General features: G+C 48.1%; 7 protein-coding genes, 2 long non-coding RNA genes, 2 other non-coding genes and 1 pseudogene across 21 annotated transcripts; 6 read left to right on the forward strand and 6 right to left on the reverse strand.

The window, feature by feature from the left end:
- The first annotated feature begins 15,877 nt into the window (after positions 1 to 15,877).
- On the forward strand, positions 15,878 to 20,405 carry Tmem167b (transmembrane protein 167B). Of its 2 annotated transcripts, XM_040752047.1 has the most exons (4): positions 15,878 to 16,038; positions 18,142 to 18,321; positions 18,864 to 18,876; positions 19,699 to 20,405. In XM_040752047.1, the coding sequence occupies exons 1-4, from the start codon at positions 16,029 to 16,031 to the stop codon at positions 19,859 to 19,861; spliced, it is 366 nt and encodes a 121-aa protein (XP_040607981.1). In that variant the 5' UTR covers positions 15,878 to 16,028; the 3' UTR covers positions 19,862 to 20,405. The 2 variants fall into 2 exon arrangements, with proteins under 2 accessions (XP_040607981.1, XP_040607980.1); XM_040752046.1 differs by lacking the exon at positions 18,864 to 18,876 and having other exon boundaries at positions 18,142 to 18,273; positions 19,699 to 20,080.
- Positions 20,406 to 24,183: 3,778 nt separating this feature from the next.
- Positions 24,184 to 24,597, forward strand: LOC121142522. The gene has a single exon (XR_005879564.1).
- An 8,829-nt stretch (positions 24,598 to 33,426) lies between these two features.
- CUNH1orf194 (chromosome unknown C1orf194 homolog) lies at positions 33,427 to 41,257 on the reverse strand. Its single transcript, XM_005076649.4, has 6 exons — positions 40,968 to 41,257; positions 40,424 to 40,804; positions 35,559 to 35,675; positions 34,630 to 34,745; positions 33,952 to 34,076; positions 33,427 to 33,576 (listed from the first exon to the last, which is right to left on the reverse strand). The coding sequence occupies exons 2-6, from the start codon at positions 40,502 to 40,504 to the stop codon at positions 33,506 to 33,508; spliced, it is 510 nt and encodes a 169-aa protein (XP_005076706.1). The 5' UTR covers positions 40,505 to 40,804; positions 40,968 to 41,257; the 3' UTR covers positions 33,427 to 33,505.
- Positions 37,807 to 37,970, reverse strand: LOC121142533. The gene has a single exon (XR_005879575.1). It is a non-coding gene; the product is annotated as a U1 spliceosomal RNA (small nuclear RNA).
- Positions 41,258 to 41,460: 203 nt separating the features above from the next.
- Positions 41,461 to 116,210, forward strand: Elapor1 (endosome-lysosome associated apoptosis and autophagy regulator 1). Of its 2 annotated transcripts, none has more exons than XM_040752049.1 (22): positions 41,461 to 41,803; positions 79,085 to 79,205; positions 81,231 to 81,423; positions 88,711 to 88,858; positions 89,330 to 89,410; positions 89,913 to 90,018; positions 90,157 to 90,306; positions 99,434 to 99,522; positions 100,854 to 101,031; positions 101,613 to 101,741; positions 102,267 to 102,357; positions 103,796 to 103,901; positions 104,136 to 104,273; positions 105,756 to 106,019; positions 107,988 to 108,167; positions 110,225 to 110,405; positions 110,983 to 111,079; positions 111,442 to 111,543; positions 113,065 to 113,191; positions 113,269 to 113,447; positions 114,640 to 114,805; positions 115,901 to 116,210. In XM_040752049.1, exons 1-22 carry the CDS (start codon positions 41,651 to 41,653, stop codon positions 115,940 to 115,942), a joined length of 3,021 nt encoding a protein of 1,006 aa, XP_040607983.1. In that variant the 5' UTR covers positions 41,461 to 41,650; the 3' UTR covers positions 115,943 to 116,210. The 2 variants fall into 2 exon arrangements, with proteins under 2 accessions (XP_040607983.1, XP_040607982.1); XM_040752048.1 differs by having other exon boundaries at positions 41,463 to 41,803; positions 115,932 to 116,210.
- Positions 116,211 to 127,352: 11,142 nt separating this feature from the next.
- On the forward strand, positions 127,353 to 145,792 carry Sars1 (seryl-tRNA synthetase 1). 2 transcript variants are annotated; one of them, XM_040752051.1, is made up of 12 exons: positions 127,353 to 127,581; positions 133,923 to 133,993; positions 135,142 to 135,222; positions 136,601 to 136,759; positions 137,601 to 137,744; positions 140,133 to 140,288; positions 142,929 to 143,150; positions 143,617 to 143,746; positions 143,993 to 144,150; positions 144,400 to 144,471; positions 144,989 to 145,118; positions 145,391 to 145,792. In XM_040752051.1, the coding sequence occupies exons 1-12, from the start codon at positions 127,446 to 127,448 to the stop codon at positions 145,540 to 145,542; spliced, it is 1,611 nt and encodes a 536-aa protein (XP_040607985.1). In that variant the 5' UTR covers positions 127,353 to 127,445; the 3' UTR covers positions 145,543 to 145,792. The 2 variants fall into 2 exon arrangements, with proteins under 2 accessions (XP_040607985.1, XP_040607986.1); XM_040752052.1 differs by lacking the exon at positions 144,400 to 144,471 and having other exon boundaries at positions 127,355 to 127,581.
- LOC121142497 lies at positions 131,084 to 131,206 on the reverse strand (annotated as a pseudogene).
- Positions 145,793 to 152,002: 6,210 nt separating the features above from the next.
- On the reverse strand, positions 152,003 to 154,252 carry LOC121142207. Its single transcript, XR_005879185.1, has 3 exons — positions 153,709 to 154,252; positions 153,475 to 153,613; positions 152,003 to 152,085 (listed from the first exon to the last, which is right to left on the reverse strand). It is a non-coding gene; the product is annotated as an uncharacterized LOC121142207 (long non-coding RNA).
- Positions 154,253 to 159,059: 4,807 nt separating this feature from the next.
- On the forward strand, positions 159,060 to 183,156 carry Celsr2 (cadherin EGF LAG seven-pass G-type receptor 2). Of its 3 annotated transcripts, none has more exons than XM_005076647.4 (34): positions 159,060 to 162,414; positions 167,133 to 167,780; positions 169,723 to 169,945; positions 170,254 to 170,369; positions 170,542 to 170,630; positions 171,069 to 171,226; positions 171,529 to 171,692; positions 171,834 to 171,959; positions 172,282 to 172,448; positions 172,730 to 173,017; positions 173,100 to 173,274; positions 173,474 to 173,615; positions 173,935 to 174,055; positions 174,465 to 174,648; positions 174,809 to 174,910; positions 175,548 to 175,642; positions 175,779 to 175,988; positions 176,452 to 176,635; positions 176,763 to 176,891; positions 176,993 to 177,173; positions 177,291 to 177,458; positions 177,555 to 177,681; positions 177,787 to 177,987; positions 178,286 to 178,460; positions 178,731 to 178,843; positions 178,972 to 179,051; positions 179,138 to 179,264; positions 179,349 to 179,471; positions 179,850 to 179,977; positions 180,176 to 180,264; positions 180,368 to 180,553; positions 180,685 to 180,855; positions 180,961 to 181,195; positions 181,527 to 183,156. In XM_005076647.4, the coding sequence occupies exons 1-34, from the start codon at positions 159,099 to 159,101 to the stop codon at positions 181,552 to 181,554; spliced, it is 8,769 nt and encodes a 2,922-aa protein (XP_005076704.2). In that variant the 5' UTR covers positions 159,060 to 159,098; the 3' UTR covers positions 181,555 to 183,156. The 3 variants fall into 3 exon arrangements, with proteins under 3 accessions (XP_005076704.2, XP_040607987.1, XP_012973557.2); XM_040752053.1 differs by having other exon boundaries at positions 181,667 to 183,156; XM_013118103.3 differs by lacking the exon at positions 180,368 to 180,553.
- A 2,792-nt stretch (positions 183,157 to 185,948) lies between these two features.
- Psrc1 (proline and serine rich coiled-coil 1) lies at positions 185,949 to 190,313 on the reverse strand. Of its 5 annotated transcripts, none has more exons than XM_013118091.3 (8): positions 190,194 to 190,313; positions 189,793 to 189,842; positions 189,655 to 189,712; positions 188,688 to 189,120; positions 187,871 to 187,985; positions 187,537 to 187,779; positions 186,704 to 186,797; positions 185,949 to 186,539 (listed from the first exon to the last, which is right to left on the reverse strand). In XM_013118091.3, the coding sequence occupies exons 2-8, from the start codon at positions 189,809 to 189,811 to the stop codon at positions 186,536 to 186,538; spliced, it is 966 nt and encodes a 321-aa protein (XP_012973545.2). In that variant the 5' UTR covers positions 189,812 to 189,842; positions 190,194 to 190,313; the 3' UTR covers positions 185,949 to 186,535. The 5 variants fall into 5 exon arrangements, with proteins under 5 accessions (XP_012973545.2, XP_021086640.2, XP_021086638.2 ...); XM_021230981.2 differs by having other exon boundaries at positions 190,153 to 190,221; XM_021230979.2 differs by lacking the exon at positions 190,194 to 190,313 and adding an exon at positions 190,119 to 190,186.
- LOC121142356 lies at positions 189,095 to 190,198 on the forward strand. The gene is made up of 3 exons (XR_005879355.1): positions 189,095 to 189,190; positions 189,484 to 189,873; positions 190,007 to 190,198. It is a non-coding gene; the product is annotated as an uncharacterized LOC121142356 (long non-coding RNA).
- A 3,690-nt stretch (positions 190,314 to 194,003) lies between the features above and the next one.
- Mybphl (myosin binding protein H like) lies at positions 194,004 to 207,936 on the reverse strand. Of its 2 annotated transcripts, none has more exons than XM_040752055.1 (9): positions 207,683 to 207,936; positions 199,145 to 199,233; positions 198,389 to 198,584; positions 198,060 to 198,199; positions 197,761 to 197,920; positions 197,520 to 197,656; positions 195,912 to 196,098; positions 195,106 to 195,148; positions 194,004 to 194,090 (listed from the first exon to the last, which is right to left on the reverse strand). In XM_040752055.1, the coding sequence occupies exons 1-8, from the start codon at positions 207,867 to 207,869 to the stop codon at positions 195,138 to 195,140; spliced, it is 1,107 nt and encodes a 368-aa protein (XP_040607989.1). In that variant the 5' UTR covers positions 207,870 to 207,936; the 3' UTR covers positions 194,004 to 194,090; positions 195,106 to 195,137. The 2 variants fall into 2 exon arrangements, with proteins under 2 accessions (XP_040607989.1, XP_040607990.1); XM_040752056.1 differs by having other exon boundaries at positions 194,004 to 194,230.
- Positions 207,937 to 208,396: the final 460 nt, after the last annotated feature.

The following is a 208,396-nucleotide window of genomic DNA, read 5'->3' on the forward strand; positions in this document are numbered from 1 at the left end:
CAGATACTCCTTCTCCCTACAGCTCCTTGTGAGGCTAGAAAAATTAAAGAGAAAAGGGGCAACCAAGGTTTTGGAAGTACCGGCCCGGCAGCATTTTGGGTAGCCACTATGGAGAACCGCCCCCAGCTTACATTAAAGATAGAAGGCAAGTCCTTTAGGGGCGTCTTAGATTCTGGGGCAGATTTCTCTGTCCTCTCAGATAAATTCTGGCCCCCGCCTGGCCGAAAGAGGAAGGGACAGTGACCCTCCAGGGAATAGGACAGGCTGTGCCCCAAAAAGCCTCAGAATCTTAAAGTGGCAAGACTCTGAAGGCCACACAGGGCTTTTCCAGCCATATGTTTTGCCTGGCCTCCCTATTAACCTCTGGGGACGGGACCTCATGCAAGAAATGGGAGTGGTCCTCACCACTCAGGCACCCAAGTCCAAAAGCAGGGGCCCCCAGATGACGCAAGGGAGGGGCTGGAGCCCGGGGAGGGAACTAGGTAAACTAGAACAGGGAGAGGTTTGCCCTGTGGCATCCCTCCCTTTGGAGACCAGGGCCCCAGGGGATAGGAAGGGTTTTGGCCATTTTTGATGAGGGTCACTGTTGCGCCGCCAGCCCCCATACCCATCACATGGCTATCAGATGATCCGGTATGGGTGGAACAGTGGCCCTTACCAGCGGAGAAACTAAGGGCGGCTCACCAGCTAGTTCAAGAACAATTGGAGGCAGGTCATTTGGTTCCTTCCACGTCCCCTTGGAATACCCCTATATTTGTAATAAAAAAATCTTCAGGGAAATGGAGGTTACTACAAGACTTGAGGGCCGTGAATGCGACCATGCAGCCTATGGGGGCTCTGCAGCCTGGCTTGCCTGTGCCTGTGGCCATTCCTAAAGACTGGCATTTGATTGTTATTGATTTGAAGGATTGCTTCTTTTCTATTCCCTTGCATTCTCAAGATAGTCCTCGGTTTGCATTTAGCCTTCCTGCGATTAACTTTAGGGAGCCTGCCCTTCGCTTCCAATGGGTGGTGCTCCCCCAAGGGATGGCTAATAGTCCAACTATATGCCAGATTTATGTAGCTGCCTGTTTAGATCCCCTCAGACGTAAGTTCCCTGATCTTTACATTATCCACTACATGGATGATATTCTTTTGGCCGCGGCCGAAGAAAGACAATGTTACATAGCCTTTGCAGAGCTACAGGAGCTTCTGGAGGCCCGAGGATTTATTTTGGCTCCTGAAAAGATCCAAAAGAGACCCCCTTATACTTATTTGGGTCATCAAATTCAACAAACTGGCCTCCGGCCACAAAGACTCCAAATCGATTGTTCAAATTTAAAAACACTTCATGATTGGCAGAGATTCTTGGGAGAGGTGCAATGGTTTCGCCCTTCTCTTTCTATTAAAACAGGGGCTCTTAAAGCGCTTTATGATATTCTTCCTGGGGACCCTGCTCCAACTTCCCTAGACAGATTACCCCAGAGGCCAGGGAAGCCCTACAATTGTTGTTAAGAAGTATAGAGCAAGCCCACCTTCGGCGTATAGATTATGGGCAGCCCCTTGTTCTGGTTGTACTTTCATCTAGCTTTTCGCCCACTGCCGTGTTTTGGCAGACTGGTCCTATTTATTGGGTACATTTGTCAGCCTCCCCTAAGAAGGTAGTGACCCCTTACTATGATCTCATTTTACAATTGTTGTGGAAGGCACACAAGTTTAGCATTCAAACCTTTGGAAAGAGTCCTGATAAAATTATCCTTCCTTATGGTAAGGAGGAGGTGGAACATCTACAGATCTTCCATGATGGGTGGACCCTGTTTATTACATCTACAGGCGCACAGTTTGATAACCAATTATCCCAACAGCCCCTTGATGTCTTTTTTCAAACAACACCCTGTGATCTTTCCCAAGATTTTAAAGGAGAACCCTCTAGTTGGAGCTCGCTCAGTCTTTACAGACGGCTCCTCCAAGGGTTTCGCGGTGGTGGTTTCTTCTCAGGTGCAGAAGAGGGTACCCATAGGGCAGATGTCAGCACAAGCCGCCGAGTTGTTTGCATGCTTGATGGCTTTCCAAATGTTTGAGGGAGAGCCCTTTAATTTATATACTGATAGTGTTTATGTTGCCAACATTGTTAGACCTTTAGAAACTTCTCCATATGTTCTTCCAACCTCCCAGGTTCGTTCCTTATTAGTTCAGCTCCAACATCTTATTTGGCAGCGCATCCACCCTGCTTATGTGGGATTTATTCGTGCACATACTAACCTTCCAGGACCCCTTGCCCAGGGCAATGAAATTGCTGACTCCTTGACCCGCCCTAGGGTCTTATTTACTCAGGAGCAGCTGGCCCACCAGCTCCATGAGAGGTATCATCTAAATGCCCGCTCCATTAAATTTCACACTGGGTGCCCCTTATCCATAGCTACACAGATTACCTCTCAGTGCCCTGATTGTGCCCCTTATCATAATTCTCCCAATGAGGGGGTAAATCCCCGGGGCCTCAGGGCCAACCATCTCTGGCAAATGGATGTCACTCACCTGCCGCAGGCAGGGAAATTAAAATATATGCATGTCTCTGTGGATACGTATTCTAAACTGATTTTTGCCTCTCTCCACTCAGGAGAGAAGATTAAAGATGTTATTTCTCATTGCCTACAGGCCTTTGCCTACATGGGCGTACCCGATGCCCTAAAAACGGACAATGGCCCTGCCTATGCCAGCAATCGCTTTGCTGCCTTTTGCAGGGAACATCACATTGTCCATTCATTTGGTATTCCTCACAACCCCACGGGACAGGCTATTGTGGAGCGCACCCATGCCACTCTCAAACAGTATTTTAAGAAAATAAAAAAGGGGGAGTATGTTACCTCCCCCAATATTCAGTTATCCACCATACTTTACATTTTAAATTTTTTGACCATAGACCATAATAATTTGTCTGCTATGGAGAGACATTGGAACAAACCCTCCCAGTCCTTGGGATGGGTCAGATGGAAGGATTTGATTACAGGAAAATGGCAGCCACCCACTCCCCTACTAGCTAGGGTCCGAGGGGCTGTTTGTGTTTTCCCTCCAGGAAGTGAGAAGCCCATTTGGGTCCCCGAACGGTGCATCAGGCATGTCGACCCCAATACTACTCCGGATACTAGGAATGCTCACCATGCTAAAGATGATCCAACCATTGCTGAACACTCAGGTAAGGGAAATATGGGCGTTGGTGAGGATTCCCCCCCATGTTAATGCCAGTTAGTCATTCCAGCTCCCTGTTCATCAATTTTTATAACACCAATAATACATTGGAAGCGGCTGCTGCCAATGAGATTAAAAAGTCAGAAACTAGACATTCTGAGTTTCCCCTCCTAAGCCTGATACCAGGGTCAGGAAGTAGGGGAATCCAAGAGATTCCCAGCGGCATACGCTTTTAATCCCAACACACCTTTATGCAAGTCCCAGGACAGCCTCCAAACAATACAGAGAAACCCTGACTCAAAAAAAAAAAAAATTGGTACTGGTATTAATTAAAGAAAAAGACAAAGACAAAGGTATATGGAATGGAAAATTTTGTTTACATTTAAGTTCTATTTTGTGAGTCATCTCTAAAAACTTTTGGCCAAAAGCCTGGCCTCTCTACCTTGCATCTACAGAGTTACAAGGAGTAGGTACGGCTGTACCCCATGACTGTAGCTCAAATGGAGGAATGATAAAAACATATAGGACTTTTTAACCTTTTTAGTTCAAGGATTGGCTGGAGTTGTTCTTTTACATAGATTTCAATTAAGGAAGCTTCATTGCAACAGACTAATCATGACCTAGGGAAAAAGGATGACTGAAAGATGCATGTATGTTCTGAATGTATGGTGTGGCCACACCGGTATGTATGAAATGTGATTGCGAATGTGTGAGTGTGAACTGCTTATATGATTAAAAGGATACTTAAATCCCTTCAAAAATAGTTAAGAAGCTACCTAGATTGCGTTAAATATAGCCAAAAGGAACATCCAGCCAGTCTGTTAATGTTTTAACAGAAAAATTTAAGATACAAATGAGGCCTTGTCAGCTAGTGAGAGTTCTACAGGTTAGATTGGGAAAGACTGCTCACAGACTTCAAATAATTTTCAAAAGTTATTTAGTAAGCCCAATTTACCTAGATAGTTAACCAAGGAGGGTAGACAAATCCTTCTACTGTTATGGTCCAGCTTCAACAGTTCAAAAAAGAAAACTTTTTTAGAAAATAAAAAAGGGGGAATAATGTCCCCAGTCCCCACATGACTCATCAAATAATACACTCCTCATTTAAAAATTTTATAATGTGAATGCCAGTGAGCTTCAGACAGATTCTGGCATGATGGAACTTGAGCAACCATTGCTCAGGTCAAATGGAGACATCCATGCACTAGACAGTGGAGAAGACCCTAATTTGGGGTCGAGGGCATGTTTGTGTTTTCTTGCAGGAAAAGAATAAAGCTTCGGCAACTGTCAGACCATTTAGTGAGATGCATGGAGCAGAGAAAAACTGGACCTGAGACCATGGGAGCCTACCTAAGCCAGTTTGAGTGAGATCTCCTAAATCAGTGTTCCTGACTCTTGATGTCATCGAATCTAGAGCCCAAGAAAGAAAGAAAACAGTCGGTTCGAGATTTCCAGTTTCTCAACAGACCTGCTGCATTAACCTTCCGGACCCGTGAGTTTTCATCCCGAAGCCAACAGAGAACTGGAAAGACTAACTGTCTGCCCTTGACACACCTTGAAACAACAGAACTCATTTTGCCAGTTTTCCCTTTAGGGGAAAAAAGGACCCATTTAAAGTATTTGGACATTGGTATGGACTATGAGTGGCAAAAGCCTCTTTTCAGTATTTGAACAGGACATGGTCACTTGATGGTTCCTGTTTCTGGAATCACGACTAGGCCAGTGTATTTTTCTGGAGAAATGCAACTTGTCCTAATGCGACAACTATTGTTCATATTTTTCGTAATGCTACATGTATAACATCAATGATTGTGCCCAATGTATCTGTGCAAGTGCACTTTCTAAATGCTTTCCTGAGCAGATCTTAAAACGATTGGAAACTTTATCAAATTGTAAGTGTAAATCACATGCGGGTTACCCTTGTAACAGATGAAGGCTGGTAGAATGTTATGGCCCAGATCTGGTGATGGGTATGGTGATGGAGAGGCGCTATGTCAATGGGGGTCCTGGAAATGGTGGCAGTGGCGGTAGGCATTCTGGCTTTATGCCGAGCTCAAACGTGCCTTGTTCCAGAGACAAGAGATCCGTAACCAAGTATTGCTTAGCTTAGCCCATGGCAATCCCGATAGCCATGAAGGTTGGTTACAGATGATTTAAGGTTGGGGTATCTCCGATGACGGGCAACCTGTGGGGAAGACCCCTCCCACCTAAAACAGGGGTTCAAGGTCCCCCAAAGACGGGAAAGGGAGGGTGACCCTACTTGACCTAAGCCAGGAGTGCCTCATTTGAAAATAAAAAGGGGTGAATTGTGGGAACACCAGACCTTGAGCAGAGACCCACTTCCCCTTCTGCCTGGGAGTAGGCAGCTGTAAGACAATGTTTAGTAAAAACATGTTTACTAAAAACGATACAATAAGTTCCTGGCCACTTCCCCTTCTGCCTGGGAGTAGGCAGCTGTAAGACAATGTTTAGTAAAAACATGTTTACTAAAAATGATACAATAAGTTCCTGGGAAAGGCCTTCCCACGGAAACCGCCCTGACCTCGACCTTGTCCAGAGACTAACCGCACCTTCAAAAACCCACATATATCCACCTCTGGGTCAGAGCAGAACCAGCCAGGGGAGAGGAGAGAGCAGAAGTTTCTCTGGTGGGAGCTTTTCTTAGGAAGTTTTTCTTGAACCTTTTTGGAGCCTGTTTAAAGTTCTCTTTATATCGTTGAACGAGTCTCTGTGTTGTCAATCCCCGACACCCTCCACACGTTCTCGGACACAGGCCACGCAGCAGACGTGACATCCTGGCTCCCGGCTCTCTGCTCTCCAGGAGAAGAGCTGAACTGTAGCAACTTCGCCCGAGAAACCTCCTGCCTAGCAAAACTGCTACGCTAGGCGAAAATCCCCAGCTGCAAGATTCTGTCCTGCCTGAGCTGAGCTGATACACTGGAGAAGCCTTTCTCTGAGGCAAGGCTGTAAGCTGCCAAGCTTACTGCAGCCTGTGGTGGTCCTTGGCTCCCGAGCTCCAGGATACCTTTCCACCTGAGCTGTGTAACACTCAGTATTCTGTGACTCCCAAGTGCCAGAATACCTGACCCACTCCTGTTCCATCCTGTCCCGACCCATCCCGAAACGCTTACAACCAAGGTCCAACTTGGTGAACCAATGAGTTTTATTGAGGTTGCTTACAAGAGTATGGGTGAGGGATTACTTACAGGAACAGAAATAAGTCAAAGACAGCTGCATCACCAAAGCCCACCCCAGCATGGATGACAGTTCACTAAAGCTGGGAACCAGTACAGCCTACAGACCCCTCAACCAGTTGAGAGTGTCCTTTCCAAATGTCTCAATTGGTCTAAACCTCTTCTACCAGGCGCTGGTCTGGTCTCAGAGACTATTTGTAGCTTGGCTTGTAAAAGAGTTTTCTTTGCTCCTCAGCATCTCTCTTCTGAGAAAAACTCAGAGTTTTTATTGTTTACTGTGTCAGGGATAGGCCTAGTGAATCTGGTCAGTTTCAGGGACTTCCTGATGTTGTTTACCTTCCTGCTTACTGAGCTTGCCTGCAGGATACAATGTTTCAATCTCAGAGGAAACTTACACAACATGCCCTTTGCTATAACTTGCCAACCTCTATTCCCCACCAATGTTTTTGGTAAACTGCTTGATTATGACTTCATTTGATTCATCACTAATAAAAGTCTCACGCAATCGCTTCCATGGTAGAACTTGTGTTTTGTAGCTGTGGCAGCTTAAATGAGAAATGTCCCTCATAGCCTCAGGCATTGGAACACTTGGCCCAAAGTTGATGTTGTTTGAGAAGATTCGGGAGTGTGGCCTTGCTGGAGGAAGTGATCACTGGAGGCAGGTTTGCAAAGGTGAAAGTCCCTTGGCATGCCAGTTTTCTTCCTCTGATTTCTGCTTCTTTTCCAGATATGATCTCTCAGCTTCCTGTTCCTGCCACCGAGCTGACTGCTTGCTGCCATATCTCTGCTCCACCATGATGGACTCTTATCCCTCTGGAACTGGAAGCTAAAGCAAACTCTTTCTTCTCTAAGTGGTCTTCTATGAGATGTGGTGTTTTAGCATAGCAACAGAAAAGTAACTGTTGTAGTGTGGGGTCCAAGAAAATGCTGAAGGAAAACCCCAGACTCAAATAGCATGTAAGAGCCAAGAGTGTTTACTAATATTCCAGCCTGCATGTGGCTTCTTTCACCTGTACAGAATGACGATGACCCTCAGAGGAGCATGCAGGCTCCTAAGCACAGCAATGGGAGTTTTAGGACATTAGGTCATCTCAAGTATTATTGGTTAAGCAGCAGTTAGATTGGTATTGGCTGAGGTTTCATCTTTGGACATAGCTGGGTAAGTTTCAAAGGGTTTGCAGGAACTGTCCTGGAGACACTGTGGGGCTGACTTAGGCCTTGTTTGTACTCTCTTGTCTCTGAATATAAGGGTGTTTGGTGGCAAAATGGCCCATTGTTGGGAGAGATGCCTGTTTGCCCCTCTCAGAGAACTGAAACCTAACTTCAGTTGTAAATATGGGAAAGCTTAAACCTTTCAATAGGAGGAAACTGAAGTCATATTCCCTGGTCATTGTCACTTTAGCTTAAAAATAAACCATCCTGTATTCTCTTTGAGTTGAGAGCTATGGTTTTGCATCAACTGCTAAGTTTAAAATTAAGAGAAAATAGTAAGGAACTGGACAGATGGGCCAGTGGGTAAGAGTGCTTGCCGTGCAGGCATGAGGACCTAGACTGGCTCCTAGTATCCCATGAAAATGCAAGCCTAGCCGCACACACTTGTAACCCTAGCATTGTAGAGGGCAGAGACAGGAGAGTCCTGGGGCTTCTGGTTGCCAGCCTGCCTCCAGGGCCATTTAAAGACCCTAATTCAAAGGAATAATATGGAGGTTTAGAACATGATGGGCCTTCATAAGCATAGCCACACATGTGCACACATATGCACCCACTGTAGGGAAAAGGGACCAGTCAAAGAAACACACCCTGAGCAGAGCCAAAGAAACACACTTTGGCCCTGCAACCAGAACCAAAGAAATGTACCCTGACCCTAAAACCAGTGCCAAAGGAACACACTTTGTCCCTGGAATCAGAGTCAGTGAAAGAAATGTACCCTGTCCCTAAAATTGGAGCCAAAAGGCTAAAAAGGACCAGAGAAAGAAACACACTTTGGCCCTGAAACCAGAGCCAAATCTGACCCTAATCCTGTGTAAAAAAGTAACCAATCCCAGAGCAGAGCTCAAGCCAATCTGAGCTCAGCACTGAAATCGGACCAATCCCTACTCTGGAAAAACTTCCCCAATCCCTATATAAACCCTGTGTATGTTCAGCTTGGCTGGTCCAGCTGTCTTCCAATAAACACCTTTGGATGAGCTTCGGGTGAAGATCTTCTTTTGCGGCGGCGACAGAACAGAGGCGACCCTGGGCAGAGCAGAGCAGAGCAAGCAGAGGCGACCCTGGGCAGAGCAGAGCAGAGCGAGCAGTGCTGTAACACTTGCCCGGGAAACCTTCCTTGGCAGAGCAGAGTTGTTACACTCTGCTCCCGGCTTCCTGCTCTCTGCTCTCCGCTCTTCAGGAGCAGAGCTGAACTGTAACAACTTCGCCCGAGAAACCTCCTGCGGAGCAAAACTGCTACACTAGGTGAACATCTCCAGCTGGAAGACCCTGTCCTGCCGGAGCGGAGCTGATACACCGGAGAAGCCTTTCTCTGAGGCAAGGCTGTAAGCTGCCAAGCTTACTGCAACCTGTGGTGGTCCTTGGCTCCCGAGCTCCAGGATACCTTTCTACCTGAGCTGTGTAACACTCAGTATCCTTGGCTCCCGAGCTCCAGGATACCTTTCCACCTGAGCTGTGTAACACTGAGTATTCTGTGACTCCCGAGTGCCGGAATACCTGACCCACTCCTGTTCCATCCTGTCCTGACCCATCCCGACGAAACGCTTACACCCACCATAAACACGAATCACAAAGTAAAGTTAGCCAAGTGGTGGTGGCGCACACCTTTAATCCCAGCACTGGGATCTCTGAGTTTGAGGCCAGCCTGGTCTACAGAGTGAGTTTTAGGACAGCTAGGACTGCATAGAGAGAAACCCTGTTGGAAGAACAACAAACAAACAAAGTTTAAAGAAAAGAAAAGTGGGGTCTGGAGAGATGGCTCAGAGATTAAGAGCACTAGCTGCTTTTCCAGATATCCTGAGTTCAATTCCCAGCAACCATTGTGGCTCACCATCTATAATGAGATCTGGTGCCCTCTTCTGGTGGCAGGCAGAACACTGCATAATAAATACATAAATCTAAAAAAAGAAAGAAAAGCAAAACTACAAGACTCCTACTCCTCACCAGACCCATCTAAAAAAAAAAAAAAAAAAGGAAAAGGAAAAGAAAAGCCGGACAGGTTTGAGAATGCCTTACTAGGCAGTGGTGAAGCTCTGGCCCTGTCCTGGGAGTCAGTTATAAAATCTTCAGCATTCATTGGTGGCGCATGCCTTTAATCCCAGCACTCGGGATGCAGAGACAGGTGGATCACTGTGAGTTCGAGACCAGCTTGGTCTACATAGTGAGTTCCAGGACAGGCTCCAAAACAATACAGAGAAACCCTGTCTCGAAAAACCAAAAAAAAAAAAAAAAATCAGAATATCATGAAAGTAAAATATTTTCCAAAAAATACCAGGGGTGATCAGAAACAATAGACTAGCAACGAGACCAAGCTCCTGAGCTGTGCTAAGAAAAACAGTATGAAACACATGAGATCTAAACATCATTTATGTAAATGCATTTTACAGAAACTTACAAAAAGCCTGAGACACAGCCAGTCATGGTGTCACCCGCCTTTAATCCAGGCATTTGAAAGGTAGAGGCAAGGAGGATCTCTGTAAATTCAAGGCCAGTCTGGTCTACATAGTGAGCTCCAGGTTGGTCAGAGATACAGAGACACCTTGTGTCAAAACAAACAAAGCAGAGACATCAAATGCGTTAGAAAGGTTGTAGCACAGAAAAAGTGGGAATAGGGCATAAGGGAATAAATAAAAACAAATGACTGTGGAAGGGCCACTTAAGCTAGTAAGGCATGAGCTAAGAAGCATGGCTATAATTCAACCTTTGAACTTGAACTCCAAAGCATAGAGTGGGAAAAAATGGAGTGTAATGGACAAAGCAGGAGGAATTAAGCCGAATAGAAAGGCCCGGTGTGCTTCTACAAGTTCAGAGTGGACTCCAGAGCCAAGCTGAGGGCTGGAGGGGCAATGTCTCAAGTCAGCTATTACTGAGGAGACAGGGTTCAGAGATCAAGAACCTAGACAAACTAGTTACTTTGTTTCAGGAATTGTCATTGTTTAGCCAAAACCAGTGGCCATGGCTGACAACCATTTGCTATTCTGTTGTTTGACAGTTTTCTCTGAATTGAAATATCCCACACAGGAGGGACAGAGGCTCCCATCTCCCGTATCTGGGAGATCAGAAACTTTAGAAGACTCTTGAGTGCCTGGAGTAAATAACTTCTGGGGGTGGAGGGGGGGTCCTCTGGTCTGCTGAACTCTTGAAGTCTGAGAGTCTCAGACAGTCCAGCTACCTGCCAGTATTGCAGAGAGCTGTCAGGGGACAGCTTTCTTGAGTCATCATCTGTGTTGAGGTGGGCTTTTGTGTAATGCAGCTACTTTTGAGTCATCCCTGACCCTTGTAAGTAACCCCTCTTCCAAATCCTGTTAGTAACCACAACAAAAATTCAATTGGTTTACCAGGTGAGACTTTGGTGCCATTGTTACTTTGGTTTGTCCTTGGCTCCCTTTCTGACCCAATAGATGTGTGTGTGGTGTGGTGTGGTGTGTGTGTGAGTGTGTGTGTATGAGTGAGACACAACATTTCTCTTCCCAAATTCTGTCATTGCAGTTCTACATGAGCACACTCAATTATTCATGCAACAATTTTCAGTTTTTATACTCATTTATGTTCATTTGTTGAGTCTATCTGTACACATGTGCCACAGTGCATGTGTGACTGCCAATGGATGATTTGCAGGAATTGGTCCCCTCCTTCCACCATGTAGATTCCAGGGACTGAACTCAAGCTGTCAGCATTGGTACCAAGCACCTTTACCCACTGGGCCATCGCCTAAACTTTGCAACAAATAATTGATAAGCAGTTGCCAAATGTTCAACAGCAATAAAAAGACCATCAATGCACGTGAACTTTATAGTACAGAAGGCCAATGAATTTGGTAGCATATACTTTAGAGGTGTATGTTGGGATCTTCCGAAATCAGAGGAAGCCTCTTTTGAGCAGTTGGGGATTCGGCCAAGGCCTGAGAGATGCATGGCGTTCTCTAGTAAAGAAAGCAAGTGCAGTATACTCTGACCTCCTCCAGCCTTTAACCGCAGCTCCTCCTCACTGCAATGTTTCCCTCTGTTGAGACATGCATGCTTTTCGGGGGACCCATTTCACATGCCCAGTGAGCTGTCTGCTCTGTGGTAAAGCCTTCTCTGACTGAAAGCAGTTTCTCCTTCATCCTCCCACCACATGTAGTTTTCATTTCTCTCTGACAATTCTCACTTTCTGCCTCATTTTCCTGGTTATTTCCATATGCAGCTTATCTGTTTCTACCAACTCTTAAACTTACTAAGAACAGAGTCTGTTTCTCATTCATCTCTTGACTGCTAAGGTTAGCACATTCCTTACTCTTAGAAGTCTGGAAACAAAGGTGTATAGCATACACGAATGCCTGCTTGACATCCCCTTTCAAATAGTTGTCATTCAAATGAAGCTATTGTTGTAAGCTATGCCTTTGGGACTGAATTTATTCTTTGGTTAAAGCAGAATGCTCTGGTCATGGTCCCCAAGGCTGATTGGTGCTCACCACAATGACCACAGCAACCCTAACAAACAGGCCACTGTTCTGCACTGACAGGCATTTGGCAAGAGCCAACAGCTCTCTGGTGTCAGCTAAAATGAATTGATGAAGAAGAGTGAATTGAGAGGCCCGGGTCAGCCAGCTCCATTTATTCCTCACATTTGTGTTCTAAGAGCCAGTGACCCCGACTTCAGCCTGATGTGAAACATGTCTGCAGGGGGTGAATGACACCAAGGCTATGGGGGCCTTCCAGAGAGACAAAAACATAATGCTTGGGGACAAAAATCACCAAAGATCAGTTTGGGTGGAGAGCACTGAAATTTGAGACAATGTGATAACAAGTGGAAGGGATATTTGAAGCTACATAGACCTAGGTCCAGATCCCAGCTTCCTACAGGCTCTCTCTCATGTTCCTTCTTTCAGACTCTCATCTGACTTCTCATTTAAAAATATTCCCTAGCTATTTTACAAAATCAAAAATAATGTTAGATGTACAATGGCAGTATACTCTTAAATGTGTTTATTCAGCTGGCTTACCTAATACAGTTTGTTCTCTTGAGGCCAGGGGCCTTTTTTTTTTTTGCCTCTATTTCTGCAAAACCTAGCAAGTGCCCAGCACATCATGAATGCTGGTAAATACTCTTCAAAAAATGAACATCAACAATGGTAGCTAGTTTTTGTCCTTTTTTTTTTTTTTGGTTTTGGTTTTCTGTTTTTGAGACAGGGTTTCTCTGTGTAACAGTCCTGGCTGACCTGGAATTTGCTCTGTAGACCAGGCTGGCCTCAAACTCAGAGATCCGCCTGCCTCTGCCTCCTGAGTGCTGGGACTAAAGGCATGTGCCACCCATGCCCAGCTATGGTAGCTAATCAAATTAACAATGAGGAAAATATTGTTTATAGATGTATTAAGAAAAAGTGAGAAATTAACTTCTGAGAATTGAAGGCATTTCAAGGGAGGAATGCCCTCTTTCTTTTTCTTTTACATTTCTGGAGATTGAACCCATAGTTTTCAACATACTAGACTTGTGTTCCACCACTGAGCCGTATCCCTAGCCCTTCTTTTGTTTTTTGAAATGAAGAATGAAGTCTTACTACATGGCCCAGGCTAATCTCACAATTCTCTCTCTCTCTCTCTCTCTCTCTCTCTCTCTCTCTCTCTCTCTCTCTCTCTCTCTCTCTCTCTCTCTCTCTCTCTCTTTCTGTCTCTCTCTCTCCCTCCCTCCCACTCCCAATAAAGTTGGCCTCCAATTTGACATCCTTCCACTTCAGCCTGTTACTGTTTTATTTATTTTTATTTATGTGTGAGCAGTTTGACAGAGTCCAGAAGGAGGGTTATAGGGATTAGCTAAAGGAGCCAGGTGGTGGTGGCACAAACCTTTAATCCTAGCACTCAGGAGGCAGAGGCAGGTGGATCTCTGCGAGTTCAAGGCCAGCCTGGTCTACAGACCTAGTCAAGGGCAGCTAGGGCTGTTACACAGAGAAAACCTGTCGGAAAAACAAGCAAACAAACAAATATCCAAAGAAAAGTAACATTCTAACCTCTTAGACAGCTGAAATTCAGGATGCTAGGATGTAAGTGTTTACTCATCAGGATTGACCAGAGGCCATTAGGTCAAACCAGCCATTAGACATACCTCTCAGAGGGTAGCTCAAGAGGGCATCGTAGGGCGACAACCACTATCGAGTCCTCGTCTGCAGTTAAGTCCCCTGTGTTCTTAACCGGAAAGACATAGTTTTACCAGGTGGACAAGATGATCCTGGGTAACGGTCATTCAAGAAAGGAATGGCACAGGTATACTTAGACTAATTCTGGAAATACATAGTATTTTTGCTTTGTAAATGTTTTATGTGCCTAGGTGGCCCGACTTGCAGTATGCTGTCTCTGTTTAAACTGATCAAAGTGTAACCTGGGGCTGGGACCTGAAAGAGACTTAAGGATGACACTGTAGAATGCATAAACCTAACTTGTATACGAGTTAGTAAAATCTCTGTCAAGGCCAACTCTAACTTAGGCATTAACCACAGCCAGCCAGGCGCGTTAGTACAGAGCTTTCCTTCTGTCATCTCTAAGTGTGAGGAGTGATTTTTGAGTAGGAAGGCTTATTATTTCTGTAGCAGGATCTCCTGAAACTAGAGGAACAGACAGCTGTGAGCCATCACTTGGGTGAGGGTAACCTAACTCAGATGTTTAGTAAGAGCAGCAATTGCTCTTAGCCACTGAGCCTTCTCTACTGTCTCGGTTTGTGGCATGCCCTGAGCATATGCCCATGCATATGTAATCTGAGTGTCTGGCTTATATTAGTTTCTTTCTATAGATCTTTTATTTTTTGATGCCACAATTTCTTAGTTTAAGAATGCTTTCTCAAGGACTTTTCCTCCATTAAAGTTTGCTATAGCTAGATAGCTGTTTCCAGTGGTGGTTTCCCCCTCCTCGTGACTCTCCACGCCAAACCTTCTGACAGTTTTCTTCCAGGTCCAGGTGGTTCACAGCCAGCAGATGGCAGGGTAGCAGGGATGGATAGAATTCCTAGTTTGTTTGTTTGTTTGTTTGTTTTTGACAACTACTCTCATGACTCAGTGCAGCACTTTCACCCAGACTCTAATAAAGCAGACTGAGCTGTCTATAATTAAAGGTTCCAGCTCACAAAGGAGAGCTTTGTCTCAGTACCCTACTCCATCATTGTCAAAATATCTTCAGAGAAGCCATGATAGGGCAGATTTCTGAATAAAGTGCCTGAGGCGGCCCCAGCATGACTTAGTGTAGAAGACAAAGGTAACTCTCCTGATAGTTTAAGAAAAAGAAGAAAAAACCAGGAAGTCGTCTGGATGATTTTGACAATGGAGTGAAATACGAGGCTTTTGTTGTAAAGTTCCTGCTTCCTTTACAAAATCTAGTTTGCGTAGATTTCCCCAGGAGAAGCTGTGTCCCCCTCCACCCTCATACTCTCGTTGGGTTTCAGATATTACAGGACATAGTACTACTGCAGAGCATAGAAGCAAAACAACAAACAACTGTATCGCCAAGAAGACAGGTTCAACTCTCCTGACAGTGATGCTGTTTTCAGCTTGCTGTGGTAAGATGAAACCACCCTGCTGTAGTATACACGTGACCCACCTCAGGTGCAGCTCCTTAGAGACCCAGCCTGGTTCCCGATGTCCTCTTAAAACTGTACCTGATTTCATTACCAGTTGTTAACCTAAGTGTGTTGGAAAAAATGGAATGATTCTCTTTTGTTTCCTGGTCAGAATCACTTGATCCTGAAAGTTGTTCTCAAGAAGATACGGCCAAGCCGGGCGTTGGTGGTGCACGCCTTTAATCCCAGCACTACGGAGGCAGAGGCAGGCGGATCTCTGTGAGTTCGAGGCCAGCCTGGTCTACAGAGCGAGTTCCAGGACAGTCTCCAAAAACAATACAGAGAAACCCTGTCTCGAAAACAAACAAACAAAAACAAAACAACAACAACAACAAAAAAAGAAGATACGGCCTAGAACATGCTCTGACACACTGCGTGGCGGAGAAAGAGAGAGCATAGTTTTTCTCCCAAGATCATAGGCAGGCTCTCTCTCTTTCTCTCTCTTACACACACACACACACACACACACACACACACACACACACACACACACACACACACACACACACCAGCAGCCACAGCGCAAATCCTCCAGCCTTTATTTGTCAAACACACGGTCGCCGTCCAGTCCATCTAGCCAGACAAGCTCAAGGGGCAGACATCTGGTTGCTATGACCACAAAAGAAGCCTCGAGGACCATGCTCGCCTTACGCTACGTAGGGACGCAGACACTACGCAGGCAGGTCCTTAGCTCGACGAACTGCTCGTTATGTCTGATTGGGTTCGGCGGTCGTCTCTCGGCCCTTGCGCTTGCGTACTACGGCTCGTTCCCGTCACCGCGGCCCGGATCGGGAAGTGTCTAGTGGGAACCGGGTTCCCCCGCCTTTGCCGTAGCTACTGCTGAACCCGGACGCCTCATCCCGGCCGGGCACTACCGCCATGACGAACGGTGAGAGCCGGGGGCCGTAGCGGAGGGTGGCGGTAGAGGACGGGGGACAGACGTGGCGGGCGGGGCTAGACTGACGTGGCCGTTCCCCCCGCCCCCTCCCAGCCCAGCCCCCCTGGGCCTTTGGGGAGCCCCTAACTCCTGTCTGGGATGCTTCTCGCAGGTTCCTTGTTCTCAAGTCCATCAATGTTCCCCAGTGCTGCCCAGTGCCCACACCTGACTTTTCTTCCCTGGAAGTTGCTTCTAGCCCTTGGGGAGGTCCGTCACCATAGAAGTAGTGCAGTTAGTCCCCAGGGAATAGAGCATGTCATCAAGTTCTCTAAAGTCTCGTACTTTCGGACAGTAGGCTGGTTGAGAGGACCTAGAAATGGTATCAAACTCCCCACTTTGCGAGAGAGGTGACTGTAGACGGGTAATCCCCAAAGTTTTTTGTATGTTTGTTTTTGTTTAAAGTCCTAGCTGGGTAGTTCCATCCAGAGATTCTGGCTTGTGTTGCAAAGGGTGGATTTAGAAGCCGCCTTGTTTTAACCGACAGAGCACTTGCGCCCCTGTTTATCTCAATTAAACTTTTCTAGGCTGCTTCAGACAATTTTATAGTCATGAATTCCAAGTTCTAGAGGAGGATTTGAGACCTTTATAGTCAGTTTTACAGGAAAGGAAGTGAGAAGTTTTTTAGGCATTATGATTGGAGCGGAGCGGCTCAGAAAAAGTGTTCCTGATAGACTTCCATAGACTCGACACTGGAGACTCAAATGTCACGTCCTTGTGAATTTTGTCTTTGTCCACAAGAACGTATAGGAGTAAAAGAATAACACATAAAGGTGCCCATGAAAACTGTGGGTTTGCTGATGTAACGAAACTAGCTGTTAAATAGCTTCACTGGAGGAAGACCGGGAGGAGTTGGCAGACACTGGGTGTACATAATGCCCATTTGAAGCTTCTCGGGTAGTCAGTCTTACCACAGTACACAGAGTTAGAAAAGGAGCATCACCCAGAGGAAGACATAATGGGAACTAGGAAATAGAACATTCTGGTGTAGTGGATAAAATTGACCTGTATGTAATTCATTTTGTAGCACATGAAACAGAGCTAAGACCTTTCCACGATGTTTAAGCATCAGACAGGTTTTTGTTTTGTTGTTTTTGAGACCAGACTTTGCATGATGTATGTGGCACACTTCTAAGCCTGGCATTGGGAAGACGGACGGAGGGAGGCAGGCAGACCACTCCTGCCTACATAGCAGGACCCTGTCTCAAAAACAAAAACAGGACACTGTAGCTTAGGCTGAGCTTTGATAATGCCAGTGTTACAGGAGGGCATCGTTATGGATGCGCTTTTTGGATGTCAGTTTTTTTCTTTTTCCCTTATGTACACTTTTTGTTCTGGCAGGAGTCCGATTTGTAAATGGTGACTCATTCTTGAAGTATCAACTGAGTATAGCAAAAGTGTAGCCATATGAAGTCTAACTTTTGGAATTTCCATTAAGCTTTATGGTCTGCCTTAACATGCTTTATCAACAGATGTAGATCTGAGAAACTTGGCTAGAGATTGAACCCTTTCTTCATCAGATGAGTGATTTACACCAAGAACATATGTAAATCTTTATGCTCAGACTCTCAAGATCCTTTTTTTTTTTTTTTTTTTTTTTTTTTTGGTTTTTCGAGACAGGGTTTCTCTGTATTGTTTTGGAAGCTGTCCTGGAACTCACTCTGTAGACCAGGTTGGCCTCGAACTCACAGAGATCCGCCTGCCTCTGCCTCCCGAGTGCTGGGATTAAAGGCGTGCGCCACCAACGCCCGGCTTCTCAAGATCCTTAAAACCTAGTACAAGCACCAGCTTCTCCCAGAGACTAGGTCCACACAAATAGACACACTTTCAGTTTCTGCTGAGGATGGGGCAGTAACGTGGTGAAGGGGCTGTTTGCAAGCAAGTTGGGGAGATAGTGCCAGGTGTTGGCCCTTCCGATTGAGCAAGTTGGGGAGATAGTGCCAGGTGTTGGCCCTTCCGATTGAGTATTGGCGCGGCTGCTAAGGGGGTCTCTTGACAAGCTCCCCTCTCCCAAGCTAGAGCATCACCAAAGACCTCCTCCTCTTCTTCACCTGACAGTGTACTCCTTGGATGGAATTCTGGTGTTTGGTTTGCTCTTTGTTTGCACCTGCGCCTACTTCAAGAAAGTACCTCGTCTCAAAACCTGGCTGCTCTCAGAGAAGAAAGGAGTTTGGGGTGTGTTTTACAAAGGTAAGGTCTTATCTGGACACAGAGAGGAGATGGCAGTTTCTGGGCAGGGTAGTTCTATAAACTAGAAAGCGTACAGCTGGGGTTAAATGGATTCATCTTTAGTATATAAGTGTATGTATGATGTGTTGTGGGTGTATGTTTACTGCTATGCACACCTGACTAGCCGGCCTGTGAGCCTCCAGGTGTTGCCCTGCCTACTTAGAGATGCTGAGAGTACAGCTTTATGTGGCTTCTGGGGTTTTAACTCAGGTCCTCAGGTTTTTCGAGACAGGGTTTCTCTGTGGCTTTGGAGGCTGTGCTGGAACTTGCTTGGTAGTCCAGGCTGGTCTTGAACTCACAGAGATCCGCCTGCCTCTGCCTCCCGAGTGCTGGGATTAAAGGTGTGCGCCACCAACGCCCGGCCCCAGTGTCTGTTAATAATATAAAATAGTCATTTCTAAAGTCAAGGGAAAAGGGAAATTTTAAATTTGCTGTTACTTAAGGCATACTTGTTTATTTTACTACCTAGGTAGTTTTGGTATTCTAGGATTAAGTAAAAGTTTACAATGCCATGCTTATAGTTCCAGCTACTTGGGAGGCCAAGAAGCCAGTGTGGGCAACAGAGTGATATTTTGTCCTGGGGTGAGGTGGGGATATATTATAAGTTATGTCATTAGGCTGGCCTGAAATTCCTCTTTGCAGTAATAATGGTTTCTTTTAGATTTATCGTATTCACATAAGTACTTTGCTGCACGTGAGTCTGAGCACCACATGCATGCCTGGGTGCTGAGGAGTGGTGAGCCTCCCCGAGGGTGCTGGGAATCAAACTCAGGTCCTTTGCAAGAACAACAGGTGCTCTTAACCACTGAGCCAACACTCTAGCCCATCTACTGATTTTTTAAAAAAACAGAACACATTGGAACCTTTTAGTTTAATGAATTCATACACATATGTTAACTTTGTTATTTTGGGTACCTTCATCAGGAATCCTACATAACTTTTTTTTTCAAAGTAGGGTCAAATGAGGACAGATATAATGACACATACCTGTAATCCTAGCATGCAGGAGTTCAAGTTCAGCCTAGATTGCATAGTGAATCTTTGACTCTAAAGGGGTTTGAGGGAGTCCAGGCATGGCAGCACACACCTTTAATCCCAGCACTTGGGAGGCAGAGACAGATAAGCAAGTAAATCTCCATGAGTTCAAAGACATTCTCGTTCTACCTACAAATTCAAGGCCACCCAGAGCTACATAGTGAGATTCTATCTCAAAAACGAAGGAGCAAGGGGACAAGCAATTCATGTAGGGTCCAAAGCACAATATATCATTTAAGAACATCCCCAGACTCTGCAAACCCTTGGTTCTTAGAGATTTCAGAACATGGCTTTGGAAGGAAGGGTTTTGTGAGGAGCCAGGTGTAATATCTCTTTGCTTTTGTCTTCTAGCTGCTGTGATTGGGACCCGACTGCATGCTGCTGTTGCAATTGCCTGCATTGTAATGGCTTTTTACGTCCTGTTTATCAAATGAATTCCAAAGTATCCTACTCATCAACTGCCAACCAAGGGGATAAAGATGAAGAACTTGTCGGATACCTGGACCCAGTGTAGGAGAGTTCAGCTAAAATCATCGGTATCCCTAAGATGATACCGCAGCATCTGCCTGCCATATGTGGGGAAAACTCATGGTCACAAACATTATTTTTGCTCCAGGGGACTCCAGAAAGCCAACTTTTTGATCTCTGTATTAATCAGCCCTCAGCAGCAAGCATATATCTTCAGATAAATCACACCCCTTAGTGATATGATTATATACCTCCTGCTTAAAAACCTGGGTCCGGTGGTAGCTCAGTGGTAGAGCATTTGCTTAGCATTGTCAAGGTCCTGGGTTTGATCCCCAACACTGAAAAAAACAAAAAAACAAGCTACACTTGGTCATCTATTTTGCTCTTCAGTTCCTCATCAGGACCTTTTAAAACTGAGGGTCATTAGGGAAGGATATAGGCTGTGTTCAGACTTCCTGGAAGTCAAGACTTTTTTTAAAGACAGGGTCTCATATATAGCCCTGGCTGTCCTGGAGCTCTCTATGTAGACCAGGCTGACCTCGCCTGCCTCTGCGTCTTGAGTGCTGGGATTAAAGGCGTGTTCCAGAAGATAATTTTTAAGACTTGACCTTTTTTTTTTTTTTTTTTTTTTTTTTTACTAATTTGGATCTGGTGAGTTGGGGAGGAAGGGAGGGGCAGGGTGGGAAATAGAGTTGTGAAAGGCTAGGAATGCTTGGCTTTTGGAATGTGCTTTTTCTGCACCCATCTGGGAGCTGAAGAGAGCATGGTTTTCAGTGAAGAGAGCACAGATTGCCATGTTCTGGGAGCTTGAGGGTTTCCCCAAGAGAACCCGAGCATATGGGCAATCCAGGGTTATCGGTTGGGAGACTACAAGCAGTGACTGAGACAAGGAAGCGTTTTCCACTTACCACTGTCCCCAAAGAAGCCTCCATTTGACCACCTGATAGTAGAAAATGAACCAATTCTTGCTATTTCCTAAAGCTTTTTCAGTTCTTTCTAAATGACTTAGTACTAAGTACAGGTACTCAGTTTTAAATGCCAGTGCTAGGAGAGGGAACTATTGAATAATTGATTGATTAATATATTTAAAGTTCTGGTAGAAATGATAAGTAAATTAGTATATCAATTCTTATACTAGGAAATTCATCTAGTATAAGAATTTATTGTAATGAAAGTATATATAGCTGGGAATTCTGTCATGTTATAAAAGATGCAAACTTGTTCTTTAATCTGGGTTACAGCAATTTTTAGTTGTGTCCCTACCAACTCTCAATTCTACATACTGCAGTATTTCACTGTTGTATTTACTGTAAGACCATGAGAAATTGAAATGAGGAGTCACTGATATTAACATGTTGGACAGTTCATAGAATCCATTAATAAATGAATGTGTTACTGAGTAAAGGAAAATGGAGCTTTCCAACTCAGTAGTCAGGGCTTTCCCGTGGAGTGTGAGGACAGATGATGTTAGATGACTCAACATTTGAAGGGAAGACTGTTCCATTCCTTCCTCCTTATGCCTGCAAAAGAATCAGCGTAGGTGTAAAGTCTACAATCTAAAAATAAAGTAGGTCTAACATTAATGATGATACACAGATGTACACAGATATTCCAGTTGAATTGTCCATCAGAAAGCTTGATGACAAGCACTCCCAGGTGAAGTTACGTCCTCCCGTCTGCATACACTACAAGAGCAAAGGCTGCTGGGAAGCTTCAGTTCCGATGCATTGAGTGCTTTGACTAACAGTGTAAAGCATGGCCCCCTTCAAGAACTGGTCCACAGGGCGGAGTGCAGAGATTGCTGTTCTCCATGGCCATTCCTGAGGATTGTTCGCAGGAGAGAAGAAATCTGATGGATCTGGAGAGATCCTGTGAGAGTCCGTTGGGGACCTGTTGACCCACTGGGTGTCCCACGGGAAGCAGGTCCAGTACTAGTTACTTTGTATTTAATGACTTGTTTTCAGATAGGGCTGATGTCTCTGACTTTGGTCTGTAGAGCAGCTTCATTTCTTAAATAGCATCCATTCTGTGTCCTTTTGGCCAAAATGCCTGAGTTGGCAGATTTTGAGATGCTTTCTTACCAGAATGTTCCAAAAAGTACACGAAGAAGCAAATAGCCTATTTCACTTCTTGACACTTGACCTTATGTAAGCAGGTACATGGAAACCTGGTGTACTTATTATTTAGGCAGATGTGTCTCGTCTTTGGCAAAGAAAAAGGCGATAAACTGCTCCTCTGGGGAGTCCTTTGGGGTGGAGGTATGAGTAGCAACATTGCTTCAGATTCAGGTTCATCACCATGAACCCTGTGTACCAGGGTCAAATGGAATCAGCTCCTTTTTATAGTTGAAATGCCATTTTTTATTCACCATTGTTGGCACAATCCTTGAAAATAAACCTTTTTTCCCCTGTGGTTGTTGTCTGCTTTCTCATGTGTATTTATTGAAGTTCTAAGTGCTCCCTTGGGTTCTACCCACAGCATAGCATGTTGGCTTACCTGCATGAGTATTGTCATCTGATGAGTCCCCTGTGAAGATTACTGGATACATGATATAGCTCAGAAGATATGTTGACCAAGTGTTCTCCTGGGGACGAGTAAGAAAATGAAGTATATTAAATGAGGCATGTAGACAGAAGTTTGATCCCAAATCTACACATAGAAGTTTATATTAATTGTAAACTGTTTGGCCTATTGCTCAGGCTTCTTAGAAGCTAGCTCTCTCTTAATTATTAACCCATTTGTATTAACCTGTGTATCTCCACTTGGTCTTGACCTTGTCTTACTGGTGATGCCTGGGCCCCTTTCTTCCTCATTCTCTGTGCTCTTATTCCCAGCCTTCTAGTCTGGTAGCCCTGCCTATACCTCATGCCTGGCTACTTCATGCCTGTCCATTAACCAAAACAGTTTTATTTATTCATCAGCCAATAAAAGAAGCATATCTTCACGGCATACAGAAGGACATCCCCCATCAGAAGTAGGTGGCACGTCTTAATACATTTAACTAGCAGGCCCACTAGTAAAGAAAAGTGCCATTTGACATTATTGATGAACTTCATTCTAAAAGGTTACCAGGTTAACCACCCAGGCCCTTAGAAAATATCTGAGCCAATAGGATTCTGGAGCATGTGATAGGTACATTTTCTCCCTATCTGATTAATGAAGGTGCCAAGTAGGATTGTCATAAATACAAATTACAGTTTCAGAAACAATTTTCTACTAATGGCTAAAATTCTTTTTCTTTGCCCCCCCCCCCCCTTTCTAAAAAAAGGAAGATGAGGTGATGAAATATTGACATGCTCTCTGATGAGAGGCACATCAACCTAATTGTTATTTTACCCCTGGAATTTAAAAATCAGATTTATTTTTACCTATTTGGGTCTGACTATGTACCCTTGGATTTTCTGGAACTTAGTATGTAAACTAAACTGGCCTCAAACTCAGAGATCCAGCCTGCTTCTGGCTCTCAAGTGCTGGAGTTAAAGACATACACCACCATACCTGCCCCCTGCCAAAAAAAATTCAGATAGAAATGGAATGAATGCGAATGAAGGCTCAGCAGTATGACTCAGCATCAAGTTTTGGGCAGCCAGGAGGCTCTGTAAGAGAGGCTAGGATATAGAGTCCTACATTTCCCCATTTTACAGATACCCCTTTCTTTACTCATATCTTGAGTAGATGTTATTTACTGGGTTACAAGATGTTTCAGTGCGTAAAAGTGCCTGCTACCAAAGTTGTCAGGGTGAATTTGATTTCAGGATTCACATGGTAGAAGGAGAAAACTGACTCCTTACAAGCTGTCCTTTGACCTTCACCATGCACCAAGGCACACAATGACACACTGTTAATACATGTGGCAATGGTATTTATTGTCAGGGAGAAGGCATTCCTGGAGATACTCTTACTATTGTCAGCTAGGGTTGCTAAATCCACGATAAAGTCATTCACATATAAGTCTGAGACTGGATCATTTCATCGCTAGACATTGGATATTTAAAAAATTAGGACAAAGAAAAGATCAAGTCAAAGAAAAACTAGACAGGGACATAAGCATTTACATTTTATATAAACTGATACATAGTAAAGAAGCCGGGATTTCTGCCTGCTTGTCATCGCAGCTCCCGGAGGCTGAAGCGGAAGGATCTTGAGTTGGACACCAGTTTGGGCTACTTAGATTTAAACAAAACACAACAAAACCCAATTCTGTTTATAGAAATAGGTCCTTCCGTTCTGGGACCTCCCAGCCACACGGAGGCAGAAGAGAGTGCTCTGGGTGAACACGGCGTGCGGGAGCCTCCCGACCACTCTATAGTTCCTCCCAGAATCCTTTGAGACAGGACGGAGAGTTTAAAAGACGGTGCAACTTCCGCTTCGTCGCGAGTGGAGCGCGGCCGGGGTCACGGACTGAGCTGCTGGGTTTGGTGTTGCGTGCGTGGTACGCGTGGGCTGACTGTGAGTGTGGGTGTGGGAGTGCGTGTGCGCGCGTGGGGCGTGCAAGGCGAGTGTGTGTGTCCGCCCCGCGCCCCTCCCCCGCCTACACCTTGATCTTATTTGATCGGGTCGTGACCCCCGCCCCGCCGGGCCGCCCCGAAATGAAAAGCCCCCCTCCTGCGAAGCCCCTGTGCGGGGCGCTGTGCAGCGAGGCCCACTGGGCGGTGGCAGTGCCGCGGTTCCCGAGGTCTCCGGATCGGTCCTGCGGGCCCGGCGCTCAGAAGTGATGAATTGATCAGATAGACGAGGCCGGGCCTGTCCCGGCCACTGATTACCGAGGCGATTCTGATCTGAGCCCGACCCCAGGACCCGGCCGCGGCCGCCTAGCCCCAGCTCACGTCTGCGGCCTCGTGTGCGGACGCGCAGAGACCCAGGGTGACAGCGCCCAGAGCAGGCGGCATGCTGCCACTTGGAGGTGGAGGCCTGTGCTCCCGCTGCAGTTTTCCTTACTCCCTCTGCTTAGGCTGCGTTTGTTTGGTGACTTTTTTTTTTTTTATCAACAGTGCTTCACCTAGGGCTAAAGGTGCTATGCGCTGTTTATCCTCTGCTGAGGAATATGTCATAAATTTACAAATTGCAGGCTCCTGGGACTTACTCCATATATAGTGAATTAAAATGGGGTGTGTAGGGGGGGTTAAGGCTTAAGCGTAAATGTCTTGTTTTAAGGCAACACCCCTTATCTTTTTTTTTCTCGGGCTGATGAACTTGGTTTGTAGCTGAGGATGTTGGATTTTTGAACTGCCTACCTCAGCCACTTTACTAACACGTTAGATTAAAAGAAAGACAATTTTTAAATTTAAATTAGAAACAAGCTTGTTTCCCATGTCAATCCCAGCTCCCTCTCCTGCCCGCCCCACCAGAGCCCCCCCAGCCCCCCTCCCAGTTCCCACTCCGATCCCCAGGGAGGGTGAAGCCCTCCATGAAGGATCTCCAAAGTCTGTCATTTAATACAGGGCAGAGTCTAGGCCCTCCCCCAAGAGTCCGGACTGAGAGCATCCCTTATTGTGGGATGGGCACCCAAAGTCCATTTGTGTGCCAGGAATAAATCTACCCAAGGCTGCATAGATTGCCTAGGCCTCCTCACTGACACCCACATTCAGGGGGTCTGGATTAGTCCCACGCTGTCCTCCCAGCCATCATTCTGGGGAGAAAACAATTTTGGTGGGGGGGCTGGGTTGTATTGGGTGCACACGTGCAGGTGCTGGAGGTTTGTGGCTGACTTCAGGTCTGACTGTGTCATCCCCATTTCATTTTCTGAGGCAGATCCTCCCCCCTGAATGAGGAGCGTTGTCTGTTTGCTTTTGTTTTTTTTCGAGACAGTTTCTCTGCCTGTCTGCCTCCCAAGTGTTGGGATTAGAGGTGTACACCACCACAGCCTGCCTTCAGCCTACTTTCTTACAGAACCCAGGAACACTAGCTCAGAGGTGGTTCCATCCACAATGGGATGGGCCCTCCTCATCAATCACTAAGAAAATGCTCAATTGAGAAAATGCCTCCCTAAGATTGGCTTGAGTTTCCTTTCTCTCAGATGATCCTAACTTTGTAAAGTTGACACAAAACCAGCCAGCACAATTGAGGAGTATACACCCCTGAAAAAAAGGGGGGAATCCGGTTGTGCAGCTTCTCTGGAACTGGGGAGCATTAAGTAAAATCTAAAAAGTTGGTACCATACAGGTTGATAGTATAACAATCATGATTAGAGGCCAGGGAGACTTGTGACAGACAGATGGGGGAAAAGATTGGACACACACACACACACACACACACACACACACACACACACACACACGAGATATTTGAGACAGGTGCCTTTACTGTAATGTAGACATGACACAATGCGCAAATGTATTTGTAACTCCCATACAGATACAATGTATATGTGAATAAAACAGTTATTCTAGGACTAGGGCAGTGCTTCAGTGGATAAAGTGTATGTCACAAGAGGGAGGATTGGAGTCTAGAACCTGATCATCAAAATTGACATAAAAGTGGGTGGGTGCAGCTCCTCGACGGGCATTGGTGGCACACTCTTTTAATCCCAGAACTGAGGAGGATCTCTGTGAGTTCAAGACCAGCCTGGTGTACAAGAGCTAGTTCTAAGACAGGCTCCAAAGCCACAGAGAGACCCTGTCTCCAAAAAAAAAACAAAAAAAACAAAAAACGAAAAAGAAATCCTGTCTCAAAAGAAGAGCAGGCAGAGTAAACTATGAGGAGCAAGCCAATAGGCAGCACCCTCCATGGCCTCTGCATCAGCTCCTGTCTCCAGGTTCCTGCCCTGCTTGAGTTCCTGCCCTTTTCTTTCAGTGATGGACCACCATGTGGACATGTAAGCCAAATAAACCCTTTCCTCCCCAAGTTGACTTTGGCCATGGCATTTCATCAAATCAATAGACATCCTAAGACAGTTGTGCATATATAGCACATTTTCATCTCACTTGAAACATTCTACCACTGAGCTATCGTGTGTGTGTGCGACGTGTGTGTGCACGCACAGTGGGGATGTGAAGGCCAAAGGATACGTATGGAAGTCATTTCTCCACCATGCAGGCTCCAGGTTCAAACTGAGGCTGCCAGGTTTGGCAGCAAGTGCTTTCACCCACTGAACCATCTCAGCCCATATATTTTATTTATTCACTGATGGACAATTAATTCCATTTCTTAACTATTGTGACTGCTGCTGCAGTAAACATGGGAATATGGAAGTGCATATCTCTCCAAAATACGGGTTCATTTTCACTGATGCATAACAAGTAGTACACTTGCTGGGTGGCTCCTAAGGTTTGGATTGATTTTGAGACAAGATCTCAGTGCTGTGGGACTGAAATGGTCCTGTCTGGGCATCCCAATAGTAGTAGGACTAGAAGCATGCTGCCAGTCCTGGCTGGTAGCTGTATTCTTTCTTTTATTTTTTTGAAACAGATCTATTATAGCCTTGAGTGGCCTGGAACTCAGGGATGAGTCACCTCTGCCTCCCAAGTGATGGGATTAAAGGTGTGTACCACCAAATGATCTGATTACAAGCCCACACATTCACCACACCTAGTTTTTAATTGAGTGCTGGAAATCAAACCCCAGGGTCTCATGCATACTGGACAAAGCTCTCTACCAACTGAGCTCTAGACATTGTCCCAGTACTTTCCAGTATGGTCGTCTTAATCCCATCCTAACTAGAGTGGGGTGGTGTCTGATGGTGACGTTGATTTGTACATTCTCTGATGGTTAGTGATACCAATCTTTCATGTACTGATTGGCCAATTACATGCTGTCCTAGCTTGCTTTCTATTGCTATGGTAAATGCCATGACCAAAAGCAACTTGGGAAGAAGAGGGTTTATGTTATACACAAATCACAGTACATGCCTGAGGGAAGTCACAGCAAGAGCTCAAGCAGAAACCTGAAGGTAGGAACTGTGGCAGTGACCATGAATCATGTCGTTTGCTAGTTTATCTTCAGGCACTCATCCAGTCACCTCCCTTACACTCCCAGGACCACCTGCCCACAGGTGCGCTGCCCACAATAGGCTGTGCATTCCCCTATCAGTAACCAAGAAAAGGTTCTACTGGTCAGGCAGTGGGGGTGCTTGCTTTTAATTCCAGCATTTGGGAGGCAGAGTTAGGTAGAGCTCTGTGAGTTCGAGGCCAGTCTGGTGTACACAGCAAGTTCCAGGACAGTTATGTGATAGTGAAAACTGTCCCCCACCCCCCAAAAAAACATAATATGTGGATGCGGGAATCAAATTCCGTTACTCTCTGAAAGAGCAGGCCCTGCTCTTAACCACGGAAGCATCTCTCCAGCTTCCTCTCCCCAGCTTTTGAATGTGAGTTCTAGGGATTTGGGTCCTTGTAAGACAGTCGACTCCTAAGACATCGCATCCTTACTTCGAGTTTTTTGTAGTTCCATATGAATCATAGCATTGTCTTTCCTTTCTTGAAGAACATTATTAGTGTTTTGACAGAGATCACATTGACTCTGCAGAATGCTTGGGATATTTTCAGTGTTGATTCTTTCAATGCATGAACACAAGATGTCTCTGTGTGTGTCTGTCTCTCAGTGTTTATAGTTTTCATTGTAGAGATAGGAAAGGGTAAGCTAAACTCGAGGGCTTTACTTCTAATAATTTAGAAATAAAGGGACCAGACCCTCACCCAGCCCCTGCTTTAGCAGACATGACAGGCTACAGAAAAGACCCGTAGGCCTCTGACACAAGGAAACTCCAGATCCTCTGGCCTCCCAGAGTCTAGGGCCAAAATTGAGCACAAAGAAACTCCAGACCCACCCACCCCCAGCCTTCTAGATACTTGGTTTCTGGGAACTGTTTGGTCACAAAAGAAACTCCAGGGACCAAGAACTCCTCTGTAGTCTCCAGGATATAGTTCTGAAAACTATTGGTGTCTGTGAACAACAGGCCACCTACAAGTAACAAGACAATGCCATAAAAACCACAGAATGTTCCCTCTCAGCACTGACCAATGAGAATTTAATTGCTACACAGGTATACCATGCCAAAATATGGCTTTGAGAAATTCTTCTAATTGTTCCCAAATGTCAACCGATCAGAAACCAACCCGTACCTACTGATGTAATCCTGCAACTTTTGTCTTTAAAACCTAGCAGTAGACAAGGAACTTCACTCCCTCTGGAGGCTGCTGCGACAGCCAGCCAGACGGGGTCCCTGTCATGGTTGGATGAACAATCAATAAACCTTGCTTTTGCAGTTTGGTAGGTCTGTCTTCCTAGTAGTCTCTGGGGATCTTTGCGACTTGGGCACAACAGGGATCATTCACATCATAGTTTATATTGATCATAAATAGAATTGCTTTCTTGATTTCTTGTTCACATATTTTCCTAATGGTACACAGAAATGGTAGTTTTTGTTTTTCCTGTACTAAGGACTGAACATGTCTTGTACATGGTAGACCATTGTTCTATCAATGAGGTATATCCCTAGCCCTTCTTATTTATTTTGAGACAAGATCTCATTATATTTCCCAGGCTATCCTGAACTCATTCTATAACCCAGGAGAGCCTTGAAACTATAGTTCTTCTGTGTCAGCTTTCTGAGATCACAGGCTTGCATTTGAATTTTATCCTGAAACTGTATTGAACTTACTAGCTCTAGTAGATTTTCATGAGAATTTTAGGACTTTCTTCCTGTAAGATCATGCTATCTACACACAGTGAAGGTTGGATTTCCCCCCTCCAGTTTGGACGCTCTTCATTCTGCCTGGCTTTCTCTGCCTAGGACTTCAGCATCATACTGTACACAGGAGGTGAAAGTGGACACCATTGCCCAGATCTTAAAGCTTTCAACTGTCTCCCATTCAGTGACATACTGGCTGTGGGCTTGTTGTATATGGACTTGATGTTGGAGTCATGTCCTTCTACACCTGATTTCTTGTTTTTATTCTGAAGGGATGTTATAAAATACCTTTTTCCAACTGGTGCGATGATCATATGGGTTTTATCTTTTAATCTGTTGATGTGCTGTATGATGTTTATTGATTTTTATATATTGAACTATCCTCCCTGGCAGGAACCTCATTTGATCACAGTAAACAATCATTTTAATGTGCTATTGGGTTTGGCTACTATCTTGTTGCATTTTGCATTTATGTTGCCTTACTGTACTATTGCTGTAAAGAGACCAAGTCAAGCTTGTTTTTTTAATCATTTTATTCTTTATTTACTTTAATATTTGTTTTATGTGCATTGGTGTGAAGGTATCAGACAGATCCCCTGGAACTGGAGTTACAGACAGTTGTGAGCTGCCATGTGGGTGCTGGGAACTGAACCCAGGTCCTTTGGAAGAACAACCAGTGCTCTTAACCACTGAGCCATCTCTCCAGCTCCCCTCAAGTCAAGTTTTTAAAGAAATCTTTTAATTGGAACACTGCTTACAGTTACAGAGAGTTAGTCCACGACCATCATGGCAGGGAGCATGGCAGCAGGCAGACAGGCATGGAGCATGGCCGAGGGCTCACATCAGACTCGAAAGTTAGAGGCAGAGAGAGAGATGAGACTTGTCTTGGGGGTGGGCTTTTGAAACCTCAAAGCCTACCCACCATGGGCACACCTTCTTCTAAAGGCCACAGATCCTTACAAAACAATCCAGCAACTGGGAAACGAACATTCAAACAAATATATGAGCCTAGCCAGGAGAGGTGGCGCACACCTTTAACCAGCTGTTCTTATTCAAACCGCCACCACATTCATTACAAACGGAAACCTTTTTCTTTTAAATGTGTGTAAATAAGTGTGTGTGTGATATTGTTGAAATGTGTGTGTGTCTTTGAGTGTGTGAATGTGTTTGGGTGAGTATGTAAGTGTATCTGTATCTTTATTTTGTTTTGGTATCAGGCTAATGCTGACCTGAAAAATGAAATTGTAAGAATTCCTTCTTGTTCAAATTTTCAGAATATTAAGATTTTATTTTATTTGAGACAGCACATCATATTAGAGATATCTCAGGCTGGCCTTGAGCTCACTATATAGCCAAGGCTGACCATGAATGAATTCCTGATCTTCCTTTCTCAGCCTGCCAAGCACAGAAACTTCACATTGCACATGGCAGCAGAGACTATCTGAGGAGACTGGAAGGTCTGAATATAAAGAATATGCCAATTCTTGGAAGAACTCCCCTTTGTATTTGAGTTATAAATGAAGCAATATTGTCAGAATTAATTATAAATGGACCTTTATATCATACACTATTGTTTTGTATCTTTAAAACATTTTTGAGACAGTGTCTATATAGCCCAGGCTGGCCTTGGACTAGCAATTCCTCTGTCTCTACCTGTCGCACCTGCTGTGCAGCCTGCATCCGAGAATGTAGCGAGGTGGTCGGGATAGATGACACAGAGACTGGTCGTTGCTTTTAGAAAACTTTTATGCTTTCCAAGTCAGTTTAGGAGGAGACCCCAAGTCTGCTTAGGAGGAGAACTCCCAAGGAAAAACGCTTCCCTTTTTAAGGACTTCTGCCATCCATCTACATACAATTCTCCAACAACTCTCCCAGACTTCTCACCCTCCTGGCTGGTGGTTTAATCTCCAGCCCCAGAATCGGGGAGAAACAGCAGGGGGGACAGGAAGAAGCATCTAGCAAGAAGCATCTAGCCGTAGGGGGTGTCAAAGTCATGGTGTTTCAGTGAGTGAGCCCTTATCTGAGCCCTATCAAGAGCTTTATAGCACTGAATTGTTTTCAGTAAACATTATCTCACAGCTGCCTGCTCCCAGGCCGAAGGGGAAGTGGGTCTCTGTTCAAGGTCTGGTGTCCCCACATCTACCTGCCGAGTGCTGGGATTATAGGTGCAAAACATGGCACATTCCATATAATGCAATATTCAAAAGGTCACTGGGCCATTTGAAGCATCCTAATTGAGCTTATCAATAAAAACCTGAAGTCAGATATTGGAGTAAAAGTTGAAAGATCAGAGAAGCAAAGGAACAGCCACAGTCACTTTTTACCTTTCTAGATCCTCAGACCAAAAGGACTGAGATCCTGTCTATGCTCCTCCTTATCACTTCCTAACTCCGCCCCATGTTGTCACTTCCTGTCTCCTCTCTGAACAGACCTCCAGATCTCTATTGTTAACTGGTGGCTAGTTCTGTCCTCTTATCTCCAGGCAAACTTTATTTGCCAGAACACAAACAAAATATCACAACACCATCCCCCCCCCGTTCTTTTTTTTTTAAGATTCATTTATTTATTACATATACAGCGTTCTGCCTACATACCAGAAGAGGGCACTAGATTGAATTGTAGATGGTCGTGAGCCACCATGTGGTTGCTGGGAATCGAACTCAGGATCTCTGGAAGAGCAGTCAGTTCTCTTAACCTCTGAGCCATCTCTGCAGCCCCTCCCCCCATTCTTTTTGTGACAACAGGTTCTAATGATGACTTGTATGTGCACACGTGGGTGTGTGTGCATGTGCGTGTATATTTGTGCAGATGTGTGTGTGTGTGCGTGCGTGTGTGTGTGTGTGTGTGTGTGTATTTGTGTATTTGTGAAGATTCACATTCCCCTGTGTGTGCACCAGTGAGACCAGAGGTTGAAGTTGGGTATCTTCCTCTCTCTCCCTCTCTCTATGCCTTACTGTTTGTTTATTTGAAACAGGGTCTGTGATATGAACAGGAACTCAGCCGACTCGGCCAGACTGCCTCCCCTGCCACCATAGCCCCCATACCACTGCTGTTCCAGACGCGTGCTGGGGATCCAAACCTCAGGTCCTCTGACCGTTTCCCCAGCCTCATGACTTGTAAGATTAGAAACCATATTAATGGGCCGGGCGTTGGTGGCGCACGCCTTTAATCCCAGCACTCGGGAGGCAGAGGCAGGCGGATTTCTGTGAGTTCGAGACCAGCCTGGACTACCAAGCGAATTCCAGGACAGCCTCCAAAGCCACAGAGAAACCCTGTCTCGAAAAAAACAAAAAGAAAAAAAAAAAAGAAAGAAACCATGTTAATGTATCAAAATTTTAGGGTCCTTGAAATCCAAACACTAAGTTTTTGAACAGTGTTTATGAGATTTGGTGCTATATGCCACAGACAAAATTAACATAGAAAAGAGAGTTGACTTCTAGGCAGAAGAGAGTCAGAGACTGGAGGATGGCAAGGAGTATAACCAAGGAAAAGCAGATGAGTAAACTCAAGAAGTCGGAAGTCTGTTAATGTGACTTCAGCAGTTAGCTACACGGTGCACTTCGAATCATAGTGATAACTTCCCCGTTAAGACAACTGGCTAAGCGGGGTGGTGGTGGTGGCGGCGGCGCACGCCTTTAATCCCAGCACGCGGGAGGCAGAGGCAGGCGGATCTCTGTGAGTTCGAAGCTGGGCTGGACCGATAGCCTCCAAAACAATACAGAGAAACTCTGTCTCGGAAAAACCAAAAAAAAAAAAAAAAAAAAAGACAACTGGCTATTTCTATTTCCTGTTCCCCTGAACATGGCTCTGTGTAGCTGTGACTTTACAAACTTGTAAATACTTGTGTCCCTTCCAAACCAGTGTTGTTCTGTCCTAAATCCTTCCAGCAAAATGGCTTTCCAAGTTGTAAGGGGTTCTAGAATCAGGGCATTCTTTTCATTCTAAGAGAGATCAAAAGTGCCATGAGCAGCAGACACCTCAGATTTCGTCTTGAGCAAACCTATTTAATGCAGAAGGACAGATGAGTGTTCCACCATGGTGCAATTAGCCAAGGTGTCACCACTAGGTGGAGAAGAAGCCACCGTCATTTTTTCGGGAGTAGCCTCCATTGGTGGCTGCAGTGTGAGGAGACACTGTGGAGAGAAGAGAATGGTGTGAGCTGGAGTTTCAGACCTTTCGCACCCATCCCGTCTCTTAATCCTCCAGTCCGCGCATTTACTGGTACCGTGAGAAGACTCTTGTCAACATGTGTTGCCCTAATGGAGGTTAACTAAGTTCCTCATTCCCAAATCCATGTCCTGTGCCTGCCTGCTCAAAATGTCACCTAGACCTACTCTAAAAAACTGAATTCCCTGCTTCTATTGTCATCATGACCCTTAGTATTAGTTTAGTACTAATTAACCAGTAATTCCCATCCTCTGTAGTCTCTGAGTTTCCTGCCAGTCAGTAACTCTGAGCCCCGGAGAAACACCACCCACCCCATGTGCCGCCTGTCTCCTAACCCTCACCTATGGATCCCTGGATGCTGTGGATGGATTCTTTCTTAGGGTTGATCCAGTGTCTGATGTTAGCCCGGGAAGTGATGGGGGCTGGAGGAGAGTGTAAACTTTCTCCAGGAAACTGGATCTTGCTTCTAGAAATGGCAGGAAGAGAATAGAGGAGAGTGCTGTCAACCAGAAAGAAACTGTGAGAGGGAAAGATCATTTTGTAAGATTTCAAGTCAAACCCTATTTACCTTCTAGAATTATCAAAGCATTTGCTTGTTTATTCTCATGAATTTAACTGGACAGGTGAACTATCTAAATGAGGATTTCTGCTCATTTTAGAGAATGAAATACAGAAATGAGGCCTAAGGATATAGCTTTGGCGATACAGTACTTGCATAGCATGCGTGATGGCCTAGGTTTGATCACTAGCACAAAAAACAAACTATTCTAAAGATTAAAAAACAGCCAACTATGCCAGGTGGTGGTGGTGGCACATGCCTTTAATCCCAGCACTTGAGAGGCAGAGACAGGCAGATCTTTGAGTTCAAGGCCAGCCATGAGTACACAGAGAAACCCCGTCTCAAAAAACAGACCAAATAAAGCAACTATGTACGTGTTCATATTGCCACGTGCCATTTTACCTTATGTCACTGATGGTAGTAGCATCCTTAGGGTGGAGAGTCTGCTTCCATCACTTACCCTCGGATATCCTGAACGGTCTCCTGGTGTAACAGTATCTCAGTTTTAGTTTTGAATGCCCCTGTGTGGTGGTCGTACAAGGCTGCTAAGCGGAAATCCAGGTCATCCTTTGGTATCTACAGAGGAATCAATCAGTCCTCCCACAGTTAACTTGACTGTTTTGTGCCTTGACCCTAGTCAGAGTGCATCTAGCTATTGTATTCAGATTGTATCCAAAAGAGCAGAAACCCAGCACCTAATACTGCATTGTGCCTGATGATGCCCTCATAACTTTTGTCCGTAGGAATGATTTACTATGGTTAGGCTAACAGTGTTAAACTCACTGGTGACGTGGAGAAATGGTCTTTGGGTTTGACAAATCTTATCTCATTTATTGTTAAATCTGGCCTTTGCTTTTTTTGTTCATTTTTGCTTTCATTTTTCAAAACAGGGTTTCTCTATGTAGCCCTGGCTGTCCTGGACCTTGCTCTGTAGGCCAGGCTGGTCTCTGCCTGACTCTGCCTTCCAAGTGCTGGGATTAAAGGCGGGCATGTGTGTCACTACTGCCTGACTCAGCCTTCGATTTACTACAGAAATTTGATCAAAATGTTTTGGAGCAAGCCTTGTGACTTAATATGTTGGCTTTGGGTCTGGTAAGATCTTGAGTTGGGAGCAAAAGGAAATATGCTGGGACACTCCAGACTGCCTTAGGAAAGGATATTACTGCCTGTTGTGTTGGCATATGCCCACGATGTCTGTACTCAGGAGACTGAGGCAGGAGGATTGAGAGAGACTTCTATGCCAGTCTGAGCTAAATACTAAGTTTGAGGTCAGCTTTAACTATGTACTAAGATTCTATCTGAAACTAATTAGTTAATTAAATTAAAATAGAATATATTTATTGAACCCTAAGTAAAAAAAAAAAGAAGTAGTATTTTAATGCTAAGCACCTTGGGATCAAAAAAGTAGACATCTCGCCTCATGGAGGTAACTGTAGGAGTTGAGCTGAGCCGATTCCAGGGTTCCTGCTGCTGAGCAAGGTGAGTTGGGTTCTTATACTGCAATTTCTGCAAGAAGAGAAACATGCAGGATTTGGTTACAGGAGGCCCCGCTGATGCAGCATGGCTCACGTTCATCACATTTTACTTGAATCTCAGAAGGACAGCTACAAAGAGATGAGTGATCACAGGGGCAGGACTCCCTGAGCCTTGGGAGTGAGAAGTGATTGAAAAGGGCCAGGAAAACAGAAGAAGCTGATGGATCAAGATGCAGGAAGTAGAGGAGGAGGCTCAGCAAACAGATCAGAAAGGAGGTATGTTCATGTTTAGAAGTCTGAGTTTGGAGAAAAGATGAAACTTCTAATTAACAGAAAACTGGAAGTGTATGGATTGCTGGAGAGCTGGAAACAAATAAGATAGATCAATTTGTCCACATGCTGGTAGTTGAATTCTGTGGAAAAAGCCTGGTCTAAGGGTCTACTAGGACAGTATTTTTACTGAGGCGGGGGGATCCCAAAAGAGGCAATGGGGGACAAAGTGTGGTGTTGAGGTTGAAAAAAAAAAGATTATCCAAGAAAGGATGAGTCACCCAGCAGTGGTGGCGCACGCTTTTAATCCCAACACATGGGAGGAAGAGGCAGGCAGATCTCTGTGAGTTCAAGGCCAGCCTCAAAAAACAAAACAAAAATGGGTAAGTCATGGGAAGCAATGTCAGACAAAGTTCAAGTTCTATAAACACTACAGACATAAGAGAAAAACCCAAAGTTGGCTTTCTTTGTATATGAAATTGGCCATTTTCATCTCTGTATCCTCAGTACCAAGCATGCTGATCTAACATAAATAAAAACCATTCTGTGATCAAACCAATGACTGACTCTAGTAAGTACTCTCCCTCCATGTAGCAAAGTACTGTGTGACTCAACTCAGTGAAATCTTAGTTGGACAGTAGGTTCAGGCAAATATGTAAACACATGCAAATGCAGACTCAGCTACCCCTGCTGTGGCTCTGCCACTTTCTTCAATGGCCATATACGGCTTGCCATCTCCTCTATTGGCATGGCCAGATTGCCTTTCACTAAGGTCAGGTGGTAGAGACAGGTAGACCTTTGTGAGTTCGAGGTCAGCATGGTCTACAGTATGAGTTCCAGGACAGCTAGGGCTACACAGAGGAACCTTGTCTTGAAAAAAAAAACCAACAACAGAAAACAAATAAAAGAAAACCAACTGTCAGTCACCAGGGCCAGCCGGCACACCTCCTTCCTTTGGTAACAGGAAGAAGTCCTTTACTCAGGAGGAGGCTTCTCTGACCTAACCCTTCCCTGGTCTTTGGATCTGTACCATTTCCCACACACCCATCTGGCCCCAACATCTCAACTATCCTTTTATCAAGATGTCCATCACATTGTCACATTCTCCACAGAACTACACTTCTTCAAGGGTCAACAATTACATTCTCTTCTTCACCCTTCATGTCTCCAACCCTATGTAGTATGGCCTCTCTTCCAGTGCCCACTGAAACTGTCCTGGCTGTGGAGCTGTGATCTCTGTGGCTACTAGAAAGATCTCTCCCAACCTTGACCTTTTTTTCCTGAAATTTCTGACACTGTAACTCTGAATCCCCACAAATACTTCTCCATCTTAGGAGGCCAACTCCTGGTTTAAATTTGGTCACTGGCTAGTACAGCTTATTTCTCAGCTTAGCCTTCTGCTTCTGGGAGTGCTCCTTCTTGTGTTATTCTTATATTTACAGGACAGGCTCCTTTTCCACCACAGCTTCAAACAGCACGCCAGCCCTGTAGCTCCCAGACACACATCTTCAACTTGAACCTCTCAAGCCTGCCTATCACAAAATCTTTTAAAGATGTCACAGGCACCATAGAAACATCCACATGATTGATGTCAACACCTTTTTGCCCAAACCTGCTTCCTTGGGATACTCCATCTCAGTGATGGTATCAATTAAGCCCTCTGAATCCAGGAGTCTATTTTATGTTTATCTATCTTCTTTGGCCCATATAGAGTTATCCAATCCCCCTGTCCTGCCTTTTCATCCTTCTCAAACATGCCATGTCACTGATGCTGGTTCCTCTTCTTCAGGATCGCTGCACCTGTTTCCAAGCTGAGGCACCCCCCTCTCACTCCCATCAGATCCAGTCCAATTCAAGTGTGATTTCTTTCTTTCTTTTATTTTTAATTTTTTTAGTGGAGAGCACAAATGCAGTGCCCCCACTACCACAAATTATGCAGTCAAGTTTCCTGAATTTGGGGAAACCCCAAGGGTCATCACATCCGGAGTGCAATGGATAAGCCTCACCTGGGAAAACGACCATTGTGATCATGGTATCTCCTCTGCCAGATAAGCACTTATTTAAGGGCCAGAGAGCCTGCATTCATTGATTACTAGTTCTGTGACAGGTGTACATGAAAGCAGTCAGACTCTGTATATTAATCAATTTAATCTTTTATTATCAGCACAAACTAATCATATGAAACAGGCTTCATCATGGTATTTTATACCTGCATAAAACTCTGACCATATTTACCCCCCATTATCCTCTATTGTTCCTTTTATAAACAGTCCCCTTTCTATTTTCATGCTCCTTTTCCTCCTTGTTGTGTTAGGGATCAAACTCATGCTGGACAAGTGTTCTAACAAGCAGCTACTCCAGTCTTTAATTTGGGGGGGGAGGGGGGTTGGGGTTGAGACAGGGTTTCTCTGTATTGTTTTGGAGCTTGTCCTGGAACTCATTCTGTAGACCAGGCTGGTCTGGAACTCACAGAGATCCGCCTGTCTCTGCCTCTTGAGTGCTGGGATTAAAGGCGTGCGCCACCAACGCCCGGCTTCCAGTCTTTAATTTAAAGCTAGAATATGCATACCCCACATCTGCCTTCCTTAATCTGCCTTGTCTCCCTTATTATGTTGCATCAATCTCCCTGAAAATGTAACTATTCTTTATGACTGGATGATACTTGGTTGTCTATGTCTAGCACAATTTATCCATTCATGTGGCCAGGTACCTAGGCTGGTTCTTTAACTTGGGTATTGTGAATATCAGTGCCATAGTAAATGTGTGTAGACAACTTTCTGCTGGCTCAATTCCTTTGGGTATCTGGGAGTGCCACAGCAAGCTGTCTTGGGACTCTAATTTCCCTTTCACAATGGCTACACTCTAGTCACATAATTGTCAAGGAATAACCAAAGTACATTTTTATCAACGGCTCTTATTTACAACTTATGGAGCTGAGCACATGGCACTCTTAAGACCAGTCCTATAAATGTTAGTGGCATCCCCCATCTGTCAAGTTTATCCACATAGGCCACCAGTTCTGTTTTTTAGGCCAGTGTCTCATATAATCTAGGCTGGTCTTGAGCTTCCTGTGTAGTTGAGGCTGTAGGTCCTCCATTTTGCTGATACTCATTGAACACACATTTACTGAAAGACATGCACAAATCTGTGTGTGAGTTCTTTTTTTTTTGTTTTTTTTCTTCTCTGTGGCTTTGGAGGCTGTCCTGGAACTCACTTGGTAGTCCAGGCTGGTCTCGAACTCACAGAGATCCGCCTGCCTCTGCCTCCCGAGTGCTGGGATTAAAGGCGTGCGCCACCAACGCCCGGCCTGTGTGTGATTTCTAACACCCTCTGATCATAACACTCCAGTGCTTGAAATCCCATGATTCCCAGCACCTCCAGGCTGATTCCTAACCCGCTAAAGCAAGGCTCACAACACTGCCGCCAAGGTCTGGTTCCTAGCACCCATTGCTCCGACATTTAGCTCTTCTGGATTTGCGGTTCCCCAGGCCATTTTGTCTCTCCTTCCCATGCATGTGTACCAATGCTTCCTTTCCCTAAGTATCTGATTTTCTCTTTCCTTCTACACACACACACACACACACACACACACACACACACACCCCTCCCTTTCATGTCTACCAGCTAACTCATCTAAATGCCACCCTCCTTCTCTGAGAAGCCCTCCTTCAAGTTCCTATTCTCAGGGCATTCTACCTTGGACTTCTTTACAACGTATGTGCCACTGTGGGAAGCACATTTTCGTGTTTGTCATGTGTGTGGATTTGCTTGTTCAGAAACAGGTTCTTGTAGTTTAGGCGGGTTTAGAATCCCTGCTTCTCCTGCCTTCGCCTTCCAAGTGCTGAGATTACAGGTATATGCTTTGCCTGAACATTTTCTCTGACCCTAATGCTGGCTTGTCTTCCCTACTAAGCTAACTGGACAGTAACTATATCTAATTTTAGACTACATGTCCCAGTGTTTAGCAGTGTGCCTGCCACATAAATAACTAATATTGAATAAAAGGAAGCTCTTTCATATTGCTATCAAGATCATATTACCACTTAATTCACCTTATTGTGCACCTATTCAAATATCCCAAATACTTCTACTAGGATAAACATGGTTTGTATTTCCAGAGCACTGAACACAACTAAATTAAACACACACATATACAGATGTGTTCTTGCATTAACCAGAGGTATTGTGAAGACTTGCTTGAAGTCTTTTCTAGTCCACATCTCATCTGTCTTTGGAGTACAGATTTCAAAACAAGAAAAAAAAAGATAGCTTGGTGGAACCCAGCTTCCCCATCACTTATATTAGTCATTGCTTTGATGGGCCTTATTCTACAAGAGCGTTCTCTTCCCTCTGCTCAAAACCACTTCTGAAACGTTAGTGGACCCGAATAGCAGGCCAAGGAGACATACAGAAAACAGATTTCTCTGGCACTCGGTGATCTCACCAGAGTTAGGTTACCAGGAGTTTGCTGGAGACCCCACTGGGAATTTGCGGAGGTAACCGCAGTACCTTAGAAGCCCGCAGATTTCCCACGTGTGTGTCTTCGTCACTTAACGTAGGGAGCGAGTAAGATTCCTGAGTGTGAGGCATGCTTAAAGGCCCAAAGGCGCAGGCTTAATCCCAGGAGATTAGCGCAGTCGCAGCACGTCCTAGCTTCTAGAGGATCCTAGGTCCCAATTGTTTGGAACGCCCAGTTTTTGGTTGCCAGGCAACTACCCCTGCATTTATGACAGAGATGAATTCCCTTCGAGAGATGCGCCACCTGGCGGTTCAACTCAGAAGGTTCCTTGGGAGGAGGTTGTGAATACCGAGGAAAGGAGACCTAGATGTGCACTCTGGAGCCTCAGCTGGAAAACGCTGGCCTCCCACAGCACGGGAGTTCTGCAAAAGCTGAAGAAAGAAGTCCGTTAGGATGACCCACAGGTTTCCTTCTCCCCCTCACCTAAAAGAAAGCTTCCCCATTTTCAAAGCAATGAGAGTACGAAAATGTAAAAAAACAAACAAACAAACAAACAAACAAACAAAAAAAAAAAACAAAAAACGAAGATCTCACGTGTCCTGATTGGAAAATTGTCGGCTAGGTCACCCTCCTTGCTGTTTAACTATGCAGACGTCAGGGTTACTTATCAACCCGGCTGTTAAAACATGGATGGATTTGGTGGGGTGGAAGGATGGAAGTAGCTTTTGCAATTAGTGCTGGGGCCACTCTAGGAGACGATCCCTGGAAGGTAGCGATGACGTCTGTCTTCCCTTTATCATTTCACACGCCACGTTTACAAAATAAGAGATGTTTAAAAATAACCCCTGGCAGGAGAGAGCAATAGGGGCGAAATGTACTGCTGCGGATGATTTGGAGGGTTCTTCTGCCGCGTGCTTTACGTAAGCTTGTTGGGTTAGTTGCAAACCCTGGCGCGCGCACTCCTACGCCGCGCGCCAGCGGTGGCGGCTGCCATGGAGACCGGCAGGTGAGCGGCAGAGGCGCGCGTGGTCCCTGCCCCACCCGCGCTGAGCGAAGAGGATGCGGTTGTCAAGGCGACGTGGATAGGAGGAGGAGAGGACCGAGGGAGGAGGAAGGATGGGCGGCCTTGGCGTAGCCGCAGGGAGGTGACTGAAGCGAGTCCAGCCCCTTGCATCCTCCCCCTGTGTACCTCCCTCCTCTTTTTTTCCCTCCTTCTGCCAGCATAAGCAGCCACCGCAGCACCTGAGCCGCTACTGCCGCTGGCTCAGGACAGCGCTATGGCTGAGCCTGGTCTCAACCCCCATCCCTCCTCCAGAGGCGGAGGAAGAACTGAAAGGCGCACATCCCCGCTTATGTGGCTGTTGCTTTGGGCTGGGACCACCTTCCAGGTGACCCTGGGAACCGGACCCGAGCTTCACGCCTGCAAAGAGGTACTGTCCACTTCACCCCTTTGACCTGATCTCACTTTGGTCAGAAAAAAAAAAAATGCTTAGAGCCAGATGAAGACCTTGGGGATCCAGGTATAGTTTCTGGGACCACAGAGTTCAAATTTCTCTAGGGATGAGGAGTAGGGGTTGGGGGGTTGGGGGAACAGGCTGGCGTTGTCATGGGGGAGACCAGCCCTTTGGAGGACTCCTAAAATAGATCACCCTCACAAGCTCTCGGCTCTGGCTCAGCGAGTAAGGTCCGAAGGAGTGACAGTCCCCAGAAAGAAAGAGAAAGAAGACAGGAGTTGCTTTCCATATGGGGTGAAATTTCCTAAAAAGTGATCGAAAACACCGAGTCCAAAAAGATAAGAGTAAAGTGGGGGACAGGTAGGACACTGGAGTCAGGGGCCTTGGGGTTTGAGGGTGGGAGGCTAGCTCGGTAACATGCCCCCGGTGTTAACACCCAGTCGCCTTCCGGCTCCTACCAGTGGTTCTTGCTGGAACGAGCACCTTACCTGTTCCCTTGCGCGTTTTGTTCAGGGGTGAGCATGTCCCACCTTTTCTTGATTTTGAATTCTTGAACGTGTTTTCTACCACCCTCTCTTCTGAACTTCTGCTGACATATGCCATAAGTCTTTCTCAAGGTGTCTCTAAAACGTTAGCAGCATAATTCAGACAGTAGGTAGTGAATGTCTTCTAATAAAAAATGCTTTTTGAAAAATTTTTGGGGTGTACATGACATTAGGAATAGCAAAATTAGTGTCTGTATTTGTGAAATAATATTTGCTTTGTGCTCCAAGTAACTTAAAAACCATATGGTAGAGGCAACAATAAAATATTTACAAGAACTATACGGGGGAAGGCAGAATAAAATTTATCTATGCAAAATGTGAGAGATCTGAAAATATGTCAAAAGACTAACATTGTAGGAGGAATGCTAAATGCTAAATCCAGCTAAAGTTTTGAAGGGTTAAAATAGTCCTGTTAAGACACCAATGTTAACAGTGCAAGTTCAGTTCCATGAGAAGTATTATTATGTAGAGATCCTAAGTACTAGTCTGTCTACAACATAACAAACCATGAAAGAAGCAGGGGGGATTTCTACACAAATGAAGTCTGACTTAAAGGATTCATTAATATTTAAAGTGATCATCAGGGATGGAGAGATGACTCAGTGGTTAAGAGATCTTGCTGCTTTTGTAGAGGATTTGGGTTCAGTTCCCAGCACCCATATGACCATCTGTAATTCCAATTCCAGGAGATCTAACACCCTCTCTTAGTCTCTGAGGGCACTGTGTGCAGGTGGTACACATACATGCATTCGGGCAAGCACTCACACACATCAAATAAAAACATTTTTAATGAAGAGACTCCATGGCTGGGATGTAGCTACAAGGATTATTTTAACCTCTCAAAACCTTAGCTGGGGTATGTAGTACTCCTCTGAGAGTGCTAGACTTTTGACATGTTTTCAAATCGCTCACGTTTTGCATAGTTTATAGAGTGCTTGCCTAGCATGCACGAAGCCCTAGGTGTGATTCCCCAATACTGAATAAACAAGGCGTGGAAACGTGTGTCTGTATTCTTAGCTCTTGAGAGGTAGGGGCAATAGGATCAGAAATTCAAGTTCATCCTCAGCTACATAGTGAGAGACAGGCTCCACAGTTCCACAGAGTCATCCTCTGACCTTTATTTGGGATGTGTATAATCATATTAATATGCTTACCATAAACACACGTACATATACTGGGAAAAAACAGCAAAAACTGGAAAATGACTCCAGTCAATGGGCTTTCTAAAAAACTTTTACTAGTCCCAATTATACCCTGGCCACCTACATTTTTAACAAGTCACTTCGTAACGTGTCTTAAAGATGACCAGGAGCATGATGATCTTCCCGGTGACATTGGTTCACTGGCCTTGGTGGCCTGTGGTCGAATTCCCTTGCCTAAGAATTAAACACCTTCCTTTCCTTTGTGGAAGATAAGAAGTTCCCCATTCAACTGCCGATTGTCACTAGACCTTTGTCCACTATGGACCATATGAGACACTGAGAAGGCCTTGAACACTTACTCTGTCTTGGTTGAGAGGGAGGGAAGAAGATTAACTTGTGAGCTCTACTTTGTATGCAGATTTTGTCTTTAGACCTGTTTAAACAATCAATATTTGCTTAAGGTTGAGTGAGCTGAGGGCAGTGGAAAGGGCCTCAACACCACAGCTTTGGGAGTCGTGGAATGGACATTCTGATAAAGCCAACCTCAGAGAAGACTGTCTCGAAGAAAAAGTACACCTCTAGTGCAAAATGGAATTACTGCATCCCTCTTCTTGGCTCAGATTCTTTAATTAGATCCATACCTCTTACCTGGTTGAAATGGTTTTGGAGGCAAGCACATTGACCATGGGCATCAGCAAGCTCTGTCAACACTCTCCTTGAGCAAACAGCCTCCTTGACTCCAAAATAATGAGGAAAAGAATGAGTCCATTATTGTGGTGTCCTTCATTAGGCAACATGAACTGATCCAACTAGTTTGGGATTCCCAGCCCTAAAAAGTGAGAATCTAGTTTAAGGGAGATTTCTCACTCTTAGGTCTTGATTCTCAAATGAATTTCTTAAGAGCCTATGTTGGTTATGCCTATGCCAGGACCTCTTATCAAGCCAAGCCTGATCCTAGTGACAGTAATGTTGTCCCAAGTTATCTATAAAAGCTGCCGGATTGAAGCAGGAAGCAAGGGGACTTGGCTTGAGGTTTTATTGAGGTGGCCGAGCACTGGGAGTGGAAACTGCTGGACATGTGCCAAGGTTTGGCACTCCTGCCACAGTTTTACAACATTCGGGGTCATCAGTGGAACTAAACATCCTGGATGATGTTTGTGCGCATGAATCACTTCCTTAGCCCCGCACTGGCCCAGGCTAAGTGCTGACTGGGAGCCACGCATGTTTTTCTTCATAGTGCAACAAATCTAAATCAAAGGAGAGGAGCAGAAAACTGCCTTTGACATGGTCTGCGTAGTCCCGAGGCTGCTGTGCTAATTGCCCCCAGAGGGACTTCCCAATCCATACTGACAGGCCCAGGGGGTCCTAGGATTCTGGCAGACACGAATTGAAATAAAATTTGTTGAGTGAGTGAAGACTGTGCCAGTTAGTAAGGAATCAAGATCATTAACTTCTGATAGCCTCAGCTTCCTTCCTATTAAATGGAGGGGGGTCATATGCATCTCACATATGTGAGGACCGAATCAAATTAGACAGCACATGTCAAATACCTAGTACACACTCCCAGGATACCATAGGTCCTTAAGAAACACTGGGAGGCAAGCAGGTCATGTACACAAATAATAACATATGAACATTGGCCTAAGGTTAATGTATGGTCAGCAGGAGTGGTGAGACAGAGGCAAGTGGGAAAGAAAGGAAAAACAAAAATAAACGAACAAAGATATGAGAACCATTGGTACTTGGCTGGCCTCTAGAGTAATCAGTTGCACTCACTGGGCATACAGGGAGGCAGGGTGCTTTCTAGGTACAGGAACCCAAGGAAAGTTGAAGAGATGGAAAAAAAGGAAAAAAGAGTCTGAGAATTGCAAGTGCACCAGTTGGCTTAAACATGAAGTGATGTGAGGATAGTAGGATTTTTGGTCAGAATGTTAGAAACCAAGTAGAGAATGCATGAAGAATTTCTGGCCAGGATAAGTGCATGTTCAGGGTGTATAAGATGGATACGGTTGAGGGTTAGGGCTTTCGGTTGCTAGAGTGTTTGCCTGGCTTTCAAAAAGCCCTGGGTTCAACCCCCCCCCAACGTTATATAAACCAGGCATAGTGGCTCGTACGCTGCTGTAATTCATTTTTTAAAAGATGTGTGCTCTTGTGTTTCTCTGTGTGGGTACGTGCATACAAGTGCAGATTTCCATAGAGCCGAGGTGTGTCAGATCCCCCTGGAGCTGGAGTTACAGGGCATTCTTGTGAGCTGAATTTGGGTCCTCTGCAAGAGCAGTAGGTGTCCTTAACTGATGAGTCATTTCTCTAGTGCCACCCGCTCCTGTCAGTCCTAACACTCTGCAGAGAGGGGAGGAATTCAGGTTCATCCTGGGCTACACAAAAAATTCAAGACCTGGGCTAGGTGAGACCTTGCTTAGAAAACGAAAGGAAAGCCAGAGGGGGGAGGGGGAGGGGGAGGAAGAGGAGGAGGAAGGAAGAAGGAAGGAGAAGAAGGAAGAAGAGGAAGAAGGAGAAATGAAAAGAATGTGGTTGACTTGCACAAAAGCTCAGCGCAGGAGGCTAAGTGAGGAAGTCAGTTCAGGTTTTACCTGAGTTATCAAAGGGACGCTGTTGGTTAGCATCTGTGTGATAAGTAGAAAGAAAGAAAGGCCTAACGAGGACAGACAGGCTGAAGGGAGAAGCTGGAGGATGTAATGATCAAAGGTTAGGCTACTGTTGAGGGGCAAGTTCGATTTTATTTTATTTTATTTTTGGCCAGGATTTTAGAGTAAGGGAATGATAGTGGTTCCTAGCCTAAACGCAGAAAGAAGGCACAGCTTTGGTGAGCAGCGTGATTGGTCCTTTTTCTCAGTGCCAGTTTCTTTATCAGCTTCTATAGCGTTGAGGAGTCTGGAGTTCTTACCACACTACTTCTCAGTATGATTGATCGAAGCTTCTGGGCTCTTATCTTTTCTCCTCGAGGCTAGAGCTTGGCAGGGCCATGGGCAGATCTAGAAAGCATCCAGCACCTTGGAGCCTTCAGGACATATTCCACAACAGTGGAAATGACTGGAAATGACTCCTGTGGCCTGTGGTGGTGGCACACACCTTTAATCCCAGCACGCTGGGGAGGCAGAGACAGGTGGATCTCTGTGAATTCAAGCTCAGCCTGGTGTACAGTGCTAGTTCCAGGACAGCCAGAGCTACATAATGAGACCCTGTCTAGAGAAAAGCAAAACAAACAAACAAACAAACAAACAAACAAACAAAAAAACAAAAAAAACCTAACCAACCAACCAACTGGTCAAACAATCAAACAAACAAAAAAGTCCAAGAAGACTAAAAAAAGAAAATGAACTTGCTGCTACTGACCAAGAAGAGAATATTCACTATCAGGGACTAGAGATCTGCATCTTGTTGGGACATTTAAGAGGCAAGAAGAAGGAGGAGGAGGAGGATGGGGGAGGAGGAGAAGAAGACGATGAAGAAGATGAAGAAAATAATAATAATAATAATGATAACATTATAAAAATCACCAGGAATCCTGGCACTCAGCTGCCATCCTTGTGTGCATACTTACGAGGAAGGCAGAGCCGTGGCACAGAATGTGAGGACCAAACTGGGTTCAGCTTCTCAGCTCTTCCACTGTTAGCTAGGATGTTCTTTGACTTCCTCATGCTTCAGTTACTTCTCTTAGATGTGGGGATGCTGGGGCCAGGGATACAGTTCAGTATAAGACACGTGTCTGGTTTGTTTGATCTCTAGTACTGAAAAAAAAGAGATATTAGTAACACCCCTTTAACTATTATGATAATTTAAGTGAGTCAATACATGTGAGGTGTTTAGGACAATTCTTAGCATAGTAAGTATTCAGTAAATGTTAGTGGGTATAGCCATGTTTTCGAGAAAGTAAAATCAACACTGTCCTATAATGAAAAATTTGTAAGGCCGGGGCTGTAGAGAAGGCTCAGCAGTTAAGAGCATCTGTTGGTCTTCAGAGAACTAGGGTTCAATCCCTAGTCCACACATGGTGGCTCACAACCATCTGTAACTCCAGCTGATGGAAATCCAAGGTCCTCTTCCAGCCTCCCCAGGCACCAGGAACACACTTGGTTCACAGACATACATGAAGGCAAAATGCCCATACACATAAAAATAAAATTTAAAAAATCACTAAGGACCTAAGGGTGATAGAAATGGGTTGACTTGGAAGCTGAGTGTGGTGTCACACATCTGCAGTCCTGAAGCAGGAGGATTACAGAAAGTTTGAGACCCTGCCCCCAAGCCAAAATAACAATGAGTGTGGTGGCTACATGGGAAACCCCAGCACGTTGAGACAGAGGGACTGTCTCAAGTTCTAAATGAGCCTGGGCCACATTAGGAGTTCCAGGGCGCCTTGGCTACATAGTTAAACCCTATCTGAAAACAGAACAAGCACATTTAAACAATAAATTGCCTGGTGCTGGTGGCACATGCTCTTAATCCCAGCACTTGGGAGGCAGAGGCAGGCGGATCTCAGTGAACACAAGGCTAGTCTGATCTACAAAGCAAGTTCTGGGACAGCCAGGATTGTCCCACAGAGAAACCCTGCCCCGGAAGAAAAAAAATAAGAAGAGGGAAATAGATGTGAAAGGTATTCTGGGAAGGGTTGTTGGAACTTGGCAAAGAGTCAGGAAGACACAGGAGAGTCTGTGTCTTCTACTCAGTGGCCACCTGCTATAGGAGTACTGGCCACAAGTATGTCTAGGACCCTGAGGAATGAGATTATTAATTTTATTAATTAGGTTTAGTTACTTTTAAGTAAAAGTTAGATACTTAACTACTGAAAACCCTTTAACTTAGTTTGGGATAACTTGGGTAAATTAATGTATTAACCATAATTTTCATAAAATTGCTAGGAGGATTAAGCAAGATAATTTGAGAAAGGTATTTATTTGGCAAAAGAAGTACTGCATGTCAGTAAATATGCTTGTTAGTCGTTAGTGAGTTACTTTTTAGGGACTTGACCGGCTCATGAGGTTGCCGTATGTGACATCACATTGGTGATGAACTGGAGGAACGTGCCTGGTCAGTCTCTGATGCCAGATTCTCACTGCAGTCATCTCTCTTGACTTCTCATGCAAGTCAGCTGCCCTCCCTCACTCTGCAGTCATTCCTTTCTCTCCTTCACTGAATCTTTTAGTTATTTATTTCTAGACAGTGATGCTATGTGGCCCAGGCTATTTTTAGAACTCAACACAGTCACGTTAGCATCTCTAGTGTTGGAGTTGGGGCATGTATCACCACATCCAACCCAAAGAGTTCTCACCAACTTCCAAATGTATTATTTCTTTTATTTAAAAACTAAAAAAACCCTACACAATGAATATGCACTAATAAACATTTAGTCTTGGGGGCTGGAGAGATGGCTCAGAGGTTAAGAACACTGACTGCTCTTCCAGAGGACCTGGGTTCAATTCCCAGCCCCCGCAAGGCAGCTCACAACCTCCTGTGACTCTAGCCCTAGAGGGTCTGATGGCCTCCTCTAACCTTCATGGGCACTGCATGCATGTGGTGTAAAGACCTACATACAGGCAAAACACCCATACACATAAAATAAATAATAGAAATTTAAAGGCCTGGCAGTGGTGGTGCGTGACTTTAATCCCAGGACTCAGGAAGCAGAGGTAGGAGAATCTCTGAGTTTGGGGCCATCCTGATCTACAGAGTGAGTTCCAGAACAGCCAGGGCTACACAGACAAAACCTGTCTCAAAAACCAAAACCAAAACCAAAGCAAAACATAAATTTATAATAAAGACAAGCATGGTGGCTTAAGTCTGCAATCCTAGCACTGGGAAGGCTGAGGCAAGATGGTTGTCTTTCCACAAGTTCAAGGCCAGCCTGGCTACACAGCCAGACCTTGTGGTTAAAGAAAGAAAAGACTAAAGGAGGAAGAAAGGACATAGAAAGAAAGAGAAGATAGAGAAGAAAAGAAAAAGATAGAGTTGGGGATGTAATTCATCGGTAGAGCACTGACCTAGAATAATTTTGATTCCCAGGAAAAACAGACTTTTCTTATTGTCAGTCTCCTTTCAGGTGCCTCTCTATGGAACTGCTTGTCTATATAGCGGTTCCCCTTGATCACTGCCCCTTTGAAAATCCTGTCTAAAATCAGTGTCTCTAGACCCCTCTCCTTTACTGAACACATTACACATTGGTTTTCACCCCGGTGCTTTCAAAAAAACTGCGCTTGTTTAGTCTTTGGTAATCTCTCTAGTCTTCATCTGGTCAGATGTAGATTTTAGTAATAGTAAGAAGAGGAGGAAAAGGATCTATGCCAGTTGGCTTTTGCCATGCCACAAGCCTCCCTAAGACTTAGTGGTTTAGAGGGGTAACCACTTTTTGGCTCAGAACTCTGAAGTTTCTCTGGGTGCGTTGTGAGGTCTGCTCAGGATGGCTGATTGCTGTGTGGCTCCCATCCATGACTGTGGGGAGCTTTGGTTGTAAGTTTACCAATCTAGGCTACCTTGTCCAGATGTCTGACAGCTGGCAGGCTGTTAGTTGTCCCCGTCTGCCTTTCCTTGGTTCTCATTTTTCAGTAGGCTAGCTCAGACCCACTTATACCATGAGAAAGCATATATGTGGCTTATACCCAAACATACACACATAAATGGAACAAATTTGAAAGTAATTTTTAAGTGACTAAAGGCAACTTAGGAGAAAAGGATTTATTTTAGCCTGTAGGTTATGGCTCACCACCAAGGGAAACTGAGACAGGAACTCAAGGCAGGAGGGACTCCAAGGAGCAGAAACCATGGAGGAAGGCGCCTTCCTCTCTATGGCTCATTCAGCTTGCTTTCTTTTGCAACCCAAGACCACCTGCCCATAGCTAGCACCATTCACAGTGGGCTGAGCATTCCCACATCAACCATTAATCAAGAAAATGCCCCAATTTTACGGCCAATTTTATGTAGGCTGTTTCTCAGTTGAGGTTCCTAAGTGACTCCTGTTTGTGGCAAGCTGACAAAAAAACCAACCAACACTGTAACCTGGGTTGACTTTGAACTTACAGTCCTCCTTCCAATTTCACCCATCAAGTTCCAATACAGACATGAACATTGTACACACATATTTCAGATGCTCCTCCATTGCCATTCTTATCCCTCTGCCCCTCCCCTCCCCTCTGGTCCTCTTCTCTCGTTCCCTTCCTTTCTTTTGTGAGGCCAGAGCTCACTAGATAGCCCAGGCTAGCCTTGAACAGCTCATCTTGTATTACAAATGTGTACCACCACACCCAGTGTACCATTTCTTCAATTCTTAAATTGTGTTCCTAGAAATGGGGATTCCCTAGTCAAAGGATGGATTTTGGGGGGGGGGAGCTGGAGGAATGTCTAGACAGGGTTTCTCTGTGGCTTTGGAGGCTGTCCTGGAACTCAATCTGTAGACCAGGCTGGTATGGAACTCACAGAGATCCGCCTGCCTCTGCCTCCTGGGTGCTGGGATTAAAGTCATGCACCACCACTGCCCGGCCAAAGGATGGATTCTATGGTTTATATTGCTCAATATTCCTGAATTTCTCTTTTTGAGAAATTACATAAATTTGATTTCCTGTTAACTCAGATAGTCTCATGTTTTCTCAAGTTGGAGGTTATAAATGAAAAATGTGAGATTTTAATCTAAGATGGGGGTTGCTGTCACTTCCTTTTTCACTATAAAAATAATCTACACCCAGAAGGTGGCATGGGATCCCCTGGAACTGTAGTTACAGATGGTGTGAGCCACTGCATGCGTGCTGGAACTAAACCCAGCCCAGTCCTCTGTAAGAACAAGTGCTCTTAACTGCTGAGCTGTCTCTTTGCACTATTTTCTTCAAAAACTTTTATTTGTGTGTGTGTGTGTGTGTGTGTGCACACACACACACACACACACACACACACACACATAACATAGAGTACTATGGCGGTCAGAAGAGAGCTTGTGGAAGTCAGCCCTTTTCTTCCACCCTGTGAGTCCCAGGAATTGAACTCATGTTGTCAGATGTGGTAGCCTTTACTTGCTGACCCATCTCAAGCTCAAGCACACACTTCAATTATCTGTCTCTTCTGACTATCTATGCAAACTATCTATGGGCTAATATCTTTGTATAATCATTCTATACTTCCTATGCTCATCACATAGTCGGTAGATACTTCACTTTCTTTTTGCAGATGATGGAATTAAGATACAAAGAGAGTAAGAAGATACTCAGCGAGAGGGCAGGATCCCAGGCAGCTGGGTGCTCAGCCATCATGCTATCTGCCTGTCGTTGTCCCAAATCCAGCCTGTCTGCTTGTCTTTGCAAAGAACAAGTTTCCAGTTTCCCCTTGGGTTTACAAGTCCCCAAAGACAAACCTCTGTCAACACTTCCACATGACACACCTTTTGAAATACTTTGTTCCCAAAGAAAAACGCATCTCCTTAAAAAACAACTTTCTATAAAAATTGCATCAGAATATCTGTCCTATTCATATTTTATTGTTTTCGTTATAATAGATCTTACTGTATGTGGATGATGCACATGTGACCGCCAGAGGACAACTTTGTGGAGTTGGCTCTTGGCTTCCCCCTTTCATAAGCTCCATGGATTGAACTCAGGTCTTTAGGCTCGCCCGGCAAGCGGTTTGACTGAGCCATCTTGCCAGGCCTGTGCTTGTATGCATGTATCGTAAGGTGTTGAAGCTAGCTTCTCATGGTCCATTCCAGGCACGTATAACAATGCTCCAGGAATTAGCCTCTTACAGGTCAGTGGAGATTCGTCTACCTCTGGATTGAATTCTTAAAAATAAGACTACCATGTTAAAGAGTATGCTTCACATTTCTATAGGAGTCTAGTATCTAGTCAGCAGCCCTGACTTTGAAAGACATTATTAGCCTTCTCCTTGACAGGCTCAGGGGAGATGCTGGCTGTGAGAACAGCCCGAAGAGCTCACTGGCCCCAGGGAATTACTGGGACATGAAGGGCCAGGCTGGAGGGCAGTGGCTTTATCAGGCTGCCAGTTGTCTAAATCAAGGCAGTCAGGCAGTGACTAAATTTTCTTAACTAAAAAAAAAAAGAGTATGTCAAACTTCAAGGATTTGCTTAGTCTGTATTTCTGTCTTAAGTGCTTCCTGTGTGTTGCACCAGATTAAAGAATGGAACACATCATTATAGTCAGGGCTTGACAGCTGCTGGAGACAAGTACATCTTCATACTCCGCTTTGCAAACCCCTTTAAGTCTGAGAAGTGAGAAGCCTGATGTACGGTTATCAGCCGCTCTTTGCCTTCCACTTGTCATGGATCATTAGGTGCATTTTTAAAGACCTAGATAATTATGCCTCATGAAAAGGAAATAGATTGAGGCTCATGTCTTCTTTTTTATTTTAGTGTGTGTGTGTGTGCATGAGTATGTGTGCTTGTGCACACGTGCATCCCATGCTATGGTACATGTGTGGAGGTCACATGATAACTTGTGAAAGTTGACTCTTACAGCTGACCCGAGCTAGTGGGAGCTCATGGATTCTGGACTGACAACTGGGGAGCCTGCATGTGATTGAACTAGGCTCTCTGAATGTAGGTGACAGATATGTGGCTTGATCTTTCTATGGGGTCCCTGGCAGTGGTGCGTGAACTGGCTATTGGAGCCCATTCCCTATGGTGGGATACCTTGCTCAGCCTTGATACAAGAGGGAGGGGCTTGGTTCTGCCTCAACTTGATCTGCCAGGCTTTGTTGACTCTCCATGGGACCCGTTATCCTCTCTGAGGAGTGGGCTGGGGGACATGTGAAGGAGGGGGTGAGGTAGAGGGAACTGTGGTTGGTATTTAAAATGAATAGAAAATTAAAAAAAGAGAGAAAAGTTGGTTCTTTCTACCACGTAGGTCTCAGGGATCAAACTCAGGTCTTCAGGCTTGGCAGCAAACACCTTTACACCCTGAGCCATCAGTTCAGGTTAATGGTTTTCTAGACCTGCATCTTAATAGTGATAGAAATAAAAGTAAAAATTAGACAACTGCTTAAGGCTTTCTTGTCAGTGAGGTGACGAGTGACTCAAGTGTGAGAGGCATAGGTAGGACCAGCCGGAGTGTAAATAGGAGTTCCTAGGAGTTTCTCTGTAAAAGGAAGTATTCCTCCCACTTTAAGATAACCCCAAAATGTAGGACTTTTATCGATATGCTCCAACTTGCTATTATTATTTTGTGTGTGCACTTGCATGCCACAGTGCACATGTGGAGGTCAGAGTGGGTTCTTTCCTTCCACCACGTGAGCCGCGGGGACCGAACTCAGATCCTCGGGCGTGGCAGCAGATGCCTTTGCCGGCTGAGCCATCTCTTCACCCTAATTGCACATCTTAAACTTTCACCTGCAAAACCTAAGGCCAAAGGAGGTCGCCAGATCTGCGTGTCCTAGGGAGCATCATCTACAGGATGCTGAGGGGGCATGCTTGACGGGGTCTTCTCTGTTCTCATCTTCTTAAAAAAATCAGTTCAGCCAAGGCTATAGACAGTTTGAGCATACCTTCATTCAGCGAAAACAACGGAGGCACAGCAGTGACTGTAGTGGGTGTCCCCGATGGGGAGCAGCTTGGGAGGTTGTGTATTGTGGATTTTAAGTAAGACTTAATGAATATTTATGAGCACTATCATGACGTAAGGTGGTCCCTTTTCTGTCTCAATTCATGGTGGACTAGATCTTCCTTTTAAGTATTTCCTCTCACAATTGCTACAAAAGGGAGGGATGTCAAAACCACAATACAAGTGAGTCGTGTCTGTTAAGGAGCCAGACTCTTCATTAGTGTGCACATGTAGGCGGATGCCCTGGTGTGTTAACTTCTTTTTTTATTCATTTATTTTTTTATATTCCAATCCCAGTTTCCCCTCCCTCCCCTTCTCCTGCTTCCCCTATTCCTCCCCACCTCCCTTCTGCCCCTCAGAGAGGGTAAGATGTCTTCTAGGAAGTCTACTAAGTCTGTCCCATCATCTTGTTGAGGCAGGATTAACGCACCTTTCCACCCCCACACACCCGTGTCTAGGCTGAACAAGGTATCTCTCCATATAGAATGGGCTCCACTAAGTCAGTTTGTGCATTAGAGTTAGGTCTTGGACCCACAGTCAGTGGCCTCATATATTGTCCCAGTTGCACCATTTTCACCTATACTAAGGGAGTCTAGTTTGGTCTTATGCAGGTTCCCCATTTGTCAGACAGGAGTCATTGATCGCTCACTAGCTTGGATCAGCTGGTTCTGTGGGTTTCCCTCTCATGGTCTTGACTCCTTTGTTCATATTATTGCCCCTCCTCACTTTAATTGTACTCCAGGAGCAGTTTTCTTTGGTGACTTCATATCTAAATCCCAGCTTATAGCATGGTCTAGTAGGGTAGTTTCTTTTTTTCTGTAATAGGTGGAGGCCTCTTAGAAATTATCCTTACAATTTAACCTGGGGGCCAAGCATGATGACTCATGCTTTTAGTCTCAGTATTCAGAAGGCAGAGGCAGCCAAATCTCTGTATTTGAGGCCACCCTGGTTTACCTAGAGTGTTTCAGGGCAGCCAAGGCTGCATAGTGAGACCATGTCTCCAACCAACCGACCAACCAACCAATGAAGAAACAAACAACAAAACCAATTTAGTCTGCTGCAATCAGACGAAAGAATATGTGGAAGGACCTCGGTACCTGTGTGTGTTCTTTAAGTAGGCCTTTGTGGGAGCCAGCTGCAGCCTTCCAAAGCTGCTTGGCTGCTTTCCCTAGAGCCCTGCCCTTCCTCTTACCCCATCAACTCAGATTACCTTATACCCAACTGCAAACTCTTTTACTTCTCTCTAGCATCCTGATCATGTCATTGTGTTTGGTTTTACTTCTAATTATGTGTATTTGTGTGGGCATGTGCACATGAGTGTAAGTGCCTGTGGAGGTTGGAGGCATCAGATCCCTCTGGAGCTGGATTCATAGGCGGTTGTCACCTACCTAGTGTGAGTACTGGGAACCAAACTCAAGTCCTCTGGAATAGCAGCGAGCACTCAACCACTGAACCATCTTTTCAGCACTGCCCCCATCATTTTTAGCCCTAACTTTCATTTTAACTCACACATTTGTTCTCATTGTAACACTCAAAGTTTGGATTTACGGTAGCTCTTAGTGGAGATCTGGTCGCAAGGCATCCCTAACCTCAGGTGGTCATGAGCCTTTTTGCAGCAAGGTGCTTGATACTGTCCTATTCTTTTCTGTGTGTGTGTGTGTGTGTGTGTGTGTGTGTGTGTGTGTGTGTGTGTGTGTGTGTGGTGTAGTGTATGTGTGTGTGTAGTGTGTATAGTGTATAGTGTGTGCGGCTGGCCTGGAACTCACTATGTGGACTAGACTGGCTTTGAACCCACAGAGATCTACCTGTCTCTGCCTCTCTGCCTCTGCCTCTGCCTCTGCCCTAGGATTAAAATCGTGCTCCACCACATCAGCCTCTAAGTTACTCACTGAACATGATGAACAACAACAAAAAAAGACACAAAGAACGATATATAAACTCCACACCTGCAGATAAATATACAGCTATTAAAGGAACAGGCAGTTGCAGGAAGTTACAGAGTGAAATGAAGTGCATGACAGAATGGGGTCAGACAGCCTCCAGCAGCAGGCAAAACAGCCACTGGGGACCAGCATCAGATCCCAGCCCAGCAGGCTTCCAGACTCAGACAGGCTACAGCATCTCGGGGTTCATTTATCCAAGAAACTGATCAGCATCCTTTGAAAGGTGTTTGCAAAAATTAGAGAGAGAGAGAGAGAGAGACAGAGAGAGACCATCATGTGATTGGCTTTGGTAGGCCCTGAGGTCATTGTGACAAAGTGGTTTAAAATAACCAGGTGCATGCCATTGATGCCAGAACTCCCATAGGAAAAGGCAGGCACATCTGTGGGTTTGAGTCAGCTTGATCTACCTAGTGAGAACTTGTCTCAAAACAATTAGAATTTCTAGATATGGTAATACAGGCATTTAATCCAATCACTGGGGAGGTAGAGTTCCGGGCCAACCAGGGCCAACATAGCGAGACTCCGTCTGAAAACAAAAACAAACAAAAAACCTGGAATACTCTGAATTCTGGAAGCCAGCAGCACAAGTCCATGCGGCCACAGGGCCTCCACCCATGAGTGCACAGGGAAGAATTCTTCCTTGTTTGGTCCCTGATTCTGGTGGCTGCTGACTATTCCGGTGTCCCTTTTTTGCAGCCTCTATGTGGCCACAGTATTACGCTTTTTTGTGTTGCTGTCTTCTCAGGAACTAGTGATACCAAACACTGAATTTAGGGCTCATCCAAATTTTCTTTCTTCTTTTTGTTTTTCAAGACAAGGTTTCTCGGTGTAGCCCTGGCTGTACTGGAACTCAACTCTGTAGACCAGATTGGCCTCGAACTCAAAGATCCTCCTGCCTCTGCTGAGTTGTTAAGGTTAAACTCATGGCCCCCAAAGATTTGGGCTCATCCTAATTTAAGATAACCTCAGTTTAGTTATATCTATATACTGTTTTGACTAAGATTACATTTTAAGTCCCAAGTGACCAAGAATTTTAGTTGGAAACCCTGGTGTGCCAGTGTTAGGTTTGGGGACTATCCAAGGACAGAATGCAAATGAGGGCTGGTGCTGCAGAGTTAGATAGCATGCTTGTCCATCAGTCACAAAACCCTGAGTTCAGCCCAGGGTGTGGTGGTGAGGGTAGAAGTATCTGGAGTTCAAAGGTCATTCTAGACTACATGGCAAGTCCCAGGACGCATGAGACACAAAATGAGAGAGACTCAGAAAAAAGCCTGAACCAAGTCAATGTAGATTTCTTCCTTAAAAACAATATTTACTTTATGTGCATGTATGTGTCGAGTGTTTGCATGTGCTTCTCATGTTATATGTACCACATACATGCAGGAGCCCTTGGAGGTTGAAGAGGGCTTCCAATCTCCTGGGACTGGAGTTGCTGGAGGTTGTGAGCTGCCATGCAGATGTTGGGAACCAAACTCAAAAAGAACAGTAAAACCTTTTAACAGCCAGGCCACCTCTCCAGTCTCCATCAATGTTGGTTTCTTAAGGGGTGGTGAAAACTCTTGAGAGTGAGGATGGGGTGTCTAAGGTTTACCCAAAGAACAAAAAATTAGCGCAGATAAACAGGAAAGTCACAGAACATTCTCTTTAATGTAGGGGGATGGCTCGGCAGTTAAAAGCACTGTTGCTTTCCCAAAGAGGTCCCAAGTTTGTTTCGTAGCACCGACCTGGTGGCTCCCAACCATTCATAACTCCAGATTTTGAATTCCAGGGGAATCTGATGCCCTATTCTGACCACTGTAGGCACCAGACATACATGGGGAATAGCCCTGACTGTCTCTGGTTTGTAGACCAGGGCGGGTTATCAGTGTTTTAACAATGAAATTACTAATTTCATTATTAGCTGTGAGTATGGCAGAAACTTCTTTGTTCCAATCAGAATTCAAGGGTACAATCTTCCTCTTAATGGAACTTTGAAAGTGGTAGAAATGGAGCACTGTGATTTCTTTTGTCTCAAATTTAAATAGAAGGGGCTATGGTACTTAGTTGCTGCCTGTTAACCATTCCGAAAGCTGGCACTGGTCAGAGTAGCAGGGAAGCCTAGGCGGTCAGCTTGTTTATGGGTGGTTATAAACTAAAGGAGTGGCAGGCTCTGTCCGTTTCCTCCTGGGACTGCTAAGCAGAGGAATCCTCTGAAGCCTTCCTGGAAATGAGGGGTGTCTGGCATCCTGCCTTAATTTTCCCGCACCAAACCTAAACCAGTTCTGCTCTGACAAAGTGTGAGGTACCAGTGGGCACTGAGTCCTGGGTGATGAGCTGCTCTCGAGGGGCAAGGGTGGGGACGGGTGGACTGCCTGGTGGTGGGGAGGGAGCGTGGGAGCCTCGGGGGGGGGGGTGCGCTCACCGATTTTAGCATGGGACAAAGGGACATTTCACCTGGTAGCAGAAGCCACAAGGTCCTGAACTTTGGAGAAGAGCATGAATTGAGGATCTAATGTCTGGATCCTGTTTGAGTGAGGGTGGTGGTCCCCACTTGTAATTCCAGCATTCATGAGGCAGAGGCAGGAAGATAGCTCCAAGTTCGAGACCAGCTTGGTCTACATAGTGAGTTCCAGGCTACCTACCAGTCAGGGTAATGCAGAAGCTATTTCTTCCTGTCTAAAAAACAAAACAACAGCAACAACAACAAACTCAAAAACCAAACCAAAAAACAACTCCATTAGACAGTTAGAAGGCACGTAACATTCACCTATGGCCTACACACACACACACACACACACACACACACACACACACACACACACACACACACACACACGTTCCATTCTTGGTTCTTTTCTATAAGACTGCTTGCCACAGTGAATAATATTCCAGCTTTCAGGGAAGACTGGGGGTGAAGCAGTGGGAGGGCTCCTCAGGTTGCTTCCCCTCACCCTACACCCCCAACAGGGTTTCTCTGTGTAGCCCTGGCTGTCCTGGAACCAGCTCTGTAGACCAGGCTGGCCTCGAACTCACAGAGATCCTCCTGCCTTGCCTCCCAAGTGCTAGGATTAAAGGCTGCCCCGCCCCTTCTGTTGGTTTAGCCTCGGGTGCTTTCAGAGTCTTGCCCTGCAAATCTCCTGCCCTTTTCCATAGCAGCCTAGTGCTGAAGCCTGCCTCTAGGCCTTGAACCAGTGTTTCCACACTTAAGGGCTCCTGCTGCTCTGTTACACAACTCCCCCAAAAAGAAAAGTGACTTCTCAGGTTCTAGGCCAGGATACCTATAATCTCAACTCTCATGGGGCTGGGGAAGGTCAGGAGTTGGCTGCATTGCTAGTACAAGGCCAGCCTGGGCTACATGAGAACCTGTGTTTAAAAAACAACAAACAAACAAACCAAAACAACAAAAGAGGGAGAAAAAACAAAGCAGGTGGGGATACAACTTAGTTATAGAGGCCTTTCCAGGTATATGACATGTTCCTGAGTTCCTAAAAGAAATGAAAGAGTTATCAGGTGGTGGTGGCGCACGCCTTTAATCCCAGCACTCGGGAGGCAGAGGCAGGCGGATCTCTGTGAGTTCGAGACCAACCTGGTATACAGAGCAAGTTCCAGGACAGGCTCCAAAACAATACAGAGAAACCCTGTCTTGAAAAGCAAAACAAAAAGAAATGAAAAAGTTCTTGCCAAGGCTCCCAGAGCCCAGCCCTCTGTATAACCATCTGCCTGTGGACAGGTGGCATACATGGCTCGTTCTGTTGGCTCGCAGATAAGATAGGGGACTGCCCGGCCTATTCTGCACCTGCTGTTCTCGTCATACAGCTGATCTCTGCAGAGTCCAGCCAGTCCTTCCTCCATCACCACAGGCTGAAGGCCTGTGGCAGCTTTAAAAGTCCCCTCGCCGCCTTTTTATAAAAAGTGTTTTTATGTGTATGCTTGTATGTCTGTGCCTCACATACATGCCAGTCCCTGAGGACACCAGAAGAGACGTTCAGATCCCCTGGAATTGGAGTTACAGATGGTTGTGAGTCACCATATAGGGTACTGGGTATCGAACCTGGGTCCTCCCATCTCTCCAGCCCCACACCCTGGCAGTCTTACCCTACAAGGGCAGGCCAGCCAGTTTTCTTCTCCCAGTTTAAAGATGCAGCTGAATGGGGCTTTGGGGGCTGCCCCCCAGGAGGCCTCAGCATTTGCAGTAGAAGAAACCTTCGGGCCATGCTGGTTTAAGGAACTGTCTCTGGGCACTCTTGTCTCCCTTCCGTCTGTTTCAAAACAAAAAAACAAAAAACAAAAAAAAAACAAAAAAAAAAACCGGTGCTGTGTGGGTCTGAAGGTGTAGTTCCAAGGCAGAACTGCGGAGTTTACAAGGTGCTGACTGGATTCACCCCAGCTCAAGGGCACCAGGAAGCCCAGCACTTGGGAAGGAGGGGCAAGAGGATCAGGAATTCAGGACAGCCTAAGCTACATATCAAGTCCGAGGCCAGCCGGGCTTTCGTGAGACCTTGAACATCTGAACACAGAGGAGTAATGTGTTTCCTGCATGAAAATGACAGCCGGGGTTGGACACTTGATGTAGTTGGTAAAGTGCTTGCCCAGTATACACAAAGCTCTGGGTTAGATCCCAGCATTGTATAAACTGTGTGTCTTGACTCACGCCTGTGAGATGGAGGGAAGATTAGAAGTTCAAGGTCATCTCTAGCTATGAGGAATACCTGAAACCCTGTCTCAGCACGTAAATAATCGATATAATTTTTAAAAACATGTACACAATTGTTGGGGGAGGAAGGGAGGTTTCTGGAAACCCTGTAATTGCACACAACACTCCAAAGGGAAACAGGACCATGCCAGTCCCCCATGCCCACTGTCATCTCCAAGCAGGTAGCATTCCAGGTCCTCTTGCCTCTGTCTGCAGATGCTTGCCTTACAGGCATTGTGGGACACTATGCTTGACTCTGCTCTGATCTTTTAATTTCTTACTTTTTTTCTATGTAAGAAGCCACATTAGGGGACTGGAGAGATGGCTCAGCGGTTAAGAGCACTGCCTGGCTGCTCTTCCGGAGGTCCTGAGTTCAATTCCAAGCAACCACATGGTGGCTCACAACCATCTGTAATGAGATCTGATGCCCTCTTCTGGTATGGATGAAAACAAGACACCCATATACATAAAATAAACAGAAAAAAAAAAAAAGAAGCCACATTAGCCTGGCGGTGGTGGCGCATGCCTTTAATCCCAACACTCGGGAGGCAGAGGCAGGCAGATCTCTGTGAGTTCGAGACCAGCCTGGTCTACAAGATCTAGTTCCAGGATAGCCTCCAAAGCCACAGAGAAACCCTGTCTCAAAAAACAAAAAACAAATTAAAAACAAAAAAAGAAAAAGAAACCATACTAGATTTCCCAGGACAGGACTGAGAACTATGCTTTTCTTTGTCTAGATAGAAAAGCTGATGTGTGGACATTGTATTGAGGTCAACCATGTCCCCCAAATATTTCTGTGTAAGGTAGAGTATCCATAGTGTCCCCTGGTGTGGCCTGATCTGGAGACAGGGCCTTTGCAGATGAAATACAGATAGATCACTAATCTGACTTCTGTTCTCAGGAAGGGTTGGAGAAATTTCAACTTGGGGGTATACACACAGTAAAAATGCCATCTGAAAAAAAGGAGTTTTGCAAGGTAAGGCAGCACCTGTCTGTAACCCCAGCATTCAGAAAACTGAGGCAGGAGGATCATCAATTCTAGGCCAGCCTGATTTCATAGTTAGACACTGATTCAAAAAAATCAAAGTAAGCGGGGGGGGGGGGGGGGAGGGGAGTGCACACCTTTAATCCTAGCACTTGGGAGGCACAGGTAGGTGTATCTCTGTGATACAGCCTGGTCTATGAAGTGAGTTCCAGGATAGACAAGGTTGTTACACAGAGAAAACCTGTCTCAAAAAACCAAACCAAACCAAAACAAAACAAAATAAAAACAAAAAACCAAAGTAGTACCCTGTAACAAACCAAGGAATACCCCAGATTGCTGGTGGTCCCCACAAGTTAGGACAGTAATGTAGAGCATATTCTCCCTGTCTGCTTCGGGGGCTATCTCCAGCTGAGTCCTTGATTTCAGATGGCATCCTGAACTGTGAGGCAGCAAAAACTTGTAGAGTTACAGCCGCTTTCCGACGACCACAGGCTTGGTGGGGTGTAACAGTGCACCATTAGGAGGTGGACAAGGATGTGTGTGTGTGTGTGTGTGTGTGTGTGTGTGTATGAATACATGGAGGGCAGAGGACAGCCTCGGGTGCTGTCCCTTCAGGCAGCACCCACTTTTGTGTATGTGTGTTGTTGAGACAGTGCTGTTCCCTAGCCAAGTTGGTTAGGTCGCCTGGTTTTCAGCACCAGGATTCACCGGTCTTTGCCTTCCCAGGCTGGGATAATAGCACAGGCTGCCTCACTCAGCTTCTCTGAGGTGAATCTAACTTCAGTCTTCGTGCTTGCAAGGCGCACCCTTTGCCTGCCGAGCTCTAGGCCAGCTGCCAGTTTTCACTGCACAGATCTCCTTATTGTTTGGCGTGGATTAATCAATTAGTTCTTGTGATGCTGAGGATCCATAGGCTAAGCAAGTGTTCTGTTTCTGAACGACATCCCCAGTCAGTCCTCAAAATATTTTTATTCTCTTAGAACAGTGGTTCCCAGCCTTCCTAATGCTGAGACCCTTTAATACAGTTCCTCGTGTTGTGGTGACCCTCAATCATAAAATTATTTCGTTGCTACTTCATAACTGTAGTTTTGCTAGTGTTATGAATCATAGCATAAATATCTGGTATGTGGCCCTGTAGGGGTTGCAACCCACAGGTTGAGAACCACTGACAGAGAAGGAGCAGTGTTAACCATCCGCTGGTGTAGCAGGGACCTCTGCACTGGGTCAGAGTGGATTAAAGACCTCAGCTAGCTCCAAAACCATATGAAATGTTTCAAAAATATCTGTGGTGCGTCTGTGCAGGCCAAGCACAGATGTTCAGGGGTTGTCAATCAGAAACAGGAGCCAACGACACCGCTATTGAAGCATGCATGGGTCTCAGAACAGCATCCCAGTATGGCAACTGTTTATTGCTGCTGGAGTGTATGGAGGACAGAGCTCTCAACTTCTTGAAATATCTGGGCCATCATCAGGAAGGACTGGGAAAGGGGACCAAGCTGGGCTGTTGGAATGTGAGGATGAAAGAACAATTGGGGTGTGCTGCAGAATGGAGGTGGGGGTGGGGTGGAGGTGGCGGACAGTGTTCCCTTTAACGCTTTCCCCAAAGACCAGTTAGACCCAAGTCTCTCTGGGGTGATAAATAGTAAGCATTTGATTTTTATTTTGTTATGGCAGGGAATATTTCCATATATCAATAGTGAAAAGTACAGAGGTGACATGTGAAATACATCCATTCTTTTCTCCTTCACCAGTTGTGTGGACTTGAACGGTTTCTTAGATGTTTCTAGAATTAAGATCACACTAGCTGGGACACAGGAAGGCTAGATTCTCTGGCATGGCAAGACACTGATGAATTCTGTGGGTGCAGAAACTTTGTCAAACTACAGGACTCTTCTCTAACCCAGATGGCCCATCTATCTTTCTTCCTGGATCTTGGCCCCACCGGTAGAGGAACCTGCTTAAAAAAAGGTGGGACATCTGTTTACCTTCTGATCAGGTTGACCAGAAAAAGTGTTCTACTTTCATTTCTGTGGCTGACAAAAAGAACTCAAGGGAGAAAGGGTTTATTTTGACTGACAGCTCCAGGTTCTATCCCATCATTTCCAGGAAGTCAAGCAGGCAGGAACTGGAAACAGCTTGTCACATCACACCCACAGTAGAGACGGAAGAAATGAGCTTGAACATACTGACCATCCAGCTGACTTTCCCTACTCTTCTACTGTCTAGGATCTTGATTCAGGGGATGATACTGCCCACAACAGACTGGTTTTCCCACATCAATCAACTCTTAATCAAGGCAATCTCCCATGGAGATCGCTCTAGGCCACCAGGATCCAGACAGCCCTTTGTTGAGCCCTCTTCTCAGGTGATCCCAGATTGTGTCAAGCTGACAAAACTATCACAGGAAGTTTCTCATCTCAGGAGGCTCAGCCATCTCCATCTTGGTGACCCACAGGAGACTGGGTCAGATCTCAGTTAATGACACTTGGCAATGGCCAAGGGTGAGATTGCTCGCAGAACAGCCTCAGGCTTTTATTCTGAACTTTTACAAGCGCAGTGGAGATCCGCCATTCCCCAGCGTAGTTTTCATCATGTGGGAACCAGAGGCCCTGGCGGCTCTTAGGCTCCTCTGCTTCATAGCCTCACTTTTCACAGACATGAGATGCTCAGGTAAAAACCTCACAAGTTAGATCAAGACCCTGCTTCTGTCACCCCCCCCCCCCCCCCCCCAGTCAGCTAGCTGGCTAGGACTTCTCCAACTTTACCTTTTAAAATGTCCCCTCCCCCCCACCCTGTGAGCCAGAGTAATCTGAGAAAACAGGGCAGGCAGGGTGAGCTAGTACAATGCTGCTTCAGTAAAGTGCCATTTGCCTTCCCATTTTCCCAGCTCTGAACATCCACTAAAGAATCTTATCTCTACAAGAGACATTATATATATATTTGGTTTTACGAGACAGGGTTTCTCTGTATTGTTTTAGAGGCTGTCGGTCCAGCCCGGCCTCAAACTCACAGAGATCTGCCTGCCTCTGCCTCCTGAGTGTTGGGATTAAAGGCGTGGGCCACCACTGCCTGGCGACATTATATATTTTTAAACTTAGTATAAGTGAATTATTTTGAACATGTATATGGAGAAAAATAATTTGGAGATAGGGTTTCATGTAGCCCAGGCTGGCCTCAAACTCACTATGTAGTGGAACAAGACTTTGACCTTGTGATCCTCTGGCTTCTGCCTCCCGAGTGCTGAGATTATAGGTGTATGCCACCAGATCAAACCCAAATTAGTTCCTCAGAGTAACATCAAATGACAACACTACTAAGTTGTCTCAGGGTGACTTATCCAGCTGTAAAAAGTGTGTCGGGAACGTGGTTCACACGGCAGAGTGGGGAGCCGCTTGAAAAGGCTGTGTCCTGTGGTGCCACCTCTGTGACCAGAACAGGCAAAACAATGAAGCCTGGTGGTTACCAGGAAATGGGAGGAAGGGATGGGCAGAGCCAGCACAGTGACACGCTGTATAATGTAGCATCATATATATGATACTACATAATGGACAGGTAGCACTTACACATTTGTCCAAAGCCATAGAATGTGAGGTCAACAGTGGATCTGAGTGATAAGGGTACATCCATTGCGTCATCGCTTTGGTTGGGGAGGCTGATGATGGAGTTCTAGGAGCACCCGGAATGTCCATTCTCCTCTCTGTTTTGAGAACTTATAGTTGTTGTTTGCTTGCTTGTGGTTGTTTTTATTGTTGTTTTATCTGGGGCTTTGTTGTTTTGTTTGTTTATGAGACAAGGTTTCACTACTTAGTCCTGACTGGTTTGCAAGTTACAGAGATCCGCCTGCCTCTCTGAGTGCTGGGATTAAAGGTGTGCACTAGCACACTCAGACAGGGTCTTCTGTAACTCAGACTGGCCTCAAACTGCCTGTGTGATACAGGGGGGCCTTGACCTTCTGATATTTCTGTCTTCCATTTCTGGGATTATAGACATGTGCCATCACACTGATAACTGAATCTAGGTCCTTCTTCATTCGAGGCAAACAATCGGCCAAGCTACATCCTCAACTCTGAGAACTGATTTTTAAAAAAAGTTTTGAGGACTTAGGACTCTTGAAAGCATATATGGGTGTCCTCAGGGTCTGGAGTCAGAGGAGTAGTCCTAGGAGACTGTGGGTTATAGTAGCTGGGAGATGTTTGCTATCTCTGTCGTAGAGTTAAAGCCCTGTCTGTTGACTCAGATTTGGAGGCGTGTGTCCTCCATGTTGAAGTTCTCCGTCTCAAACAGCTGACTTGCAGACAGGCTGTGTCCTCAGACAGCTTTGCACAGGCTAGGCCCTCATTGGCCTGGTTTTCTGGTGTTCAGTTAAGAGCTCAGGTGAAAACAATCTCATTAAAAAGCAAGAGAAACACATCTATGAAATCCAGTCTCACAGAGTCCTGCCTCCTAGACAGATGTTCACCCTCCTCTCACCATTCAGAAAATGATGGGATTTTCTAAAGGGGCATTTTGTTTCTTGGTGACAAAGCCTTTTCAGTCCCAGGGATGTTTACAGCCAACCCTGAAAGGCCCTCTGCACCTGACACCTGGCCACGGTTAGAGAGTGTCAGAACTGTCAGCAGCCAGCCTTTGTCCTCGAGGGATTAGCCTTGGGGAGCTGCTGGGGAGAAAGTGTGGGGAAGGACAGATGTTATTCCATATGTACGAGAAGACTGGGATTAGAGAAGGGGATGAGTTGGGGCAGGGAGATCAGTCGAGGCAGGTCATCAATGATAAGCAGCAAAGTCAAGCCTTAACTTGCTTCTGCTCTCTGACAGGGACACCAGCAAGCCCGAGTGCTTGCTGGGGACCCCCTCAGGCAGGTCCTAGCAATAGGAGCTTTTTGTTGCTTGTTTGTACAGGAAGGGGTGGGCAAGGCTATATGACTCCAGAGCTTCGTCCCCCTTTCACCCTCTTTTAAAAACTCAGCTTCCAAGAACTTTCCTGATAAAATTCTCACAATCGCCCTGAGAGGTGGGTGTTGCCACCTACATTTGGGGGTGTGGGATGGGCTGCTTTGTCCACTTAGCAAATTGTGACATACCCAATGTATAGATCAGGGAGATCTGATGTCCACAACCCTGCAGGGTGGGTTGACAGAAGGTTCCAGACCTCTGGGCTTGAATCCCATTACCCTGCATAGCTCCAGAGATATTCAGTCACTCAGCCATTCAACACATCCTCTGGTCAGCTGCTGTGTCTGGCACTATTCAGGACATCCATGCTACATCTGTGAAGGAAAGAAATGGCCATGGCCAGCGGAGCTCACAGCTGGTCTGGCTTGGAGATGAGGCAATGGGCAACTAGGTTATAAAATGTGTTTGAAGGTTCTGTGGGGAAAAATCACTCTGGATTTGAGGGAGCCATAGTTCAGTGAGACCCAAGTGAGGGGCCTGGGTCTCATTGTCAGTGTCCACAGGGAAAGTCAGCAGGAATAAAGTTAGCAAGACTTTAGGAGGGCTGTGGGGGGTAAAGATGCCCGGGATGCCAGCCCAGCCAAGTGCCCAGCACATATGCCCGTCAGCCAGTGCCTTCTTATCACTCCAGGTCATTCTTCCTTACAAGACTGTCAGTGTTTCCCAGGAGCCACGGCTGTGCTCAAAACAGACAGGCCATGCTACAGACAGATTGGACAGTGAGGACAGTGTCCATCCTGGACAGTGTCCAGGGCAGGGTGGAGCCCAATGCCTGCTTTGTGTGGTGTGTCCCGGGGTGAGTGAGAGTGGTCTCTTTTGGGTCCTGGTCAAAGGAGAAGCAGGAAACCCAGAGGAGAAAAGAACAATGCTAAGAAGCACAATCCAAGGCCAGGATTTTCCTAGACTCTTTAACCCAGGATCCCCAGTACTCCTGGCACCATGTTGCTAGGCAACCTCACATGGTAGGGGACAGCTGGCTGGGACCAGGCAGTTTGAGGCCAATTACTTGGTGGCTGCTTGGCCTGGTGCCTGCTCTGAGGGAAGGAGGAAGTATCTGACCACCCGGGGCACTCAGATGAAACCTCCAAGGCATCCTTAACCCTGCAGCTCTCCTTCAGTGCCCAACATTCAATAAAAACTGTTATTCTGGGCTCAGCTGGTAGCATGCTTGCCTAGCAGCTTGGAACTGACTTTGATCCAGCACCACATAAAACCAGGCATGGGGCTGGAGACATGGCTTAGAGGATAAAGGCACGTGCTTCCAAGCTTGACAATCTGAATTTAATCCCTGAGACCTACACAGTGGAAGGAGAAAACTGGCATCCTCAAGTTGTCTTCTGATCCATGCAAGTCATAGGATGTGTGAGCTCCTACCCCCACCCCACATGTACACACACACATATACACAAATAAAAGTATAAAATATAGTTAAGAAATGGGCATGGTGGTATGTGCCTGTAACCCCAACACTCTGGAGATGGAGACAGGAAGGTCAGAACCAAGTCCACAGCCAGCCCAGGTTGTCACCTTAATGGTTCTGAAGTCTGACACTTTCGGTGTAAACAGAATTTCACCTAAGAAGCATAAACATGTAGCTCCAGTCAACAGTTTTCTTCTTCCCTTTCTAAACCTATGGGCTCTGGAGCATAATATGAAAATTCCTTGGCTGAAGTATTAGAGCCTTACTTAGTTCAGCAAAATAGTAAATGACCTCAAACTACTAATCCATCATGACAGGTTTTCATGTTTTTCTGGGTAAAGAGGAAGTGGTAATAAAGTTAATGAAAAGTATGGACCTGCTGCCCAGAAACATACACATGACTGAATTCTGCATCCTGTCACAGAAAGTGGTCTATAAACCACAGGCTAAGAACAATATCTTGTAGGAAGTTTGCTTATCGAATGGGATAAATACTTTTTATTCCTTTATTCTATATACATGAATATTTTGCCCGCTTGTATTTCTGTGTACAATGTTTGTGACTGTTATCCTCTGAGGCCAAACAGGCATTAGATCTCCTGGAACTGGAGTTATACATGGTTTTGAGCCACTGTGTGGGTGCTGGGAATCTAAGCCCCTGGAAGAGCAGCCGGTGTCTAACCTCTGAGCCACCTTCCCAGCTCCAACACTTAAGCTAATACTTAGAATGCTGAGATCCAACAGAGGGAAGGTGGTAAGGACATCCAAACACACTGTTGAGGATGCTTTTGGTGTACGGAGTAACAGAAGGCTAGTCCTGGTGTGTCAGTGGTCCTAAAAGGGCGGGGAAGGGGGGCAGGTGGTAAAACAGAAGCAGCCGCCCTCCCCCTCCCCGTTTCCGGCTGGACAAGCTGGAGAGCAATGGGAAATAGTCTCCCACCACCGCCTTCACAATGGACAAGGTTGTCACGCTCTGCAGTCTCGACCCATGCACCACAACTCACGCTAAGAAATCCCAGCGTGAAAAGAATAAAGACAAAAATGTCCAGCTTGGGCCTGGAAGTCTCACGGTGGAGACTGACGTTTCAAATTGTGACATTTCTCTGATTTTCTAAGTTTCTGAGCAGAGTGGAGCTTATTCCCACTTCTCAGGAGAAGGCAAGTCCTCCAGACTGGGGTGGGGGTGGGGAGGACTGAGAGGGAGCAGACTTCTACCACCTGGCCTTAATCCACGGACTCCACTTCAGTCTTGGCCTAGTGCTTTCTGAGCCAAGAAGCACCTACTACCCGCTGACTTGTGTCCCCAGCTCAGTGGCACTTGACACTTGAAGCAGCTTAATCTCCAAAGGAGAAATTATCTCCAGAGGAGCTGCTTTTCAGGGACTCTGAGAAGAGAAGGGGAGCGGGTGAGCCTGGGTGGGGGTGGGGGTGTGGGGGTGGGGGTGGGGGTAGGGTGGGAGGGTGGGAGGGTGGGAAGTGTCCTTCCCCAGCACCCAAAGCCTTAGTCACAGCTGGCTCTGTTGAACAGGCAGGTTTGCTTAAGAACCTGTTCCTGAGATTCCCAGCCAAGACAAACCCTGGCACTGCTGGCCTGCTCCCTGGGGTGACTGGGCTGCACAGCCATGGCTTTGGGATTCAGTGGCTCAGAAGGGGAGACCTGCCTGGTGCTGGGTTCTCCCTGGGGGTACGGGCGGCAGGAGTTAGCCCTTGTCCACCACCAACCTCTCAGTGGCTGGTAATAGCTCATTCAGCAGCCTCTATTCACTAAAATGATGTGGTTGAGATCTGTGCATCACAGCTGGATGTGCATTTTACTGCAAGGGAATGATAGACTCTGTAAAGTAGGCTACAGTGGGGAGAGTGAATAGAAGCTAACAGGAAGTGAATGGCAGGAAGGGGGAGTATTGAAGCAGGGTAATGGGCTCACAGGGCCCACCGTACTATTTTGATGTTTGGGAATCTATATTTAAAAGCTCGGCATGGTGGTATACATCCATGCTTCTATCACTAGGAAGCAGGAGGTAGGCATATGATGAGTTTGATGCCAGCTCAAATTATTTTTAACTTAAAAAAAGTTGTTTAAGAAATTATAAAGACATAAATGTGAGTCTTAACATAATGAAGTTTTCACGTCTTCAGCTACATCACAAGTTTAAGGCCAGCTTGGGCCACATAAGACACTGTCTGGCAAAACAATAAACAGCAACAACAAGCATGTTTAAAGACCAGGGATGTCTGTTCTCTCCTGTAAGTTTCCCTTCGTGAGCAGGAGTCTTAAAGAAACCTGATGTCTTGAGCCTGATCGCCCCACTCCTGGGAACCTACCCAAAGTAAACAGCAAGAGAGACACAGGAAACATCGCTCGAGTTCAGTACAAAACAAAGAAAACTTGGATGAAACTTGGTGTCCAACAGTGGAAGACCGGTTAAAGAAGCTGTGACACAATCGTTAAGGGCATGGGAAAGCATTCCCAACGACCTGCAAGCAAACAGAAGAGAGTCAACACAACCAGCATAGAACTCGACCTTTCCTTCGTGCTTGTTTAGGACTCGAGGGACAAACCCAGGGCTCTGGGCAGGCTAAGCATCTCCTCCACCACCGAGCCATGCTCAGACCTTCACTGTGTGGTAGCAACTTCACACAGAAGACGGGAAATACAGCTCATAGCAGAGCATATGCAAGACCCCCTCCACCTCCACACCGCACCCCACACAGCATGTGCACACACACAAAAATAATCTGGAAAGAGATACATGAAAACGAATTCTCCCAGGCCTCCTTTCACCCAGCAGGCAGTGCACGTTTGTGGGGAACTTGATACTGATGGAGGTCCCACCCCTGAGTCTCCATCAACATCAGCTCTCTTGCTGTGACCAACAAAGTCAGCCTTGGCATAAAGATCTATAAACAAAGGAGTGAAGTAAAATTGGGCATGGGATGAAGTTTTTTTCTTGGTGGGCTTATAGCAGATTTGATTTTTCTTTTTTAAAATTATTAGTTCTATCTATCTACCTCGTGTGCACATGTGTGTACAGGTGCATATACACGTGTCTATGCGTGTATGAGGCCAAAGACTGACACTGGTGTGTGTCCCTTGATTTGTCTCCCCCTCATGTGTTTGAAAGACAGGGTCACTCACTGAACTTGGAGCTCACTGACTCATCTAGATGAGGTAGCTGGGAAGCCCAGAGTTCCTTGTACTCCATTTTCCCAGTTCTGGCATGATAGGCATAAGTCACCATGCCTGGCTTTTTCAAACAATATATAATTTTTTTACTGATTCTGTGAGAATTTTACAAATACAAAATGCATTTGCCTGGACCTCGTGTGGGTTCTTGGGAGCTAAACTCCGGGCCTCTTGCTTGAACTGCAGACATTTTGCTGATTAAGCCATCTTGCCAGACCTCCTGCCTGCCTTTGGACTCTGGTGCCAAACGAGGCCATCTGTAAGCAGCACCCTTGGCAGGTCGGTTGGAGGAATGCCCTGGCCAGAAGATAGGATGTCCCACTGCCGCTGGGTCTCCCAGTCTTGTCCCTTCGTGTTTCTGCTGGCCATCTGTCCTCTCTAGTCTGCTATTGCAGGTGTTACTTCTAGCAGCAAATCTTAAGTGTCTCCGGAGGCCTGACTGCCCCAGCTTTCAGTCCTCTCTCTGTTAGAAAAGAGCCAGTGTTGTTCAGTGGTTAGTGACAACTTAGAGTTAGAGACCTGTTCCTGACGTTGCCAGAGTTCTTCAGTGTTCAGAGCTTCTGCTGGAGAAATGGGGACAAACAAGAGAGAGCAGATGCCCCTCAACTGAAGAGTGGATAGAGAAAATGTGGTACATTTGAACAATAGAGCACTATTCAGCGGAAAAAAGCAATGGAGTCTTGAAATTTGCAGGCAAATGGATGGCACTAGAAAAAAACCAATCCTGAGTGAGGTAACCCAGTCACAAAAAGACAAACATGGTATGTACTCACTCATATATGGATTTTAGAAATGGATCAGGGGATTGCCAGCCTACAATCTCACTGCCAGAGAGTCTAGGAAACAGAACCTTCAACCAATGACTGATGGAAGCAGAGGCAGACACCCACAGCTAAACACTGAGCTGAACTCAAGGAACCCAGTGACAGAGAGAGAGGACTAATGAGCAAAGGGGTTAAGACTGGGCTTGTTTAACCCACAGAAACAGCTGACCTGAATAAGGGGTAGCTCTTGAACCCCAGAGTGATGGCTGGGAGACCTGCATAGGACTGATCTAGACCCCCTGAATGGGGGGGTGTCAATGAGGAGGACTCAGCAATCTGTGAGGCCTTGGGTAGTAGATCAGTATTTATCCCTGGCATACAAATGGACTTTGGGTGCCCATCCCACAATGAGGGATGCTCTTTTAGACTGGACTCTTGGGGGAGGCCTAGGCCCTGCCCTGAATAAAATGACAGACTATGGACACCCCCCCATGGAGGGCCTCACCCTTCCTGGGGAAAGGAGTGAGAATTGGGAGGGGGAGGGGGGGCTGGTGGGAGGGCATGGGAGGGGGGGAAGGAGAGGGAGAGGGACCTGGGATTGACATGTGAAGCAACCTTGTTTCTAATTTAAATTTAAAAATAAAAAAGTAATAAAAATAAAAAGAGAGAGAGAACAATAGTAGTTTCATTTCTTTGTTCTCTGCATGTATTTTATTACCCGTCTCTTCCCCACCTCGTTCTCATCAGTACACCGTACAGTTTTCACATCTCTGTGACAACGGGAACTCTCTCAGATCCGGGGGTTTCAAGACTCCTAATGCTGAGAGCATCCCCCTCGAATATGGAAGACCTGATGTGTTCCACATCACCAACATTGCCAGAGTTTAAATATCTTAATTGTAAAGGAACAGAACGCCTGAAGACAAAACCTTTTTAGCATTTAATATTTTTTTTGCACAGTTGTAACAAAAATGCTTTAAGAATTTGCTAACAAAAAAAATTGCTAGCAGCTATCAGGTAAGCCTCAGGGAGTCACTGCTACAGGGACACAGCCGGTTGAACCACAAGGTGTATGTCACCACTGCTCATTCTTGGTGTCTTTTTTAATTCAGTCAGTCAACTGAGAATCAAAAATACTTTTTTTCTAAAACAATGGGAGCTGTTTATGAATTGAGACTTGCTGGTAATCAGGTTTCCATGGGAAGGCCTATTTAATAGAATAACCCTGAGGTTGGGCATGTTCTCCAGGACTGATGGCATGACCCTTTTGAAATTTAATTTATAAAACATAGCTTAGCCTTTAATCCCAGCACTCGGGAGGCAGAGGCAGGCGGATCTCTGTGATTTCGAGGCCGGGCTGGACCGACAGCCTCCGAAACAATACAGACAAACCCTGTCTCCTAAAAACAAAAAACAAAAAAACATAGCTTAGACTGGTCTTGAATTTGCAATCCTTTTGCCTCAGTTTCCTGAGGGTTAGGATTACAGCTACCACACCTAGTCAAAACCCTGTTTTTCCCTGCAATTATAGCACAGGACTGGCGAGTTGGCTCAGGTACCTTCAGCCAAACCTGAGGACCCGTGTTCAATCCCCGGGTCCCACACGGTGGTAGGAAAGAACTGACTTCCGAAAGTTGCCCTCTGAGCTCTAGCACGCATGCACACTGGGTTACACAAACAAATTAATTACTTATTGTAACTTTAAAACTGCAATCATTTGGTTTTATGCGTGACAAAACTTACCGTCTTAGCCTTTTGAATTTATTTATTTATGTGCATGGGTGTCTTACCTGCATGTATGTCTGTGCACCACTACTATGCCCGATGCCTAGACAGACCAGAACAAGGGGTCTGATCCTCTAGAACAGGAGTTTCAGATGGTGTAAGTGGCATGTGGGTGCTGGGGATTCACCCCAGACCCTATGGAAGAGAAGTCAGCGCTTTTAACCTCCCAGTCATCTCTCCAGGCCCCTTCTTAGCCATTTTTGAGTGTTCAGTTCACTAGCTTTAAGAGCACTCATACTGTTGTGTCCTCATCAGTATGTCACAGAACTGCCTTGTGAAATTCTATTTCCAGGAACACAATCCCTCCTTGTGTATCCAGTCTCCAGTCCCCGACAGCCGCAATGCTGCTGTGTCTCTGGTTCCGACTATGTGGGTTCGGAATACATGTGAACTCATACAGTGTTCTTCGCTGTCTGACTTGGTTCTTTCCCCTGGTGTGACTGTTCTACCTCTGTGCCGTGGCCAGGGAGAACTGGGACAGGGCTTCTGGCTGCAGCTCCTCCTCTCTCTCATCCCCTACTCAGCTCCGACCCATCTCGGGTTTGTACTCAATGACAAATGTCCCCATTCCCTTCATCACATCTCTCACTTGTCCTAGTATCTGATGGCCTAGCTTGGGCCATGTGCTGTCCCACGGCAGGAGAGCCTCATTTAATAGTCCCCCACCTACACGGTCCATCTAGTGCCAAGTCCTCCTAAGGGCCACTGTTTCCAGAGGAGGTGTTTTGCTTGCATGTTTGGGTAAACAATGTGTGTGGTGCCTATCGAGGCCAAAAGAGAGCTTTCGGTCTGGGTCTGAAGTTCACAGATGGTGGTGAGCTGCCATATGGGTGCTGAGAATCAAACCCAGGTCCTCTGGAAGAGCAGTCAGTGTTCTTAACCACTGAGCCATCTCTCCAGCCCCACATCACATTGGTTTTTTAGGATTAAAAAAGCGTGATTACCAGGTGGTGGTGGCACACACCTTTAATCCACGCATTGGGGACACAGTTAGGTGGATCTCTGAATTTGAGACTAGCCTGGTTACCAAGTGCTTGGCTTACATCATCTTGATTGAACTCACCTAGTGCACATGAGGAAAAAAAATATGCTCCCTATTTTAGTGGTTAGACCCCACACTAAGGCACACCACAACCTCAGCTGTGTGCCCCTGTTTTCCCACGAAGCAACTGAGGCTTAGAGAAGCTGGGCATCCTGAAACTGCAACGGGGTAGTAGGATTGACTCTTACTTAAGGCACCCCAAAGGGCCCAGATCTCTTACTGGCCTCCCACTACCTGCGCTGAGAATCGTATCTTTTTGTCACCAGCTCCTCAGTGTATGCGTTCCCTATCTCCCAAGGTGGATGTCAACCAAATACTCCCACAAAGATGCAATCTGTAGGTCACCAGAAATCTCTGAAATCTCATGTGCTAACTTGATAATCATTTAAGGAGAGAGAAACGAGTAAGACACATTGTTTGAAAGGAAAAGAGGAAGATGGAAGGGAGGGTTTCTGATTTTGTTTGTTTGCATCAGAGTCTCCTGTAGCTCAGGCGGATGGGCATGGATTAGTTAAAGGACCCCACCCTTGTTTCTAAATCCTTTCATTACTTCTCTAGGAATAGGGAATAACCAATCCCTGTTGTGCCTGAATCTGGTTTACATATGTGTCATACCTGGAGAAGGTATTGTGTGCTGGGCAGGTCACTGCGTGTGTGTGTGTGTGTGTGTGTGTGTGTGTGTGTGTGTGTGTGTCCTTTGTGTTTTGGGTTTTTTTGTTTATTTTGTTTTGAGTTTTTTTTTTGTTTGATTTTTGGTTTTTCAAGACAAGGTTTCTCTGTATAGCTTTGGAGGCTGTCCTGGAACTCGCTCTGTAGACCAGGCTGGTCTCGAACTCACAGAGACCCACTTGCCTCTGCCTCCTAAGCACTGGGATTAAAGGCATGCGCCACCAATGCCCAGCTGTGTGTGTCCTTTGTTAATCTGTGTAGTTTGCTGATCATACACTTCCAAAAGCAGACTGCTGGGCAACTGAGATACTGTTGATTCAGTTAGTGAATTATGTCAAATTGATGGAATTAATAAATGTCTAGGACATGGGGTTGAGAGATGGCTCAGCAGTTAGCAGCTCTTGTTGCTCTTCCAGAGGGCCTGGGTTTGAGTCCCAGCACCCACATGAGCTGCAGTTCCAGGGGAACTGACGTCTTTGTCTCCCTTCTTCCGGCACAGGCAAGCACGTGGTGCACATACACACAAGAAAGCAAAGCATTTATATACATAACATTAAAAATATCTAAAAAGAAATACCTAGGACATTAGTGAGGCACGCCTTTAAGTGGTGCGTCTGTGAAGAAACATCTAGAGAAGGGAATACCCACACTCAATGTGGCTGGCTGGCACCAGTGCATGGGCTGTGGTCTTTGAATAAGAAGGGGAAAGGAGAAACCCGGATGAGGGATGACAGTCCCTTTCTCTGCTTTCTTGTCACTGGAATTCCAGAAAGCAGTCTCACATCCCCACTGCCGCGTCTTCCCCACCTGAACAGACTGTATATCCTCAGAACACGAACCGAAATCAACTCTTTCTCCCTTAAGTTGCTTTTTCGTCAGCTATTTGGCCACAGAAATGAGAAAAGCCACTAACTCCCTCGGGGAATTGATATCCTCATAGGACACGCAGCAGAGCTGAGGAATCCCTCCGGGTACTCCCTGCTCTGTCTAAGCCTGCCTTTCACCATGTGATCTTAAAGTAAAGTTCTGTTTGCAAACAGCTGCAGCCGAGCTAACACCTCTGCACGCTGTGACCCTCCCCAAGTGGCAGGAGGAGAATTAACACATATTAAAAGGGAAGTGTTTGAAGGCTTAGAACTGCCATTCTTCCAGAAAAATCTCTTAGCCTCATGGCACCTGGAAACAGCAAATGAAAGCCAGTGCAAAGGAACGGCTTTGGCCCGTGTGCCTTCCAAAGGCCAAGTGCAATCAGAGCGAATTAAAATTATCTGCTTGAGCAGATTAGCTATTTTAACACCCATTCTTGGGCCTCAGAAGCAAATCTAGCTTGGCTGCTGGCAGATGACTGATAGCATCGTATTCAACTCCTAGAGTTGGCTGTGAAATTTGTCCCTTTGTGAGTTTGTGTTTTGTCAGACCTATAAAGGTGGGAGAGAATTCCTGCCGGGACGGTCTGAGTTCTAGCTCAGTGACTTACAAGTTGTGTGACCTTGGACAAGCTAGCCATTGTGTCCTGTGGACAGCCAACTTGAAGAAAACCACAGCTGCTCCGTTTGCCCCCTAGGGAGCTGTGAAGTTCCAATGAGATGGGATTGGAAACTGTGAAAGCTACATTAATGGCCAGGGCAAATGGGTTCACAGAATCCCTTCTGCCTCATTACCAAATCTCTACTGAATATACATACTGTGGGTTTCATTTAACCCTCATTCTTGCAACAAGACCCTTTGAAAGTATCATTTATAGAACTGAAATAAGAATATGTTTAATTGGCCTACTTATCCCCCTATGACAGGATATTTATCTCTGAGATGAAGAAACAACTAAAATAATGAAGAAAAGGAGGCCTAGAAAGACAGTAACCTCTGGCACCAAAAAAAAAATCCCCATCTTGATGGCTCAGCAGTTAAGAGTACTTGCTACTCTTTTGAAGGACCCAGGTTCAATTCCCAGGCTCACAACCATCTGTAAATCCAGTTCCTAAAAACATGATGCCTTCTTCTGGACTCTGTGGGTATGAGGCATGTGCATGGTGAACAGACAGACAGACAAGCAGAGCTGTTATATACACAAAAATAAAATCACACACACAGTTCCAATCCCAACCTGGGCTGCGTGAGACCCTGTCACAAACAAACAAACATTAGCGCCACAATTTGCCGATCTTCTATATCTTCTTCTGGAAAGTGAAAGTGCCAAGTTCAAGTTGCTGCCCAAGTCATGCTGGTCCAACTGGGATTGTATGTGCTGGGTTGACAAAATGTATTTAGCAAATATTTACAAGGGAGGAAAAGGGAGACCTAGCCTACAGCCATTCTTTCTCCCTACCAAGTTTCTGGAGTCCCAGAATTGGAAACTCTGTACTCCCCACATTTCAGCAAATCGGAGCTACTGCTGCTTCTGAGACAGTTGAAATGTGACACAGCGCTGCTTTACCGTCTCAGCACCTTGATTTGTAGATGTAAAGTGGGAAAGTTCCTTATTTTAGGATAGATGACGCAGTGGGCATTTTACAGAAGTAAAGCTTTGATTGGCTAGATTAGCAGCCTTCAGCCTGTCTGGTGGTCAGCCTCAGCCCCTTGCAGTCACACGCATGTTGTAGGACCCTGCTTCTGTGTGGCTGGGAGGGGAACATTCATTCGGCTTTGCTTGCAGATATGGTAACATAAATTGTAAGTGTGGAACACGAAACACTTGGCAGAACAAAAGCAATCGGGACTGTGAATTACCTCTCAGAACAAAAGCGGTCAGCTCCGCGGTTTAATGGGAGACCTGGAGGACTGGAACCGCTGAGGGCGCCTGCCACATCCGCTGTGTCTCCTTGCTTGTTGATGTTATTACACTACGTGCTTGATTTGCGGGCTGCGCTGTTGTTTTTGGGTTGTCAACTTCAGGTAAAGCGGCTGGATAGTGCTCTCCCTCGGGGAAACGTGGACAGGTGTGTGTGATGGCAGCACATCACCCGCTGGCTAAAGATGATGTTTCTATGACCCAATGGGAGGGTTCAGACTCACGTTGAGCAGAAGGAGAGCTAGAAATAAAGCTATGTGTGAAAATTGATTTTTTTTTTTGGGTGGGCCAGCGTTTCCATTTAGAATGTCCTTGTTCTTACATTCTACTGTTTGGTCAAGAAAAGCTCCTATTTTTTTTTAGCTGTTTGTTCTTGTTGTTATGTGTTTGGTTTTGGTTTTTGGACAGTCTTATGTAGCCAGGGCTGCCCTTGAACTTCTAACCCTCAAACTGAGAGCTCGGAGAATGCTATACAAGCACACTACCAGCTGAGTTACACGGCCAGCCTTAGTTTGTTCTTTAGCTACCCCATTCCTCCCCTCCATGGGACATTATACACAACAGGAAAAAAATCACATGCATACACAAATGAACTTTACCCCCACAGCCACGTGGGGGTCAAAAAAGACTCAAGTTATTGTAATTCTCCTAGGGGCCTTGTAATCTTTGGGCACCATGATGCGTTGCTCCTTGCCAGGGTCCTTGGGCCATCACTGTAATAAAGGGTGTCCGTGGCCCTCACACCGGGCAGGAGACTGCCGCTGTCTAACCACTGGTGATGGACCTTCTGACTGCTCCTGTTTCCCTTGCAGTCAGAGTACCACTATGAGTACACAGCGTGTGACAGCACGGGTTCCAGGTGGAGGGTCGCTGTGCCACACAGCCCCGGCCTGTGCACCAGCCTCCCCGACCCCGTCAAGGGCACCGAGTGCTGTAAGTAGCCTTCCTGTTCCAGGGTCTCCCAGGGTCTCCCTGATTCTTAGGCCTCTAGCTATCCAAGCCAGGCTCTTCCTGATGGGACAGGTGCGACATCTCTCCTCCAGTTAGTGCCACCTCCCACCCTTCTGGAACGTGGTGCAGAAATCTTATTTAGCCAGGTGTGGTGGCAAAGGCCTTTAAGCCCACACTTAGGAGGTAGAGGCAGATGGATCTCTGTGAGTTCAAGGTCAGCCTGGTCTACATAGTGAGTTCCAGGACAGCCAGAGCTACATAGAGAAACTGTGTCTCAAAAAAAAAAAAAAAAAAAAAAAAAGAAAGAAAGAAAGAAAAAACTAGAATCAAACAAAAAATACAAAAGAAAGAAATATTTAATAGATTCAAACTGAGTATCTGAATCTGCTTTTATTTTTTTAATTTAGAACCGGAGAGTCCCATAGAAACAATTCTGTCTTTCACTCTGCGCGCATGCGCTCTTTATTTTTTTCTCTGCCAGTCTGTGTTTCTCTCTGATCTGCACCTACCAGCCTCAGCAGTCTTCAGGCAATACTGCAATTTGCTTTTGTTTTTGAAAAGGAAGCTGAAGAAATTGAACGTGTGCAGATCCAGGCTGTTTACATGCACTGGGCATCACTTCCGGGAGCAAGAACCTTGCAATGTGTCTGGAAGGGTGGTGACTCTCTCCCACCCCACCTCTATGACTCAGTCCTCACAGCTTTCTCTCCTCTGTGCCCTGTTCTTTTAGGATTGCAAAAGGAATAACAATAAATTCCAGGGACTAGAGTCGAGGGATCATTGAAAGAGTTGCAAAGGAGATTAAGGACATTCAAATCCAGTTTAGCAGTGTCTGCTTCTTCACTCGCTTTCTTTCCTTTTTCTTCCTTCCTCCCTTCCTTCCTTCCCTCCTTCCTTTCCTCCTTCCTTCCCTCCCTCCCTTCCCTCCTTCTTTTCTTCTCCCTTCCTTCCTTCCCTTCTTCCCTCCCTCCCCCCTTCCTTCCTTTCCTCCTCTCTCCCTCCCTCCCTTCCCTCCTTCTTTCCTTCCTTCCCTTCTTCCTTCCTTCCCTCCTTCCTTTTTTCTCTCCCCCTTTCTTTATTTCTACAGGTCTATAAATGATGCTGGCCTTGAGCTCCTACCTTCCCTTTCCAAGTGGTGGGACTACTGGCTAAATCACTACCTTGCCTGACTTTAAAATATTTTCTTCTTTTTTGAAATACCAGTTTGGCCGGGCGTTGGTGGCGCACGCCTTTAATCCCAGCACTCGGGAGGCAGAGGCAGGCGGATCTCTGTGAGTTCGAGACCAGCCTGGACTACCAAGCGAGTTTCAGGACAGCCTCCAAAGCCACAGAGAAACCCTGTCTCGAAAAACCAAAAAAAAAAAAAAAAAAAAAAAAAAAAGAAATACCAGTTTTATTGAGACACAACTACTTTTGCTAGGTTGTTTCATTTTTATTAACTGAGAAAAGATGGACAAGGCTTATCTTGAATTTACAATTCTTCCTCTGCCTCCAAAGATATGATTTCTTCCAGACTGTAAGTCCCACACCTTATCAGGCAAATTTCAAGGCTGCTAGAATATTTGCATTGACTCTTGTTTTGTTTTAGTTTGGTTTGGTTTGATTTGGTTTTTTGAGACAGGATTTCTCTGACAGGTAGCTTCACCTACCTCTGCCTCCCAAGTACTGGGATTAAAGGCATGTGTCACCACCACCCAACTGTTCCTGGCAACTCTTAACCACTCTCATTTTGGGGGCATTTAGAGACTGAAAAAAAAGTTCTTAGTGACAGTCTATCCACAGTCTCCATGGCAACCATAAATCTGCCTTATGTCTCCATGACTTTACTCTTGTGGTCATTTCACATAAATATCATCACACAAGATGCTCCTTAGTCCTGAGTTTCAGTGGTCCAGACCCCTAGATCCTGACCCTGAAGTCCCCGCTTTAGTTGCCTCCAGCCCCATCACTCCTCCAGCGACCACGGTGACCTCAGCACCCCTCCCTTGTCCCTGCCCTGCTTTCCAGCCTTCTCCTGTAATGCCGGAGAGTTTTTGGATATGAAGGACCAGTCCTGCAAGCCCTGTGCGGAGGGCCGCTACTCTCTTGGCACTGGCATCCGATTTGATGAGTGGGATGAGCTGCCTCACGGCTTTGCCAGCCTCTCAGCCAACTTGGAAGTCGACGACAGCATCTCTGAGTCCACAGAGAACTGCACTTCGTGAGTCTGGGAGCTGGCACACAAGTCTCCTGGGGAAGGGGTGCGGGGCATCCCGGGTGCTGCTCTGTGATGTTCCTGAGGTAGGTGGGAAGAGGATACCGCACTCCCTGGGGGTGGGGTGGGAGAGGGGACTCCTGGAAGTGACTGTCCCTTGACCCATGTTGTTTTGGATTTGGAGGGGCCATGGATGAGATCTTCTAACCCCCTTGAGGCCCCGTGTCTTAGTTACTTTTCTATTGGTGTGAGATACCATGACCAAGCCAACTTGTAAGAGAAAACATTTAATTGGGAGCTTAGTTACAGGTTCAGAGGGGGAGTCTATGTAGCAGCAGGCAGGCAAGCATGGCCCTGGAGCTGTAGCCAAGATTTGACATCTAATCCACAAGCAGGAATTGGACCTTATGTGGGCTTTTGAAACCTCTCCCAATAAGGCCACACCTCCCAATCCTTCTCAAACAGTTCCACCAAGTAGGGACAATGGAAGGACTCAGTTGTATGAATCTATGGGGCCAGTCTCCTTTGAACCACCGCATCCCAGTAACTAGGAATTCCCAGCTCAGAAGGAGACCTTTACCAGTCATTGAAAAGCTCAGACCGATGAACATTGGTGGTGCACACCTTTAATCCCAGCACTGGGGAGGCAGAGGCAGAGGCAGGTTGAGCTCTGAGAGTTCAAGACCAGCCTTGTCTACAGAGCGAGTTCCAGGACAACCTCCAAAACAATACAGAGAAACCCTGTCTCGAAAAAAAGAAGAAAGTAAAAGAAAAAGAAAAGCTCAGTGGCCTCTCCCCAGGCAGTATTTATTCCAGATGTGCCTTTTAGGGACTCAGCCCTATGCTGAGTGTTCTACACAGAAGGCTTTTCTTGAAACTGGCATTGTGATTTCCATTGCAGAGTGGAAAACTGGAGGTGTTCCATCTTAGTTTCCTAGTTCGAAACCGGTGATACTCAGACATAGTCCCAAGCTTTCTCTGCTCCACATTGACACCTTCTAGTCACATGATTCTGTGACGGCTAGGGTTGGGCTCCAGGGAGGAAAACATCAGAATAAAAAGTTCCACAAAGCAATTCTGGCAATGAGTTTGAGAGGAAAGCAAGTGTTCTTTTATACCAAAGCAAGCAAATGGACCAAAGAATTGTGTTACACTTGGATTCTCATTTCAAAGTTTACTTTCATGGCGCTGGGGTTTGAACCTAGGGCCGCACCCATGCCAGCTCCCATTCCTATGCTTGACTCTGTCAGAAAGACCAGTGTTCGAACCACACAGCAGACATTTAATCATCCAGTTATAGTTTATTTGTTTGCTTGATTGTTTTTGAGAAAGGGTCACTCTAAAACCCTGTAGACCAGGCTGGCCTGGAAATTCACAGAGATCCACCTGCCTCTGCCTCCCTCCCAAGTGCTGGGACTAAGTGCCACCATGCCCAGTCAATTATCCAATTTTAATATTACGTTAGAGTGCAAGTTTACATATCATAGTCTTTATCACAATAACTTGGGAGGGGCAAATACAAAGCTAGAGATGATGCAAGTGGGGAATGGAGGGGCCGTGTGGGTTAAAACAATCAAGCTCCCATCCTGTGGGTGCCCTAATATCAAATGCCGTTTGACCTGGGACAAAATGCAGATCATCGATCTATCCACTCCATCATTTCCCAACCCAGGAAGAGGAAGGATTCCACCTCTCTCTGGGGACTGCAGTGAGAGGGGTAGAAATCATTATCTCTCATTGAAGTGGGATGTGCATAGATTAATAACAACTTTTGTTTTCAAGGCACAGACCATCATGGAGCCTGGATCTTAAGGTATCCAGAAACATCCCTAGGAGGGAGACAGGATTTCTCCTCAGTAGAAATGGCCACCTGGAGAGGTTTTTTTTTTTTTTTTACAGTTTTTAAAAATATTTTATTTATTTATTGTGCATACAGTCTTCTGCCTGCATGCCAGCAGAGGGCACCAGATCTCATTCAAGGTGGTTTTGAGCCACCATGTGGTTGCTGGGAACTGAACTCAGGACCTCTGGAAGAACAGTCAGTGCTCTTAACCGCTGAGCCATCTCTCCAGCCCCGTGGAGAGGTTTTAAAAGTCAGTAATTGAGCTGACACTATGAACCCAACTCTTCGGCTTTCCCATTACCTCCCATTTAGCTGGACCAGCAGCCCCTGCCCAATCCACCATGCAACTTCCCAGCTGCTCTTCTGCTTCCCCTCCCTGCCTCCTCCAGTCCAGCAGCTAGAATGGTGAACACAGGTCTAAGCACAGTAGTTTCCTGCTCACAACTCCGGGCTGAGGCCACCCATTGCTCGTGTGATAAGACCCAATACCTTCCCGCAGCCCAAGGGGCCGCTGTTCTACTTTGCTCTCTGCAGAGTAGAACATTTTGCCTGCATCGCTTGAACATCCTTCTTGTTGGTGCCGTACTGCTGCCACACCAGTTATCAGGATGCTTTCCTCCTGGAACCTTTGAGTGGCTCTTCCGCGGGCCTTCCCCCAGCTGTCTTATTTGGCTCTTATGCCTTGGAGTAAAAGTCACTTCCTCAAAGAAACAATCCCTGAACTGGGAGACTGGTGTCACCTTGTCATTCTTGTTGCCATGCTTAGCACAGCTAGTCCTATGTGATTAATTGTATTGGTTAAATTTCTGTTCCCTCAAGAAGAAACAGAATACGAGCCCTAAGCAGGAGAGGGCAGAGTGTGTGTGTCTTGGTCTTTGCTGTGTCTCCAGCATCTAACATATCATTTGTCACAAAAGTGACACAGAACTAATCACGGGGAAGAGGACAGACAAACTGAACAGTCTCCATGTCTGCCGGGATGCCCAAGGTTCTAAGAGTCATCCATGGATCCTGGGTATAGGTCACAGGACAAAGGCACTGGAAACAGTAGGCCATCAAGAGACTGAGGTCCCGAGAGGGAGTCAGAGTAAAGAGGAAGTGTTTAATCTAGTTCAGTTCTGTTGCTGTGATAAAATACCTGGACAAAAAGCAGCTGTGGGAGGTGGGGAGAGACACATGTTTATGTCTACTCATAACTCCAGGTTACTGTCCATCACTGAGAAGCAAGTGATAGAACTTGAAACATTCACAGTCAAGAGCAGACAGAAACAAACACACACATGCTTGCTTGTTTACACTTATGCTTAGCTAGCTTTCTGAACTCCTACACAGCGCAGGGCCCACAGCATAGGGAACGGTGCTGTTCTCAGTGATCTGGTCCTTTTCCATTAATACACAATCATCCGCCACAGACATGCCCGAGGATCAACCTGATCTAGATACTTCCTCATTAAGAATCACTTCCTGGGAGCTGGAGAGATGGTCAGTGGGTAAGAGCACTGGCTGTTCTTCTGGAAGACTGGGTTAAATTCCCAGTGCCTACATGTGGCTCCCGGCCGTCTCTAGTTCTAGGGAATCCAGTGCCCTCTCTGATCTCTGCAGGCACCATGCACACACATGGTACACAGACATACGTGAAGGCAAGACACCCATACACATAACATAGAAACAAATGCATCTACAAGAATTTTGAGAAGAAAACAAAAGCTTAGACTGTGTTGTTTGGTGGTAGTACACATGCCAGCACATTCAAGACCTTGGATCCGATTCCAGATCCCCAGCACTGATCAAGGGGTTTAGGAGAAGAATCTAGAAAGGTGCCTCTGGCACTAGAGATCAATCAAACATGTTATTACTGAATATGAAGTGTCTTCACCAGGGACAACACTATCAAACACCAGAACTATGATGTATTTTGCAAATATAACCCACTTAGAGGATTCTTTTAATTATTCATCAAACTTTAAGAGTTATTTATAGCTGATATCATGGAATATATTAGAATTAAATGTCTCTTTTAACAACGGAATCAACACTGTTAAGTTAGCTGGGTCACTTTGGAAAAATTGGTTTCTTTCCATTTTGATAATAATACTGTCTGTTGCCAGGCAGTGGTGGTGCACACTTTAATCCCAGGACTCAGGAGGCAGAGGCAGGTGGATTTGTGTGAGTTCAAGGCAAGCCTGGTCTACAGAGTGGGTTCCAGGATAGCCAGGGCTACACAGAGAAACCCTGTCTCAAAAAACAAAACAAAACAAAAATGACTGCTGGCCTTGTAAGGCTATGTGGTTTGGGCAGACACAGGGGGAACCCTGTGTACTAGCTTGTTTGGGGCTAGTCTCAGGCAAAAAAGAAACAGCAGAGTTGTCTCAATTCACCCTCTTCTCACATTATTTGTTTGATCCCCTGAGGTTCTTGGGTGCCAGGCCCAGGGCTGGAGACTGAGGAATAGATTATTATGCAAAACAAGGTTGGCCTCTGTCCTCTCAGAATCCACAGTCTAGCCAGGAAGACAGGTAAATGAAGAATTAAAGTATGGCCAGAAGAAGATACCAGATTGTAAGAAAGCTTCAGAAAACATGCATAACTTCACTAGTAATCAAGGAAGTAAGATTTAAAGCCCAACTCGACGTTTAATTTCCCTGCTACATCAGATGGCGTCACTCCCCCACCATATCATACGGCAACCACAAAGTCTTCAGTTCCAAATCTGTAGAGGATGTGGAGCAACAGGGACCCTCTTACATTGCCAGGTGGTGTAAACTGATGCACATTTTGGGGAGCAGGGTGGCAGGAAAGCTGGGAGTTCACATCCCGTATGAGCCACCAACTGCCCTGAGTGCTCTGACCAGACGTGTCTAAGAACACTGAAGCGAGAATGTTCACAGCAGAATGGGAACAACAGTGAAAACTCTAAGTGTCCAGCAGTCTGAATAGACGTGGTAAATCCATACACTAGAACCACATAAAGACTATCAGACAGCAGTACAGATAAAAGGAAGGGCTAGGGCTGTATGGCTGAGTGAAAGAGCACAAGATTAGACCCTGGGTTACACACACACACACACACACACACACACACACACACACACACACACACACACGAGCTGAATCCCACACCATTATATACAAGCCTCCCTCCCAACTAAGTTTTAGAAAATTAAGTATGATACCATCTCCATGGCTTTTAAAAACTCGCAAAACACCATGATGTAGTAGTGTGTTGCTTAGAGATACATGCAAAGAACTTCATGAGAATGTTAAGTACCAGAGTCATGTATGCCTCCACTCTTGGTAGCTGGAGAGAGAAATGCGAGAAAAAAGGGGAGGAGCTAGTGAAGGCACATGGTGGCTTTTGCTTTTGTATTGTCTTTGAAAATTCTATATACATAATGCATTTTCAACACATCCATCTGTCACACTTGCTCACCCATTAAGCCCCTCCCATTTCCTTTGGAACCTCTCCCGACATGTGAGATAAATATTTATCTACCTCTGCCTCTATTAAAGCTGTTTTCAGCTCTAATAACGTGATGTTATTTATGGATCAGAGGAGACTTACCAGAGATTATACCCATAAAGAAAAATGGCACCCTCCAATAGCTCCTCAGCTAGGGGTAGAGTTTCCTCGACCTCACCCTCCTCCATGCCAGAGTGTTGACTGGCTTGTTTCTGAACAGGCAACTACAGCTACCATGGGTTTTGAGAACAAAACTCATGTCATGTCTAAAAGACAGCATTTCACAATATCCTTCCCCGTCCTCTGGTTCTTACATTTATTTTATTTTACTATTTTTTGAGACAGGGTTTCCCTGTGTAGCCTTGGTGTCCTGGAACTCACTCTGTAGACCAGGCTGGCCTCGAACTCACAGAGATCCACCTGTCTCTATCTCCTGAGAGCTAGGATTAAAGATATGTGCCACCACCACCCAGCTTTTCTATTTTCTCTTCTTTTCTTTCTGACTTCTTAACATTAAGTGGCATTTATTTATTTATCATATCACATTATTTATTTATTATAAGACTGGAGGGAGAATTAACCAAAGAGAAGAAGGAAGAAGCTTGTTTGAGGAACAGACAACTACCCAGGGGTAGAGAAGTTTTGGCCTAGGAACTGAGAGAAATTCCATAGGTCTTTCATATAAAGTGTGGGCCAGGAATGTGTGCCCTATCCCAAGAGCAGCAGGGAATCTTCACCGAGTTTAGAGCACTGACGTGATTCAGTCATGTTTTCCTTCTGAATGTCTCCAACCATAGTGTGGAGAGGAATTGGAGGACGCAGGGCCAAACACAAAATAAAGACTGTTCAAGAGATGACGTGGCAGGGAGAGAGGAGCCTTTGGATAGGGTGAGCTGGGACAGACTCAGCAGGACTTGTTCTCCTGCCATCCGATGCCTTCTGAGGAAAGCAACACTGCAAAGTGGGTGTTTTTGGAAAAACACATGGGATTAAAGTGGATGAACTTCTGAGTTCTCCAGGATATGTTTGTTTATGGATTTTGACAACTTTGGGATTAAGCAGCTTTTAATTTGAATCCCAGGCTTGCCACTTGAAGGCTTTGTAGTATTGGCCAAGGTACTCTCCAGGCCTCAGCCTTCTCATCTAGTAAATGGGAAAATAGTTTTTCCTCTTACTGATGAACAGAAATTGTGACTATGAAGAATGCAGCTCATAGCTGGTTGATGTAAAGCTCCCCATGCTCAACTTTACCTGCCATCCTCCTCTAGTCCAGGTTTATGAAGCCTGGAGGCACGCTTAACTAACTTCACTGTCTTCCTCTTGTTGGCTGTGTCTTAGTCCCCTTCATCTGCCTAGGACATCTGTTGTTGTTACTCTTACCTGAGCATGTTCAGGTCTTTACTAGTTACTGATCCATCCTGTGAAGAGACACCACAACCAAGGCAACTCTTCCTTTCTTTTGGTTTTTTGAGACAGGGTTTCTCTGTGGCTTTGGAGGCTGTCCTGGAACTAGCTCTTGTAGACCAGGCTGGTCTCGAAATCACAGAGATCCACCTGCTAAGGCAACTCTTAAAAGAAGACATTTAGCTGGGGGCTTGTTTAGTCCGTTGCCATCATGGTGGGAAGCAGGCATGGCCTAGAGCAGATGAGAGCTTTACATCCTGATCCATAGGCAGAGAGAGAGAGGGAGAGAGAGAGACACTCTGAGAGCCTGGCATGGGAACCCACCCCCATTACACACCTCCTCCAATAAAGCCACGCCTCCTAATCCTTCCCAAACAGTTTCACTAGCTGGGGGCCAAGCATTCAAATACATGAGCCTCTGGGGACCATGCTCATTCAAACCACTACAAGGTGCAAGTTTCAGCTTTTGACTCCTAAGTCTGGAATTCCCCAGAACCTCTAACAGGAGAGCATGGAACCTAACACATGGCACAAAGGCTTGTGGGATGCGCTGCTGCCTTAACTCTTGGCACCTGTTCTTTCACAGGTCCAAGTGGGTTCCCCGGGGAGACTACATCGCTTCCAACACGGATGAATGCACAGCCACCCTGATGTACGCCGTCAACCTAAAGCAGTCTGGCACAGTTAACTTTGAGTACTACTACCCGGACTCCAGCATCATCTTTGAGTTTTTTGTAAGCTCCTCGCTGGGGGTGCAGGGAGGAGAGGGCTTAGAGAGAGGCTAGAACTCCCTGAGGCTCAGATTCATTTATAGGACTCAATCACAAGCGTGGCCATGTTTGGAGAACTTCTTGGTTTCCACTCTAGAGAAAGCTGTGAGCAAAATGAGCCAAGGCTGGGGAGCTAAGGGGGAAAAGCACTGGGAGGCAGAGGACACTGAAGGCGAGGACAGTGCCCGAGTTTCCTAAGTGTTTTGTCCTGCTGAGACTTGTTATGAAACGCAAGTGACCAAACTGCAATCTCTTCCTCCGGGGTCAATGTTCAGACATTGTTGAGTGTAGCTTCTGTGTTCTCAGTTTGGTCCTAGAGGGAACTGGCAGCTCCCCTTCCATGAGAACAGTGTTGTAGAGCATCATGAAGCATGGAGTGAGGTCCTCCTCTCCTCAGGAAGCTGAGCTCCTCATCCCAAACCCCTTCCACCTCAGGTCCAGAACGACCAGTGCCAGCCCAATGCTGATGACTCCAGGTGGATGAAAACTACAGAGAAAGGATGGGAATTCCACAGTGTGAGTATCACACCAGCCATCCTGAAGATCCCAGAGGAGAGGCCAAGGGCCTTAAAGGGGAGCTTGGGCTCCAGCGCCCATGGGGGGAGGAATCTAAGATGGAGAGGATTCAGGGATTCCTCTCCTCATGGTTGATGGCTTAGGCTGTGTGGTGACCAGTTTGCTCCTATGACTTCATCCCAGGAGCCAGATCTTTCCAGCTTTGGGGCTGGGTTTTCTGTAAAACCAGAGAATGGTCGAATGCCAGTCTCCCTCACTGCCAGTCCCTCTGGTCCTATTATGATTGCTGTAAGAGATGCTTGTAGTTTATATGATGCAAGGATCTTGTGTGGAGAACCAGAGAAGCGTGGGGTTAGAAAGACAAAACTTGGAGAGGCCAAGCTGAGGGAGAGGAAGGAAAGGCTCGGGACAGGCTCTGCTTATTTGGCAAGGAGCCAATGAGGCAAACCAGCAATGCCCATTTTTGTGATGAATTAACACCCACCTTGTGTCTTCTTTTAAGGTTGAGCTAAATAGAGGCAATAATGTCCTCTATTGGAGAACCACAGCTTTCTCAGTGTGGTCCAAAGTGTCCAAGCCTGTGCTTGTGAGAAACATTGCCATAACAGGTACAGAGACCAGGCTTGGCTCTGGGGTCTGCTGCTGGCTTCCTGGACTCTTGGCTTCTAGGGGAGGGTGGGAATCGGTACCCAGGGCCTTGGTGTCTCTGCTCAGTCTTTATTTTCTATGCCATTCTTTCTCCACAGGGGTGGCTTACACTTCGGAATGTTTCCCCTGCAAGCCTGGCACCTATGCCGCCAAGCAGGGCTCCTCGTTCTGCAAGCTTTGTCCAGCCAACTCTTACTCAAATAAAGGAGAAACTTCTTGCCATCCATGTGATACTGACAAATACTCAGGTGATGTTTTGGGGGAGCAGGATATGGAGGAGTGGGGTACCAGTAAGCACAGGAAAGAAAGAGGAGGCTTATTCTGTTGGCCTATTACTGAAGACTTGGGGTTTTTGTTGTTGTTTGCTTGCTTGCTTTGGTAGGGAGAGGATATTAAGATAGGGCCTTGTGCATCCTCACTGGCTTTAACCTCAGTATATAACAGAGGCTGGCCTTGAATTTCCTTCTTTCTTTTTTATTTTTTCCCTTTTTTTTTTTTTTTTTGAGACAAGGTCATATTATATAGCCCTGGCTGCCTGGCACTTACTTTATAGACCAGGTTGGCCTCGAACACTCAGAGATTCATCTGCATCTGCTTCCTGAGTGCAGGGATTAAAGAAAGGTATGTGCCACCACAGGCCCAGCTTGGCTTTGAATTTCTGCTCCCTCTGTTTTTATCTCCCAAGTACTAAGATTATAGGCAAATGCCTAATAGTTAAAAAACAAAGCAAAACAAAACAAACAAAAAAAACCAAGTCAACTTTTATTTTGATGACAAGTAGCAATTACATATGTACTGATGAACCAGCCTGCCTCCATCTTGGGCTTGAAAGCCATCTTGTAATAAAAACAAACTAGGTTCATTCCTGTTTGTGATTAAATCTCTGTTTTTCAAAGATTGTTCCAGGAAATGGCAACCATGTCTTTGTTTCAAAAAACTGTTATGACCACCTTGCAAGCCTACCTTTGATTCAAAGGGCTATTATGACCACCTGTTGTTATGGCTGCCTTGCTGTATTCTGCTTCTGTAACCCCGCCTATTAGCCTGCCAAATCCCCCATTTGAAAACCCAACCCATGAAAACCATTCTCTTGCTCATGTCCAATGCTGACTTCTTTAACCCCGCCTTAGAGAGAGACAGCCGATGTACACACAAATTTAAAAAAGCTTGCTTTCATTAATTTGGTTATGATGATTTGGCATGTGGGTCTTTCTCCTTGACTCTTTGGGATTAACAGTATGTGTGAGGTACAGTGTGCTACTTCAATATACGCCTATCTCGTAGGGTAATCTAATTAGGTCACAAGCGTAGCCATTTTGATGACAAAGGCTGAAGAAGGAAGTTAGGACCTTCGACCAGTCTAAGTGGTATCCACTGGACACAGGCAGGTTTTTTCATTTGCTCCTTTTGTTTTGTTGAGACAAGTCTCAGTGCTCTAAAGCAAAGTGGGGACTCACCTCCACAAGCATCAGGTTTGAAAAACAGGGCCTGGACCGGAGAGAGGACTCAGGGGTTCAAAGTGGATACTGCTCTTGCATAGGACCTGAGTTAGGTTTCCCAGAGCCCATGGCACCCATGTAGTTCCAGCCTCAGGGAATCTGACACACTACTCTCTGGCCTTCCTGGACACTGCACTCACATGCGTAACCCTAAACCACAAATACTCTTTTTTTTTTTATTTAATTTATTTTTTTAAGAGAAGAAAAAACAAGACCTGGTCATTTAAGGATAGGTCAGAACACTGGTGTAAGATAGGTAATGTCACCAAAGGGCACTCTGCTCACACAGTCCAGTGATGGGTACCAGGTCTAGACTCCAGCGCAGGCTGTGAAACAAGAAGGCAGAAGGGGGTCTGGTCTGCTCTCACACCTAGGAACCCTCATCACGACTCTATCTTCCCCTTCATACACAGAAACATGTACAAACCCAGTACATAGACCCACACCCCTCCATAGACGCTCCCATGTGCCACACAGGTTTTAAGATGTGTGGTTGCTACCCAGGACCAGCTGTTGGCCTGTGACTCGCTTGCGTCTACGTTCCTGATACAAAAGCCCTATTTTCCTACACAGATCTTGCCAAATGTGTATAGTTTTTCAGCCAGACAAGAAAGTTTAGATCTGGGAGGACGTTTCTAGCCAAATGTCTAAATTCCTGTTTTTCCACTCCAATTCTTATTCCTCTTCCCTGCTTCATTTCTATCAATGGTGGCCTTTGTTGGTTTATCTTTGGCTCAGTTTCTAACTGAGCCACTTGTGCAACAGTTTGAATGACAAGGTAGTCTTCGTAAAACTTTGTTGGTCAATGCTGTATAAGCTGATTTCTATCCAAGAGCTGTCATAAAATTGTTAATCAAGGTACTGAATTTTTTTTTTTTTTTTGGTTTTTCGAGACAGGGTTTCTCTGTATTGTTTTGGAGGCTGTCCTGGAACTAGCTTTGTAGACCAGGCTGGCCTCGAACTCACAGAGATCTGCTTGTCTCTGCCTCCCCGAGTGCTGGGATTAAAGGCATGAGCCACCATTGCCCGGTGGATCTTATGTCATCAATTTCTCAATCTGCCCCTTTGACTGCCTCACCAGCTTGAGGTACAAGGAAAGTCACATGTATTGGGAAAGGTGCAAAGAGAGTCTACTAAGAGCCCAGCAAGGAATGTGCATGAGGGCAGTGGCTGAAGACCAGTTCACATAGTCCTTGAGTGCCTACAAGGACTGGCCTTGGTATTGCAGCCAGAACCAGTGCCTGTCCTCCAAGTTGAATCAAAAAGCAGAAACCTGGCAATATGGACACACAGTGTGGTAACTCTCTACGGCACAAAAGGGATCGATCAGGCTAGCATGCCATGGAGGCAGAAAAAGAAACGTGGCTGGAAGAGAGTCTTCACTAGCTGACATCTTACAAGATGAATCTGCAGTTTCAGGGGTGGAAGCAATATAAGCTGAACTAGAAGGCTCATGGAGTAATTTAACGTGATAGCTTACGTCAACTCCTTTGTGCTATGTTAAGTGCTAGCAGTCCATTTCCTAAAAGAAGTACATAAGGTTTAAGAGCAGGGACTCCAGAACACGCTCACCAGATTCAAATCTGAGCTTACCCACTCACTAGCTATGACTCCTAGGTGTAGTAGTGTTTTCTCTTTGGGACTGCCAGCCCACAAATAATGCACAGAGACTTATTATTTAATAATTATGAAAGTTCGGCCTTAGCTTAAGCTTGTTCCTAACGAGTTCTTATAAGTTAAATTAACAGATAGTTTTTAATCTACATTCTGTCATGTGGCTGTTACCTCATCTCCATACTGCTCATCCTGCTCTCCCTGTGTCTCACTGGCGAATCCTGTGCACCTAGATTCCCCCTCTTCCCCTCTCTCTCCGGAAATCCTGCCTATGCTCTCCTGCCTAGCTATTGGCAATTCATCTCCTTATTAAACCAATTATAGCAATACATCTTCACAGAGTGCACAAACATCCCACAACACCTAGACACAACATTCATCCATGCTGCAGCTTCTGTGCATGATCTTAGTGGAAACACGAGGAGCAATTACGTCTCTATTTCCTTGTCTCTCAAACAGAAGTGACAATGATCATATCTCCCTCATGGTGTTAGTGTGGGGACTGGCTCATATAGGAAAGGATTTTGTAATTGCTATTTCCTCTTTGGTTTTTTTGAGACAGGATTTCTCTGTGTAGCCTTGGCTGTTATGGAACTCACTCTGCAGACCGGGCTGGCCTCAAACTCACAATGATCCACCTGCCTCTGCCTCCCGACTGTTGTGTAATAGCTATTTTAAAATTTTTTTCTTGTAATGTTGGGGATAGAACATTATCCTCTGCTGAGCCCTAACCCCAAGCACTAACTTTTATTACATTTACTTACCTTGGGGGTGGGGGCCATGTGCATGGACATGTGTGCATGCCACAGCACACACGTGGAGGTCAGAGGACAACTTTCAGGAAGGAGTGGGTCCTCTCCTACCATATAGGTCCCAGGGCTCAGACTCAGGTTGTCAGTCTTGGTGGTGAGGACCTCTGCCCACTGTGGTCTTCTGACTGCCTTGCCCCTGAGCACTAATGTTATTAATTTGTTTTTCATGAAGGCCTGTCAAGATACCCCTCTTATAATATGAAAATGTTCTCAATGTTGTTTACAATAATAGGTCACTTGTATAGAAGTTTACACTCAATACAACAGTATCTCATTCACTACCCAGAACATGATGTGGGAGTGTGCTCCCCATTTACAAATAAAAGGTAAGTTCAGAGAGGTTAAGGGCTTGCCAAGAGTCTAAGCTGGTACAAGCTGTGCCTTTATGTACATTGGGTCCTATACGTGCTGAAGAAATGTTTTCCTTTGATAAAACTGGTTCCAGAGAGAACACTATACTAGAGGTGGAGATTGTCAGGAGAAGGGAGGTACAGAAAGAGGGTGAGTCCCTGAGATAAACAAATGACTTCTTGCATTTTCCCCAGGAGCAATTCCCCTCAAGCCATGCTCACTCCCTCGCCCTACCAAACATCTAGGTGACTTTTTCACACTTGATTAACGCCCAACTTAAACCCCTTGGTTTAAACCTGAGCTAGGAAAGTGAGGTCTATCTCAACATTTGGGTTAATCATTTATTAAAACCATTTTCTCAGTGGTCTGTGTGTAAACAGCTGGACCATTTCTGCTAAAACTTAGACTTGGGGTGTCAGGTTAAGCAAATGTTTAACCAGCAGAACAAAGGTCTTTGTGCCAGGCCTGATACATGAGGCCCTGGGAACTGTCATGTGTTCAGCACCTCCCCCCAAACCTCTCCTGGCCAAGACAGTCAACAGCAGGAGTGCCTACACCCCCTCTGTTGAATTAGGCTTCCTGCCTGTTTACCAAATAAATGAGCTGAGACGATTCCAGCTGTTTCCCAGTCCTTCCTTCCTTCTCCCTCAGCTTAATAAGACAGGGACAGAAGAGAAAGGGAGATTTTCAGTCTTGAGAACTCCCAGTGCAGACCAACAAGGCACCTTTAGCAGAGTCTTTGAGCAGGAAGTCATATGGGAGAAGGAAGGGACCAGCTGGGAAGTAAGGGCCTCACTAGAAGGTGGGAAAGAGGCTCCTAATCCTTACTAAATCTCATGGTGTAGTTGGAATTTTCTTTGGCCCGGTAAGCAGCTCCTAAATAAAGACAGAGATTTATTATTAATTATAAATTCTCCACCTTAGCTTAGGCTTGTCCCACTAGCTCTTTTAACTTAATTTAACTTGTTACTCTTCATCTACATTTTGCCTCAGGGCTTTTGCCTTTCTTTCTTTCTGTATGTCTTACTTTCCTGCTTCCTCTTTGTCTGGCTGACTGGCCCCTGGCTTCTCCCTGCCATCTTTTTCTTTCTTCCCCCTTTTGAGACTATAAATTCCTCCTCTTACTTAGTCTCCTTTCCTGGAAGTACTGCCTATACCTTCTCCCTTGCTACTGGCTGTTCAGGTTTTTATTGAACCAATCAGGTGCCTTAGGTGGGCAAGGTAAAACAGTAACATGTCTTTATATAATTAAACAAAAGCAACACATCTTTGCATAGTTGAGTAAGTATTCCACAACATTTCTCCCTTTTTGTCTAAATAAAAACAAAGGTTTTAGCTTTAACATAGCAAGACTATATACAATAAGAAGACTTGCTGTGATGGGGCATACCTTTAATCCCAGCACTCGGGAGGCAGAGACAGGCAGATCTCTGTGAGTTTGAGGCCAGTCTAGTCTACAAAGTAAGTTCCAGGACAGACTCCAAAGCTACACAGAGAAACTCTGTCTCAAAAAGCCAAACAAAAATTATCAAGTAAGAATTATATTTACAACATCCAGTCTATTTGCATCTGGCAAAATCAGAGAAAGTACTCCATTATCTATCCTATGGAGTCCAAGATTGTGCACCTAATTTACTTGCTATCCTAACTTGTATTAAAAAAACCAAAATTATCTTTTTAGACCTCAGAACATTTTCTTAGATAAATAATTTAAGCCTTTGTGATTCTCCACCTTATAAACTTTGTAACTCTCATGTATTTTTCTGAATTTGATAACAAGGAAAACTATAACTATAACTACCTCATCTTCAACTCCACCTGAGAAGGATATAATATTACCTGAGTAAACAGAAAGTGTAGAGTAAGCAACTTCCAAAACTATAGAAATGACAGAAGCAGCTGGCTGCCTGGGCAGTCACCCAAGATTCATCTGAAACATTGGGACATCCATTTTCAGCCTACAGGCCTCAAATATCTAACATATTTTTTCTGTGAAGCAGGAATTTTGAAGGACTGTCCCACCTTGTCTTTTTCCTTTGTGCTTGTCCAATTTGGACAATATATTGTCAGTAGTCAAGGCAAGGGCAGTTTCTTGCCCAAATGGCTAACTTTGCCGCAATGAAAGCAAACTCCATATGGAGGTTCTTTGATGCCCATTGTTCTTTTATGAAGTAGGATGGTGCTGCCAGAAGCAGAAATGTCTCACTATCTTGAAAAGCCTTAGAGTATTAGACATTTTAAATGCCATATTCTGTAGGTCTCTGAAGCATTTGAAGATCACCTATCTATCTAAAATCTATCCATTTAACCTTGAAAACATACCTAACATGACTACAAGTTGGATTGTTATAGATGACTAACTACTAACCTGCATTTCCTAATTTTCATAACTAGTTTGTAATAATAACTTTCAAGGACTAGAACTTTATATTACATTTTTAAATATGCTACATAGGTACCATATCTTAAACAAGAGTAGAAGCATATATACAATGTAACAAAAATAACCTTAAATTTGTATCAATATACAAAAATCTATACCAATATAAAATATTTGAGATGAAGACTTGTGTTTTTATTCTATATTCTGATATCCCCACCAAATGATGACAAATATCCATAACCTACTAAATGATCAAAAACCACCCACCCCACCTCTTGGGAATGTGGGCATAGTGTTCTCTAGACTGCTTCCTATTGTCTGGGGACAACAGTGTCACCAGGGGACCCTGAGAAAATGGAGATAATGGCCAAGTCCAAAGAAAACCAGCTATAACAGTTGTTGTCCAGTCTCTATGTAATGGGAAAGTACAAGGCTTTCTGAAATTCTGGATAGAATAGTCTGTGAGGCTGGACCATCTCAGCTAGTAGCCTTGATGTTGTTCTGAACTTACAACTCTGAGGAAACTGTAGCAGAGGCATTCTGAGAGGTTTGATCACCTGAGCCACCCATTTTCATTGTGTCTTGTCCCCTTGCTCTGAAAACACACAAACTTTCAAAGGTAACACACAAATCTACATTAGCACAAGTATGGACTGTGTTATACTGAAGTCAGTCAAAGATGACTTTTTGTTTTGTGTGTGAGCAGGTAAATTTCTATCAACTTTATAAGTTTGTTTGGGCTGTATAACCAACTAAACCTCTATCCATGCCATAAGATTTATCATGTCTCAACCAGTCTCAGAGTTGTTCCTGTGTCAAGATCAGCATATATATCACCTATCTTGTAGTTTTTCTAAGTTTATTTCTTTATGTTTATAGCCAAGATTTTCGGGGGGGTCTCCCCCAATCAACTCTGGTCTGAAGGAATCCACAGCCTTTCATTTCCTGTGGAAACAAAAGCATAACCTCTCCCCTAGTGCAATACATTTTCTGAATTCCATTTTAAAGTTAAGACATCCTTAAAATATCTAGGCTGATTTAATTCAGTAATTCCTTTTACAATTTTATGTCTCTCAGCAGCTGCCATTCCCTCATCAGCATTAAAAAAAATTCCAAGTCAACAAAGAACCATGCAGGATCCAGACACCCTGTGTATTCCCCATCTTTACATGGCTTATTCTTTTTATATTTCTTTACTCTTTCTTTAAAGACTTTACTTTTACTTAAACTATTTATTTTTTCCTATGACTGTCTATACCCATTTTCTTTTCTTACTTAAGCACCTATGCACACTATAACCTGTTTAAAGTTTTTTGTTTTTGTTTTTTTTCCAGTCTGGACCTGTTTTACTGTGTACCTGCTGTGTTCTCTGATGGTGTGAACCAAACCTTAAACTGCTAAGTGGCAGTTAGGTTCTCTGTCACAAGGCTCTGGTGATTGGTTCTGCCCTCTCCTTGGGTCCACTAGAGAGGAGCCTTAAACCCTTGGGCCTGTCCAAAAGTTGCATTTAACTTGGAGCTGCATTTAACCACCCAGCTCTAGGAAGTTGCTATCCACATTGTGGCAGGCGTTTTTTTTTTTGTTTTTGTTTTTGTTTTTTTTAACTTAGCTTGCTGTTTCTGCTTAGTGAGCCAGCTGCTCAAGTGCTCTGCTGCACAGCAGCGCCTCTTAAAAGAGCCATATCTGCTTTTGTTCTCTCTTTTCTCTCTCTCTCTCTTTTTCCAGATTTCTTGGGCCCTATGTGGAAATTAAGGCCCCACAATGGACACCATCCTGGGACAGCCCTTAAATAAAAGAATGTGCAAGCTTGTAGGCCACAATAGAGACTGCCATTTATAAAAATATTTATATTTTACTTATATGCATGTATCTTTGTGGATGTGTCTGCACCTACATGTAGGTGGGGGGGGGTACAGAAGAGAGCATCAGATCCTCTGTAGCTGGAGTTGAGGGCAGTCGTGCACTGCCTAATGTGGGTGGAACTGAACTCTAGTCTCTGAAAGAACAGCAGGTGCTCTAACTGCTGAGCCATCTCTTCAGCCTCAACAACTGCCATTCTAAGAGTAGCTGCGTTCGGTGGGCCAGGCATGTGCTGACTCTAGCAATGTAGACACTGTTACTCCTCCAGAGGATCCAGGTTTGATTCCTAGCACCCACAGGGTGGGGCAACTTCAGTTCTAGGGGATCCGACACAGACATACATGCATACACCCTTACACAGATACATAAAAACAGTTTTAAGGAAATACTCTTAAGATCAAAGTATAAAGGACCTAGCTGGGCATGGTGGCTTACACCTGTAATCCTGGCCCTTCAAGATGCTGAAACAAAACTGCTTCAAGTCTGAGGCCAGCCTAGATTTCCAGGTCAGCCTGTCCAAAAAAAAAAAAAAAAAGCAAACAAATAAAACCAGAAAGTAAATACTTTCTGGAAGTCTGTGTGGTGACACACCCATGGGCTGAGGAGTTACTGGTCACTAGCCAGTGGCTATGAGCCCTACTCTCTTATATAACTTGAGACTTTTTTTAGACACTGTTTCTCTGTGTAGCCCTAGCTGTCCTGGAACTCCATCTGTAGACCAGGCTGGTCTCCAACTCACAGAGATCTGCCTGGACTCTGCCTCCCTAATGCTGGGATTAAAGGCGTGCGCCACCACTGCCCGGCTACTTGAAAAGTTTTTTAACTTAAAATATTTTTCCTCCCTTTGGCCATTCAGAAAAAGGATCTTCCTCCTGCAAAGTGCGCCCGGCCTGCACAGACAAGGATTATTTCTATACCCACACAGCCTGCGATGCTAACGGAGAGGTGGGTAGCTCACTTGGAGCGTCTGTTCCCTGTTGCTTAGACCTGACCACTGTTCTCAAGCTCCCGTGTCAGTGACACGGGAGACACCCACAAACCTGCATGGTGAGCCCAGGCTAGCGAGGGAGGGAGGGAGGGGCCGAAGGGCATGGCTACCTTAACGCTCAGGTCAGCCACTCCTTTGGCCTGTGTGCGTCAGTACCGACACGTGCACTTTTTCAAACCCACTCCATTTTCTTCTGCTTGGTTTCTCCCATTTGCTTACCCCGGGGCCCCACCTGCGCATCCGCCCCAGTCTCGTGTGCTAGCTGCTTCAGGTGAGAGCAGAGGCCATCTCTTCCCACTTCCAGCTCCATCGAGACTGGCCTAACTGGTTTAGTGCCCACCGTTTCTCCCCAGCGCGCATCCGCCCTAGACCTCCTGCTTCAGGAAAAGCCTTTCCCTTGTCTCTGGGCTGACAAGCAATGCTTGTGTAAACCGATGTCTGTCAGGCTGGGGATCAAGATGACTGAGAGGCATCCCCACTCTCACCGAGCTCACAAGGGCAGCCGGGAGGCAGCTGGCAGTGGTGGCGTACACCTTTAATCCCAGCACCAGGCAGAGGCCTGGTCTCCAAAGCTAGTTCCAGGACAGCCAGGTTACACAGAGAAACTCTTGTCTTGAAAAAACAAAAAGAGGAGAAAGAGGGTCCCACCATAAGACAATGAAGGTGATGTGTAGGGCCCGGGAGAACCCTAAAGAACAGAACATGCCCCGGGAGCCAAAGAAAGCCTTTTCGAAAATGCTATAGAAGCCTGGTGTTGGTGGTGCACGCCTTTAATCCCAGCACTTGGGAGGCAGAGACAGGTGGATCTCTGTGAGTTCGAGGTCAGACTGGTCTACAGAGAGAATTCCGGGTCTGGCTCTAAAGCTACAAAGAGAAACCGTGCCTCAAAAGCAACAACAACAAAAATGCTATTGAACCGTCAACAAATATTGAGAAGGGTGAGGGGAAGTTTTTGTTTTGATTTTTTTGAAACATAGTCTCACTATATAGACACTCCTGGCCTAGAATTTATAGAGATCCTCCTGCCTCTGCCTCCTGAGCACTGGGATTAAAGGTGTGCATTACCATGCTTGACTAATAAAACGTCTACAGTTTTTTCCTAAGGACAACACTCTATCATAGAACCCTCATTAGACACACCCTTCCCCCCACATGTGACCAGAACAGAATTCTCTCCTGTTTCTGGAGTTCTCATTCCTGGTCCAAATATCCTCCAACGCTCTTGTTATGGTCTAAAACACAGGCTAAATCCCATACATGCTGAATCTTGTTTAATCTATTTTTGCAGACACAGCTCATGTACAAATGGGCCATGCCAAAAATCTGTGGGGAGGACCTAGAGGGAGCAGTGAAGCTGCCCGCCTCGGGTGTGAAGACCCGATGCCCACCCTGCAATCCAGGCTTCTTCAAAACCAACAACAGCACCTGCGAGCCCTGCCCCTACGGCTCGTACTCCAATGGCTCTGGTAACAGCCCCGTTGCTCTGTTTCCCACATCCTCCCCATCCTACTATTGGCCTGAATGCCCAGAGGAGCTAGGCAAACGCACTCTGCCCATCCTCTGAAGGCAGTGAAGGGCAGGCCAGTTCTGAGGACCAGGCTCAGATTTAACAACTGCCCGCCCTCGGCCTCACTGCATCTGCAGACGTGACTCAGGCCTCGAGAGTCTCAGTCTTCACAACAGAGATGCCCAGTGTGTGGCAAAGATGCTGACTGCACAGTCCATGGAGCTAAGAGGACCAGCTGGACAGAATGGCTGCCTATAAGTTATATAGCTCAAAGGGGGAGGGGGAGGACGTTGTGTGAACAAATACATTTGATGACAACGTGGGAATCATGGGAAGGACATGAGTGAGATTAAAAGGTGCATCCAAATGAATGTTCGATAAGCGAGGACAGGTGGAGCACTGGTCGGTGTGTCAGATCTGAACGTGGTCTCTGTGTTGTGACATTGGCTGTTTGGCTGCCACTCGTCTGTCTGGTAGAGGTTTCAGACACTGACTGTGGGGTTCTTCCTGGATGATGGATGGATCTTGTGCTTCTCCTAGATTGTACGCACTGCCCGGCAGGAACCGAGCCTGCAGTGGGATTTGAATACAAATGGTGGAACACACTGCCCTCCAACATGGAAACCACAGTTCTCAGCGGAATCAACTTTGAGTACAAAGGCCTGACGGGTGACTGCCTCCCCCCCTTCCCCTGTGCTGTCACTCTTCCCACGGGAAATCACCCATTCCCTTGAAAATTCTGCTCCTTCCAGCAGACTTGCTACCATTGCTTAGTTTCAGAGACAGAATGGAGCTAGGGAAAACACGGACAAGCCAGTCTTGGTGGCTCATGAGTGTAATCTCAGCACTCAGGAGGCAGAGGCAGGAACAGTACCACAAATATGAGGCAATAGTGAGTTCCAGGCTGGTCTCAATGTGAAATCCTTCTCGAAACAACAAAAATATTAAAACAAAAGATGTTGAGGCACAAGTCCTGGACAGCCTGGGATACAGAGTGAGATCTTGTCTAGAGAGAAGCAAGAAAGAGAAAGAGAGGGAGGAAGGAAGGTAGATAAGAAGAATGGGAGATAGTTAGTTGCCAGATAAGCACCAGGTCTGGAGACCTTGAAGGACAGTGCAATTATCGTTAGAGTGTCACCCAATCCACACTTGCACCCTACCTGAGGACATTGACCCTTCCCTTTCCTTTTCCAGGCTGGGAGGTGGCTGGAGACCACATTTATACAGCTGTTGGAGCCTCAGACAATGACTTCATGATTCTCACTCTAGTTGTGCCAGGATTTAGGTGAGGAGTACAAAACCAGTAGAAGCCCAAGCCAACCTGGCCTCATCCACATCCCACGTCCTTGAGGGGGCTCCAGATTGAGTTTCGTTTCACTTAGGTATCAACCCAGAGCAGAGATGAGCATACCATGGCCATGTTAACTGTACACTAGCACATGTCTTTAGTTAATTTTTATTTTGCATGTATATATACATACACACACAAATATGTGTGTATATATGTGTGTGTGTATATATATGCGTATGCCCATGAGAAGCCAGAAGAGGACACTAGATCTCTAGAGCTAACGTTACAGGCAACTGCAGTGCTCTCCCCCGCCCCCCCACACACTGTGATGGTTAGTTTTGAATGACAGCCTGAGATTTGGAATCACCTAGGAGACATATCTCTAGGTGTGTCAGGAAGGGCATTTCCAGAGAGGTCTGACTAAGGAGGAAGATCCATCCATGTGGGACGGGGTCCTAGCCTGAATAAAAAGGAGAAAGTGAAAGGAGTGCCAGCATGTGTCGTGTTGCTTCTGACTGTGGATGCACTCGGCCACCTGGTGCTCCAGCTTCCGTACTTCCCCAGAACAAGCCCTTCCTCCCTTAAGTGTTTCCTGTAAGTGCTTTACCACAGCAGTGAGAAACACTAACACACTGCCCATGATGTATTATTGACCTACCTAGCTTCTCTCACTGACTGCCCACTTTTATGCATCCTCCTCACAACAGCCCGGAGAACTGTAGAGAGTTAGAAATAACACCATAAGGGGGCTGGAGAGATGGCTCAGAGGATAAAAGCACTGGTTATTCTTCTAGGGTTCAATTCCCAGCAGCCACGTGGTGGCTCACAACCATCTATAGTGAGATCTGATGCCCTCTTCTGGTATGCAGGCGTACATGCAGATAGAGCATTCCTACACAGAACAAACAAATCTTTAAAAAATGCACTTCATTTTTATGCAATATTTATTAGATACATTTCATATGCTTTGTGTGTATGCATGTGTGTATATATACTTTGCGTATGCCAATGTGATCCCCTGGAACTGGAGCTATGGATGACTATGAGCCAACATACGAGTTCTGGGAATTGAACTTGGGTCCTCTGCAAGAGCAACACACTGAGCCATCTCAAAACCAGCCCAGATTCAGTTCAGATTTACTTGAAGCAAGAAGATTGAGTAGGATTGTTCTTACTGCATTTTGTAAAGTGCATTCACACCTTCTATACTGTTGGATATTGATTCTATAATGAGAAATAAAGAAGATAGTTATTACTTCCATTTATTAGCTGCACATTGGCCGGGTCCAATAATTAGGCTTATGCCATTCCAGTCTTCCCAGCAAACTTCTAACCCAGGTCCCCCAAACCCTCAATTGACCCCTTCTGCTGTGTAGACTCTTTGAATAGCACTGCTTGGCCTCTGTGATGACTTTTAGTTTATGTCCCACAGACCTCCACAGTCAGTGATGGCAGACACAGAGAACAAAGAGGTGGCCAGGATCACATTTGTCTTTGAGACCATCTGTTCTGTGAACTGTGAGCTCTACTTCATGGTGGTATGTTTCTTCTCTTAGCCAGCTGCGGTCTTCCACGGGAGGGTTGGCCCAGCTTGCCCGAGCAGTAATGCAATATACTGGACAACTAGTATGGTAATTCCCCAAGCAAGAGCCCAGAGTGGCTACCAGGGAGTCCATAGTGCTTAGAGCAGGTCTGACCGGTGTGACGGCCCACAGGACGGTGCTTGCTTCATGTAGCCGTCCTGCCTTCCTCACTTGTCTGTCCTGGCTCAGGGCATGAATTCTAGGACCAACACTCCAGTGGAGACGTGGAAAGGCACCAAAGGCAAACAGTCCTATACCTACACCATCGAGGAGAATGCTACTGTGAGCTTCACATGGGCCTTCCAGAGGACCACTCTTCATGAAACCGTGAGTCCCTCGACTGTGCACACAGGAGGAATCCTGGCGAGAGCTTCTTAGTTCAGAATCTTCAGGAGCCAAGCAGAATGCTTAGCATAGCCCTCTGAGGGTGTCTAGCCTCTTCTAAATGGTTTCCAGGGAAGACAACATTGCGTCGGTACCTTCAACCACCTGCCCCTCCTTGCCATCTCCACCGTGGGGGAAGCCAGAAATCTGTGGCTGTTTTTAACAATCATCACTCTGCCTTCCTTCGTTTTTGAGACAGGGTCTTGGCATGCAACCCAGGCTGACCTGGAACGTAGCCTTAGCCTTCCCAGAGCTAGAGTGCAAGCCTGGCTTCATTTTCTTAACAAAAAATAATACAGATTTAAAAACACAATCAACCTGGGCTATAAAGTGGACCTGTCACAAAAACAAAAACAAAAAACACTTATCATTACCCTTTTACCTAGCAATAGCCCAGTTGCTGTCTTGGAGAGTGTACATTCTCCATCTGTCTGTATCGCTCCCCATCCCTCATGCTTAAGTGTGCTCTTGCTCTCGGTCCCCACTCCCTACTCTCTGCTGTTTTTAGAGATGGAGGTCTCACAGTGTAGACAGGCTGGTTGCCCTCCTCCTTGAGATCCTCCCGCCTCTGCCTCCCGAGTGTGGGATTATAGGTTGTACTACCACACCCAGCCCTAGTCTTTCTTTCTCCTTAATACATGGTTATTTTTTTTCCTTTTATGAAGAAAATCCTGCCTCTGCCCCTCCATATATTACAATCCCCTATAAATTTTCATGGTGTGCCGGGTGGTGGCGGCGGCACATGCCTTTAATCCCAGCACTCAGGAGGCAGGGGCAGGCAGATCTCTGTGAGCTCAAGGCCAGCCTGGTCTACAGAGCAAGTTCCCCGACAGCTAGAGATACAGAGAAACCCTGTCTTGAAAACCAAAACAAACAAACAAAAATTCCCATACTACATGGCATTTTTACATGGAACTTGAGTGGGTTAGTATTGTTGTTAATTTCACATTAAAGGCCATTGTCTTTTTCAAGTTAAACCCACAATTTATTTTTAATATTATTGATTTTAATTAGCATACAAAGGATTACCACTAAATAAAGTGAGAAAGATGCTTCTTGGGTCCTTCTTAGGCATGGGATAAGCCTTATAAGGGGCTGGGGACTGGGCTCAGTCAGTAAAAGCTCTTGCCATATGAGCCTGAAGACCCGTGTTTGATCTCTAGCACCCATGCAAAAACCAGGACATGGGACAGTTCAGTGAGAGGCCCTGTCTCAAAAAATAATGTGGGGAGTGATAAAAGAATGTCTGGTGTCTACTTCTGGCTTCCACATGCATGCTCACATATGTGTGTGCACATTCACGTACACATATAAACACGTAAACACAAGTAGATAAAGTAAAAATAAAAAACGAATTTCTGCTATTTCTGTGTCTACTGCTGTCTCAGGCCTCCCCTTCCTCTGCTTTTGTTTCCTCATCTCCAGGGCAGAAAGTACACCAATGACGTTGCCAAGATCTACTCCATCAATGTCACCAATGTCATGGGTGGCGTGGCCTCCTACTGCCGTCCCTGTGCCCTGGAAGCCTCTGACTTGGGCTCCTCCTGCACCTCCTGTCCTGCTGGTCATTACATTGACCGAGATTCTGGAACCTGCCACCTCTGTCCCCCTAACACCATCCTGAAAGCTCACCAGCCTTACGGTGCACAAGCCTGTGTGCCCTGTGGCCCAGGGACCAAGAACAACAAGGTGCCGGCAGTCCTCCACACATGGTGACCTTTGCCCTCTGCTTGGATGGGTGCTGGGTTCTGGATGGGGTTCTGGAGGGGCTGATACCCACATGCTGCCCCTAGCTACTCCCACCCCAGCCTACACTCAGGTTGTTGTGGAGGACACCAAGCCCGTTTGACTGTGGGTGGTGGTTCTTAGCTGGAGATTGTGTCTTCCTTCTGTAGTAGACAAGTCTCATCTTCAGCTGGTGGAGATTGGTGACCTTGGGGGGTCCAGAGGGTATCAGTGCAGAGGCCTCAAGGGAAGAAATAGTGGGGTCTGTGGCTCAAATTCAGCCTAGTCCAATCCAGCCTGTAATCGCAGGAATCTGCCTCTCTCTTGTGGGAAGGGGAGTAAACCTTTGCTGGGACGTACGCATTGGCATCGCTGACCAGGTGCCTCTCACTTCCACGAACATAAAGATCCAGTGTGACAAAACAGTGCTACCACCCCATGAAGTTTCACATCCAAGAACACACACACGAGCCAGGCATGGTGGTGCATACCTGTAGTCCCAGCACTTGGGGAAAGAGGAAAGAAAGTCTGGGGCTCAAGGTTGTTCTTATCTACACAGCAAGTTTGAGGCCAGCATAGAACTCATGAGACCCTGTCTCAAAAAAACAAAACCTAGAATAAGACAAAACCCCAAACAAAGCACAGAAGACTAAAGGGTCTTAGATACTCATTAACAATAATAATTAATTTGTATTTAACTGAATGAAACTATTCATTTGTTTAAATGTACTTATGTATTTATGAGACCAGGTCCCATGTAGTCCAGATTGACTTCAAACACTATGTAATCCTGAGGATGACCTCAGATTCCAGAACCTCCCACTCCGTTTAGCTGCAAATCACTGTACAATCTTCCAAGGGTACCTGGGACATTCTCCATAGCCTTCTTCCCCTGGAGCTCCCTCTGCTGCTGTGGGAGGGAATGGCAATGTGTCAGGCTGCCTCTACCAGCAAGAAACAGGGAACAAAGCCCCTTTCAAAGCTGCCATCTACAGAGAACCCTAGAAAGGGGGGGCAAGTTTCAGTGTGTTTTAAATGGTCGTGTGTGTGTGTGTGTGTGTGTGTGTGTGTGTGTGTGTGTGTGTGTGCATGTGCGCATGCGCATGCAGCGCTGCACATGAGGGGACAAATAGAAGTATCTCTCTTGCTGCTCTGGAACCCTTATGTTAGGGCCCCATGGTCTTCTGCCTTTTTTTGGGGGGGTGAGACAGGGCTTCTCTGTTTAACAGCTCTGGTTGTCCTGGAACTCTCTTCATAGACCAGACTGGCCTCAAACTTACAGAGACCAGCCTGCCTCTGCCTCAAGTTCTGGGATTAGAGGCGTGCGTCACCACTGCCCAGCACCTGTCTTCTGCTTGAAAGAAAGTCAAAGAGCACTTGCCCAGCATGCACAAGGCTCTAAGTTTAGTTCATAGCACTGTCAAAAACAAAGCCAGACAGAGATTCTCCAATGAATGCTGCCATCTGAGCATCTGAGAACCTCAGAGTTCTGCGGTAGAATATATGTGCTACAGTAAATGGGTATATTCAAAGACTTTCAGGCAGGGGGACATTTAACGGACATGAATGAAAATTGAGTCAGACATATTGGAACAGGATCCTTGGCCACAATAGTACAAGAGAGGCATCAGTCCAAGGTTGAGTGGACAGTTGTCAGGCTGGTGTCCTTGCAAAAGTCCTTTGTGTATATATGGGGATGTCCTGTAAGGATCTGCACACTGGTGGTTCTGCCATCATCGTTCACGATAGCCACTATGGGCGACTGTAGAGATGTGCCTGTCTTCCATGTGCGAGTAACTGAAGGGCAAGGTAGAGCCTTCCAGTGTGTGTTTCACTTCTTTCCATGTCCACCCCAGTCCTTTCTTCCTCCTCTTCCATTCCACTTAGTCTGTCACACGCCACTGCCCACTAACCTGACCCTTCTCCCCCCAGATCCACTCTCTCTGCTACAACGACTGCACCTTCTCCCTCTCCCGAAACACGCCCACCAGGATTTTTAACTACAACTTCTCAGCTTTGTCAGGCACAGTCTCTCTGGCAGGAACACCGAGCTTCACTTCCAAAGGGCTGAAGTATTTCCATCATTTCACCCTGAATCTCTGTGGAAACCAGGTAAGCCGTGCGAGCTGGCAGTGTGAAGACTGAAAGGGGCCTGGAGGCCAGAGACGGGCATGGGAGAAAAACACAGAATTCCCGAGGCAGCAGGGGAATGAGAGAATTGAAGAGGCTTAAATAACTGCAACTCTTCTGGGGGATTTTTTCCTCCTAAGATTAAATATACAACAAATACTTAAGAAAAAATTTTAAATGTTTTAAAATAAGATCTTTATTTATTGTTACCTGAACTTCCCTCAGAGATATTCAGGAAGTTTCAGATTTTTGAACCATTTCCAGGTTTAGAATTTTAGATTAGGAATGCTTGACTGGTGAATATGAAAATACCACACGATCTGAAAATCTTTAAAACAGAAATACGTCCAGCCTCAACTATTTCTGTTAACTGAGACTCATTCTCTTTTCACAAGAATAAGCAGAGGGCTGGGCTCAGTTGGTGAAGCCCCTGCCACACAAAAGGAAGAACCCCAGTTTGGATTCCCAGCACCGAGGTCAAAGCCAGGCGAGGCATCTTGTGCCCACAATCCCAGCACTTGGGAGGCGGAGACAGGCAAATGCACCCATGCTCACACTTGCACTTTTGTGCATGTGCACACACAAAAAATAAATGAATGAATGTAATAAAAATCATAAAGAAGGCAAAAGGGAGCTGAGCGGTGGTGGCAGAAACCTTTAACCCCAGAATTTGGGAGGCAGAGGCAGGTGGATCTCTGTGAATTTGAGGCTATTCTGGTCTAGAGTAAGTTCCAGGACAGGCAATGCTGTTACACAGAGAAACTCTGTCTCAAAAAAAGATAAATGAAGGAGGAGGAGGAGGAGGAGGAGGAGGAGGAGGAGGAGGAGGAGGAGGAGGAGGAGAAGGAGAAGAAGAAGAAGAAGAAGAAGAAGAAGAAGAAGAAGAAGAAGAAGAAGAAGAAGAAGAAGAAGAAGAAGAAGAAGAAGAAGAAGTCTGAAGGGGTTAAAGTGAAGCTTCCAGAATAACAAATGGGGTAACCTGGGAAATGAGAGTACAAAAGCCAACTGTAGTCAGTCTCATTGCAGGGAGTTAGGGGATATGGGAAATTTGGGATGTCGTGTCCTTTTATTCCTGCTTCAGCCTCCCAAATGCAAGGTATACATCTCCATGGCTAGCCGTGTAATGTTATTAAAGACTAGAGGAGCCAGGCATGGCGGTACATAAACAGTTCCGGCCCTCAGAAGATTGAGGGGGAGGATCTGGATGTGAAATTCAAGGCCAGGCTATGTAGTGCACTGTCTCAAAACAAAAACAAAACAAATCCTGGAGGATAATCAAATATCTTCCTCTTAATACACGTTTTTGCATTTTGCTTTATCTTGCTCTTTCACAAAACAGACGAGAGGTTGAGGATACCACTCAGCAGTTGAATGGTTTAGCAAGCATGAGGACCTGGGCTCATTCTCCTAGAACCTTCCCTCCTCCAAATATTTATCAGCTAAGACACAACCGTTTGAGGCCTTTAGTGGCTAGCAATCCCACCTTGTGGGCAGACTGAGATAGGGTGATCGTCAGTTCTGGGTCTGACTGGGCTATTTAGCCAAAGCTCATTAAAAAAAAAAGATGGAGGATTAGATGTCCTGCTCAAGGGTCTAAGGTCTGTTTGAACCCCTGAGGGGGTCTCTGTCTAGACTGCACTTCTAAGACAAACAGCTGAAGCAGCACCGAGGGAGACAAGAAGGGTGCGTAAGCCACCCCAGATGTCCCAGTGAAGGTCACTGACTGCAAGGATCAGCTGCTTATCTCAGCTTCCACGTAGAGGATGGACCCAGACACAGAAGGACCCAGTTGGTTAGCACTCCAAAACAGCTGCCGCCACCACAGTCTAGGAGACCCCAAGAATCAAAAGTCTGGAGACTTTCGGGCTAGTGTCCAGAAACTGGGACGTGGACCTTATCTTTACCCCCCTCCCCCACCCCTGTTCCGTCTTCTAGTTAGAGCAGTCTACTGCAACATGTGATGGGACAGCTTCCTTTTTAGATGTTTCCTTTCGGGACTTGTCTGTGGCCATTTACTTTCTCCCGTATTTCCCTGCTAGGGGAAAAAAATGTCTGTGTGCACAGACAATGTTACTGACCTCCGGATCCCTGAAGGTGAGGCCGGTTTCTCCAAGTCCATCACAGCCTACGTCTGCCAGGTGGTCATCATCCCCTCGGAGGTGACAGGCTACAAGGCTGGGGTCTCCTCACAGCCAGTCAGTCTTGCTGACCGACTTATTGGTGAGTAACCCCCAGGCTTGCTTGACTATGTGTGTGTATGTGTCTGCCTGCCTGCTGTCTGTCTGTCTGTCTGTGTCTCTCTCTTAATGGTGTGCATATGTCTCTCTGAGTCTGTATTTGTGTGTGTGTCTGTGTCTCTGTGTGTGTGTCTTTCTCTTTCTATGTCTGTGTCTTTTTGTGTGTGTCTGTGCCTGTGTTTGTATGTGTATGTCTTTGTGTGTGTGTGTGTGTGTCTGTGTATATGTGTGTCTCTTTATCTCTCTGTGTCTGTTTGGAAGTGTGTATATATGCACATGTACCTCTGTGTGAATATGTTTGTGTGTTCCTTGTTCCTCTCTCTCTCTGTCTCTGTGTGTGTGTGTGTGTGTGTGTGTTAGAGAATGTGTGGCTGACAGGCTGGAAGGTACGTGGTCCATTCCACATGCCCCTGGCATATCTGATCATCCTTGGGTTCACTTTGTATTGGCTACTCGGTGATAGGTTGAAATGAGGTTGGTGGTTGACAGATCTTGAAATCAGGGAAGTAGTTGCCGCTAATGCTATGAGCGAGAGCTAATTGGGAGCTCTGACTTGACAGGGGTGTCGACAGACATGACTCTGGAAGGAATCATCTCCCCGGCTGAACTTTTCCACCCAGAGACCTCAGGGATCCCGGACGTAGTCTTCTTTTTTAGGTGAGGATGGGAGACCAGGCTAACTCAAATGAAACCTCAGACTCTTCTACAAATTCGCACCCCTCCTTCTCTGTCCACCTCCGATTTGTCAAGTCTGTGCGTGCCTGAGGTCTAGGGTTACCCAGTCAGCAGAGTAAAGGCTCTAACTTGACTCAGGTCTTTTGCATATTATTGAGGCCATTATACCCTGGGGCAGGGAGAAATGTGGTCCCCACTTTCTCCACATCAAGATCAAAGTTTGACCCTCCCTGTTTGTCAAACTAGAACCTGAGTGCCTACTTGGCCAGTGAAGGAGTCACATGTAATGACTCCCCAGTAACAATGGAGTGGCTCCTTCCCTCATGGTTTTGGCTTCACTGTAGATCCAATGACGTGACCCAGTCCTGCAGTTCTGGAAGATCAACCACCATCCGCCTCAGATGCAACCCTATGAAAGCTGCTCCTGGAACTCTGCAGCTACCCAGGTAATACCTGTGGAGAGAGGAGCTACAACCTCAGACTCACTCCATCCCAAGACCATAGAGTATTTAAAAAGAAAAAAATCATTTTAGAGATATTCATGGGGCACAGTCATGGCCCCTAGATCTTAACTCATGTGGTGGTGCATGCCTTTAATCCCAGCTCTTGTGGGGCAGAAGCAGATGGATCTCTGAGTTGGGGGCCAGCATGGTCTACATATCAAGTTTCACGCCACTGGGGGACACAGTGAAACCTTGTCTGAAAGCGGGGAGGATAACAGGACCTTGTCTCAAAGCGGGAAGGGTAACAGGACATTTTGATCTATTGGCGGCACGGGAGTAGAGAAAAAGCCTTTCTCGGATGGTATGGAGGTGGAAAGAAAGCCTCTATCCCATATAAATATCACACTTAGTAAAACAGAGCTCGAGGGCGTGTATGACTAGAATCTCAGTCCTTGGGAGGTAGAGGCAGAAGGACCAAGACATTTTTGCACATTGCTGGGGCCATTATGCACTGGGGCAGGGAGAAATACAGAGGACTTGCCACAGACTCGCCTAATCAGCATGCCCCTAAACCCCAGTGAAAGACCTTACCCCAAAACAAAGAGGACCTCTCCTGAGGAACAACAACCAAGGTTGACCTCTGACCTTCACATGTACAGCACATATCTCTGCCTGAGCTCCATCTCAACTATAGTCCCTCAACCCTGTGTAGAAGTAGCCATTGTAAAATGTGACATGTCCGTGGGGAGGACGGGAGTCTTTGGGGGTTGGGAGTGTAGCTATTCTGGAACTCAGAAATCTTTAATTGAGTTTCTTATAATACGGTGCAAAGGTGGAGCCTTTACAGGGTCCCACATCGGGTGAGGGACAGACAGACAGACAGAGACCTGTAGACATGACTTATGTGGAAGGTTTATTGGGGGAAGGTAAGGGAGTAATGAGAGAGAGAGAGAGAGAGAGAGAGAGAGAGAGAGAGAGAGAGAGAGAGAGAGAGAGAGAGCTATCTCCTTAGAGAAAAGAGGGGAAAGTGGGTGGAGTTTTCCTCTTAAAGAAACCTTTGCACCTGTGTGCAGACTATATACTAACGTAGCAGCCATAGGACCCTGGGCTGGCCAGGGTCCTGCCCAAGTGCATCCTGCCAGGTGATGGGACAGGCCAGCATAATGCCTGGATCCTAACAGAGCTCTCATTTGACATCAGCAGAAACGGGTGGGGAAACTGAAGACCAAACTCTCAAGGTGGCCATGGTGGTGCACACATACATTTCCAGCATGCAGGAGGCCAAGACATGACATTGCTGTGTACTTAAGTCCTGTCTGAGCTACAGAGTGAGACCCCAAGAGAGGAAGGGAGGAAAGAAGGGAAGGAGGGAGGGAAGGAAGGGGATACATGAGTTAAGGGCAGGTTGAGGGAAGTATATTGGGGAGAGAGGAGATGAATTAGACAAGAAGTGAAGCAGGCATCCAACCAGGTCTTCCCACCAAGCCATGACATGACAACTCCGTCTCCTTTCTACTTTGCTAGCATGTGCTCTGACGGGACCTGCGATGGCTGTAACTTCCACTTCCTGTGGGAGAGTGTGGCTGCTTGTCCACTCTGCTCAGCCTCGGACTACCACACTTTTGTCAGCAGTTGCGTGGCTGGGATCCAGGTAGGTTACCCCTGCTTGGGCGTGTCCCGGAGAGGAGAGATTATGCGTTCTGAGGCCCCTGTTTCTCTCCCCAACAGAAGACTACTTACATGTGGCGAGAACCAAAGATGTGTGCCGGGGGCATCTCCCTGCCTGAGCAGAAAGTCACCATCTGCAAAACGATAGACTTCTGGTTAAAAGTGGGCATCTCCGCTGGCACCTGCACGGCCATCCTGCTCACCGTCCTGACCTGCTACTTTTGGAAGAAGAATCAAAAGTACACGGTGGGGTCTGCGGGAGGTCAGGGTTGGATCCCAGGGTAGGAAGAACATCTGAGGATGTTACTGAGAATTTCCATTGGATTGGCCAGAGACTTTTAAAGACACTCATCTACTGTAGGCCTTTATTCTTGAGCAGGGATGGATACCTAAAGATGGCTATAAGAGTCTCTAGAAAAAAACCACGCCAAGTGTGATGGTGCAGGTCTTTAATGCTAGTACTTAGGAGGCAGAGACAGGTAGGCCTCTTGAGTTCAAGGCCAGCCTGGTCTACATAATGGGACCCTGTCTCCAAAAGAAGAAGAGAAAGAAAAGGAAGAAGAGGAGGAGGAGGGAGAGGAGGGGGAGAGAGAGAGAGAGAAAGAGAGAAAGGGGGGAAGGACAGAGAGAGATAGAGAGAGAGAGACAGAGAGAGAGAGAGAGAGAGAAATAGGGAGGGAGGGAGGGAAGGAGGGAAACAAAGGAAGCCAGGTGTTGGTGGCGCCCGCCTTTAATACCAGCACTCAGGAGGCAGAGGCAGGTCGATCTTTGTGAGTTCGAGACCAGCCTGGTCTACAAAGCAAGTTCCAGGACAGCCTCCAAAGCAATACAGAGAAACCCTGTCTCAAAAAAACAAAAAACAAAACAAAACAAAAAAAGGAAGGAAGGAAGGAAGGAAGGAAGGAAGGAAGGAAGGAAGGAAGGAAAGGAGTGTCCTTAGGCTGGGATTGGCTATCAGTGGCAGAGTGCTTGCTTAGCATGCAACAGACCTGGATTCAAAAGTCCAGCAAAAAGGAAAACGACAAAAGGACAATGTTTTTAATTTGTTGTTTTTATTACAATGCAAAGGCAAGGTATAGTGGTACATAGCTGTAATCCCAACACTTGGGAGGCAGAGGCAAGAGGACAGAGTTCAGGGTCAGCCTCCAGCTACATATTAGTTCCAGGCCTGCCTGGGCTATATGAAACCCTGTCTCATAAACACCAAACACAAATGAACAAGGTCGACTCTATAATTTAAATATTTCTGTTTTGAGGAAACAACCAGCCTTGGGGGGGGGGATTATTAAACTGGAAGCCAAGATTCCTTCTGCTCACCTAGCCCTCACGGCTTTCACAAGGCTTCCCTTTCCTTACCTATGACCAGGAGGGGAGTTACCCATCCCCCTCGCTCCCACATTCTCATATCTTGCCTCTTCCCTCGTTTCACAGACTAGAATACAAATACTCCAAATTGGTAATGAATGCTACCCTCAAAGACTGCGACCTGCCAGCAGCGGACAGTTGTGCCATCATGGAAGGAGAAGATGTGGAAGATGACCTCATCTTTACCAGCAAGAAATCACTCTTTGGGAAGATCAAATCCTTTACCTCTAAGGTAGACAGGGACTGGAAGTGACATGGGAATCAACTTAGAGGGTGGAGAGGACACTGGGGCACTGCATGGCCCTGCTCCACTTAAGAGCTGCACTCTGATCCTGACTCCGGGCTCTGTGCAAGCCTCTCCTAGAAATACCACCTTCTGAGTCTCACATCAGGGGTCTCTTTCCCGGACCAAGGCTTCACCCTGCTCCTTTCTCCCAATGTGTGTTCTAATGGATAGACTGGTAGGGCCTTTTAACTTCCAGCATAAGTACTTAACCACCCATGTGTGATAGTTAAACACACACACACACACACACACACACAGAGACACACAGAGACAGAGACAGAGAGAGAGAGAGACACAGAGACAGAGACAGAGAGAGAGGTTTTTGTTTGGTTTGGTTTGTTTTTTCTGAAGGGGAGGCCATCTCTAGGTTCAATTTCTGATAGACCAGTGGAGGGTGCCATCCCCACGGTGTGTAGGCCCCATCCTGAGGGGTTGAGTCATAGCCAAGTCTAAACTGTGCCTGGCATGTAATTCTGCGCTGGGCCGGTTGGCTCTGTGTGGGTGGGTTGGTGGCGAAGCTCATAAATGAGTATAGACACCACTGTCTCTGGGCATTGGGCCAGCAGAGGACACCCAAACAATTCCTCCTGGGCTGAACACACACCTGACTACTGCACAAGGGAGTCTTTCAAACAGGTGTGAGGGGGGCCAGTGTGAGAGGAGAGGGGCAGCAGGAGGCATGTTGAAGAGGGGTGGCAGTAGGTGTCCAACACCTGGATCTGAGCCTTTGTGCCTCTGTGTTGACTCGGCAGGGTAGCTCCTGTGGCCAGCTTTGGCCTTGTTTTGTTTTTTCCCTTTCCACCAGTGTGAGAATAGTTACTCTGGGGGCCCTTAGGTCTGTCTGGGACCTCTAGAACTAAGCAAAGATGCAAACCAGAGTCATAATTTTCTTATTCTCGGAGTCTATAGACAGCAGGAAGAACAGAGGACAACTCGTCCCTATGTTCCCAGAAAGCCACGGAAAGCAGGAAGTCCGGACGGTTCCTTCTGTCACCTATTTTCCGTTTCTCTTCTTTGTCCCCTTAATTTGCCCCTGTGCAGCAGCCAGCTCCTGTCACCATCTCTCTTTCAGAGGACTCCTGATGGATTTGACTCGGTGCCACTGAAGACATCTTCAGGAGGCCCAGACATGGACCTGTGAGAGGCATAGGCCCTGCCTCGCCTGTGCACATCACCCTGCAGGCCTGTGGCAATGTAGGCTCCAGCATTCTGCACTCCCCACTGCTGGGAATCTCTTCATTGTGGCCTTATCAGAAGTTTGGATTCAGACCCTTGTTTTTTACAGAGTACCCAAACCTTTCTCTCTGCTTGCCTCAAACCTACCAAATATACCCACACTTTGTGTATTGTTTGCTTGCTTGCATCTTGTTTCCTAAAATAGTCCACCCATGGGAGCCATACTCTCATCGGCCCATAATTCTTATAGCTCCGGAGTGAAAATAGTATAGAATTGACCTCTAGCCTCCTGCTTGAGGGCAGGAGCAGCTGGGAGTTTGCTTGGTCAGATAAAGGCCTTCGACTCATGATCTCTTCAGTAGAAGCTGTGGGTGAGGGAAGGCTGGAGACTGGGGGGCAGTCTTCACAGTAGCCTGGATTCATTTCTTCTGGGTAATGAGCTTGAACCAGAACCAGTGGACAGTCTGAGGGCAAGGTGAGTTGAAGCCTGTGTCAGAGGAGACGAGAAAAAAAAAACACAAAGAAAGGCAGGGTTTTGTTTGTTCTATTTTTTTAACCTGAAATCTCATTTCCTTCTCTTAAGTGATAAATATTTTCACTAACGGCAAAGACAGTTACTTGCCAAGAGCGTGCCCAAAGTCCTAGTAGACCTATTCCCCACAGCTGGTTTCTCCAAATGCCCCTTCTATCTCCTTAGGGCACTAGGAAGAACCAGGTAAGTCTAGCTTTCTCTTCAACTGACTTCACTGGGAGATAGTACACATTTGCCAGCGAGGAAATGCCCACCCATCTGTGAGCGCCTCAACCCTCCAGGCCTAGGGCACCATGGGATGGAACATCTTATTTGGAAAAAGCACGGGAGGCCAGGGTTTTAATGGGGTAGTACTAGGGACTCCAGCCCACAATGGCATGGATCAGCTACGGTTGTGATATCTGTGAGGTCACAGAGTTACTGGCTTCTAGACTGACCAGAAAGGGACTATGTGCAAGGCAGATAGTGACCAGGCTTCAGGGAGGAAGACCAGGGAGGCTTTACAAGCTCCGCCCCAACTCGGGGACTTGTCACCCCAGCCTCTGTCCTATTCACATTTCACTTGTGCACTAAAAATCTAGAAGACCCCGGCCTCCGTTTCTGGCGGCACTCCTTTGGAAGGTGAGTAGACTAGGCACTAGTTCACAGGTAGGTTTCTTCTCCCCATCGTCTCCCTTTCACTCCAGCTATAATTGATGAAGTATTTAGAATGGAAAAACCAGAAAGTTTTCCAATTAGCTTTTTCTTCCTACTACTGGGAATTCTACCTCTTCAATCCCATGTCAGAATGGCCGTCTCTTGGTTGAGCTCCAGTCCCCCACGGTCTACACCTGTGCCCTTTCTCCAGTGACAGGCTTTGGAACAGCATTTCTGAGAGCTTTGTCAGCCACAAAGTATCTTGCTCATCTGATTATCCATGGTTGCCCTGGCGATGTTTTCTAAGAGTCAGAAAGAAATGAAGCTATGCCATGACTTCTAACCATCAAAGGCATCCATGGTGACTAGATACACGTAGAAACTTTTCTTTGGGCATTCAAACTGCCCCTCTTTGTGTGATCTCAGGACCTTGACCATGCCAGAATGTTCTTGAGTGGATATGTACACACAGGCCTTGAGGTCAAGGCCAGTCTCCTGAAGCCTCTTGGGCTTCTGCTTCCTATGGAATGACTGCCTCCTGTGATGAAGACCACAGGAGATAGTTAAACTGTTCTGCAAGAAGTAGGATAAAGTTCATCTCTTTGGACTTCTTTATTCAGATTCCTTGGAATTGAGTACCACCACCCCCCTCAAACAGACATCCTCAGACTGCACTGATTGGATGATAGATAGTACTTTTAGGGTGTCTCCCATAGTCCTTGCTGAGATGGTTCCTAAAGGAAGAGGGTTGCCTGTTGCTTCTCTAGTAGTTCAGCAACTTCAGACAGTAGGTCTACTAATACATAATTTGCATACTGCATAAGTCAACCTTTCAAAACGTATCATTCAGTGACTTTGGGTATATCAATTTTAGTTTTCTGTGCTGAAGATGAGACCCAGGGCTTCTCACTGAGCTACATCATTGACCATGAACATACAGTTTAGAACAGACAGTTCAGCCCTTGAGCCAGGGTTGTGGTCATTTGCACAAGCTCTAGGGGAAGAGCGTTGGCTCAGAAGCTAGTGTTTAAACTCCATATAGATATCTAGAATCCTAGAATACATAATTTCACCCTGTAGTCACCCCTGTATTTGGCTCGGAATACAAATGAAGACTACGGTATATCCAAGGACCAGGGGATTTCTTATGCCATCAAAACTTTTTTGTCTGACTATATTAAAACTAAGATTAACTATATTTATACAACAGAAGCTTTGTAAAAGATTTTTTCAGCTTTGTGAAATCATGTTGGTGTCTCATCAGGGCGGGTTGGGTTTCCTTTTTATTCTGTATCCCAAGCATTTATAGTTTGTTAGGGATGGGTGCGGCATGTCATCTTTTTTTTTTTCAGAATAAAACCATACCTTTTGAACTGTCTTTCTTGAATTATGGGGGTGGGTGGCTGTTTGGGGGAGTGGGAAATGGTGTCTTTGAAGTGTAATCAGAAAAGATGAACAGAGAGAAAGGAGTATGGGCTGCAGAACTATATGCAGCACGTAGGCTAGAAAGTTCTTGGCACCTATTGAGAAATTAATGCTGAATACCTCAGTTTCCATGATAATAAAGCACACTAAGTGATACCAAGATTGGGTGAGGGACAAAAGATCTCACAAAAGTTAGCTTGTTAGGTCCCCTCCCCCGAGTCAGGCTTCTCTCAAGAGATATTACCCATCCACACAACATTGCCACACACACAAATGAACTTTGCTTCTCCTGGTAGGAAGTGGATTATTACAGACTAGAAGTGGAGGAAGTTCTAGAGATATTATGGACCTACCATTTCCCGGTGTTCTGGCTTTCATGTACCCAAAGAGTCTGAAATGTTCTGGTGGAAGCTCCACCTCAATCTCCCTGTCTCCCCCCCACCCCCCAAACCCTGCCTCATCTCAGAAAGCTTGACAAACACCACTTCTCCCCCAGAGATGCTTACGACCACTCCCTCAGTGGTATTTAAACAACCCCCCCAGCAAACAATCTCTCTTCCCAATCTCCTTTCTGGAGGACTAGAAAATCATCCGAAGCATTTTACCCATTAAACCTGGGCCTTTTCCTTTTTCTTTCTTCTTTCTTTGGTTTTTTGAGACAGGGCTTCTCTGTATTGCTTTGGAAGTTGTCCTGGAACTCACTCTGTAGACCAGGCTGGTGTCGAACTCACGGAGATCCGCCTGTCTCTGCCTCCCGAGTGCTGGGATTAAAGGCGTGCGTCACTAACGCTGGGTAGCCTGGGTCTTTTCTAATTCAGTTTGATTTAGCCTGATTTGGGTAGCTTCGTCAGTGGAGAGGCTTAGCGTGCAGGAACTTTTCACCTGGGGTGGCTGTCTTTCCTGATTCCGTACTTAGAGTGCAGGAACTTTTCACCTGGGGTGGCTGGCTTTTTTGATTCCGTACTTTCTTTCCTCTAGTTGTGCACACTTAGTACCTCAGGAGAACTGCACCTGCCACATGAGTTTAGGCTGCCACAGGCTTTTGGACCTGAATATTACAAGGCACAAATGTTCTATATCCATCTTTGGGGAGACTCTTGGGCATCCAACAAGTTTTTCCTTCTCCAGCCCCTCCCACTTCTCTGTCATTAGAACCTTCTTTTTTTTTTTTTTTTTTTTTTGCTGGCTTTTCAAGAGAGGGTCTCTCTACGTAGCCCTGGCTGTCCTGGAACTCACTCTGTAGACCAGGCTGGACTTGAGATCCACCTGCCTCTACCTCCCCAGTGCTGGGACGAAAGGCATTGTCATTAGAGTCTTTTATATCATCTTCCTTCTCCTCCATCTCTTCTTTATGTTTTTGCTTTGTTATGTTTGGTTTGTTTTTGCCACATAATGACTTTGTTTTGGTTTTGTGCGTGTGTATATATAGACCTGCCAATTCATTTAATTTTTATGTGTATGGGTGTTTAGTCTGCATGCACGTTTGTGCATCCCATGTATGCCTGAAACCAGAGGTGGGCAGAAAAGTGTCAGATCCCCTGGGCCTGCTGGGAACTGAATTCATATCCTCTGGAAGAGCAGGCAGTGCTCTCAACTACAAAGCCATTTCTCCAGCCTCACTGATGGTGAGGGTTTTTTGTTTTATTTTGTTACAAAATAAAAAGTACATTTATTCAGCAACAACGATACATTTTAGAATTATACATTTTAAAAAAAGCAAGTTTCTCAGTGTTTTCAAATCCCTTGCAGGTTACTCTTTGAGAATCAGGAATTCTCAGCAATTTCAAAATTATGATTACTTTAAACATACTTCTAACACTATATTAATACTTCACACTCCATTATTTAGATAACTAAAACTCGTGTTTAAAGGCAGAAATACTCTTGGCAGTGTTACAAAGGAGGACAGCTTTGCTGCTGTTGGGAGACAGGCTCTCATATGCTCTGGGCGGGGCCTGAACTGGGCGGAGAAAGACCTTAACTCCTGAGCCTTGTGCTCTCCATCTTTGGAGTATGAGTTGGGTAGATTCTCTGACAGGCAAAAGTGGGGGGGCGGGGGGAAGGGGTGTTAATGTTAATGACTAGATAGAAAAGATGAACTTCCAAAATGACTGGCTGGCTTCTTCACCCTTCTGACCTGAGACCAAAGCCTGGTAGCTTAAAAACAAAGGCCTGAGGGACCCTTTATCTTGCCTGGGGGCCCCCTTCCTGCCTGTGGACCGGTCAGACAAGTTCTAGCCCAGACCAGGATGTGTTTCTGAACCCGTTTCCCTGTCTTTGTTTAAACTGACCAATGCTAAACTGGAGAGGAAGATTCTCAAAGGATCTTAACCTGCCCCCACTCTGCACCCCAGCCCCCACTCTCCTCTCAGCCCCTCACCTCACTCGAGGACAGACCAAGTTTTGGCTTCCCCCCTGCTTTGCAGAAGATCTTCTGTGGTCCTTGCTGGGTAGTAAAAGTCTTGATTTTTTGTTTGTTTGTTTGTTTTTGTTTTTGTTTGTTTTCCAAGACAAGTTAGTCCTGGCTGTCTGAAACTTGCTCTGTAGACCAGGCTGGCCGCAAACTCAGAGATCTTCCTGCTTCTGTCTCCTGAGTGCTAGAATCAAAAGTGTACACCACCATGCCTAGCAAAAGTCTTTACCATGTGATTCTGTTTGCTGAGATTTCTCTGCCTCTGACTGTTGTGCTTGAGATTTTTGCTGCTCTCTGGTTTGTTTGTTTGTTTTCGAGACATGGTTTCTCTGTGTAGCTTTGGAGGCTGTCCTGGAACTGTCTTGGTAGACCAGGCTGGCCTCAAACTCACAGACATCTGCCTGTCTCTGCCTCCCGAGTGCTGGGACTAAAGGTGTGTACCACTGCCCGGTTTACAACTTTGTCTAAACCTTAAGAAGACATTTAAGGGTTGAGGATGCAGCTCGGCTGATTAGAGTGCTTGCCTAGCAGACTGGACACCCTTGATTCAATTCCCAGTACCATAAAACTAGGTGTAGTTACCCTTGGCTGTATAATGAGACCGACCCCACCCCAAACAACAATGAAACAAAAGCTGGTTGTGGTTGTCCCAGCATTTGGGAGGCTGAGGTAGGAGGATTGACATGAGTTAGAGACCAATTTGGGTTACAGAATGAGATTGTCTCAATACCACAATTAAAACTCAAACTAAAACAACAACAAAACCCAACTAGTGGAATGTGGTGACTCATGATTGTAAGTCTCAGCATTCAGAAGGCTGAGAGTAGAGATTGCCATGAATTCAAAGACAGCTGTTCCAGGCTAGCGTGAGCTCTGGAGTGAGACCCTGTTCAGTTAATTCATTTTTAATTAAAAAGCTCACAATCTTCATGGTGCAGTGTGACAGGAGTATTGAGTTGTCACCCCAAATCTATCATTGGGATAGGCTGGCTCAGTTGCCCCACTCCTAGGTCCGAAAGCTTTCCTTGATTAGAAGTCTCTAGATTCCTTTTTAGCCTCCCAAGGGGAGCAGCATCATCCATTGTTACAGCAGTTTTCCGATAAAAGGGACTGGAAGCTCAGAATTGGAATAGAAACAACACAATAAAAACTTACTTACGTGGAGCTGAGTGTGAGGCGCTTGCCTTAAAACCCAGCACTCAGAAAGCAGAGACAGGTAGATCTGTGTGAGTTCACTGGTCTGCATATAGAGTACTAGAATAGCCAGGACTGCAGAGACAGACCTTGTCTCAAAATCAGGCAAGCAAACTAGCTAGTGTGTAGGCAGGAGAGATGCTCTCGATGACTAAGAGTGCTTATTGCTCAATCGAGAGGCCATAATTTGAATCCTAGCACCTCCAGCAAGTGCCTCATGAACCTGTGGAACTCCAGCTCCAGGGGATCCAATGCCCAGTCCTAGCCACAGTAGAGAAAACACACCACACACACACACACACACACACATACACACACACACACACACACACACACACACACACACACAGAGAGAGAGAGAGAGAGAGAGAGAGAGAGAGAGAGAGAGAGAGAGAGAGAGAGAGAGAGAGAACCCTTAAAAAAGTAAAGCCCAAATGTCTTGGGAAACCAGAAGAGTGACTAACCAATATGGAAGACAGAAGAGAGGAGGCTGGAGAGGGCTTCCCAGGAGAAGGAAAAATTAGTTGGAACAAAAAGGGAAAGAAAATTCCAAGTAAATGGAGCTTGTGTGAAGAAGGCTCCAAGGCAATAAGGAGAGCATGCTGTGTGGAAAAGAGAGACGAGGGGGCATTTCCAGGAGTTGAACACATCCCAGAAGCTGGTAGACAGCAGTCATAATGAGCTCCATGTTTGGACAGTTTGCCAAGGGTAGCAGGTGTTCTAGCAGGAAAGTGACAGGATTGGGCCTGTCTGTCAAAAATGGAGAGATTTCACTCTAAATCCAGGAAAGAAAAAGGAACGCAAAGCAAAAAGGAGCTGAAGAGAGACCTCACTTAAGTAGCCCAGTTGAGGGTTCTTAAGCCCTTGAGTCCCAGCAACACCCAGAAGTTAGCTATTTGTAATAACACAGGCTAATAGAAGTGACTGTAAGAGTTATGGCTCCACACCATCACTCAGTAACTACGTCTTATTTATTTATTTATTTATTTATTTTATTATTATTTTTTGAGACAGAATCTTGCTACATAGCCTAGCTTAGACACTTACTGTGTAGACCAGGCTAACTGTAATTTACAATCCTCTTCCTTAGGTCTCTCAAGTATTGGGATTATGGAAAGCTATGCTGTCACATTTATTTCTAGTCAGAATTACTGTAGCAACACAAGTCATTTCCTGCTGACTAGAATTCTTTTGGCAGCCATATACATCTGGCTAACTAAATAAAGGACAATAAACCATTATTTCTTCTTAAATGGCATTAGCTTGGTTCAGTGATGTGCAGTTGTAGTGCCATTTACTTGGGAAGCAGGAGAACTCGTTGACTTCTTTTAGCCCTTAACGTGGGCAGGGGTAGACAGGGACAGACTCCCATAGGAGTGCACCTTCACATTGCTCCCTTCAGTTTTTTTGTTTTTTATTTATTTATTAATTTTGAGACAGGGTTTCTCTGTGACACTTTGGAGGCTGTCCTGGAACTCACTTTCTTAAAAAATGTATTTATTGTGTATACAGTATTCTGTCTGCATGAATCCCTGAAGGTCAGAAGAGGGCGCCAGATCTCATTACGGATGGTTGGGAGCCACCATGTGGTTGCTGGGAATCGAACTCAGGACCTCTGGAAGAGCAGCCGGTGCTCTCAACCTCCTAGCCATCTCTCCAGCCCCTGGAACTCACTTTGTAGACCAGGCTAGCCTCGAACTCACAGAGATGTGCCTGTCTATATCTACCAAGCGCTGGGATTAAAGGTCTGTGCCACCACCGGTCTGAGCACTCCCAGAAAGCACTCTATTTTCGTTTGTTTTATTTGTACTTATTTCTGCTATTTGTGTTTACCACTTTAACTTTTGAGCACATTCCATGACCTTCAGCTAAGAATGCCCAGTAATGTGTATTTTTCTTTCTTGAGCTATGTGACCTCACACCAAGCATGCTCAGGAATATATTCCTTAAATCAGCAGTTCTCACCCTTCCTAATGCTGTGACCCTTTACTACAGTTCTTCATGTTGTGGTGACCCCAGCCATAACGTTATTTTCTTGGTATGTCACTTATGTTGCTACTGTTAGGAATTGTTGTGTGAGTATCTGACATGAGACTCTGCAGGTTGAGAATACTGCCTTAAACTGAGTGAGGGCGAGGTGTCTGTGGTGGGACATAGCTATAATCTCCACACCTGGGAGATGGAGGCAGGTGATCAGGGGTTTTGGTCATTGTCAGCTGTATAATGAATGTGAGACTCTGTTCTAAAAAAAAAAGTCTGAATGAGGAGCATCAGTTGGGGAGCACTATTCAGGGAGTACTAGTCATTGGCTTAATTCCGTACAATTGTCTCAGGCTCTACTTTTGTCACTTTAACCTTTTTTTTTTTTTTGACCCTCCTGAGTTTCTTCTGAAATTGCCTTGCGTTCCAGGAATTATAGAAACGATTGATTAACATTTTTATGACAAATGTCCACAACTACTTCCAAGCAGCAGTGGAAAGTTACAGAATGGACCCCCACCTCCCACCCAATGAAGGTGATTACCCTCATTGATCAGGCTGCCTCAAATAGGATTCATCATGTCAGAACAGCCACAGCAACCTCTCCAGAGTTCCTAGTGGAACCAGAATTGAGATAATGTCTAGTCAAGCTATGGTCTTGAGCAGGACTACCTTCTCTGTCTCTGTCAGCTATATAGACCCCAAGCCCCACCTTTATCTCCTTTTTCTAGAAAAATCTCAAATGCCCCCCCATCTCTTTCTGTGCTGGAATCTGAACCATGCCTTGAATATGTGAGGCAAGGGTTCTACAGATGAGCTATGTCCCTCTTCCTGTTAATTTCCTGTTAGTCCTGGGGATCACTGAACCCATTTTCTTTTCTTCCTAAAGTGATCGTGTTAGTTAAAAGCCTCTTTTTTCTGCCCTTTGTGACAACTGTTATAAGGGGTCATAGGGGGATGATTGGCTGGTCTCCTGAAGCCTTGTCTTAGTAACATGAGCATGCTGGGGAACATGCCTACTCCTAAAGTGACTTTCCTATGTGAGTAGGCACACACTTCCCACACAAACCTGCAGGCTGCCTCTGGGACACAAAGGCATTGCTTCTGGCAGTAACTGCCAGACCCCTTCTTACTCACTAGTTGTAGTTTTTGAGTCTGCACTTGCCAGGATGTGAACCCATTGCATTTGGTCACAGGGTCACAGTCTTTTGATAGCTTCAGAACTGAACATAGTGGGATTTGAGAAAGGAAGGAAGGGAGGGAGGGAGGAAGGAAGGGGAAGGAGGGGGAACAGAAGGAAGGGATGAAAGTAGAAAGAAAACAGGAAGGGAAGGAAAAAAGAGAATGAAGAGATAGCTGGTTTTCCTTCAGTGCTAACAACTCTGGTTCTAAACGGATAAACAACTATGACACTAGGTTACTTCTTATGCTTACCAGGTATGAGTATTTTATCTCACTATGTTTTTGTTTATGTTATGCCTGCTTGATGGGAGGGCGTGTGTGCAACATAAGAGTCAGTTCTTTCCTTCCAACTCGTGGGTCCCAGGAATTGAACTCAAGACTTTAGGCTTTGAAGCAAGCACCTTTACCTGAGGAGCCATCTCACCAGCCCGCCCCAGCACAGGCTTTTTTTTTTTTTTTTTTTTGGTTTTTCGAGACAGGGTTTCTCTGTATTATTTTTGAAGCCTGCCCTAGAACTTGATCTGTAGACCAGGCTGGCCTCAAACTCACAAAGACCCACCTGCCTCTGTCTCCCGAGTGCTGGGATTAAAGGAGTGTGCCACCAATGCCCAACAGGTTTTGATTTTTTGACACATGTTGGTCATGAACTCATGATCCTTCCAAAGAATGGAATCGTAGACATGCACCACCACACCTAACCAAGGGAGGGAGTTTCAAAGGAGGTCTTCTAACTTTGAGAGTAATAGTGAGCTGGGTGGTGGTGGCACATGCCCAGCACTCGGGAGGCAGAGGCAGATGGCCAGCCTCCAAAGCAATACAGAGAAACCTTGTCTCGAAAAACCAAAAAAATAAAAATAAAAAAAGAGTAATAGTGAGCATGCAGACTGGGCATGGTGGTGATCCCAACACTCCCCAGCCAGAGGCAGGGGATCTCTGTTTGAGTCCAGCCTGGTCTATGTAGAGAGATCCCTTCTCAACAAAAGAGTAATATGAATGTGTTTATAGAGCAGCTTGGCAATGCTCAAATTAGGTAAACATAGAATCATACCCAGCAAGTTTCAGTCCTAAGTATATGCCACAGCTTCTTACAAAGGTCAGCTGGATGGGAGGGCACTTGAGAGTTTGTCACATGGATGCAGACACACAGCCCTTCTCCTGGTTTTAAACCTAAAATTGCAGCCAAAACTGCAGGAGACCAGGAAGGGACACACCAAGATTGCCCTGTCACCCCTGTCTCCTTCATGGCCTCAAGTCCATCACTGTCCCTAGCCATGTCCTACGTATCAGTGGGTTTGGCAAAGGCTTGTTAGAGAGTGGGGCTAGTCTAAAAAGGAAAATGGAGACGGGTGAGGGGCACAGGCTTTTAATCCCAACGCTCTGTAGGAGGCTACTCTGGTTTACACAGTTTAGGTGAGACCTGGTATCAAAACAAAACGCCCCAGAGCTCAAGAATCTTGAGATTAGGGCTGGAGAGATGGTCAGTGGTTAAGAGCACTAGCTGTTGTCCAGAGGTCCTGAGTTCAATTCCTGGCAACCACAAGGTAGTTCACAACCACCTGGTGCCCGCTGCTGGCCTACAGCGCACATCCAGGCAGAAGACTATATACATAATAAGTAAAATCTTAAAAAAAAACAAAACAAAAACCAAGAATCTTAAGATTAGATAACTGGGTGAACAAAATATGTAGCTGTCCTCGGGTATCAAGACAGAGGAAAACTGACATCAGCAAGGCCCCCTGGCTTCCAGGTCAGCGGCAGGCTTCTGTCCACACCGAGATACGCCCCTCAACAGGAGGAAACTGAGGCATTCGTAGTTTCATAGTGAGACAAGAGAAGAAATACTAGGCAGAAGGCCACACCCTTTCTGTTTAACACCGCTCCCTTCCGACTCCGCCTAACTGCGGCTTCCGGCTGGGAAAGAGCGACCGCGTGCCGCCCCGCGCCTGCGCAGCGAGACCAGGTCAGCGCGCCGGCGCAGTGCGTCGTTCACCCGCTGCTTGCTGCGGTACAATCCTCACTTCATTGAGTGTTAACCGTGAGGCAGAAGGATGGTGCTGGACCTGGATTTGTTTCGTGTGGATAAAGGAGGGGACCCAGCCCTCATTCGAGAGACGCAGGAGAAGCGCTTCAAGGACCCGGGGCTGGTGGACCAGCTGGTGAAGGCGGACAGTGAGTGGCGACGATGTAAGTGTCTGGATGCTCGCGGGATCTCTTGACTCAGTTATCGCTTCCGAGGCTACAACTTACACCTTTCGTCAGATGCTCTCTGGACTGGCTGGCTCCAGCGCCGCCTGTCCCTAGAACAGGCTGGTACCCCTGCTCATCCCACTCTCCCGGCAGCTCCGGCGGCCCGCGGTGCCTCCCGCGCGTGCTCCGTGCTGACTGCCTGCTGTGCCGCTGGAAGGTGCAGCGCGCACGCGCAGGGAGAGCTGTCAGGCCCTTGGGTAGCTAGAAGCAAGACAGAGCTGGAGTTTTAGCGCGTGGGAATTTCTCTTCCTAACATTTTGGTCGTTCTCGGTGCTTTCTTACCCTCAGAAAAGCCACCGTGGTCTTCCCGGTTCTGATGGGATCAAAGGCTGCTGTCTGACATCTGACGCACCCTATGCTTACTCCACCCCATTCGAACCATTGGGGAATTTGGAGACTGCGCTTGGCTAAAAGCAGTGATCCCGAAGCTTTGGGGATGGCCATGCCTCTAATCCTGTGGGCATACCCTTAAGACTCAGGCTTTTCCGTGGTAGATCAGATAGGAGGGAGTGGTGCTGTAAGGCAGGAAAAAGCTTGTAATTACTGAGGATGGTTGTGACTTGTGGTAACTTCCTGGAAAAGACGCTGGCAGTGTAGAAGTGACCCAGTATCATTCATGAAATTAAATAAAGCCCTGGAACCCTCTGCCTCCAAGTGTGCCTCTGGAATGATCACCTGGCAGACCGGATGTTGTCAGTGGCATGTGACTCGTTTTGTCTGATGCAATAGGTCTGCAACCAGCTGAGAGCTTAGTTTATAGCAGAACACTGCAAAGGCAGTCGCGGTCCAAGAGTGCCATGTTTGTTTTGTTTTATTTATTTATATTTTTAGCTTCAGAGACAGATTTCTCTGTGTAGCCCTGGCTGTCCTGGAATTTGCTGTCTAGATCAGGCTGGCCTCGATCCACCTGCCTCTGCTTCAGGAGTGTTTGAATCAAAGGTGTGCCACACCATGCCCCGCTGGGTGTTATGATTTTACTGTTAAAAAACGCTCCTGGGTATCAAAAAGTATTTGATTAGCTTACAGGTATATACTCATTCAGTATGTTTCCGGTACTCAAATAGTTCATAAGCATCTGTGCTCCAGTTTGAAGTTTTGAATTGCTCCAAACTGAAAATGCCTCTCTTTTTTGTTTAGGATAAAAATATTCTAAGCCAAGGGTGAGGATACCTGCCTTTAATTCTAGCACTCAGGAGGCTGAAGCAGGTGGACCTCTTGGATTTGAGACTAGCTTGGTCTGCATAGTGAGTTCCAGGCCAGCCAGGGCTACATAATGAGATCCTGCTTTGGAAAGAAGAAAGAAAAAGAAAATATTGGAGCTGGTGGCATTCACCTGTAGTCCTAACACAAGGTAGACTGAGGCAGGAGGATCTGCATTTCCAGGCCACATCATACCCGTCCTGAAAAACAAACATGTTCTGAGCCCCTCCTGTTGAATCATAACAAGGACTATCAAGATTCCTGTAGCCATTTAGGCATTGAGCATTGGCTGATGTAACTTCAAACATATTAGGTGGTCTTGTATTTAATATGTACGTTGAGGAAATTTTGACCTTTACCTGAAGGTGGATTCCTTAGGGATTCACAGGATAGACAGATAGATATTAAAGGACAACTTAAAAGTGACCATTTGTTTGTGGGGTGAGGTCTGACACTTTTGTCCAAGCCAGTCTCCTCTCATGGGCCCTTGTGTCAGCTGGGATTTTAGATACATGTTCCCACACCTGGCTTTAAGAGGGTGAGCATTAATTAGACTAGGAACTGTGACACCTATAAGAAAGAACCTGGAGTTGGGAAAGACATGAGTTGGTGGGTGCTGGGGGAAGCTGGAGAGAGGTAGATGACTAAAAAAATTTTTTATTGATATTTTCCCCCAGCCTGGTCTACAAACCTGAAAACAAAAAATTTTTAAAGAAATACAATATAAAGGGGGAAAAGATTTTACATTTTTCAGAAAGGGTCTCATGTAGTCCCTTGTGTAGTTGAGATTGTCCTTAAACTGATCCTGCACCACCATACCAGGTTTAAAGGTGTCAGCTGTGCTTAATGGGTTTTGAACCTCTGGTTTTAGTGCATGTTAAATAAGTGCTCTACCACTGAGCTATGCCCAACCTCCCTTCAAAAATATTTATTTATTTTGAACTTAGCGCTTGCTATGTTGCCTATTCTGTCTTCAAACTGGCAATCATCTTACCTTAGTCTGGGAATACACTCATATACAGCCATGCCTTTTTACTTTTAGTCTTAATTTTGGTGTTTTAAGACAGTAGTTCATCCTGGAACTCACTTTAACTTTATTTGAGACAGTCTCAAGTCTCAGGAGTCCAGCCTGGCTGACCTCGAACTCACAAGATCCAACTTCCTCTGTGTCTCAAGTGCTGGAATTAAAGTACCACACCCAGTTGTCAATTCTGGAACCAGCAGCACTTCATTCTATAAAGCAATTAAGTGTTTCAACGAGCTGAGCAGAGCGGGTTGGCTTTGTAGAGCCTGGTTGAAGAAAATGGAAACAGAAGGCAAAAGGCAGATCAGTCATTTCAAACTTAACTTCCCTGTAATGGAAGACAAACAGGAAATAATTTCAGTTTGGTAATATGGAGCTTAAACATGGACTGTCTCCATCTTTATTTTTAGTATGGTTTGTTGGAGCTATGAAACAGTGGCCTCCTGTAATTTTTAAAAAACATGCATACACATATGCACATATGCAAATATACACAAAGTTCCAGTATTCAGCAATATACCTCATCCTTGGTAAGGGCATGATAAAGGTTTGTCACTTGCATGAAATCTTCTGTGCTCAGGATACTTTAAATTCTGTATGAAGGGTTGTTTTGTTGTTTTGGTTTAGTGTTTTATTATTTTTTTAGATGAGATTTCCTTACGGTATAACCCAGTATGACCTCAAATGGACAGTCTCCTGCCTCTGTGCAACCATGCCTGGCTGTTAAAAATTATCATCAGTATTATTGCTGGTCTAGTATTAAATCCAGGGCCTTCAACGGTCTAGGCCAGTACTGTGCCACTGAACTATGTTCCCATATCAGTGTAATTTTCCGGTTGGATGTGAGAGTCATTAGTAAACATGATTAGTGAGTGGGACAGCACAGAGGAAGCTGTTGTTTGTGTAAGGGGTCAGTCACTGGGGATGAGCTGCTTCTCAACTACCATGTCCCCAGGTTCATCTGCATTAAACTCGGTGAAACCTCACTTCTTTGAGATGTGAATCTTCTGGCAACCAAGGAACTTTAACTTGACCCTGTGTAGGGTTTCCATCATGGGTGCCTCATTCTGCAAGATGGTACAGATGTACTCAGTGTCCTAGCCAATGTTAGCCCTGGCCACTGTCCCCTAAGGCTTAACAATGTACTCTGCATACCTACCTGGGATTTAGACTGAGGACATCGTGAGATCAGAGACATGCTTATCTATCAGATAACTCTGTTTCTCTTGGGGCAATCCAACAAACAACAGACTGCATACATTCTCAAGGAGGATGCTGTTTGCAGCCATTGCACACAGGTCTCTGTGAAAGAAATCTGGTTGGCTTAATTGGCTGCAGATACTTTAAAAGGTTTAAAAGTATCTATCTTATGTGTATGTCCCTAAGTATATGTGTGTGTATATCACATGTATGCAAGAACTTGTGTGTGTGTGTGTGTGTGTGTGTGTGTGTGTGTGTGTGTGTGCCACCAGTTCTCCTTAGATTGGAGTTACAGGTGGTTGTGACTGCCTTGTGTGTGCTGGGACCCAAACCTGGGTTGTGTAAGAGCAGTGAGCACTCTTAAATGTTGAGCCATCTCTCCGTCCCTGTAGACATTTTTTATTTTTAATAGGACCTCCCTAAGGAACCCAAGTAGCCTTGAACTCACTCTGTAGCCCAGACAGGCCTTAAACTTGTGATCTAAGGGTCTCTGTTTCCCAAGTAGCCAGGATCACAGGAGTCGTGTTGGGCACTGACAAATGTTGCGTCAGGCTCTTTCACATCTTGAACTTCAGATTAGAGGATGGAGTTTCTTCCATCACTGGCAACAAGAACTTATAAGCACTATCAATGAAGACCTCAGACTGCTTCCTGATAGGGTCATGAGCTTCCATGCAAGCTCTGTGTTGGCACCTATCCCCATTTGTTGTTACAGAGACTTGAAGTGCCCATAGGACGTCATGGAGAACACAGCAGTCTGTAATGACCACAAGTGTCACTCCTCATGTTGAGCAGCAGTTTCTTCTTAATCCACAGTAGCAAAACAAGGCCACATGTGGGGGCATTTGTCTCAGCGCATCCCCAGACTGCTGGATTTCAGTCTATCTGACATATGCAGCCAGCCACAAGAATTCTGTCTTGTAGAATGTACTGTCGATCCCCATCAGAGAATGTGATTTCTTTTCTTATCCCGATCTTTGTTTTCCCCACAACTAAAAGAGCTTTGAGACAGCTTGCTTTCCTTTTTATTCTAGTCCCACTTCTAGGCAGATTGATCTCTACAATGCAGATCTCACCCCTTGGGTTTGCAGGCCTAAGTCTTATACTCTTGCCTCACAGAGATACTGAAGGGCTAGGATGTGAGTCATGGATGCAACACTGACTCCACACAACATAAGGGGACTGGAGCTAAGGAGGTCCCACCTAGGTCTCTTACTTCAGGCTTGTGCGCAGGCAGTGTGGAGCTGCTTGTCATTCTTTATCACTGTGAGGCAGTCAGCTACCCCAAGAAGCAAGAATGACAGTGATACTTTTCATCACCCCAGGGTGCCAGGTTATAATCAGAGGTAGGATGGAAGGTGTGAGGGGCCACTTCACCCCTCCTCTATCCCAGTGTACAGAGCAATTACACTTAAAACAACCTGGTTTCTTCAAAGTAGTCTTTAAGCCTATTAAATATAAACATTGTGTTTTAGTGTATTTATCATATTAAAACCTACATTAATCCATATTCAAATTTACTGAAATAGTTTACAATCTTTTTAAATAAGTCTTCCATATCCAATGTGTGTTTTATACAGTCTCATGTAAGGCTTACCACTTTTCAGATGCTCGATGGTCACTCATAGTTAGAGGCTACACAGTGAACCATGCAGCCTCAAAGCATAAACCACCAGGCCCTCAACCACGGATGATCTCCTCTCTGCCTGTCACAGTACTCATGCCTTTTGCTTCTGTGACTTATCCCAGATCTGTGTGCTGACCCCATTTTATCTACCTTCTTTGCTACCCAGTCAGATCGCATGACAGCGCCTCCTTTTTGTCTGTTCTCTATTCTCTTGCTCTCCCCTCCCCTTTCTCTCTGAGACATGGTCTCACTAAGTAGCCCTGGCTGGCCCACACTAGGCTATGTGCTCGGCCAGACTGGTTTCAAACTCACAGATATCTGTCTGCCTGCCTCTGCCCCGAGTGTTGGAATTAAAGATGTATATGTGTGTATGTTGTGCACGCATGTACACAGCACAGTCACTCACCATTTATTTTCGGGGTTGTGTTTTGGGTGTGTGTTTGCTTTGAGACAGGGTCTCTCTGTTCTACCTGTCCTGGAACTCACCTGTAGACCAGACTGGCCCTAAACTCACAGAGAACGACCTGTCTCTGCCTCCGGATTGTTGGGATTAAAGGTGTGTGCCACCGCCGCCTGGCGATTTGTATTGTTTTTAGTTTTGTGTGTGTGTGCACGTGCTCATTTGTCTTGGGATGGTATGTGAATATTAATGTAGGTGCCTCTGGAGGCCAGAGGAATTTGATCCCCCTGGAGCTGGAGTTACAGGCAGTTGTGAGCTCTGGTGTAGGTGCTGGGAACTGAACTTGGGTCTTCTAAGGAAGTTGTCCATGCTCTTTATATCTGAGCCCTCTCTCTAACTCCAGATTCTGATACTTCAGTTTCAACCCTAGACTGGCCTGTCCTTGTCACCAAATCCTGGGAATAGCCTCCTGTAGTCAGTCTCTTGTCAACTAACTTTAGAAGTCTAAAGCAGACACCAGCATTGGGTTAGTTAATTTTTTGTTACTGTTGAAATGACTCAGAGAGATAGAAAGCTGGGTGAGCACCCAGGAGGCAGAGGCAGGCAGCTCTGAATTTGAGGCTAGCCTGGTCTACATAGTGAGTGAGTTCCAGGCCAGTGAGGACTATGTATAGCCCCTGCCCTTGGTGCATGATGCTGTCTGTGCCACCTGTGGCTTTACATGCCACCTCTTAACTGAAGACCAAACCTGGCTCGACCAAGATAGGGACCGTGGTCAGGGAGTGTCTTAATGCCGAGCCTCTTTGACATGGTTTCTTGGATCTTAGGCAGGTTCCGGGCCGACAACTTGAACAAGCTGAAGAACTTATGCAGCAAGACTATTGGTGAGAAAATGAAGGTACGAGGACTAACAGGCTTGGGGACTTGAGTAGAGGTACTTGATCTGCTCTGCTTTATTATGTGTTTGAGTGATGCCACGTGTATGTAGGTGTCCATGGAGACCAGAGGAGGTTGTCATTATCATTTGTACTTACACATGTGCATGAACCAGAACCAGTGAAGAGTGCAGCACAAAGTCGGACTTGGAATTCTGGCATATTACACTTCCTGATAGCTTGCATCCTTAGACAGTACTTTGTTATGCTTTCAGCTGTGAAAATGGGTATCAGTAAGTTTTATTCCTGTGGTACTTGTGATGATTAACCATTTACAGGCAGAGATCCCATAGTCATGAGTACGTTTATATTCATTTGTACCCCTACCTAAGTGTCCTTCAGATCCTCTATATATAGACAGTGCCAGCCAAGCGTTTACTGTGTGTAAGAACCAGAAACAATGATCTGCAGACTGACAAGTAATGAGTACAGAAACTGGAGCTAGGGGAGCCCCCTTGCAGTTTTTCATGTTGCCTGGATTGCTCCTCTCTCTTTACCTCGGATCCATTTTAACCCGTAGCCTATTGCTGGGGTTGTTCCTAGAGTATTATTAGCAAGATCTGTCCTCAGGGCCTGCCTTTGACTACCATGCTGGCTTTTGTTTTGTTTTTCTTTTGAGGCATGGCCTTGCTGTTTAGCCCTGATTGGCCTGGAACTGCTATATAGCCCAGGTTAGTCTTGATCTCACAGCAATCCTCCTGCCTCTGTCTCCCTGGTGTCTTGTAGTTCATGAGCATTTAAAGCACGTTCTTGGTTTCTTGACTGTTCTGTGTGTGGGAAAAGCTATCTCACTTCAATGATGTTAACTCTCTCACCTGCCAGGTGTATTGACCTGTCCAGGATTAGAACGGAGGCAGAGATAGTAAAGGACTTGAGGGCTGGAGAGATGGCTCAGCCGTTAAAGGCTGGGCTCACAACCAAAACTAACACAAGCACTTAAAGCTGACTTCTGACTTTCTTTCAGTTAACTAATTTCCCTATATGTTTCAGCTCACTTACTGTAATGCAGTCTGATTAGTTAATGTGACGTGATGATTTGGTGTGCACTTCATAAAACATGTCAGAATTTTTATTTTAATTAAATTACCTTTTCTTTCTTTTTTCCCTGCAGAAAAAAGAGCCAGTGGGAGAAGATGAGTCCATCCCAGAGGATGTGTTGAATTTCGATGACCTCACTGCAGACACATTAGCTGTAGGTTTCTGCCCTGTTCCTGTCTTAACCCTCATTCCAGGACAGGAAGATCTGTGTCCGTGCTCCTGCCTGCTTTTGTTACCCTCTGTACCTGAGACTCCCTAGTCATAGGAGATAGAGGGAGTGGGACAGGGAAGGGAGAGAAGAGAAAGGCCCTGAACCGGCTGGGTCGTGTTAATTCTGTTTCCTACATTCTTTCACAACGGCAAGGAGCTCCTCAATTTACCGCACTTAAGCAGTGGGTTCAGGATGATAATTTTCTGTGTTTGTCACCAAACTGTTCTTTGAAACCCTTAACACAGCAAGGGTATAAACCAGAGAAGCAAAGTTGCTGTGCCTGGAGGGCTGGGCAGGGCTCGTTTCTGTACTTCTTGGTCTGGTAAGGGTTCCCCTGAGAAATCAGCACAGTCTGAAACATCTGCAATAAGGGCGATACGACAAACTCAAGACGATCTCTTGCTCCGCTAAAGTTATTATCTTCCTGGAAAAATGCGGATGGGAATGCATAAAAGAGTGCTAAACTGGTTCATTCTGGAAAATTAGAAGTGCAAATTAAGGAGAAATTCTTAGAGTCGCAGGATTGAACTCCGGGGATGTATATGAAGTACAAGGGAAGTCAGTCTGCACATCTCTGCCCCAACCACCATCACCAAAGAAAAGGAAAGTTTTAAGCATTTTAAGTCAAGACTGTCCACCCTGTGGGGTCCAGCTGTGTTTTTAAATGCATTCGTTTCCAGTACTTTCTTGTTATTTTGGGACAGGGTCTCAGAGCTGGCTTCAAACTAATGTAATTTAGGGTTGATCTGATTCCTCCACCCACTAAATGCTGGGTTACAGGTTGACCTGGCTTTTGCAATCCTCCTGCTTTAGCCTCCTAGTTGCTGGGATCAGCAGGAGCAGAGTACCATTTCTTATCCTTGTTTTTTGTTTTTATGAGATGGGGTTTTTCTGTGTAGCCCTGGCTAGCCTCAAACTCAGAGATCCAGCTTTCTTGTCCAACTTTAAAATGCTTTCTTGTGGGAGGGGAGAATGGCCAGACCAGGCGGTGGTGGCACATGCCTTTAATCCCAGCACTTGGGAGGCAGAGACAGGCGGATCTCTGAGTTCAAGGCCAGTCAGGTCTATGGAACAAGTTCCAGGACAACCAGTGTTACACAGAGAAACCCTGTCTCAAAAAAACAAAACACTATATTCATTGGATATAGTGCTTGCCTGGCATTTTCTAGGCCCTCAACTATGGTTCCTCATGAACTGCCCCTCCAATAGGAAATAGAAATTGCTACTACAAGAGTTGTCACTCGAGGACAGCAGTTAGGATGTTGCTGCCCTGTCTCTGCTTCCTGTACTCCATACATGAGTCTGGCTTGTTCTTCTGCAGTCCCTGAAAGTCTCACAAATTAAGAAAGTCCGACTCCTCATCGATGAAGCCATCCAGAAGTGTGACGGGGAGCGGTTAAAGCTGGAGGCAGAGCGGTTTGAGAACCTCCGAGAGATCGGGAACCTTCTGCACCCCTCTGTGCCCATCAGTAACGATGAGGTAGGTGGGGCTGGGAGACCCCCCCCCCCCACTGCCTGGCACCGGGGAAGGAGAGCCGCCCAACACTGGCGCTCTGTCTGAAAAGCCTGCTTTTGTGTGTCCCTTTGCCCACCAATTGAGGCTTGCAGGAGTCAGATCCCTGCTGATTGGGAAGTGGCAGAGACCGCAGGTAGGAGGAGACTCCTGGCACAGAGATCCCCTCTAAATGGGGCTGCTGTCCTCCACCCGGCGTGTTGCCCCTGGTAGCAGTGAGTCCTCTGGGAGGGACCTGCTAAATCAACCTAACCCCCTCACCCACACCCCGCTGGGAAGCTGCAGGTTGAAGAGAAATCTGCATGATAAAAGTTTCCTACCGAGCGGGAGCTTCCCCAACACAAAGCTGCTCTGAGTCAGGCTTTGTTCCCAGACACCCTAGCAGTGGCAGGGCCCATCTGTGCCTCTCAATTCATTCCCTTGTGAACACTGCAGTCACCGCCGGCTGGGGTATGTGCAGGCCTTGGCGCCTGAGCCGACCGAGGTCAGGGCCTGGAGCCCACCCTCATGTGTTTCAGAGACCAGAGAGAGCCTACAAAGAAAAAAATCCTGCATTCTCCTCTGTCAGAGGCGGGTTCTTGGGCCCAGTTTCTAAGGAGTCATTTAAAAGGGTAAAGAGAGAATGAATATACTGTAGGTTGCAGAGCAAATCAAGATTCCCAGTTTGCGAACTAGAGCTGCTTTTGTGACTTTGTAAATCATTTGTCTTCCGCATTGGTTGTGTAGGCGGCCAGAAGCTAACCCCTGGTTTAAGCGATGCACTCAAAGACTGGGCTGCTCTTTGCTATGTCTCTCTTGGTTTCCTCAGGATGCAGACAACAAAGTAGAGCGCACCTGGGGGGACTGTACGGCCAGGAAGAAGTACTCCCATGTGGACCTGGTGGTGATGGTAGACGGCTTTGAAGGCGAAAAGGGAGCCGTGGTGGCTGGTAGTCGAGGGTACTTCCTGAAGGTGAGAACTGAGAACCGGTCGGGAATACAGAAGGCACAAAAAAAAAATCACTGAAAATCGTAATCATACTTAAATGAAAGAGGCTCACAAATCCTCCACTTGTACTTGATGCCTGCCTGTGAACGTGTAGCAATTAGATGCAATTCTCTTTCTGAGGCAAGAGGGTGCTTACCCAGATTCCAAAGAACAAAAGCCACTCAGTGATCCTTCATAATGAATATGTTTTGCTGACTGAATCAGAACAGTCTCTGCCTTTGAGGAGCTCAGTGTAATTGGACAGTCAGACAAGTAACAAAGAATCAAACCCAGTGTGATAAGCCTGCAGTCTGAGAAGACCCCGCATGCTCTGAGCCCTGGTAGGTGGGAAGCAGCTGGCACAGATTAACCGGGGCAGAGGGCGTACGAATTCAGAGAATTCTTCCATAGGAAATGGTAAAGTAATTGTGTAAATGTTGTGCACTTAAGCCTTCTGCGTGTACAAATGAGTGTGATGGTTTAAGAATTAACACTCAGAAATACCCATCCATGCGTCCTGCCTGTGTAATTCCTTTGCTTTGGTCTGTTTTTGTGGGGATAGGGATAGAGGTGGGAGGACTTGGCCCCAGCATCTCACTCAACAGCCCGGACTGACTCCAGATTCACAGTAGTTCTCCCTCATCCTGCCAGGTGCTAAGATTACTAGTGTGGACACTACTTGAATCTCTTAGAGAAGTCTCTAAACAGGGTAATGTGCTGTTGGCCTTTGGTGCCAAGACTCTCCTGTATACTTCTGTTCTGACTTCTTGCATGCTTATCTGTGGTTGTATGAGTGGAATTGAGCTAGAGAAGTGTTCACCAATGCTAATTCCAAATAACAGTACATACCAATTACCATAGCAATAAGGAGGCAAAACAGGTAATGCATGGAGTCCGTTAAACTGCTCTCTGGGCAATAGCAGCAGCCAGTTTCCACCATCTTCATCTTACCAAGATGCCGTTCAGGCAGTGAGAGAAAGTCCTGTTAGTGAAGTGAGCAAAATGTTCTTAACTGGAGCCAAGGAACTCAACACCCAAACCTGAGTTTACGTATTTGATTACATTGATTATCCTCTTAAAACCTGGCATTGAGCTATAAAAAACTGTGAAGAGTTGGTCTCTTAGGTTGCGTTCAATTAGTATTATAAATGTTTCCAAACATGAGGGTTTTTTTTTATTTAACTTTTTACACATATTACTCTCAGTTCCCTTTCCCTCCCCCCCCCCCCGGCCTCCCATTCCTCCCAACTCCCCATCCCACTGGATCTTTCCTCCGCTCCCTAGGGAAGGTAAGGACTTCAATGAGGGATTTTCAGAGTCTGTCATATAATCCTGGGCAGGGCCTAGGTCCTCCCCCATGTGTCCAGGCTGAGAGAGCATCCCTCCATGTGGGCTCCCAGAGTCCATTTGTATGCCAATAATAAATACTGATCTACTCTCCAAGGTCTCATACATTGCCGAGGCCTCTTCTCTGACATCTATGTTGGGGGGTGTGTCTAGATCAGTCCCATGCTGGTCTTCAGCCATCAGTCTGGGGTCCATGCATTCCCCCTTGTTTAGGTCAGCTGCCTCTGTGGGTTTCACCAGCCTGGTCTTGATTCCTTTGCTCATCACTCCTCTTTGTAACTGGGTTCCAGGAGTTCAGTTCAGTTTTTACTGTGGGTGTCTGCCTCTGCTTCCGTCAGCCACTGGATAGGGTTCTAGGATGGCATATAAGGTAGTTGTCAATCTCATTATCAGGGGAGGGCATATAAGGTAGCCTTAATGCCAGTTGGTGTCTTTTTTTGTAGATCTGTGAAGATCTCACTAGTATCAGATCTCTCCTCTAACTTATATTGGCTCCCTCTTTTATGGTATCTCCCATCCTTCTCTCCTCTATTCTTGCCCTGGCTCAACCTTCCTGCTGTCCCATGTCCACCCCTCCCCTCCTCTTTTCCCTCTCTCTTTCTCCCATCTCCCTCCCCTCTCCCCTCCCTGCTCCCAATCCAATTAGAAGATTTCCTCCTGTAACCCTTCTCTGGGTTACCATGCATATATATCTTAGGGTCCTCCCTGCTTTCCAGACTCTCTGGCAGTGGGATTGTAGGCTGGCAATCCCCTGCTCTATGTCTAAAATCCATATATGTACATCACTCATATATGGATACCATGTTTGTCTCAAACATGAGTTTTAATGGACCAGCTAAATCAATTCCACGTTAAAACAAGTATCTCTCCTGACTGTTGTTGCAGTCTATGGTCTTAATTTCCCTGCCTGTACCACTGGGTAGTCCTGGTTGCCCATTTGTGCCTGAGTGTTGGTTCTGGTAGCAGAGTGTCAACTGAGTGGGCTGGTGACAAGACCCAATCCCAGGTGCTGTGTCTGTTCCATAGGGGGTCCTGGTGTTCCTGGAACAGGCGCTCATCCAGTATGCTCTGCGTACTTTGGGCAGTCGAGGCTACACCCCCATCTACACGCCCTTCTTCATGAGGAAAGAGGTCATGCAGGAGGTGGCACAGCTCAGCCAGTTTGATGAAGAGCTTTATAAGGTGAGTGACTTGTAGACTGGCTCTTTAAGTTGTGAGGCTCAACAACATGGCACATTCTCCAGCACAGCTTTCTGTCACACTTTCAGTGTGCCAGTACAACCAAGGAAGCATCCACCCATCCACCCACCGACCCACCCACTCACCCATCCATCCACCCACCCACCCATCCATCCACCTACCACCCATCCATCCACCCATCCATCCATTCATCCATTCACCCACCCATCCATCCACCCACCCACCTATCCATCCACCCATCCATCCATTCATCCATTCACCCACCCATCCATCCACCCACCCACCCACCCATCCACCCACCCACCCATCCATCCATCCACCCACCCACCCATCCATCCATCCACCCATCCATCCATCCATCCATCTACCCATCCATCCACCTATCCATCCATCCACTCACCCATCCACCCATCCATCCACCCACCCATCCATCCACCCAACTATCCATTCATCCATTCACCCACCCATCCATCCACCCACCCACCCATCCACCCACCCACTCACCCATCTACCCATCCATCCACCCATCCATCCACCCATCCATCCATCCATCCATCCATCCATCCATCTATCCATCCACCCACCCACCCATCCATCCATCCACCCACCCATCCATCCACCCATCCATCCATTCATCCATTCACCCATCCATCCACCCACCCACCCATCCATCCATCTATCCATGCACCCATCCACCCATCCACCCACCCACCCACCCATCCATCCATCCGTCCACCCATGGTTTGGCAAGGTCTCTGAGGAGATAGACTGACCATGAACTGTGTGTAGCCCAGACTGGCCTTGATTCCTGGACCTTCTAACTTAGTCTGCTGAGTACTAGAATTACAGGTTTGTGCTACCATGCCTGACACAACAGAAATGTATTTTCTTGTAGTTCTGGAGGCCAGTGTCCAAAGTGAAGGTATTGATTTCTTCTAATGCTTCTGTCCTTGGCTTGCAGATGGCCAGCCACCTGATCACTGTGTTCTCAAATGGTCTTCTGTGTATTTCTGATCACAGATGTTTGCTTTGGGGTCTGTCTGTTATGTGGTACTGTTAGGCAGGGGATTGAACTCTGGGCTTCACAAAGGCTAGGCAAGTGACTGCTACTAAGTTATAGTCCCACCCTTTTTATTTTGAGACAGTCTCAGTAAGTGGCCCAAGGTAGCTTTGAATTCACTCTGTAACCCTGGCATGCCTTGAATTTTAAATTGTCCTGCCTAAGCCTCTTGAGTATTTCTTACTTGTTTGCACCAAGAGGTGCGGCTTTTTCTTTTTCTTTTCTTTTTTTTTTAAGACAGTACTGGGCTGGGCAGTGTGGTAGTGGGTAAAGGCCTTTAATCCCAGCACTTGGGAGACAGGCAGGTTGATCTCTGAAAGTTCCAGGCTAGCCTGGTCTACAAAACAAGTTCCAGGATAGCCAGGACTGTTATATAGAGAAAACCTGTCTTAGAGAGAGAGAGGGAGGGGGAGGGGGAGGGAGAGAGAACATGAATGTCTGTGTACTAGAGTTACAAGCATGGGCCATTATGTCCAACTTGCAAGTTTGCTTGCTTGTTTGTGATAGTCTAACTATGTAGTCCTGGCTGGCTTCACTCATTTGTGACTTCCTCTGTCTTCAGGGCACTGGGATTAGGATCTGTTTGCAAAGTTGTCAGGGTTTCTTTTATGTTTTGGTGGTGTTTGTTGTTACTATTTTACAATTTTTACGTGTATTTGGGGCTTGTGGAGGCTCATGCAGTTCCATGGCATGGAGGACAGAAGACGTTGTGAACCCTGAGGATTGAACTGGAGTTATCAGGCACGATGGCGGTGTCCTTCCCTGCTGAGCCATCTCACCAGCCAGCAGGTTTTTAATGTCGGTTAATTCCAGTATTAAAAGCCACATGTGGTTGGCACCTACCATCTTAGTCAGTGTAGAACAGACCCCTCTTATCTTGCCCCTAGAAGCCTAGGTAACGTCTTTCAACTGAGTACACTTTATCACTAGGAGCTTAGAAGAGAAGCCCTTTTACTGGCCGCTTAGACAAAAGGAAATTAGAAATGTGGGCTGATCTCCCAGTCCTCTGTCTTTCCATGTCCTTCCACTCCTTACCCCAGTTAGAAACATTCATGATACAAGATGACGCATCCTTGAACCTGGGACAACCGTGGGATTCAAGTTGAATTTCCGAATGTCTTTCTGATCAGCTGACTCTGACATTAACCTCAGCTTCAGTCTGCCTGGCACTCAGAATTGGTTTTTGTTCATTGGCAGAAGGACTTAAACATTCATTGAGTGCATAAGTAAATGTTGCACATCTGCCAGCATTGACCATTTAATATTATGTATTTTGCAGTTGTTAAATAAGATTTTTAGGCTCCCTGATTTGTGTTTCTTTGCTCTTTTAAGTTTTGGATTTTTTTGTTTGTTTTTGTTTGTTTGTTAGCCTCAAACTCAAGGTCCTTATGCTTCAGCTTCCTGAGTGCTAGGATTGTAGGCATGCGCCATTCTTTTCTTTGATCGCTAGCAGGCACTTCTTTTCAGGCGGCCCCTTTGCCTCCCTGTTCTAGCATTCTCCCAGGCAGGAAAATCCTCAGTGTCCATCACGGTGTCTTCAGTAGCATGTGTTCTTCCAACAGGTGATTGGCAAAGGCAGTGAAAAGTCTGACGACAACTCTTACGATGAAAAATACTTGATTGCCACCTCGGAGCAGCCCATTGCGGCCCTGCACCGGGACGAGTGGCTGCGGCCGGAAGACCTGCCCATCAAGTACGCCGGCCTCTCCACCTGCTTTCGCCAGGAAGTGGGCTCCCATGGCCGTGACACTCGTGGCATCTTCCGAGTCCATCAGTTCGAGAAGGTTCGTAGATGAGAGGCAGGAGGGGCATGATCTGTCTTCCCAAAGCCCCACTGGCCGCGGCTTCTCCACTCGTTGCTGACATCTTTGTGGGGAAGAGCCTAGAGAATGCATAGAGTAGCTTTCTACATAGACTAGAACAAAGCTCCCTGAGTCTCCTGTGCCAACCCCTCCGCTTACTAGCTGTGTGACCTCTGTAAGAAGAGGAAGATGGTGGCATCCACCTCCCTGGACTGACTGGACACCAAACTAGTGTGTGTTAGGCACTTAGCACAATAGCTAGTAGAAGATGGAGACTCTAAAGAACCCATTGTCCTGGCTGTTGCAGTCCAGGCTGTTGGAGCACTGATCTCCTCTGGGACCTGTCTCCCAGTGGTGTGGGACTAGCTCACTGCTAGCTGTCTCTACTCCAGTCCTTTAGTTTACCCCCTCTCGCTGCTGTCCTGTCTCCTTGGCTCCCTCTCTGCAGATTGAACAGTTCGTGTACTCATCACCTCATGACAACAAGTCATGGGAGATGTTTGAGGAGATGATCACCACCGCAGAAGAATTCTACCAGTCTTTGGGGATCCCTTACCACATCGTGAATATTGTCTCAGGTAAGGAATCCCCTCATCTCTTCGCTCTCTCCTGCATCTCAGATCGCTGAGCCACCACACAAAGCGATAGCTCTCAGTTAAAGTCATTACCCACATTCATCAAAACATCACAGCCTTCTCCCTTGGCCGTGTTTGGTGATGAGATCCGTGTGACTTCTGGGGATACGCTGTGAAGTAAAGGGTTCTTTAGGCTCCCTGTAGAGGTATCCCCACCTGTTCGTCCTAAACCTAGGGGTTTCTTTACAGGCTCTTTGAATCATGCTGCCAGTAAGAAGCTCGACCTGGAGGCCTGGTTCCCAGGCTCAGGTGCCTTCCGGGAGTTGGTCTCCTGTTCTAATTGCACGGATTACCAGGCTCGCCGGCTCCGAATCCGATATGGGCAGACCAAGAAGATGATGGACAAGGTAGTTAGCCCCCAAGGAAGTGGGCAGTGGGACCTTCTGCACAGGCTGTTTTTCCTATTTCTCTTTCCTAAGAGTTGTTAGTCTCCAGCATTGTGAGAAAATCAGCTTAGTCTAGACCCAAAAGAAACTAGAAATGACTTCTACTGAGTCAGGGCTGTGTACTTTGAACAGAAACCTGACTGAGCCTATCCCTATTCTACAAGGTAATTCAAGCTTTTCTCTCTTTGGCTTTGTTTTCCTCAACTCCAGAGAAAGAATAATCTCCGTTTCTCTACACAGAACAAGTTGGAGGCAGTGTCTTCCCTCTTTTCAACCAAGAAGGTCAGGTTGTAAGCTCATCTCTTAAATAGTCTTCAGAGCCGGGCGTGGTGGCGCACGCCTTTAATCCCAGCGCTCGGGAGGCAGAGGCAGGTGAATCTCTGAGGCCAACCTGGTCTACAGAGTGTGTTCCAGGACAGCCAAGGCTACACAGAGAAACCCTGTCTCAATAAATAAATAAGCAAATAATTAAATAAATAAGCAAACCCACTTTTCAGGCCCTGCTCTGTCTGAGTAGGGTTTGGGAAGGGTCAACCACATTGGTGGTTTCTTTCTTCCTACCAAATCCTCTGAAAATACTGGAACCTACTATTTGTCACGCATGCAAACATGAGGAACCTTCCTAGGGTTACCATACAGGTGGTAAATACAAAAAAATGTAAGTTTTACAAAGTTGGAATGGGTTAAAGCCATCCTTTGGATTGGGAAAGTTATGGATGAGTGGATAGATAGCTCCTGGTCATCAGGGAGATCACCTGAGGGCTGAGTTTTGATGTTCCTGTTGACCCGCTCTTCCCAGGTGGAGTTCGTCCATATGCTTAATGCCACAATGTGTGCTACCACCCGGACTATCTGCGCCATCCTGGAGAACTACCAGACAGAGAAGGGCATCGTTGTGCCGGAGAAGCTGAGGGAGTTCATGCCGCCAGGTACAGGTCCTCCATCTTCACACCCTTCCAAATAGACCCTTTGCCAAATGTACCCCATTTCATGAGACACAGTTTCCACACTTGCTAAGGTGCTGGGAACATGGTGTGGGTGTCATACGCAGATTCTAAATTCAGACTGAGGAAGAAAGGAGTAGAGAAGTCTATCCATCTTAGGGTACCCTTCATCGGAAGGACTGTTGTCTTCAGTCTTGACTGAGGTCGGTGGGCTCTGACAGAAATGACTGGTCACTTAGTGGGCTCTTCCCTGGCAGGACTCCAAGAACTGATCCCATTTGTGAAGCCTGCACCCATTGACCAGGAGCCGTCTAAAAAGCAGAAGAAGCAACACGAGGGCAACAAAAAGAAAGCAAAAGAGGTCACCCTGGAGACCCAGCTGCAGAGCATGGAGGTCACCGAGGCCTGAAGACCGCCTCCTCCCGGTCTGCCAGACTCACTCTCTGCCTGCTGGGATCTCTGGCCTTTCTTGGAGCAGGGAGGCCGAGCGCCACTCCTCACCCTGTCCCACCTGACCGCACAGCCGCCGGGGAACCATCTGCGTTGTACCAAGCAGGTGTTCCCATCTCCTCGCATGGGCCAAGGGTCTCCTCACTGATGACTGCTAAACCATGCAATAAAGTGTTTCTCGGGAGGGCAGTCTGCTCCCCAGGCTTGAACCCTGTCTCTGCTGGGTCTCCCAAGTAAGGCTCCTTTGAGCAGTGTAGACCCCTTCAGCCAGCTAGTGAAAGCCTTCTAGAAAACCTAGAATCATAACTCAAGTTTTCAGGGCAAGGGTCGTGACTCTCGGTAAATTCACTCCTGCCTAAAGGCCATGAAGTTTAGAGACTAGCATGCTGGAAAAGCCTGTTAGCACTTAGGTTCGCTGGGAAGGGAGAAAGGCTGGTCATGGTAGCTGACACTCCATCCAAAAGAGGCCCTAGGTTTACAGTGTGAGCCGTGGTTATGAACAGCAGCTTTGTGTTTATTTATAGCTGCTCGAATTGGGGAGACTCACTGATAGCAGTAACTTAGTGTGTCAGAGGCAGGGTAGCACGGTGCAGGAAGGCTGTCTGTCCTCCGGAACTCGCACTGTCCTAATAGCCAGGCACCTGCACCCCAGGGAAGGTAGTGTTCAGGCTTTCTTCTTTCCCCAGCGCCCTTTCATCTGTGATCTGTATCCTCGACTCTAATGACACCCTAGGTCAGTCTAGTGCTTGTCTCCTGGCAGGTTAAAGCGCCTCCTCGATGATCCCTTTTATCTTTGTATGGTCCCCGAAGGTAGGGTGGGGACATGATTATACCTGTCCCAGAGTGGGAGGATGAGGTTGTGTGGCTAGATGGTAGCCTGGCTCCGAGTGACCGAGTTTGTTCTTAGGAAGTTGGGAGCTCGAGTATGACCTGGCTTGTGAGGCCTTTAGCTCAGCAGGCAAAGAGGCCATGTGCTCCGCTTCTAGGGGGCTGGCGCTGTTAACCTTGCTCTTGGCATGCCTATCAAAACTGGGTGCTGCAAGGGCGACCACCATGGCTCTTTACCAGGCTGTGCCAGCTGGGGGCCCCAGGCAGGTCCCGTGGCCCATTGGCCTCAGCCCTGGGAAAACAAAGCCTAGGCAAGAGGACAAAAGAGCAGGCTGCTCCCATTTGTAATTCAGGACCAGAAATTCTCATTCCCATAACCTTAACATTCAGTTTGAAGAAAAGCAGCTTGAACCATGATTGGGAGGCTAGGCTGCCCCACTTAGAAGTCTGTTAGGAACTTCTAAGTGGCCTGTGATGGGCCTGGGCCTGGCCTGGGCCTCCACAGCTGCGCTCTCTGCTCCTATGCCCTGTCTCCTAATGCCCGCAGCCTTCTGGCACAGGTGCTTTCTGTGGTCTTGCTGGGTCAGTCTTGCCTCCCTGCACTAACTGGCTTACTCTCTAGCTGGCTAGTTTTCCGGAGCCCCTGGCTGGAGTTGGACTCCAGGCAAGCTGAATAGTTATGTCGTTCTCCCATCAGTCTTCCTCTGTGTGAACCAGGGGGTCTGTTTCTTGCTTCCGTTTTGTTTTTTGTTTTTTCTTGGAGCAGGATCTTACTGTGTAGCCCTGGCTGTCCTGGAACTCGCTCTGTAGACCAGGCTGGCCTCACCTTTACTCAAACCTGCCTGCCTCTGCCTCCTGAGTGTTGAGATTAAAGGTGTGCACCACCATGCCCAGCCGCCAGCCAGGTGGCCTATTGACAGATGTGTCCCTCCTTCCTGAAAAAGAAAGATATCTGGCAGAGGTCCTCTGCACAGGTCACACACAAGAACATGTTGGCATGTGGGCGTGCCCTCCTACTCTGTTGCTAAGCTCCCTGGGAGTAGAACTCACTCTGCTGGGAAGGTGTGGCTTACTCTCTCTCTCCTCCAGAGCGAACCAGACTCCTTTCCTTGGAACAGTGGCTCTGGCTGATGCAAGCCTTGTTTAGGCTGGGCTGATCCACCTGGAGGCTGAGCACTTGGGAATGAGCCCAGATAACCTTGACTCCACCCTGGCAGTTGCCTCCGCAGCCCACAGCGGATGCCCTCATCCCTGGCACCTTGACTGCCCCATTTCCAACCTCAGCTACCCAGGTTACCTCAGCAAACAACCCCCAGAGGCCCTGTGGAGTGAGTCAGAGCCCTGGGTCCCTTAGTAACTTTTGGTTCCCACACCCAGGAATTCAGGTCCCAAAATGCAGGTCTAGGTGCATCAAGTAAACTGCTGGCTGGGACCTGATGTTTGTCCTAACCACCAGAGGCCAACTAGAAGCCAGGCTTCTGGAGGACTGTCAGGGTCAAAGGTTAGACAAGTGTTTCCTAGGGACCATCCTGAGCTTGGCCTGCTGAGTGGGACACCCCAGTCAAGTGTACACTCCCCTGGGTTGACACCCCACTCCCTGAGTCTGCCCTGCTTTACCTTTCCTGAGGCTTTTCCGGTTTATGCTAGGTCCACAGATACTTCCCCGCAACTCCATACTCCTGGGGGAGGGGGTGCTGGGGCAGTCCTGGCTGAGATCCCAGGGTGAGTTTGACAGGCAGAGCCTGGATAGGCCCCAAAGAAATGTGTTACATGTCAGAGCCTGTGCCAGGATGAGGGGCCTCACCACTCTCCCAGTCACCTCCCAGCCTGGGGTTCTCAACAGCCCCTCCCAGACAGGCACAAAAGTGCATCCTCGAAGCCCCCACCTACACACCAGGACCTGACTGAGCTTGAGGCTCCGCCTCTGACGTTGCCCTTTTAAGAGCCCTCCCAATGGGGGCGGGGTACTGCAGGCAGAGTCTTGCAGAAACCCAGCTCGGTGCAGCTCCCCCACCAAGGTGCCTGGAAAGACCTGCACCTCGGTTCTCCAGGCTCTGGGCAGAGGCAGAGGTTCCCGTGGTCTCTGAGGAGACCCCTTGTTCCGGAGGGACGGATCCTCTCCAGCTGCTCTATAAAAACCCTGCGATTTGGAGTCTCATATCCCTTAGTAAGATTGACCCCCCACCCGCTCCCCTACAGTAGCCTGCTGTCAGAAATAGTCTGGGAAATTACATTTGCTGAGGTGTAAATTGCTGATAAGAAGGTATGACCCTTAAGGGACAATTGGATTTTAAATCCTGAAACTGAAGAATTAAGCTCCTAATTGAAAATAGCATCCACCGCTTCCATCTTGTGTCAGAGAAAACAATTTCTTTTCTTCTTTCAAACAGCCCTAGCTCCTTGCACCCAGGGTTTCATGCTCTGTCTCCTGGGTCTTATTCCTTCTCATCCTCTCCCCCTCACCCCCTCCGGCCCCGCCCCACAGTATCAGCCAGGTCACACTGCTCCCCGTCTTCTGACAGCTTCCTGTCTGGCTCTTTTTCTGGAAGATTCACCATCAAGGGGCTCTTGCAATTCTGTTGCCTCATCGGTGTCCCCAGCCCTCTGGTGTCTACCCACACAGAGGGAATGTGGAATGTCCCAGATGGAAGAAGAAAGCTTAACCTGAAAAGGGAAGGTCTGAGTGGGGGCTGAGGAGGTGGCTTGGGAAAGAACGTGGGACCTGACCCCATAAGCATCTGGGCCCATGTGTTTCCATATGCCTGATCTTCAGGAAGGTTTGGGACTGATTCCTTGTCCCCACAATATGTCCACATGTATCCCTGCCCCAGCCACCCTGGAGTACCCGGGTGGGGCAGTTTCCTGCCCTGCATCTCAGACCAATCTGCACTGAGTTTTCATCATGATGTCTGCTCATCTGCTGGTCCCCAGACCACAGCCTCCTTCGGGTACCAGAATAGCTTGAGATGGGTGAGCCAAGATCCACCCTTAGTAAGGGCTGGTGACCCAGTTCAGCTGGTGAAGGTACTTAAAGCCTGCGGAACAGATTTGAATCTGCAGGACTCTCATGTGCAGGGAGAGGACCAAGTCCTGCAGGTTCTCATCTGACCATGGAAACACACATGGCTACACAGTAAATAAATGTGTGGGGCGGGGAGGGTTCCTTTTCCATTCACACACACACACACAAATATTAGTGAACATGGCTTGGGAACAGCAGCTGTCGCAGCCCAACTAGACTGGTTGGTCAGAACCAGTCTCTCCGGAACCTCGTTCATCTTGGTGTCTGCCTGTGCGCTGCCTCCTCCATCCCCTTTGACGGTCTTAACAACTAAGTTATTAGCAGCTTTGTGGTTTTCTGCGTAAGCCTCAGCCCCAGGCTCCATGTTACCCCACGGTACTCGGGGACCACATGCAGCCTCCGCTTTTTAAAAATTTACTTTTATTTTATATGCATTGGTGTTTTGTCTGTGTGAAGGTGTCAGAACTCCTGGAGCTGGAGTTAACACACCGGGAAACTGCCATGTGGGTGCTGGGATTTGAACCTGGATCCTCTGGAAGAGCAGCCAGTGCTCTTAACCACTGAGTCATCTCTCCAGGCCCAGAGTGCTAGCTTTTGAAACTATCCCTAGCAAATATCCCTGGCACTGGGGATGGAGCCTGCCATGGTGAAAGCATCCGTGTCATCTTTAATTGAGCTCAATTGGAAGTCCAGCAGTTGGGGCATCAGGCCCACTCTGTCTAGGTACAGCTGGCAATGAGGATGCAGTTTTGAGGCTAAAGTGACACCTATCTGCCTCACAGATGGAAGTTCCAAGCATGAAGAGACACCTGACAGACATCTGTGCCATGCACCTATCAATTCATATACTTCTTCATTTGACTAATCCTTACTGAGTGTCTACTACCCGGTGTCAGGTCCCATGCTAGATGCTAGGTATTTGGGGCACACCCTCCCTATGGATAACAGCTATGAACCAAGTCCTCTGGTTAACAGCTATGAGCCAAGTAAATTGACAGGTGCATACCGTATTTAATTGCAAATTGCTATACATGAAGAAGGAGGCATTTAAGATTTCTCTGTTCAGCAACTGGGAGGAGACCAAGGTGGCCAGAACAGAGTGAGGAGTAGGGAGAGGTTAGGCCACTTCACATGGAACTTTAGGAGCTAAAGATTTGGGGTTCCATCCAGTGTGCAGCAGGGCAGGGTTCTCAGAAGGAAAGCAGCCCACTCAGACTTATGAGTGCAGTGTTACTGTCTGAAGAATGCCATGAAGGGTCCTTAAGCCAGATGGATCCTTTGAGGGCATAGTGGCTCACTCCTTTAATCCCAGCATCCTGGAATGTAGAGGCAGGTGGATCTCTGTGAGTTCAAGTCCAGCCTGCTCTACATAGTGTGTTCCAGAACAGCCAGGGCTATAGAGAGACCCTGTCTCACAAAATTGGGAAAACAAAATCAAAAACAAGCAGATAAATCCAAAGTGTGGCACTTTAATGAGGAATCGGGGCCGGGCCCTTCAGACTATGTCATTTAAAAGTATGGAGGGGGGGTATGAAAGGGAAAGCAGCTGGTGAGCTGGGAAGATGACTCAGCTGGTAGAGGCGCTTGCCAAGCAAAATAATGGCAACCCGAATTGAGCTCCAGATCCCATGGTAAATGGAGAGGACTGATTCCTGAAAGTTGACCTTTGACCTCTGCAGACACATCATAACAAGCATACACCCACTCTCACATAATGCATTATACATGCAAAGCACACCCTTAATAATAAGTTAAAAAGCAGCATATAACTAGATGGTATGCACAAAAATCTGGTTTGAAAGCAGAAACTTCAAAAGATAGGAGTTTGGCTGGGACTGGGTATGAGATCATTCTAGGAATTCTCATTCATGCTCCTGGTTGTGGCCTTGGCAGAACCCCTGTAGATGAGCAGAGGGAGGGAGAGGGCCCCCGCATGTCTGGTAGGGCGTGCTGGGGGGCCTAGAGTAAAGGTACTCAAGCGTTGTGAGAAATAAAGCAGTGTCAGCAGTCCCTGTACCTGGGGGGAAAGTGCTTATTATAGCATCCTTTTTAACTTTTGCTTTTCTCTTTTGAAACACCATCTTCTGCCTTATGTATCCCAGGCTAGCCTTACACTCCCAAGGATGGTTTTGGGTTTCTGATCTTTGAAGGATGGGTGACCTTGAACTTTCTGATCCTCCTGCCTCTACCCGCTAAGTGCCGGGACTTTAGGCTTGCATCACTGAGCCCAGTTAATCAGTGCCATGGACTCAACCAGGGCTTCAGGTAGGCTAGACAGGCGTTCTACCAACTGAGCTACATCCCCAGCCTTTTTGATGTGTGTTTTGTTTGTTTGTTTTTGAGACAGGGTTGCGTTGTGTAGCTCTGGCTGTCCCGGACTTGCTATGTAGACAATGCTGACCTTGAACAAGTCCTGGGTTCAAAGGTTTGCGCCACCTCACCCTTGTCCCCATCCTCTGGCTCTTTCATTCTTTCTACCCTCTCTTCTGCAATGTTCCCTGAGCCTTGGGTGGGGGCAGGGTCATGTGGACATCCCATTTGAGGCTGAGCACAACAACAATGATTTATTCTTAGCAGTTTGGTCAGTTACGAGCCTCTGGATGAACTAACTCTGTAGAAACTTCATCAGCCAGCGTTGAGAGCAGCACTAACCTAGGGGTGGAAACATAAACATTTAGAAGGCAGCTTGACTATGGGACCATTTAGCAAAACAAGTAGTAGGTTCCCCCTAGAGCCTGTGTCCTTCACAGCCATGGGCTTTTTTTTTTTTTTTTTTAATCAACAGAAGCCCCTCAGATTCCCTGATGTGAAATGTTCTCCTCAGACTCCCGGATGTCAAAGGTTCCATGGGCTTTTGACCAGGTTTACGGTACCAGGTATGAATTTGCTAGTGTGGAAGGGGGTCTCACCCCCACCACTTTCAGGTCCCAGGTCATTCTCAACCAGAAGTTAGTTGGGTGCCCCATAACCTTCATGCCACACTTGTACCAGCGGGTACATCTTGCCTGGCAGGTCAGCGTCGTAGCGTTCAGGATTTATTACTGAGTAAGACCACTGATGGCCTGTAGCCAGGAAAGAAGTTTTCAGGCGAGTTCCAGCCAGAATCCCCTTCGTCCTAACCAAAGTGTGTTGTGTCTTCAGCAGCAGGGTCTTTATTATTTTGAGACAGAGCTCACTATGTAGCCTAGGCTGGCTCACTATATAGACCCGGTTGGCCTCATAGAGATCTGTCTGTCTCTGCCTCCCTAGTGCGGGGATTAAAGGCATGCACCAGCAACGATAGGGTCTTACCATCTACTTCTGGTGGGCAACCAAGAGCAATGGCAGTAACCTGGGGTGTTTGGGGGAAGCTGTGGCCTTCCTGACCAATAACCTATAGAGAGAGGTCTACTGCACCTGGCACTGAAATGGTCATTTAGTAACATGTCTTCTAGGACATGTTTTTACCCATGCAGGGTAGTGTATTCAAGTTCTGCATTAATATATACGTATACACTCCTTCCTTTCTTCCTTTCTAGATATATTTATTTATGTACACGAATGCTCTGTTTGCCTGCATACAAGAGGAGGACCTCAGATCCCATTACAGATGGTTGTGAGTCGCCTTGTGGTTGCTGGGAATTGAACTCAAGATCTCTCTCTGTAAGAGTAGCTAGTGCTCTTAACTGCTGAGCCATGTCTCCAATTTCTAGTTAAAATGGGTCTAATTTAATTTTCTAATTTGATGTAGGTAACTGAGTAGGTTTCCATAGAGTTTTGGTTAACCCATGCCCCACCCTCTGCTTTCATTTGTCCCTCCTTCCTCCTCACTTAAACCTTTAACCCCAGATTTAATTACCCCCACCACTTTCATAACCCAGGTCATTCTCAAGAACTTACATTTAATCATTTTAGATTGTGTGTGTGTAGGATCAGATTACTCTTTTTTTTTGACAGTTTTTTTATTACTTTATTTTTTCATTCCAATCCCAGTTCCCCCTCCCTCCTCTCCTTCCACCTCCACCCCCTCCTCCCATCAGGACCAGATCATTAAGAACTTACATTTAAATTCTTTATTACTAGTGGGACGGGGCAGACCTTGCCAAGCACATGTGAGGAGGCCCAAGAACAATTTGTGGAATTGGCTCTCTCCTACCTTTATGTATGTCTCAGGCATCAAACTTGGGTCTGTAGGGTTTCTCTGCAAGTAGAGTCATCACATGAGCCAGCTCATTTTTTGAGTGTATATTAGTTGCTTTACCATCCCCGTAGAAGGAATGGTTTATTTAGGCTTACCATTCCAGAGGGATAGAGTCTTTCACCATCCCTGTGGCAGGAGCAGCAAGCTGAGAGCTCACATCTTTTTTATTTTTATTTTTTAAACTGGGTCTCTATATGGTCCTGTTTGTCCTAGATCTTGAGATGTCATTCAGGCTGGCCTCGAACTCAAAGAGATTCTCCTGCCTCTGCCTTCTGAGTGCTGGGATTAAAGATGTGCACCATATCCAGGCCAGAGAGTTTACATCTGAAACCTTAAGCAGGAAGTTTAAGAGAAAGAAAGAGAACTCAAAATGGCTCTAAAATCTCAAAGGCCACCTCCAGTAACAAACTTCCAACAAAGCTGAACCTTCTAAACCTTCCAAGCAGTGCCATCAATGGGGACCAAGTGCTCAAATTCGGGAGAGGACACTCCACCACAGTGTTTGTGCGTGCGTGTGTGTGTGTGTGTGTGTGTGTGTGTGTGTGTGTGTGTGTTTGTGTGTGTTTGTGCGTGTGAGTGTATGTTCATGCTCTCCTGCACTCAGGAATGCATGCACACAGAAGTTAGAAAGCAACCTCAGCTGTGTGTGCGCGTGCGTGTGTGCGTGCGTGTGTGTGTGTGTGTGTGTGTGTGTGTGTGTGTGTGTGTGTTCATGCTCTCCTGCACTCACGAATGCATGCACACAGAAGTTAGCAACCTCAGCTGTCCGTTCCAGCACAGGTTCAAGCTTTTCAAGTTGCTGATTAGATCTGCCAGTTTCCACCTTCCCAGTGCTGGGATTACAAAAGGAAACAGACAGACACTTGCTTTTTATGTGGGTCCTGGGGATGGAACTCAGGTCTTCATGCTTGTGAGGCAAGCATTTTACCTACTTAACTCCCTGTCCTGGTTCCTTTAGAAGCATCCTGCCTAAGCTACACTAGAGACAGGGTCATACCTATTTCCAGTGTGCACTTGCCATAGGTCTGAGACTAGTCTCCAAAATAGTAATAAGTCCCCAGCACACCCCACACACCCTTTTGGGTTAGGGTTTAGCTATATTGTATGGGCTGACCTGGGACTCTGATTCCCCTGCCTCAGAATCCTACCTGAGCCTCCAAAGTAGCTGAGATTACAAGCACACAGTGTATTCTCTTCAGTCTATAAGATTTCGTTGGACCTGGGTAGGAACAGGTCGGAGGGAGACCCAAAGTTCCTTATAGCTGAAAAGTTCCTTCTAGGGGATGGACACCAGTGTCACCCCTTTTTTACTCTCTCAGTGATGCATATAAGACTTGGAATTTTCCCTCCTGTTCCAGGGAGGTGGAAAAAGGTAAGGGGAAAGAGAGAGGAGGCAGCTGTCTGTCCCCCTGAGGGGTGGAAGCTAGGAAGAGATTAAGTACTATTTGCCAACTGTGTCTGGAGATGAAAGGAGGGTTCCTTACACACCCCCAGCCTGTCTACCTTGAGCAGAAAGGCAACTTGGAGTAAGATCTGGAGTCCTGAGCCTTCCCTGGCAGCCCTCGCCTTCTGGCTGGGGTTCTGAACCATGGCCACATTCCAGAGTCCAAGTTGCTTTATCCTCTACCCAGAAGGCTCACAGGGAGCCAGATGAACGAAGAGCTACAGTTTCTGCGTGCGTTGGCTTGGGCCTTCATCAAAAACGAGTCTCATTACCCAACCCCAATTCAAAGGATAATTAACACACAGTATAATTTCCAAGCATTCTCTGCACCACATGGCTATTAAATGAAGAGCAAAATGCCCACACAATCCCTGGATCCTCCCAAACCGTAGAGAAAAAGAAGTCAGGAGAGGCAGAGCCCGGCCGAGACCACTTATGCCACCCTCTATCTGAAGCGACTTTTTCCAGAGGAAGGATGTTCATCTTGGGTCAGACTTAGGTCACTCCCGCAACCGGGGTCCTCCTCCAACCCTGCCCTCCCACCACCACCAGGAAAGTAGTAACATGACCCTTCTACCCGGCTTCTCTATATTCCCCTGCCGAGAGAGAAGACCTGGCTTGTCACTTTGGCATAACTCTGAGGCCACATGGGGTTCTCTGGTGACTGGTGACTGAAAGTGACCCTCCTGTGACCGGAGGGCAACGATGCAAGACAGGCAGTGCCTGATCCAACGCTCTTTAAAATTGATTCCTAAGGATCCCCAAGCTCCTCGGAGCAGCCTAGCCATTCTTGGTCGGAGGACACTGACTCCATACTTTATCCCAGGCACGCTGTTCATCGGTTCTCTATCGGAAGACTTGGGTCAGAGAGCTAGCTCCGCAGGTGAAGGCATTTCCCCTGCAAGCCAGGCAACCTGGGTTCAACCTCTGAAGCCCTCTAACGAAGAAAGAAACAATTCTCAAAAGTTGCATCTGGTTATGGCACATGCCTTTAATCCTGGGGCGTGGCAGAGGGATGCTGATCTCTGTGGGTTCAAGGCCAGCCAAGGTCACATAGTGAGACTCTGCCTAAAAAGACAAACAACATAAAAATAAATTTAAAAACCCACACATGTAATAAACAAATTAGTAAGAAATTTAAAAATATTGAACATATATGTAATAAAACAAGAAATTTTAATTAATTAATTAATTTTCAGATAGGGTCTCACTATGCAGCTTTGGCTGGCCTCAAACTCACAGAAACCCACCTGCTTTTACCTCCCAAGTGAGTGTTGGGATTAAAGGTGTGTGCCACCTTGCCTGGCTTAAAATTTTTATTTTTATTTTTTTATGTGTAGGGGTATTTTGCTTTCATGTATGTCTGCACCAGGCCTATGTAGACCAGAAGAGGGCATTGGATTCCCTGGGACTAAAGTTTCAGCCGGTAATGAGCTACCATGTGTGTGCTGGGGATTGCACTAGAGTCTTCTGGAAGAATAGCCAGCTTTCTAGGTCTTAACTTTTTTTTTTAAAGAAAGATCTTCCACTATAACCCATCCTGTCCACTCAGCCCAGTCCTAGAGATTGACTCGAGAGCTTTGTATAGCTAAGCAAATACTGAGTTCTAGCCCCAGCCTGCAAATACACTTTTGTTCTTGTTTTTGAGACAGGATCTCATGCAGCCTCAATAAGTAGCCAAGGATGACCTCAAAATCCTGATCACCCACCTCTGCTTCCCAAGTGTTGGGATTATAGGTTTGAACCTCCAACTTAAACCTTTTAGTGGAATATAGCAGTTGAGATTTGGTATTTTGAGTCTAATGAACATTCTTGCTATCAGTTAGGACAGATTGGCTGGCCAGCAAACCCTTAGGATCTCCATCTCCTTCCCTGTCACTGAGATGACAGAGGTACAGTGCAGTGTCCAGCCTTTTAATTAATTCATTTTTATTTTGGAGGCTATAATATAGTTACATCGTTTCTCCCTTCTCCTTCTTCCCTTCAAGCCTTCCCATATACCCTTCCTTGCCCTCTTTGAAATTCATGGCCTCTTTTTTCATTACTTTTTATTGTACACATATTTGTATTTATATGTACATATATATCCCTAAACACAACCTGCTCCATCCGCATAATGTTGCTGGTATGTGTTTTTCAGGGCAGACCAGTTGGTATTGGATAAACAGTTGGTCTCTTCTCTGGGAAAGACTACTTCTTCCACTCAGCATCCCTTAGTTGCCTGTAGTTCTTTGTGTCGGGCGGAGGCCTCCTGGTCTTTCTTCTATCTCCTTTGGCATGTCTACTATTATTGTCATTATTCTGCTCATGTTCAGGCAGTCATGTTGGTGAGGCTGTGCCCACCTTGTTATGTGGGTGTTGGGAATCCAAACTCAGGTCCTCACTCTTGCATGGCAACCTCTTTCCTGACTGAACCATCTCCTTAAACTCATATGGCCACCCTACCCTAATCTTTTGAAAATCAATTACTTTATTCAGCTCTCACATTCTGAGAAAGGGGAATTGACCAAGGTCAGATACCTAGCCTGCGAAGGTTGGGGGACAAGGCTGATACAGCCTGAGCCTCCTTTCTCATACAGTTTGACACCCTCTTTGCTGAGGGTGTGAGAGGAGGCCCTCTGGCTTGCTTGGCCTCACTTCCTGGCTCTTTGTGACCAGATTATTGGTGAACCCCTCTCATGGATTTTTCATACCCCTTCCAGAAGAAGGACCTGTGGTCCTCTTCCATGAAAGGCTCAGTCGTCTTCTGCAATGGACAGGGCCGTTTGCTACTCACAGAGGTGTGGGTAGGAGATCAGCAGTTGGACATTGATCCAGAGGCAGGAGAGGTTAAGAAAAAGGCCTATTCTCCAGCCACAAGGCACTTGTCTTAAGACCCAGAAGTCCAGGTCCTCTGGAACCACCTCATCCTGGGCCTAGGAATCTGGTCGTGTTAGTATATTTGTTCTTCTGGACCTTCTAGTTCACCCCTCCTGAATTGCCTCAGTGGTACCCAAGATGTATCAAAGATGAGCTTGGGGATCTTTCTGTCGGAGGCATCCAAGCGAGATCACAACTTGTGGGATGTGGGTAAGACTTTGAAATGTGGAACGAAGACTTTTTAGTTCTGTCTGACCTGGGACCTCTATGATGAGGACCAATGAGGGCTCTCAGGGATGGTAAGACTGGAAAGATGCCTCGTGTGTCTGTGTCCATGTCCACCCCCACCCCCGCAGGAAGGCCTTCGGAATATTTTGAAACAGCACTAGCTACATGGTTATCATACCCTGTGTGGCTTCTGACTGTTCATTCCTCTTTAAGCTATGGTAGGGAGCCAGCACTGGCCTCGAGCATGTCTGATGGATTGGCAAGAAGAATGCTACCAGCAGCGGGAATCTTACTTTGAGTATCTGTGCAGAAGAGGGCGCTGGGTGGGACCCACCTCCTTCGGCGCGTTGGGCGTCGCCGCTTTAAGACGGCGGCGGCGCGAGCAGGTCTATGGTAATGAGCCGCCGCCGCCACCGCCGCTCTGCAGAGCTTGCCCGCCCGCCGGGGAGGCGAGGGAACGCGGGTCTGGGCCCGGGACCGCGGCGACCGGCAGCAGCCGCGGCGAGGACGCTGAGCGCGAGAGGGTGGCGCAGGGCGAACGTTGGCAGCCAGGCCCGGGCCGGAGCGTGCGACTCCGCAGGCGCAGGTGGGCGATCTCACGCGGGCAGAGGGGACACTGTAGGTCTCGGGAACCGGGGACCCGGCAGAGCCAGGGGTCCTCGCGGCCGGCGGGCGCAGGTGGAGAGCGTCCGGAGAGCAGGTGGCGGCGCAGTGTGAACCCGCAGTGGTCGCGGTGACTCGGGAGCGGGCCGGGCTTCGAGAGCGGTGTAGCCCGGCGCATCGTGGGACTAAGCGCGCGGCCCCGCCGAGCCATCTAGGTGCAGGCCCTGCGGGACGCACAGGTGGCCCCCGGGGACCGGCGCCCCGGCCCGGGCATGAGGCGCGGAGGGGCCGGCAGGAGCCGGAGGAAGAGCCTCCGCGGCTGTTGACCCGGCTGGCCGGGAGCAGGGAGAGATGCGGAGCCGGGCTGCCAGCGCCCCCCTCCCAACGCCGCTGCTGCCTCTGCTACTGCTGCTGCTGCTGCTGCTGCCGCCGTCGCCACTGCTGGGAGATCAAGTGGGGCCCTGTCGTTCTCTGGGGTCCGGGGGACGCGGCTCCTCTGGGGCCTGCGCCCCCGTAGGCTGGCTCTGCCCAGCCTCCGCTTCGAACCTCTGGCTCTACACCAGCCGCTGCAGAGATTCGGGTATTGAGCTGACTGGCCACCTGGTGCCCCACCACGATGGCCTGAGGGTCTGGTGTCCAGAATCAGGGGCCCATATCCCTCTTCCGCCGTCCCCTGAAAGCTGCCCCTGGAGCTGTCGTCTCCTGGGTATTGGAGGACACCTTTCTCCACAAGGCAAGCTGACCCTGCCTCAAGAGCACCCTTGCTTAAAGGCCCCACGGCTGAGATGCCAGTCTTGCATGCTGGCACAGACCCCAGGGCTCAGGGCTGCGGCGGAAGGATCACCAGAGGAATCTATGGGTGGGCGCAGGAAAAGGAATGTGAACACAGCCCCCCAGTTCCAGCCTCCCAGCTACCAGGCCACAGTGCCTGAGAACCAGCCAGCTGGTACCTCTGTCGCATCCTTAAGAGCCATTGATCCAGATGAGGGTGAGGCAGGTCGACTTGAGTACACCATGGATGCCCTCTTCGATAGCCGCTCCAATCATTTCTTCTCCTTGGACCCAATCACCGGTACTGTCACCACAGCTGAGGAGCTGGATCGTGAGACCAAGAGCACCCACGTCTTCAGGGTCACTGCCCAGGATCACGGAATGCCCCGACGGAGTGCCTTGGCCACACTTACCATCCTAGTGACTGACACCAATGATCATGACCCTGTTTTTGAGCAGCAAGAATACAAGGAGAGCCTCAGGGAGAACCTGGAAGTAGGCTATGAGGTGCTTACAGTCAGGGCCACCGATGGTGATGCCCCTCCCAATGCCAACATTCTGTACCGCCTGCTCGAGGGTGCTGGAGGCAGCCCCTCCGAAGTCTTTGAGATTGATCCTCGCTCTGGGGTGATCCGAACCCGTGGCCCTGTGGATCGGGAAGAGGTGGAATCCTACAAATTGACAGTGGAGGCAAGTGACCAGGGACGGGACCCTGGCCCACGGAGTTCCACGGCTGCTGTCTTCCTGTCGGTGGAAGATGATAATGACAACGCACCCCAGTTCAGTGAGAAGCGCTATGTGGTTCAGGTGCGGGAGGATGTGACCCCAGGAGCCCCAGTTCTCCGAGTCACAGCCTCGGACAGAGACAAGGGCAGCAATGCCCTGGTGCACTACAGCATCATGAGTGGCAATGCTCGGGGACAGTTCTATCTGGATGCTCAGACCGGGGCCCTGGATGTGGTAAGCCCACTTGACTATGAGACAACCAAAGAATATACACTCCGGATACGGGCTCAGGATGGTGGCCGGCCTCCACTTTCCAACGTCTCCGGCCTAGTAACAGTGCAAGTCCTGGACATCAATGATAATGCCCCCATCTTTGTCAGCACCCCTTTCCAGGCCACTGTCCTAGAGAGTGTCCCTTTAGGCTACCTAGTTCTGCATGTCCAGGCGATTGATGCTGATGCTGGTGACAACGCCCGCCTGGAATATAGCCTGGCTGGTGTTGGGCACGACTTCCCCTTCACCATTAACAACGGCACAGGCTGGATCTCTGTGGCGGCCGAGTTGGACCGGGAAGAGGTTGATTTCTACAGCTTTGGTGTAGAGGCCCGAGACCATGGCGCCCCAGCACTGACTGCGTCAGCAAGCGTCAGTGTAACCATCCTGGATGTCAATGACAACAACCCAACCTTTACCCAGCCGGAGTACACGGTACGGCTCAACGAGGATGCGGCCGTGGGCACCAGCGTGGTGACAGTGTCAGCCGTGGATCGAGATGCTCACAGTGTCATCACCTACCAGATCACCAGTGGCAATACCCGCAACCGTTTCTCTATCACCAGCCAAAGTGGAGGGGGGCTGGTTTCCCTCGCCTTACCCCTGGACTACAAACTTGAGCGGCAGTATGTGCTGGCAGTGACGGCCTCGGACGGCACAAGGCAGGATACAGCTCAGGTCGTGGTGAATGTCACTGATGCCAACACCCACCGCCCCGTCTTCCAGAGCTCCCACTATACGGTAAATGTGAATGAAGACCGGCCAGCAGGCACCACGGTGGTATTGATCAGTGCTACGGATGAGGACACAGGTGAGAATGCCCGAATCACCTACTTTATGGAGGACAGCATCCCCCAGTTCCGAATCGATGCGGACACCGGGGCTGTCACCACCCAGGCTGAGCTGGACTATGAGGACCAGGTGTCTTACACCCTGGCCATCACTGCTCGCGACAACGGCATTCCTCAGAAGTCTGACACCACCTACCTGGAGATACTGGTGAACGATGTAAACGACAATGCCCCCCAGTTCCTGCGAGATTCCTACCAGGGGAGTGTCTACGAGGATGTGCCTCCCTTCACCAGCGTCCTGCAGATCTCAGCCACTGACCGTGACTCCGGTCTCAATGGCAGGGTTTTCTACACCTTCCAAGGAGGGGATGACGGAGATGGCGACTTCATTGTAGAGTCCACGTCAGGCATCGTGCGGACGCTGAGGAGGCTGGATCGTGAGAACGTGGCCCAGTACATCTTACGCGCATATGCAGTGGACAAGGGGATGCCACCAGCCCGCACACCCATGGAAGTGACTGTCACTGTGTTGGATGTGAATGACAACCCCCCTGTCTTTGAGCAGGATGAGTTTGATGTGTTTGTGGAAGAGAACAGCCCCATCGGGCTGGCCGTGGCCCGGGTCACAGCCACTGACCCAGATGAAGGGACCAACGCACAGATCATGTACCAGATTGTGGAGGGCAACATCCCTGAGGTCTTCCAGCTGGACATCTTCTCAGGGGAGCTGACTGCCCTGGTGGATCTGGACTATGAGGACCGGCCTGAGTATATCCTGGTCATCCAGGCCACATCCGCTCCCTTGGTAAGCAGGGCTACTGTCCACGTCCGCCTCCTTGACCGCAATGACAACCCGCCAGTGCTGGGCAACTTTGAGATTCTTTTCAACAACTATGTCACAAACCGCTCAAGCAGCTTCCCTGGGGGGGCTATAGGCCGTGTGCCTGCCCATGACCCTGACATCTCAGACAGCCTGACGTACAGCTTTGAGAGAGGAAATGAGCTCAGCCTGGTCCTACTCAACGCCACCACGGGAGAGCTGAGACTGAGCCGTGCACTGGACAACAACCGGCCCCTGGAAGCCATTATGAGCGTGTTGGTGTCAGGTAAGGGAGATGCCCGGTGGGGTTGGGGTCAGGTAAGGGAGATGCCCGGTGAGGTTGGGGTCAGGTAAGGGAGATGCCCGGTGGGGTTGGGGTGGGAATGGGGCTTTGCAGAGACCTGGGCAGCCACTGGAGGGAGAGTGCCATCCAAGGAGGAGTTGGTGACCCAGCTCTACCAGGTGGAGAGCCCAGAGGCTGAGGGATCAGGAACTAGCCTGAGAAGAAACCCCAGGAATCTCGGAGGCTGGCGCAGGCCCCGCCTGCTGCCTCAGGCTGGGCTGGGCTGCTTTGGTTGGCTGCCCCCTGCCTACCAGACTGTGACGCGGTGGGGAAGTGTTGTGAGACTGCCCCGACTGTGGATGCCAAGAATTGTGAGAAAAGGGCGCGTGGAAGCCTGGAAGGCTAGCCGGGCTGGGGGAGGGGAAGGGAAGCCCTGTCACCCTCATTAGAGTGGTCCTGTGATCTCACACACAGCCTTTGGCAGGTCAGGGGGCTACAGGGACAGGGTTCCACCAAGGGTCAGGACCCTGCTGTCCTCTCCTCTCCCTCGGTCTCTCGGCAGAGCTGCTGACACGGACTTTGTCTAGGGCATTCTTTTCCCTCCAGGCAGAAAGAGCCTGGCTTGGCTGCCCCTTCGGAGCTCCAGGCAGGAAGCAAAACCAGGGCTCATTGTCTCTGTCCAAACAGACCTCACTGTCCTGACTTCTTGGTTGAGGTCTGGCTTGGGGGAGGGGCTGCAAGGAAGCCAGGGCAGAGGAACCTTCTGGGCCCCCAGATTCCCCGTGGGCTGCTCCTGGGGTGCTAGGCCATCCGTGCTGATCATGATGGCCTATTCTCAGGAAAACAGACACGGGGTTCTGATGCAACAGGGCGCCTGAGTGTTGAGAGAAGAGACTCTAGCTAGGGTCCTGATGTGCTGGGGAAAGAACAGAGTTCTGGGGGCATGGGAGCCTGGCTGGAACCCAGCCTGGGCATTCCTGCTGCTTGGCCAAGCGCTCAGCCTGCAGATACCCCCTCCTCCCCAGACAGCGGGACTTAGGGGAGGAAAGCAGGACTGGGTGACAGTTTTCTATCTTTCTCTCAGCTCTGGGGGTGAGAAGTAGGGGGGCAGGCTCAGTAGCCAAGCCCCTCACTGAGTCTGGGAGTTGGGGCTTGGGGTGGAGGAGGATGGGACTGCTAGCGATTTTCTCAGGGCTGAGGCGGGGCATCCTACTCTTCCCTCACATGTCAGGCAAGGGAAGATGGCCCCAACCCCTCCTGCTCATACTTCTTGCTGGACAGATACTTCCTGGTCCCACCCCTCAGGTGTCGTCTCAGGGAGAACGAGCTCTCAAAGGCTGTGCGTTAGGTTTGGAGTCTCCTGAAGCTTCGGTTCCCCTCCAGGAGGAGGCAAGGAGCACCCTCATGTGTGCTCTCCCTCCTGCCCTCCATCCAGAGCCTTCTGTCGCGACTCTGGCTCCACAGCTAGGGCCAGTGTGGAGGCCAGCACACTCCGCCTTTGCTTCCCTACCGAGGCACGCAACCCTCTAGGCTAGTGGGAAAGGCTGGGGCAGCACCTAATGCCACTGTGGCTGGCCCTTGCCCTCCCTCCCCCATCAGCCCTGACCCTTGGAGACAGTCACCAAGGCAACCCCAAAGTTCAGGAGGCTGGGTGAGGGGAACTGACGCCCACTGCCCCTTTGTCTCCCTTCTCTGCTTCTTTGTCTGCTCCCTCCTTCCCACCCTGCCCGTGGGGACCCTCCTTCACTGCCTGTCTGTCACCTTCTCCCCTGCTCCTGTGTCTCTCTCCTTCTCCCCCATCTCCTCGGCTGCTGGCTCTTTTCCTGGGTCTTTGTTTTCCCCTGTTGGTCTCTGCGTTTAGATCTGGCTTCTCCTCTTCCCTAAGGCTGCAGCTGCCCCAGCCCGGGCGCTATGGCTCCCTGCAGCCCAAACGGTCCCGGCTGCTGTCTTTCTTAGACACACAGGAGAACCTGCCCAGGGCCTGCTCACCTCCCAGACAGCAGTCTCTGCCAGAAGAGGAGAGCCTGGGAGTCTGCTGCTGGCATCTTCCCGGGTGTAGCTGGCTGAGGCCTAGACCCAGGTGGTATTTCCTGGGTGAGAGCCTACCCCAGCGTTTCTGTTGGAAACAACTCAGGCAACACACTGGTCTCTCCTATTCCCAGCCTGCCTTAGCACCTGAGGGGAGACCTGGGTCAAGGCAGGGAGGAAGGACAAAGAGGAAGGAGAAAGAACATGGGGTTGGTTGCTGGGGTGGGACAATGACAGAGGGGCAGGTGGCCACAGATGGTGGGCCAGATGGGAAGCAGCAGAAACACTCTAAGAGAAGGGCACGGACAGGGCCTGGGTTGGTGGAGGGGCGCATAGAGGAGTGTTGGTTCCCAGGGCCAGGGGATGGCCAAACTTCTGCTCATTGGTCCAGGGGCACTGTGGAGAGTCCTGTGTTAGTTTCTGTCTGGAGGAACTTCCCATCCAGAAAATACTGGGCTGTGACATCAGTTCCTGCTCAGCCCCCCGCCCGAGTGACTGCAGGCTTCTGAAAGGAGGAGGCAACGGAGTCTGATCCTCATCGGGGCCCACGAGCAGGCTGGAGGGCATGGAGGGTGGTGGGCAAAACAGAGGGCAGAGGTCAGCAGCAGTCATGGCAGCAGGCTGGTTAGGAAGCAAGCAGATCGCAGCGAGGGGGCTGGAGGGCAGGGAGGCAGTGGGCGGGCCCAGGGCACAGCTCAGATGGGGGTCTGCCTTCAGCCTGGCTGGGCTCAGCCAACTGCCCGAGGTAGCAGCCACCTGAAGTAAGTGACATACACAGAGTAGAGTCCCATATGCCTTTCCTACTTCTGCCCCAGCAAAACTGGCTCCCGCTCTGTCCCACCTGGGTACAGATTTTTTGCATCTGATTGGAGTGTCTGCTGCCATGTTTTCCTCTTTCTCTTCCTTCCTTCCTTCCTTCCTTCCTTCCTTCCTTCCTTCCTTCCTTCCTTCCTTCCTTCCTTCCCTCCCTCCCTCTTCCTTCCTTCCTTTCTTTCTTTCTTTTCTTTCTTTCCTTCTCCTCCTCCTCCTCCTTTTTTTCAAGACAGGGTTTCTCTGTGTAGCCATGGGTGTCCTGGAACTCACTCTGTAGACCAGGCTAGCCTTGAACTCTGAGATCTGCCTGCCTGTCTCCTGAGGGCTGGGATTAAGCATGTGCCACCACCACTGGCTTGCTGCTGTGTTTTCAAGACACTTCTATGTCCAAAGGATTCTCATCAGCATCTTAGTTTTTACCGAACCCTCACTATGTGGAAGACATTGTATCAAATAGGAATGCCCCTGTAGCCCTTCCGACCCGTTTCTCTTTCTCTGCAGCCCAGTTGTCATTTCTCATCTAAACAGTCCGTTCCCATGTGCTGCACACGCAGGTGTGTGTGGCACTTCTGAGCGCCTGGCGTGTGGGTGGAGTGAGACACCAGTGAATGTGTTCGTACTTAGCTGTTTATAAGTGAGTGTGCTGCCTGGGGGTATGGCAGGCAGACCTTTGGGTGCAACTCGGTGAGCCAAGTTGGTGATGAGTAACTAAGAGGCCCTAGTGCCAGAGGAGAGAGCAGCCCCGTGGGTCTCAGGGTAGAAGCTGCCCAAGCTCTTCTGTTTCTGCTCAGATTCCCCACCCCCACTCACTCTTTCTTTCTCTGGCTCGGAGCAGTGGATGGCGTTGCCACCGGTTAAGGTGGCTCAGCTGGATTTCCTGGGGTGGGGTCCCCCAGGCTACCCAGGGCTGGGCGGGAAGAAGGCTTTGCGTGAGAGGTGTTGCCATGGGAATAGCAGGCTTGCATGGAAGCAGTCAGTCATGGAGCTGAGTGCGAGGGGAAGCTGATGGCCCACTGACCCAATTCACCTTCCTCTCCCAGCCTGCTTCAGCACAATGGTTAAAGAGAGGCAGGGTTACAGTGGAGCAGAGATGTGAGGGGAAGGGTGGAGTCTCATGGTACTCTGGGCCCTCTGGAGCAGTAAGCAAGGGACACAACCCAGAGACTGGTCTCAGGGGACAGGGTTTATACTGAGTAGGGTAAAAGGCATAAACTCAGGACGGTAGTTCACGAATCATGCCGAAGAGTACTGGGAAGATATGCAAAGAGCAGTTTTTTTTTGTTTTGTTTTTTTGTTTTTTGTTTTTTCGAGACAAGGTTTCTCTGTGGCTTTGGAGGCTGTCCTGGAACTCGTTCTGTAGACCAGGCTGGCCTCGAACTCACAGAGATCCGCCTGCCTCTGCCTCCCGGGTGCTGGGATTAAAGGCGTGCGCCACCAACGCCTGGCGAAGAACAGTTTTTGAAAAGCCTCATCTCCTTAAGCACATCTGGGGTGACCTCTCAAGGAGAGACTTGCCTGCAAAACACATCTCACTGGCCACCTTTATGCCATCTAGAAAAGGGTTTTCTTGGGTACCTTGTAGGGTGTGGACTGGATTTTGGCCTATTTGCACCCTCTATTCCTGGGGCTCCCTCCTCTTGGCGCTCCCCCTTCCTGGTGCTCCCACTCCTGGTGCTCCCTCCTCTTGGTGCTCCCCCTTCCTGGTGCTCCCACTCCTGGTGCTCCCTCCTCCGGGTACTCCCTCTCCTCGCTCCCTTTTCTTGACCGCTCCTCTGGTGCTATCATGCAAACCTGCTCTGCCCAAAGCCAGGGTCTGTGGCTTGGCACTTCTGTCTCTGTGTACCCCTAGCCTAATGCTGACCCATGCCACTTCTCTTCAGATGGTGTCCACAGTGTGACCGCCCAGTGCTCACTACGCGTCACCATCATCACAGATGAGATGCTCACACACAGCATCACACTGCGCTTGGAAGACATGTCCCCAGAGCGCTTTCTGTCACCGCTGCTGGGACTCTTCATCCAGGCTGTGGCAGCCACGTTGGCCACACCTCCAGATCACGTGGTGGTCTTCAATGTGCAAAGAGACACCGATGCCCCCGGGGGCCATATCCTCAACGTGAGCCTGTCAGTGGGCCAGCCCCCAGGCCCCGGGGGTGGGCCGCCCTTTCTGCCTTCAGAGGACCTGCAGGAGCGCCTGTATCTCAACCGCAGCCTGCTCACCGCCATCTCCGCTCAACGCGTGCTGCCCTTCGACGACAACATATGCCTGCGCGAGCCCTGTGAGAACTACATGCGCTGCGTGTCCGTGCTGCGCTTTGACTCCTCTGCGCCCTTCATCGCCTCCTCGTCCGTGCTCTTCCGGCCCATTCACCCCGTCGGGGGCCTGCGCTGTCGCTGTCCACCCGGCTTCACGGGCGACTACTGTGAGACTGAGGTGGATCTCTGTTACTCAAGGCCTTGTGGACCCCACGGGCACTGCCGCAGTCGAGAGGGTGGCTACACCTGCCTCTGTCGCGATGGCTACACGGGTGAGCCTAGGGCAGGGACCGCGAGGGCAGCCACCGTGGGGGCAGCCCTGCAGGGCTGACGCTCTGGTCCAAATCAGGCTAATGATGGGGCTGCCTCGTTCCTCCCAAGAGTCCAAACGGCAGCTGCGCCAGGCACTCCTGGATCCTACTTGCTGTCTGACAACTGCCTGCTTAGGAAGTCAGAATGGGGAGCCTTCTGCTCGCCGTGCAAGCCCACACACCCACAGCCCACACTGGCACATGCACGCCTGCACGCATACCCACTGAGACTGTGTAATTGAGGTCAGTCCTGCACCTGGGCTTGTGTCCCAGCTTCGCCACTAACAGCTGTGTGAAAATGAGAGTTACTTAGCTTCCCTTCCCACAGTATTTAAGATGGAGACAACTGATTTATTTAGGTCAAAAGTTGCTTGAGAGGACTCATGTAAATAATTGGACACTCAGAGAAAGCTGGCTTGTGGAAAGTGTTGGCTTTTCTTTAAGTGCTGAGGGGAGGTGACTTGATCCAGTTAGAGGTGTTGCTGGCCTAGGGCCAGGACTCCATAGTGCCGAGTGAATCCCTTCGTTAACTTGTAGTCAGACTTTCCCCACCCAGGAACTGGAGGAAGGCGCTGAGGAGCTGGGGTTTGGAGGCATGGGAGTTCCAGGACACTGTACGTGTAGCCCTAGGCAGGTGGCTCCATGTCTGCCTTCCTATTGGTCTGTGGCTGCAGGTCTCTTCACACCCCCTGCCCTTCCCCGATCGCTTGTCCATCACTTCCCTCCCAGACTCCCGGGCCTCAGACTCGCTGCTTCTGCCAGGAGCGTAGGCAGGCTCAGTGCCTCCTGCTGTAGCCTCCTGCCCAGAACTTGCCAGACTTGACTCTTCTGTGCTGCTGCTGGGGGTGGGGGTGGGGGAGAAGGGAGGGGAGTCTTTGTCCAGGAGGATGGGGAAGGGGCTTAGAGTAGGCGAACAACAGTTTCCATGGAAACTAGAGCCAGCCACTAGGCACAGGAACTGAGAACTATCTCTGGAATCAGTATGGGGAGGGAGAGAGGGATTTTCTCATGTGATGTCTGGATTTTTTCTTTACTCCTCTGATTCCTCATCTATCCTCAGGCTCAGGCCCCATCCCCAGTGTCGTCTCAGTGCAGAGGGACCCTTAGTTAAGATCTCAAAGTTCTGTTCACAGAGAAGCCCTAGCTTACCTCACACTATTGACCCAACCCATAACTCAAACGGAGGTGGAAACCTGGCCACATCTCTAGGGAAGAAAACCGATCTCCATGCCTGACAGAACAAAGGCGCCCGTGGGACGGGGGGCAGGAGGGCTGGTCTCTAGGTCCCTCCTTTCTTGGCATTCGCCTCTGCAGGGGCCAGGGTCTTGGGACCAGGGCCCCTGACGGTATGAGGAAGGGCCAGAGGAGCTTGCAGCAGAGACATGTGGAACACGGCGAGAGCGGTGTGGTGGGCTGGTGTAGGACAGGGTTCAGAGAAGAAAGCCACTGGAGGGGAGTGAGGATGCTTGGGAGAGTCTGGGAGGGTGGCAGGGGATGTTACCAGGGATGTGTTAGCCTTTCATCACTGGATGTACCTCAGAGAAATGGTTTAAAACGAGGAAGGTCTCACCGTCACGCGGTCTCTGCAGTTTCTGTGCTTGTGACTGGCTCCTCTGCTATAAGCGAGCCAGAGAGGCAGGGCATCGTGTGGCAGAGCAAAGCTGCTCCCGCAGGTGAGGGGCCTGGAACGAGATCTAGCCATTTGTGGCGTGTCTCCAGTGACCTGCTTCGTCCGGTGACACTCCTCCTCCTGATGTTTCCGGTGCCTTCTAAAATGGCACCGTCAGCCGGGACCAAGCCTTTGCCATCTGCGCTTTGGGGGAGGGTTCATATTCAGACCAGAGTAGGGGACCCCCAGCTGCTGCCTCCTCGGGGCCTCACCCTGCTTGTCCTCTCTCCCCAGGTGAGCACTGTGAAGTGAGTGCCCGCTCAGGCCGTTGCTCTCCAGGTGTCTGCAAGAACGGGGGTACCTGTGTCAACCTGTTGGTGGGAGGTTTCAAATGTGACTGCCCGTCTGGGAACTTTGAGAAACCCTTCTGCCAGGTGACCACGAGAAGCTTCCCTGCCCGCTCCTTCATCACCTTCCGTGGCCTGCGCCAGCGTTTCCACTTCACCCTGGCCCTCTCGTGAGTGGCTGGGCCCTGGGGCGTCTCCCGACAGGTGGGGCAGCCGATCGGGCAGTGAAAGCACTGAGAGCTGCTGTTGGCAGAGCACTTGGAGTGACCTGTCTGCTTTGCCACTCTCGGGATCTGCCTGGCACTCTTCCTTGAGGATGGGGCGCCAGGATGCCAGGGCTATTGTTTGGGTTCACCATCTGCATTCCGACCCCATAGCCTTAGCCAAAGGGTCAGCTTTGGTGTTGCTTGGGCGGATGGGGTACTAGCGTGCAGGTGGGTGCCCCTTTCCTTGCCCCCACGGTCAACCTCCCATACAGGTTTGCTACCAAGGAGCGTGATGGGCTTCTATTGTACAATGGGCGCTTCAATGAGAAGCATGACTTTGTGGCTCTGGAGGTGATCCAGGAGCAGGTCCAGCTCACCTTCTCTGCAGGTGAGCCCCATGCCTCATGTTCTTGCCCATCTCCTAAGGTCTTATGTCTCCCAGCCCTTGACCTCGAGTCATATACCTTCCCTCCCTCCTGGCCCCCATCCCTAGACATGCCCGAATCTCTGCCACTCCCAACACTCTTCCTGTGACCCAGCTTATCTGGTCCTTTCTCTAGGGGAGTCAACCACCACCGTGTCCCCGTTTGTGCCTGGAGGGGTCAGTGATGGTCAGTGGCACACAGTGCAGCTGAAGTACTACAATAAGGTGGGTGTTCGTGAGGGACAGAGAATTTAGAGGGAGGCCTCTGATCTTGGTGTACATGTTTGCCTAGACCTGGGTGGTTTGGGTTTTTGTTTGTTTGATTGATTAGTTTGTTGGTTTTTTTCAAACCAGTGTTTCTCTATGTAGCCTTGGCTGTCCTGGAACTCACACTGTAGACTAGGCTGGCCCTGAACTCAGAGATCCACCTGACTCTGCCTCCTGAGTGCTGGCATTAAAGGCGTGCGCCACCACGGCCAGGCTGACCTGGGCGGTATTGTCATAGCTCTTGTGCCTGGGAAGAGGGAGGGGATGTGCCCCTTGCCAGGACATTTCCATCCCACGGGGTAGTCCTTGATTGCGGGTGTAGGTGTATGGAGAGTTACAACGCTACGCTGGTCTGTGCTGGGTTCTCTGTCTACGGCCTCCCTTCTCTGTCCACAGCCAGTGTTGGGCCAGACAGGGCTTCCACAAGGCCCATCTGAGCAGAAGGTAGCTGTGGTGACTGTGGATGGCTGTGACACAGGGGTGGCTCTGCGCTTTGGAGCTGTGCTGGGCAACTACTCCTGTGCTGCCCAGGGCACCCAAGGAGGCAGCAAGAAGTAAGCGGGAAGGGAGGGCCAGGAGTTAAGGAGCGAGGGTAGTGCTGTCCAAGGGAATAGGCTCTGGGGTGGGAACTAATCAGATGTGCCCCTCCTTACGCTGGTCAGGGTTGGGGAGTTAGCCAGGCCTTGGTGGGCTGTGAGGGGAGAAGCGTGCTCTGAGGCCGCACATTTCTATACTGGGTGTCTGTATAGTACCTCCACTTCCTGGGCACTGTCCCGCAGGGCCTCTAGTGCTAGGGTATGGGGGTAAAGGGAGAACCGTAAACTAAACCCAAGTTTCTTCACATTGTTCACCCCAGGTCTCTGGACCTGACCGGGCCCTTGTTGCTGGGAGGGGTGCCAGATCTGCCGGAGAATTTCCCTGTCCGAATGCGGCACTTCGTGGGCTGTATGAGGAACCTTCAGGTGGATAGCCGGCACGTAGACATGGCCGACTTCATTGCCAATAATGGCACTGTGCCTGGTACGGAGACCTGGGGGTAGGGCCAAGGCTGGGAGCCAAGTGCCTAGAGGAGAGGCTTGCATGGCTTGGGAACATCAGCCTGTGTGGCCTTCCGTCAGAGCCGTGCCCTGGGGTCCTTGAGTTCCTTTCTTTCCATTCCAGGCTGCCCCACCAAGAAGAATGTGTGTGACAGCAACACTTGCCACAACGGTGGCACCTGCGTGAACCAGTGGGATACGTTCAGCTGCGAGTGTCCATTAGGCTTCGGGGGCAAGAGCTGTGCCCAGGGTAGGAGTGGCAGCTGGCAGAGGCTGGGGCCTGGGTGCTGTCAGTGTCTGGCATCACTGGCAGGGCTGGGGCAGGCTCTGGGCAGGGCTCCGGGAGCTGGGCTGTGGGTGGAAAAGCGTGTCTGGGCAGAGTTGGGAGCAGGTAGGCAGGAGACAAAGGGCCTAGTCAGAGGCAGGCCCTGGGCACAATGTAGGGCGGGCCCAGGACAGGTAAACGCTCTGGAGGGCGGGGCAGTGAGGGATTGGATATGCGGAGAGCCAAGGCCACCACAATTCCTACATCACTGCTCTGCCCTTCAGTCACTTTTCATCTGTCTCCCCAGAAATGGCCAATCCCCAGCGTTTCCTGGGCAGCAGCCTTGTGGCCTGGCACAGCCTCTCTCTGCCCATCTCTCAACCCTGGCACCTCAGCCTCATGTTCCGCACACGCCAGGCAGATGGCGTCCTGCTGCAGGCCGTCACCAGGGGGCGCAGCACCATCACCCTACAGGTGATGCTGGGCACGGGAGAGTGTGGCAAGCCCTGGCCTGGCTCGGGTTGTAAGATCCTTCAGGGGGTTGGATCCAGGTGGCTGGGCAGGGTTTGGGGCAAGGAGACGCTGGCTGGGCCCATTCGGTGGGTCAGCACTGCCATCTGTTGGGCATAAGGGAAATAAGCAGTCTCTGCCCACTGCCAGGCTGTAGGATGCGTTTGGTGCGGAGGAAGCAGGGCAGTGTAGATTGGAAGACGAGCCTGTTGAGGTGATCAGCTGATCTTTTTTCCCTCGAACAGCTTCGGGGAGGCCACGTCGTGCTAAGTGTGGAGGGCACAGGACTCCAGGCCTCATCTCTGCGTCTGGAGCCAGGCCGGGCCAACGATGGTGACTGGCATCATGCACAGCTGTCACTGGGAGCGAGCGGGGGCCCTGGCCATGCCATCCTATCCTTTGACTATGGGCAACAGAGGGCAGAGGGTAACCTGGGCCCTCGGCTGCACGGGCTGCACCTGAGCAATATTACAGTCGGGGGAGTGCCTGGGCCAGCCAACGGTGCGGCTCGAGGCTTCCGGGGCTGTTTGCAGGTGAGTCTCCTCTTCCGACTTCCCGTCGCGTCTCCACCTGCAGCCCTGTCACAGAGGGCCAATGTTGTTCTGATCCCCCCAGGGCGTGCGGGTAAGCGAGACACCTGAGGGCGTTAGCAGTCTGGATCCCAGCCGTGGGGAGAGCATCAATGTGGAACCGGGCTGTAGCTGGCCAGATCCCTGTGACTCAAACCCATGCCCTGCCAACAGCTACTGCAGCAATGACTGGGACAGCTATTCTTGCAGCTGTGATCCAGGTATGCTAAGGATCCTAGGAAACTGTCTCCAGTGTGAGACCTGGAGTCAGTCACACCTCTGCGCCATCATCTTCTGTACGTCAAGGATATAGCCATCTGGTGCAGTGTTCAGAGTGTGAGGAAATATGAAGAGGAGTTAGGTGGACGAGAATGCCAGCCGAGGACGGGGACTGAACCTTTCTGGTCCTTCTTGTCCCAGGTTACTATGGTGACAACTGCACTAATGTATGTGACCTGAATCCATGTGAGCACCAATCTGTGTGTACCCGAAAACCCAGTGCACCCCTTGGCTACATCTGCGAGTGTTTACCAAACTATCTTGGGCCATACTGTGAGACCAGGTAGGTGGGCCAGGGCTTATCTCTAGTGTCACTCTGAGCCTTAGGAGTCTGGGTGAGCCTGATGGTGGTGGCATATGCCTTTAGTCCCAGCACTTGGGAGGCAGAGGCAGACGGATCTCTGTGAGTCCGAGGCCACCCAGTCTACTGAGTGAGTTCCAGGACAGCTTCCAAAGCTACAGAGAAACCCTGTCTCAAATCCTTCCTCCCCAAACAAAAGAGTCTGGCTGAACTGCAGCCGAGGTTGGAAGAACCACATGTGGTTGAAGCGGGAGAGGCAGTGGCAGAGGGGACTCATACCTGTTGGGGTTTCCTTCTGCAGGATTGACCAACCTTGCCCCCGTGGCTGGTGGGGACACCCCACATGTGGTCCATGCAACTGTGATGTCAGCAAAGGCTTTGACCCAGATTGCAACAAGACAAGTGGCGAGTGCCACTGCAAGGTGACGGTCCCCCAAAGGAGCCCCTATTGTGGCCACCCTGTCCTCTCTCCTGCAACTTCTGGCCCTACAGGGAAAGCAGTGGGGATGGGCCTTCCTACAGAGAGCTGAGGGCCCTGTGCCTTTGCCCTATCAGGCATGGCAAGTGACTGTTTGTCCTCATTATCTGGGCACTATTGAATCAGTGAGCCCTGGAATAGCTATATGGGCTGTCTGCAGCCTGTTTGGGATGCTTGGCTCCTCAGTAATAAGTTCAGCTCCAAGTCTTCACCTACTGTTGAGAATGTTGAATCCTATTTCCACAAAGGCCTGGGTTAGGGGAGACTCTCTCTGGGGAGGCCACAGCTTGAAGGAAGTATCCACTAGCATCCAGGAAAGACATCTTGATCCAATGACTCTTTTTCCCTCCTAGGAGAACCACTACCGGCCCCCTGGTAGCCCCACTTGCCTCTTGTGCGACTGTTACCCCACTGGTTCTTTGTCCCGAGTCTGTGACCCTGAGGATGGCCAGTGTCCATGCAAGCCTGGTGTCATTGGGCGTCAATGTGATCGCTGTGACAACCCATTTGCTGAGGTCACCACCAATGGCTGCGAAGGTAGGGCATTTGGGACAGGTAGGTTCTGTCCTCACTGCGTGCCAAGAGCTCACATCCCAGGAGGTTACAAGTGAGGCTCAGAGTGGGCTGGGGATGTTGAGGGAAGGCTGTGGAGCCAGGACAGAGCTGCTCACAGGCGACCTTGTGTTCTTCTCTGCAGTGAATTATGACAGCTGTCCACGGGCCATAGAGGCTGGGATTTGGTGGCCCCGTACGCGCTTCGGGCTACCTGCTGCTGCCCCCTGCCCCAAAGGTTCCTTTGGTAGGTTTAGAGGACTACGACGGGATATCAAGGAGTTGATCTTCGATGTCAGTGGAATAGACAGGAAGCCCCCAGCTTGTACATCCTGGGACCCCACTTCCTGCTTTCTAGCTCCTAGAGACTCCATGGCTCACCTTCCTTCACCCACCCCTCAACCAAGGCTGACCAAGAGCACCTATATCCTCGACTCAACAGAACTGCTGAAAACCCTTCATGTCCTGGGAACAGGGCTGGGCGCTAAACTCAAAGATGAATTGCATGGGACTCCTACCTTCCGCTAACTCCCTGGTCCTGGAGTTTTGCCACATTAAAGGGAGCAGTCCTAAAGAATACTGAAGGGTGCTATTCCAGCCACAGAATGGGGGTTGATGCTGACCCTTAGATGAGCAATGTGTGGAGTACAAGGTGGTAGCTGAGTGGAGGGGGTAGTGATTCTTGGGGGTGGGGTGGGGTTACAAACCTCTGTTCCCGTGGCCTTTGCTCGCACTGATTTTGCAGAGGTTTTGACTCTAGAGTTCTGTACCCGTCTTCTTCTTTTCCTATGGGCTGTGAGTCTGTCTGACTCATGAAGTGCTCCAAGTAGATGGTGGGGCCTCCTGCATCCCCTAAGTCCCACCCTCTTGCTTCTTCCCTCCAGGGACTGCTGTGCGCCATTGTGATGAGCACAGAGGCTGGCTCCCTCCAAACCTCTTCAACTGCACGTCAGTCACCTTCTCAGAGCTAAAGGGCTTTGTAAGTAGACCCCTCGCCTTGTCTATCCACAGAGACCACTTCTGCCCCGCCAACCTCCTGAGGCCCGTTTACCCCAGAGCCCCAACCCCCACCTCCCTGTCCTGTCTGAACCCTGCCCTTCTGTCCTCCCATCCAGGCTGAGCGGCTGCAGCGAAATGAGTCAGGCCTGGACTCAGGACGCTCCCAGCGGCTAGCCCTGCTGCTGCGCAACGCCACACAGCACACCGCCGGCTACTTTGGCAGCGATGTCAAGGTGGCCTACCAGCTGGCCACACGACTTCTGGCTCACGAGAGTGCCCAGCGGGGTTTTGGGCTGTCTGCCACACAGGATGTGCATTTCACCGAGGTGGGGCTTGAAGTAGGCATGCTGGGGTCCCGTGAGAGGTCCTACTCGTGGTGATCTTAGGGAATACTCCCTTGCCGTAAGGAGCCCCACCCCTGGCGTGAGGCCTCCATGACAGCCTGTAAGCCATGGTGCAACACAGGTGATTCAGAGTATCTACTCCTACAGTGTCAGGACTCAAGCGCCTAGCAGACGCTGCTTGTACTGAGGTATGGGCTGACCTGAAGCAGAGCCCTGCCTATTAGAAGAGCATGCTGCACAAGGGCATGCAGCAGAATGAGGCACAGGAGGGCACCCTGGGTAGCTTCAGAGTGTGGAGGAAGCGGCAGCGGCAGAATGCCCATGATGGGAGTGGGCAGCACTTCCTAGGGGAGGTGCTAGTGGGTGGGTCTGTGCCAGGCACAGGCTGGAACTTGGTATGAGGTTGACCACAAGCACATGCCACTCTGACCATGCCCATCTCCAGAATCTGCTGAGGGTGGGCAGCGCCCTCCTGGATGCAGCCAACAAGAGGCACTGGGAGCTGATCCAACAGACAGAGGGTGGTACCGCCTGGCTGCTCCAGCACTATGAGGCCTACGCCAGTGCCCTCGCTCAGAATATGCGGCACACCTACCTAAGCCCCTTCACCATCGTCACACCCAACATTGGTGAGATGGTGCTGGCTGGGGAGGGGTTTGTGGAGAGAGCCCCACCCCCATTCCAAAGGGCCACCATGACAGGGAGCGGTCTGCCTGCCTCACTCAGCGTCTGACTCGTGGCCATACTCCTTTCTAGTCATCTCTGTAGTGCGCCTGGATAAAGGGAACTTCGCCGGGACCAAGCTGCCCCGTTATGAGGCACTGCGTGGGGAGCGTCCCCCGGATCTTGAGACCACAGTCATTTTGCCAGAGTCTGTCTTCAGAGGTCAGCAGGGAACATGGGTGTGGTACCAGCTTTGGCCTGGGGTACCCATGCGGACGGCACAGAGGGCGGGGCCCACTGAGTGTAGCGGCGATTCCTTCCAGAGATGCCCCCCATGGTGAGGCCTGCAGGCCCGGGCGAAGCCCAGGAGACTGAGGAACTGGCACGGAGGCAGCGGCGGCACCCAGAACTGAGTCAGGGCGAGGCAGTGGCCAGCGTCATCATCTACCACACCCTGGCTGGACTGCTGCCCCACAACTACGACCCGGACAAGCGAAGCCTGAGGCAAGTGCCTAGGACAAGGCCTGGGAGGCTGGGGTTAGTCCGGCGATTGTGGAGGCAGCTCCCGGTGATACGGCTATCTCATGGCTGCCCTGGTGACTGCGTACCCATCTACCACAGAGTCCCCAAGCGCCCAGTCATCAACACGCCTGTGGTAAGCATCAGCGTCCATGACGATGAGGAGCTCCTGCCACGCGCTCTGGACAAGCCAGTCACGGTGCAGTTCCGGCTGCTGGAGACTGAGGAGCGGACCAAGCCCATCTGTGTCTTCTGGAACCACTCAATCTTGTGAGCCTGGACCACCCTTATTCCCATAGCTTTGAGCCAAGAGTCCAGGCTCCTGGATGCCCATCGTCCTGCCCCCCTGACTCTAAATTCTTGCAGGGTCAGTGGCACTGGCGGCTGGTCTGCCCGAGGCTGTGAAGTCGTCTTCCGTAATGAGAGCCACGTCAGCTGCCAGTGCAACCACATGACAAGCTTTGCTGTGCTTATGGACGTGTCCCGGCGGGAGGTCGGGCTCACAGGGGTAGCCCAGGGCTGTGGGTGGGAACTGAGCTGGGGGGCTGGGTGCTCAGGCTCTGTTCTCTTGACCCCCCCCCCGGTACTCATCCCTCAGAATGGTGAGATCTTACCCCTGAAGACTCTGACGTTCGTGGCCCTTGGAGTCACCTTAGCTGCCCTGATGATCACCTTCCTCTTCCTCACTCTCCTTCGTACCCTACGCTCCAACCAACATGGCATCCGACGCAACCTCACAGCTGCCCTGGGCCTGGCCCAGCTAGTCTTTCTCCTGGGGATCAACCAGGCTGACCTCCCTGTAAGATACTTTCTCTCCCAGAGACCCTGCCAATGTCCAGCCCCACCAAAGCTCCCTCTAGCCTTCTCCCATCCCTGCTCCCAAGACAGTGAGTTGATAAAGGGCCCAGTCCAGTACCTGGACCACGGTTTGCTCTTCTCTAGTTCTTTCTCAACGTTCCAGCACCCCAGATGTTCTTACCTTTAGCCTGGGCTTCCTCTGAGGCAGCTCGCAGCACAGGCCTCGCCCCTGCCTCCGTCCCCTGAGTGTCCTCCCTGTGCTGGCCGTCTTGGCTCCTGATCAGTGTCCCGGCCCTCAGTTTGTTTGCACAGTCATCGCCATCTTGCTGCACTTCCTGTACCTTTGCGCCTTCGCCTGGGCTCTGCTGGAAGCCTTACACCTGTACCGGGCACTCACAGAGGTGCGAGACGTCAATGCCAGCCCCATGCGTTTCTACTACATGCTGGGCTGGGGTGTTCCTGCTTTCATCACAGGTACCCTGCCTCCTTTCCTGGCTTGGAGATTCCATGTCCCTAGGCCCTGGGCCCATGCCATGTACCCCAAACCCATAGCTCAGGTCCTGAGACTCCCTTCCCCCATACCTGGGCAAGCTGACGTTGGGTGGCAGGGGCTGGGTTTCTTCCCGGAGAGGGCGTGGGACAGCTGGCCCGTCTCTATGCGCCACACCTGGCTCTGTGAACCTTGACTGCAGCCTCAGTTTCCCCCACCCTGAGAACCCTGCTTTGCTACTGTCTATGCTCCAGGTCTGGCTGTGGGCTTGGATCCTGAAGGCTATGGGAACCCTGACTTCTGCTGGCTCTCCATCTACGATACGCTCATCTGGAGTTTTGCTGGCCCGGTGGCCTTCGCTGTTTCGGTAAGTGCTAGACAGTGAATTGGGGTGAGCAGGCTGAGTGTGTCCTCCAGATCCCCTCTAGGAAGAGCTGAGGCTTCGGGGCAGGGCAGAAACTGTCTACACTCTCTGGTCCTCTCCCCACTGCCCAGATGAGTGTCTTCCTGTACATCCTGGCGGCCCGAGCCTCCTGTGCTGCCCAGCGGCAGGGCTTCGAGAAGAAAGGCCCTGTGTGAGTATCGGCAGGGGCTTGGACACAGGGTGGGCCCAGGTGTAGAGGGCCTCATGCCGGAACTCATGCGCTCCTCTGCCCTCCAGCTCAGGCCTGCGTCCCTCCTTTGCTGTCCTTCTGCTACTGAGTGCCACGTGGCTGCTGGCACTGCTCTCTGTCAACAGCGACACTCTCCTCTTCCACTACCTCTTTGCTGCCTGCAATTGTGTCCAGGTACCTGGCCCCACCTTATGGAGAGGAAGGGAGCGTGCCTGGGGGCGGGTTACCCGAGTGTCTCAACCACTGCTGTCTCTGCAGGGTCCCTTCATCTTCCTCTCCTATGTGGTGCTCAGCAAGGAGGTCCGGAAAGCACTGAAGTTCGCCTGCAGCCGCAAGCCCAGTCCTGACCCTGCTCTGACCACTAAGTCCACGCTGACCTCGGTGAGGGTGCCTGGGTTTGTGCACAAGCGCTGTCTCTCTCGGTGGAGGGGGAAGCAGGCCCTGTTTGCTCTGTGTGCTTTTTACCTGGGTACCCTTACTTGTGCACCCCTTCCTCCTCAGAGGAAGGGGTAAAGTGGTTTGTGTGGTCTCGGGAGGAGAAGCTGTCACAGGAAAGCCCAGGCCATTCGGGGTGTTCAGTGTTGTACAGCTGTGGCATAGCTGTGACCATTGCTAGGCCCTAAAGGGAACGTAATATACAAGGAGCCTTTCACTTTAAGACACGGGCATATGAGAGGTAGGACTTGGGGCAAGTTCCTGGCACCCTGGGGCCCATCCCTCCAGTTCCCCTTCTCATTGACCTGTCTGTCTCCTGCCTAGTCCTATAACTGCCCCAGCCCCTATGCTGACGGGAGGCTCTACCAGCCTTATGGAGATTCAGCTGGCTCGCTGCACAGTGCCAGCCGCTCAGGCAAGAGCCAGCCCAGCTACATCCCCTTCTTGCTGAGGTGAGCCCTGGAATGGGAGCGCTGAGAAGGAGGGGAGACCTTGCTAAAACCAAGACCAGCCAGCTGCTAGGAACTGAGGGTCTCAGAATGGCCGACACGGCTCACAGCTTAGACTAGAGCAGTGAGGGACAAGGTAGGACCTGGGAATCTTGCTAGAGAGGCCACACTGGCCCCTACAGCATCATCTTGTCTTTTTAGGGAGGAGTCCACGCTGAACCCTGGCCAGGGTCCCCCTGGCCTAGGGGACCCAGGTGGCCTATTCCTAGATGGTCAAGACCAGCAACACGGTGAGGAGAGAAGGCCCTGGCTGCCTAGCAGGGCAGGGGCCTAGCTTTTGCTGTGGGTGGGCTGGGCAGGTGGGACAGTTGTGATCCCTCCCTGACCTCCCAGATCCCGACACGGACTCTGACAGTGACCTGTCCCTGGAAGATGACCAGAGTGGTTCCTATGCTTCCACCCACTCATCAGACAGCGAGGAAGAGGAGGAGGAGGAGGCCGCCTTCCCTGGCGAGCAGGGCTGGGACAGCCTGCTGGGTCCTGGAGCTGAGAGACTGCCCCTGCACAGTACCCCCAAGGGTGGGCCAGCACCAGGGCTGCAGCCTTTGGGGGGCAATGGAAGCCCAAGAGGCCAGGAAACCAGAACTGGGGTGGTGGCTGTCCTAGTTGCCTACACTCTCTGGGACTCACATACTTCATTTCTTTGACAGATGTGGGCCCAGGGTCTGGGAAGGTCCCTTGGCCAGGAGACTTTGGGACTACAACAAAGGAGACTAGTGGTGGTGGGCCCCTTGAAGAGCGGCCTCGGGAGAATGGAGATGCTCTATCTCGGGAAGGGTCTCTGGGACCTCTCCCAGTCCCTTCCACCCAACCTCACAAAGGTGAGCCTCCCCTAGCTCCTCCACGCTCATATTCTTCTGGTGGGTTCCCTAGGGTGCCCCAGCGCCTCCCACCTGCTGCTCACGGTACCCACCTCCTTGTCGCAGGCATCCTGAAGAAGAAATGTCTCCCCACCATCAGTGAAAAGAGCAGCCTCCTGAGGCTGCCCCTGGAGCAGGGCACTGGGTCTTCTCGGGGCTCCTCAGCCAGTGACGGCAGTCGGAACGGGCCTCCCCCTCGCCCACCACCACGCCAGAGTCTCCAGGAACAGCTCAATGGGGTCATGCCCATCGCCATGAGCATCAAGGCAGGCACCGTGGATGAGGACTCGTCGGGCTCCGAGTGAGTCGGCTCGGGTGGGAGGAACAGGGTGTTACCTGCAGAGGTCCTGGCTGGGGCAGAGCTGCCTCTGAGCTCCAGCGGGCTACTCTGTCAGGCAGTCGGAAGACAGACGGGCTAAGTGGAGTCCAGCTCCCTTGTGTGCCCTGACAGCGTGGTGCTCCGTCGGGGGGGATACTAACCCCCTTGGGCTTTAAGAGCTGCAGCAGCATGCGAGGGGGAGCCGGGCTGCTTTTCTGTTTCTTTCTCTGGTGGAAGCTGCTCACTGTCCCCTCTGCTGCCCCAGCTAATCCTCTGTCTGCTTCTCTGCCACTCTCCTCCCCTGCCTCTCCAGATTTCTCTTCTTTAACTTCCTGCATTAACCCTGGGCCGGTGTTCCTTCGTGGGTCCCGAAGCTCCCCTCCCTTCCCCTGCCGCGCTCATGCCCTACTCCTGTCTTCTGCTTTATCCTGCTCCCTCTGCCTGCCCAAGCAGCGATGAAACATCCACCTGAGGAGCCTGGGCCTTGCACCTAAGGCCATCTAGTGCCAAGTCCCTCCCCCACCCCCCCTCACTGCACTTTGGACCCCTGGGGCCAACATCTCCAAGACAAAGTTTTTCAGAAAAAAGGAAAAAAAAAGAGGAAAAAAAGAATTTAAAAAAAGGATCTCCACTCTTCATGACTTCAGGGATTAATTTTTTTTATACGCTGGAAATGGATTCCCTTTCCCTTCCCAAAGAGGATAGGACCTCCCAGGACGTGTCCCAGCCTCTCTTCAGTCTCCCATCTGCTGTGCCTCTGGGAGGAGAGGGACTCTTCGGGGGCCTGCCCCTCATTTGCCATCACCAAAAGGAAAGGACAAAGCCACACGCACCAGGGGCTTGTGCCCCTGCAAGGCTGCACCGGACAGACAGGCCTCAGCTGCCGAGGGGTCAGGACAAAAACGGCATTTCTCATCTGCCAATTCCACCTCTCCCAGGACCTGAAAAGCCCTGTCCGGCCAGGGGCAGAAGGACTCATCGCCCCTGGACCCCCAAATGCTGCATGAACCATTTTAAGGGGAAGCCTGTGCCCCCACATGGGGAATGATTACCCCAGCCCCTCTCCTTTTCCTGGGCTCTGGCCATGTGCTGCAGCCCAGGTGTTTGCTCAGTTTGCTGACCCCAAAGTGCTTCATTTCTCCTGCCCGACCTTCGGGGAGGGCCAGTCACGCTTAAGTTACGCTTCTTTGCCGAGTGTGTGGCACCAGGAGAGACAGTAAGCACAGAGCTGGCTTGCTGGCCCCGAGGGGCCTCGAGCACAGGTTTCCAGTCTGGGTTCTGGTGCCCACTCACCCCTCCCATATCAGACGAATGCTGTTTTGTCTGACCTGCCGTGGCCTCTGAGACATGTTCTATTTTTAACCCCTTCCTGGAATTGACTCTCTTCTTCAAAGAACCAGGCCCTGCTCCTTGTCCTCCTGCTTGACCCCAGCTCCCTGTGAAGAGAGAGTTAATATATATTTTTATTTATTTGCTTTTTGTGTTGGGATGGGTTTGTGTCCAGTCCCGGGGGGTCTGATACGGCCATTGCAGGCTGGGTGAGTGTAGCGGACCTGGATTTGGGGCCTACCATCCTTCCTCTTCTGCTTCCTCAGTTTTTGACAACCGCTCTTCATTTGAGTCGCCCTTCCGGCTAAGCATGTATCCCAGACTTGTCACTGACTTCCCTTCTAAAGCAGGTGGCTAGAACCAAGGCTGGCTTGGCCTCTGGCTTTCCTGCCAGGGCTTCTCAGCTGCCTTCTGCCCTCAGCAATTCCTGTAAAGGGTTAAAAATTTAACTGGATTTTTTTAAACTACTGATGACTTGACTTAAATACAAAGATGCTGGAAGCTCACTTGATACTAACCATCAGATTGTACATTTTGACTGTTGCTGTAAATATGGTAGTTTTGGTTTTGTTTTTGGTCCCCCCTCATACTACTGAATAAACTAGTTCTGTGCAGGCACTGTGTCACCGTCATTGGCTTCTGTGTTGAAACCTGGGTGGAGGCTAGGATTTGGGGAAACAGGATAGGTAAAACCTTGAAGTTCCCTCGGAGGACAACGAAACTAAAGCCGTATCAGCACACTGCTCTGAGCCTGGCTGTCTGAAGGATGATAAGTTGGGTGGGTAGCAGGGTATCTTTGTTCCCCAGGTTATAGAACTGGCCCAAGAGGCTCTGCAGATCGGGCCGCATCCCAGATAGGAACAAATTTTCTGGGGCAGAATTCAGTAGCTAGGGAGGGATGAGTGGCAGGTGGGAATTTGTGGGCCACTTTTCATTTGTTCTGTTGGGGAATGAAGCATGTACTCATTCTGGGGATAAGTCTGTGCTTGGTAACATATCTGCTAGTCCCTTATTTTTGTTTGTCAAAGGTCCATCCAATAAAGTAGAACTTACCATGGGGCAGTATAGGGTTGAAATTAAAAACAAACCCCAGAACTACGAGAAGTGGCCTAAATTGTCTGAGCCTTAGTTCCCAGGTCTACAAAATGAGGACAGTGGTAACAGCATTCACCTAATTGAGCTTTTATGAGGATTAAATAACTTAACACATGCAAAGTGCTTAAAACTGTTCACAGTGCATAGCAAGAAGGCAATAAACACACGCTTTCTCGGTTGTTGCTTGAGGAGCGGGAGGGGTGGTGAACAGTATGCAGACAGAAAAATAGAGATTCAGGCCAAAGGGAAGGAGGCAGGAAGACAGCTGAACAAGAAAAGCACCTGTGGCAGGTAGGCACTACCAAGTGAATGCCACTTCAGCAGGTTTGGAGCAATGCTGGGTGGAGGCAGAAACTCAAGACTGACCCAGTGAGAGGGGACAATGCCTTGCCAGCTCCAGCCACCAGGTGGCAGCAGCACAGGGGTCTGCGGCTGGCTTTGCTTCTTCACCACCCACAGGGACTTGGATCAAAAAAGCCCGCCACCTACTGGCCATGCCTAGGTGTGTGTTCTTAGGCTTGTTGATACTACAGAGCCAAGAGGTCACTGGCTACTTCTGTTCTGAGTCTGTGCCGTGACCTATCCAGAGGATGGAGGCCCAGACTGGAAAACAGGACAAGCAAAGCCTAGAAGACTCCAGGAGATCAAGGGGACTTAGCTCCTGACTGGTTGGTAAGCTTGCCCTCTCTATGGCCCAAAGTCTCACTAGCACAGAGCCCTGGGCCAGGCCGACTGAAGGAAGATGAGGGAGGCAGGAGGCTGAGAAACACACCTGAGACTTTGTTGCCTCCTGCCAAGGCTCTCCAGAGAAAAACACAAGACACCTGTGTACATTCTCCAGCCTGCACTTTAGTCCTTAGAATGTCAGTGACTCCAGGGGCTGGTGCTCAAGACTCAGGGAAAGAAGGGAGAGGCAGCCACCGCTGTGTGGGCCCCGTGTGCTTACCGGTGTGCTGATAAACCTTAAGGGCAGCCACAAAAGGGAGAAGCTATGGAGGGCTCCTGAGTGTGGGGATGGGAAGCGCACTGGAGGCCTAAGGAGGGCACTGGTGAGCGTGCAGGAATGGGTGGAGGGCACTGGTGGGCATGCGGGAATGGGTGGAGGGCACTGTCGCCAGCAGTCCCCCTTTCCATCCCTCAGCTGTCATAAAGAATCAATTTAGTTCTGATTGCAATAGTCAGAGGCTACAAGACCCCTAGGCTGAGCTTGTCAGAACCTTTTTCAACAAGTACCCACCGCCGTGGGCTCACTCTAAAGGAGCTCAGTGCTACACCACATACAAATTATAACACAAGGGCTGGAGAGATGGCGCAGAGGTTAATTGCACTGGCTGCTCTTCCAGAGGTCCTGAGTTCAATTCCCAGCAACCACATGGTGGCTCACAACCATCTGTAATGAGATCTGGTGCCCTCTTCTGGTCTGAAGGGAGACATGCAGATGGAACACTGTATTACACGTTTTTAAAAATTACAACACAAGGGTGATGGGGAAGTCCTGTGTATATGTCAATAAAGCACTGTTGGCCAATAGGGAAGCAAGATAGGTGGGACTAGGAGTCCAGGAGGACTCTGGGTAGGAGAAACACAGGGAGTCACGATGTAGCCCGCCAGAGAAGTAAGATGTCTGGAACTTTTCTCCGGTAAGAGAAATACTTAGATTAACAATTATGGGATAAATACTTAAGTCAGAGCTATCCAGTAAGAAACAAGCAAGGCCAACAGCGTCATAATTAATACAGCGTCTTGTGTGTTATTTGGGGACTACAATGCGGCAGAGCCCAGGCGAGTGGTGGTGGTGGTGGGGGACCAAAGCCGGCTAGCAAGGCAAAGGCTTAAGGGCACCGTGTTGTAATTCTGATGCCAGCCCTCAAGCTCAGCAGGCAAGCAGACAGGGAAGGATAAGCAACTCTATAATGACGTGAGGTAGATATGACCAGGCCTTCTGGTATCTTCTGGTTGAGGTAACCAGGGAAGCTGAACATCACCCAAGGGCCTCTTTATCCCCTAAGGAACTCCATTGTCTTGTCAGAAATAACATCCAAGCTATTTATATACGATAGGAGTAACAATACTTAGGTCCTAGCATAACAGCCTCTGACACTGTGGATGAGAAAGTACAGCTAACTTTGATCTGGACTGACTGAAAATATGAAATTGCAGAAAGGTGGCCTGATCCCAGCTGAATGGCAACAAGGGACTAGTCACAGCCAGATGAGCCCTAGGACCTAGTGGTTCATCCCAGCTCTTACACTTCTTAAAACAGAGGGTAACTTCAAACCTATTAAGATCTACTTTCAGATATAAAGAAAAATGTATTAAAAATTTCATTTTATTTAAGAAAAAATGCAGACTGATGAGTAAGCTTATCATTGACTAGCCTGTGAGGAGTCACAGGGAACAAGCCCTACATGCCAGGTGCCTGCCTGGGTTCTCCAAACTGGCCAGAGTCCAGCGTAGGAAACAATTCAGAAAGACCTCTCCTAGAGGCCGGGGAGCCTGGCTGGTTCCGCAGGCCACTGGTATGTGCATGGCCGGTAAACCACGGTCAGGGAAGGTCAAGCTCTCTGGGGCTGACCACAGTGGGATGGAAGGAGCCAGGTCACGGCGCCTGAGTTTCTCATCTCGTTTGTGGATTTCTCCATGGGAAGTGATCTCTCCTCTCTTCTTTCAGCTAGGGTGGGGGTGGGGTGGGGGCAGGAGGGATTTTAGTCTCGTCAAGCTCAACCCACTCCACCATCCGTGGTCTCTACTTCAGAGCTCAACTCTGGAGGCAACTCTTCCATCTCTGGGCAAGAATGTGCTGGAGTCAAGGACTACTTGGAGAGGGTCCAGTCTTTGATGGCTAAGACGGTAGTGTAGTGGCTCGCTACTGAATACGCGCTTGTTGTCCTGACTGTTTTACCTGAAGAGACAGACAGGGGAACTGCTTTAGCATGCCCTTCCCCTCATGCCCATCTGGAACCCCGCCAAGTTCAAGCCCCTCTCCCGCCCTCCACACAGAAATTCAAGGATGCTGTGCATAGCCACTTGGAAGCCCAGCTGATGAGGCAGAGGGACCCGTCTTACCTAGTAGGTCCGGGGACTGCAGCTTTCCTGAGGGGCTGCACCCTGCCTCGAGGGGCACTGGGGGTTGGAAGAGTGGTTCTCTGGGAAACAGGAGCTTGGTGGGGATTAACAAGAGATGAATCAGAGCACAGTTCAGCTTGCCTTCTCCAAAGGAAACTAGATGAAAGTATGTGCCTGCTGAACCCAGTTTTCCAGTCAGCAAGTGGGGAATGACCGTGTCACAGCTGTAGGCAGGTAAGGCCAAGATGGTCCCTGGCAGATGTCCTTCCACCTAATGTTTTTCCCTTTTGTTTTTTGTTTTTTTTTTTGTTTTTTTTTGTTTGTTTTGTTTTTTTAAGACTGGGTCTCTTGGGGGCTGGAGAGATGGCTCAGAGATTAAGAGCACTGGCTGTTCTTCTAGAGGTCCTGAGTTCAATTCCCAGCAACCACATGGTGGCTCACAACCATCCATAATGAGATCTGGTGCCGTCTTTTGGCGTGTAGGCAGACATGCAGGTAGAATGCTGTATACATAATAAATAAAATCTTAAAAACGAGAGAGAGAGAGAGAGAGAGAGAGAGAGAGAGAGAGAGAGATGGTCTCTCTATATAGCTATAGCTGTCTTGGAATTTACTATGTGGACTAGCCTGGCCTTGAACACGAAGAAATCTGTCTGCCTCTACTTCGGTGTGCGTTACCATGCCCAGGTCTAATTATTATTATTTTTGAGACATTGTTTTATATAGCTAAGGCTGACCTTGAACTCCTGATTCTCCAGCCTCCTCTACCTTCCAAGGGAGATTACAGACATAGCCACCACAACTAGCCTGGCCACACATCCATTCTATCTTACCTCTGTGCCCTGCGGCACTTGGGAGCCCCTTCCTAGCTGAGAGAGACTCTGGAGGTAGGGCACTTTTGCCAGGTGGTACACTGCGGTTAGTGAGTGGCATTCTCGTGGTGGGCCTGGGGCGGGCTGAGGGAACTGGTAGTCGACTGGAAGGCTTAGCAGCTGCTCCCTGTAGCCGGGATGAGCACTGAGAGCTGCTAGTTGAGGGTTGTGGAGCTAGGACTGGCCTGACAGGGACTGGCGGGCCTGTGGAGAAGAGAAAAGGCATTTCAGGGTGAGTCCCACCTGTCTCCTTCCCATACCAGCCTCACCCGCATCTTGGCTGCCCGGGTCTCACTGGCTGCTGTCCTTGCACTGGGCCCAGCTTTCCGACGGGGTGGAAGACTTGGTTGTGCAAGAGGAGACAGCACTGGGCTTCTGGGTGCAGGGGACAGATTGCAAGTGGGCGATCCCTGAAACACAGCAAGGAGCACAAAAGGATTAAAGTGGAGACAGCATGCTCTCTGCTGGCTTACGGCGTTAAAGAAAAGAAGTAGGAGGCGGGCGTTGTTTAGAACCAGCGAGGAAGAGACTAGCTGCCAGCAACTAGCTGTGATAGGTGCTTTCTTTCTTTTTTAAAAAGTCATTCTGTATTTATTGTGTATTTAGCATCTGTATTTAGCAACACACATGTGGCGGTCAGAGGACAGCTTGTAGGCGTCAGTTCTCATCATGGAGGTCACAGGGTTTAAACTCATGTTCGTTAGGCTTGGTAGAAGGTGCTGTCACCCACTGAGCCAGCTCACTAACCTGTTACTATCTTTTGAAACAAGGAAGTAATGTGACCCAGGCTGATCTCAAACTCCGCATAGAGCCCTCGAGGATGACTTTGGACTTCTGATCTTCCTGGCTCTACCTCCGGAATCTTGGGATTTCAAGTATGTACTTAGACATTTATGTGTACCACATTCATTTACACGATGCTGGGGCTCAAACCCAGGCCTTTGTTTATGCTAGGCAAACACTACCCACCCGGCTCCATCTCCAACCCAATTTACTTAATCCCAACGATTCCAGGGGTAGAATAACTTTCACCCTCTCAACAGTGAGGGACCACGTCTGTGCCTGCCTTCAGCGAGTGTCTCAGGCAGCTTGTCTAGGACACACATTCTTACCTTTTTTGTGCTGGGGGGCTTCTTTCCAGCTGTCACCCGAACAGCCCTGGCTGACCCCTTTTTGTCACTGCTTCGGAGTCCAGTCAGGCTGCTTGGGGATGGTGTGCTCCAAGAACTCACAGTGGGCAGCAGATCTCGGACAGGGCTGTCCTTGAGGACGAACGTCTCCCTCCGAGGGCTGGGCTTGCCTCTGGACCTCCCAGGGCCTGGGCCTGCACTCTCCCTGTCTTGCAAGGCACACTCCTCTAGCTGAGCTGCCAGGCGGTTGGCTTCATCAAGGATCTCCTCCAGCTTCTCTGGGCTGAGCCGGCCCAGACTGAACCTCACACCCTGGAGAGTGGGAGCTACTGTGTTTGGGTTACTGCGGTGAGCGAGGCCCCGTCGAGGTGGTTTCTCTGGACTCACCAATACCGTTATGTCTTCTTCCTCATGACTGGAAAAACAAATATGGTGCCATGCCACACAAAAGATAGCAGAAGGACAATCCCAAACCCTGCCTTTAGGTAAGGAGATACCTGGTTCTACTGAGGCCCAGCAAGCCTGTAGCAGCTCCTATTTTCTTTTCATTCCCCCCCCCCCCCCCATCTTCTGAGACAAGGTCTCAACTCTGTAGACCAGAATGACCTCAAATTCAAAATCCTCTCTGCTTCCACCTCCTCTGGTCTATCCTGGGAGGGAGGGGGTGGTCTGCACACTGACACATTCCAAGGGCATGCCTCAACATGCCCAGGCATGTTTACCTTTCCTTTACATTAACCCCTAATTTTCGCTCCAGCTTCTCCCTTCTCCTCCCCAGCTTCCGAGTTGTCCCAGAGGCCCAATTTCTCCAGACTGCTGGCATCAGAGCACACTGTACCCTGCTAAATTACCAACCTCGGCTCTAGAGGCCAATAAGTTAACACTAAAGGGTTAAAGCTAAAGATGTATTGTTTGAGAAAAATATTAAGTGAGATAAAGTGCCTGGTACCTGTCAGATGGGGACAGCCCTCCAAAGTCCAAGGTCTCATCCACAATGAATTTGACGTCTGAAGGGATGAGAATAAACGCCAGCTATCAGGCCCTGCAGGCTCTCAGGACCTCATTCCTCCCTCCATGGCCTCCTTACCTTCTTTCAAATCCTCCATGCCCAGCCAGCAGAAGCGAGTCAGCTTAGACCTGAGCAGGAGAGACAACATGCCTACCTCAGGTACCTATCATCCTGTCCTAGGCCCCCATCTAGACTCGGGGTACATTATCTGGGGTGGGGAGGCGTGGTGGTGGTACAACAAGACCCCAGGAATAGCGCGTGCCTCTAAACTAGCCCCTTATTTTCGGGAAAGGTGCAGGGAACTCGAGTTCCAACACCTGATGGACGATCTGCCTCGAGCAGTCTGCGCTCTCCACCTCCCTCCTGGTAATTATCCGGGATTTTCCTCCCCCGCCTCACGCCACCTTTCCACTTCCCGGCACCACATCCCCGCCACACCTCCGGCGCACACTCCGTTTCCACTCCCCATTCCGCCTCACCGTTCACGCAGGATGCTTTTCTTCTACAACCTCTCAGTTCCCGGGAATATGCTCCCGAAGGGCGGAGCTTCGTTCGAATTTCCTAGGCTCCACCCACTCCTGCTACAATCGCTCAGCGATTGGCGAGCCCATGGGGGCGGGGCTGAGGCGGGAGCCGTCGGGAAGTCCGCCGAAGAAGGTTGTCGGGTGGACCTAAGCGCAGTTCCCCAAAAGATTCCATCCGGGGGGGCTTCGGAGGGGCAGCGGGAGGAGCCGCAAGTGCGCGCGCGCGTGCCCGGGAGCGCCTCCTTCTGCAGAACCTGTGAGGAGCGAGCGAACCAGCCAATCAACGTGGGTTTGGAGCCCCGCCTCTTCCCCGCCCCCACCCCCTGCATTCCAGGCTCCAGTAGTGGTTGTTTCTACACATGCTTGGTGAGACCACCAGTAGACTCTCTCTCCAGCCCCGAGACACAAGACTTCTTCACTTAAGTTCAGATATCTGATATTTACTGCTTCAACCCCAAAACGACGTGTATGAGCAGCTATTTAAGAGTTTAAATAAATAATGAATTAATGAAAAACATTATACGATCAGGCACATAGCTTAAGTTTAAGTCTTTGCTAAGAAGGAATTCTGTAAGTGTCAAATTCATAAATAATAATAGTAAAGAAAGGATTTCAGGGCAGATCGTAAGTGCGGAAGGATTACATTTGGCTAGAGATCTTGCTCGTGTGAAGATTGTACTCCTTTGCTATATGTTGGAGATCGCCAGGGCCTGTGGATAGTATAGCAAATAGCAGAGGCTGAGATCTGACTGATCCTTAGGGCACAGTCACTGTGGATATCCCTCCACCTTCTGTCCTAGGCCTGCTTCGGGTGGAAGGAGGCCTCTGCTGTTGGGTACATGTTGTCGTCTGGCTATGATCTGACCTCTCTTCTTCATTCATCAACACACACACACACACACACACACACACACACACACACACGCATGCACATGCACATGCACACATCAACACATCATCTCTGTCTCTTTCCCCTTTGTTTTTTGTTTGTGGTTCTCTGAGACAGGGTCTCATGCTGGCCTTAAATTCACCATGTAGCCGAGGATGATCGTGATGTCCTGATCCTCCTGGCTCTACCTCCCAAGTGTTGGGATTAAAGGCCGGGGCCACTATGCTATAGGACTGTTTCCTGAGCCAACCGCCACTATCTTCAGGAGTTCTGGTGTGCCTACTTGGAGAGATCACCACAGCTGGGCCTGTGGACCTTTTACTTCCCCTCAGAGAAGGAAGAGGTGGGGTCAGAATGCCATGGCACCCTCACCTGACTACAATCCACCCCTTCAACCACTTGTATGCAATTCTGCCCTAATTGCTCGTGGTCTGGGGGAGGGGCTGCAGGCTATAAGTGGGGAGAGGGAAGGGGAGGGCATTTCTTCTAGCAGCCTGGGGGAAGCCATCATCTCTGCTGGACTCAGACTGTCGAGGAGGCTGCTTTAAGGTCATCTGTGCTCCTTCAGCCACCACTCTGTAAGTAAGCCTATTAAGTTCATTGTTCCTCTGGGTACACTCTGGTGGACTCCTTTTGTTTGCCATTGGGACCTTAGGAAAAGGGGTAGACATTGTTCTATGTCTCTCCCAGGGAGGAACTTTAAGCAGCAGCTACCATCCCTGGCTCTCACCTACAATCTCAAACAGGTGTTCCATAAGGACATTAGATTTGCTCATTGTTTTCTCAATTTTCCTAAGGCTGGTAGGTAAGTAGTAACTTTTTAGGTGAGATGATGATTTATGACATAGGGTAGGTACTGTCATGTGGAAGCTTAATTCTCACAAAACTCCAGAGAAGGCCTGGAATAGACAGCCTCCAGTGAAAGGAGATGCCTTTGGTTTGGGGGAGGAAAAAAGCCTTTTGGATTCTTCTTAGCCAATTCATATAACTCTCCTTCTCAAAAATGTGGCCCAGCCAGGCAGTGGTGGCACATGACTTTAATCTCAGCATTTGGGAGGCAGAGGCAGGTGGATCTCAGTGAATTCAAGGTCAGCCTGGTCTACAAAGAAAGTTCCAGGACAGATAGAACTGTTACACAGAGAAACGCTCTCTTGAAAAACAAACAAACAAAAAAAAAAACAAAACAAAACAAACAAAAAAATGTAGTCTCATGACCACCCCCCTTCCCAGAAATATTTTCTCTTTTAAGCCCATATTTCCAACCCTCTGAGTGAAACAGATGAGAGAAAATTGGTAAGTCCTGTAGTCAGATTCCCCAGCTCTGTCTTACCAGATCATGACTTGGGGCTTTGTGAACCTGAACCTTCTCATTTGAAACATGAAGATTAAAAGAGAGACATCATCTCATTCAGTTCCTGATGTAAAAGAAGGCGGTTTCTGCACATGCTCTCACACACACTCTCACCTCCTGACCCTCTTCCTGTTCTTGCTTTGCTCCCTCTAGCTAGTCACTAAGGTTCTTGAGAATCCAGGGTGCCACAGAGATGGAAGGCAGCGTGAGGCACTGGTAGGGTCCTGGGAGCTGATGAGAGCCCCGGCCTGCTGACACTCTCTAGGGCTGACTCTCACTGTTACCCATCAGCAGCGCAGTCTTAGATTAACATGGAGGACAGACTTCTGGAGAGCCTCTCAGAAAGATGCTCACTAGAGCAGGGCCTTAACGCTGAAGGAACCAAGCTGAAGTTCAGTGCTCTACCACGGAGCCACAACTGTCTGTTGTGCAGCACTTGGGTCTCAGTTATCTAGTGTGTAACAGGCTACTTCAGGAAGTTATGGCTTAGGAGCTGGGCACGGCTGTGCGTCTGTCATCCCAGCCCTCCAGAAATCAAAGTAGAAGAACCTTGAATTGAGGATGTTTAAAACAGAATTGTTCGTATCTTTATTTTACGTGTATGTGTAATTGCCTGCATGTATATATGTGTACTGCGTGTGTGTGCTGGTTCCTGCAGAGACCAGAAGAGGGCATTTGACCTCCTGGAACTGAAGTTACAGGTGGTTGTGAGACATCATGAAGGTGCTGGGAACTAAGCCCATGTCCTCTCAAGTTCAGCCAGTGCTCTTAACTGCTGAGCCACCTCTCCAGTCCAGGGTTTGCGGCTCTTGGTGATATGAATACACACAGGAACGGGGACTAGCGTCATCTTTTACAGATTCCTTCACAGAGTATCTTCAGTATGACTTGTTATCGGTATGCAAACAAATAGAAGCGAGAGAGACAGCATCCAAGGGGTTCTGCCTTCAGTTGGTTAGGCAGGGTTGTGTTGTGCTGCCTTATAATAGATGTGCATCCTGTTACACCAGCTTACAAAGAAAGGAAAGCTGTGGGGGAAGATGGCAAGTCATCTTCGTCTTTTCCCAGTACCGCGTGCTGGGTAGAACGGAATTCAGTTCTGTGATAAACGGCCTGGAGTAAATGATCAAGTCAGGCACCTCCATGGACGGCCGGGATGTGGCTCAGTCTGCAGAGTGCTTGCCTGGCTGGCATGAAGTCCTGAGTTCAGTCCCTAAGTCCCACAAACTGGAGTCTTAGGCCTGCATGTAATCCCAGCACTCAGCAAGTGGGGGCACAGTCTCAGAAGTTCAAGGACTTTGTTGGCGTATGTACTGAGTTCAAGGCCAGGGTAGAATATATAAAACCCTGTCTCAAAAAAAGATGTGGGGAGCACCTCTGTAAGAGAGAGTGTGGATATGAAGGAACTGAAGAAAAAGAAGACTCATCTGCGGAAGGTCTGCAACCTTTGTAAGTTTTCCCTATGTAGAAAGGACACTCTCTACATTTCCCTATGCAGAAAAGACTCAGAGGACATTTCAAGACCTGAGATCTATATGTTTATTTTGTTAGGCCAGGCCAGCTATGGCTCCTTGAGAACACAGTCTTGCCAGAGTCATGCTCCCAGGAGGCCCTGCAACGAGAGGGTGTGTTAATAGGCATCACAGCAGACAATCTGAGTACATCCAGGGTGTGCTGAGACCGTCTCTCTTCATTGTCCCTGGGTCCAGTGCTATAAATTCACTGTCCACAATGCTTTGCGTCTGAGAAAGGCTGGGAGACAGAAGAGACCCAAGGATAAGTAAGATCAACACTGACACAACATGGTATTGATAGAGAGGGCAGGGAAGGAGAAGAATGTCTATAAGCCAGCTGGCAGAGAAAGCTCTCCTGAGGAGAGTTTGTGCATTTAATGCAGCCCGTAGGGTTTTCATTTGCTATGTATCATTGATGGGCTTAAATAAATGGCTTGGGGGATCGAATTCATGCTCGGTTTTCTTCAACCAGGAGCTGAAAGTCAGGGGGACTGTTGGGAGCTAGGTCTCTGTCATTCTCTCTCTTTTTCCTTACCCGTCAGTTTATGCACACATTTCCCCTGTAGATGATGGGGAATTTGAAGCAGCTGCCACATTCTAGATAATGAACCAAGCGGCCCTTTGCCAGGGATGAGTGACTCGGATACCACATACCCAAATGTTAAATTATTGTTGACATTTAACAAAAATGATTTTCTTCTGTTGAACAGGAAGAAATGCATAAAGTTGAAAAGAATATGAACAAGCTACTTTGTTTCTTACCCTGCTTATGACAGTGAGGCAGGAACATCTAACAGAAGTGTCCCTACCTACAGTGTGGGTCTGTGCTGGTGGACACTGGTTTCTTGTTCTCTTGCAGTCCCCACTCAGCTCTTCCCACAGAACCCCCTGAACAGGTAGAAGCTCGTATTCTCCAAGGATTGTTAGGTTTTATCCCTATCATTGTTCTGAGTAGAAATGCACAGGATATAACAAACGTAAACTTTATCTATAGAGCTGAGTGTTAGAATTTAAAAAAAAATAAAGTCACCAGGGGCACATGGTTGAGAGGCTCATATCCATCCCAAACTTAACAGCATAAGCCATGGAGACATCATTTCCCTCCTTCCTTACCTTCCTTGAATTTCCTGTCTTCTTAGGGCAGCCTAATGAGGAGCTACAAAAATGTAGACATTTTTTCAACATTAACATTGCAGAAATCTCTGGGAAACCTTTCTCTCAGGGCATTGGGAATAGATGTCCTACTTATGCTTTGGGGGTGTCCATGATGCTAGCTGGGGAATCTATAGTAGAGACATATGAAGCCCACTCATTCATGATTCATGCAACAAACATTTAGCTACAACCTTCTGTGTGTCAGCAACTAGGCTGGACACTGGGGTCTAAGGTCTCACAGAGCTTATGGTTTAATATCTATAAATAGATAATTACAAAATAATGTGCTGGGATGACATGATCATATTTGCTGCATATAGGTATGAAATCTGAAGACTAAAGAAAGATAATAATTTAAAAATACCACCGCCACTACCTGGAGGGGGGGTGGCTGCAAAACCCAATAATATGCTAGGTTTAGTGATTCCAGCAAAGTAGCAGGAAAGGATAAATGAATGGATGTCTTAGAGAGGAAGGGAAGGAGTGCAGTGCTTCCTAAGCAAGTGAGAGGGGAAAGCAAATAAAGCCAATAAGCCTCTGCAGCAAACACAGCAAACACTGATGAGCATCAGTGTTCATCTTTCTCTGCTCCTGGTGTGTCCAGATGTGAGAAAGAAGTCCCATGTTCCTCCTCTGGCTACCACCCCTACCCTATTGTGGTCTTCCCTGCCAGACATACTGCCCTTGAGCCACAAGCCAATTAAGTCCTTCATCAAGTTGTCACTGCAACAGGTAACCTTAGGCACCAGTTCTCCTATCCGTACCTTTAACATCCACCCGACAGTCCACGGATGCCTCCCCCAGGGCATTGATGGCCTTGCAAGTGTAGATGCCTCCATCAAAGGGGCTAGGCTTGCGGATCTCCAGGGAGCAGATCCCCAGGTGACTGAGGGCTCTGTACTTGGGGTTGCCTTGGAGATCCATCTTGTTCTTTAGCCAGATGATCTTGGGCTGGAAGATAAAGATGAGGGGCACAGAGCAGAGTAAGAGCCAATCATCCTTTCCATGTTCCATGTCTGGGACTCTGCCTACAAGGCTTATAGATGGCTGTCTACAAGGTTCCCTGTCCCTGATGTTGTGGGATTGGATTCCCCTTTCAGTACTTTCAGCAGTGGCTGGAGGGTCTTCTTGTATTTGAATAGAGTCTACTCCAACAAATGTCCCTGATTTGGAAGAAATTGCTCAAGGAGCCATCATGTGTTACCACTGGGCATCAAAGTCTACTTTTTAAATTAAAAAATTTTTGAGACAGGGTCTCACTATGTAGCCTTTGCTGTTCTCCCTATGTAGACTAGGCTAGGCTGGCCTTAGACTCACAGAGATCCCTCTACCTCTGCCCCTGTATTTCTGGGACTAAAGGTACACATTACCACACCTAATTATGGGCTCCACTTAAAAGTGTGTGTGTGTGTGTGTGTGTGTGTGTGTGTGTGTGTGTGTGTGTGTATGTGTATCTTGGGCAGTGGTGGTTCATGCCTTTAATCCCAGCACCTGGGAGGCAGAGACAGATGGATCTCTGTGACTTCGGGGCCAGCCTGGTGTACAGAGTAAGCTCCAGGACAGCCAAGGCTACACAGAGAAGCCCTGTCTCAAAAATTTTTTTAAATAACATTTGTGTGTATGTGGAGAGGCTGCGCTGGTACCATAACACATGTGTGGAGGTCAGAGGAAAACTTAAATCTATGCGTTCTTTCCTTCCACTCTGTGGGTCCCAGAGATTGAACTTGGGCTGTCAGACTTGGGAACAGGCACCTTTCCCCACTTGCCAGCTCAGGGCCTCCGTTTTTTATGTACATGTTATGATCCATTCATAGTCCATCCCCTCTGTCTGTGAGTGAGTATTGTGATCCATTTTAGCCCATCCCCTCTGTCTGTGAGTGAGTGGTTTCTGTCCCCCCTGTTTGGGAAGTGGTTTCTAGGGTGGTTTTATTACAATTCCCCTCCAAGATATTATCTCCACACCGTCTGACCTGCCCCTGTATCCCAAGTTACTCGTTAAAGGCTGCAACGGGTGTGGAGTACCAAGACCAGATTGCATGCAGGGCAGCGTGCATGTGTGTAACCCTGCACAGACAAAGACTTGAGGAGTGAATAAGGAGAAGCCAGTAGGAATCAGACACTTCTGCCAGATAACTAGCTGGAAGTGATGTCTGTGTGCATGAGGACCGCACACTCAAAGGAAGCATCATTTGCATCCATCCATCTTGAATTACAGACACCCTGACAGTTCCTAAGTAACCTGCTGTCGGGGAGGCAGATGGTGGCACTGGCAGCAGATGTTCAATTAGAATGCCCTGTGACATAGCTCAGGTTAGGATGGGACAGCAGCAGGAAGCAGCTCAGGACACCCGTCCCCCAAACCCCCCACTCACCCTGGGAGAGGCACGCACACAGCAGAAGAGCTGGGTGTCGTAGCCGGTGATTGTAGTGCAGTCTACCAGAGGCTGGGTGAACCTGGGGGCTTCCGAGAGGTCCCGCTGGGCAAACCCCTTGGTCTTGTAAACAGTAGCTGTGGGTACCAAGAGGAACCCTGATGTGGCATCTGAGAGCCTTGTCTGGCTTCAATTCTGTTTTTTTCTAAGTCTTCTCAGCCCATGGTCTCAGCTTCCTTACCTGCCTTCTGGATGTAGGCAAGGTCAGCTGTGACAGGAGCTGTTTCACTGAACCCGCACTGGTTCTCGGCAAAGACACGAAAGGCATAGGAATTGCCAACGATGAGGTCGGAGACGACGCAGCTGGTGCGGTGATAGCGCTCCAGTACCGTGAACCACAGCTGTGGGGTCCCCAGGAGATGGGATGTGTGAGATACCAAGGCTTTGGGGTTTTCTTTCCTCTTTTGAATCTCACCCCATGTGGAGCTGCCAGAAGCTCATTCCAGACGCCTCCCTCCCTTCTTCCCAGATGGGCCTCACCCCAGACTTTCTGTCAGCCTTCTGCACCGTGTATCCCAGGAGTGCTGTATTGCCCGTATCTTGTGGAGGTGTCCATTCCAGAGTAGCACTGGAGCCCCAAACATCCACCAACTTAATACTCTGAGGAGGGCCTGGCTTCTCTGGAAGGGCAAAGCCATGGCAGTGGGCACCGTGCAACCCACACGTGTTGGTCTAACTCAGAGAACACCCTGGCTCCTTTCTCTTGTTCAGATCCTCCCCTCACCTACCACCGTGTCAGCGGCTCTCTGGGATGGCTCCTGTTCATCCCAGAGATCCTAGAGACCACCTCTTTCACTGCCCAAACTTACCGATCACCAAGATATTGATGATGGCAGTGGCCTGCAGCCCACCAAGCTGCACACAGAGTTGGTAGCATCCCGAATCAGCACGTTGGGCCTCCCTGATGAAAAGAATGGAGTCCTGCTCCCCGTTCCGCACGCTCACACGACTGCTGTCCAGGGCAGAGCCATTGTGCGTCCAGGTGGTTTGAGGTTTGGGCTTGCCCTGAGCAGTGGGGATAAGGCTTGAGCATCTCCAAGAGGCTCATATATGCACACACACTCCTCCTGCTGCTGCTGCAGGCAGTCTACCCCAGACCCATCCACAGGGTATCTTGACATGGAGCTGCATTCCTTAAGCTAGCGTGTGTGTGTGTGTGTGTGTGTGTGTGTGTGTGTGTGTGTGTGTGTGTGTGCACGCGTGCACTGGTAAACTCCAGGGAATTCCCTCTTTTAGTGTAGTCTCAAGAGAAAGGGGCCTGGTTTTGAGTCTTTCATGGATACCTGAGGTAGCTGGGTAGCTGCTCAAACTTCTAAGAACCCTCTAAAACTGAGCCACCCCCCAGACCTCTGCAGACTGCAGGGCCTGGCTTAGCTTTACCTCCTCTCATGGGGCATATCTGTCTAGCCAAACCCAACCTTGTGAGTGTGGAATGGCGGTGATCTGGCCTCAGACTTCTGATACTGTGGGTTCTCTCATTCAAGGCTAGAAAGACTGTCTCGGTCCTAGTTCTGTTTTCAAGTCAATATCCTGACCCGGTCCCAATGTGGGGCTGATGTGATCACCTGGATTGGGATTAGTAGATTTACTGTGTCCCCAACCTTCCGGATGTAAGTCTGTCTCAGGGCCCGAGGTAGCCAGATCTTGGGGTGCTCTGAGTGATAAAAAGAAAATAGGAAATGTATACTTACAGAAAGTGGGTGTTGCATCCAGTAGTGCTCTGTGGGTGTGACCCAAGTGACCATCAGATTAAGCCCTTATCATAGGGAATGTCCCTAAGCCCTTCCATTGTGCTGGAAATCAAAGCCAGCAAACTCTGTCACTAGTGCTCAATCCTTAAGCCGTGCTCTCACACCTCCTCATTGTTGTGCTGGGGTTTGAGGAACAGTTGGCTGAGGGAGCCTCAGGAGAGGCTAAAGTCTCTGGGAGGAACATGGGAGCTGGATATGGTGGTGCCCACCTGTGACCTCAGCACCTAGAAAGTGAGGCAGGATGGATTACATGGTAAGGCTTTGCCTCAACCCAAGAACGGTCACCTCCTCCAAAACCCGGACTCTGAATCTGATCCTTGTTTTGATTTGTAACTCTCAACCACCGACTTTCCACGTATTTGAGCGAGTTTTGTTCTTTCCGTGTTTCGGTCATTCGGTCTTCACAGCTTGTCTCTGCAGTGATTTTTGCTTGGTCCTTAATAACACTGGTGTCAAAGTGAATCATCTGCCAGTCCACACCCTGTCCTCCCACAGAGGCAGTCTGGGTCCCTTCTCTTCATGGCCACCCTGCTCCCTACACTGTGTGGCGTTCTTCCCGTTGTAGTAGATCACGTCATACAACACACTCTGGGGAAGACTGGGGCATTCCTTACTTGCCTTTGTGCTCCAGTAAGTGTTCTTTGGTTGCCTTTCAGGATGCAGGCAAGAGGTGCTGAGGGGGCTGCAGGGTTTGGAGCCTGGATGTCCTGTTTTGGGAGGATGCTGAGAGAGTGCAGCACTGGCTCACTTGAGGACCATCTTTTCCTCCTACCTTTCCAGGGCTGCCGTCTCCTACTTTCCCAAAGGCAGTCCCCTGCTGCTTTTATCTTAAGTAGATTGTCACAATGCCTCAGTTCCCACAACAACCCAAGACTTCCTGCCAAAATTTATTCCTAGTAGTTGAAGAAATTCCACCTCTGGTACATTCCTGTGGCATGAGTGCTTGACAAGGCATTCCAAGTTTGCTGATAGTACAAATTTCCCTGAGAGTACATTCATGCCAACACAAGTATGTTTGCTTATAGACTGAACAGTTTAAATGCACACATGGTATAAAGCAACCCTTTAAATGAGAGTTAAGAGAAAATAGAGGTGTTCTTTGTATGCCTCAAACCACTTTTCCTTAGGAGTTAATATAAAGCTGAGCAGTGGTGGCGCACACCTTTAATCCCAGCACTCAGGAGGCAGAGGCAGGCTGATCTCTGTGAGTTCAAGGCCAGCCAGGTCTACAGTGTGAGTTCCAGGACAGCCAGGGCTACACAGAGAACCAAACAAAAGAAGTTAGTATAGATATGCAACACTTGTTGACCATCTCCTTCATCTAGTTTTTATTTTGCTGTTCTCCCCTGGGTTGGACCGGCTTTGGTTTGTACCTTTGAAAGTTGTGTACTAAGTGGACATGAGTGTTCTCAGGAGGAACAGGGCAGGCATGGCGCCCAGACTGCCAGTGACCCTGCTCTGTCTGCTCTCTGCTGACTTTGGTGGCAGGGGGTGGGGTGGGAACAACAGAAGTGTTGTATGATGCATTCCTTTCCTGTGGCCAACTTGGCAAGCAACCAAGCGGGTTGAACACAGGCGGATGTGAGCAAGACTTTTTTTTTTCAAAGGAGGGAAGCAATTGAAAAGGAAGGTCAAAAAATCCTCATCTTGTTGGCCTTGGTTTTCCATTGTCGGGCAAGGAAATAACCTTTCATACTTGCCAAGGAACAGGCTCCTCTGTCCCTGTGCTGTCTACAGGGTATGGGGGTTAAAAGGATCTTCGTGAGGACCCAGAAATACAAGCCAACAGGAGAGGGGGCGGCTCAAAGAGACACTGATTTGCTGAGCTCCGGGCTAGGTGTGGAGCTGTGCTGGCGCCCAGGACTCCAGCCTTCCTAGCTGGGATCAAAAGTCCAAAGGACCCATTTTCTAAGCATGGCTCCTCCATCCAGTCTCCCACCCTCATCAGTGTCTCCCTAGGTCAAGGTGCCAGAGTCAGGGACCCAGAGGAAGAGGGGAAGGATAGGTTCTAGGACCAAGAAGGGTTGAGTTGAGGGGGATAGGAACCAGCCTTCATGCTGGACGATGCAGTAACTAAGCACTATTCTGCCAGGTTTCTGCTCAAGACCAGGTCTGGATTTCTACTGATTGATGCAAACTAATATCTATTTCTTCTACCTGGCATTTCTTTTTTTTCATTTTTTAAATTTATGTGCATTGGGTTTTGCCTGCATGTGTGTCTGTGTCTGATCTTGGAATTACAGACAGTTGGGAGCTGCCATGTGGTTGCTTGGAATTGAACCCTGGTCCTCTGGAAGAGCATTCAGTACTCTTAACCGTTGAGCCATCTCTCCTGCCCCTCTACCTGGCATTTCTTATCTTTTACAAATATATCTCAAAAAATGTTAGCTTTCCTTCACCCACACTAGAGAGGCAAAGGGGCATAAGCTTGGGTGTGCAGAGCTGGGAGAATTTTCAGAGCGGCTTTGAGGTCTCAAGGATAGCCCACGGTGGAGATGCTGATCCTCCCTGAAGGGCTCCCTGCTGCTCTCCATTTATAAGGAGTCCCTGACAAGAAGATCGGACTGAAGTCACCAGTGTGTCCCTGACTCTCAGGGTGAATGGATAAAGAGACTCCCCAGCGAAAAGTCACAGATGGCCTTGAGAGTGACCCTTGAGAGTGACCGCATGCTGGTTAGAGAGGGTCTGGCAGTGAGGGGTGCCCTGTCAGCATTGAGTTCTGTCACCTCCCAAATTCAACCTGGTCAGCAGCCTGACCCTTTGCTCAGTGTTAACTGAGGGCTCCTTGGAAGCATCTCTCTTCACACCTCCAGTCAAGTGAGGTGCAAATTGGACTGACCTTGGGGAGGTTTCCCCACCACACCCAAGGGCTTTTCCTCCTCAGATGTCAGGAAGCAACATGACTCAGAACCCAGAGCTCTAAGGCAGCCTCGGTGTGCTTATACCAGTGCCAATGGCCACAGTTTGGTTTTCTCCCCTTGTATCCCTGGGGGGAAAGCATTTTAAAATTTCCTTTGAGAAATATTGACTTCTGAGCTGGGTTGCTCTCAGCATCTGAGTCTCAAAACTATACCTTATTTCAAGTCCTAAGATCTTGGTTATCCTACTATCTACCCCAGTTTTAGTCTGCTGAAGTTCATGCTTATTTTTTTTTATCCTCATAGGAAATAATTGGCCATATCCTCCCATACTTTTCTTCCACATGGTCAGACTTTCCTCCAGCACTCTCCTGAGATTGTGTGGTTCATACATTGCTACTAACAACTGACTGGAGAGAGAGGAAAAGAGCAGATGCACTGGAGAGTGGTGTGTGTGTGTGTGTGTGTGTGTGTGTGTAAGTGTGTAAATTGGCAAGTGTGTTTGCATGTAGAAATGCATACATACAAAACATGCGCCTGTGTGAGTAAGTGGTTACCAAAACAAGGGCAGAAAGTTCAAAGCCATCTGTGGATTTGAAAGTAAATATTTCCAGGGATTTGAGAAGGATGCTCAGACTTTCTTAGAGAAACATTTACTGCTACCCATGTGTAGCCTTAGAAACCTGTTTGGTAGGGTGTAGTTGGGAAGGATGGGTAGACCTTGGAAAAATCTCCTTGTAAAGGACAACAGTGTCACCTCCTTGAAGACTATGAAAGTAACATTAGGAAAACCAAAAGGATGGAGAAGCAGAAATAACGGTTCTCTGTGATAAAGACCGTTCATCCCTTGTCTGTCTTGCTCTCATGGTTGGCGGCCTTGACCCCTGCTCACCGTGTCTGTCTTCAACATTGCTCCACTCATAAGTCCTAGAAATTTCAAAGTCTGTCCTCCCAGCCCCTGCAGGTTCTCTCACACCCTGGCTCACTGTATAAAGTGGGGTTACAGCACCAGATACATGAAGTGAGGACATGACAGCCCCAAGGTATGGTCGAGGAGGTCTTTGTTGTAGATATGAGGAGAACAGCCAGAGACACCTAACCATGGGCAACAGACTGAACCTGGTCATGAGAGGAGAGAGGAGGACTGAGAGGGGGGCCAGGAGAACCAAGAAAGAGTGACTGAATCGGCAGGGTTATACAGGAACGAGAAAACTGGAGAAAGGGAAGCCCCTGAGCTGGAGAAGTTGAGGGTAGGGCAGGGGGCGGGGTGAGAAGAGCAGAGAAGGAGCCACAGGCACTAAGTGAGCCTGGAGGCCAGCAGACATGGTATGTCTCATACGGTACCTCCTAGGTATGCTAATAGGAACTGCAGTTAGCCATTTGATCTGAGTTTCTTTTGGACCTGACACTCGACAATTCAATGCCTGCTTCAGCCATTGGATCTAGTGGTCATTCTCCAGACCCAGAAACTGCAACCTTTCCATGATCTGCAGAGTTGCACTCTCTCCTCGCTTCTTTAACAGAGGCAGTTAGCTCTTTGGCCACGACTCTGATTTGCCTGACGGATGTCACAGCACATCTGAGCAGCGACTACCCCATCAGGACAGTTTCCAGTGATGCTGCTGTAGACTAGGAGCTATAATTCTCTCCAATGAAGCGTGGGTAGAAAGGGTGGGGTTGCTTCAGTGCCAGGGCTTGTAAGAAGTACCCCTCCCAACTTCTATCTGTAGGTATTGGTCATAGGACTCCTCCAGTGGCAAAGCCCCCATAGGGAAAAGGCCAGTGTCCCTGAATAGCTTTGTGGAGAATGGCCTACCTAATAGTCTTGAAGTAGCGATGAGAAGCTCACGCTTTTCTTGGGGCATGCTGGTTTCATAAGCTGGCACCCCCTAACTATGCTGATGCTTTCCCTTTGCCTTTCTCACAAATGCTGCCATACTGCAATTGTGTCATGCCATGGAGACACGTTGGCCCACCAGTCTCCAGAGCACCTATCACTCTCTTCCCCACCAGCCTGAGTTCAAGGTCATAACGCCCACTTTCCTGCATAATCACGGGCTCCCTCAGTGCGCTCTCACCCCACTTGGCAGTGCCTACTCCTGGTTGAATAAACCTCCCACCCACACAATGCCTGTCTGTGTATGCACAGATAAGCATGTAGGAGAAAACAAACACTAGCTGACTTGACATCAGAATACAGTGCATACGTGTATGAAATTCTCGACAAATAAAGTGTTGTATGTATGACGGGACACCTTAGAGAGGGAGCTTGATAGCCCCTCCCCTCCATGAATTCCCTCAGCCCCTGAAAATCCAAATGTGAAGTGTGAATAGCAATATGTAAATGATCTTGGCTATGTAAGCAATTAAAAAAATATACTGATTTAGCTGGTATGATGCTGCTTCCAGATGGACTTAATTTTGTTTCTGAGACAGGGTCTCACTATGTAGACCAGACTGTTTCTGAACTCACAGACATCCAAGTGCTGGTATTAAAGCTTGTACCACTACTGCTTCTGATGATCCTGACAGTTGTATACCACAGCCACAGCTCACGCCATCTGTTGCCCCTCCGTCTCATCAGCATATGATCTTCCTAGTGCCTAAGAAATACCCACTGTCTTCTTAACACGGTACCTAGGAAAATCCCTAAACCCACCTCTTGGTCATGTCAGCCCTTATTCAAAACTCTGCGCTGGCTGCCCGTCATCCCAGAATCAATCCATTCTTCACAGTGCTTTGGCTCGATAACTCTCTACCCCTCCGTCCTAGCATTGTCTCCCTTCCTGGCTCTGCTATAGCCACAGTGGCCTGACACATAAGGTACACTCCTGCCTCAGGACCTTTGCATTTGTTCTATCTACTGAAAAAAAATAGTTCACTTAAATATCTTATATTGCTGCTGAAACCATGCCCTGTTTGTAAGGCTTTTTTTGCTCATCGTCCTATTTGGAACATGACACTCACTTGCCTCTCCCCCCAAGCACTGGGACACCTTCCCTGTGTTATTTTTGGTATCATCTGACCCACAGTATCTTTCACTTATCTGTTTCTTTCCTTCTACTAAAATGCTGCCCTCAAGGTGTATTCCAACTAGTTTTGTTTCTTTTTGTAACTGGATACTGCTAGGATACGGTCTAGCATAGAGTAGGTAGGGAAGTCAGTATTTGTAGGGGAGGAAGGAAAGCACCCACATGCAATGCAGGCTGACTACTCCTGGGCCTGAGATCAGTCCCACGCCTGGGAGACACTCGGAAGTTCAGATGGGCCGCAGGTGCAGAGCAATTCGGTTGAAATTAGCAGCTGACCTCTGTCTCCGGGCCCAGCCTCTCCAACTCAGGGGCATATCCACTTCTCTAGCCTCTCCTTTAGCTCCTTCAGGTCTCAACTCCTGGACACAGTACCTCCGTGGGTGCTGGGGACAGATGGTGCCAATGCCAGCCGCGTCATCCTGCCGATTTGGCCATGTGGTTGGACTGAAAGCACCTTATGGGTCAGTTGCAGCCTGTCCTATTTGTGCCCGCTTGGCTGTCACATGCTCTTTGCAGCACCCCTCAGACCCTGTGCCTTTTATGAGGAACAGGCAGTGTTAGCTCTCAGAGAATTTAGGAGTCACAGGTCCATTCTAGGTGTCCTTCAAGATTGCTGGATGGGTTTCAGAGGCTCTGTCAACTTCAGGAACTTTTTTGGTTTATCCAGGGTTGAGAGCCCATAGCTTTTATCAGGTTTGGGGAGGGGGGCGACGCTGGCATCAAAGGGATACAAGTTCAGCTTTCTCAATTTCCAGAGGAGACAATGAAGGCTCGGAGATGTCCTGATTCTTCCATGGTGGCAGGATAGAGTTAAGATTTGAGTTTGTGTTGTCATCTTTCAAGAAGCTAGTAGTAGACACATACAGACTTTGCAGTGTGTCAAAGGACATCCTTAAACCCACTCACCTCTGTGTTGAGCAGTACACCAGCTGTGGCCCTGAGAACTGCGGTACAGAGTTGCTATATGGGAGGCTGGAGCTTCTGGCTGGCCCCGGGCGGGGGAGGGCAGGGATTGCTAGAGTGAGCTGCTCACTGTGCCCCTGAGCGGAAGGGAAAGCCTGGTTGATACGGGGCTCTGCCCTGCAGAGTGGAGACCAGGAGAGTCAGGGAGTCAGTGTTCTGGCTTTCCATCTCCTCTGCCCTGGTTTCTCTTGGACTTTTAGAGGAAGAAACTGGGTTTCTGTTCCTGTCTCATCTTATGTACACAGTAACTCTCCTACATCTCCTTCAATGAGATGAACTCTGCCAACTCTCTGTCCTTGACATTCAGGCAGGCAGCTCCTATTAGCATTTTCTGTAGGGTAAAGAGTGGGCAACTCTGCTTTCGGGCCCTATTTGGAGACAGAACTAGGTTGTCATCTCTTCATTGGAAATGTTCCATGTTGGATTAGCCTCTTCCAATGTAAACCAGATCACCCCTCTAATCTTCCTGCTTTGGGAGATCTTTAAAGTCGTTTTACAGAGGACTGAAACGGAACAGTTAAATTGACTTGTCCAAGGTCACCGTGGTGCTTGAGGTCAACCTGGGAAAAGAGCCTGGGACTTTGCCTGCCAGTCTAGAATGTCTTCTTTTCCCTTCTACCTCTTCTCTTCCTGGGAGTTCATGGACTCCTTGTGTATGGTCTCCCAATCTTCTGCAAATGGAAGGGGGTATAACACAGGGAGTTTGCTGGGCTAAGTGTTTAGTACAGTCACAGGGCTGTTAAAGACTATCATGAAGAAGAAAAGAGCCATTTCTTAAGTCCTGGGTCTCTTGCCCAGGTGCAGTGGAGACGCTTTCATTTGGGCTCCTGGCAGTTTCCCAGGTGAGCTGGGGGGAGGGCTCAGCCTGAACAGTTGGTGATGGGGCAGCTAGCAGGGCGATGGGGCTGGAACAGGCACCAAATAACCTCTGGGAAGTAGAAACGGAGTACTTCTCCCTAAAAGGCTGTACTTCCACAGAACTCCGACTTTGAGAGGCCATGGTCAGATGAGCTAGTGTGGGACGTTAGGGTAGGTCCTGAGGCTGTAGCGTGACCCAGGCGGAGGCAGGTATCATGCCATCCAAGATACTCAGCCTCCTCATATGCTTTTGGGACCACTCTTCCACTAGAGATGCCCACTATCTTACCCCCACCCTCCCACCCTGTTCCCTTTCCAATTGGCTGTTAGTCTACTGGGTCTTCCCAGGACCTGCGACTTTTCGATGGTAAAAAAATAACCAGATCATTGCTAGTCACTGCACTGACTTTTCAGCTAAAGAGCAAGCCCACAACAGAGATATCTGAGTAGCAAGTCACAATTCGAGAAGGCGTGTGAGGGCTCCCGTGAATATTCCTGTATTACCCTAAGTCGCCGTTCCTTAACGTTCTTAAAGCCTGCACGCAGGGGTGGGTGGACCTCTACAGTGTATTCAGGGCTGTAGGAAGTTCTCCCTCCCACACTGCTCAGCATCCCCACCTTCCCCGACTGCCATAGGTCACCTTCAATAGAGGGCCGGAGCTGCAGAGAGGGGCTGTCTACCTCCTGGGGTCCTTCAGCATCCGCTGGGCCAGCAGCCGAGTCTACCTGCCGCTGGGAACATGAGGCCTCCTCCAGTGCGGTGACTGCCTCCATGCTGGGCTCCAGAGGAAGATTTTCTTTGTTGCTGCTGAGGGAGGGGCTGAGCATCTGCTCTCCAGGCTGGTCTCCCTGGGGTCCGCCGGCCACAAGGCCACAAGCTTATGTAAGTGGGCTGACTTTTCCCCACCCACCTACTCCCACTGAAGGGTGAAGTAGGGGCCAGGGGAAGAGGAGGATCAGAGAGCAGCCCAGAATAGCCACAGGAGGGGGGCTGAGGTGGCCTTGTTATCTTGGGAGTGAGATGACACCCCTACAGCATTAGGAGGGAGGGGAGAGCTTGAGCACCGAGTATATGAGAGGGACTTCTGTCTTTGGTGGGAGGCTTGAGTGATAACTTCTGCTCCTGACCTCCAGTTAAATCAGCAGAGCTGAAGGTTCCAAGGCCAGTGAACTCTTGGGCTCACCTTTAGCTGCTCGCACACTCACTGAACAGCAGGTCTCCACACCTTGGCCTTCATGAGGCCTCCCTTTGCTGTCCCAGGGCAAGGGTGAGGACAGTCAGTCCTCTGAGCCAGAGTACTTTGGCTACATGAGCTCTGTCATCAGCTAGCTATGTGACTTATGACACCCTATAG

This window comes from Mesocricetus auratus, unplaced genomic scaffold, assembly GCF_017639785.1.
Source record: "Mesocricetus auratus isolate SY011 unplaced genomic scaffold, BCM_Maur_2.0 Super-Scaffold_100009, whole genome shotgun sequence".
Taxonomy (NCBI): domain Eukaryota; kingdom Metazoa; phylum Chordata; class Mammalia; order Rodentia; family Cricetidae; genus Mesocricetus; species Mesocricetus auratus.

Bases quoted from the DNA above. Each gene is read 5' to 3' on its own strand.
- CUNH1orf194 (XM_005076649.4), bottom strand. From the start codon at position 40,504: ATGCCTCACACTCAGGAATCTTACTCGCTCCCTACGTTAAGTGACGAA. The intron at 35,676-40,423 runs GTACTGCGGTTA...CTCTTCTTGCAG, and splicing joins GAAATCTGCGGGCTTCTAAG to AAATTGCAGTATAAGAACCC. The intron at 34,746-35,558 runs GTGCTTAGCATT...ATTCCTCTGTAG, and splicing joins TCTACTTTTTTGATCCCAAG to ATACCAAAGGATGACCTGGA.
- Elapor1 (XM_040752048.1), top strand. From the start codon at position 41,651: ATGGCTGAGCCTGGTCTCAACCCCCATCCCTCCTCCAGAGGCGGAGGA. The intron at 104,274-105,755 runs GTGAGTCCCTCG...CCTCATCTCCAG, and splicing joins GGACCACTCTTCATGAAACC to GGCAGAAAGTACACCAATGA. The intron at 113,192-113,268 runs GTAGGTTACCCC...TCTCCCCAACAG, and splicing joins GTTGCGTGGCTGGGATCCAG to AAGACTACTTACATGTGGCG.
- Sars1 (XM_040752051.1), top strand. From the start codon at position 127,446: ATGGTGCTGGACCTGGATTTGTTTCGTGTGGATAAAGGAGGGGACCCA. The intron at 143,151-143,616 runs GTTCGTAGATGA...CCCTCTCTGCAG, and splicing joins GAGTCCATCAGTTCGAGAAG to ATTGAACAGTTCGTGTACTC. The intron at 145,119-145,390 runs GTACAGGTCCTC...CTTCCCTGGCAG, and splicing joins GAGGGAGTTCATGCCGCCAG to GACTCCAAGAACTGATCCCA.
- Celsr2 (XM_005076647.4), top strand. From the start codon at position 159,099: ATGCGGAGCCGGGCTGCCAGCGCCCCCCTCCCAACGCCGCTGCTGCCT. The intron at 170,631-171,068 runs GTGGGTGTTCGT...CTCTGTCCACAG, and splicing joins AGCTGAAGTACTACAATAAG to CCAGTGTTGGGCCAGACAGG. The intron at 174,649-174,808 runs GTAGGGCATTTG...TCTTCTCTGCAG, and splicing joins CACCACCAATGGCTGCGAAG to TGAATTATGACAGCTGTCCA.
- Psrc1 (XM_021230979.2), bottom strand. From the start codon at position 190,183: ATGGGGAGTGGAAACGGAGTGTGCGCCGGAGGTGTGGCGGGGATGTGG. The intron at 189,121-189,654 runs GTACCAGGCACT...TTGTTTTTCCAG, and splicing joins GGGCTGTCCCCATCTGACAG to TCATGAGGAAGAAGACATAA. The intron at 187,780-187,870 runs GTGAGACCCGGG...TCTTCTCCACAG, and splicing joins CAGTGCAAGGACAGCAGCCA to GCCCGCCAGTCCCTGTCAGG.
- Mybphl (XM_040752055.1), bottom strand. From the start codon at position 207,869: ATGCTCAGCCCCTCCCTCAGCAGCAACAAAGAAAATCTTCCTCTGGAG. The intron at 198,585-199,144 runs GTGATCACATCA...CCCACTGCTCAG, and splicing joins ATCTACTAATCCCAATCCAG to GGCAAGCCCAAACCTCAAAC. The intron at 196,099-197,519 runs GTGAGTGGGGGG...TTTATCTTCCAG, and splicing joins GTGTGCGTGCCTCTCCCAGG to CCCAAGATCATCTGGCTAAA.